Source organism: Balaenoptera acutorostrata, chromosome 11, assembly GCF_949987535.1.
Source record: "Balaenoptera acutorostrata chromosome 11, mBalAcu1.1, whole genome shotgun sequence".
In the NCBI taxonomy this organism is placed as follows: domain Eukaryota; kingdom Metazoa; phylum Chordata; class Mammalia; order Artiodactyla; family Balaenopteridae; genus Balaenoptera; species Balaenoptera acutorostrata.
The window spans coordinates 4,034,614-4,238,876 of NC_080074.1; the positions used below are offsets into that span (position 1 = coordinate 4,034,614).

The 204,263-nt window shown below is 45.7% G+C and overlaps 1 protein-coding gene and 1 long non-coding RNA gene across 2 annotated transcripts; both read right to left on the reverse strand.

Moving 5' to 3' along the window:
• Positions 1-45,918: 45,918 nt before the first annotated feature.
• On the reverse strand, positions 45,919-202,109 carry ATXN10 (ataxin 10). Its single transcript, XM_057556206.1, has 12 exons — positions 201,765-202,109; positions 179,849-180,040; positions 174,697-174,779; positions 163,792-163,888; positions 161,065-161,223; positions 154,084-154,164; positions 146,053-146,218; positions 139,542-139,650; positions 137,621-137,790; positions 77,726-77,789; positions 47,706-47,893; positions 45,919-47,228 (listed from the first exon to the last, which is right to left on the reverse strand). Exons 1-12 carry the CDS (start codon positions 201,878-201,880, stop codon positions 47,226-47,228), a joined length of 1,428 nt encoding a protein of 475 aa, XP_057412189.1. The 5' UTR covers positions 201,881-202,109; the 3' UTR covers positions 45,919-47,225.
• On the reverse strand, positions 48,911-68,158 carry LOC130709193 (uncharacterized). The gene is made up of 4 exons (XR_009009686.1): positions 63,615-68,158; positions 59,158-59,239; positions 54,145-54,193; positions 48,911-49,382 (listed from the first exon to the last, which is right to left on the reverse strand). It is a non-coding gene; the product is annotated as an uncharacterized LOC130709193 (long non-coding RNA).
• Positions 202,110-204,263: the final 2,154 nt, after the last annotated feature.

Genomic DNA, 204,263 nt, shown 5'->3' on the forward strand with positions numbered 1-204,263 from the left:
CCACCGAAGGCTTCGTTTAACAAAAGGTCTCTGCTACTAAAAATGTTTGACAACCACAAAGGAAGTCCAGCCCCGCAGTTTCACGGAAGGTGCGCAAGGCTTGGAGAGGCCCCGGGCCAGGGAGTCCGCGCTGGTCCCCAGGCCCCCGTCTGCCAACCCAGGGGCTCCCCCCCGACAAAGACTCCCTGAAACTGGGCTCTCAGCTTCTGCAAACTGGGGGTGCCCTGGGACAGAGCAGCCCAGCACCGGTCCCATCACCCCTGACTCAGCCGGGGACCCAGAGGCAAAGTCCCGGCAGAAAGCCAAAGTCGAGGTTCTGTGCTCGAATGTCCCTGAGTGAAACTGTCACATGAAAGACAAGTTCCAGAAATGCTTTGAGAGCTTTTAGGCATGTTAATTAGCCACGGAGGTCGTGGGTCAGAGCAGGCGGTACAAGGACGCCTTGTTACCGGGTGCGGGCTGGCTTACCTAGGGTTACGGTGGGAGACCCACCTGCCATTTCCCGGGAGGTCCGGCTGTTGCTGTCCACTGCTGGCTGTCGCCCCATGGAGAGAGGAGGTCCGGACAGAGCCGGGCCCCCTGTGCCCCATGGGCAGGCGGGGCCCTCAGTGCTGACTGATCTCGTGAGGCGACGGTGCACCCACCTGCCCATACCACCACGACCCTAGGCCTCCTGGTTGGAAGTGAGAAAGGCTTGGTCCTGCCGGATGCAGCTGCCCAGCAAAGAGACCAGACAAGGACCCAGGGCCCAGAGGGAAGCGCCTGGTGGGAAGCAGGGCTGTGGGACTCAGAGGACCACCCCCAGCTTCCTAAGGCCAAGTTCAACTTTCCAGATCTGGCTGGCGGAGATGGGGGAGGGACTTCCGGAGCCCAGGGCGAGGGCAGGAAAGCCCAGGTGGGCATGTTGGTGCCCACAGGGTGCAAGCAGAGCTCTGGGAGGCCAGCAAGGACTGGGTCCAGAGTGTGCAGGGCTTGAATGCCAAGCCTGGACCATAGACTCTGCTGCCACCCCAAAAGCACGGTCACCCCCTGGCATGGCCTGGTGACGCCTGGGGTCAGATCCGATGTATGCTCTTAGACCCCTGGCCTTGGGTTCTTGGTGCGTCTGCCATTACTTGTTGTCAGCTTTGTCAGGAAGGTCTCTCCTCCATGGGTGCATAGCCAGCACCTGCCCCAGACCTCCCAAAGGTAGCGAGTGGGAGAATGCACTATGGGATGGGTGAACAGAAGGACAAGTGAATGAATGAATGAAGGAGAACGTGAGGCATCAGTGGGGGAAGGAATGAATGAATGAACATGTGAACAGAAGCACTCCCCACAGAGCAGCCCCCCGAGCGGGGCAGAGGAGCCCCACGCCACGCCCAAGTAGTACCGCGCTGGGGGCCATAGAGGGGTTGGCCCGGGCCTCCGTCCTCAGCGCCTCGATGGCTGCTAGGTCTTTGAACGCCCCAGTGGTTCCCCGGGGTCCCACAGGACATGAACATGGCCGGAGTGGCCCGTTCTCAAACCCACAGTACCTCAGGCCCCCCCTTCCCCGGTGCCACTGCTCCCCCGGCCCCGCCGGCTTGCTTTTCCTTTCCCAAGGAGACCCTCCAATCCTCTCTGCTGGGTAAACTCCTGCGCATCCTTTAAGAGCGGTTCACAAGTCACCTCCTCCGGGAAGCCCCAGGTGCTACGCAGACAAGGGCAGGAGCAGGGACTCCAGGGGCCGAGCCACTGCCGACTCATCCCAGTGGCTGTGAGGGGCTATGCCGTCCTCCTGTCGGCACCCAAGGGCTCACGCCGCAGTGGGCCCAGAGCAGAGTCGAGGGGAGAGAGACTCCCGTACGCAGTGCTCCGTGGGGCAGGCAGGGTGAGGGGCCTGGCGGAGGGGGAGCGAGGCCTCCGACAGTGCCTGCTGGTGGCTGCGGTTGGGGTGGCATCAGCAGGACGGGAAGCGGTCTGGTCTCCGCGGCCTCGTGCTCTTTCCCCCAAGCCGTGAACATTCTCAGTAGGGCTGGGGAGGGGGTGTGGGGCGGCTCACGGGCTGGGCCCGACTCCTGCCCCACACCCGTCAGGGCTGGTGGAGCCCAGGAAGCGGCCCTGTTGTTCCGGGCTGGGGAACGTCCCTGGGTCCCCTCTGTGAGACAGTCACAGCCGCATCTCAGCCACGACCCCACTCCTGTGAGCTGCCGGGGCTCCCGCCTTCTACCGGGGATGCCTTGCAGCTTGGAGGGGCCCGAGAGCCAGCGCCGGTGGGCCTCAGCTTCCTCGCCTGTGATGATCCCACGCCCTGGGAAGACGCCCCGGAGCCTCTGCTTGGACCCAGGAGGGCCACCCCTGGGGCTTTCACCGGTTGCCCCACCCTTGGGGTAATTGAGAAAGCGGCTTCCTTTTAATTAAAGCTTTGGGAAGGGCCTGAGCTCCCCAGGAAAGGAAAAGTGGAGACGCGGAATAATTAGCCAGACAAAAGGCAAATCCTCTTAGCATCTCCCCGGGCGATCGCAGGTTAATTGGTCGATGCTCCTGCCGCCTGCCCTGGCCAGACACCCGGCTTTCCCCAGCCTCCCGCTGCTTGCTGACCCCGAGGCCACACCTGCCCCGCTGTCCAGCGTGGGAACCCAGCGGGGACTCCAGTTGCCCTCTGATCCTCCCTACCCCACCAGGCCCTCTGCTCAGCCTGCGGCCCCTCCCTCGTCACCCCCCAGAGCCTGCGTGAGCCTTCGGAGCAGCCCTGGCTGGTCTCCCTGGAGCTCCTGCCCCCTGGGCAAGCGTCCCCACACTGCCCCAATGGCACGCTTTCCTGCGGCCACGTTCCAGCTCTGAACCTTTGCCCAGGGCCCACCCCTCTGCCTGGGAAGCCTACACCGCCCCCCCCCCGCCCCCCGGACCCCCGACCCCGGGTTAGCTCCTCCTGCAGCGGCAGGGCTGGTCCAGCCTCTCCCGAGACCAGCCTCTCGGCCGGGAGCCACCGTGTGGCCCTCACGGCAGGTAGCCTCGCGGGCTCTAAAGCCCGCTCTCCACCCGGGCCCTGTCCTGATCTGTCCCCAGGCAGGGCTGGAGTTCTCCCCAAGGACTCAGGGCCAGCGCAGGCCCGGTACACAGTAGGCACTTAAGGATGGCCAGGTGCCTGGCAAAGGTTGATGCAGGCTGGAATAAGGAGGGAGCTGGCTTGGAGAAACTGGGAAGTTATCAGCGGATGAGAAGGAAGGAAGGAAGGGGAGAGGCTGGGAGGGAAAGAAGGAGGGAGGGAGGGAAATAGAGAGAAGAGGCGGGAGGGAGGGGGCGTCAGAGCCTGAGGACCTGACCGTGGCACCTTGAGGACTGGCCAGGGCCCACCGGGGGGCCCATTCCATTGCCACCTTCGTTACAAATCATCCTGAAATGACCATTTTCCTGTCCTGCTATGGCGAGGCCTTTCGCTGGCTGTGGCCTCTGGTTGGATCGCAGAGCCGCAGGCACAGTTGTCACCGTCCACAACCACGGACAGAGCCAAAGCGCCCGGGCCTGCCTCTGGTTCAGGCGGCGAGGCCACCGAGGTGGCGGGGGGCATGGGGGGGAAGCTGGGGCCGAGGGTCACGCACGAGCTGAGCCTTGAAAGAGCCGGGGCTGCAGCGGGGGGGGGGGGGGCATCCCCGTCCTCCTGGTTCGGGGGCGAGTGCGGGGTGCAGAGAGGGGCAGGCCTGGCCTGAGGTCACGGCAGGGCTCCTCGGGGCCGCCCCGGGGCCCCTGCCCGTTGCCCGCGCCCGGGATGGACGGTGACTCAGCCCCACAGCTCGGTCTGAGGCCGCGGGCCACGGCGGGGTTTCCAGTTGTGCAGAAAGGCAGACAGCTGTTTATTTTCCTTGCAGTGAAGGGGGGCGGCGGGGGCGGCGGGAGCTGGCCCTGCCTGTTCTCACACTGGCGCAGGCTCCCCAGGAGCCCCCGCGAGGAAGGGGGCCCCGGGGACAGGCCGCCTGGGGCTTGTGGGGCTGGGGCCTCCCCGCCGCACTGCCGGGGCGGCCGGCCAAAGCCAATTCCACAGGCCAGTTCCTGGAGAGGGATGCTGGGGTTTCCGAGGTCGGGAAGGAACTGGCAACACTCGATTCATGATGTCACCCGCCCAGCCCCAGCCCTGGCCCAGGCCCCGGCCCGGCCACCGCCTTTCGAGGACGAGGGGCACCCCGGGGTCTGCGCAGAGCCGCTGCGGTGGGGTGCCCGGGGAGGGCTCAGGTGCCTATCCCAGAGCGGCCCCGGCCCGCCCTGCCCCTCGACGCCCAGATGTTGACCGCTGGAGCCACCAAACTGGGGAGCCCCTGGGAGGTGGGGACCGAGTCCCCCGTCCCCGGGCCCAGCCTCAGTGGCATCGAGTGGGTGTTTCCCGAACAAAGAGAACATCCTTCCAAGAGGCAGTGATTCACCCATCCTGGGAGGTCCTCCCAAGGGCAGCTGACCCTCCTCCCGGCAGGCCCGGAGCTCGGGCCCCAGGGGACACAGGGGCCCCAGGGGGGACGTAGACCCCTGCCCGGCCCGGGGCCTGAGGTGCAGGGTTAGGGGGCCGTGCGGTCTGCGGCCTGGGTGCCCCCTGCCCGAGCCTCCCAAGTCGAGGACCCCTCCCGGTGGGCAGAGAATGGACAAGAGCGACCGGCTTCCTTCTGCTTTTCTGGGGTTTCCAGTTTTCTGCCGCAAACACTATTTTTTCTGGAACTTTTTAATGAAGTATAACCCACAGGAAAGTGGACACAGAAGTGTACAGCTCGACGAATTTTCACAAACCAAACCCTGCACGTAAGCGGCACCAGATCAGAAACAGAACGTGGCCAGTTCCCAGAGGCCCCGGAGCCCCTCCTGCCTGTGGTCCCACCCGGGCCGCCTTTTGCGCTTCCCTCCCGCTTTATCCCTCACAGGGATGGTCACACGGCCTGTCCCCTGGGCTGTCTGGATTCTGTGTTCGACTCTGTGTTTGCGAAGGAAAATGGCTATGGGAGGGGCGGGATTATGTGAGTTAGCTGGATCAGCGGAAACACAACACGAAGTGTACGTTATCAAAACTTCACACTGTGTATCTTAAATAGTACACTTTTTAGGGTAAGTGGCAACTCAGTGAAGCTGGAAACAAAAGGATGCATCAACAAACAAAAATGGTGTTTACGAGCTTCACCCACACTGTTGTGTGTGGTTGTAACTCATGTAATGCCCCCCCCACCTTTTTTAAAAAATAGACTTTTTTCTTAGAGCAGTTTTGGTTTACAAAAAAACTGAGGAAAAAGTACAGAGTTCCCATATACCCCACTCCCCACGCCCCCTACAGTTTCCCCTATCATTAACATCTCCCATGAGTGTGGTGCCTTTATTATCATTGATGAGCCAGTATTGATACATTATTATTCATAAAGTCCATAGTTTACTTTAGGTTTCACTCAGTGTTATACATTCTATAGGTTTTGACAAACATATACATGTTTGTCATGTATGTTTGACACATACATGTGTCCACCATTACAGTATCATACAGAGTGTTTTCACTGCCCTAAAAACCCTCTGTGCCCCACCTATTCATCTCTCCTCTCCCTGCCCCCAATCCTTGGCAACCACTGGTCTTCCTGTCTCCATAGTTTTGCCTCTTCCAGAATGTCATAGAGTTGGAATCGTACATTATGTAGCCTTTTCAGATTGGCTTCTTTAACGCCGTGACATGCATTTAAGGTTCTTGCGTATATTTTCATGGCTTGATAGCTCATTTCTTTTTAGCAACTGAATAATATTCCATTGTCTGGATGGACCACAGTTTGTTTATCCATTCACATGCTGAAGGACATCTTGGTTGCCTCCACGTTTGGGCAGTTATGAGTAAAGCTGCTGGAGACATCCAGGTGCAGGTTTTTATGTAGACACGTTTTCTACTTCTTTGGGTAAATACCAAGGAGAGTGGATGCTGGAACATATGGTAAAAGTATGTTTAGTTTTGTAAGAAACTGCCAAAGTGTCCTCCAAAGTGGCTGCACCATTCTGCATTCCCGCCTGCAGTAAACAAGAGTTCCGGTTGCTCCACATCCTCGTCAGCACTTGGTGTTGTCGGTCATCTGGATTTTGGCCCTTCTAATAGGTGTGTATTGGTATCTCACTGTTATTTTAATTTGCATTTCCCTGATTATATATGACGATGAGCATCTTTTCATATGCTTATTTATCATCTTTGCTGGGGGTATCTTTTCAGAAGTTTTGTGCATTTTTAAAATTGAGCTGTTTGCTTTCTTATCATTGAGTTTTAAGAGTTCTTTGTATATTTAGGAGACCAGTCCTTTATCAGATGTGTTTTGCAAATATTTTCTCCCAGGCTGTGGCTCGTCTTCTCCTTCTCTTGACATTGTTTCTCACAGAGCAGAAGTGTTTAGTTTTAATGAAGTCCGGCTAATGGATTATTTCCTTCCTGGATCACACCTTTGGTGCGATGTCTAAAATGTCATTGCCATTATCAAGATCATCTAGGTTTTCTCCTGTGTTATTTTCTAGGAGTCTTATAGTTTTACACTCTACATTGAGGCCTATGATTTTGAGTTGCTTTTTGTGAAGGATGTAAGGTCTGTGTCTAGATTCTCTTTTTGCATGTGGCTGTCCAGTTGTTCCAACACGATTTGTTGAAAAGACTTTTCTTTGTTCCATTGCGTTGCCTGTGCTCCTTTATCGAAGGTCAGCTGACTATATTTATGGGGGTCTATTTCTGGGCTCTCTGCTCTGTTCCACTGATCCATTTGTCTGTTCTTTCACTGATACCACGCTATCTTGATTATTGTAGCTTTTCAGCCTTGTGTACTGTGCATTACTGTAGCTTTCTGGTAAGTCTTGTGTAATACTCTTTTTAATTAAGGAAATCGGCCAATATTATTTTTAAGAGATGCCACGGTAGGAAGGGCTCTGCCTGCAGCTGGCCCGCTGTTTAGGGTGTCTGCTCTGCTCACCCCCTGGTCCCTGGCAGTGACTTCCAGGCCCCTGTGGGCCCCTGGGTGGCAGGTCAGGGGGGGAGGGGGACCCCCTCTTCATCTCCCCAATGTTGGTGAGTCTGGTTTTGTTTCTTAGGCTTGTGGTGAGTGTGTGTACATGGGGGGAGTGGGGAGGGGGGAATTCCTTGATGTGGTTTGAACATTAACCATTTTATCAGCCAGACCAGGCCTCGTGGCAGCTGAGGTGGACGTCTCCCACTGCTGGCTTCCTGTGGCCACTCTAGAGAGGAGTCCCCATCAGTGCTACTGCAGTCTCGGGGGGTGGGGTGAGGAGGGGAGCCGAGTCCCTGTGGGACCTTGGGCAAGTCACTCCTTCTCTGAGCCTCTGTTTCCTCACCTGCAAATTGGGCCCCAGCCCTGCCCAGAGAGGGAGTGAGGCCAGGTCAGTCAATGGGCAGAAAGCCCTTTGCAAACTGTAAAGCGCCAGGCAGACCTGTGAATGTTAAGGTCAGCTGGAGTGTGAGCATGGGCCAGGCAGCCCATTGAGGTGGTGGAGATGGGCCGGGAGGAGAGCTTTCCGGGCACCTCTGTCCTAATTCACAGGTGTCTCCCTGTCTCCTGAGCGACGAGGGATGTAACTTGCCTGGCCCACAGGGCACAGGAGGTAATGGGGGTCCCTGACCCGGTTCTTCCTGTCTCCTGGCCCCAGCTTTCTCCCAGGCTGGGCCGTCGACCTGATGAACGGCTGGTGTTGAGCACATTGAAACATCCAGAAAGCCTGGTGCTTTGTGAAAGAAATAAGATTGGAGAAGGAGGCAGGGGTGCATCCTGACACCCCTGGAACTCGAGGCCTGGGAGTTGAGACTCTGGTCAGCGGGGAGCCATGGAAGGTTCCTGGGCTTGGAGGGAATAGCGGTGGGAGGGAGATCACCCTGGTGGGCCCCTCTCGATCTCTGTAATGTACAAGCCCCTCTCAGGACACCCGTTCCCTTGACTAAGAGACAGCCCATCCGAGGCTGGAACGAGGCTTCACCAAGCCGAGGGCACGAGGCCCCTGCTGGGTGCCGGCTACGCGGTAGGTGGCTGCCTCCAGCACTGGACGTGCTCCTAGGTGGGGCCACCGGGCTCCCCGTGACTGTGGACAGCTCCTCATCTTACAGACCTGCAGGCGGAGCCCCGCCCCACTCAGGGCGGGACGGCGCGCAGCAGGCCTGGCAGAATCATTTGTTACGTCCAGTGAGTCCACCCAGGCTCCCCAGGAGGACATTAGAAACTGCCCAAACCAGTCACAGGTGTGGCTTTACCGACCAGCAGCCGTTCCTTCATTTTCTACCAGAAGCTCCACCTTCCATGCCTCTGAGGCCAGGCGGCCGGGCACAGCCCCTCGGTGGTCTGCTCAGACATGGGTCTCCCTCTGCCGGAGACCCGGCCTCACTTCCCGCCCTTCCTCCAGTCTCCCGACCTTGGCCCTCCCACCCCCAGCCTCTAGCAGCCCTCTCTGACCTCAGACTCCACCTGGGTCCTCGCCTCCCTTCTCTGCCAGGCTGACTCCCGCTCACCTTCTGAGACAAAGCGGCAGCTCCTCTCCTCCTCCAGGAAGCCCTCCCTGCTTCCCCTCTGGCAGGGCCCTTATGAGGGACACCCAGGGGCCCAGGGAGCCCTTCCTGAAGGTCAGGAGGGCTTCCTGGAGGAGGTGATAATGGAGCAGAGGTTTAAGTCAAGAGGAGACAAAAGGGAGCTACTGACGAAGGACGGTCAGGTGGGCCTAACACTGGCCACTCACATCTCTATGGAAACGGGCAGGGTAGTGTAGTGGTCAAGAAAGTGAGTTCTGGAGCCCCTGCTGTGACCGTGACCCCTCTGTGCTTTGCAAGAGGAGAGTAAGCCATGGCTGCGCTGGGCTGTGGGACTGAACAGTCCACACGTGGAAAGCAGCGGGATCAGGGCCGGCAGCAAACACTGGGAACATGGTGCCCAGCGGTCATCACGTCACAGGAGCTCCCGACGGGAGGTTATTGGGCTCCATGACCGGGGGCTTCGAGACCCCAGGTGCCTGTTCTGGGGAGACGCCAGGTGCAGACCCTGACAGTCCAGCCCTAGATGAAGCCTCCAAGCCCCTCAGGCCCGGGCACTACCCCAGGGGGTGGGACAGAGACCCCGGGGGAGGGATAGAGATCCCAGGGGAGGGACAGAGACAGAGACCCCAGGGAGGGAAAGAGAGCCCAGGGGTGGGACAGAGACCCCGGGGGAGGGACAGAGAGCCCAGGAGTGGGTCAGAGACCCTGGGGGAGGGACAGAGACCCCAGGAGTGGGACAGAGACCCCAGGGGAGAGACAGAGGTCACCAGCATCCCGTGGAGCGAGCAGGACGAGGGACTGTCCAGGCCCAGGGAGGGGCAGAGGGGCCAGCTAATGGCAGAGTGGGAAGTGGGGCTGGGCCCCTGGGCAGGCCAAAGTTGGGGAATAATTTTATCATCCAAACAAGGACACATTTTGAAAGGATGGGGGACACTAAAAATCATTTCAATTATCAGTTGTTTGAACCAACAAAATCGTTTTATGATAATGATGGTTCTATAAAACAGTTATATATTTATATATATATAAAAGTATAAAAAATTTTTTAAACAATTACTTCTGAAATAATTTAAATAAGTTGTATCAGTGCACATTAAGGCCCATTAAAAAAATAAGCCTCTCCCAAATATTATGAACATTAGAAAAATAACACATGTAGAATGTCGATTCTTGGTCACACTCACATCTTTGAGCCCCATCTATTTGTTCCTGGAATTTCTCTCCACAGTGCATTTTTAAAAATATGGTCTTATTATTTTTAAGGTTTATTTCCATCAATTTGCCAATAATCTTCTAAGCTGCTTATGATGTGAATGTATTGGTACCTTTGCTCAATGCTTCTCTGCAGGTCACAATGTTTTAGTTGAGAAGATTCTCTGTCTGCAGGTCTGGGGGACCTGGTAAGCTCAGAAAAAATTCTATAAACAAAGGAAGTTCTACATTCTAATATTTTGCGTTGAAATGTGTAAACATTTCGGCCCAAATGTTCTCACAGACACTGCCTTTTGGCTTCCATTCAGGGTGCAAATATCCAAGAGCTAAAGACAAACCGTAAGAGAAAAATCATGTCACATAAGTTGTCTACTACTTATGATTCATTCTTTTTAATGATTCTTCAAATTTAGATGCTGTAAAACTGTGGGCCAGCCCATTTCAATCCAGACTATAAATGTACCCAATTAGGGAGATTGGGATTGACACATATACACTAATATGTATAAAGTAGATAACCAATGAGAACCTGCCGTATAAAAAATAAATTAATTAAATTAAATTAAGAAAATGTACCCAATTAACAATAGGAACCCCATCCCCAGATGCTTCTCACGTGTCAAGCTGTGCCAACGGGCAACTGTACAATTACAGAATGAAGCCTCGTCACCTTTTGCTTTCTCAACGGCAAGTGGGATCGACTCCTCCCTTGGGGATGAATTTTAATGTCTGCTGTTTGCAAGCTGCATTTTGAATCTTTGCAATTCTGTAAAGGCTTTGAATGCTGAAGCTTTTGGTGCTCTATTTGTTGAAATACTTGACTGAGAATTTCTGGTGAATTGCAAGTGAAATTTAGAAAGCTCACTTCCCAAACATTTGTGAGCATCGTAGGTCTCTTGGGCTGATTCATGAAGCAAGGCTCCAGAGGCTCTGGGGCTGAAGGGCGAGAGGGGGCAGCGGGCGGCGTGTGCCCTGAGGGCTGGGGCACTTTCTATGCAATGCTGCTGTGTCCTCGAAGAACCTCGGCTGTTCAGCCCTGGCCGGGGCACATGTGAAAACACATATAAAGGCTGATCACCACAGCTCCTGATTTGCTGCTTGCAATTATGAATTCTGTGTGCATCACAGCCAAGCACATCTCGACCCCGTTGGTTTGTGAATGTGGTAGGAACATTGCTTATAGCACCAGAATCTGTATCGCTGAACAAATCGTTTTGCAAAACCAAATCATTTTGTCTTCACGCTGAACTTCTAGCTGAGTTTACAAGCAGGTTCACAATCATGTCACCCCAGTCACCTCGTCAGAACTGACCTCTGAAAGCTTTGCCTTGTTTGCATAAATGGGGTGGAAACGTCTGCCGTTGGACCGGGTGATCCGTGTGCCACGTCTGGTGAATGGGAGTGTCAGCCCCCCAGGCGTCCCGAGTCAGGGCGCTGCAGCCCCTGCCCCAGGATTCCCGCCAGCGACCCCTTCCCTGTCCTGGAAGCAAAAGCTGCTGCTGCCCAGGGGCCCGTGCCCTGCCCGGGCTGGTCAGCTCTGGGGCACCAGAGGCTGAGAGGTGGGCCTCATGAAGACCCCTGGGCTTCTTTGACTGACTCAGAGCCACCCCCAGTCCGGAGCACGGGGCTGGGGCTTAGAGAGCGCTGGGGAAACTGAGGTTCAGAGCCAGAGAGAGCCTGGGGTCTGGCCGCACCTGTCTCCTGGGGTGACGGCAAGGACACGGCCAGGATCGCTGCCCGTGAGGAAGGGGGCCAGCAGGGCTCTGCCAGGAAGCAGTGGCTCCCTGGGGATGTCCCACCTCCTAAGCCACTTCTCCCACAGCCTGGCCTGCCGCTGTCCTGGCTCCACACCCACGGCTCCGGGCTCTGGGCGGTGCTTCCTGCGCCTCCATGACCGCGGAGCCCGTTTGTGGTCCAGCTCTCATGCCCCTCGGGGTTCCACACACCACAGTTTGGGACTCACTGGGCAATACCCACGTTCATCACCGTTGCAGCGAGAGCACCTGGAAGAGCCGGAGGCCTGGCCCAGCAGAGAGAGCCGGGCCCACGGGGTAGCTTCTGGGCTTCTCACCCGTGGAGGGTCACTGCCTCCCTGTTGGGCCTCCAGCTGTTCCCTTCCCCCTGCCTCAGTTTCCCCACTTGTACAATGAGGCCACTGACCCTTCATGCTGTCGGGATCTGCTTCCCTGGGGCCTTGGAAGGGACAGGGTCCCGGAACGGTCTGCTGAGCCCGGGGGCTGCTCACACCACTTCAGACCCTGCAGATCCCCAGTCCTGTTCCCTGCAGCCCCCAAGTCGCAGCTGCCCAGGGCCAGGCCTGGACGGGGAGGCCCTGCAGGGGGTGGGAGAACCCGCCCCCACGTTGCTTAGAGAGGCTGCTCCCGGCACAGGCAGCTGTGCCAATAGGCAGAAGGCCCCCCAGAGGGTCACTGTGTGCAGAGGAACACCCAGAGGGCCAGCCGGGGCTCTCTCGGGAGGCTGCTTTGAGTGACTGAGGGTCACTGTGTCCAGGTCTTGGGGCCCTGGGTCAGCCCTTCCCTCCTCTGGGCCTCAGTCTCTCCATCCAGAAACATCGAGATGGCCACATGGGTATAGTAACAAGGCTCCCAGGTGCCCAGGGTCCAGGGTGTGGCTGAGGAGGTGGAGGGGTCTGTGCCCATTTCACAGATGGGGAAACTGTGATCAAGAGAGCAAGGGAGGGCCCTGGGGCCGGAGCAGGCCTGGAGGCCCTCGGGGGTCCCAAGCTCCCCCGCTGGAACAGGCACCCACTGCCCACACCCGTCAGCTACGTGGTGGGTGCCGGTCTGCTGGGGCTGGGGACACAGCCGTGAGCAAGGCAGACCACCGAGCAGGTGCCGCCTGGACCCACCACTCCATCGCAGCCACGGGAAGGAACCACGGAGGCAGGGACACTCTGAGGAGCTGTGCTCGGGGACCCACAGGTAGATGAGGCTGGAGGGACGGGTGGCCATTCTAGCGCAAGGGGACCGTGTGAAGGCTGTGACCATCGCCTGCTGGCAGAGGCTGGGGGCTGAGGGGCCTGAGAGGAAACCAGGGAGGAAGTGAGGAGCGGGGTCGGCTGCGGCCCCCGGGAGAGGGAGGGCAGTGGCTGGGACCAGCTGATGGGGTGTGAGGGTGAGAACGGTTGCTTCTGGATACCTCTGGAAGGTAGAGCCGATAGGATGTGCTGATGGATGGACTGCAGGGTGAGAGAAAGAGGTGGCAGGGAGGTCCGAGGTTTTGATCTGAGCCTTGGAAAGAAGGAGGGCTGGGCTCAGAGCAGGGGGTGGAGGAGTTCAGGGATGTCAGCCTCACTGGAGAAACAAACGAGGTCTTGGGCTGACGGGCGGACTTGGGTCTGATGGGACCGCGAGGGAGGCCGTGCAGGATGTAACCCTCGGGGGCTGGAGCCCTCTCCCGTTTCCTCTCTGGCAGCCTGACCACTGCACGGGTCCCGGCGCCTCTCCTCTGCTCCCGTGTGCCCATGCCCCGCACTCTCACACTGTCTGCTAGGCACAGAGAGCCCTAAGGGCCGGGGAGGCACGACTGGGCCCCCGAGACTCAGCCCTGATTTTTGCAGAGCTTAGGCCGAGCGAGCGGGAGGGCCGGCTGGCCCAGAGCCCCACCGCGGCCGCAGGGACAACACCCGCCACTGCCCTGCCGACCCCTGTCTGGGGTGGGAGGTCCTCACCCCGTTTTGCCAGGTGGGGAATCCGAGCTGGGAGCGGCGGTCACGCGCCCCAGGCCTCAGGGCCAGCGCTGGGATTTGGACGGGGGTGTCGGAGGCCAAAGCTGCTGTTTTTCCAGGGCTCGCGCCTGCCTCTGGGGCCTGTGGGAATTTTCTCTCCGGAGAGTCCTGAAAGGCCAGAGGGGACACGGTGCCGAGTCCAGCTGATGGAGGCGAAAGGGCCACATGCTTTTTGTGGTTGAATTATCCAAACACTGAATCCCTCTATCCGCCCGGGCGGCTGTGAACGGGCTGGCTTTGTCCAGCCTGAGGACAGCGGGGCGCGCGGGGCCAGACAAAGGCGGGCGCTGATGCGGCCTTTCCCATGGTCCGGCAGAGAAAGAAAGGCCTGGTGGACAAAGCCCCGATGGGGCGGGGGCGGGGGTCAGGCTTTAGTCACGGTGGGGCTGGCGGGAGGGGCGAGGGACGCCCGCCAGAGCTTCCCACCAGCGGGCCCCGCCGAGAGTGGTCAGGATGAGAAGATCACGGCAGGAGCCGACCTGCCAGCGGCCCTCTCCATCCCGGGGATGGGAGGCCCACCCCAGAGGAGGCCTGACAGGGACACCAGGAGACCCCCCGCCCCCCAGGTCACCACTGCCATCAGCGCCCACCCAGTCTGGGCCCAGGGCCTGGCCGTGCATCCTGGACAGACTAGGGCTGGTCTCACCACACCTGGCTGGGCAAGGCCCCCCCAGCTCCACAGCCAGCAGCCCCTCGGAGGAGCCCAGCCACCGACGGGCCCTAACTGACTTCTTAGAAAGAGCGTTCGGGCGGTGGGGCAGGGTGGGAGACAGTGGCAGTCTCCAGGGCTGCCGCCTTTCGGGGCCAGGCACACGGAGCTGGGCTGGGGTCCCCCTTGTCCTCACCATTCTGCTCTCTGGGACCCAGCTCTGCTCCAGGTACGGGTGGCCGAGGAGTGACCACAGGCTGAACGCCAGGCCTGCAGGGCTTAGAGGGAGGCCTGAGCCGCAGGGAAGGGCAGGGGAGACGGGGTGCCCCAAAGAAGAGGACACCCCAGCGGGAAGCACGGGCAGAGCCAGGCCCCGCTCGGGCCCCTCTGGGCTCGGCTCCCTGGGGTCTGTCTGAGGATCCAAGGCCGCGCCCTGGGCCCACAGCGAGCAGCCAGGCCCCGCGTCTGTGCCCAAGGCCCCGGAGGACGGCAGGACACAGCAGGGCAGGGACGGTGCTTCCCCCTCAGGCTGGGGAAGGACGAGCAACAGGGACAGAGGGAGGAGGGGGCTCTGGAAGGTGGGGTCGCGTGGGCCCCGGGCGGGGCGGGGGAGCCCCGAAGCACTGAGGTCGCAGCAAGGAGAGCATGGGTGACAGGCCCATCCTGCATTTGACAGCTCCCTCGAGGCTGCCTTGCGAGGGCGTGGGAGCAGGGAGGCCCAGCCCTAACCAGGCGGGCAGTGGGAGGCCTCTGCAGACCGTTCAGGACCGCATGGAGTCGAGGTGAGAGATGGCGGTGGTGGCGGGTAGCCAGGGTCCCCTGGGTGAGCAGGAGGGACAGTGGGGCCGGGGGCCAGCAGGGGGATGTCCTGCTCTAGGGGGCGTCCGGACGCCGGAAGAGCAAGCCCTGGAAACACGGGCCTGACCTGCCAGGCCTGGGACAGTGTCTCCACACACCACGGTTACATCGTTTAATCCTCAGGACGGCCCGGAGGGCGCTAGCTCGTTCACAGCCATGGAAACCGAGGCTTGGGCGGCCGCGAGCACCAGGGCCAGCCTGAGGACCTCCAGGGGCCTCTCCTCACCATGCCTGGCGGCTGCCTTGACTAATCCAACCCCCAGCTGGCCTCAAGACCCTCGTGCGCTCCCGCGGGAGTGCTTGCATGGTCCCCGCAGGTGAGTCCGGCTCACCCCAACACTGAGCCCACCTGGGGCCCTGGGGGCACCCTGGACACCAGCACGTGGCCCGCCGGGAAGACACGCGGGCCTGGCCAAGGTCGCCGTCACCCTCTCTCAGGCAGAGCAGGGCCCCTAAGCCAGGAGGTGGAGCCCCCAGCCTCACCCCGGCCCGCACTGCCCTCTGAGGCCCGTCCCAACTCCCATCTGGGTCCCATCAGCTCTGCCCTCGGCCAAGAGCGTGTGACGTCTGCAGCAGGAGGAAAAACAGCCGCAGGGGCCCGGCCTGCTGCCTACGGCCTGGCTTCCCCCCAGCTGGGAGGGCGCATTTCTGAGGAAGCAAGGCGGCTGATCCATCCCCCGTCAGGTGGTGCCCGGGGAGGCCGCCCCCCGGCCCTGGCCACCCGGCCCTGGCCACCAGGCTCCGGCCACGGTCTTCCGCCAGGATGTGACTAAAGGCCTGACCGAGGTCTGCGGGCCGCGGGGAGGGCAGCAGCAGAGCCCAGCAGGCACTCAGAGGGTCGGGAGTGGCTGTGTGTGTGTGTGTGCTTGCGTGCGTGGGTGCACGTGTGTGTGCGTGTGTGTGTGGCTCTGCCCGCAGGTCCTGGCACCAGGAGAAGGGGGCCCCACCGGGACCCTGGCAGCCCACATCAGACAGCCCGGGGTTCAGGTCTCTGCTTCTGCAGAGTTTCTGCCTCGTCCGGCAACTGAGCCTCCCGTCTGAGCCTCCACTTTCCCAGCTGGAACGTGACAGCGATGATTCTCACTCCACAGGCCTGTTGTGAACGGCAGGAAAATAGGTCATTTCTCCAAACCCCCTAGAGTAGCCCTCGGTCTGAAGCAGGTGCTCAGTAAGTGGTCACTTGCCCTCTGAACAGTCCAGGACCTTCAGGGACTTGGCCAAGGGTATCAGTGAGACCTTCTATGAGGAGGCAGGAGGAGACCTCGGCATGCATCATGGCCTCCTTACAGTCTCTGGATATCCCATCGGACTCAGCAGACCTTTCCCAAAGTCCTACAACAGACCGGGCTTTGGGTCCAGGGTCAAGGGCTAAGGATCCCAAGATGATTAGAACCTGGTGCTTGCTCTTGAAGTCTGACGGGGTGCCAGCACCTGCCTCACTGGACTGGGGTGCAGTCAAGGGGGGCTTCATGGAGGAGGGAGCATTTGAGCTAAATGTATAGAATGTGCACACACTGGCCGGTCTGATGAAGAGAGGGAGGAGCAAGCCCGGAGAGGGACCAGCACGGGCAAAGGCCTGGGAGACAGGCTGCACGTCGTGTCCACATGTGGGATTGAGTGACGTGTAGGGAGGAAGCAGGGAGGAGGGTGGAGGTGTGTCAGGCATAGCCAGGGGACGCACCTGAGCAGGGGCACAGATCACCTGAGGCCCACGTAGAAGGCGGGCTCGGTGCCCACTCCCTCCCTTCCAACCCTGGGCGCCCGACGTGAAGGGTTTGGTGGCACGCCCCCGACACGGCACAGGGTGTCCCGGGGCCGTCTCTGTGTGTGGCGTGGGCAGGTGTGTGGGTCCACACACGCTGGGGGCAGGAGGGCAGAGCCGCCCTGGACGAGGAGGTGGCTGGACCCGCTCCGGACTCTGTAGATGGCCGCGCGGGCTCCCAGGGGGCTGGGACCGCAGTGGGCACTCAGCTGATCCTGCCGGCCCAAAGCCGCCTGGGAATGGCATTTGCGTTGTGGATAATGAGGGCGGAGGGCGCGTAAATTCCAAAAAGCTAATGTGTTTGGAGAGAGCAAGTGAGCGGCCCGGAATGCTCGGTCACTGCTGGTCATCGCTGGGCCTGGCCTTTGTTCCCCGGCCTCTGGGAGCTGGAGTCCAGGGGTCAGGGGGCCTCATCACCGTCAGCAGAACTGGGCAGGTCCTGATCAGACTGGGGGTGGGGGTAACCCCCAGGCTCCCCTTCCCCACCCCCGGCCAGGCCTCCCTGCGCACGGGGAGGGCGCCCACACTTGCCCCCCAGGTTCACGTCAGGTGTGGGTAGGCAGGGAGACCTCGAGGCAGGTGGTGGTGGCAGCGGGGACAGTCGGGGACAGAGGGGACAGCCTGAAGGGTGAGCATGGGGACCAGGGGCAGCCAGGAGGCCGAGGGGCCTGGGGAGCAGGGCTGTGGACAGGCGTGCCCGTCCCTCTGCCTGGCGTTGCCCTCAGCTGTGTCCCAGGGCCCTGCTCAGCCTCCTCGCGGGAGGGGGCTCCACGGGGGGGTGTTGGGAGACGTGCACCCCAAGCTGACTTCCCGTGGCAGCGCTCAGACTGCAAGACCCGGCGGGGCCTGCTGCTGGCTTCCCTGGGGCTCCAGGACCCACCGAGCAGACGGGGCAGCGCAGGATCCTGGGGTGAAGAGGCTGCCCAACGGGTCCAGGAAGGTGGCAGAGGGGGAGGGTGCTTGGACCCAACCTTGAAGGAAGCCTGGGATTGCAGAGCCCAGGGAAACTGAGGCAGGGTGCTCCAGGGAGGGGGAAGTAGTGTTGGGAGGGGAGCTTCCATGACACCACAGCCGGAGCTGGGTCAGGACTGAGGACTGATTGGGTCCAGACTCCCAAGCAGGGCCTCCTGGCACTAAATCACTTTTCCAGAAATTGCTAAGCACCCACTGCCCTGCTTGTAGCCAGGCCATTCTCTCCAGGGTGTCAATGACAGGGGCAGTGACAGCCACGTGCTGGTGGCCTCTCGGGAGGGCCTATGCCGGGGACGTGGCCTGGGCCTCTGTCCTCCTGGCCCCGGGCGTCCATCCTCCCCCCATCAGGAGCATCTCACTGAGGTCACCCCATCGTACAGTGAACACGTGTGAGGCCGTCGTGGTCCCGTGGTTTCCCCGGGGTCTTCCGGGTGAGGGGCAGTCTGGCTCAGGAGCCGTGCCCTTGACCTCCACGCCATGAGATAAGGGTAGGAACGACCTTGTAACCTGCTAAGGTTTATGGGTTGTTTTCACTTTTCCTAAAACACGTTCTGCCCCCTCCAGCACCTCCCATGGCTCCCCATTGCCCACAGAACGCAGTGGACAGGAGCCCGGTGTCAGTCTCCTCACACCCTTCCTGAACGTGGCACAGCCACGCCTCTCCCTGCCGTTCCTGCTGCGAGGGCCTCGCACCGTGTCCCCCGTCAGGACCCTGCGCTCTCACTAGGGTTAGCCCGGGGCCAAGGCATCCACGCCCGCCACCCCACTCCCCAGCCCCTGGCTCCGAGGCGCACTCGTTTGAGCCTTTGATGGCAGAGGCCGCTGGGCATCACGCTTCTCCGGGCTCGTTGAGGATGCAGGCTGCCCTTCACTTGCGTCCAGCGTCTGGCCGCAGAGACCCAGTGACCAGGCACTGGTGTGGGAGCTGCGTCTTGGTAGTCCCGCTGGACCCTGCTGTAAAGTGCTGTGGGCCGGACCTCGGGCTGGGCAGGTACTGGTCTCAGGAGTTCCCTCCCGACGGACACAGATGTCGTCAAACCCGAGGACACTGAAGGACCCGGTTAGCGGTCATGACGCCACGCTCCCCGTCGGCCTCAAGCGACGCCTCCAAGCTTGGAATTATGGTTCCCAAGTATATACTTACTTGGGCTTGCTTTTGAAAAGGTTAGGATTTAAGTATCACCCGATAACACACACATGCCCAGCTACACCCGAAATTACAGGGCAGCTGGGCCCAGGGTCTGGCGGGTGCCCACGGCTTGGTGAGGAAGTGTCCCCGGGCTGCAGGCCACTCTGCCCAGGGAAGGGCCAGTCTGAGCAGTGCCACATACCTGGGCCGTCGCAGGGGGGCTCAGGGCGCTGCTCCCCAGGGGAAGGCGGGTTTTCAGGGCGCCCCGAGGACAGAGCGAGGCTCGGGCTGGCTGCAGGCACGCAGTACTCGGGCCGGTCCCTGGTAGCTGAGAAGAGACACCGGCTCGTCGCCCCATCCTGGCGCCTGGCACAGAGCGGCGGCTCCCGAGACCTGTTGGGAGTTTGGATCTCTGACACTTGCCAGCACTGGGGCCCTGGGCAAGTTTCTTACCCTCTCTGTGCCTCAGTTTATCATCTGCAAAATAGGGGCGAGGCTGCTGCAGGTAGAGAAAAGGTGTGCAAAGACCGACCCCGGGGCTCACTTGAGGCAACACCGGGAGATTTGGGGGCGTGGACGGCACGGAGCGGGCAGACGGCAGCGAGCCCGGGCGTGCACCTCCCTGCACAGGGCCTGGCGTGTCCCACGTGCCCAGTCACGGTGGTGCTGATGATTATTCTCAACAACATTATTGTTCTTGGCCACGTGAAGACCACCGGCAGGAGCGAGGGAGGCACGGCAGCGTGGCTGATGCCGGGGGCCTCCCTGCAGGTTGTAAAAGTCAAGCCTGCAGGAGGGAGGTGGAGGCTTTGGGGAGGAGCCCAGGGGGATGAGGCCCAGTGCCTGGGACCCGTGGAGGTGCCACCCCTTCCCTCCCCTCTGACTATAGAACGGGACCGACGTGCTGCAGCTGCAGAGCCAGGCTGCCCAGTCGAGGGCCGGGCCCCCGGCATGGGCACCCACACCCACACGAACCAGCCGCCTCCCGCCCAGCCTCCATTCCCGGGCCTCCCTCCCCGCCCTCGTGCCCTGGGAGTCCTTTCCCTCTCCATCCATCTTCTGCAGGGAGCCTGGCAGGTGTTGGGCAGAGCCTGCTGTTTCCCTCAGAGCTGTGGGACTTTGGGAAAGTTGGTTAACCTCTCTGTTCCCGGGTTCTTCTCTGTTAATAATGGTAGCGCTGTCTCCCCCAGGGTGGGGTGGATGGGGCTCAATGGACATCGCAGGTGCTCAGCCTAGCGCCAAAGAACACTAGCCGGGTTGGCACTGGGGATGGTGCCTGAACCCCCGGGCCAGAGCTGGGGCCCCTGACCCACCGTCCAGGCTCCCAGGGCCTCCCTGGCCACTTGGGCCAACTTGCTTAACACAGGGTACGTACTGGCCAGCCTGTCGGCCGCTGGGCTGCGAGCTGCCCCAGGGCAGGCGTGTGGACTAGGGGTCGCCGGGACTGGTGCGTGGGTGTCCCTCACCCATCCTCAGCAGCCAGAGCAGGGTGGCCCCTCCCGGGATCAGGAGGGTGGGCTGCGTCTGGAGGGGCGTCTGCCGGCTCCCACTGCGTGGCGTTGCCTCGTGTCAGTTCAGCCTGCGGGAGCAGCCTGCCCGGCGGGCGGTGAGACACGGGCACGGGGAGAAGTCGGAGGCCAGCGGCGCGGCGTTGGCAGACGTCTGACCCTGGGCTCGTCGTGGCAGTGAGTTGAGGTGGAGGTGACAGGTCACCTGCGTTCGTTTGCCCATCTCGAGCACTTCTGGACACGTCTGCCATGGACATATCCCCAGACGGTGTGACAGACCCCAGGGAGGTCTGGCCCGGAGGTGGGAGGTGTCCACGGCACAGGCCCTGGGAGGATGGGGCTCGCCTGAGCCGAGGCAGCTGGGCGGTCCAGGCCCCCCACCCCGAGGGACGTGCCAGCGTGAGGCTGGGCACAGGGACACGCAAGAGACAGGCACAAAGCCAGGGCAGCGGGGAGGCCTGGGTTCAAGTCCGGGCCCGGACTGCTCGGGGCCGTGTCAACCCGCAGGCCAGTGGCTCCGCCTCCCTGGGCCTCGGTCTCCTCGTCTCTACGGGAAGGGAGCAGAGGTGCCCCGGCAGAGCCGCTGGGAGGAGGAGGCCCGGTTACCATCACTGTTGTTCCCACTGTCGCCGTCGCCGGGTCCCCAGGGAGTGTGGCGCTGGGAACGCCAGCTGGGGACAGAGCAGCGTCTGGGAGCCGCCAGGCGGTCAAGTTTAAGCAGAGGCCGCCCTCGCTTCACTGGCTTCAGCACGAGAAACCCAAACCCAAACAAAACGCAGCACCAGCCCTCACCAGTGCCTTTGTGTCTGCGGAGGCTTCCACCCACTGGGACATACGTGGCTGCCACGCTCTGAATAGGGTCCCGGGCGTCCGTCTGCATTCAGTGGGGGTCCCCTGGGCCCGGGGCGGGGGGGGGGGGCGGGGAGCTTCCTCTGGGCCCCGCCCCCCAGGACCCTGGGCCACCTCCAGCGTTCTCTCCCTGGGGTGGTCCCCAGCACCACGCCCCCATCCTCAGCGCCTGCCATCACCCCTGAGGGATGCCCAGGGGCCTGTGGGTATTGTCCCCCCGGCCACCTGTCCTGTCCCGGGCGGGCACCGGGGTCACAACTGCTCTGGCTCATTCACACGGGCCTGAAAGGAGGCCCTTCCAGGCAATTGCCCTCCTCGGCTTCATCTGAACTGCGCAGGGGGAGGGGCGGGGCAGAGTCAAACAGTATTTTTTCTGTTCTCTCCTGCACAAATGGAATTCAATTAGGAAAGAAGAAACCCAAGTCCAGCCAAATAGTGCTTTAAAAAAACCCTGCAGGAGACAAACATCTTCCCAGATCCTCAGCAAATCAATGAGATCAATGGGTCCTGTGCATTTTCCTCCCCAAATGCATAGGGTGCAGCCAGAAAGTTCTCTCCCGCACCCAACGGAGGCCAGGCGGTAAGGGAATCTGACGAATACAGATGGAGCTCACTCCAGCCCCTGACCCTGTTCCTGCCCCACAAACCGTGGTGTGAAAGCAAGACCGCCCCCAAGAAGAGGGGTGGCCAGCAAACCAGGCTGACTCTGCCGCCTCCCTGTGCCAGACCCGGGCGGGTCACGGGTGTCGCCGGGCTCCGAGTGAAGAAAGCATCTCCCCGCTGCCCAGCTGTCTCCTCTGCTCTTCCTCTGGGGCTTGGCCACTGCCCAGAGCTGCCAAAAGCGGGCAGGGGTGGCCTGGGGCCTGGGCACAGGAAGTCACGGCAGGTGGCTGGACCCATGGGGCCTGCTTCCCGCAATGGCCTCTGTCACCAGGTCCCTTCCAGGCTGTTCCCAGGGCCTCAGGAAGTCATCGCTCCTAAACAGTTTCCGCAGAGTCGGGAGGTGGCTTCACCTGTCCCCCTGCGTCACGAGGAGCAGCCCCACCCCAAGGAGTCCAGCCCAGCCTTCCCAGAGCCGTCCTGACGGCCAAGCCCCGCTCCTGGCCTGCATGCGGCCTTCTTTGGAAGAGGATTGAGGGCTCGTCCAAGTGTCCTGTCTTATCTCTAGACGCCACATATCTCCGGAGACTCACTCTGCCTACGGGACCAACTGCTTTCAGAACATCAATGTGAAACCCAAGAGAAATCGATCAGGTTTTTTAGAAAAGAGCCCCCTGGGTGGAGGCCAAGTCCATCCGTGACCTCAAGTCGTGGGGAGACCACGGAGCCGAAGTCCTGGGGTCTGGGCTCTGGTCACGCCCCTCCCTGCCCGCTGCCCACCCCGCACTCCCCGCCAGGCTCAGTGCAGCTCGGCAGACGCTTGTTACCCCATCTGGGAAGTGGGCGGGCTGGGCCCAGGACCCAGAGCACTTGGGGAAGACAGGGGCGGGGCGGCGTCTCAGCACAGCCCCTCTCTGACCTGGAGGTCGGGTGGTGGTCTGCACGCTAGCTGTTCTGGGCCTCTGCTCGGCCTCCCTTCCCCTCCCCGTGGGGAGACACCTGCCCATCTCCCCAGCACCCCCACCCCAGCTCCCCTGCTGTCTCTTCTTCCAGAAGGGGTCCGTTTAGCCTCAAGACCCCGGGCATCCTGACCTCCCCCAGGCTGAGGGCTCCCCGAGGGGGGCAGTGCCTCTCTCGTACCACCGGTGGGCCCCCAGCCCCAGCACGGAACTGGCACACGGAAGGGACTCGGTGAACGGCCCTGACGGCAGCCGTGTCTTCTCAGCTGTGTGGCGAGCGTCCTCAGGAAGCCACCACTGGTCTGCCCTGCGTTTGCCTCTGCGTCCTGCCTGGTGGACACCCCTGCCTTGCACCCACAATGAGGTGGCGTCCCCTCGGGAAGAGCAGGGGGCCAGGACCCAGCCACCAAGAGACCCACCTCCCCCCATCCTCCCCACAGTCCGTTCTGCAGATGCCACCGGTCCAAGGTCGCCCAGCCAGAAGGGGCAGAAAACACCCGCGCATTTCAGCAGAGCATCGGGCTTATGTTCAATTCCCTTTGATGTTCTGAACCAGAGGGCGACTTGGCTACCGGTGACTTGTCTCCCAGATTGCCGCAGCACTAATTAGCGCTAATTAGAATCTGATCCTCTCGGCAAAGCAATCTGTCCTGCTGGGGCAGGCGGGATCCCAGAAGCACGTCTGATCTTGAAGGGAGTTTGGAGCCTTTTCTGCAAAAAGACCCTGTGGGTAGCTTTGGGCAGGGGGGCGGGCGGGGAGTCTTTGTGCATCAGTGCTGGCTTTGAGGACGTCACTGTTGGAAGCGATTCTGTTCAAACGGGTCCGACATATTCCAAGGGGAGGCAGGACCACTGCATGCCTTCGAGAGACGGGTGAGAGGAGGAGCAGCAAGGCTGGCCAAGTGTCATCTTCAGCGTTTCGTGCAGAAGCACCACCCATGGGGCTTCATGGGCCAGGGTTGCCATGGGAACAGTCTCTGAATGGAAGGAGAAGGTGGCATCCTGAATCTTCCCTCCCTCCCTCCCTCCCTCCCCCTGGGACCCCCTCCAGAGCAGGGGGCGCCACAGGCCCTTGCAAATCCTGGAGAGGGAAGTGGAGCTGGCAGAAAGAGGTCCCCTGAAGCCTGGTCCTGGCAGAGGGCAAACAGCCAGGTGTGGCTTAAAAGTCGTGCCAGCCACTGTGACGCGCGATTGACAGGCACGATCCCACCCTCCCTTCACAGTGGCTCCTGGAGGTCAGTGCTGTTGTTTGCATCTGACAGGTGGGCTAGGAAGAGGCAGGGCCAGTGACAAACCAGTGGCCAGAGCTGCATCCGATCACCATGGTGAGCGGCGGTGAACACCCAAGTCACGCTGTGAATCAGACAATAATGGCTACACTCGCGGCCTCCATCCCAGGGGCTGGACATCCTGGAGTCCAAAGCTCACCCCCATCTTATAGGTGGGGGACTGAGGGTCAGTAGGGGTGTAGGCTTGCCTGTGGTAAGATTGAGAAATGCGTTTCCCCCGTGCTACCTCTTCTGTGGTTGAGCCTGTGCATTTGCATGCTGATGCTTTGATAGAAAATACCCACCTGCACATACGTCCCATTTTTCTCCACCGGCAGGTGGGTGAGCGCCTTAGCCATGGACACACAGCCTCAGGATGGCCGGTCCAGTGTGGAGGGCAGAGCCTCAAGGGCCCCAGGGCACACGTGTGAAAGGGGTCCGCTGGCGCACAGATCGGCAGAAGCACAGCTCCCGAGCTGCTCCTTTGGGGACACTGTTTAGCTTCTCCCCCTGGGCCCAGGGGCTCCGTGTGTGCGCGTGGGGTGGGGATTGGGGTTCTGACTGGGCTGGCCTTGCCAGCCACAGGCAGACCCTCCTGGGGTCGGGGATTCCGCCTGAGAAATTCCTGACTGAAGCCAATTTGCAGAAGGGAAGGCGGCGAGTGAAAGTTCAGAACCTCTGTGTTTCTGATGAGCCCCAGGACGGTGATTCAGATTCTGGGTCAGCTCTCCATCATCAAGTACTTTCGAGTTGTGGCCACCGGGAGGAAGGGGCCTCACTTCTGGAACATTCCTCTTGCTCTTTTCTTAAAAGCAGCTTTACTGAGGTATAATTGTTGGACAATTAACTGCACATGTTTAAAGTGTGCAATTCGATAAGTCTGACACATGTGTGCATCCTTGAAACCACCATCACAAAATCAAGGTAATGAACAAATCCGTTATCCCCAAAAGTGTCTCTTTGTAATCAACCCTTCCCTCCTGCTCCTCTCACCCCCACCCTGTCCCCAGGCAACCACTGATCTGCTTTCTGCCACTATAAATTAGCTTGTATTTCCTGGGATTTTAGGTAAATAGAATTATACAGTATGTTCTCTTTTTGTTTGGGTTCGTACACTCCGTATAACGATTTTGAGATTCATCTATGTTGTATGGCAAGTTGATAGTGAGTTTCTTTTTATTGTTCAGTGTCTATACCATCATTTGTTTTCCCATTCACGGGCTGATAGACATTTAGGTTGGGTCCAGTTTGGGGTGACAAATAAAGCTGCTGTGAATATTCATATACAAGTCTCTGTATGGAGCTGTGTTTTCATTTCCCTTGGGTAAACACAAGAGTGGAATGACTGGATCCTAGGGTAGGTGTATGTTTAACTTTTTAAGAAATTGCCACACTGTTTCCCAAAGTGCTTGTACCGTTTTATATTCGTTGCTACCAGGAGTAGGTGAGAGTTCTAGTTTCTCCACATTCTCAACAACACTTGCTATTGTCAGTCTTCCTAATTTTAGCCATTCAAATAGATGTGTGGGGTACCTCATTGAGATTTTACTTTGCATTTCCCTAAAGAATAATAATATTGAGCATCTTTCCATGTGCTTATTTGCTCTTCATATATCTTCTTTGGAGAAATGTTGTTCAAATATTTTGTCCACTTAAAAAATGGGGTTGGGCTTCCCTGGTGGTGCAGTGGTTGAGAATCTGCCTGCCAATGCAGGGGACACGGGTTCGAGCCCTGGTCTGGGAAGATCCCACATGCCGGGGAGCAACTGGGCCCATGAGCCACAACTACTGAGCCTGTGCGTCTGGAGCCTGTGCTCCGCAACAAGAGAGGCCCGCACACCGTGATGAGGAGTGACCCCCGCTTGCCGCAACTAGAGAAAGCCCTCACACAGAAATGAAGACCCAAAACAGCTAAAATAAATAAATAAATAAATTTATAAAAAAAAAAATGGGGTTGTTTGTTTTCTTATTATGGGTTTTGAGAATTCTTTGTATATTCTGGATACAAGTCCTTCATCAGATATATGCTTTGAAATTATTTTCTCCCAGTTGCTGGCTTGTCTTTTTATTCTCATAACAATGTCTTTCAAAGATGAAAAAAGCTTAATTTTTATAAAGTCAAATTAATCAGTTTGTCTCAATGAATCACGCTTTTGGTGTCATATCTAAGAAATCTTTGTCTAACCCAAGATCACAAAGGTCTTCTTCTAAAGTTTTATAGTTTTAGGCTTTTCAATTATCTTCTAAAGACATTCAAAATTATAAAAAGTGTTACATACTTACCTATGTAGATACCATTTCCAGTGTTCTTAATTCCTTTGTTAGACCCATGTTTCCAGCTGGTATTATTTCTCCTCTGCCTGAAGGACGTTAGCATTTCTTGTGGGGCAAGTGTCCTGCTGATGAAGCTTTTCCTTCTTTTGTGTGTTTGATAGTGTCATTATTTCACTTTTGCTTTTGAAAGGTATTTTTGTTTTAGAGATAGGTATAGGTTGATAGTTTTCTTCTAGTAGTTTAAAGGTGTTGCTTCACTGTCTTCTCACTTGCATTGTTTCTGACAAGAAATCTGCTATCATTCTTATTTTCTTCCTCTCTGTGTAATATATTTCCCCCCCTCTGGCTGCTTTTAAGATTTTTATCCTTATCACTGTTTTTGAGCAATTTGGTTATGATGTGTCTTGTTTTTCTTCATGCTTATTGTGCTTGGAGTTTGTTGAGCTCTTGGATCTGTGGGTTTATAGCTTTCATCATTTTGGAAAATTTTTGGTCATTATTTATTCAAATATTTTTTCTGTTCCCTGCCTCCTCACCTTCAGGGACTCTAATTACTCATATATTAGGCTGCTTGAAGTTGACCCAAGCTCACTGATGCTCGTTTCATTGGGGGATGCTTTTTCCTCTGTGTGTTTCATTGTGGATAGTTTCTATTGCTATGTCTTCAAGTTAATTCATCTTTTCTGCGATATCTAATTTTCTGTTCATTCCATCCGCTGTATTTTTTATCTCATTCATTGTAGTTTTTGATGAAGTTTGATTTGGGTCTTTTTTTAATCCTCCATATCTCTACTCTATTATTTGAACTTGCAGAAGAATACAGTTAGGATGTCCTTCTCCGCTAATTCTAACACCTGTGTCTATTCTGGGTCAAGTTTGATCGATTAGTTATTTCCTCATTATGGATCATGCTGCCTGCTTCTTTGCATGCCTCATAATCTTTGGTTGAATGCTTGACATTTGTAAAAATTTACCTTTGGGGGCACTAGATAGTACTGTATCTCAGTAAACATTCTTGAACTGTGATCTGGGATGCAGCTAAGTTACTTGGACTCAGTTTGATCCTTTGGGTCTTGCTTTTCACCATATATTAGGTAAGTCTGGGTAAGGACTCAGTCTAGGGATAATTATTCTCCACTACCTTTCTGAGTCCTCTACCCTCTTCCCCCAAATGTCTCACTCACTAGGATTATGACTTTTCTTCCAGTCTAGCTGGTGGGAACAGGCATTGTTCCCAGCCCTAAGAGAGCACTGGGCACTGTTTCCTTTAATCCGTTAGGATAATTCCTCACACACATGCAGGGATCAGTCCTCTGGGGAATACTTGAGGGGGACCCTATGCACATCTCCAGGGCTGTCTCTCTGTGCAGCTCTCTCTTCTCTGATACTAAGCCCTGTCAACTCCAGCCACCTTGGTTCTCCTGGACTCTCAGCTCCATTTTTGGAACTCAGGCCGATTCCTGGTATCTGCCTGGGTTCCCCTTCCCTGTACTGTGGCCTGGGAACTCTCTCAAGGCAGAAAACTGGGCATATTGTAGAGCTCACCTTGTTTCCCGTCTCTCAGGGATCACTTCATTTCATTTCATTGCCTGATGTCCAGTGCCTTGAAAACTGCTATTTAATATTTTCTTTCTGGTTCTTTTGGTTGTTTCATGCGGTGGTAAAAATAGCCCATTACTTCATCTTGGCCAGAAGCAGAAGCACTCCTCCTTTTTAAACCAAGTATTGGCCGCCTCCTTCTTGCTGGGTGTGTGACCCCATGCAAAGCTGGACAAAACGCCAGCCCTCTCCTGACGACAAGTCCTCCCCACACCTCCCAAGGGATAACAACTTACAGACAGAGGTTTCAGCAGAAAGAGAGTGAAATGTGATTTGACACAGGTTGTTTCGCACCTGGGCTGGTCAGGGAAGGACACATTACCTGGACGGAGGCAAGCCAGCCAGAGACAGCTTCCTGGTAAGGATGACTGGGGGCTTCATCCACACAGACAGCAAAGGCCTGGTGTTCCCTGAGATAGCCGGGAACCCCAAGTTCTGGTTCTGGTTGGTGAGCAGAGAGCAGTTTTCTCCTAAGTTGGAGAAACAGACTGATGACCCAGCAAGAAAGGTCCGAGGTGCGACAGGCCAGGGAGAAGGGTGAAAACCAATCTACCCAGGTGAGGGCAAAATAAAATAACAGCCGGTTGAGGGGCTTAATGTAGTTCAAGGTGCATCAAGCTGAGCCTAGAATTATGGTAACAACAGCCACAGTCATCACCACTCCTGTTCTCGAGAAGCCACTGTGCTTCGGGCACTTCCCATTGGTCGTCTGGTTTGGTCCACACAGTAACCGGGGGGTCCCTTTTATCCATGCCCACTGTGGGCGGGTAGTTACTGAGGCTGCTGAGTGGCACTCTCCCTCACCACGTCTAAACGTGGCACGGTAGAGCAACACTGCCCTTGGAATCGGGGGTAAAAGGTGATGCAAGCCACATCCTCTCTCTGGGCAGGGTCCTTGCTTGTGATGTAAGATGCTAGGCAAGATTGTCTTGACAGGAAGGGCCGGCCAGCGCTGACTCTCTAGGCTCCAGTCTGATGCCAGGGCCACGAGGAGTTATTAGCAAAGCTGAGGACACCTGGCTCCCTAAACAGTGTGCATGTGTGTGTGTGCACGTGTGTGTGGTAGCGGGGACGCCCAGAGGTCCGAGTCCAGGTCTGAGACCGGGGCCGCAGAATCTCCCCGGCCTATAGCGGTCACGAGAATGTGGCAGCCGGGGTTGAGCTGCGAGCTAATCTGGCTGTGATGCTGACCACTGAGCATCCAGGGCACAGGGGTCAAGGCCACCTGCTCCGGCCCTGGATGGAACACCGAGCGGGACTCTAGCCCACCCAGCCTGACTTGAAGCCACTTGAAGGCTGAAGGGTTCAGGGGTGGGGCTGGGCTTCCCTGGGACTGGAGAGAACCGGCCCCTGGCACCTTCCTGTTGGGATGCCTGGTTCTGAGCAAGGGGCAAAGGGTCTTCCTTGTGCTATTCACTTGGTGGACATGTCATGGGCACCTGCCGTGTGCCAGTGCTGTTCTGGGCACGGGGTATGGAGCAGTGAGTAGAGAGGGAGAAATCCTTGCCCTCATGAATCCGAGAATCCACAGAACCAACACCGGGCCGGCTGGATGGCTGTAAGTGGAGACAAGCATAAAGCAGGGAAGGAGGGGGGTTACTGTGGAGAAGAGGCCGAGTTGCAGTGTCACCGAGAAGCTGACATTGTAGCAAAGACTAGGAGAAGGTGAGGCAGTGAGCTGGGCGGACAGCTGAGGGAGGAGTGTCTAGGCAAAGGGGATGTCAGGTGCAAAGGCCCTGAGGCAGGAGAGAGTGGGCTTGTGGAAGGAGCACCTGGGAGCCTGTGGGGCTGGAGGGGAGCTGGAGGAACGGAAGTCAGTGCAGCGCAGCCCTGTCGGCCCCGGTAACGCTCAGCTGTGCCCTGAGTGAGACAAGAGTGTTAGGGGACTGCCAGTGGAAGAATGACACGAGCGGGCAATCCCAACCAGCCCAAAGAACAACGGCGCTCTGTGGTGGCTTAGACTAGGAGGTGGTGAGAAGTGCGACACCAAGTAGGGATCTGGGTGCAGGGTCTGGAGCTCAGGGGGCGGCCTGGACTGGACATATTTGGAGGTTGTCAGAGCATAATTGGTATTTACAGCTTTGAAACTGGATAGATTTCCAAGGAGTGAGTAGATGCATAAGAGAGAAATGCCACCATCTATACCCTGGAGAGCTCCTGGCTTTATGGGCTGGGAGATGAGAACAAGCCAGCAAAGGAGGCGGCCAGAAGCAGTGATGAGGGAGGAGGAGAAAGGGCTGGGGAACCGGCCAGAGCCACGGGCGCATCCAAGGAGGTCTGAGCGCCCATCACCGTCTGAGGGGCGTGAAGGTTTTCAGTGGTCTTGACAGGTGCCTTCCGGTTGCTGCTGTTTCTGGAGCTGGGAAAGAAGACCCTGAGCTGAGCCCAGGGTGGCGCACGGGGGCAGAGTCTGGAACAAGGGGCGCAGGCGGCAGGGGTGTGGCCCGTGGCTAGAGACGCTAAGGCATCGGGGACAGGGTCATACCTGCGCTACTCGGCTGCAGGGCAAGTGCTTCCCCCAGGGAAGCTGTAGCCATGGAGCAGGAAGGAGGTCGGATTTAGCCAGGATTGGCATTATGCCAGAAAAGAATTCCCCGTGGGAGGGGGGCAGGGGTTGAGGGTGTGCGGGAGCGTGAAGAAAATGAGGAGCACAGACAAGCGTGTGGAAGTGAGGCCGCAGAGGGTTCTGGGTGAGCTGGAGGACTACGGGAGGCAGTGGGCTTTGGGGCACCTGGAACAGGATGCGCTTGCTGTCAGTGACAAGCTCCAGGCTGTGCCCGTGGGAGGGAAAGGCTGAGCGGGTCTCTGGAGTCGCTCTCTGAGCCTCAGTTTCCTCATCTGTAAAATGGGAATAATAAAGGCACCACCTGAGAGACTGCTGAGGGTTAAACGTGGTGTGTGATCACGTTCTCAGGATGATGCCTGGTGAACAAGAAGCACCGGATGAGCGCCAGCTCTTGTCCTCACCATCATCCCCGGACGAGGGGCGGTGGAGGCGGCGCCAGGGCTGCCAGGACCATCTCTTGGCGGGAAGGTGTCCAGGCACTACTGCGGAAGTAGCAGGAGCGTGTGGTGAGCCGGGAGTTGCGGGGAAGGAGGGAGGGGCAGCAGCAACCCCGTGGGGAGCGCCGGGGTGTGGGGGGGTCCGGGTGCCGGGCTCCTGTGGCCCAGTGGCCACGTCGGCCTCCCTCCTGCGGGGCCGACCCCCAGAGGGCAGTGCAGGATCACCTCTCGGCCATACTTGGTCTCCCCTGGCTGGGAAGCCAGCTCTTTCTGGAATCCCTCCACCTGCCTCGATTGGATTCTACTCTGAAAGCTCCTGTTTTTCTTCTTTCCTGGCCCGCAGCCCTGGATTGAAAGCATTACGGGCCCAGCGCTGCCCTGAGCTGCTGTGTGCGTGTCATCTCACTGAGCCTTCAGAGCAGCCCCAAGAAGTCGTTACTATGAGCAGCTCTGTTTTATAGGGAAGGAAACGGAAGCCCCGAGAGGTGGACCAATTTGCCCAAGGCCACACAGCTCGGAAGGAAGGGGCTGAGGTTCACAGCGGCGAGGATGTGGTGCCAGGGCCGGGGCTCCGGTCCCTCCACGGTACCGCAGGGGCGCGCACGCTCCCTGATGCTGCAAACAGGGTCCCAGTTCTCCCTTCTCGGCCCCGTCACCATCTGTCGTCTTGTAACTTATTGGTACCGGGCTCCGCCCCCCTGGACATCAGCTCCGGGAGGGCAGGGACCTGGTCGGTCTGCACAGGGCACTTGGTGACCACCGCTGAGTGGGGACCGGCTGACTGCACGTGGTCACGGGAGGCGAGAACCCCACTCTGGGCACCCGCAGGGCACTCTCGTCCTTGGATCTGCTCCTCCTGCCACAAGGCACCGGGGTAGGAGGCTGCAGGTGGGCGGACTCCACAGGAGAGTGCGGTTCGCACACCTTCTGGAGCCAAACCACGTGTTCCTTGGGCCTCAGCCCCTGGCGAGCGGTGACAGGGCCACGGGTGGCTTGGGATGCCTGTGGTGCCCAGTATCCCGCGCCATGTCTCCGTGCTCCCCCCAGGACCTGCCCCTCCTCTGGGTCGTGGCTCGTCCCCTCCACTGTCCTACACCAGTCGGGCCCTGCGCCCTGCGGGGGGGAGAGGGGGTGAGAAGTGAGTGCGTCCAGCACCGAGGCCCAGAGCTGGAGAAAGTGGGGCGGAAATGGGCAGGGACCCCAGAAAGAAGCAGAAGAAAACAGAGAGGAAGCGAGGGAAGGGGAGGAGCAGGGGGGAGGGGGCGCAGCTGGAAGGACCAAGAGCACAGGGAAGAGGAGAGGGGTGAGGAGGAGCTGGGGTCCTGAGCAGATTTATTATTTACAGGATATTAATTGCGGGGAAGAGATTGCAGCTGGAAACCCTCTAAGTGCCAGCTAAATGCCTCAGAGAAAACTCTATCTGTGTAGGACTCTGGGAACAAAGGCTCCACGTAAACATCTCCCGAGGTGTGGAATCTCTGGGTGACTCAAGGACCTCACGTTCAGACACTGAAGTTGTGAAACCTGAACCCCTGTGAGGCTGCTGAAGTGTCTCCTGGGTCTGATGACAGCGGAATGTTGACTTACCGAGCGTGAGTCGTCAGCAGTACCTAGGAAAAATACCCAAGTCACCCCAATTACAGCATTATCAATCGCGGCCATCGCTCTGTAACCCAACCCAATGAAACTGGAGAGGATGCCAGCTGGGCCTGGCAGGGAGGAAGCCAGCCCTTGGCGAAGGCTGCCTTCCTGGCAGCAGTCTCTGCGGTCACGCCAAGCCGCAAGCCCTGTGTGGTCGAAGTGTGCCGAGGTGTCGGCCCCATTTCATAGTCACGGAAACTGAGGCTGCCGGGACCAAGGCCTCTCCTGCAGCTCAAACCCACAGCAGAGAACCCTGGAAGAGAAAGGCTGCCTGGAGGAGGCAGTGGCCTCAGGTGGCTGAGGGTGGGAGGGGTGTCCCCCGTGCCACCACCTTGGCACTGGGATGGTGGCCGCTTGCGGGGCATCTGTTCTGTGTGGGCAGGTGCTGATGGCGGCCCTTGCGTTATCTCATCAACCTCAACAAAGCAGGTGCCACGATCTCCGTTTTACAGATGGTGAGACTAGGGCATAAGGAGTTTGTCGCTTGCCCAGGGTCACTCAGCTAATGAGCGGCAGCCCTGGGTTAGACCAGCCCTACGTGACTCCAAGTCCACGCTCCTTCCAGGGTGACCTGCTGCCTTTCCGTCCCCCTGGTGTAAAGCTAAACAAGCTGAGTGAAGGAACTTGCCTTGTCCTAGCGGGTCCGTTTTAACGCCCTGTGTGTGCCCGCGTGCATGCACGCACGGCCATCCCATCAGCAAAGATGTGCGCTGGGAGCGTCCGCGCCGCCTTCTGCCTCTGCTACGCTGCGGGTGGCAAGCCGGGCCTGGCCCTGGAGAGCGGGGAGGCCAACGACGGCTGGCCCACCCACGAGCCGGGAGCTCTGCATGCTCTTAATCAGTAAGATATGTTTCTGGAATAAAAACCACATCAGCATTTTTATTTTCAAGTTCAGACAAGGATTTTTTTTTTTTCCTTCCCAATTTTCCCTTCACATGGGTGAGGCTAATCCTCTTGCCTTGACTGACAGGTCTTTAGACTTCGCCATACACATAAAGAAGCGAAGAATCAATGAGAAGAGCACGGGGTGGGGGGACTTCTCTTCTTCCTTACTTTTTCAGGTTTGATTAAGACCACAACCTGTAATTACAACGCAAAATGTTTTAAAAAGTGATAGCAGACCTGCAGCGGGGCCAGCTCTGCCGTGCGTCCCTGCCAACACACAGGGAATGTGCTGAAGGTGGCTCTTGCCCTTCCCGTTTAACCTACAGATTGTCACCTGTCTTCCCGAGGATCTGCCCTGTGGGGTGGGGACAGGTGGTCCGCAGGTAGATGGGCCCCCCCCACTGGGAGCAGGGAGGGGGAAAGCTCGACAGACACTCGACCTTGGGAGAAAAATGAACTAGGATAATAAAAAGCAGAGATTAACGGGGACCAGGAAGGGGGAAGTGGGACGGAGAGGAGACTGGGGCACTCCGGGAGGGCCCAGGTGTGGGCCAGAGCTCCCAGAGAAACCACTCACAATCCAAGAAAAGGAAGATCTGGAAAAAGCCTCTCTTTCAAGAGTAGGGGAGCCTAACCGTGGTTACAGAGTAAATATTAGAGTTTCCTCGCCCCCCCCCCCCTTATGCTTTTAGTGCTTAGAGTATATCCAAACTAAAAGTCTTTGCTCCTGGACTTGAACCTGACTTATATTTAATTAAAAGGGGTGCAGGTGGAGGGAGGCAAATTCAACGCAGTAAATTTGTTGGGCATATATTTGGAAGCAGAGCCCCGAAGGCTGAGTCAGGATTAGACAGGTAAAGATGAGGTAAAGGGGCTGCAGGCAGAGCTAACGGCGTGTCTAATTCCCAGCAGTGAAGCCAAGAGAAAATTCAGTCCGGCAAGACTCAGTGGGGTTCTTGTGGCATTCTCAGCAGTGTGATTCTCACTGTGGGGTCTGTTCCAGGCATTGTTGGATGTCTGACACCCCTGCCCACTCAATGTCAAGTGACAGCCCTTAGTGGTTGTGACAACTCATGCTCCCACACATTCCCAGATGCCCCCTGGTGGGGGGGCCGGGTTCTGCCAGCAGAGAACTAGTGGGGTAGAAACCAGGCGCGGGCGCACTACAGTGTGTGTGCATGCGTGGGTGTATGCGTGCACAGAGGGGGGAAGGATGGCGGTCAGAGATGAGGGTGTGAAGAGGCCGGCAGCACCTGGATCAAATTGCCTCGAAAGTCATATTGCGGAGTAAGCCACACTTTGCAGTAGGGGAATGACAGGGCAGATTTGTGCTCTGGAAGGGTCACTCTAGCTGCCATGTGTGGCATGCTTTAGAGGCGTTAAGATCAAAGATAGAGGCTTGGGATTTTCTTTGTGGAAAGATCAATCGCAAATTCAGTTTCTTTAACAGACATAGGGCTATTTGGATTTTCTATTTCTTTTTGTGTCCATTTTAATACGTCATGTCTTTAACAGAAATACTTTAAGTGTTCAATTTTTTTTGGCATAAAGTTGTTCATGTTTCCCTCATATTCCCTCATTTTCCTTTTAATGTCTGTAGGATCTGTAGTGATGGCCCATCTTTCTTGCTGATCTTTGTGGGTGTTTTTTTCCTTGAGCATGCTCACTGGAGATTTGTCAACTTTATTAATCTTTTTAAAGAAACAGCTTTTGGTTTCACTGATTTTCTCTGTTTGCCCATTTCTTATTTTATTGATTTCTGCTTTTATCAGTATTGCTTCCTTCCTTCTACTTACTTTCTGTTTCATTAGCTCTTCTCTTTCTGGGTTTTTATAGTGAAAACTGAGATCATCAATTTTAAATCTCTCCTCTTTTCTAACAAAGCATTTTAAAGCTCCAAATTTCCCTTAAACACTGTTTTAGCTGCATTTCTAGAATTTTCACATACAGTTGACCCTTGAACAACACAGGTTTGAACTGTGCAGGTCCACTTATACTCGGATTTTTTTCCAATCCTACAGTACTACACGAACCTCGGATATGGAGGCTGACAGTAGGACTTGAGCATCCGTAGACTTTGATATCTGAGGTGGGTCCTGAAGCCAATCCCCCTCAGATACCAAGGAATGACTGTATTGTGTTTTCCTTATCATTTAAACGTTTTAAGTTTGTTTTATAATTTCTTCTTTCACCCACAGGTTATTTAGTGGTGTGCTTTTTAATTTCCAAATATTCAGATATTTTCCAGGTATCTTTTGGTCATGGATTTTAATTTAGTTCTGTGATGGCCAGAATTTAATTCTGTATGTGAAATCATACATATTTTGTATGATTTCAAGCATAAAAATACTACAATAGGATAAAATTCTGTGAGTATAATAAGATGGAAATGCAGACTCCAGAAGAAAAAGTAAAAATATTATTTCCAAACATTAAAAGAAAGCACATTCACTTTTAAGATGGATTATGTTGGGAACCACATTTTTCTATTTTTCAATTCTATTAAAATCATTTAAAGGGGTGATGTAATAGTTCTCTTTAAAGCATCTCTACTATTTGTTGCAAATTACATTTGTAACTATAAAGCCTTAAGATGAAAAAACGATATCAACTTGAAATGTTGGTGTAGATTTTTTCAAAGTTCTTTTAGTGAAATGTGAACAAAAAGTTTGAAGACAACTGAGCTAAATAATGAAAGGGTATCTGGAATTTTTTTTTTAAAGACAGTTGAAACTTGAGCCTGTTGGAAAGGAAGCAAGAAGGAGGGAGAGGCTGATGATACGAGAGATGCCGCCTGATGCCGAGATCCCTATGGGAATGGAACGGATGTCACCACTGCATGTGTGGAGGGACCTGCCTTGAAAGAAGGCGGGGCTCCTTCACGTGACAGGAGGGATGGAGGAACAGGTGGGTGCGGAGGAGGAAGGCTTGACGGTCTGGTGGTGAAAAATGTTGGGAGTTCCTGTTCAAGGGCCTCGGTGAAGTGGAAAGTGAGGGGAGAGAGTGGGGCCAGACGCTGGGCGAGAATGAAGGTTTTGCCAAGTGGCTGTGGAGTTCCAGGGGTGCCGATGGTGTGATGGGCACGGGTATGATGGGGCACCGCTGTGCACTCAACAGGCCCGTGTGTCCCTCTGGGCACTTACCACGGCCGTAACTGCACTTCTGTGATGATCTGATAGATGTCTGTCTCCCTCTGAGAATTGGCAGCGGCACGGAGACCACTGGCCACCCCGTCCCAGCACCCAGCACAGTACACGGCACTTGCTATTTGTTGAAGGGAGGGACAGCTGGCCAGGCGTCGGGGTCATCAGGGCAGAGCTCTGTGCAAGTCATTTCCGAGATTCCAGCGACCTGCTGTGTCAGGGAGGCAGCCTCGCCTCCCTCCTCCAGCGCCTCTCCTGAGTCAGTGGTCCTGATACAGGACACGAACTAGGCAGTGGCTGCAAAGCCCAGCGATTGGGGGAAGGTGCAGATTAAGGAGAACCTAAGTCTTTGGAAACCTCCTGGAGAAGGAGGGTGTTACGGTGGCTTGAAAAACTGAGCAGGACTTCGGAGCACAGCGGGAGGAAGGCCCAGCCCGGATCCAGGGGAAGAAGGCAGGGCGGCGCCGGAGCCAGCCCGAGCCCAGCCCTGCCCCTGCCCTCCGTGGGCGGGAGTAGGATTGCCTGCTCTGCTCCTGCCACCCGACCCTGCGGGAGCCCCAGGAGAAGAGCTGCCATTCGCTGAGGCTGAGCATCTTGCAAGGGCGAGGCCCCGTACACAAACCGTCAGATTAATCCTCACCTTGATTCTGGCTTGACGGCTAAGGGGGAGGCGCTGATGCTCGGAGATGCCGGGTAACTTGCCAAGCTCACACTCGGGAACGGGACCTCGGTTTGAGGCTTTCTGCTCCACCAGGCTGCCTCTCGCCTGGCCCGTGTGCCCACAGCTTTGCTTCATCCAACACATCTGCAGCTGCCAGAGTGAGAGTCTCCTGCTGGGGGCCGGAGGGCCCCACACCGTCTCAGGCCGCGGCCCCAACTCCTTAGGGAGGCTCGAGGTCTCCCCAGCAGGCAACCCTTCGGCGGCGGTGAGGATGTTCCCAGAGGCACTGTTCTTTCCTGGTTCCCTGCTCAGAGCGCCTTTCCAGCCCGCACCCACCGCCAGAAGCCTCCTCCGGGAAGCCTCTTCTGAACACCCTCTGTTCCTACGGTCGCCATGGGGCCGGCACTGTAGCTGCTTTGTCTACACGTCTGTCTCCCGACGTTGCAGAGGGGGCTCGTGGAGGACAAGGGTAAAAGCGTCTTATTGCTTCAACCTTCAGCAAATGCCGAGCCCTGTGCACTTGTGTTCATTTCCTAGGGCTGCCGCAACAAGGTGACAGACTGGTGACTTACACCGCAGAAACCCTTTCTCTCTGTCTGGAGGCCAGAGTCTGAAATCAAGGTGTCGGCAGGGTTGGCTCCCTTTGAGGCCTCTCTCCTGGGCTTGCAGACCCTGGGGTCCGTGTGTGCAAATTTCCTCTTCTTACATGGAGACACCAGTTGGACTGGACTAGGGTCCACCCTGACATTTTAATGAAATCACCTCTTTAAAGGCCTGTCTCCAAATACAGCCATATTCTGAGGTGCAGAGGTTAGGGTTTCAACACATGAATACGGGGGTGGTGGTGTGATTCAGCCCCTAACGGTGCTCAATACGCAAGGGACATCAGACACTGGCCCCGCTCTGACTGGCCTGCTAGCCCAGTGGGGATGCAGGCAGCCCGACAAGCGGTTAACGTGGGCCCAGGCGGGCAGCAGCGCCATCTAAGGGTCCCTTCCCCGGTGGCCACCGCGACAAGGCATGTGCACGTCCCCCACCTCATGAACCCTCACGGGACCCTTAGAGGCGTGATGGTCCGTTCTGGGTCAAGCTGACTGGGCCACGGCGTGTCCAGACAAGGGGTCAAACACGACTCTGGGCGTGTCTGGGAGGGTGGTCCACACCAGAATCTGAGTAGGTGGAGCTGACGGCCCTCCCCGGTGAGGCCTGAACAGAACAAAAAGGCTGACACTCCCCTGGGAAAGGGCTTCTCCTCCTGCCTGCCTGCCTCGAGCTGGGACACTGGCTTTTTTCCTGCCTTTGGACTTGAAGTGAAACTGGCTCTTTCTGGGGATGGAGCTTGCAGATCTTCGCACTGGAACTTACACCACTGGTTCTCCTGGACGTGCTAGCCACAGGCTGCAGCTCCTTCAACCAACCTCTTAGGATGTGTGTGGACATCCTGTAGGTTCCGCGTCCCTGAGAACCTAACAGAGGTGCTGCAGCAGTCTCGCCGTTTTTCCGACAAGGAAGCCAAGGCTCACAGGGACCTTTAGGCCTGCAGGCCTTCCTCCAGGGCGTGGGGGCTCCACCCCGCCTTTCCTGAGCCCCGGGGCCTGCACCTGCTGCTTCCTCCTGGCCCCCCAGACAGTGAGCCACTCACTGCATGAGTCAGTGCTCCAGGCCCTGACCTGGCCACGGCACCTGTGCATTTCAAGCAAGGACTCCCAAAGCTCCCTGCCGTGGGGCCTCCTACTGAAGGGAAGGCACCCTGGGCTTCACACCCCCTCGTCCCCATCGCCATCCCCGCTCTCTGCCTGTGCCCTGGCTTCTCTTTCTTTCTTGAATTGCCCTGGCTCCTGCCCGGCCTTCATGCTCAGCTCTGGGATCCGGAGATGGCTGGCTCCTAAGGCCTGACCCCTGACACTCCCTCCGGGCAGTGTGGAGTGTATCCTCAGGCTGCCTTATCCTTCAGGACATTCCAGCCAAATCCATCTGCCCAAACAGCCCTGGGCCGCACCAGAAGGGGGCTGGGGACACTAGAAAGAAGGGCCGGGAGATGAAACCCCTCCCATGCAGGGCTCGACATCACAGCTCTGGGTGTTGTGACAGACCCTGCCAACTGTCCCCCACCCACTCTGCCTCCTTCCTGTGGTCAGGGACCACCAGCGTCCTGAGGGGGGCACACGGCCACCCAACTGGACACAGCCCGGCCCAGCTCCACTCAGGACCAAGTGTGGCCATGGGGCTAAACTCGCACCAACAGGAGAGTGTAAGATGTGTGCTTGCCCTTCCCTCTCCTTCCTTCTTCCCAAAGGCAGGAAATAGGCACGTGGTGGTCACCCAACTTCAGCTGTGCAGAGGTGGCACCCTAGGAGACAGCAGAGCTGCCAGACACAGAGGAACTGGGCTCCTGCTGACCCCGAGGGCTCTCAGTCCCCAGCCCGCTTGCCCGTCTACCTCGAGTGACAGCCCAGAGGCCACTCATCACATGATGAGAAGGAAGCAGTAGGCTGGCGGGGCCACAGTATTTTGGGGTCTCTGTACAGCAGCTCAACTTGCACCCAGGGGAGCAGGGGAGCATTTTTGTTAGTGTGGAATATAGAACATGCAGAGAAGGACACAGAACCTAAGTGCACAGCTCAGTGAACCATCACAAAGTGACCACACCCACGCGACTGCTCTCCTTGCTTCTACGGTCCGATCTGTTGATGAACTTTAAAGAAACAGTCATACAGTAATCATGCGTGTGTGGCGTCTTTCACTCGACATTGGAACCCACCCTTGCTGAGTGTGGCTGTAGAGTCTCACACTCCATGAGTGTTGTCACTGCTGATGTCACCATGACACTGCTGAGGACACTTGGCTTGTTCCCACGTCCTGGCCGTCACAAATAACGAACATTTGCATCTCGTCCGTGCCTCTGGTTCACCGACGCACATATTTTTGTCAAGTATGATCCTTGCAGTGGAATCGCTGGTCACGCTCTACGCTTATCTTCAAATTTAGCAGATAGTGAATGCCAGATTGTTTCCCAAAGAGGTTGCAGGGTTGTGCCAGTTTACACTCCCCCAGCAGCGTTCGAAAGTCCCGTGTGCCCCACATCCTCACCAATACACGCATGGCATTGCTGGTCTTAGCTATTCTGGTGGGAAGCAGTGGTATTGCATTGTGGTTTTAATTATTTCCTTGATTACTAAGGAGGTTAGGTACCTTTTCGTGTGTCTGTTGGTGAAATGGGTATCTTCTGTGTCTAGTGCCTGTTCAGGTCTTGTCCCCATTTTTTTTCTAAGTTTTTAAGGGATACATATTCTTTCTTTACATATTTGGGATATGAACCCTTTGTCAATTATGTATGTGTCAAGTCACTCCTCCCACTGCCTTTTCAGTCTCTTAAAGGTGATTCTTCAGTTTTTAATAAAGCCCATTTTAATCGCTTTTGTAACATAGTTAAGAATTCTTACCCTAAGGTTGTGAGACTTACTTTCTAGAATTTCTAGCATTTTGCTTTTCCTATTCAGATTTGCAGTCCAACTAGGAACTGATATGTTCATATGGTACACGGTAGGTAGGGGTCAATTTCCTTTACCCTCTATAGATATTCAATGTTCTCAGCGGGATTTTTTGGAAAGATCACCCTTTCCCCATGCTCTGTAATGCCACTTTAAACATATACCCAGTCTCCATTTGTGAGGGTCTGTTTCTGGACTCTGCTCTGCTTCCTTGGTCCATTTACTTATCCTTGTGCCAATAAAATACTGTTCTAAGGAATCTCGCTTTGAATAGTTTCAGCCATCGCGTTCTTCTTTCAGAGTGTCTTGGCTATTCTTGGCTTTTTGCATTTCCTTCAGAATTTATTTAAAATTTTTACTTTCTAAATGTTTGTTGCTAGTCTGTAGAAATTCAATGCATCTTTGTATATTAACCTTGTATTCAGTAACCTGGCTATACTCATTGATTCATCCTAACATTTTATGCACAGACTTCTGCATTAGCTATATAAACAATCCTGAGTTCTTTCCCGACTACCCTTCCACCTCCTTTTTGGGATGTTTTTCATCGGCTATTTCACCTTTCCAACATAAGTGGTGAATTGTGACTAACCTTGCCTTATTAATGTCAAGAGGACAATTTTCAACATTTCTTCAAGTTCGGTATGTGCTGAGGGAGTTTTTGTAGATGACTCCTTATCAGAATAAGGAACTTCCCTCCTGTTCCTAATTTGTTAAGGTGTTTTAATAATACGTTGGATGTTGAATTTTGTGAACTTTTTTCTGCATGAATTATGATTTTGTCTTAATTTGTTAATGCAGTTTACTACTTTAAAAAGTCATCCCAATCTTGCATCTCTAAAATATTGTTTGTTAATAATGTGTTTAGGATCTTTGGATCTATGTTCACACATGAGATTGGCTGTTGCTTTTCTTCCAATAAACTTTTCAGATTTTGATATCAGGATCATGCTGGCCTTATAAAGAGTTCTGAAATGTTCTCTTTTTCTGGAAGAGTTTGTGTGTGGTTAGCAGTATTTCTAAAATTTGGTAGAATCTGTTGCTGAAGCTGAGCCTGGAGTTTTCTGTGGAATTTTTAAAGATTTGGTATTTTAGATATTATAAGATTTTATTTCATTTTATGTCTGTTTTTTGTTTTTTGTTTTTTAAGGAATTTGTCCATGTCACCTAAAAGTTCTAATTTACTAACATAAAATATTCACAATATTCTTTTATGGACTTTTAATGTCCACGAGATCTGTAGTGATAATGATTTTCTAGGTGCTCTTTTTTCTTTATTGGTCTTACCACAGTTTTCTCAATCTAACGTATTTTTTCAAAGAACCAATTTTTGGCTTTATCTTTTGTGTGTGTGTGTGTATGTGTTTTAAAAAATATTACTATTTTGGTTATTTCCTGTTTAATTATTTTCTGCTCTCATATTTATTCTTTTAACTGTGGTTTTAAGTTCTTTTTAAAAACCTTCAACTGTGGTTTTAAGTGCTTTTCATAACTATTTAAGATAATGCTTAGGCTACTGGTTTTCTGTCTTTTCTCACATATGCATTTAAGGTAATACATCTCCATCTAAGAAAAGCTTTAGCTGCAGCCCACAATCTTTGATATGTAGCATTTTCATTAACATCCAGTTAAAAATATTTCTTAATTTCCATTTATTCATCTGACCCTTAGGTATTTGAGAAATATGTGATTTAATCTCTAAAGCTGTGGGGATTTTCGAGTTAACCTTCCTGGTATTGGTATGTAGCTTAGGTGTACTGGGGTCAGAATATACTGTGTGTGATTTCAGTCCGAACTTTGTTGAGATCCGTCTTCTGGCGCAGCAAAAGGACCGATTCTGGTAAGTGGTTCCACGTATACTTTAAAAGAATGTGTATTCTGCAGCTGTTGGGTGTACTGCCCTACATGTCAAATAGGGGCAACCCTCCAACAGCACTGGTCAAGTGTTTACTATCCTTCCTGATTATTTTTGTCTGCTTATTTCACCACTCACTAAGAGGACGGACCACTGCATGCTGACCTTATGATGGCTCCAAACGCTGTGCAGATCAGGGCAGAACATCCACAAGTGGTCTCTAGATGGCTGGCTGGGAGCAAGGGACAGCAAGGCACAGAGAGGGAGGGAGGGAGGGAGGGAGGGATAGAAACTGACAGAACAGTCCCTGGAAACACAGCCCCTCCCCTCTGTTGCTCACAATTACTACTTAGCTTACTTAAAGGAAAGAAAAGAATCATCTGTCTAAGCTGAGTGAATTTTCTCTCGCTGTTGCCTTCTTGGTCACCTGAAAGTCAAAACTAAACCTATATCCTCACCTTATTTATTTTCTTTATGGTATTTACTACAATATGTGACACTCTTGTTTTCATCTGTTTGCTTGTTAACTTTGTCATTTTCATCAGAATGTAAGCTTCACAAGAGCACGGACTGTGTCTTGTTTACTGTTGTATCCCCAGGACCTGCCTGGTACACTGCTCAAGGAGGAAACTTAGGCTCAGAGTGGTTAAGCGACCTGCTCAAGGCCACACAGCTAGCAAGAAGTGGAGGTGAGATTTGAGCTTGGATTGTTCTAACTGCAAAGCCCGTGCTCTCCCCATGAAGCTCCCCTGGCCCTCCCCTGTCTACAGCCACAGTTTAGGCATTTCTGCTACATTTACTCTCTATGCTTCTGGGGAAAGAAGCCATATTTTTCCCCTCATTCATTCCCTTCTAATTAACCACAGCAATTAATCATTAAGCATTTACTGCTGTGTGACCCTGGGCATTAACCTCTGCAACTCAACTTCCTCATCCATATGATGGGATTAATACTGGAACAGACTGTATAATTACAATGGGGATTAAGTGATGAATATTTTTAAGGTGCTTAGAACGTTGTGTGGCACACAGAAAGCATCATACAGGTATCTGCTAAAGACACAAGACACACTTAGTGAGCACCTACTGTATGCCCAGCACTGTGGCGAGAGGGGGAGCAAGAGACCAGGCGCAGTTCCCACGCACGTCCGTCAGCTGGGCTCACGATGAAGGCGTCAGAGGCTTAGAAGTGCGTGCTGCTGCAGCAAGAACACAGCCAGCATCAGTGAGTGTTCGCCACGGGCCAGGCACCGTCCCGAGCACTCCGCGCTCGTTTATGTTCATCCTTCTACACACTCCTGGACGCTGCTGGTGTGACAAGCCCCACGTTAGTGATGACAGAATCTGCCCGCAGTTGCGCAGCTGCAGAAGGGGCCTGGGGCCCAGGCCCTCACTCAGTTTATGCTCTCAACCACCATGCTATACACAGCGGCGGTGAAAACTAGATCCAGGCTGTAAAACGTCACGCAAACTCTCGCCTAACTGAAGTAAAAGCAGCATAACACAATTTCATATATAGATGAAGAATGTACATTACGTTGTTTAAACAAAAAGAAACATTTAACTTAATGTTCCTAATTTAAGGCTTCAATTTAAGAATAAACAACTATCAAAACCTTCAGAAAGTCATTTCCATTGACATAATTGTCTTTGGTTGTGATGAGGAAAGTCTGACGGATGAGTTAATACTGTAACCACTACATTTACAGAAAAAGCTTTCCTTTAAAATTCATACATACTGTAGATGGTAAATCAAATTTATATTGTAAAATGCCATCTAGATAACATTTGACCTGAAAAATCCAAATAAATATATTAAAATGTGTAGGGAAGAAGAAAACAGATATCCTATCATACAAATACAAGGGAAAAAATCTGAACTTTTTTTAAAAAAGGTTTTTAATTGATTTTCCATATTCAGGCCACTGTAGCTGAAATGATCAGAACCTTGGACAGCACTGAGAGGGCTTTTTCCTCCAAAGGACTGGTTTTGTGGTAGACTTTAAATGTTAAGGTACTTCCTTCCCTTCTCTGCATTTAAAAATTCCGTCTTAATTTTACTGCCTCTCATACAAAAATTGATTCCTTTATGTGTAGAACTTACTGATGGCGAAATATATATATATTTACGTCTTCCTCTTGCAAACAAAGACTGGCATTTTTGTCCCAACACCTTTGTTTACTTATTCATATAATTAAAGGATAGTGAAAAATCACTTAAGTAACATTTAAATCCCAGGTGTTGCTGTACGAGCAGCAGATCAGTGCCTTCAGAAGTTAATGGACACAAGATACACATATGTAAAATCTAAATTTTCTGATTTAAGATTTACTAATTGGTAGCCCAAATGACCTCAATCATTCCTCTACCTCCTGTTTTGCAAAACGGACATCTTTCAGCAGTTTCCAAAGCGTGGTGGTTAGCTTCAGAAGTTACTGAACAAAAATGCATCTGGCATTAGCTTCCAAAAGAGCCAAACCCATGAGATGTATTCATATATGTGGACACGTGGACAAATTCTAATGGTTTACTACTAAAATTGTGAAAATAAATATTTTTGAAATATTAACACCCACTATTAAGGTATTAAAGAAATCATTCTGCAAATACTTGAACTCGATGTCAAGCAGAAAAGCCTTTCTCTGCTACCTTTTAGAATAAAGCAGGCTAAAAAATGGAACTGCTTTGTCAGTTTGCTCTTGAAAGCAATAATACCGCCACAAAACTTGCTGTGACCATTCTGTCTCTTTACAAATTTTGTAAGGCTGGCCTGCCTTTTTTTTTTCCCCTTCTAAATGACTGATTGAGGTGGTGCTTTAATCCTCTGTAGCATGTAAAACAAGGTTCTCAGAAGCTCTAAGTCCGCTGGCAGAGGACAGGGAAGCTGTTGTGCTCAGGAATTAATCTGTCCAAAGGCGTCAAAAGCGGCCACAATGCAGCCATCAGCATGTTTTCACTATGCAAGCCCTACATTTCCTATTTAGAAAACACATAACCATCACCCCATTCTGTATTCTCACAAGGCTCCCTTTTATTTATTTGTGTTTGTTATTATATGGCTTACACCGACATGTTTGTGTGATGCCACTGGTGTGCATACATCCATTGAGAGAGGAAAAAAAGAAGTGTCCATTGCAAACTTGTTAAAAGGAAAAAGGGACCCCCACTGCTTCTTCCCTTTGGCCAGACTTCTATTTAGAGAATAAGGTTTTAACTCTTTGTGTCCCAGAAGAGAATGACTTCTTCGTGCATTTTGAATTTTGCAAAGGATTCTTCACTGATGGAATGTCACAAATGAGAGAAAAAAAAATGTTATTCATAGATTATCACAGTCCTAGAAGCTGGTATTTCTTCAGTTATATAGAGGACATTAGATCGCACACGGGAAAACTTTTATTTTGTTCTTAACATGCTTAGAGCTGTTTTTTTACAAAGCAATTTAAGTATGGCTACAAAAACTTAGGAGCATTTTACTCTGGAACAGTCAGTATTTCTGTAAAACTTCTGGTTGGGTCTTTGTTGTTTTCATTTTGGAAGGTTCAACAGGAATTGTGCAAAAGCTCACTAGATATTTTAGTTTAGTAACATGGCTGCTCAAGAAGATAACATGTTTTAAGCGTCTGCAACACGACCTCCCACGAGAGTTTTTGTTGATTATATTAATGATCTGGGTGGTTACAAAGATTTTAGTGCTCACTTAATCCAGTTCTACCTCTGAGTGTGTGTATATACAGAGAGAGATACAGACAGACAGACAGACACAGGTCAATTAACCTCCCACCTCTTCAAAGCTACTTTTGCAATTCCAGTGAAGCCCTGGCCAAAACTGAGTGGTGTGCCTTTCTAAGACTGGTGCTTGTAAACTGAGGAAGACACGGATGAACGTTTGATACTGTGGCCCGGCACACAGAGACGACCATGAACTATTCCTTCCCACTTACAGCCGTAACAGTGGGTAAGATGCAGGCACTGGCTGGTAAACATCCTGGGTCTGGAGAAGCCCAAGCCTAGGGTGATCTGGAACGGGAAGAGTTAATGGCCCCCACAGTCCCTCACCCGCTCACTCCCGCCACATTCCAAAGGGACAGGGCTCAGTGACAACGCAGCCCAGGACCTAAAGTGAAGAGGGACAGCCCTCTATTCTTCAGCATCTCTCGAATTAATTAACTGGAAATGAGTCTTGTCAATGTTTTGGAAAGGCAGAAGGGGTGAAAAGAGATTGCTAGAATTAATCACAGTGAGAAACTACTTCAACTGCCTGCCAGAGCCCAGAAAACCCCACGAGAAGAGATAATGAAGGGAAGGAGGCCGACTTGCCGTCTCAAGGAGCAAGTGGACCCGAGCAAACTTCCAAGTCTTTGCCAAGGAAGGGACATGCGCTCAACAAGAGGAATTTATTATCTGCGGCCACAGTAAGTACAATATATCACTTAAACGCACACTGTATCCACGGGGACAAAAGCAAACCAGACAATTACGTTTTTAAAGCAAAGAAACCACAGAATACTCATGTACTTTCACTTTTAAGCTTATACGCATTTAACTCTATTGTCTAAAAGAGTCACGGGTTCTTGAATTTGTACTTAATAAATCTTCAAACACTCGCAATTTCACATACTGCGGAAGATGAAAAATCCATGAAACAGATTCCAAAAATTCAGAGTTTTGGATGGAGAGTTCATTCACTAAGAAGAAAAAAGAAACAAAACTGCAGATGTAACAGAGCTATTTACAAGAACAGTCAAATGAAAAAAAATACAGAGAATTTTGGTCAATGATAGAAGTAATAGAAAGAAACCTGAAACAACTCATTCAATATCATACAAGGAGTTTTCTGTTCTTTTCATTGCTCAACGTTAGCTATCTTTTAAAGAAAGTCTGATTACTGCCAAAAACTTTTAGACCACGGGACAATTTTGATACGATTTTCTATTTTTTCCCCTAGAACGAGTTTGAAATTTCAACTCTCTTAAGAAAATGGCAGCATAAAGCCTGAACGAAAAATTATTTGCAATTAAATTTAGGGCTTTGCCATCTTAGAAGGCAAAATTACTCCCATCCATGTTCTTAGGGAGGAACTGTGTCACGCCCAAGGTGATGGGGAAGCGGGGACCACTTTCTACAAACTGAAAGGGAATTACCACTCCTTCTGGCATACTTACCAGCTGAGGTGTGTCACTAGTAGACTTCAGAATCAGCTTGTCACCCCTCTTCTCAACTTCAAAACCCATTTTTTTAAGTAGGGATGCATCTGCCAGCCCCTGCTCCTCCATCTTTGCAATCAAATCTTGGTTTTGGCTATTGTCCTCCGTGAGGTTTCGGATGGCATACACCACCCACTGGGTTAGAACTGGAAGCACAGTGAAGGAATCTGCCAATGTACTTTCCTGTTTTAGAACTTCACACGAGCATTACTGGAAAAGGAGAGGAGCAAGCAACCCTGAAAACCCAGAATCAACACATTTTTCTTGAGGATGTGCTATGAATATGCATGCAAAGCGAGAAATAATTAAAAAGGTATAAGACACACATATACACATGTATGTCCAATGTGTGTGTTTGTTTGTGTGTGTGTGTGAGATGTCCAGCAACCGGCCCACAGAGATACTTAACTGAATGAACGAATGAGGAAGCAAAGGCTTAGGGCAGTCACATCTGAAGTATGTGAACACAAGCCTGTATGTAGGACTGCACATGCGTGCGCACACGTGCACACACACGTACGTTGGATAATTATGTTACTGAGTCACCAGGCAAGGAATAAGAGCATTACAGAATGAGTCATGAAGATGCCAGGCTAGAATCAGACAAGAAAATCATCTTGTTTAAAGTAAGCCCAGTTACAGATAAGAATTGCTTCCTGGGAGTCACCATGGAATTTCCCTCATTCCATATTTTAAAGATGAAGGAAGACTTTGAAGGATTTACTGTTCAGTCTGAATCCTTGTGCCCTTGAGAAAGCATCTCATCCTTGCATCTTACCGTGCCCTGGCCCTAATTTTAAATGTTGTGCGCAGTGTCTTTCACAGCAGACAGAAGACACCTTACGAAGAATATAGAATCACTGCATTGTTTTCGGAAGTCTTTGATTTAGTTACTAAGAGCTGCGTAAACCTCACAAAGGCATTAAGTTGCTGTTAGGTGTCCTTCTCTAAAGGCTGTATAAAAACTGCTGTGGTCTTGGATCCAGGGACCCAGAGAGATACCAAGAACAGTGGGCCTGGCACCCTCTGTTGGTTCAGAAGAAACAAAGTGCCAAGCGTGGAACAGACACTTTTTCCAATGAAAAGAGGCCCCCCTGCCCAAGATCAGATGGAAGGTAGCAGGAAAAAAAGCCCTTTTTCCTTATGACCAGACGTTTCCCATACAGGCATTTCTGACGCCAGAATTGGGGCCTCTGTGCCCCCAAAAGGTATCAGAGGCGGGTCCTTCAGCTGAAGAGTCAGCACTCCTGATCCCGTCCCGCATCCTAGCACAGCGGTGAGGCTGGGGCCGAGACACTTCTGGCTCCTCGTCTGGACACAGGAAGCCACAGAGAAAGGCCACCATATGCACAAAGAAAGTGAATCAAACTGTTTCCCTAGTGCAATAACCTCAAAGGAAACTAAAAAGTGAGCCTGAGACTAAAGTCAGGCAAATGAAACACAGGAAATGCACCAGTTTCATGTTCAGGAAGCATTTTGTGGTTGCTCCCTCTTAGTCCCTTCAACATGGCCCACACCGGCCCGCAGTCCTGGTCACACTCGGACCTCACACAGGAACCAGCTGCCGGACGGCCCGCCTCTCCAGCTCCTCCAGGACGGGCCACGGGGCTGCATGAGGAAGAGGACCAGCAAATGCTGTGGAGTAAATGACCCATTGGTCTTAAGAGGTTCATCATCAAAACCACTCGGGGGTATAAATGGCTAACCTGTTCCAAAGGGCAAAGAATGGGAATTGCCGGTGCCCAGCTGATGGGATTCTACAGTTAGCCGCCCCCTTTGGTGGGGAAAATGTTCTCATCTCGCCATTACCCGTCACCCTCTCATGATAGAGCCCAGGTCCCTTAGAAGAGTTGTACTCCTTTCCTGGAGATGAATCCACACAAACACTCAAACGCACAAAACCTAAATCTGCGTTTCTCCTTCTTTGCCACATCACCAAACCCCCACTTTGTGACAGGATAGAGAATAAAAATAATGATCCCGGGTGACAGAAACTTCCAACACGTCAGTAAATTTCTCAACAATGAATCATTCGCTACAATTGATTTCTCATGCGGGACGACATCATCATTACTCAAATCCATTTCCTCACTCGTTGTAGGAAAAGGGGGAGGCAGTGATCATGAGAACCGATTGGCGGAGCGAACATCTGAGGGTAAAGTTAGGCAAGAAAGCACGTAAGCCTAGAGAATTCTAGTTCATAGGTATAACTCTAACGCTAAATGACAGATGCAAAACGCTGCTTCCTGAAGCTTCCTGGTTATTCACTTAAATATAATTGAAAGAAAAGGGAAATTCCCAGAAATGCACCAAAAGCACCTCAAAATTGGAGGGTTGGTTGGCTCTGTAATTGAGGAATGTGATGCCAGCCTTGTCACTGCCAGCTGCCAATGCCGAGTGTCTCTGGGGGAAGGAACCACCATCCAGGGCTCGAACTGTCAAATGGTTTCAGTTACAGGGCAAATAAGACCCCTCCAGAGGGTCCCCGCATCCCTCTCTGCCAGGTGCCCTTCACACCCCAGGCTCTGTCAACATCACCTCGCCAGGCCCCACCTGTCTGTCCACACACGAGGCCCTGACCCAGGACACGCCTCCCCTCACCTGCCCCTTCCCCCCAAGGTGCACAGCCGAGCTCACGCTCCTGGAAGCCCACCCTCTGTCCCAGCCACCCCTCGTCACCAGCATAAGCTAGGCACGCCTGCTCTGTATTTCCAAAACACTCTCCGCCCACCCACCCCCCCCCCGCCCTTTTTTTTTAACTAGTTCTCATCACACTGCACTTACTTATCTGCTTAGGTGTCTATGAGCTCCTCAAGGCCAGGAGCCACACAGGATCCACCTCTAGATCCCCAGCACACAGCTAGGTGCCGACACAGAGTGGATTCTCAATGTGTTTGCTGACGTCATGGGAGCTATGATTATCTGTTTATCTCTCTGTCCGCCTGAACACCCTGTGAACTCCTCATAAGCAAGTCTGATGTCTTATTTACCCTTCTGTCCTCTGTTCCAAGCACGGTGCTGGGAAATGTTTGCTTGATGTCCAAGTGAGCAAACGCTATCTCCCACTCACCGTGTGTGTGTGTGTGTGTGTGTGTGTGTGCGCGCGCGCGTAGGAAGGCATCGTGGCAGTGTAGTGACCCACACAGGCTGTGCTTTTCCTTCTGCTGCAGTTCTTGGTGTGGTTTCCTGACTCAGGGCTTTGCAGGGTTGAGAGATTAGATGAAAGTAAACCAATATAAATGCAACTTGGGCAAGGAAACTGGACCACGTAAATAAAAGGTCCATGACAACAAAACACAGGAGAATTCGCATGTGGACAGATGCAAGGGTGGATTTCAATCACGTTCATCTGCGGAGGTAACTAGCACATTTTGTGGAAGTCCCGTAACGGTGTTCTAAGAAGTGTTTAGTATCTCATTTCTGTAGAAAAACTTACACGATCCCCATTTTATATGCAGGAAAAAAGGAGCACGGAAGAGGATGAGATTATGACGACTTTCCTGATGGACAGACCTGCTGGGCCGCACGGCTTCAGGAACGAACGTGCCCGTCACCAGTCTCACAAGGAGCAGGTTCCCGGTGCAGCCACCGTATCAACAACCTAGCGGAAGCAGCACTGGAGCCCAAGGCAGCAAAGGCAATTTAGTCTTCTTCCGAAACTGGTATTCAAAGGGCAAAACGACGTTAAGTGGAGGGCATGGGAGGGGTCGGGGGGAGGAAGGCCATACAGCCACGGTGGGGTCAATGCCCTTCCAGCACCTTGAATATCAGAGATAACACACAAACAACAGTGCAACCCCCAACACTGTCACTTAAATGTATAGTTCATATTCTTTGTAAGTGAAACTGATCTTATCTCCTCTTTAAGGAGGATTTCACGACGTGCTGCTTCACACTGTTCTTGGGCAGATACGAAAGGTGTGCGCTACATCTCTACCTTAAGCAAGCACGGCATCTTGGGGTTTGTACTGTCTGCCTATAAATTAAATACCACAGAAAGGTCCTCTAATTTGTCCCTATTTCCAGTGGGAACATTTTGGCACTACTGTCTAGGGTCTCCGACTTAATAATAATTACAAAACCAAATTTTAATAGTCGTTGCTTTCATAACGTTTGCGTTGAAAAGAGAAGCACGGAAAGCCGGTCCCCCGTGAGCTGTGTCTGATGCCCAAGCCCGGCTTATGAATATGCACGACTCCCCTCGTTAGCGCAGGAAAGACCGAGCCTCAAGGGTCACAGGGAGATGAAAGCATGCCCCGGTTAATATTCACATCGCCCTCTTGTTCCCCCTCTACAGAGACAGAAAGCAAGCAAGAGTGGGGGAGAAAATTAAACATCTTCTAGAGCCTCTAATCCTTAACACTCGAAGTGCTTTATTGTCTGCTTGGCTTTAGAAAGAGAGCTTCTAACGTTTCCATGGCGACTCCAAATAGAAGGCGTGAGCCTGTTTGTTACAAAACTGCCTTCAAAGAACCCTGCGATCAGCACTAGGGTGAGGACTCGACAGTCCAGCCGGCTCTTCATCAGAACACGTGGTGTCTTGAAGGAGCCACAGAGATGAGCGTGGGACTGAGCACCTGGAAACCACAGGGCCTGGTGAGTCCAAGCGAGAAGCAGTCCCTGGACCCCGAGCACTAGTGTGGCGGCAGCGGTGCATCGGGATTCGGGGGGACGCGGGCTCCACGCTGAGCCCTGCAGCCTTGCACCACGTAGGTGAGGAGACAGGGCAGGGCAGAAGGATGTAGGCTGGGGGACTAACCGAGACAGAAGAAGAGTCCACGACCAGCAGATTTATGTGCCACATTCACTTTTAAAGTCAAGTCAAGTCAGGTGAGTTAAAACATTAAACCTGAAACTGTCTGATGAGAAAGACGCCACCTAACTTTCAGTTACCGAAATCAGTGCTACTTAAAGTCCTGCAGGTGGCCGGGACGCAGGCCCCGCTCTAACAGGGACTCTGCTCTGGTCACTGCTGTGTCCAGAAGGCTGCTGAGAACAGGGGGTGGTAAATTATGGCCCGTGTTTTTGCATGGCTCCAAGTTAAAAGTAGTTTTCATATTTTTAAATGGTTGGGGAAAAAAATCAAAAGAAGAATACCAATTTGTGACACACGAGAATGATTTGCAGTTCAAACTTCAGTATCCATAATAAAGTTTTACTGGCACACAGCCATGCTCATTCATTTATGAATTGTTTACGGCTGTCTTCACGCTGCAACAGCTGAGCTGGCGAGTTGTGATGGAGATAGTATGGCTAGCAAAGCCGAAACTACTGACTAAATGTAGCCTTTTACAGAAAAGGTTTGCAAAACTCTGGCCTAGAACATGGAAGGAACCAATAAATATTTGTTGAATGAAAAAATAAGCTTTTAAAAGAACTGGCACTGAAAAACTTAAACTATTTAAATTAAAACAATTTAAATGATAAAAGATTTTACTGACTTTTCAGGATATGTATGTGTGTACAGACAAAACTATATGTGTTATATCTATAAATGGTGTTTTAGATATTAATATACCTGTAGATGTGTTATATATATCTATATTTAATATAAAATGTATAATATACATATAACAAATATGTCTACTATACATAATATCTACATTTAATTTTGCTTCCAGGATATTTTTAAAAATTATTTTTAGACAACAAACCCATTTATGGCAAGGAATTTATGTACTGGCAAACGTTCCAAAGCATACTACTTAGGAGGCCACAGAACATACAGCAGAAACCTTTGATGAAGTTGGCCTGAGAACAGGACGCCCCACCCGGGCAAGACTACGCCATGAGGCTTCCACAAAACCAGGTCCTCTTCTGCCACGTCCTGACAAGGTTTCCCTCAAGGTGAGGATGCCTAATAAACAGCTTCCACATCTAAACTTATCTCTTCTCAGACTACGGTAAAACTGCATAATTTTTCAGACTGCAAAGTAGTAATTCGGTTTTAAAATTGTTCTGAAAATGTTTTATGTTGCTGAAAACCAAACACTTCAAAATACGGCAATTTCCGTCAGCCGAAGGAAAAAAGGGCACGGAATGTGACAACGACAGGATGACTTGCCCTCCTGCCGAGACAACCAGTTCCGCTTCCCTCCCAGCCACGTGAGTCGGAGAGACTGTGCACCTCGGGGGCCGCGTTCCCGGTGGGCCCAGGTCTCCGACCCTGACCCCGTCTGCGGGAGTCCTGACCAACCTCTGCCCTGCTCTTCAAGTATTCACTTTCTGAGGAGAGAAGAAAAAAAAAAAAAAAAAGGCATTTCCCAAACGGTTGCCCAGGGAACCCCAGGCTCCAATGAGGCTCCGGCTGCTGCAGGAGGAACCTGTCCAAACACGCCACAGGGGGCGCCTGAGTGGGGCGGGGCGGGGCAGGGGCAGAGGAGGGAGGGCAACTTACCTATGACATGGGGCACAGACAAGAGAGGGTCCTCGCGGAGGAAGTAAACCTGAAAAACACCGTTAGCGTTCCTGTATGAAGTGCCACCCACTTCTGCAGAGGTGAACTCTACCTCCAAACGTTAAGAGAAACTTCACTGCGCAGTAAAGTGCATTCTAGCTCTGCCTTCATCTGCAACGATTCTCTCTCAACTTCCATGTAGGTCACTCAGTTAAACTATGCACTCTTCTCACTCAGAAAACTAAAGCGGAAGTCTTCATCGTGCAGACTGTGTACCCGGCCTCCCCTCACGGTGCTGGAAACCAGTGTGTGTTCAGTAACTACCACAAACCACCCTTTGGGCTCCCTCTTCCTTCTCCAAATTGTTGGTCTATCTGATGTCTAATTTCCCTCTGCATTTTTGCATTTTAATACGAGCGCACATCTGTGGTTCAAGCGTTTCAGTGCCGTGCCGATGCGGACTGTTCTAGGTTTTGTAGTGTATCCTAACAGCATTTATAGATCAATGTATGTACACTCTCTCATTTGCCAATTAACGGCTAATCGTTAATACTGAACACAGTAAAATAAACCCCAACTAACAGAAGAGGGTGGGGGAACAAATAATGCCAGATTTGTAAACTGTAGGTCACAGTCTGAAGAACATAAAATAATACTTGTGTTTAATATGTCCTACAAGAAGGAGGAGAGAGTTTCAGTCTTTACTGAGGGAAAAAATCATCTCAGAAACACCACTGCTTTGAAAGCTGAGGCTGCTTTTTGGTCTCTAAATCTCTAGGGAACTAGAACATCAAAGAAGTGGTACAAAGGCCCAATAAAACACTGCTGAATTTTGACAGAAATATCCTAACATACAAGGGTCAACCAGAGAAGTGTTGTCTCTGTGCACAAGCTGTTTCTTAGTGATTCTGAAACAAAGGCTACATTCACCGTCCTCAGTATGCACCACTTGCTTTCCACCAGCTGACCGCCTACAGGGAGAGATTAGCCGGTCCCAGCTTCAAGGCTCCTCTCGGAAGCCTGGGCCATCTTTCCATCTCACCAGGCTCCTCAGTGTCATCATGTGGGCCAAGAACCGCGGAGCCACGGCCCTCAGCCTGGCCCTGGCCGGGACGAGCCCTCCGTCCTTCACAAATCCCAGATGGCTGAAGCGCAGGCACCCAAGGTTGGCTGCTGTCACCCCGCCCAGCGAGCCTGTCAGTGTGGCGGTGAAGTAACGGGAAGATGATACCCGCTCGGGTCCGCAGTCACCACGCGCTCCCCACTCCAAAGTGCCTGTGGCCGAGCGAGGGCTGGGCTTGCAGGTACCTCACATCCACAGGGTTTTGTGGTAAAGGGTCCTACGGCACCAAAACTAATTGCGTCCATTACGCATTCTGGAGTCATCTTACTCACCACTTCAAAGGCCGGCGTGGCAAGAGGCAGTCGGTCTGGCGTCTGCCACACAACAGGTCTCAGATCAGAACCAACCAAGGCCACTTCTAACTTAAACCACAGGGCCTGGGGCCACCAAGCGGTTCCATGTGTATTTGGGGCAGGGCTCTAATGTCACTTCTGAGACTCTACAGGAGCCACTGCGTGTAACGTGTTCAGCAGAGCCTGGCACATGCCGGGCATGCAGCAGAGGCTCACGACACGGAGCAGGGCCTGTCACGTGGGGGGTCCCCCTCTCCCTCTCCTGGGCCCCCGCACACTATACTGCCACCGTGTCATCCTGAGCCCTTCTATGGACCGTGTGCTCACCTGTGTGCAGGGACTCCGGGCTGGGCCGCTGCAGCTCCTGGCACACACAGGAGGAGGGAAGATTTCAATACCTCTGGATGAATGCTCCCTGGTGCCTGGCCTCCGCCCTCTAACGAGGGCGGGCACCCCAGTTCTCGCGTCAGATCTGAGCTGTACGTGAGGCACCAATGACCACACGCACACAGACCCCCCCGCGCTACACAACCTCAGCCTTTGGGCTGCAGGGGAGACCTCCTCAGGGAGAGGCTTTCTGGACACAGTAAACGTCTCAAGAAAAGCTACTGCCCCAGAGTCTCAACTCACATCCAGGGGAACTGCCGGCCGTGAGCTTCACTTTGGAGATGGAACAGAAGGGTGTGATGTAACCTGAGATCACTGGGCTCTGACGACTGAGAAACTTATGAAGAGAAGCCAGTGAGAGCCCAGAAGAGACAGAGCCCACTCAAGGCCCCGGCAGCCAGGTAGGAGGGTGTTTCTATAGTGCTCTGTGCTCTTTAGAATAAAGGAATTGCTGGCTTGAATGAATTTCTACCTTCCATGTAAGCAAAGCTTTGCCAGAGGAATTAACTTAAGTGTCTCTCATATAAGCCAAGACTGCCAGTTTATCTGCATAAAATAGTAACAGTAATAATAATAAAAGGAATGGCAGCAGCGGGTGTTATCACCTGCAGAATGTACAACATGTGTCAGGGGCTGTTATAAGCACTCACAGAAAGTATTCAACCTGCACAAACACACCACCTGAGGGAGGTGTTATCAACCCATTCTACTGATGAGAAAGCTCAGACACAGGAGGCTGAGGTCCTGTCCGAGGTCACACACCTGAAGCGGGTGGGCCTGGCTTGGAGGCAGGCTCCAGCACCCACCCCACTGCTCCTAAGCCCTCCTCAGTGGCCACAGCCGATGGGAGGACACTTGGGGGAGGCCCAGTGCAGTCCCTCCTCCGGCCAGCCTGACCGCAAGTTCTGAGCTCTGCCTACACATCAGCGGAAGGGTTTATAACACTTGGAATAGAGTCCCTTTCTCTTCAAAGAAATCTCAAAAGCTAAGCTAAGCTCTCAGATACCAGTTAGAGTGACGCCTTTGGAAGTAACAGTAAACAGCTCAAAATGAAATTAAAATTTCGAGTAGAAAACATTAAGCAACCCCATCTAAATTATGGAAGATAATTGTTGGGAAGATAATTGTTGGGTATCATCTTCCCGTTACTTCAGGTACCAAAGCATCAGCACACTGCATGTGCCTAAGCATCTGTTATCACTGTCCTTGGTCCAGATGTCACTAGTCTCTGGGGATGATGAACTGTGGGTCACCCAGGCCATGCTGGTGGCCTCTCCACCCCTCCTCCCCTCCCAGCAGCTCCCAGAGAGTCCCCAGTCAAGAGTGGGTGGGCCCACAGGTTTGAGCAGGCACAGACCCGCGGATATTCCGTGCTGTCTGCTTCCATTTCTATTAGCAATAGGTGAGCTGAAAGTTGGGTGCACACCTATGGTTCCACTCACCCTCACTGAGGGAAGAGCGCTGCTGTGTCCATTTAAAAGTCAAGACAACTCTCAGCAGAAACTTATAATATGCAAATCACTCCAACACTAATTGTAAATAAATACCAGTAACACGTGAGACTATGTAAAAGCCAAATTGGTTGTTGTGATGACACTACGCTCTAAACTCTTCCTCGACACGCCTCTTTTAAAGCTTCTAAAGTACTGGATATCCCACTTTGGGGGGAAAGAAACCTCATTCAATTACAGAAATCTAACGCTTTCCGGTGTTTTTCCTCTCCTCTATAAAGAACACACTTCTTGACTCTTACACCGGAATTAGAGCAAGGGGTGCAGCTGTAAGTGCAGACTCTGTTAACCACACAGCCAGTCTCTCAGGGTCAGACCACGACCTGTGTGCTCATTTGACATTAATAAAGCAGAACGTGAAGGCCCTATGCTCGATGCTGGGAATACAGTGACTATCGGGACAGGTAGGTCCCCGCCCTTGGGGCGCTGACCTTCTGGGCAGGAGGCAGGCACCAGCCCCAGACAGACCTCTGGTAACGCGTGACTGCAGGACACAGGGCACTGGCCAGGGAGGGCAGAGACGGCTGCTCTGAGGAGGGGACTGAGCTGAGACCACAGATAAAAAGACGCCGGTCATCAGGGGAGCTGGGGGCGGGGTGGCGGAGATAGGAGCCACAAGCCGGGCAAGGCCGCCGCTGGAGGAGGGATGAGTGCGGGAGAGCGAGGCTGGAGCCCTGAGGGACTTCAGGCTGAAGGGAGGAGTCCGCATTTTATTCTAATATGATGAGAAGCCACTGGAAGGGCTGAAGTAGAAAACTCAAGCAGCCCCCTTTGGCAGCTGTGCGGAGGGTGGTCTGGAGGGAGGCCAGAGCGGGGACGGGGACCAGCCCGGTGTCCGTAACAGCAGGGCTAAGACAGCGGACTGGGACGCACTGGGCTGGAACCCCAACTCTGCCATTTACAAGCTCTATGACTTTGGGCGCTCAAGCTGGACAGGCGGTACGTGAGGGGACAGGAGGGGAACACCCGCCGGGCTGCGCCCAGCCCCGCGCACACACGCAGCCCACCTGTGGGCCAGAGGCACTTGACCCCCACTCCTGGCTCCCCTGCCAGGCGCGTGGCTTCACTTTCCTTTGCCTCAGTTTCAATGAGGGGAAGACAAAACAACTTCCCAATAGGGCAAATGAGTCACAAAGTCCAGGTTCAAATCGCCATTCCTGCTCCTCCCCAGCTCAGGGCCTTGGCTATGTACAAAACCTTTTTCCCTCAACTTCCTCTGCTATAAAATGGGGATAATCATAGTATCTGTCTCCTAGAGTGGTCATGAAGTCTTATTAATAAGAGCACAACGCCTGGCGTCAAAGAGGCGCTCAATAAACGTGAACACACAGATCTGTTATGACAGTTACCGTTATTGTTACAGGCATTTACCCTGAGATCAACAGAGCTGGGCCACAGATCATGGGTGTCATAGAAAAAGCTAGATCACTCATGTCGATGAACCCCTGTGTGTTCAGTTATCAACAGCAATTAGTTCTCCAGCTGTCACCACACCACCCAAGGATATGTCACCTGCTCAAAGGCATCTTACGAGCCACTGCTTCCCAACTAGCACCTGAAGATTTTGTTAAATATGACACCATTTCTCAGAGTTTCTTCACTCTCCTTCTGCCAATTTTCAGCTAAGGGATGGAAAGTAAAGGCAATCATCACCATGGAGGGAGGGAGGGGCAGAGATGGTGTGCACGTGTATATTCACCTGTTCACTCAGTATCAACCAAGTGCTGGTGAGATGAAGGCCTGACACCTCAGTTGTCCTGAACTTCAAGGTCCTGATCTTTCTGGAACGTCCAATGGAGAGAAATAAACACATTACTAACCAGTGTAACAGCTACAGTGTGAAATGACAGGATAAATGAAACAATAAAAGGGGGCCTTATTTGAACTGGGATACTGGAAGATTTCTCTCGAATAAATAACATTTAAATCTAACTGGAAGAATGAGCAGGGGGGACTTCCCTGGTGGCGCAGTGCTTAAGAATCCACCTGCTAATGCAGGGTACATGGGTTCGAGCCCTGGTCCAGGAAGATCCCACATGCCGCAGAGCAACTAAGCCCACGAGCCACAACTACTGAGCCCGTGTGTGCCAACTACCGAAGCCCGCGGGCCTAGAGCCCGTGCTCCACAACAAGAGAAGCCACCGCAATGAGAAGCCCGCGCACCGCAATGAAGAGTAGCCCCTGCTCGCTGCAACTAGAGAAAGCCCGCGTGCAGCAATGAAGACCCAACGCAGCCAAAAATAAATAAATTTTTAAAAAATCAATGTGCTCATTTCTAAGAGGGATATTCCCAAAAAATTAAAAAAAAAAAAAGGATGAGCAGGAGTTGGCCAGTGTAGACATGGGAGGAGACCCCAGGCAGAGGAACAGCTTGGGGGGCCAGGGGAAGAGGAGGGAGGCCAGGGCCCCAGAAGGAGAGTCAGGAAGGGCTGAGTGACACTGGGTGTGACAGTGGGGAAGGCCTAGGGAGATGCGCCCCCCTGAGCCAGCGGCGACCGAAAAAGAGGTCAATCCAACATGGTCTGCCCCAGGGGGCAGACCCAGCCAGGGCACGTTGCAAGCGGCTCGGGGCACAGAGGGGAGGCTTCCTGAGGGAGATGGCAGGGCTCCTGCCCCCAAGGACGCCGAGCGCCTGTCCTCAGGCCTGGTACACGCTACGCCCACCCCCACCAGACCATGGGCTCCACGAGAGCACAGACAGCGTCTCCTCCTTGGTCACCACTTTATCCCCAACAGCTGGACCACTGCCCAGAGCATAACACACCAGATACTCAAGAAACACCTGCGGAACGGACCAGCGACAGTAACAATAAAGATGCCAGAGAGCACTGGTTAACACCCGAAACGTCCTCTACCTGCTATCAAGATGATAACGTCATAGTAATTAAGACAGTACCATGCAGGGATAGAGAAAGAGATCAACATTCTGAACAGAGAAGAGAGAGCCAGAAATGGAATCACGCCCACAAGACAATGATTTATGACAAAGGTGGCCCTGCAGAGACATCGGTGAAAGGAATGTCTTTCCAATACTGAGACAACTGCATAACCAGAGTGGGAGTTTAAAAATCTGAGCCCCTACTGTACACCATAAATACAAATTAACTTCTGATAGATATAGATCTAAATGGGAAAGGCAAAACTATAAAGCTTTTAGATGAAAACACAGAAGAATAGTCTTATAACGTCAGGGTCTTCAAGAAGACACAAAACCCACTAACCATAGAGGGAAAACACCACAGAAGTCAGAACAGCTCTGGGGATTGGTACTGGGTGAGAAGGGGCACAAAGGAGCCTTCTAGGGGGATGAGAATTTCTGTGTCTTCATCTGGGTGATGGTTACATGGGTGCATACATACGCTGAGACATTCATTTGCAAGTTTCGCATTTTACTATATATAATTTACATCTCGTCAGTAAAAAGATATAAAGAAAGTAAAAAACAAAACAAAATAAAACGACACAGGATGGGAGAGACCACTACAATACTGATAAATGAACAAAAAATTTATATCCTGAATGTAGAAAAAATTCCGATGAATCCATTAATGAATCCATTAATGAATTCCATTAATGAATTCCATTATAGGAATAAAAAAAACCTGAACATCTTCATGACACAGGAAATCCAAATGGTCAATAAACCAAATGATCAACAAAAAAATCAAAATGTACTTATTACTAATTATTTAAAATAACATCACAAGGACATATTATACTCATCAGAATGGCAAAAATTTTTCAGTGACCGCATCCAGTGTTGATAAGAAGGTAAAGGAAAGGGAGCTCATATACTGCTGATGGGGGTATAAACTGGTACGATCAATTGCAAAAAGAGTCTGGCATCATCTAGAATACAGCTGAAGATACGCAAGACACAGAGATTCCATTCCTTAAAAAACCTCATGCTCACGTGCCAGGATACATACATGTACGGAAAAGTTCATAGCAGTATTAACTGTGATAGCCTCAAAGTGGAAATGAGCCACATGTCCGGCAACTGAATGAATGAATAAACGTTAAATCTTCTTGCAATGGAATACTATACGGTAAACTACATGCAACGGTTTGCATGAATCTCACAATCATGCTTTTGAGTGACAAATGACAAAACAATGCAAGCCATGATTCCATTTATATGAATTTCAAAGACGGCCAACCCAAAGCACACTGTGTAGGCCACATACACAGGAGCTAACCAGAGGAGGGCAGGGATGTCTGATAAGGAGCTCGGACGGGGAGGGGCTCAGCGAAGTCTGGCAGTGTTTTTCGCCTTGACCTGGGTGTTGGTTACACACGTCTGCTTTACAATTATTTGCAAACACCACACACAGACTCTTCCCACTTTTCGGTACGCACACTGTATTTCAAGATAAGTACAATTTTAAAAAATTAGGATGATGACTGAACTTGAAGTTTGGGTTGATTTGCCAAATGCAATTCACATGTTCCCTCAACTAGATCGCCCTAAGAAATACTGCCCTGTAACGCCCCAAAACTCCTCTGAGTTCTGTGGCTTCCACTGTCTCAGTGATTCACAAGCGTTGCGCAGGATATGCAGCCCATTCCCAGCCCAGGTATCTGACGGATTGTGCATCGGAAACTTTCATTGTCATTTTCTTCTTGAAAACCCATTAGGATTTCCTGGTGCTTCCTAATTACACCCAGAGGAAACATGTGAACAAGAGCTGTGCTAGTTTCTGAAGGTGCTTTAGGACAGAAAGACAGCAGAGTAGCTTTGATCCTGACATATTTTGGTTTCTCTCAAAAGCTGGGAAAATGTTTTGACTTTTTAGAGGTTTTTCCTATCCTTAACCAGAAAGTGCAGATCTCTCTCTGCATCTGACACTGTCTTCATTCTGTGAGCTTCTATGAGAATGTAAAATTAGGCCATTAACTAAAAATGAAGACAAGAATCTCTTGTAAAAGTTGGCTCATCACAGTCACATGAAAACTCTCAAGCACAGGGTTGGGTCTGTGTTGTAAACTGCAGTCCACCTCCTGGCTTTGCTCTTGCCTGGCTTCTGTCCAGCAGTGAGGCTTCTGCACAGCACGGGGCCTGTTTTCCGCTGCACTCAGTTAACCCTGAAGAAGAGGTCCGTCCATTGCCCACACGGCCTTTCCTGGCAGCTCAGAGGCCAGCTGCCGGCGTGGGGAGGGGGCCGGCCAGGGCTCACAGGCCACACGGCCATGCTCCACTCTGGCGGCCCCAGGGGCAAAGGCACCTCGTCTCTACCTCAGAGAAGACGTCCAGACCTGAGGACGGTAAGAATGGAAAAGGCGAGTATGTCTGAAAGTTAGCTTTATTTTTATATGTTCTGAGTTTGCGACCGTTACCCAAATGAAGGGGGGGTAAGTGGACCCACAGAACCGTGAGGACGAGAAAAGCCAGAGCACGCGGAGGCCTCCCTGTCCCTGTCACCCCCGTGAGGCCGTCAGCGCCCGGCAGAAAGCAGGCCCCCGGCTTCCCTTCGAGCTGCGCAGATCCACGAACAAACGTGGGACAGCTGCCACCCGGGTGAGCATTGGGACAGAGCCGGCCCGGTCACTCTGCCCCATCACAGCCCCCGAGCAGGGATGCCAGCCTCCTGCCCCGGCGGCTCCAGGGCCCGGCCCGCGGCCCCCTCGTCTGTATCCAATGAGGGCCAACCTCATCCCTTCACAGGCTCACTCGCCCAGTAAGGGCTTTTTTTAACATCTTCCGGTTCTAGACAAATAAGTGGTACAGAGAATCCAACACTTCCTGCTAAGAATGACGATCACAAAACAGACAGCCAGCCAGTTACTATTTAACGGTGCTTGAAATGGCTGTGGCACGCCGATGTTTTGACCAGGCCCTTCCCTGTCACTGCTAAATTTGACTAAGGTCATTTCAGGCAAAAATACTGACATTAGTCAGGGTACCTAGAGCATGTTTCTCTGCGCCAAACTTCAGCAACCCGACCTCTCAAGTGTCTTACAAAATACGGATTCTGGGTGGCAGTGTTATGTAAGTACAGAGATTTAAAAAAAATTATTACCATCCTAAACACATCCAAAGTCACTGCTCATTTTAATAAAGAAAGCAAATGTAAAAAGAAAAACTGGCAATTAATTAACTTTGTAAGAAAAGATATACATCTAAATAACAACGGCAACACTTTTAAAAGCACAAACCAGGTGCCGGGAACTGCTCTGGGCACTCTGTGTGCAGGCAGTCATCCTTCTGTTCTAAATTCAGCGACTCTTCTGGAGGTAGATCTTCACCCTCGGGGACCAACCTGAGTATGACAGCCAGAGGAGTCCACCTCAACGACGACAGGCCCGGTGAGACAGCTTGGTAATGCTATTTGGGGAAAGAGGTGAGGTATGATCACCAAGCACTGAAACTTCGGATGTCCTTGTGCTGGTAAACCGTGTGCTGAATGTACTTTCAAAAGGCGTCCGGCACATTCTGTGCAGACAGGTTCCCTGGACTCTTGAGTTCAGCCCCACGGGAGGCAGTGTCTGAAGGAAACTGTCATGCAGGTGAATTTTAGGGTGATATTTCAGACTTACTACTTTATGGTCTAATCTATACGTCAGATATACAACTTCTGAAATACAAAGTCAAGACGCATAAAAGTTCTTTTCAACTATACTTTATACTAGAGAGACTGGGGAGGTGTGCAGAAGGCCTATGATGCAAACATAGCGTTAGAGAAAAGAATTTTGAAAAACCAGTACTTGGTACACCCAGACAATGGAATATTCTTCAGCACTAAAGAAAGAAATGAGCTAGCAAGCCATGACAAGACATGGAGGAGGCTTACGTGCACTTTACCAAGTGAAAGAAGCCAATCTGAAGGCTACGTGCTGTATGATTCCAACTCTGTGACAGTCTGGAAAAGGCAGAATTATGGAGACAGGAAAAGATCAGTGGTTGCCGGGGTCAGGGGAGGGGCAATGCAGAGGTGGAGCACAGAGGAGTTTAAGGACAGTGAAAATACTCTGTGTGATACTACAATGATGGATACATGTCATTACGTATTTGTCCAAACCCACAGAAAGTACAACATCGAGAGTGGACCCTTAAACTACGGACTCTGGGTAATAATGATGTGTCAACATAGGTTCCACTTCTGTTAAAAAAACAAAAGTGCCCCTCTGGTGGGGGTTACTGATGAGGGAGGCTCTGCATGTGTGAGGGCTGTGGGAAAATGGGAAGTCCCCGTACTGTCCTCCCAACTTTGTTGTTAAGCCTAAAACTGCTCTTAAAAAATAAAGTCTTCAAAAAATTTTTAAAAGAAAACCAAAAGTAATACAACAATAAACAAATATTTCATACAGTTTCTTTTAGTTTCAAAATTCAAAATACTTAGGCTAGCAAACTCACAACTGCCACGGAAGACTATTAACGCGAAATCATTTAAGCGAGTTATTTCTAACGTGGTTTCCCAGCGACGTTCTTTCCCTAAAGTTACACTCATCAGACAGCATTTGTTAAATCAATCAGCCACAGGAGCGGATCCTTAAGAACAAAAATTAATGGCAACAAATGTTCGCAAAAGCTTTGTTTCTGGTTTGAAATTAATTTTATATGGCGGCACTTAAAACACTGATAGTAACGGCTGAGAAGTAAAATTAAGAAAACACGGTGTCACCTCAAAGCCAGCTGGCTAAAGTGGCAGCCAGGAAGGCGAAGGGAGCAGCTTCCAAGGGCCCTGTCTCACTACTTCTGGTGTGAGGGCACCTTGCCCCGTCCCCACACAGGCTGAGCGGGAGCAAGGGTGACGCGGTTCACGCCGGGCACCTCACCTGGAAAAGGACAGACTCCCATTTTCTACCTTACATGACAATAAACCTCAAGCAATTGTGCTTTTCGTGCAAGTAAACAAGATGGAGCAGGACCGGATGCGTTCTGACCTCCGAGAGGCAGGGGGCAGCTGAGCTAGGCAGGCTTGACAAGACCAACCCAGAGCCCAGGCGAGTGTGCAGGCCTGAGGTCAGTGGGCAGGTGCGCACACCACGCACTCTGGCCTCTCCGTGTGCGCAGGAGACACACGCAGCTCGGCAGCCTTCACATGCGAACATTTCAGTGTGCTGACCATAGTTTTCATTTCCAGCCGCTATGATCTTAGGGATGTAAGAAAACGAGAAGCACACAACTAAGAGCTAACTAGACACCATCTGAAGGACTACAACCTTAAGTATTTTAATCTCAATTTAAAATAGTTGGGACTATTTGCCAAACACCTGAACAAAGAAACAGAGTCCACTTTTGTGAGAGCCTCGTGCAAGATATGACATCCCACTCCTCCAACTTTCCGCTTCGAGCCCTGGGGAACCAGTTGCTAGGATACCGTAGAAGCTATGTAAAACAGGTCTTCTTCCCTCTTTCATTCTGAACAGGTTTATTTATTTATATAGTCAAATCCATCAGGTTTGTGCTCTTTTGAGTCTTTTTAAAAAAATTTTTGGCTGCGTTGGGTCTTCGTTGCTGTGCGCTGGCTTTCTCTAGTTGCGGCGAGCGGGGGCTACTCTTCGTTGTGGTGCGCGGGCTTCTCATTGCGGTGGCTTCTCTTGTTGCAGAGCACGGGCTCCAGGCACTCGGGTTGCAGTAGTTGTGGCACGCAGGCTCAGTAGTTGTGGCTCATGGGCTCTAGAGCGCAGGCTCGGTAGTTGTGGTGCACAGGCTTAGTTGCTCCATGGCATGTGGGATCTTCCTGGACCAGGGCTCGAACCCGTGTGCCCTGCATTGGCAGGTGGATTCTTAACCATTGCGCCACCCGGGAAGTCCCTGAACGGGTCTATTTAGATGACGCCTTGGCCTGCCTCTGTGTGAGCCTGTGTGGGGTGCAGGGTGGCAGCGTGTTACCCTCTCATCAGCCTGGGAGTGGGACCTGAGCATCGCCCACCCATAGCCCCTCACTGACTTGTTTCACACAGGGTCCCAGGGAGGCCCCCGCTAACCTGCGAAGTCGTGTGTGCACTTGTTTGCTTTGGATGGGGAGAAAGATTTGGTCTGCACATCTTCAGTCACACTAGGTGAGGGGTAAGAGAATCAATGAGAGGCTTTAAAAAACCAAATTAAATCACTGGGAAGCCAAACCCAAAGTTTACCTTTTGAAAGCCAAACAGCATTAAGAGGTTTTCTAGTTTTAATTAATGTCAGCTCAACAACTGAACAAATGATCACTGAAGGTTCACCAGCTGTTTAATGCTGGGGACACAGAAGTCAATAGAAGACAGTCCTTCCCCTCCGGAGGAGGAAAGACTGGTTTCAGCAGAAAGATTTCTGCTTTGAACATTAGGATGGGCAGAGTAAGATATTAAAAGCAGAAACATATCATTTTGTGCATACCGCATAAGTACTTCTCTGGTGTGGAAATTCACTGATGCCTTTTATAAACAACATCAAGTTCAGCCAGCTGTCCCATTCTGAAATGTTTAAGGCATTTCCCTGAACGCCTCCCTCTGGCGGCTGCTTGGCAGGCGCAGTCACAAGCTAGACTCCTCATGAAGAGAAAGTACAGAATGGAACGTGTCTCCATGTTTATACTAAAATTCCTGCATTCCCCAAGATGTGGCACTGTAGTCCCGAGTTTCCAAAATGCACATGAGAACAGTAAAGATTCCGTGGTGCCCTGCAAGAGAGACACCTGCTTAACACAGGTCCTACATATATATATTATTTAGAAGCCTTCCCTCATATAACAGCTATTTAAGATACTGCAGAAAAAAATATGCTTTGGAACACATTGTGGTAACACACAGGGTCCAATGTGGGGTGTGCAATATGACACAGATTCCGCCTAGGATAGACTTTTTTAGAGGGAAAGTTATGTATCCAGGTGTTTCCATGTGCTATGTTCAGAGTGGCACGGTAACACAACGGATCCGCAGACGACCAAGATGAGGGACTCAGGTTCAGTTAAGGGGGACTGTGGAAAAATTCCAGGAGGAAGACACACATGCTCAAGTCTTAGAAGAGGAAGGAGTTGGCCTTCCTCTTCAGGCAGAGGTACCTGTTTTCCAAGGTGGCTACCACCTCAGGACTTAGGTATCTACCTCGATTATTACCTGAGGCCAAAGCAGAGCAGTGAGTGGGTACCACGTGCTAGACGCAACAAGATTAATTAACTCAAGACTGCATCCAACGCATCTGAATGCCCACGTGTCCCCCAAGAAAGGGAGACTGGAAGAAACACTGCGAGGGAGTGAAGGAAGCACCCACAAGGAAGTCTAGACGCTTGAACTAGACAACCCTGGGCTCGCACCTTGGTCCTGCCACGCACGAGCTGGGAGAGCCCGGACCAGCTGCAGTCAGGGAACCAACTCTCTGAGCTTTACTTTTCTCATCTGTAAAATAATAGTTCCCAACAAAGAGGCTTGTTAAAAAAAAAAAAAAATTGTACAAGATAATGTATGTAAAGGGTATAGCATAGGGTTTGGCACCTAGAAATAACTCAATGATTTTTAAAATTTTAATGTGAGGAGCAACAGAACGCACACGTCCTAAGTGTACATCCTGATGGGTTTTCTCACACCTACACATTCCATAACCCCACCCAGATCAAGATGCAGAATGTGCCCAGCACCCTGGAAGGCCTCCAAGTACCCCTTCCCTATCAATAGCCGCCCTCCTACCCCTCAAGGTAACCACTATTCTGACTGCTATCATCACAGATTAATTCTGCCCATTCTTAAACTTCGTGTAAACGGAATCATCATACAGTGTATACTCTTTTGAATCTGGCTTCTTTAGCTGAAAACTATGTGAGTGAGATTCATCCATTTGTTACACAGAGCAGTTCATTCTTTACTGCTGTGTACTGTTCCATGGAACAAACATTCCACAACTTCTACTCTACTACTGGTGACTATTTGGGATGTTTCCACTTTGGGGCTAATGTGACTAAGAAGCCTCCTGCACACGTCTCCTGATAGATGTGTGTATGCATTTCTCCTGGAGGGACACCTAGGGGTGCAACCACTGGCTCGCAGGGCTGGTGGACGCCTAGTGCTAGCAGACACTGCCCAAGTTTTCCAAGGGGACTTTTCCAGTTGACGTCGCCACCACCAGTTTATTACAGTTCAGGCTGCTCCACATCCTTGCCGTCACTTGGTGCCGTCAGCCCTCTTATTAGCCATTCTGGTGGGCTCCTCATTGTGGGTTCAATTTGCCCTTCCCTGATGAGTGACGATGTTGAGCTCTTTTCATACCTTTACTGGCCATCTGGATTTCCTCTTTTGTGAAATGCCATGGGTCTTTTGTCCATTCTTAAAACCTGAGTTACCTTTTCTTTGCTGTTTTGCAGGAGTCCTTTATATATCATGGGTATGAGTCCTTTGTCAGATATATACAATGCGAAAACCTTTTCAAAGTCTTTCTCTTATAGTTAGCGCTTTTCGGTTATAATTTTGATGTCTTGTTTATGAAATCTTTGCCTCTTCTAAGACAATAACCATATTCTCTTATGATTCCTTCTAGAAGCTCTTGTGTTCTCCCTTTCACATTAAGGTCTATGATTCATCTTGCATTAATGTTCGTGAATGGGATGAGGCAGGGGCGGTAGGCTTTTTCCCCGACGGATATTAAATTGGTCTAGCACCATGTATGGAAAAAGACCATCCTTTTCTGCTCCGCTACAGGGGCGCCTTTGTTGTGCATGTGTCCATCTGTTTGAGGACTCTCTCTTCTGTCCTGTGATATTATTATCATTATTATTTCAGTTTTACCACTGACTCACAGTGCAATCACAGATGAAAATATACCTTTCTCCTAGGCATTAACAGCTATAATAGGATATTTGTACAAGAACATCTACTTGTTGAGAAACTATAGGCTGAGCACTTTGCAAACATGATGACATTTCACATTCACCATAACCCTGCGGGGATAGGTCCCATTTTAGACAAATAAGCTAAAACTCACAACAGAGGTTAAGTGAAGTGTTTAGAGGTTAAGAAGTGGCAGAATCTGCATCTGTCTAGCCCCAGAACTTATGGTCTTGCCACTATGCCATACTTCCGAACACGAGATTACTGGGGAAATGCTGTTTGGTTATTATTCCTATAAACAGTTACATTTCTGTACACAAGTAAAACCTACAAATGAGGCCTTTCGATAAAAAAAGAAAGAAAGAAGGAAAGAGAAAGGAAGGAAGAAAAAGAAAGAAAAGAATAGAAAAAAACCCCAACCCTGTTTAGACTCTCATCCTATCCCTGTCCCCTCCCCCTCCAATAAAAACAATATAAAAAAAAAACCACATCAAGGACAACTGATCAAAACATAGATCAAAAAAGAATCAAGGGAAAACATTTCAAATAAAGTTCAGCTGTTTCTATTTGGAAACAACAACAATAAAAAATCCCACTTGCCACAATAAATGACAAATAAGAAATGGACCCTGTGGTAGTGGAGCTGGAATTTTCCGATGGCATCTGCTACTGTGTCATTACTGCGGGTCTCCGCAAGGGAGCCGGCGAGTGAACAGCTGGTCTTGTGTCCCTGACGCAGCAGCCGTCGCGGAGCGCCGTCCTTTGGGGTTAAGCACCCCTCTGAGATGTTGTCTTTTCCCTGAAACTAGAAACCCCAGTCGGTCCCTAGAAGCCACCTCCAAGAAATGGGACAGTAAGCCTTCCAGCCCAGTTCTTAGCATGGGAGAGTTTGCAGCTTAGTTCGCCCTGATATGCCACCTTGAAATTCCTAATCCCCAAGTAAAGAGGAAGTCTTTCATAGGGTCCAAACCACCGATTTCCCATGGGGAACAAGGACTGCTGCCCTAAGGTAACACGAGCCCTCACGCCCACCCCACCCCCTGGAGGATGTGTGAGTACACGGACACAGCCAGTCAATCCAGGGTGATCAGAGAACGGAGGTATTTCTGTTAACTAACATTTACTATCTGCACTGATTCCTAGTCTAGGCATATCCAAAATATCTATTGCTTTTTAACACAAAATACTGAAATTAAAGTTCAGTGGAAGCTTGATTGGTGTGAGTTATTAGAAGAAGGGGTTAAACCAAACCAAGATGAAAGAGTATCACTGTCAAACCAAGCTTATTCAATTCACAAGAGAATCATCAAACCCGTGGGAGAAATTTCTCCTGTGCTTTGAACCACCCCTCACCCATCAAACACACACACACAAAACCTCCTCAAGCTGCTGTTTTTTCATTCATTTGTTCACTGTTTTACTCAGTCACCTACCCATCTAAGAAATATTTATTGGACATTTACTATGCACCTGACAGTGGCATATTATAATTAGGTGAAAAACAGAAAAAATGGTCCCTTGCCATTATGGGCCTTGGTCTAGAGGGTAATTAATACATAAATGCACAAACATTCATTCAATTACAGACCGTGATAAGCTGAAGGAACAGAGCAGGTTCTAGGAGGGGTCAACCGGCAAGGCTTCCCTGAGGAAGAGACGAGGAGGGTGGACATGGAGACGAGGAGGACTGAGCCAGGGGAGAGAGTCCAGGCTGAGAGACGAGCGTAATGACTGCCTTGAGGTGAGAAATTAGACAGATTTGAGACACAAAAAACGAAGAGTCTCTGGGGAATGCTAAAAAGGGAGACCGGGAGGAGCTTCAAGATGGCCAAAGAGTAAGATGTGGAGATCACCTTCCTCCCCACAAATACATCAGAAATACATCTACATGTGGAACAACTCCTACAGAACACCTACTGAGCGCTGGCAGAAGACCTCAGACCTCCCAAAAGGCAAGAAACTCCCCACGTACCTGGGTAGGGCAAAAGAAAAAATAAAAAAGGAAGACTGGTCTGGAGGTAAATGAAGAGGCAGGTGGGGCAAGACCACAAAGGACCTCTCAGGACGTGCTGCAGCCTGTGGATTTATTCTAAGGACAATGGACAGGCTTGGAGGTTTTGTAAATGGGCATGTCTATGAGGGATGGTGTGGGGCAGGGAGAGTCAAGAGGCAGAGAGGAATGACCCTATTTTAGTTTTAAAAGACTGCACTGAATGGATGGGGAATAAATATCACCGCAACACAACAAAACCAGAAGCTGAAAGATGAGTTAGGAAGCTACTGCTGACATCCAGGCCAGGGGTGAGGAGAGTATGGACTGGATGGTAGCAATGGAGATGAAGGGAAATGGGTGCATTGGGGATGTATTCTGGAGGGAGAATGAAGACTTGGTGACACTTTAGAGGCAGGAGAATAAAAAACAGCATCATGAGTGACTCCCAGGTTTCTGACCTGAGCAACTAGATGGATGGAGATATTCCCACATTTATTGAAAAAGACAGGGGAGAATTTTGCAGAGATATTAATAGCTTAACTTTGGACATCCTAGGTTTGGGATGTAAGATATGCAAGCAAAATGTTTAAGCAGGGTGTCAGAGACATATGCCTGAGACTCAGAAGAGAGGTCTGTCCAGAGGTTAAATCTGACAAAGGTGAACAGATGATGTTTAAAGCCTTAAGAATACCCAGAATACAACTTCATCTCCCATCTCCACGGCTACCAGCCTGGCCCAGGCTACTGTCATCTCCTGCCTGGATGATGCCAATAGCCTCCCTACAGGATTCCCTGTCATTCCACGAGCCCAGAATAGTGTCTGGGACATAAAAGGTGTTCAATAAACATTGAATGAATAAACAAATAAAGGAATAAATGGGTGAGATTCTTTAGGGAGAAAATGTAGAGTGAGAAGAGAGAGCCTGAGCCCTGGAATGTCCAGGAGATCTCCAACGTTTAAAAGTTGTGTAGAAGAGGGAGTAACAACAGAGAATAAGGAGGAGGAGCCAGGAAGACGTGGAAAAAAACCAAGAGGAGGCACTATCATGAAAGAAAAAAGTGTTACGTTAAGGAGGAAGTGATGAGATCTGTTGAGCTGAGTTGTAATATGACGAGAACTGCAAAGCATCCATTGACTCTGACAATTCAGAGGTGACTGGTGACAACAGGCAAATGATGAAGCTTATGAACACATTCATCTGTCTATATTCTCCTTTGAAATTATTCCCTTTCTCAACAAATGTGGGAATGTCTCCATCCATCTAGTTGCTCAGGTCAGAAACCTGGGAGTCACCTGTGATGCTGTTTCTTTTTTATTCTCCCGCCTCTGAAGTGTCACCAAGTCTTGTTGATTCTCCTTCCAGATTATGTCCCAAATCCATCCAACAAAAAGGGTAAAGTAGAGACACTCTGGCATGGAGGATACCAGATGCAGAGGGTGCAGATACCGTGCTGGAAATACTAGAATTAAGTCAAAGTATACATATTAAAACACTGAGATCCTGTAGCTATCACAACAAAATGCTGGAATCAGGCATACATTTTCAAACAAACTCAGATGGTTCCTCACCCATGAACCCACTTTAAAGGAAATTCTAAAAGAAGGACTTCAGTCCGAAGGAAAATGATCCCAGGTGGACAGACAAAGCTATAAGAAGGGGTGAAAGGCAGGAAAGTAGCAAGTATGTGGATAGATCTAAATGAACACTGACGTTATAGAACTACGATAATAACATCTTACAGAGTTGTAAAAATAGAATAAAAATATATAACAACAACAGCATATAAATTGGGGGGTGCTGAGTGGTCCTGTATTATCTGGGAAGGGGGTAAAGGTCTGAAAAACATTAGATTTCCCTCAGTCTAGGATGCATGTTGTAATTTCCCAGGGCACTATTAACAGAACAGAAAAAAAGAATTAAAAACTTTTAAACTAGAAAAAGATAAACATTGAATTATATAAAACAATCAATCCAAAAGAAAGAGAGAAAAATAAAATAAAATAGAAAGCAAACCAGAGTAGCTTAAATACAAACACATCAGTAATTACAGTAAATATAAATGGGCTAAATGCAATAGCTAAAAGGCAAAGAAACTAGATTAAGAAAAAATCAACTATGCTGTTTAAAACAAACACCTCTGATACAGAAAGACTGAAAATAAAAGGATTGTAAAGGTTATACCACGTAAATACCAACCAAAAGTGAGATAAAGTAGCTATATTAGTAACAGGCAAAAAACGTTTTTAGAGATATAGAGGGTCACTTTACAGTGATAACAGGGATATTTTTCAAGACCTATTATACCCCTTAATCTAATAATGTTGTCTCAAAATATATAAAGAAAAATTTTATATAACTAAAAGGAGAAATTTAGAGAAATCTATAATCATAGGCTGATATTTTAAAACATTTCTCTCCACACCGACAAACCAAAGTAGACAAAAATATCACTAAAAATGTAAAAATTTTACAAACTTGACCTAAAAATACTGTACTCCACTACTAGAGAATAGATGTGATTTTCAAGCACACACACAACAGTTGCAGAAACTGACCATACACTGGGTCATAAAGCAAGTCTTAATAAATTTCATAGGACAAAGAACATCAAGTATGTGCTCTTTGATCATAATGAATTTATGTTAGAAATCAATCTCCAAAAGATAAATCCACACAAAGAAGCTATAAAAATACACAGAGAGGAATAAAAGCTGAAAAGTAATAGTCCTAAATAAATGGACAGATATACCATGTTCATGGGTTAGAAGACTCAGATGTCAATTCTCATTACACTGATTTTAGCCAAAGCAATCTCAATGAGTAATTCAACATGTGGGGATTTTACATTGTTTTTGTTGGTGGTGATTTCATATGTGTGCATGTGTGTATGCACATGTGTGCACAAAAACACACAAGTGTGAATGTGTAGAATTTGACTAGCTGGTTTTAAAATTTTTATGGGCAAATACAAATGACCAAAAATAGCCATAATAGTCTTAAAAAAGAAGAAACGAGTTGGAAGGCCTCACTCGACTGATATCAAGATACTTTACAAAGTGACAGTACTTAACACCATAGCACTGGTAAAGGGATAGAACACAGAGATCAATGGAAAAGAAAAGAGAGTCCAGACCCACACGTATATGGACACTTGACTTACGATACAACTGGCACTACAGTAGACAATGTGTGTTCTTTTCAATAACTGGGCTGGGACAATTGCGTGTCCATATGGAAAAACACAGAAATAGACCCCTAACTCACACCATACATAAAAATCAACTCCAAGTGAATTATAGACCTAAATATAAAAGGTATCAATGCTCTGTGGTGACCTAAATGGGGAAGAAATCCAAAAAAGAGGGGATATATGTATACGTATGGCTCGCTCACTTTGCTGTACAGTAGAAACTAACACAACATTGTAAAGCAACTATACTCCAATAAAATTTTTTAAAATAAATAAATATAAAAGATAAAAATATGAAGTATTCAGAATATAGATTATCATCATGGCCTGAGGGTATGAAAATATTTCTTTAACAAGACACACACCTAAAAAACTAACCATAAAGAAAAAGTGATAAATTTGACTAAAAGTTAAGAACTTCTGTTAATTTAAAAAAAAAAAGCTATAAAGAGAATGACAAGATAAGTCATAGAACGAGGTAAAGGAAATATTAGCAACACATGTAGCTGACAAAGAACTTCTATCTGGAATATATAAAGATCTATTACAAACAAATTATAAAAAGATAACCCAATGAAAAAATGAGCAAAAGGTTTTGATCAAGCACATTTTACACACACACACACACACACACACGAAATCCAAATGGTAAATAAACATTTTAGAAGATGCTCAGCCTCACCAGTCATGCAGGCAACAGAGCAAATAGGATCTTAACTATAGCAGGAGCATGAGGGAGGGAGGAGAGGAGGTGGTATACAAGAGCTAAATCCTAGTGTCATAACAAAGTAAACAGGTCACATCAAGATGCGATATATCAAGAAACAGCAGCAAAGCATATTACTTAGTTACAGAAAAGCAACTACTAGAAGAAAGAGAGTGAATTGCGAAGTGTGGAGGGTGGAGCCAGAGAACTCACTCCCCCATTCTACACCTTTTGGCATTAAAAAAAAAACAAAAAACAGATTTATTATTTTGATGAATAAAAAATATAGGAAAGAAAATAAACATATGAATGGGGGTGGGGGAGTAAATGAGGGGTAAGGCGGCAAGGTCAGAGAAATTAAATAATTGTTGGGAAAACCTGCCCGAGAGGAGGCGCAGAGCAACAGTGTGGAGGAGGAGTATGGAGTGGGTTTATTCTGTGATCTGTGTTATGGTCCTATTTGCTCTGGCTACTAGGGAGGTCAGGTTTTAATTTATGGCTCACATCTAAAAATTGAATCCCTAGGCTATAATACTTCTTCATTTCTGACCATTCAACCATCATTCTCCCTTTGCTCTCATATTTTGGTATATATCTCATATCTTGTTAAGTGTATTTTGTATGTCTTGAAAATCTAGTAGGTGTTTATAAACAAAAGTCCAAGGAGTTACTAGATGTACATAACACGAAACATGTAACATTTTGCCTCTTCTTGACAATTTAAAGGAGATTCTGGAAGCTTGCAATGCTCCATTAATTATCATTTTAAAAACCATTTATCTATATAGATTGTCCATCTACATTTTTTCAATTTATAATTCTGAGTAATTTCTCCACTACGTGAATATGTTACTGTGCTTTCTCTGTACGTGTTCTGTTCCCTCCCAGTGACTTACAAGGAGGCAGTTTAGGAAAGCAGCTAAGAATCAGGTACACACCAAGTTTAAATTCTGGGTCTGACCTTCAGGACAAGTCACTAAGGCTCTCTCAGTTTATTTTCTCACCTACAAATAGGGCAGATAATGATAACAGTATCTGCTTCACAGTGTTGTCAGTAACTGCTTCACAGTGTTGTAATGTATGTAAATCCATAGTAAGGACTCAATAAATGTTGCCTGAAAGAAGTGAACGAACGAATGAATGAATGAATATCCGGCAAGGAGGATGCCAACATAAAAGACTCTGTAAGCATGAGCCACATGCAGCGTATCGGCAGAACTATGATGTGCTGTGTGCAACAGACTTTTAATTTTTTGGTCTTTGCTAAAGGCCAAAGATTAGCAATAAAAACCTTTTCTCACTAGAAGGTCAATTCAGGGAATATAAAAGCAAAACTGGGTGAATTTCTTTGTTTGCAATAAATCATCTTTTTCATCAGGAAATGCAACACCTGCAGTTACACCTGAATGTTCTTTTACTGCTTTCCTGTGACAGAAAGCTTTCTTCTTTTTCCTTTCCTTTCTTGGGGCTAAAATATTTCAAAACTCTCTAATGAGCACAGCCTGTGTGCCTGATCATAATGCAATGCAGTGAACCGACTCTGTTCTACCTTGAACAAAAGTCTTCTGAGGCTGTTTATTTGTCTTTCCCTGACTGAGCTTATAAGCTATCATGCTCTTTAAAACAGGAGATTTTCTTCTATTGCTAATCAGACAAATGACAGTATCTTTAGCACAAATAATAAGCATTTCTCAATCTACTTACTTTGAAACACATGATTTTCATCAGCTCCTTTTCTCTTCTTGACAGAAACCACAGTGAGCATTTTAAAAATAAAATTCCCCTCCTCCTCGGTCTCCCACAGGGTTACAATCTCAAAGTCCTTGCAATGGCCTTATTCACCCCTGCCCCCCACCTGCAAGAAGTACAAGGCCACACAACAGCCAGGGCAAGGGACTGGGCTGAGTTTGATTCTCACCAGGGAAGGTCTTGAAGTTTAACAGATTATCTCTCAAACTTAACAGGCTGTATCCAGTCCCTGGTTCCTCACCACTGTACTAGATCAGTTTCTGACAGGGCAAGACCTTGGTTGGTGGGGTGGGGGTGGGGGAAGACGCAAGTTCCCTGCAGAACACCCTCCAGAAGGGTGGCCAAACCAGGTAAGGGCAAGAGCCAGAGTCCCCAGCATCACTAACAGAGGGTCGCAAGACTGTACCCAACCAAAACCAGAATTCGGGGCCACTGAAATGTTTCTCCCCATTCCTGAGGTCTCAGAGGCCTCCAAACTAGTGTTAAAATGGTTCTTCCAGAGGACTGGATACCTCGAATCTCTATAGAAAAAAATGTAAGCTTCTTCACATTTACTTCAAGGGACACAGTGTTTGGAAAGGTGACATCAGTGACATGCAGCGAACACAGGGGCCATGGATGAGCTTTTGCCTCAGAGTCTTAAGGCACCCTGTAGCAGAAGGCTGGTTTAGAATGTCCTAGTCACCTCGAAAACTTGAGCTCACTACGCTGCACAGACCCCAGGAGTGACACTCCAGCCCCGAACCTTGAGAAAGTGGCTTAGTTCTTAGGAACGAGCCACCAAGAAAGCCAGCCAGCTGCCTCCTGAATGAATACCCGGCAAGGGCCTTGTTCCGCTAAGGCCCCCGAGGGTGAACTAACGCTCGTGAGTCACATCAAGGATACAGGGGTTGCTGTCATCGATGCTACAGCTGTCCAGGATCAGGGGAATGCCGTCCAGCTCGTTCACCTACGAAGAACAGAGAAGACAAATTGACACGCTGCAACAGCCTGGGAAGGGCTGGAGATCATAGGCGATCTGTTGCTCCTTTTTTATTTCCTTACTCCCTGCTATAATAATACTGTTTGTGCAATTACCTGAAACACCTATATCAATCCAGAAATATTTTAAAACAGATGTAAACAAAAAGTGATACTTTTTCTTTTCACCCTTCCTCAAACATGTTGGGCAACTGGACAGCCATATAAAAAAGTATAATTGGGATGAATTGGGAGATTAGCTTTGACATAAATACACTACCATGTGTAAAACAGATAGCTGGTGGGAACCTGCAGTACAGAACAGGGAGCTCAGCTCCGTGCTCTGTGACGACCTAGAGGGGTGGGATGGGGGTGGGGTGGGAGGGAGGTCCAAGAGGGAGGGGGTATGTGTATGCATATAGCTGAAAAAGTTAGATCAAAAATTAAGAAAAAAATAAAAAAGTATAATTAAACAACACTGCAAACCAACTATATTTCAATAAAATTTCTTTAAAACGTATAAAAGTGGATCTCTTCCTAATATTATTCACCAAGATAAACTACAAATGAATCTCAGTTTATTAGTAAGTGAATTCTTTTTTCTAAGCCAGAAACAGGGAAAACATTTCTAACTATGGCTCAAAATCCAGAAGCAATAGAGAAAGGTTTTAAAATTTGACTACATTTTTTAAAAAGGCAAATTGAAAGCTGTAAAAATTATTTGAAAGATATCACAGGCAAAGGGTTAATATTTTAATATATACAGAGCTTGTAGAAACTGAGAAAAGACCAACAATCCAACAGAAAAATGGATAAAATACATGAACATAAATGGCACAGAAAAAAAGAAATGCGGATGGACTGCAGAGATATCACAATCTGCTCAACTGTGCTCCTTATAAGATGCAGGCAAATTATGATACCGTTTCTCGGCTGCCAGAAGGGCAAATCATCACGTGTGACAACACATGCTGCTGGTAAGGTGACAGGAAACGGCACCCTCAGACACTGCTGGAGTGAATGCGAAGTGGCATGATCCCTATGGTAGGGAACTGGACAATACGTAGCAAAATCACATGTGTTATTTACTCTTTGACCCAGTAATCCCATTTCTAGGATCAAAAATACAGTGTCACATGGAATTATGTTTGTACAAGGTTAGTTACCTCAGCACAGCTTATATTTTTATAAGACTTTTATTGAGGTATAATTCACATACCATAAAATTCACCCATTTACAGTATACAATTCAGTGGATTTTAGCATATTCACAAAGCTGTCTCACTATCACCACTATCTTAGAACATTTTTTCATTACCCCCAAGAGAGTTTTTAAACTCCATTCCCATCAGCAGTCAGTCCTATTTCTTCCTCTCTCCAACCCTTAGCAACTACTAACCCACTTTCTGTATCTATGGGTTTGCCTATTCTGGGCGCTTCATACACACGGACTCATTCAGTATGTGACCGGCTTCTTTCACTTATCGTAATGCTTCCAAGGTTCATCTATGTTGAAGCATGTTATCAGCGTGCTCAATAATAATATTCTAATGTCTGCATATGTATTTTATTTTCCATTCATCCACTGACACACATTTGAATTGTTTCAAACTTTTGGCTATTATGATAATGCTGTTACAATCATTCATGTACCTATTTTTGAATGGATATATGTATTCAATTCTCTGGCTATATACCGAGGAGTGGAATTGTTTAGTCATACGGTAACTCTATATTTAACATTTTGAGGAACTGCTTGACTGTTTTTCAAAGTGGCTGTACCATCTTACATTCCACCAGCAATGTATGAGGGTTCCAATTTCTTTACATCCTTGATAACACTGTCTTTTATTTTAGCCACCCTAGTGGATGTGAAGTGGTACGTCATTGTGGTTTTGATCTGCATTGCTCTGATGAGTAATGATGTTGAATGTAGCACAATTTATAAGAAAAATCCTGTAAACAACTCAAGCATCCATCGATATAGGCTCGTTGAATAAACCATGATCACTAATGTACTGCTATGGAGAGATCAGGAAAGAATGGTAAGTGAAAAAAGCAGAGTGCAGAACAGGATTATATGTGAACCTTTTGTGTAATAAACGAGGAGAAACAGATGATTTTTTATATTAAAAAAACAATGAAGGGTTAAATAAAAAACTAATAATGGTTATTTACAGAGCAAAGCAGAGACTGAAGTGGACGAAACAGGAACAGAGGTGAGACCTCTGTGAATGTACCCAGTCGTACAATTCTGACTTTGGGATCCTGTATATGTTTCACGAAATTTTTGAAATTAAGTTTATAATACATGTTAACTAGACTTACTGTGGTGATTATTTCACCATATATACAAATACTGAATCATTATGTTGTACACCTGAAATTAACATACTGTTATATGTCGATTACAGCTCAATTTTGAAGAAATGAATTTATAAAGTTATAAAAACAGAAAATGGAAACAAATTAATCGGACATGTGAAACAAAGACAATTATTTCACAGAACTGAAACAGTATTCTGACGGGACGTCCCCAGGGAGCTGTGTCCTGAGCTCAGATGGAACTGCAGTCCCACAGCTGCATGAGGTCGTCTCAGCACCATTAACACTGGAATTGGCATTCTGAACCCTTATTCCTAGATCTAGTTTAAAGCAAATGGGTAATTTATGTCATTAGGAACCAAGATTTTTAGCATAAAAAAGAAGTATCAAAGTAGTTTACATTTAAATTAGAAATATTAGCACGAACTCATGATACATTTTTCTCTTTTCTTTCTAAAAAATGTTTACTTCCTAGCTGTTTACTGAAAAGGCACAGAAGCAAAGACAAGCCAGTAGCAATGAACATTCCCAGCATGGCTTAAGGATTCTCAACACCACGGTCCAAATGAAAGAAACCAGATCTCCAGTTGGCTGTGATACACAGACTTGCTGAAGGCAGGAAAGAAGAGAAGAAATCTAATTCCTATAAATTTACCGAGGCACTGGAAGGTGGTTAATGAGATGCTATTTAACAGACATCCAGCATCTACCAGGCAATGACAGACACTTAAATGATTTCACTTAATTCTGACAATGCCAGGGTAAGTATTACTGGTTCCATTTTACAGATAAAGAAACCGAGGCTCAAAAGTTAGGTACCCTCCCCATGGTCACTTAACTAATAAGTGCTTTTCAAAGTGAGGTCTGGAGAGCACTGTCAGTCTGCAAAACAGTGTGTGAAAGAGTGAGAAACTGTGCCAGCAACTTAACATACTTATGCTATGTTTGCTGAATCTTATAATAAAATTTGGGCTTGAATTTTCTATGTCTTAAAATTTTTTTTTGTTTTCTAGTAATTCATTTATATTATCTTTTATAAACATATTGGTCCAGGATGGTTTGGGGGAAAGATAGCTAGCTCTTCATCACAGATAGTCTGAGAAGCTTTGGCAAGGAGGGTTAGCCCACTACTGAGGGTTGGACCTCATGTTTTTGAGAGGCACAGAGGGAAATTTTATGGCCAAACTGGTAGCGGCCCCACCTGAGACTGTATCCAAAGTTTCTCCATGCAACCCTCACAGCCCCACTTGTCCAATAACCGGCCCTGCACCCACGCGCACGATGAGGGTGTAACAATGAAGCCTGCAAATGGGAGAGGAGGGCTCCTGCCACGTGCACTTGTCTCGGGGTGAAGCGGAGAGACCCAGGAGAGGAGCCACGCCTGCTGCCCGGCACAGAGAGCAGGGAACAGCCGCGGACTCTCACCAGCTCCTTGCGAACGTGTGATCTAGAGCCTTCTGGAACGTGGGTGCATCTCCACGCCAGAGGAGCTGGGTGTTTGATGTAGCCGGGGGACCACACAGCACAGGGCTCCCAGGGAAGGCCTCCCTGCAGAGGTGACCTTTAGCTCTCGGTGAGAAGAATGAACAGGAATTAAACACAGAAACAAAGGGGCTGTGGAGGGCGCTCTGAGCAGGGGAAGAGCACACGCGAGAGCTGGGGGATCGGAAGGAACGTGCGGTCTTCCAGGAACCGGGAGGCGGCGGCGCAGGGATGAAGAGCGAGGGCTGCATAGCCGGCGCTGGGGACAGAGTCGGGCCCTACAGCGCTTCTGAGCTGGTGGCTTTGGGCAAGTCATTTACCCTCTAAGACTTAGTTCTCTCCCCTGTCAAATGGGGATGACAGGACCTACTTCACAGGGTGGCTGTGAGAGTGGCATGGATTACTGTGCTGACTGGCCCTCAGTGAAGACTCAATACAGGGCCGCAGGGGTGACGGCGTAGTTGGCAATTTCGTGTTGTGAACCGGAAGAAGTTCAGTTGGCTGGGGCAAGGAGTTCAGGGCTGGCTCCCGAGAAAAGCACGAGGAAAACTGGAGGATAATTTCCACAGAGCCGAGTCACAATTCGACTGTGTATGAGGCAAAACTGTAAATTTATTTTCAAAAACCACTTCTTTTGGTAAGTGAGAAAGTATTAAGGATCTCTTATTCAGTGCAAGAAAAACACCTCGTTTTCGGTGTGGGGAGTAGACTTCTCAGATATGTTAAATGGGTAAGGAAATAAAATCACAGGCTAAAAACTGACATTTTAAAGCAGGCAATAAGGGTGAATTAAAGAGTTCTTGAAAATCATGGTTACACTAGAGCCATGCCTGAACTGAGGGTCTGCTTTCCTAGATAAATATTTCTCATTCACACCACTGCATTATGAAATGATACTGGATAATTTTTTATAGAAATTCATTAAATGTTGATAACGTAAGTGAACTATTCTAGACAAGGACAGCAGTGGCATCATGACAAACACAATATACGCTGAAGAGTGAACACAGGTTACGGTCACTGGGAAAAGAATCCCAGGACGCAACACCTCCAGGAGTAGTGACTGATGCTCTGTGTCATCACCAAGCTCAAGTTTTACAAGTTCCTGCTGCCGCTGAGCTGCAGCATGGAGCTCCTGTCAGGAGAGGGGGGGAAACAATTAGGAAATTAACAAGTTTTCTTCTGTTCGCACTTCATAAAACAAGGAAGTTGTTTGTTTACCTAACATGTTGGGAACTGATTCTAGACCCATAATAAATGAGTCACAAGTTGTAGTTCCTAACAAGGAGCCAAGCTCAGTCAATGCTTTCAGGATGTAATACATCTCAACAAGACAGTAAGTCTGGCTTAAACAAACTAACATTTAGCCTCTGGAAATAAGAGTTGTAAACAGCAGGACAACTCATTGATTTGCTAACTGTTCTCTCCCGCTGAAGCCAATACTAATCTCAGAGAATGCACCCTGCAAAGTATGTGGGTCCAACCTGAATTAATATCTAAGCTTCTTCAGGAAAATGTATTAGGTTGACCAAAAAGCAGAGCCTCAATTATTCTGTCTGCTCTCACACTGAACGCTAAATACAAAAATAAAAAAAACCTGAAGAAAGACAAGAGCACAGTACCAATGCAGGACTGAATCTCCTATTTAAATGCCCCATGAATCAACGTAACTAACATTTGGGGAAAATGTGTTCATACCATAGCGCCTCAAAACAGATGCACGCACACAAAGATCAGCAGAGCCCTGTGCTGAAGCGAGCACACGACCAACATGGGTGTGGCAAGGCTCGGACAAGGCTCTGATCTACAGAGGAAGCCATTCTCAGAGCTGTGAGAGTTGAGACAGTCAAGAAAAGCATAGTACTAACTTAGAGCAACCCATACCTACCAAATTTCCTATGATTGCAGTAATGTATGTTTATATATTCAAACTTTGCTGAACAACAGCTTGTGCTCTGTGAAGGATTACTATGTCCAGCCCTTTTCAAGTATGGTAAGGAATCCTACAGAACCTCAAAACCAAGTGAAAATAATATTGCAAACTGCTGCCATTTCCTGTGTCCTTACTGTGTGCTGGGTGCTGTGCTGAATGCTTTCTTGTGTAATCCTCACTTTAACCCTGTGAGGTGGGCACCACTCTCTTGTTACACATAAGAGAATCTAGGGGCTTCCCTGGTGGCGCAGTGGTTGGGAGTCTGCCTGCCAATGCAAGGGACACGGGTTTGAGCCCTGGTCTGGGAAGATCCCACATGCCGCGGAGCAACTAGGCCCGTGAGCCACAATTACTGAGACTGCGCGACTGGAGCCTGTGCTCCGCAACAAGAGAGGCCGCGATAGTGAGAGGCCCGCGCACCGCGATGAAGAGTGGCCCCCACTTTCCGCAATTAGAGAAAGCCCTCGTACAGAAACGAAGACCCAATGCAGCCATAAATAAATAAAAAAAAAAAAAAATTAAAAATTAAAAAAAAAAAAAAAAAGAGAATCTAGACTTCATGAAGCTCAGAACCCTCCACAGGTTACACAGCTAGAGGGCTGAGCTGGATTCTCTTGTAGGTTTGTCTGCCTCCAAAAGTATCCCTCTTTCCTCGGTGTGCTTGGGTGGTAATTGGTCTCACCCCGCGGGTGGGCACACTCACATCTCATACAAGATGGTGCATCTCATCCAGCATCCGCCTCCACCCCCTCGGGCTTCGAGCCTTCTGAGTTGCAGCTCACATTAAACTTTGTTTTTTCAAATTGCTTTGGCTATTGTATTAGTGTCCTAAGGCTGCTGTAACAAAGTACCAGAAACTGAGTGGCTTAAATAACAAAATTTATTCTCTCACAGTTCTGGAGGCTAGAAGTCTGAGATCAAGGTGTTGGCAGGATTGGTTCCTTCTAAGGGCTATGAAGGAGAATCTGTTCCATGCCTCTCTCTGAACGTCTGGTGGTTTGCTGACCACCTTTGATGTTCTTTGGCTAGTAGATCTCTGCCTTCATCTTCACATGGCTTCTTCCTCTTCTTCTTCTTTTCTTTATTGAACTACACCTGATTTACAATATTGTGTTAGTTTCAGATGTACAGAAAAGTGATTTGGTTCTCTATTTTTCAGATTCTTTTCCATTTAGGTTATTACAAAATATTGAATATACTTCCCTGTGCTATATAGTAAATCCTTGTTGTTTATCTATTTTATATATAGTACTTTGTACCTGCTAATCCCAAACTCCTAATTTATCGCCGCCTCCCCCCCCCCCACCACTTTCCCCTTTGGTAACCACAAGTTTTTTTTGTCTACGAGTCTGTTTCTATTCTGTAAATAAATTCATTTGTATTATTTTTTAGATTCCACATATACATGTTATCATATAATATTTGTCTTTCTCTGCCTGACTTACTTAGTATGATAATCCCTAGGTCCAGCCATGTTGCTTCAAATGGCAATATTTCATTCTTTTTTATGGCTGAGTAATATTCCATTGTATATATGTGCCACATCTTCTTATCCATTCATCTGTTAATGAACACTTAGGCTGCTTCCACATCTTAGCTATTGTGAATACTGCTGCTATGAACACTGGGGTGCATGTATCTTTTCAAATTAGAGTTTTCATCTTTTCTGGATATATGCCCAGGAGTGGGATTGCTGGATCATATGGTAATTCTCTTTTTAGTTTTTTAAGAAACCTCCATACTGGTTTCCACAGTGGCTGCACCAATTTACATTCCCACCAACAGTGGAGGAGGGTTCCCTTTTCTTGGGCACTTATTACTTGTAGACTTTGTGATGATAGACATTCTGACTGGTGTGAGGTGATTATCTCGTAGTTTTGATTTGCATTTCCCTAATAATTAGAGATGCGGAGCATCTTTTCATGTGCCTATTAATAACCATCTGTATGTCTTCTTTGGAGAAAAGTCTATTTAGGTCTTCTGCCTATCTTTTAATAGGGTTTTTTTTTGATATTGAGTTGTATGAGCTGTCTGTATATTTTGGAAATTAAGCCCTTGTCAGTCAAATCGTTTGCAAATGCTTTCTCCCAGTAGGGAGGTTGTCTTTTCTTTTTGTTTATGGTTTCCTTTGCTGTGCAAAAGGAAACGTTTATACATTTGATTATATGTTTATACGTTTGATTAGGTCTCACTTGTTTATTTTTGCTTTTATTTCTTTTGCCTTGGGAGACTGACCTAAGAAAACATTACCACGATTTTATTGAGATTTGTTTTATGGTCCAGTGTATGGTCTGCCTTGGTGAATGTTCCATGTGTATTGTAAAGAATATGTATTCAGCTGTTGGGTGCAGGGCTCTATAAACTTTAATTGGTCAAGTTCATTGATCAGGGTTCAAGTTTTCGTATTACTCTTGAGTTTCTTTCTCCTTGTTCTAGAATTTACTAAGACTGCTGAAATCTTCAATTATGATTATAGATCTACTTCTCCTTTCAGTTCTGTCAGTTTTTGCTTAATGTGCTTGAAGTTCTACTATTTGCAATATATGTTCACGTTTTTAAGTCTTCTTGATGAGCTGATCTTTCAATCATTATGAAATATCCCTCTGTATATCTCAAGTCTATTTTGTCTGACATTAATATAGCCACTCCACCTTTTTTATGTGTTTGCATGGTATATCATTTTCATTCTTTCATTTTTAACCTATATTCATCTTTATATTCAAAGCATATTTCTTGTAGTTATCATATAACTGAGTCTTGCTTTTTTAAAATCCAGTCTAACAGTCTCTGTCTTTTAATTGGAATATATAAGCCATTTAGTTGTAATGTACTTGTCAATATAGTTGTGTTTAAGTCTGACATTTGTTTTCTTTTTATCCTAAACATACTTTGTTCACTTTTTCCTCTTACCCTGACTTCCTTTAGGCTGAGTATTTTTAAATATTCCATCTTTTTCCCTCCACTATTGGCTGATTAACTAACTCTCTTTCCTTTTTCTTTTTAAAGTGGTTGTTCCAGGGTTTAGAATATGGATCTTTAGCTTTTATAGTCTATCTACAAATAATATTATACTATTTCACATAAATGTAAGAACCTTACAACTGTATACACCACTTGACATTTGGGTAACTGCTCTCACACGTTTTACTTCTATATACATTATAAACCCCCAAATACATTGCTATTACGATTGCTTCAAAGAGCTGATCATATTTTTTAAAAATTAAAAATTGAAGATAAAGGTATTTTATTCTTACTCACATATTTAGTTTTTCCAGTATTTTTGATTTCTTTGTATAGAATCAGGTTTCCAGCTGGTACCATTTTCCTTCACCTGGTACAACACCCCTCAACATTTCTTATAGCACAGTTCTGCTGACAACAAATTCTCTCAACTTTTGTTTGTCTGGAAATGTCTTTATTTTGCCCTCATTTTTGAAGGATATTTTGGCTGGATATATAATTCTAGTTTTCTTTTAGTATTTTAAAGATGTCATTCCTTTGATTCCTGTTTTGCATTATTTCTGGAGAGAAGCCTGCTATCACTCTTATCTTTGTTCCTCTTGATTGACAGGCAAAAGTCAGTGAATTAGAGAGGAAGAACACACAGAGAAGATGAACCAAAACCAAAACCTGGCTCACTGTAAACATTAATAGAATGGAAAAATCCCAGAAAGACTGAGGAAGGAAAAAAGAGAGATATCTATTTTAAAAGAATAGAATGAAAAGAGAGAAATAGATATAGAAAACAGATAAAATAATAAAATATTATGAATTTTATGGAAAAAAAAGAAAATCTAGATGAAATGGATATTTCTGAGAAAAACTGATACAATAAATAGAAAGCCTGAAAAGGTCAATACTTTAAATATTTAAATTTAAATAATTTAAAGATATGAAAATACCGAAGACTCACTGACAAAAATAGTCAAAGACCCAAACAGCTGTTCAAGTAAGTACCATCAAATTTTTAAGGAACAGGTAACATATTATGTATGTAAGTTATTCAAAAACAATTAAAAAAATGAGGGAAAGCTTCCCAGTTCATTTTATGAGGCTACTATGGCTTGATTCTAAAAGCAAGGTTAAGACAGACCAGTATAAGAAAAACAACAGGCCTATTTATGAACATATACCACTTCCCAAGACAACCCCATCCAAAATTCCTGGAAATAATATTAGATTAGGGCTTCCCTGGTGGCGCAGTGGTTGAGAATCTGCCTGCTAATGCAGGAGACACGGGTTCGAGCCCTGGTCTGGGAAGATCCCACATGCCACGGAGCAGCTGGGCCCGTGAGCCACAGCTGCTGAGCCTGCGCGTCTGGAGCCTGTGCCCCGCAACGGGAGGGGCCGCGATAGTGAAAGGCCCGCGCACCGCGATGAAGAGCGGTCCCCGCACCGCGATGAAGAGTGGCCCCCACTTGCCGCAACTAGAGAAAGCCCTCGCACGAACCGAAGACCCAGCACAGCCAAAAATAAATAAATAAATAAATAAATAAATAAAATTTAAAAAATAAATAAATAAATAAAAGGCTGCTAGTAAAAAAAAATTGTTAAAAAAAAATATTAGATTAATGTTTATATACCTTAAAAATTCATCATCATCTTAATGTTGATCAGAAAATCTACAAGGCAATTATCCTCATTAATGTACTAATAATTATCTCAATATCACAGAAAAAGCATCAGATAATGCTTAGCACCTATTATTTTTTTAATTCTCAGAAAACCAGAAAACTATTTTAACTTGAAAATGGCTTGTGTCAGAAACCTACAGCAAATATCATACCTAAGAGAAAATTTAGAGAGATTCCCAAGACCAGAAAAAACACAAGGATACTGTCTTCTCACTCTGATGCAGAAATATAAACTGAATGGCATACTGCAGTTGTGAAAGGTCTTTGGAGCACTCTGTCTCTAGCAAACAAAGAGGGGTTAGAGTGGTGTGAAAAGTGGTTCAGTCTCAGGACTGCCTGGTGGTGCAGTGGCTAAGGCTCCTCGTTCCCAATGCAGGGGCCTGGGCTCCACCCCTGCTCGGGGAACTAGATCCCACATGCATGCCGCAACTAAGGAGCCTGGAGCCGCAACTAAGGAGGCTGCGAGCCGCAACTAAGGAACCCGCCTGCTGCAACTAAGACCCCGTACAACCAGGGGGGAAAAAAAAAAAAAGTGGTTCAGTCTTTCTACCAGAACAGAAGCAGTGGATGAAGGGAAAACAAAAGAAAGCGAACAGCAGATTTAGATTAAGGAAAAGTAATTTGGGGGGGGGGGGTGTTGGGGAGAGCAACAGTTAAAATCATAAAGGACAGATTACCCAGATATAAAATGGGAAATAATCATCTAGACAGTCAGGATAAAAAGATCTAAAGGGAACTGAAAATGCACCTAGTCCTAACTGCTCCTAAGCTGACTTTTAGAAGAGGGATCGATATTTTAGTTGCTACTAGAACAGAAACTATGAATGGAGCCCTACAAAACCCAGGAGAGGGTGCTGGGAGAAGCATGCTTCTGGCTCCCTGGAATTACTCATGCGAAGGCGAGCAGGACCCAGGGAATCAGTGAGGAGACTGCTCCCAAATGTCATAGGCCACTAACTGTCACAGACTAACGGAAATGCTGGTGAACAGAAACTAAGATGTTCTACACCCACCGCTTTCCCTCAGCTATCCTAGACTTTCTGCTACTTGACAACAAACACTAAGTGCTGGTTTCTACGGACACACTTTTGCTCCGGGTAACGATCAGAAGACCGGGAATTGGCTTTTTTCCTGACTTTGGTGTGTGTGGGGAGCCAGTGCATGATAAGCCTGTACCCTGTTAACGTTTTTTAGAAGTGAGGCATATCAGAGATTTGGGGTTCATGAAACCCCAAGACACCAACCCAGGCTGCAGCTGTTAAAAGAATCCTGACCCCATGCAGGCGTTAAGAGCCCCTCCAGCTGGGATTAAGCAGAATAAGAAATTGGGAGGATACATTTTGAACTTTAATTTCTTTGAATTTTAACTCACATGGGCAGAGAATTTGACTTTAATGTCTTTGGACTTTAATTTAAAATGAAATGTAATCTTTGGATTTTAGTATCTCCCTGGGAATTTGATAATGAGATTGAATTAATATTCAAATATAGAGTATCTCCTGTGGGCATTTTATTATTACAGTGAATTTAGGCCTTTCACTGGAGTCCCTTAATATGGAATGAATTTTCTGCCTTGAGGTCAAAGTGATTTTGGAGTTAATTTGATTCATGTATTGGTCTGGCCCACTTAAGAGTCTTCTGGGGGCAAAATCTCTACTCCCTACCAGGAGTCCAGGAGAAAAAAAGGAGTATGGTTGGTATAGGCAAGAGTGGCCTTACAGAGGTGGGAAGGGTCCTGGCAAACTTAAGGTTCTCTCCAAAGAAAGGACACACCTCTGGCCCAATACATTAGCAGAACAACAACAAAAGCAAACAAGAATGCTGAGAGGTGCAGAAGATTCTTCTCTCTTTATGCTGTGGAGAGAGCTGAATTAACATAATATTCCTTGGCTTCTCGAGGCCCGTGACTGGCTCCTTCCCAGGGTAGTGACAGTCAGATTACTGAGTCTGGTTGTATTAAGTCCACAGTGTAGACAACAGCTACTTATTGATGGTCTGATTCTTTCATTAGACACTGGGGTTTTCAACTGCATGAAGCAGCTTTCATTCATTCTTGCATCCCTTGCCTTGTCCTTAGATGTCAATTTGCTGAAAAAAATACATGTGTGTGAAGGAGGCAAAACAGCTCTTTACGCCTGATCCCGTCCACACGCCCATTAGTATACAGGTAATCAGGGTCCCTGTGCTCATGAAGCTTAACAGACAGAGGCAGACAGATGGACAGCTGCATGAGAGGGAGAGAGTGCATGGGTAAGAAATAAGTAAACAAATTTAAAAATATCTTTACAGATTATGGTAATTCCTAATGATCAACTAGAGAGTGGCAGAGGGGGCAGCATTTCAGAGAGGGTGACTTTCCTACAAGACGGTGACATGCGAACTGAGACCTGTGCCATAAAAGCGGGGCAGATGCTCAGAGATTTCGAGGGAACCAGAAGTACGCCGACTCACGGGTGAGAGGAGCTGAGCATAACTGACTTATGGAAAGGAAGCCGGCAAGGCTGTGTGCAGGGAGATGGTAAAATGGCAGGAGATGAGGATGGAGAGGAAGGAGTAAGATCCTGTGGAGTGGCGGCTCCTCTGCAGTCCCTGGAGCAGTAGTGTAAGTGTCATTTGGGCCCTTGTTCTTTAGAAACGCAAATCATCGGGTCCCACCCCAGACCTACAGAATGGGAAACTCTGCGGTTAGGGCTCAGCAGACAGTGTTTTTGTTTGTTTTTGTTTTACAACTTAAGTATAATTGACCTACAATACTGTGATAGTTCTGGGTGCACAACACAGTGATTCGATATTTCTCTACATTATAAAATGATCACCATGGTAAGTCTAGTTACTATCTGCCACCATACAGAGTTATTATAATATTATTGACTGTATTCCCACGCTGTACATTTCATCCCCGTGCATCATTTATTTTGTAACTGGAAGTTCGTACCTCTTGGTCTCCCTCACCTACTTCACTCATTCTCCCACCTCCCTCCCCTCTGGCAACCACCTGTTTGTTCTCTGTATCTACGATTCAGTTTTTGTTTTATTATGTTTGTTCATTTGTTTTGTTTTTTAGATTCCACATCTAAGTGAAATCGTACAATATTTGTCTTTCTCGGACTTACTTCACTTAGTATACTACCCTCTAGGTCCATCCATCTCGTTGCAATGGCAAGATTTTATTCTTTTTTACGGCTGAGTAATATTTCTTTCTCTCTCTGTGTATGTGTGTGTGTGTGTGTGTGTGTGTGACACCCTCTTTACCCATTCATCTATCGACAGACACAGACTGCAGACAAGGTTGCAGACATTGTTTTAACCAGCCTTTCAGATGATATGATGCACACTAAACTTTAAGACAGAGCAGTGGTTCTCAATCCTTACTGTGGATCACTTGGGGAACTTTTACAACTAGCAATGCCTTGGTCCCTCCTCATGTCAACTTAGTCTGAATCTTGGGGGTGAAGGTCCAGGCATATATACATCTATGTATGTATGTACTTTATAAGTTCCCAAGGTGATTCAGCAGGGTAAAATACAGTCCTGAAGGTCAGGAAAATAATTTAATTTTTTTCTAAGTGTAAAATGAGCCACTGAAGATTTTATGCAGGTGAATGAAACAATCCAATTTGGATTTTAAAAAAGATGACCCCTGACTGCCATATAAAGAGCTGTGGGGAGAGGGAGATGCAAGAGGGAAGAGAAATGGGAACATATTGTATATGTATAACTGATTCACTTTGTTATAAAGCAGAAGCTAACACACTATTGTAAGGCAATTATACTTCAATAAAGATGTTTAAAAAAAAAAAAAAAAAAAAAAAAAAAGAGCTGTGGGGAAAGGAGCAAGAGTGGCACCAGGATGGCCCGTCAGGAAGTACTGTAGTAGACGAATCAAAAGGTGGTGCAGGCTAGGACTCCCGTGGGGGCAGCAGGGTCAGGAAGAATCAGGCTGATGCGAGATGTATCTTAAAGGTAAACCGGGGCTTCCCTGGTGGCACAGTGGTTAAGAATCCACCTGCCAATGCAGGGGACATGGGTTCGAGCCCTGGTCCGGGAAGATCCCACATGCCGTGGAGCAACTGAGTCCACGAACCACAACTACTGAAACCCATGCACCTAGAGCCGGTGCTCTGCAACAAAGAGAGGCTACCTCAGTGAGAAGCCCGTACACAGCAATGAAGACCCAATGCAGCCCAAAATAAATAAATAAAATAAATAAATTAAAAAAAAAAAAAAAGGTAAACCGGACAGAAATTGCTTTCTAGAATGGAGGTTGGTAAGAGAAAGATGACTCAAAGATCCTAAGTTTCTGGTGAGCTGGACGGGGGTGGTGTCATTTACTGAGACAGAGGAGAAAAGACGTGGGGAGGAGCTGGGGGAACTGGGAGCACAGTGTGGGACAGGTAGGGGTGAGGTGCTTGGAGCGTCCAAGTGAACATCAGCAGTTACACCTTCTACGTTTCATATACAGAGAATGTGAGCAGCTCTGTATCCTACTGTGGAGCCTAGGGGACGGGTCTGGGCTTGAGAGGTACTTTGGGGTCATCTGCACACAGATGGTCTTTGAGGCCTGGGAACTGGGTCTCCCAGGGGGGTGGGTGCAGACAGCTAAGGGCAAATGTAAGCACTCATTCCCAATGGATTAATTTGTAAGCAATATGAACTGTTTTTTTCCTGGAAGGAGATAACCAATAACTGAAAGTGCACAGTGGTAAGATTTCCTTTAAAAGTTAAAGTGATCATCAGATTATTTGCCCACTGATAATTTTTCAGGGTAACTTCTTTTAGAAGCTTATTTCCACGGTGGGTGGTGGTGGTGCGGGCAGTGGTGGGATGAACTGGGAGATTGGGATTGACATGTATGCACTAATATGCATAAAATAGGCAACTAATAAGAACCTGCTGTATACAAAAATTAAAAAAAGATTTCATTATATTGCTATAAACAAAAATATAATAAAACATGCTGCAATTATCTTAAAAAAAAAAAAAAAGAAGCTTACTTCCAAAACAAATTATACTGTTGACTGTGAAATATACAAATTTCTTATCTTGTTCTGTTAAAATTACATAGTATTCATAGATATACATACATATAAATATACATACACTAAAATATTTTAATCCCAACATACTCATTTTGTCCCAGTCTGAGCCACGAGAAGACCAAAGACGAATTTGATAAGAAGTTCAACTTCAAAAAGACAGATGGACAGCATTCCCATGAAGTGAGTCTATCAAGTGCTCAAGGTACGAAGCTGTCAGTCCTCGGAATGGAAGCTGGGAGGTGGGAGGGAAAGCACCAGTGCAGGGCTGAGAGGGCCACGGCAGGGAGGCAGCGAGGGCCGAGGTGCCCAGACTTGTTCAGAGACTGCAGCCCACAGCTAACCCTGCCCCCCACCCCATTCACTGCAAGGCGGAACACTCTAGAAAAGAAGAGCACATGAAAAAGAAAAGCATGTAACAGCTGTTACAGCAGGTATACTCAGAAAAGGGTTCAGAGAGAAGAGTGACACTGCAGTTCCACAGTGAAGCCCAATGGGGTACAGCAGCAGTGCTCTGAAAGCACTTATGGAAAAACAAAGAAGCTGTTCAAGAACAGTAATACTGAGACTCTTAAAATGTCCAGAAGTACAAAGAACAATGTGATTAATAAAAATATTTTTTAAGTTCAACCACCAAATTCCAGGAAGATTAACAACTCACTTTTCTTCGGCAAACATCTGCATCTGAATTCAGTGCAATTTTCTCATGAATTCTTCACCCAGCAGATAAAATCTTTGTTTAAATAATGAATGAAATTAACTGGTTTTAAAGAAGCTTACTGTATTCTGCTTACAAGACTGAAAGAAGAGTAATTGTTTTAAGTGAGAAGGAAGTGCCGCACACATGGTAGAAACTCAGTAACCGTCTAGTGAGTGAATGCTAAAGTACAAAAAGCATCTGCTTCCACACTGACCAGTTACGAAGCAACCAGAAAGCTGAGGGCTGGATGTCAGAAAGGTATTTTCAACTGATCTGGAACATAAGACATCTCCAAGTGTTTGGTCCAGGCGAATGAGGGTCAGAGGCTGACAAGCAGGCCCCTCCAGCAGGACGGCGCCCCTCCCTCGGCACAGCACTGCCCCGACTCCCAGCCCCTGTGACGTGACGGGGCGACGGCAGGAGAGCGGGAGCAGGACCCAAGCACTGCCACCCTCTCCGCTACGTGAACGTGGATGAGTCACCTTGGTCTCATGTGGAAAACAGGCAAAAAGCTCTCCTACCAAGTGTCATCAAGTAGGTGGTGAGAAAAGGGTGTCTTGCACAACACCTGGCTTCTAGGAAGTGTTCAAGAAAATGCTAGATATGAACATCACCTTCTTTATTTATCCTTCTACTTATGGCATTTTTGTTGCATTCTTTGTAAAGAACTTCAGACTAGCTGAAGAATGAGGAAAAAAAAGTATAAGCACAGTGTTATTTTTCCATTATTGGAGTTTAAGCAAAACGTCAAAAGCTGACCAGTGAAATATGTGAAGAGCTAGATGAAAGACCTCTGTTTTTAAGCAGAAGCAGGGCAAAATATGAATCAAGAAATGCATTTCTCTCTAATGTACTTGAGTGCACGTGACTTCAAGCTCCACTCCATTTAGCAGCCTCCTTTCAGTACACAAGACACGACTCGAGAAAGCAGTGACACTAGAAAGGGATCGGGAAACCGTGTCAGTGGCAGAGAAAACAAAGCAGCTCAGAAAAGTTGTTTTGGCACATGTGCGCTAACACGCACAGCTACGTTTGGAACAAAAATAACCCATAGAGCAAGTTTTTTAAAATATGCATTCCACCTCTGCTACTTGGGGTATAATTCCTACCCATAACGCATCATCTACCATGTCACACTTCAGTGCTTGAACAAACAGAATTCTGTCCTGAACACATTCAGTTTTTAATTTTTAACCCACAGACAGAATCTCAACTGCTCCTTGTGTATTAGGATGAGCTCCTTGCCACTAATAAATATAGCCTCGGAAACTGTTTATCAACTGGCCAATTGTGTTTAAAAAAAAAAAGACTTGCTGAGGGCCTGAGCCACCAGCCAGTGCTGGGAGTCTGGGAGTCACGGTACACATCGGCACACATCGATGTACACATCGGCACAGGTCCGCCCTTGGAAGCAGTATCGTGAATGAGTAAGAACAGCTCTGAGAACAGAGGGGGGGGCCCCTGCTCTGAGGTGTTCGGCCTCTGGGCACAGGCAGGAATGAAGCCCACAGGTGAACTGGCGGGCAAGGGGGGCGACCAACATCCTGCCCTTCTCTCCCCTGCCTGCCAACCATGAATCCTGACTGACTGGCTGACACCGTCACAGCCTCTGAAGGCGTCACGTGGAAGGCCCACTGTCACCTTTCAGAAGCAGACTACCAGGAGGGGATGTGTCTATGAATAAAGATGCCTCATTTCAGAAACACGCCTATCGTTAGAAACATTGTTCGCTCTGCTAGAGAACGGGAATGGAAAAGAGGAAGGAAACCTATACCAAATATCTCCTTACATGCCAACAAAAATGTGGTGCTCATAAGAGCTTTGCAAGGTAGGAATCAGACAGATAAGGAAAATGAGATTTGTAAGGGTTAATCAACTTGTTCACAGTCACAGAGTGAGTGGCAAAACCCAGGTTTGTTAAATTTTAAAATTCATGCTTTTTTCAATTGCACCCTACAAATTGCAGGAGGATATATATACTTCAGGTCTTCAGAAAAGAGACAATGACTGAAATAACATTAAATATGCTGGAAAAATCCCAAGAACACAGTTGAGAGCACTCCGGATCGAGAAAGGGGGAGGTAGGGGCCAATGAGGCGGGCTGGGACCGCTGGGGGCAGGCCCCTGCCCGGAAGCAGTCAGGAACAACGGGACCGGCACGCTGCCAGCCTCAGGAGCCCCAGGAAGAGGCCCCTCTGGTGCCGAACGTGAACGTCCCGAGCAGCAGGAAAGGACTCTGGCCATTCACTCCTCCAGTCCCCCAGGAATCTCACCGTTAGCCTGACAGGGAAGCCACACTTCATTTCCAGGTCCCTTCTCCACAACTGATTTCCCTGTTTGTTAATACGCGAGCACTTGAAAACCTTCTAATCTGCAACTACTTATTCATTTGACAAAAATTTAAAAGATAGCTACTTTCTGACAGATCCTGTGTTGGGAACTAAGGGGTGAATGAGACACATTTGCTGCCCTGACTAAATTCCGGGTGGGGGTGGGGAGAAGGGAGAGAGAAAAGGCCCCAGAGACAAGCAACCCCGCCATTAATATCCAGAGCTGGAGGAGACATGAAATGCCACGGGCATGCAGAAGAGGGGCACACCTAACCCTGCCAGGGCAGGCCCAGCACGGAAGGCCCTGAAGGCCAAGCTCATGAGCTTCCATTTCATCCTGAAGGCAATACCAAGATTTTACAGAGAGATCTGTGTTTCAGAACACATACACATTTTATTTTAAAATTTAACTTACTACAATGAAGTGCACAATTCCTAAGTGTGACGGCTTTTAGAAGCTCTACATATGTCTGCACATGTGCAACCACTACCCAGGTCAAGACAGAGAACGTCCCGGCACCCCACCAGTTGATAAGCCCTCACAGTAACTGGTACTCTAGTCTCTATCATCTTCGATGATTATTTCTGCCTCTTCTGGAATCTGCGGTAAATGGAGTCACACGGTACGCATTCTCCTGTGTCTGGTTTCCTTTACTAAACCTACCTCTGCACCTCACGGTGGCTTGCCATCTTCATTGTTGTGTACTATTCCACTGGATTAACATACCATGGTGTATTACCCATTCTGTTAGTGAGAGACACTTGGGCTCTCTCCAGTTTTTGGCTATTACGAATAAAGCTGCTAGGAACATTCATGTACATGACTTTTGGTAAACATAGCACTCATTTCTACTGGGCATATTACCCAGGTGATTGCTAGCTTAGGAAAACATAAGATATTTAGCAAAAAGACTATCTTGTTATGCTTCTATTGAAAATGTTGGTTGATGTAACCTGGACTAAGGTAAGGCAAGCGGAGTTCGGTCATTAAGAATAAAGACTGAAAACAAGACCCCTTCTTAAGAGGACAGATGGGCAACTGGGATCATAAACATTCCAGAGAGCTGGGACGGTCATTGTCTATAAGCTGGAAACATGACCCCAGTCTTGACTCTCCTGAATCTGTAGGTTTGGTTTGTCAAATTTGGGAAACTGTTTCTTTGAACACTTTTTCAGCCCTACCCTCCTTCTTCTCTCCTCCTGGGACTTTGATGACAGAATGTCAGACCGTTATTAGAGTCTTACATGTCCCTGACAATTTTCTTCCAGTCTATTTTCTTTCTGTTGTTCAGACTGGACACTTTATATTCTATCCTCAGGTTCACTGATTTTTTTTCCTCCCTCCTTTCCGTTGTGCTACCAAACCAGTCCAATGAGTTTTTTCACTTTATTTTGGGTTGTTATATTTTTCAGTCCTAAAATTTCCATTTGGATTTTCTCTGTATCTTCTCTTTCTCTGCTGAGATTTTCTATTTCTTCATTTGTGTCAATTGTTCGTTACTGCTCATTGAAGCACTTTCACGAATGCTGCTTGAAAACCCTCATTAGATAACTCTAACGTCTGGGTCATCGAGGTGCTGGCATCCGCTGGCTGCCTTTTCTCTTTCAAGTTGAGATTTTCCTGGTTCTTAGCATAATGCACGATTTTTAATTATACTCTAAACATTTGGGGTATACTGCTGAGACTGTGGGTCTTAAGTGAGTCTCCTGTTTTAGCTGCTCTCCTCTAACACCACGACACTGAGGGCTGTGGGGAGCGGCCTCCTGCTGCTGCCATGTGAGGGCGAAGGTCCAGGTCCCCCCTCAGCCTCCTTCCTGCTGGGCAGAAGGAAGCCATAGTTTTACACCTACCGCTGCCGAATAGGTGGGCGCTCCAGCGCCCCACGGGGCCTCCACTGACAGCACGGCCAGGCAGGCGAGGGAGGGTGACAGCACGGCCGGGCAGGCGAGGGAGGGTGACAGCACGGCTGGGCAGGCGAGGGAGGGCGCCTCGTTACATGGAGCAGGGATTGAAGTCCAGTCTTCTCTGACCCCAGCCAGCGGGGGGAGGGGGGAACCTCATTACATTTGGGTGAAGGTTTAAGTCCAGACTCCCCACTCGACCTTTTCCGATGGGGTGCGGGGGGGCTACTTTTTTTCCCGTGGTGCTTGTCTGAAGTAGGGCGGTTACCGTCTAAAAGTCTGTCTTGCTAAATTGCCCCTTTCTCGTCCTTTGGCTAGAAAGAGCACGCTTCTGGGGGCTTTTTTGGTCTGCACCCGTGTTTCTGGATCGATAGCTTCTCTCACATCCAGTCTGAGAAACATGGGGCAAAAGGAGAACCCAGAGAATGCACCATCGGACCGTCCCTGGAGTCCTGAGGTCCCTAGGCAGGCTGCCCTCTTCTCCACCTTCTGAGTCTCCCTATGCTTGTTTTACATATAATGCCCAGGGTTTCTAGCCCGACTTAGCAGAAGGAATACAGAGAAGTGCACCTACACCACCTTGATCCAGAACTGAAAGTCCAATTCCCAACACACTGCTCTTAAGGTGCCAAAGGACTTCCATTAGGAGATAAAGAAGGAAGTCACTGACCAAGGTTTAGATTTCAGAAGGAAGATCAGGATCACTCGTGCAAACAAAAAAAAAACTGCAGTTAATATCTACTAAGTGTCTGCCCAGCACTGCTCATGTTACATCAACTATCCGTCCTAATCCTCCCAAAAGCCTGAGGTAGGACTTCCTGCTGTCCCTTCTTTCTGAGAGGAACAGGCTCCTAGAGGGTCACTCCCCGGTCCACAGCATGGCCAGGTTTGGACCTGAATCCAGCTGACTCTAGAACCAGAGCTCCTAACCACCACACTACCTACCTGAACACCTTTCACCACGAGAAACCCTCTAAAATAGCCAGGAAGGAGGCCTTCACTCACACTCTGCTCTCTGCCTTCAAAACGTACGATGCAAAAACAGGCTAAAAATCAGCAGTTTAAAATTATACTGTCTGTCTTTTTACGTAGATAAGACTTCTTAGTTGGAATTTCATAAATCTGGAATACTGCAGATGTTATAAGTCACAGATACTATTAACCGGTGTGTGTGTATGTGTGTGTGTGCATAAATTTTTTTAAACCTTGTATTTTTAAGGGCAATGACTCCTGATTGGTAAAATCACTGGAGTATACTTTTCCATTTTACTTCAAGTGATTTTTCAAAAACATATTACTAATTACTCTAAAAAAGAAAGTTCCAGAGAAATGGCATGTTTTCAAATAAAGTACAGATGATTTTCTCTTTGTATTTTCAAAAAGTGTATATGAATTTTATTTGATCTCTGCCAAATCACACACCACAAACCACAGATTTCAAGTCTTAGTCTGTACAGCTGTAATTATACAAGGCAATCTTGAATTGGTCATCTCCCATCATATAGGCTTTTAGGTATGAACATTTCTTACAGAGTTCTTTGCAAAAGGAAGCACTTTATAGGAAAAAGGATCTGCATAAACATCACAGAAAAACAACAGAGCTGCCTACTGAGAACCTGCAGTCACTACCGGGGGGTCCCAGCCACCTCCCTATAGCACGTCTAGTTTGGGAAAGCTCGCAGCTGTGGAGGTTTCCTTCTTTTCCACCTTAAAAGAACAAAACCAAGTAACGCAGCCTTCTGCCTTCCGGTCCATCTCTAGTCTTCTGAATTTTCTCTGGAATCGTAAAACGTGGGAACTGGAAAGTGACTCAGGTAATTATGTGGCCCATCAAAATTACACCCCACCTACAGATGAGGATTATGAAAGGAAATCATCTTGATTAAGAAGATGAGGAAACTGGCAACTTCTCAAGAAGGGCAGGGCCCTGTTATTCCAATATTATGTGTTCTGTAAGTAGAACATGAAGAACCAAAGGTGTCACGTCATTACGTGAAGGAACAAACAGCAGTTTCTAGCAGGAGAGAAAAACAATACAAAGCTTTCTACTTTGGGAAATCGGTTAAAGAGAAAATTCACAAATCACATAATTAAAGCGGAAAAGGACCTGGAAAAATTTGGTCCAATCTTCTTACTTTACAAATGAGAAAATTAGCAAAATTATTTTCCCCAAGTCATACAATCAGGGGCTTCGAGGTCCTCTGCCACTATGTATTCATTCCACTCACCAATTATCTCTATCCCACCCCGCCCCCCATACATGCCTGAGTACTAAGATGTAAAACACTCAGGTCCAAGGACCTTGTGTGCAAACACCAATTTGATTAGATTACCAATATTTAAGTATATAAAGAAACCAGAATCGATTTCATATTTTTAAATATTAATCTTCAGTCTTAAAACATAATCACCACTTCAAAGAATATTAGCCTATGCTTATCCTTACATTCCCGAGTGCTTCTTCTCCCTACTCCTAGATTCAAAGAACTTTAGAAGTCCAAAGGATCTTATGTCTAATGAGAATTTAAAATATGGAATGAGCATAAAATTCCAGGAGTTAATTCCAAGTTCCATAAATAAATATTAAGAGACTGGAGGTATCAGATGTTTTGCTTTTCCTGCTCTCATCTTCTCCATCTGCACAGTCCTCTGTACCACGAACAACCTGGGAACTTCACATTGCTCTGAACTGGGACCTCAGTGACACTATTTTACTGACTTAGTGGAGATTACATATAGTTTCTTATGAGCTATGCTCTCTCTATATGGGGTAATGAATGGTATACTCCTATTTACTTTTACTTATTCACTCTTTCAATAAAAACATTAGGGACAGTAAACATGGAATTCCAAGGGTTCCAACCCTGAGCTGAGGTTCTACTTTGTTTTAACATTTACAACCCTACACTTAGCATAACAATAACAGCGAAACTGAGCACGTGCCAAGGAATGTTCTAAATGTGCTTTTACAAGGCTTAATTCATCTAATCCTCCCGGTGAGGTATTATTATCCTCACTGAGTAGGTGTCATTGGAAGGTAAGCTCCACGAGGGCAGGTATATGGGTCTATTGTGTTCACTGCTGCATTTCCTGAGCCTAGAACAATGCTTGACTCATAGCAAGCACATAATATTCACTGAATGGATGGATAAATAATATTTATAGAGCAAAACCAGAAGGTACGAAGAGGTTACAGAACATGATTATGGTCATGGGTACTGAGTAGCACGGCTGAGACTCAAACCATGATTTTTTGATTGCATTATATCAGGGGCAAGCAAACTTTTCCAGTAAACAGCCAGAAAATAAACAGTTTAGGCTTTGCAAGCCATACTGTGGTCTCTGTCACAACTACTCAACTGTGCTGGTGTAGCATGTGAGCAGCTAAGACAACACGAAAGGAAGGAACATGGCTGGTGTCTCGATAAAACTTTATTGACAAAAACAGACCCACAGGCTGTAGTTTGCCAGCCCCAGCGTTAAATCCTCACAATAATCAAGGTACATTAATCAGAACCAGAGACTCAGCTACTGAGGGCTTCGTCCAAGGTCACCAGTGGATCTGAAAGTTCATGCTCTTTCTATTAAGCCTCATGGTCTCCATGCAGATCTACCGTGTATTCAGAACTTGCTTCGGCCCTTTTATGCCATAAAGCAGAACATCCACTCTCTTTTGCATCTTGAAATTAGACCCATGACCGTAGCAGGTTGCTGGAGCTTAAGCGTACAGGCAGGCGTGGAGGGGTGTGTGCAAGTGCACACACACAGTTAATCCAAAATCTGTTTTCACAAGAAAATCTGACCTTACATTAAGTACCGTGATGTGGAAACAATGCAAAAACTCCATCTGGAAGACAGGCAGGGCACAGGATAGGCTATTTTTGTTCTCACAAGGAAAACAGCCTAACCAAAACTAAACACTAACCTGGTTACACGTGAGGCTGAACATAGCTGAATGCATTAATCATCAGACAGGATAATAAAGGGAAATATGCAAGCTCTCTCCCAACTGTTTACCACTTATATTTTTCTTGGAACAGAAATGCATTTTATATATTATATGAACCTGTAAAGAACGCATACCTGGTAAAATATTTAAACACATACTCTGTACGAAGAGTATTAAAACATGAAATGTTCCATCATCATAAAAGAATTTTGAGTTCACGAAGGTTTAAACACCCACCCAACTCCAGCTACAGTAACAAGTATGTAATAAAAACTAAACTGCACTTTATGCTAACTGGATAACCTTGATCATTATAGGCTACTCAGTATGTAGCAAAGTATGACAAACTCCTCCTTAAAGCTGGCTGATCTCAGTAAGTAAGGTACTACTTAGGAGCGACACAGTAAAATTTCAAGAGAAAAATCCAAATCAATTATTTTTCAAAATATAAAAGTAGCGTCTTGGTTTATTTAAGATTACTGCTCATATACATAAAATCATTCAAGTTCAACGTTGCCCACTATTCGACTGACATAAATACTACTTGGTTCAATAAGTTTAACTCGATACATTTACTAAGAAATTACGTGCAAAATGATATGTGAAAATAAAAAGCTGAGAAAAACACAGTCCCTCCCATCAATAAACCTTTAAAAAACTTACATCTGTCTCAGACTCTCTGGCACAAAAACTAATTTAATTGGACGATAAATGCTTAAAAACAGTAGCAGCAGTAGTTAGTATTTTTGGGTGACTGTCAAATACCAAGCACCACTTGATGTACTTTACATATATTATATTTAATGCTTATAGCAACCCTGGCAAGATATAATGCATGCATTATTTTTCTCCTTTTTCTCTACTGAGAAAACTGGGGCTCAATCATTCCTGCCCCAAATCACACAGCTACTAAGCATCTGAGCACCTATATGATTTAGAATCAGGCCTGCCTAGGCTTTAAGTCCAGATTTTTCTTCCAGATCACAGTTTAATTCCCTTAAAGCAGGGTTCTAACTTTCAGGTCCAAAAACAGGTCCCAGGGAGTTCATGGATCTCTGCAAATTGTATGAAAAACTGCATGGCTATGGTACGTGAACTTTCCTGAAATGAAAAGTTTTTAAAGGCGAAAAAAAAAGAAGGATGGTCAGATGAAATATACTTATCATGTATCATACCTGCCAAGTATAATCACTGTCCTGTAGAGCCCGTTCAAAAACCTACTGCTCCACCTATTTATGCAATCCTGAAAAGAGGAGTGACTTATCCTCTCTTCTTTGGCTGAAAGAACAGAAGGGCTATGATACAACCCAACCCTGGAGATGCTTCACCAGAATGGCAGGAACTGTCCACTCTCACTTTCACCTTGCAAAACGCACAGAACACAGGCACAAGCTCCAAGTCCCAAGACAAACATCACTGTAGAATGTTCAACTGACTGGAAGCCATTTTTGCTTCTCTTGAAACAGGAAGGTTTATTCTACAATTCTCTGTAGGAGTTTATCCGGAGGGGCTGTCATCAGCCACAGACTTCTTTCCACACACACCATGGCTCTCGAGAGAGTTCTAAGCAAAGCCGACTATTTTGCAAACCTCCTTCAATGATGTGCATATGAAAGTGCTTTGTAAAAAGTAAAGTGCTGCAAAAAGATTAGTTACTATTAACAAACAAATTTAAGATTCAGGTAAAATACGGTCCACATTTCTTAGGTTTCAGATGGAAAAAAATAGAAACATCACCTGCAGCCTTTACACAGTGCGTGTTTTTCATCTATGCAGAATATTCCCTCTGTTACAGAGACTATTACCATCTTGGCTTTAAGGACATGAAAACTAAAGTTCAGAAATATCACAAGACATGCTCAAGGGTGAGGATATGCAGCCCGGGGCTCTCTGATCAGGCCATCCTCTAGCAGACGGGTGATGTGTAGGCCGGGCAGGGAGCCAAAGGGCTGTGGGGTGGCCGGGTGTCGGTGCGGTGTCGGTGCCCATGGCAGCTCCATGGAATTTCCTAAGCTCCAGGTTTCCAACCAACAGCAAAGGGCTACTAATTCCACCTCACAGGCTTTGTTGTCAGGGGCTGAGTGATAGCCCCTAAGCATCTACTGTTGGTATTACTATGTTAACTCAGTTGGAGATCCATGCTCACCACAAAAGGCACTAAAGAGACAAAACCTTTAAGCATGAAAACTACTCAGATTCTGTGTTTCACGAAACTTCCATTAACAAAACTCCAAGTTGTATTTGTATTATAAACAGTCACACTAAGGAGAAAAGGTGTTATTACACAGACTAAAATTGCCCAAAGCCACCTTTGGCATTCACCTAATTCTAGCCACATTTTCCAGTGTTAACTATATTTTAATAAAATAGAAACACTATAGAATAATTATTTCTGAATGATTCAACAGGCAAATAAGTAAATGTTTGAACAGATTAAAAAGAGTTAAATGCGGGCTAAATATAAACTTTCAGCAAGGGCATGCCCCTTCTATAAACTCTCACGATGTTTTTATTTTCTAACTTCAGTCTTAATTTCTTATAAACTCTCAACTGAGCCACTTAGGGAGGGAGCGCACAGCCCTACGCTGCGGTCCAGAACGCGAGCCCAGGGACGTGGGCACGGAGCCCCATCTCAGAACCAGTGAGCTACGGGTTTCGCTGCCAGGTAGAAACGAAGAGTGACGCGTCGCAGACCCCAACACTCTTGCGTGGGCGCACGCCCACCTCTTCTCCCCTGCCTGCCCCACCCCTCCTTTTCTGAGGATGGTAGGGACGGAGGGGCAGTGTTTCCCAAAGGTGGCTCCAGGCTGCAATTAGAACCCCTGGAGATGGCGGGCTCTGAAGAGCTGCATGGTCGACAGTGCTGGTGACAGGTTACTAACGATCTGTAATGATCAAGAGTGGGCAGTAGAGAGGAAAAAAAGCAGGAAATACACTTTAGTGTAATGTTACCCACTCACCACCCCCATTTGGTAAAAACCATTTAAAATCTCCTTTTCCTTTCCAGGAATTTGACTTGGACGATCCCCTGGACCGGCTTCTCTGCTGTACCACTCCAGTCAGGACTAGGAGAGGCAGATACGGCAGGAGAACAGCTGGAGTCTGAGTGGACTGGCCTCCTTCAACAAAGCAGTTGCGTTTCTTTTCCTCCAAGGCAGCTTTGGTTTCCCCCAGGAAGGGCTGGGAGACCCCGAGAGTTCTCCCCCAAGCTGCCTGCTCTCCCTCACTGCCCCTCGACTGGCTCAACTCTAAGGCTGTGACACCCTGGAAGAGACGGCGCAGCATCTGCTCTCCCTCTCCACAAGACAAACGGCCACGAGAACCAGGAACAGAGTTATGGCGACAACCTGACAGATGTCAATAGGAGGTGGTGACTCGCCATGTTTCTAAGGCAATGCGTTGGGCAAGACCCACGCCCTATGTTAGAGGACTGTCACAGGGCTTCCCAGAGGGTCTGTGACACACACGTTCACTGGGATGGGGGCGGCTGGAACACATGGTATAGAATGGTCTTTTCTGTCCAAAAGGCCAGAAGATGCTCTGCAGGTACGGTTTTGCATTTCTTTACAACTCAGTTCTACTGGCTATTCTTTCTACCCAGAAAGGACTGGCATAAGAATGCTCCAAAGTTAATTCCAGAAGAGGATATGTTTACATACAAATATGCCTGAGTATAAACACAACTATTTTTCTCTTGTTCTTCCGATAGTTGGGTCATGTATTTTTTTTAAACATTAGGCCATTTTCTTACTTTTTCTTTTGGTTTTGCTTTTCTTGTAATTATTTTTTTCTCTTCAGTTTTAATAATTCTCCATTCAGTAAAAAGTGACTTCTGTTTCCATTCAGTACCCCCAGAGAAGAGGGAAGACAGACATCACAGCATAATCAGGAAAGGCTTAGCAGTGCAATAAGACAAGAAATGGCAATAAAAGCATAGATTGGAAAGGAAGAAACACAACTTCATCCTTATTCAAAGAGGATAGGCTTATCTATGTACAAAATCTCAGGAAATCTATTTTTAAAAACCCCTAGAATAAGTGAGTTTAGCAAGGCCACAGAAGACAAGGTCAGCATTCAAAACTCAATAGTATTTCCATTTACAAGCAATGAATAACTAGGAACTGAATCTTAAAAAAAAAAAACCATTTATAATAGCTCCCTTCAAAAAGTGAAATATTTAGATACAATTCTAACAAAGCATATACAGGATCTGTATGCTGAAAACTAGGAAACACTAATGAAAGAAATCAAAAGATATCTAAATAAGGAGAGAACATTTGTTGTTCATGGATTGCAAGACTCAATGTAGTAAAGATATCAATTCTCCTCCAAAATGAGATGCAGATTTAACGTAATTCCAATCACAATCACACCAGGGTTCTGTATAGTTATAGATAAGCTACTCCAAAATTTACATGGAAGGGCAAAGAAGGTAGAACTGTTTAGGCTAAAACAAAGTTGGAGGAATCACAATACCCAATTTTAAGACTTAATATAAATCTACAGTAATCAAGACAACGCGGTATTTGTAAAGAGTTAGACACAGAGATCAATGGAACAGAAGCAAATATCCAGTGACAGACCCATACGAATAGGGCCATGTGACTTTGGACAAAGGTACAAATGCAATTCAACAGACAAAGGATAAGGACTTCCCTGGTGGCGCAGTGGTTAAGAATCCTCCTGCCAATGCAGGGGACACGGGTTCGAGCCCTGGTCTGGGAAGATCCCACATGCCGCGGAGCAACTAAGCCTGTGCGCCACAACTACTGAGCCTGTGCTCTAGAGCCCACAAGCCACAATGGCTGAGGCCTGCACACCTAGAGCCCGTGCTCCGCGACAAGAGAAAGCCCACGGGCGCAGCAACAAAGACCCAATGCAGCCAAAAGTAAATAAATAAACTATAAATAAATTTTAAAAAAATAGAGGATAGTATTTTTTACAAATGGTGCTGGAATAACTGGTCATCCTTGTGCAAAGAAAAAAGAAATTTGACCTAAACTTCACATTTTACACAAGACTGACTCAAATGGAACATAGACCTAAATGTAAAACATAAACTATAAAACTTTTAGGAGAAAACATACGAGAAAATCTTTGTGATCTTGAATTAGGCACAGAGTTCTTAGAATGACCCTGAAGGCAAGATCTATAAAAGAAAAATCTGATAAACTGAACTTCATCAAAATTATAAAACTCTTGCTATGACAAAAACACTGCCAAGAAAATGAAAAAACAAACTACAGACTGAGGGGAAATATTGTGGATCACATATGCAACAAAGAAACTGAATCTAGAACACACAGAGAACTCTCAAAACTCAACAATAAAACAACTCAATTTAAAAATAGGCAAGGACTGCACAGACACCTGACCAGAGAAGATATAAGGATGACAAATTAAGCACATAAAAAAAACATTCAACATTATTAGCCACCAGGGAAATACAAACTAAAACAAAATGCAACACCACGACATGCCTATTAGAATGGCTAAAATAGAAAATACTGATAATACCAGGTGCAAGCGAGGATGTGGAGCAACTAGAATTCTAATTTATCGCTGGGAAATGTAAACTGGAACACCTACTCTGGAAAATGGTTTTGTATCTTCTTATAAAATTAAACATATACTATCATACAATCTAGCAGTCCCACTCCTGGGTACTGACCCTGGAGAAATGAAAACTTAACCCTGTATACAGATGTTCACAGCACCTGTATTTGTGATAGCCAAAAAGCTGGAAACAACAGAAACGTTCTTCAAAGGCTGAATGGATAAACAAACTGTGGTACACCCCTACCATGGAATACTACACAGCAGTGAAAAGGAATTCACTTTCGTTAACCTGGATGACTCTCAAAGACACTATGATGAGCGAGAGAAGTCAGCCCTAAAATGTTACATATTGCATGATTCCATTTATACGAAACCTTCAAAAGAGATAAAACTACCATGGTAGAAAAGAGATCACTGGTTGCCAGGGGTTATGGGTGGGGAAAGGGTATAACTATAGAGATGGAACGAGAGAGATTTCTGGGTCGATGCAACTGTTCTGTATCTTGACTGTGGTACCAGTGGTTACATGAATCTACACAGATATTTTAAAAATTCAAAGAACTGTATACTCTCCCCAAAAGTCAACTTTACTGTATGAGAATTAAAAAGAAAAAAAGAGGCCCAGAAGAAAGAAGCAGTGCTCCAGGGGAGATGGAGAAAGAAGGCTTCTCTGCCCTCCTTACTCTGTGAGCACAGTCAGAGGGAAGAGCCCACCTGCAGGAGCAAGTCAGCACCGGGTCTCCGGGAACGTTCCCGGGCTGGGTTCTCTGCCTGCAGCAGAGCCTCACCGCTGGGAGAAGACTCGTGTCACTCACACAGAGGACGCAGACCGCAGAGCACATGCGTGTGCTCCAGAACTTCTCTAACTCTGCTGTGAACAAAGAGAGGAAAAAAGAGAGCAGCCCTGGGAAGACTCTAGAGAAGATGGAACAGTCTGTGGTCCCCTGGGCTCTGACGCCCCTCCTGGGAGAGCTGCCAGCATGGCTGGAATGGCCCACGGGCCTTTCAGGGATCCGGTGTCCAAGCTGGAGCCCTGCTGGGGTGCTGCTACGACTGCCCTGAAGAGAGGGGGGCCTAAGAGACCGTGATCCCCTAAAGGTGGGCAAACTCTGCGCAATGCCAAACAGCTGACCTATCATTTTCCCAAGCGATGAAAGCTCTTCTGTATGGGAAGGTGGGCTCCTTTTTGCAAGTGAACAGTTTCTGAAATGCCATACCAGGAGCAGTGAGGGAAGCAGCGGGGCATTCCCGGGTCATGTGATCAAAGGAAACGCTGGCTTAACAGCAAGGCAAGGGAGAGTGTGAGGTTGCTGGGCCTGGCAGCAACAAGCTCTCAAGTTCACATACCTGCCATCCCCTGACAGGCCAATCTTCTTCGGGCGTGTCCCTCCCAGGCTGGCCACGTGCTCTGGGGAGACCCCTCATGTCGGGTCCATCCGAGGACACCTTAGAGCCCAGCCTGGCTACCCTCCAGCTCAGTCAGACAGCTCCCTGCAATGTTATGTAAATACTTCTGGACTTTAAGAAACAGTAAGAAATACATTTTATATGGAACCTAATATACATACACAAACTCATACAGAAACACACGTGTGTGGGTACGTCTGTCAACGCACGTATTCATCACATACCCTCCCCCCATCTTTCTCACATAATTTGTCCCAATTGGCCACAATATTAATTACAACATGTACAGTTCTTGCTAAATACTTAGGTGATACATGAAACATTTTCTATTCCATCTTATCCTGCTTCATTAAAAAAAAATTCTGGCTATGACCAATTAAACTGGTTTCATGTTCCATTAATGGGTTGCAATCTACATTTTTAAAAAGCTTTGCTTAGGATGGAATTCAAACAGATCTAGGTTCAAATCATACTTGCTACAACTGCTTTGGGTGAATTACTTTTATGACCTTGGTTCTTCATCTGTGAAACAGGGGTAATACCTCTCGTAGGTAAAAGACAAGCATAAAGCACAGACCTGACACACTGTAAGCTCTCAAGAAGTCATAGCATTATTAGTACAGAAACCCTAAAATCCACTTCACCGGCTGTTAGTCTTACCATCTGGGACACAGCCTGCTCTGAGAAACTGCATCTGGGCATCCTCATTTAGAAATGCATTTATAGAGTGGCAAAATACTTCTGGCAAAGTTTATTACTCTTTATTCAACCAACATATCTATACCTTGTGCTCCACTGAAAAAGTTTTTTTGTTTTTTAAACTTCTTGACGCTCTTACAGGTTTTTTATTCAGGTCAGTTTCCCTCACTGTATACAGAGTAAATTCATTCAACAAAAATTTTCTGAGTACCAAGCGGGCACTATACCAGGCTACCCAGGGAGACAAAATAAAAGAGGCATGGCTTCCGGCCAGGAGCTGCTCTAAGCCGGCTCCAAGGCCCTGTGGAGTCTGGCCCCATCCTCTTTTCTTGACCAAGTCTATTCAAGATTCAAGATTCTCGCCGGCTTCAGCCAAGCTGGTTACTCCGCTCACTCTTTGCTTTTCTTCCTCCCTACCTTTGCTGGTGTAATTCATCCCTTTTGAATATTCTCTTCATTGCCACGTAACTAAATTTTACCCACGCTTCCTCAAGGCCCAGTCCAAGTGCCTCCTTTCCCGGGCAATCTCCACTTCCCCTACACTGTGCTGGCGGTGGCCTTCCCTCCTTCTCACAGGCCAGGATTCTAACCATTTCCTCCTTTCTTCCCCTATCAACCTAGCACAGGGCGCTGCAACAACCAGATAACGTGGCAACTGCTGTCTATGAATACGACAAGTAAAACGTGTATATCTGTGTGTGGGGACCAGCACCACACGCGCTACAGATACCATTCTACCCATGAAGCTGTTGTTCAGATTCCACGGCGACTCCCCCCGCCCACTAAGGGTTTCAATCTAAGGTCAACAATAGGAATTAAAAGGGTTTTTTTAACCCTTTTTTGGTGGAACTTTCCTAACATACCACAAAGTAGAGAGACAGGTGTAATAAATACCACATACCCATTATCCAGCTTCAAGTTACCATGCTGTCAATCTTGTTTCTCTATCCTCTTTCCACACTTTCCACCCCTGGAGTATTTAAAATAAACCTCAGACATCACATCATTTCACTGGCTAATCCTTCAGTATTTCTAACAGATATCGCCTTGACAAAAATAACCAGCATGTCGCTATTTTGCTACAAAGCTTAACTGTAACTCCTTAATGACATCTAACAGCCAGTCCATGTTCAAATATCCATGAACATCTCAAACATGTCCTTTTACAACTGGTTTCTTGAAAGCAGCACTTAAAGTCTCCAGCCAATATGGGGATGACAGGCTTCCCGTGTCTTCTTAAGTCTGTAAGATACTCGCCCCTCCTCCTCCACATCATCCATCAGTGAAGGAGCTGGTTGTTTGTCTGGTACAAAGACTGGCTGACTCCGTACTGGACTCTGGACTGGCTGACTGTGTTTCAATGATGTCTGGATCACGCCCCTCTGTCCCTTATATTTTATCTAAACTAGTAGTTAGATCTACAGGTTTGATTTAATTCCGATTAATTCAGTTCAGCAAGAAAACTTCATAAGGGATGCTGCACTCCTTATGCATAACACCAAGAAGTACATAATGTCCGGTTTCTCATTTGAGTGACTCATCAGTGGGTTCCGGTGTTGGGGGCCAGATATACCCGTTACACAGCTCCGTATCAGCTTTTTACCCTAATGGGCTTTAGCAGTTATTGATGTTGGCTACCTAAATCCAATATTTCTTTAAGGGGTGCAAAAGTAAAACAGTGATTTTCTTATTATACTATTCCTTCTTCACTTATTAGTGGGAATCCTTCTATAAAGAAGCGTCTCTCATCAACTCTTTGATGGCCCTGACACAGAGCTCAAACTTGAAAGGCAGGGTAAACGCTGCATTCTTTCCCTTTATTTATCAATTTTCAGAAAAATGAATTAGTGCCTTAGTAATCTTCAAAAGAACTCTTAAATTTTTAGCATTACATCTTATATTGTGACGGATTTTTATGTATTCGATGTGTTTCAACCCATTGCAGTCGTTTTCCTTTTTCATCCTAAAACCATCCCACCTTCGGCCAGCGGTCAACCCTTCAAGTAGGCGCTTATGTCCTTGAGACACAGCTCCACATGGTCTCTGACAACTTTCTTGTAAATCTGTATGTCCAAGGTACATCTTCCCTATTTTCTGCTCCACCCAGAACCAGCCATTTCTCTAAGGAGCCCTGGTTCCTTTTTGGGAGAAATGGTATTAAGAAAACACAATTTGGATGCTACAGCGGCTCACTGTTTTTAGCCCTTTTCAGTGAACAAAGCTAGAAAATATGTACTTTCTAGAAGGAATAATTACCAATCATGAATTCATACAGTTATTTCCAACTCAAACTTTATACTAAGGGTTTTTAACTTCTTTGCTTTTATATTTGTGTCTCTTTTATGCTGAAAATCTTGCTTCCTAACCATATAAACACAATTGCTTATTCTCTTTACCCTAAATGTGAAGTAAGTGGTATGTACAAGGACATAAGTAAACATATACACGTGTAAATAAATATACAGAATAACAATACCCATATTACCCAGAATGCAGTTTATAATTTCTCTGTGTCTCCTTTGTTCCTAGGATACATCCCAGTAGAGCGACAAAGTCAAAATGTGATGTTTTAAAATCACTTCAAATAATTTTCTCTGTGTGATAGATTCCTTCCTCCCTCCCTCTTTTCTTTCCTTTATTTGAAGAACTGCATTTGTATTTTTTCTTTCTGATGTAACTTTTTAATTAAGTAAAACATACACATGATTTTGAAGTAAATACTATAAAACAGGTACCTCTAGAGAATTCTAATTTCCACCCCTGTCTATTCCACACTGTCCCTTTCTCTTAAAGTTACAAGTTTTTAAAGTTAGTTCATAGTTTATTCTTCCATGGTTTCTCTTTGAAAATATATGGAATTCATATTTCTCCCCTGTATAACACAAAAGACAGCATACGCTAAAAATCTTTTGTGGTTGCTGTTTTCACACTCTGCAGAATGTTCAGAATACATAGAAGACCACCTCACGTTATGTTTACAATGCATTATAGTTCACTGTATGGATAAACCGCAACTCTCTACTGAGGGACACAGGGTTGCTTCTAACATCTTAGAATTGTAAATAAAGCTGCAATTAACAGTCTTAAGCTAGTCTCTGGGAAAGTTTCCTAAAAGCAACACTGCTGAGTCCAAGGGTAAATATGTATTAATTTTGCTGGACACTGTTCCATTTTGCACTCCCACCATACGAGAATGTCTGCTGCCCCACAGTCTTGCCAATCATGTTTATTCTCAAATAGGTGAGAAATGGTATCTCAGTGTATGGGTTAGTGCGCATTTGTCTTTTTATGAGCAAGATTGAGCATTGTTTCATTAGTTTGATGGTTCCTTGCATTTATTTCTCTGTAAATTATTCATCTTTTATAAAGTTTTTTATAAAGGGCTATTCGTCTTTTTCTTAATTTTAGAAACTACGTATTATGGATATTAGCTTTCTGTTTGTGATTTAAGTTTTAAATATTTTCCTGCACTTTGTCATTTATCCTTTTACTTTGCTTATTTGTTCTGTGCTGTGCAAAGGCTTTTTTTAAAAGTATATTTAAATTTATCAAGCTTTTCTGTTATTGCTTTGAGAATGAGGTATATAGGAAGCTTTTCTCTACACTCAGTTTGTAACGTAAACAAACTCATTCATGTTTTCTCCTAATGCTCGTAGGTTTCAGGTGTTTTTATATCTATATATCTGGGCTATTACTGCTCATTTATCCATCTAAATAAACCTGATAATAAACTTATCTAGCTCCAGAAAAAGACCTGAGAATACTGTTGAGATCATATTAAATTGATAAATTAACATAAGGGGAAATGCCACCTGCACGTAACTGAGTCTTCCTGGCCAAGCACACCACTTTTATGTAGAATGCCTCCCTTTTAGTCGTGCCTTTGTGAGAACAACCAATATTTCTGAACAGCAAGATTTGCAATTTGCTAGGAAATAATTCATGTCTGAGGAGCGATTTGTAACATAAGGGGCTTCTGAAACATTTGCACGGAAGACTTAACTAACCAAGCAGGGAGAACTTGGGCAGTGCCAAGGTGCAAGTGGAAATGGGGGGCAAAGCAGGCAGCATTCAAACCACTCATCCCAGTGCGAGCCTCTAGACCAGCGGTCCCCAACCTTTTTGGTACCAGGGACCGGTTCTGTGGAACACAATTCTTCCACGCACCGGGGGGTGGGGTGGGGGGTTCAGGCGGTGATGGGGAGCGATGGGGAGCAGCAGATGAAGCTTCGCTGGCTTGCCCGCCGCTCACCTCCTGCTGTGCTGCCCGGTTCCTAACAGGCCTTGGACCAGTACCGGTCTGTGGACCGGGGGTTGGGGACCCCTGCTCTAGAGCAACTTCCTGTAATGAAACTGGGGTTACAGAGTTAAATGCTCCCCAAATCCTCCAAGACACACCCATGCACGGGTGAACGATCCTCCCTCCAGAACCGCTGATGAAGTCGGCTCTACTGAGAAGCCTGCCAGGCCCCCCGGCTCTCAGTCCCCTCCCGCTGGCTCCCAGACCCGCCTGACTCCTGTCCGCGTCTCCGTCTATTCCCTGAGCAACCTACTGCTTTTCATCATCTCTGCACTAAGTCCAGTATTTCCTTCGGCCACTGCTCTGGGGAGGGGTGGGCTCCAGGACCAACCCAACCTTCGGAGGCAATCTCCTCTGGTCCACTGGTGTCTCTACAGGCAGGCGTACTTGCCTTTACATTGCTTTCCTATCAGCATGGCTCTTGAAAATCCCTGAAAGGGAACTTTATCATTTACAAAATAGAAGAATTATCATAAGATCAGTTACATTGTAAAGGACAGGATTACTGGAAACAATGGTTGTTGAGAATTAACCGATTGATAAAGGAACAGCATATACTAAGGATGTGAGGCTGTTCGTAATCAAAATCCAATGAAGTTTAAAATGGACAAGAACTTCTATGGTCGCTAGTTCGCTAGCACACGGGGTTGATATTCTCGTCGTCTGACGCGGAGAACTCAACAGCATGTGTGAGGACCAGAAGTGTCTGTGAACTTCAAGTAAGTACACAGCTTACTAAATATATGTGTGGTTTTGGAATTGTGTTATTTGTTCCATCCAGAAAGTCTCATTTTAACACAGTTTTGAATAAATTCCTTGGTTGCTTAAAAGCTTGTTTGGTTCCTCTTCAGCAAAGCATGCAAGGGTTTGATACCAAAAAAAGAGAAAACCCTATCTTAACTTAAATCTGCCCACACAGGATGATGGGAGAGGGAAACGTCAACAGAGTACCACTGGCGAAAGACACAGGATAATAAACAGCAGGTCAGACTGTGAAGCCTGCAGACAAGGCCAAACAAACCTGGATGAGCCTGATGCAGAGGAGAGTCTTCTGAGCTCAGACTTAAAGTCTGAGAATACACGAGGCAGGAGAGTAGTTGCAAACATTTTGTATGAACAAGTCTTGCTGGCAGAAACCCTTCCACCGAATCCTAACCCGTGCCCTGCCCCTGCAAGGACGAGCTGCAGGGAGAGAACCCACATGAGAGGAGGTTGGGGGCAAGGGGATGGTGGTGGATCTGGGCCTGAAGAAAAGGAACTCCTCCTACTGCAGGGAAAGGGGAAGATGACTCGATGCAGAGAATTCAGACTTAGAAAACGAGCAGGCGTCTGAAGTTCAGTTCAGGGAGCTACAGTAGACAGTGGAAGTGGTCTGGACCCCTTGCGCAACTTGAGGGAAAGATTTCAAGTCAGCACTATGGGATTCATGATGAGTGGAAAGGCCCAGGGAAAACTGGCTGGCATAATTTTGGAATGGAGTTCATTAGTCAGGTACTGCAATTTTCTCCAAGAACGCTTAGCAGTCTGAGGAAAGAAACAAGGGGAGCCTAGAAGACACTGGGGTAGGAAAAGGTAGTAGAGGACCCAATGCAGCTGACACCACGTCTGCAATGAAAGCCTACTGTATGCCTGGTGCCAATCTAGACACTGGAACAGTGAAGGAGAGAAACATGGTCCTTGCCTACCCTCACTGTACTTACATTCCAGGAACATCAGCGTGGACGGGGAGCAGACAAAACCCAAAACATCACATAAACACATCGCACGACAGATGGCAGTGAGTGTGACAGAGAAGGGGAGAGAGTGCCACAGGAGTGGGAGAGCGACGGGGGTGGGGGAGGCGGACAACTTTAAAGGGAGGAGAGGCAGGAAAGGCCGCTGACAAGATGAGCAAAAACCTCACGGAAACGAGGCAGCCAGCCACGCAACTCCCTGGGAATCAGGCCGAGAGGAGAGTAAATGCAGAAGCCTAGAAGGTGAAGGGCAGCAGGACTGCCAGGTGTCAAGGCAAAGTGACAGAGGGATGAACTCCAAATTCCTCACTTGATATTCAAAGGCTTTCCATAACCCTGACCCAACCTTTATTCCAAACACAAAGTCTCCTTCTGCAGCCAGCTGCCCCCTGCTCTCCTCCAATCACAGCAGGCCCACCCTCCCCCTCACACCTCTGCACCGAGCTACAGGATACGCACCCCCCGCCATCTTCCGGCACCCCACCCCCGTGCCCCCGTGCCAGGGTGGGAGAGCAAGGTTGGGCTGGCCACAGGCCAGGTCATTTCCACGCTAAACGGCCGCGGTCACGACCTCCTCCTCCTCCAGGAAACAGTGTCACGCTGCTCTTCGTGCAGGAGTGGCCATGGCGACACATGTGCTTCTTAAACTCTGCTATATATTCAAACCACCTGGGCATCTTGCTAACATGCAGGTTCTGATTCAGCAGGTGTGAGGTGGAGCCTCAGATTCTGCATGTCAAAGCCCCGGGGGGCGCCTCTGTGCTTGGTCCAGGGTCCACACCGAGCAGAGCAGCGAGGGAGCTGCAACAAGGGTGGAAACTGACCCAAGAGAAGCCACACAGTTCTCAAGATGTGGAACCAAGACACAGGGGGGCGTGACCTGTCAGAGGCAGGCTCCAGAGCAGTGAGGTAAGGATGCACCAGGGGTCAGGCTGGTGGCCGCTCAGTGCCATAAGGAAAAAAGAAGGAAGTCTGAAGAGCCAGGACGCTGGGCTGGACGCGCGGGCAGAGGGCAGAGGGTGAGGCGGGGCGGCCTCTGAGCGACAGCAGGGGCGGCTCTGGCTCCTGACGGTCTCAGAGCCCCAGAGGCCCTGGAGGCCCTTCAGTTCCTGCTCTAGGAGGCCACGTACTCAGTGGATCCTTAAATACACACTCTGGCCCAGCTCTTCATGAGCCAGCTTGAGAGAAACTGGAAGGAAGAGCCCTGCCCAGACCGAGTCTAGGGGTTATCTAGGAGGGCCTAGCAAGTTCACCACCTCATTATGACTGAGCCAATCAGGCTGGGAATACTATTTTATTTAAAGAACAAGTTTAGTGCAGAGACACATTCAAAGATGTTACATTCAAAGTGTGTGTGTGTGTTGTGTGTGTGTGTGTGTAATTAGCAATATTAAGCAAAGAAAATACAACAGTCAAAAGGACTCTACTGCATTTACTTCTGACTGAAATAATCGATTTTACCTGTTATATCATTATTACAAAGATAAGTAAGAAACAGTCATCCATCCCTCCTGTCTAGAAAGGCAAAGTGTTCATGAATATCTGAGTACCTATGGGGGGTCAGGCCCTCGGTCAGGTAATGTACACACAGAGATTAGGAAGCTAAGGTACCTGGCCCTAAAGAAATACAGACCAGACAAGGGAGACACACAAGAAGAAAATAATTACAAAAACAGCTTCAGGAATGCCACGACAAAAGCTAGTATAGACAGAGAAAATTAATTTACTTTTTTACCTATAACTTCAAGCATTTCACTTTTTCTGTAATTGTTATGAGTATAACATTATCTTTTATGATTAATTTTTGTTGTTCAGCTCACTTAAACCATAAAGTGAAATGATAGGAAATTTTTTAAAAATCAGAAAAACCTGGGAGTCAGAAGACTCTTTTTTTTTTTTTTAAAATTATTTCCCTCTTTCCTTTTTTTTCTTTTTAATTTATTTTTTTATATTTATTTTTGGCTGTGTTGGGTGTTTGTTTGTTTCTGTGCGAGGGCTTTCTCTAGTTGTGGCAAGCGGGGGCCACTCTTCATCGCGGTGCGCAGGCCTCTCACTATCGCGGCCTCTCTTGTTGCAGAGCACAGGCTCCAGACGCGCAGGCTCAGTATTTGTGGCTCACGGGCCCAGTTGCTCCGTGGCATGTGGGATCTTCCCAGACCAGGGCTCGAACCTATGTCCCCTACATTAGCAGGCAGACTCTCAACCACTGCGCCACCAGGGAAGCCCCAGAAGACTCTTAAAGGCTTACGTGGTCCATTCACCTGCTTAAAATTAGGACCACACCTACCCACATCCCAGACAGATGTGGTTTTTTAAAAAGCCAGATTATACTTTAATCCATTTAAGTACAAACAGTTTACAGCTGATTGCACTTAAATCAGCCTCTTCTGTTTTAGGGAGCATTTTAAAAATATCTGCATCACAAGGGCCTAATTTTTTTCAACTTTAATTAAAGACCATGTAGACAAGCAGCCAGCTTTTGTTATTCCCTGGGGTGTAGCCTAAAACAGATTTTTACATAATTACTAATAATGCCTAGGCAAAAGCAGGGAAGAGGTGTATGATAAAAAAGCCCAAAGGATTGTGTGAAATCTAGCCACTGGATTCAGAAGTTTCAAAAACAGGAAAATAGATACTTTCCAGCACAAACTGTATTGTGATGTGACATTACGTTTCACTTTCACCTCTTTAAAAGAGTTTATGCCTGCTATGCTGTATTACAAATTTATCAATTACCATTTTCACACCTAATCTCCCTAGGAGGGTTAGAGGAAAAGGAAAAAGCAGCAAATGTAGCTTAAATAAGAGCTTAAAGAAGTTTAAACGTTAAAAAAAAAAAAAACTTAAGAATATTCATTTGTTCATCCCTAAAAATTTACAGAGCACATGCCCTGGGCAAGGTACGGTGCTAGGAGCTGAGGGAAACAGCACCGAGTTTACAGGCTCCTAGTATTTTAGATGGTATTTTAATCTCTGCTCAAAATCACCCACAGAAATACCAAAAATAGTCCTTGAACTGGTAGGGCAACAACGAACAGCTAACTTCTCTCCCAAAAGGACAGCAACAGTCAAGTACCATGGTCTCACCAAAGGAAAAAACATCCTCTTGCATTCCTATCTTTCTCAGATTCTTTCCTCTCCAATCTGTCCTCCTATTTCCACCTTATCATCACGCCCCTGATCAGGCCTCCCTGTCCTCCCACTCCAGACACCCGGAGCCGGCTTCTCAGTGGTTCCCCCCCCCCAGGAGTGGCTCTTGTCCAAGCCCTTCCAGGACGCTCTTATCAAGTTAGGATAGGCTAGTTTATGCTGCAGTAACAACCCGAAAAATCCAAGTGGTTAGAAATGACAAAGCTTATTTCTTGCTCGTGTCATTGAACAGCTGTGTGGTGGTGGGCACATTAGTTAACCTCTTTGGCCCTCAGTTTCCTCATCTGCAAAATGGGGAAAATAACATCAAGAGGGTTAAAGGAGTTAAGAGGTCAGCACTGAGAACCATGCCTAGTGCTGAGCAGGCACTCAGTAAGTGTAACTGTTATCGTCGCTGCCGCTGCCGCGGACACCCAAGCCTCGTGCTTTTACTCCCTCCCCGGCTCTGACCACACCGCGTCGTAGCTCTGCCTATCGTCTGTGGCGCACACTAGGTCAGAAGCCACCTGAGAAGAAGGACTGCATCTGACTCGGTTTGTGAAACTGAGAGCTTAACAGAGACTCCTGGCACATGGCAGGCCCTCAGTAAACGCTTGCTAATAAGCTAAAGGGAGCAACGTGGAGCAATTACCCTTGTGCGTGAATAACCCCCCACGGGCTGTGTACACACACAGAGCCATGGTAACGAAGGCACGCTCACAGAGGCACCCGGCCTGCAAGACACCTGACTAAAAGCACAGGAAGAGGATCAGAAACGTCATCCAAGGATGGAAAGACTGAGTGCCTTCAGGCCACGCATGAGCCAGGACCTCCAGGACACGGGCTGCTGCTCCCAGGAAGTTTAAGCCAAGGCACAGGTCCACCTCCACCACAGGAAACGAGCAATGCAGGATCCCGCCCTGGGCCCTGGTTCTTACTCAGGGCCGTGAGTCCTCTGCAGGAGGCTGTACCCCCAGCCCTTAAAAGCCAGCCCCCACACGGTGGAGTGCTCTGAGGTGATGCAAATGTCCTGTATATTCAGTTGGGGTGACAGTTACACAGATGTACAGATTTGCCCAAACTCACCAAACCGTTCATTTAAAATCTGCGCATTCTGTCTGTACGTAAATTGGGGGGGGGGGGCGGGGGGAGGCGCGGGCAGGCTCTGGACCCGACCCACTGGTGCTCTCCTCAGCTCCCGACTCCCTCCCAAACTAGAGCCTGAGGAGGGGAGGGAAGGAGAGAGGGAGGGGAATTCGCGAACACGTAGCTGAACGTGGCCTCTGCTGACGACACCGTTAAGAACTCCGCATCCCCCGTGCTCCTGCCCCAGAGCCCCGTGCAGAGTGGGGGGCGCTCTGCCCTGCCACCCATCCCGCCTTCTCTCCTCTACCGCGGAGTCGGACTGCCCAGCCGGCAACCATCGTCTTTCACCTCTTAGCACCTTCCTCTGGGCTCTGAGCTACTGACGGGCTGGGGCCGTTTCTTTCACTTGCTTCTCGGCTGCACTTGGCAGAGTGCTTGGCACACAGGGTGCTCTTAATAAATATTTGTTTCTCTGGCAATACGTTTTTAGAGTTACCTTCAAAGATATGAAATATACTGCCTTTAGATAAGAATGTTACTTCTAAGTAAGAATAATGGCTAAACTACATTAAATCTTGGTAACTTGGTAAAGATTTAAATCTCTTCTTTTTTTGGATATGTATGAATCCTACTGTCATGATTTATAAGTCCATAAAAGCCATATATTTACTGGGCAGAATAGACAGTAAGCCTGGAATGCCTAACAGCATGAGAATTCTTGCTATAAAGATTACTGATGCCTCAGGCTTTTAAAAAACGAGATGTCACACGAAGCTGTACATCAGGAGCTTGCCCTAAATATAAAACATTGCCTACTGCTCTATCAATTCCACTTTAAATCACAGCTCCCGGCACTGTGGTGGGAGTATGTAGGCATGCGTGCACGCGCAAGCACACAGGCTGGTTGTGTGTTTAAATAACACCTGGCAACCTAAAAACAACATCTTAAAGGTATTGTCAGAGCATGAAACACTGCACTAACCAAGAATGTCCAAGGCTGTGAACGGGCACAGTAACACATCCACAGCAACCTTGAAATTTGGTGTGATATTCTGTAAGAAACTTCAGTTTTTCAAGATCAATACTTTGAATCGAATGTTTTGAACCAGAAACCATGATTGTACAGCACTGGAGGGGGTATATCTCAAGCCATGAGTATGTAATTCCATAAAAGTAAAACTGGTTTTTCTGAGCTTGTACACAAATTTGAAATGGCTAGAAAGCCTGCAATACTACAAGTAGATACTGATGGCCCACGTATGCCCGTGCTCCACACACCGTGGTTCAGGTCAACTCGCCAACGACCCTACTAAGGAGACTGTAGACCTACTTTGCACGTGAGGGAGGGGAGCAGGGTGCACAACTCTGAGCCAAAGGTCAGGCAAGAGCACTGGAAGCTCAGGATGGTGGGGGCAGGGCAGGGGTGGAGGGCTGACTCTGGCTGGGGTCCCCTAACCCCTGCGTGGGGCCTTTCTGACGGCACTGCTCTGGTAACAAACAGCTAAGTCACTCTCTGCTGTACAAACTTTGAAGTATCAACTATAGGTCGAATTTTTTGCCTCTCATCACAAAGGTGGAACTTGTGTGTTCTTCCGTTTTTTACAAAGGTAAGTAAAACTAATACACAGTGTACACAGAAGTCTAATAAATGCCAATTTAATACATGTAGCCTAAATGAGTATGACCAATTGGAGAAAGTGTATCAGTGCTTCATTTTCTAATAAGGCCAAGCTGAACTGTTTATAAAAACTATAAGAGAATAACACTTTTACTTTGCATGCGAATTCTAGTCACAATCCTGACATTAACTAAAATTTCAAAACACTTTCACAAACAGTATGCTAAAAACTCCTTGAAAAAGGTTTTATCCTATCTGTATTTACTGGTGCTATAAGAATATCCTTCTTCTAAAACTGCTAGAAATGATTTTCCGAGATTAAAAACAAATCTATCTTAAAGATAATACAGAAAGGACTGATTGCTCTCTCTCTTCAAAATGCTCAATGAAACATCCCTCCCGCCCTTGGAACACATTCTCCAGGGGCCCTGGAGGGGAAACAGCAAAATTCTAAATCTGACTGAATCTCGCTCTGGCCAGGCTTCCCCACCCTGGGCCTCTACTAGCCTTTGCTGGGGGCGCGGCTGGAACAGGGCTCCTCAGCCCAGGGTGAGGGCACAGGGTGCCACTGCCCATCTGTGTTTTAAAAATGGAAGCTCTGAGATGAGATGAGAGAGAGAGAGAGAGAGAGAGAGAGAGAGAGAGAGAGAGAGGGAGGGAGGGAGGGAGGGAGAGAGAGAGAGAGAGAGAGAGAGAGAGAGAGAGAGAGAGAGAGATTTGCGTTGAGAGCTGCCAGGGTTGAAATTCCAGCAGGCGAGGGACACGCCTTCCCCCTCCCCACTCCCAGGGGCCTGCCAGTCGGATTTTTCTGTCAACGACCCCCCCCCTCCCCGCCCCTCCCAGCTCAGACTTCCCCTGCCGGCTGGCCTCCTCCACACCCCCAGGCTGTCCGTTCCAGGGCTGCAGGTGCGGACCAAAGTCACTCCTTGCCACCAAAAGGAGGAGGGTGTGATCTGTTTCAGAAAACATGTGAAAATGTATTTCTCATCTCATCTCATCTATGGTCCTCCAGTCTCCTCTTCCTCCCTCCTCCTGCACTGACTGTATGGGCCTCAAAAGATGAAAACTCCAACCCCGCTCCTGTCTGAACTCTACCATGGAAATGACTTATTTTTAAAGTTTCCTGTTGGAGTTTTCCAGTGCGTAAATTCAACACTGTCACTAAATCATACCAAGTAAACAGCGATGAGTCATTCTCAGAAATCAGTCTCACGTTAAACCAATTATTCAAATGTCTGAGAGTAACATGAGCTAAGTGCAGCTTGGGGAAGGGTTTGTAACATAAGATGTACAGTAATACAAACAGTCCACCCGGAAAACGACAATCACACCCCACCCACCCACCTAACAAGCAAACTTCTGATCAGCTGTCCCAGCTCACAAGAGGGAACAAGGTTTCCTGCAATTCTCAGCAGAGGGGGCTGAAAAGATACCTACGGGCCTTCTCAGAAAATTCTAGTCACACAAAAACTGGAAATATTCTTTAAGCTCATCATAGCTATTTAGCTATTTTCTTTTAAGGCCAATAGTTCACTGTCTCTAAATGATTAAAGAACATATAGTCTCTCTGCTTATGTATGTATGTGTGTCTGTATATATAATAGTATATATTAGTAGACAGAATTTCGTTTAATATAGCTATCTTTTTTGGAAATGTCAGTCTTTCAAGACTGGACTCAGAAAATTAATTACTTAAAAGTTGTCTGGCTAAGCAAAGAGAATCATTTTTACTCCTGCACCTGAAAGGCTGATATTGGATATTCTGCATGCATTTATTTACAAACAGAACTAGAATCTGTGACCACAAGGAGGAAACTGGAAGCACTGTGTCTTTGGCTAATGATGTCCTCAGCAGACAACCAGACAACACAGAGGTGTGGCCAACACGGAGTCTGCGCTGCACGCAGCAGGAGGAGCAGGCGGCTGGGGGACGCAGGGCCAGGCCGCCTGGGTTCTCATGTTCTCATGTGGCTCCACCACTGACTGGCAAGTATTTTAACCCTGACAGGCCTCAGTTTACAAATCTGTAAGATGGGAATAATAACATCACCTACTCTAGGAAATACCTGAGGATAAATGCACTGGCTTACGTAAAGGGCTTGGCAGGTGTCTGTCACAGTCAGCAGTATGCAATGCTTGCTTCTATTATTGTGACTGCTTTGTTACTATTCATTTTAGAAGCAATTTACTTTTCCATGGTCTTAAATAAGGTTTAAAATTTTATTTTTCCAATCTAAATAAGTGGCCAAGGTAACTAATGACTTTTCTCTCAAAGAAAATGTAGGTACTTCCAAATGTGGACAAGTTATTACCACTAGTAGCATAAAGACTATAAGCAAGGAAGTGACTACAGTGACTGACCACAGGCTTTAGGTTTGGTTAGGAGAGTCTTGGTCACTCCTAACCATATTATCGAGTTTGCTCTCAGGAAAGACAGAAATACATCACACAAATATGTGAAAGCCTGACGAGGGCTTAAACTGTTTCCTCTCCAAGGTGTATGTGCATTGTTAACAGAGGTCTGAACTGAAGGAACCACAAGGCTGATGATGGAATTGTCCGCGTGATGCTGATCACAGGGAAGATGGAGGGTCGCGGAGAGTCGGGCCTCCCCCGCCCACCTCAAGGGCAGCACCACACAGACGTCCTAAGCACTGCGCAGGCGTGCGCATCCCTGAGGCAGACTTGGGAGGCTATCTGCCACAAGGGCGAACGTGGCCAGCAAGGGACCACGTGTGGTGTTCCCGTCCAGGGCCCGGGCTCCAGGAAGCTGCCTGGCGAGGGAAGGCAAGCCCGTCCTTGTGCAGAGGGAGGGCAGCTCCCAGGCAGCCGAGGAACTGGCAGGGCCCCCAGCCTTCTCCCCGCCTTGGCTCCCGCTCATGGTGCTGCCCCTCAGGGGCCCAATGCACAGAGGCTGAGGCCCTGCTCCCGGAGGCGTCAGCAGAGGGGATGACGGCTGCTCTGCGAGCCGGGCCCCGAGCCAGGACCTTCCGACAGGCCACGCCCCGAGAGGCAGAGTGACCTGGTGGCACACGGGCTTTGGGACTGGATGGGATAAGCGAAACCCTCTACAGAACACCCCACTCGGGAACACCTAGGAGGCGCTCGTGAAGGGCAGTCACTCGCGTTATCACGAACAATAATTTCATCCTCAGAACAAATGCATGAGGCCAGTAAGGTTATCTCATTAGAGGTGAAGGAGCTGAGACTCTGAGAAGTAAAGTGTACCAAGACTGCCTTCTTAGCAAGTAAAAAAAATGGAATTTAAACTTTCTTTTTTCCCCAAATCAAAATTTCCCCATACACTGTGCTGAAGGTAAGAGTGTGAGAACGCCAGAAGCAGGGAGTCGGGGGGAAGCTCACGCAGTAAACACCCGCCTGGGCTACCTCCCAACTGCTCTGCTTGGCTGACAAGACTCACTTTTGTGACTAACTTCTGGAGGGCCCAGGGGACCTGGGTGACATCCTGCCACTGGGCAGCCTTTGTACCACCCGTGATGCCAAGAATGAAAAGCCAGAGCAGTAGACAAGAGTGGAGGGATCCGGGATCCGACCAGGACGAAGTCCCTGGAGGCTGGGGTACACAATGAGGGAATAAATGGATCTGAAACAGAATAGATCATTTTCAGAAACGGAAGATATTTTAATGAATCTACCAAGACTGAAACTGTCCTAAGACTCACAACTCCTCCCATGGAGTTCAGAGCCCGTCAGTATGGCAAACAAAGGCCCACACAGCCTAGCTGGCCAGCCCTCCACTCTGGCCCCATCCCAGGTCCCCCGCCACCCTGCCACCCCACCTCCCACTCCCTCGGTCCTGGTTAAGTCCAGCACACAGCACATGGTCCCACACACCTGCTCACAGGTGCTAATCTGCCTGCAAGGCCAACCCTCTTCTCTGCCTGCCTCTTTCTCAGTCACTCTTGAAGGCCTAGATCCCAGGGCTCTTCCTGAAGCTCAGAGGTGAGCCATTTACATCGACCATTTAGAATGTTTCTACTACTCATTCTGAATACTTTTCATACACCACTTATTCGACTCTATTTTCACACCTGTCTCCCCCTTTACAGTGTGAATTCCTTGAGAATAAGCACGAGGCCAAATCCATTTCTTCATTCCCAGCGCCTGGAGTACTGGCTGATACACAGCATACGGCAGATACAGATTTGCTGAACTGAACTAAAAGCCTACACCACGCCGCCAAATAGCACATTCGTTCATATTTGGAGTCAAAATTATTCCTGCTTTTACTCTTAACTGCAACACAGCAGTAGATTTGAATTAAAACTAAATTCCACAGCTTGAGACTAAGTATCACTCTTGGTCCATTAGAATGTGATGGGTCTGAAATTAAATTCTATCAGAATGAGATAAGCAATAGGCTTTTAAGGCGGGCGGGGGGAGCAACCTCATAGTGACTTCAAGTGTTGATGAAAAAAAGGCTTTTTATAGGAACGCGACTTTGATCCTCCAGGAAAAAAACCAAACAACAAAAAAACACGAAATATGCTAAAGATCAGAACTGTTTTCGATGCGTGACAGATAGTTCGATTATATTTTTTTAGAAAAGGAGAATACTCTCTAACATTTGAAATAAGAGCACTTTTCTCATTTAACCAGAGAAATGAAGCCTGGGGAGATATAAAGAAATTTCACAATGTCAAAAGCACTCAGATTTTATTAAGTTGAGATATGTAACAGAAATCTTGGGCACTCATGCACTCAGCAAAAGCTAATATACCCAAATCAGAACACCTGACAATAAAGGGTGAATCAGAATTCCTATTCCCCTCAATGTTCCACACATTGGAAAAATAACCTTTATTAGTTCTCCCCTCTCTCCCTGTCTCTTACACATACACACCACCTACCACCTCCATCCCAGATATTACTTGTTGGCAAAATCATCCAGATCCTATGCTCACGTTTTGCTTTTTCAAATCCTTCCACTACAAATATGATTGAAACTGTAATTGTTAAAGCCCCCAGACCTTGGCCGGGAAGGGTCAGGATGGTGTCCTACTCTGAAAGTAGAACAAGGAAAGAATTACCTTGGTCACTAATGAACTTGGCATACGCTCTTCTTATCACAGAGGAAAATCAGAATTCGGCATTCATGCCCCTTTCCTTTCTTAATAGTATTTTCTTATCATTAAAGTGATTCACATTCACTGTAAATACTACAAAAAAATATATGGGAAAAAGAAACCAATCCTTAATTTTACCAGCCAGAGATAACTGCTATTAATGTTGCAGTGTATTTCTTTGGGGTCATTTTGTCATGCACATCTGTATCTGTGTAAATATACATATAAGATAGATACAAAAATATAAAAGTAGGGGTTTACGAGATACAATGTTGTGTCCTGCTTCGAATTCCCACTGACCATAATGTCATGAGCACTGGGCCAATATGGTGTATGCTCTTTGAAAACATGGTTTTATTGGTTACATATCGTATCACCATAATTTATCGAAACATTCCCAACGGATGGAAAAGTAGATTGTTTCTAATATTATCAACAATGCTGACGTTGGCGTAAGTATGAATGCAGCTGACCGTGACGGAGTGCTTATCTGACATCATACATGGACGATCTAATCTACTCCTCACAGCTGCTCTTTGCCATAAGAGCTAATATGACCCCCTTTCTGGCTGAGTAAACTGAGTTGCAAAGAGGCTAAATACTTTGCTCAGGGTCACCCAACTATTATTTAGCAGAACCCCAGGTGTAAACCTATTTAGGGTGGTTTGAGCCTGAGTTTCTCATTTATTTATAGCTAAGTCTATGACAATCTTCACTATTTCTAATCCATAAAATATCCTTGGTTATTCTGAAAAATCAACTAAATACTATCTAGACTTCTATGGTTCCATCTTTAACCCTTTACTCCTCTTTTTCTTCTAATATTTCATTTATTTATTTATTTGGTTGGTTCATTGCACCAGGTCCTAAGTGCGGTAGGCTGGTGGGCTCCTCAGTGGCGGCACGCATGTGGCATCTAGTTCCCTGACCAGGGATCGAACCCGGGCCCCTGCATTGCGAGTGCAGAGTCTTAACCACTGTGCCAAGATTTATTGTGGTGTTCGTTACGGGTGAGGTTAGATTTTTTTCCAACTAGTTAACCAATTACCCCTGGTTCACTTTTATAACAAACCTTCCTTTTCTCTCTGGGTTTCTGGGCTTTCCTTCTCACATGTTAACTTTTTATAACTTCTCAGGTGTCTGCTTCTAAAGGATGCTCTCTTCCAACCTACGGATTTCTGTACATTGTTGATTATTTTAACTTCAGGGTATATTTTAATACTCTTGAGATAATTCCTCAGTTATTTTCATTTTTTGTCAAAATTCTGGGTTCCCCCCTCAGGGGACTGTAATTGACCTAGCAATTAACAATGAGTCTAAAACCAATGCGTATCTTTACAATATTCCATATTTCCATCCAGGAACAAGGTACATCTCTCAGTTTATGTGACTGGTTTTCCGCTCACCTAAGTCTCTCAGATACCTCTTGTTATGGATACTGCAAAATAATGGTTTTTACTATTAAACACAAATCCGTTTAAAACCCCTATAAGTCTAGAAACTGACCACGTGGCCTAGTAAAGGAAACCGGATTCCAGGCTTTTACAAACTGCTGAGTCACCCCGGGCAAATGACTTCCCCACTGTCTTCCTTTCGGTATCTAGGATATGTGTAAATGATGCTTCTGAGAAATATGCACGTCCCTGAAATGCAGTTTTCTACACTAATCTCCAGGAAGTCACCGACTACTGCAAACAGTGCAACAGGAACTAAGGAGTGCGATCACTGCCGAGAACAAAGTCAGTCCCACATGCGCTGTTTTACAAAAGGTGCCCCCTCGTAAGGACTCGCACACGTTGGTCCGAGAGTTCAAATGTCTCTGTCTCCAGCGAATGTGGATGCACTGGAGCACAGCAGAGAATCTGGGTCTGGAGGCAGACGTCAGCCTGCTACTGCTCCAAGCAGGTAACTCAGCTACCCAAGCGCTGGCTAACCAGTAAATCTGGACACTCATCCACTGCCCCTTAATTCCTCACACTGCGCATTAGGTACAGTGGCAGGTGTTAAACCAGACACGTGTGTCCCGCCGGCACGGAGCTTACAGCCTCCTGGGGAAGACAGCAGTGGGAACCACGGAAGAGCCTGGTTAGTAAGCAACAGTAACAGACCACAGTAAATTGTTGTATTTGATGTATATATTTAGCATGATTCTTCCTTTTAAACAACATGAAGGCTTTTCTGCGAAAGAACAAGCTGATCACTCTACAAGATACAGAAAAGGGCTTGTGGGTCTTTCAAAAGAAAAAATTTACAATACACTCAACCATGACATGTGTCCTCAAGATAGGAATTTTAATTTCATTTACTGTAACAGGAACTATAAGTTCAGGAAACTAATGGTGACGGTTTGATTTATGAATTTTGACATATTTCTTGAACTGGGATTACATTACAAAGAAGTGGAATTCTAAGCAAGCCAGCTCTTGCCTATACATTCAATCTTCGAATCAATAAACTGGGATTCTGTGCAACGTGCTTCTGACAGACGGAAAACACAGAGTCTAACTGAGATGGGCCATGCACCTGTAATTTAAAAGTTCCTTAACACACTCTGGGGATTGAGCTAGAACAGATTTTGGTATCCACACAGAAAACACTTCAGCTCTCTACTCAATAATAACGAAAGAGAAATTCAACTCAGAAAGCATTTGTGGTTAAACTGAAGAGAAAAAAAAAAATTCTCATCCTAAAGAAAGTTCTCATATTTGCTCCTCCCAAAAGTCCCATCTATTAGAAAAGTAATAAACAGAGAATACAGAATATGAGGGTTTCTGTAAACACCTGTGAAATGTGTACAAATTTCCATTTAAATACGTACAATGGGGAGACACTGAAATGAACTAGATCTGCTCATTTACAGTGAGGTTGGTGCGGGAGGGGAGAGCAGGAGGTGGTAAGCAACACCAGACACCAAGACACGTTATTAGATGCTTTATGTAAGTGATCACATTTAATCCTTCCAACCCAGTGAGGTAGGTGTAACAGTTTCCACTTTACACATGAAGAAGCTGAGATTCAGAGGTTAAGTCACATGTCCCAATTTATACTTTATACAGCTAAAAAGTGGTGAAATTAAGAGGCAAATGTGGGGCTTCCCTGGTGGCGCAGTGGTTGAGAATCTGCCTGCCAATGCAGGGGACACGGGTACGAGCCCTGGTCTGGGAAGATCCCACATGCCGCGGAGCAACTAGGCCCGTGAGCCACAATTACTAAGCCTGCGCGTCTGGAGCCTGTGCTCCGCAACGAGAGAGGCCCGCGATGGTGACAGGCCCGCGCACCACGATGAAGAATGGCCCCCGCTCGCCACAACTAGAGAAAGCCCTCGCACAGAAACGAAGACCCAATGCAGCCAAAAATAAATAAATAAATAAATATTTTTTTAAAAAAAAATGGGTAAAAAAAAAAAAGAGGCAAATGTGGGCTTCTCTAAGACTTGTCTGGATTCTCTGCGCTATCCCAAGCCTCCCGTCTGTTGTAAGGTTCCCCCATAAGCATCACTCATATTTATGGATCCAAATGTTACAAGCCGAGGGAAGACAGAGGAGCCAGTGCCAGGAGAGCCCAATGTCAGGACATTTTCAATAGCCTATCTGCAGTTCCCCAGATAGTCAGGCATAGAGTTATGGTATTGAAGCTTCCCGTAAAAATGGAAAAATACGTGTCTGGGAAAGAGGGCATTAGCCATTATCATCCACGGAGATCTAGGGAAAGGGGTTTCACAGGAGACTAATCCTCAAGGGAGAAGCAAGGAAAAGTGGTGGTGGTGGAGGATGATTAGGAAGGTACCACTTTTACTCACTAAAGTAAAACTGAGTGACACTAAAGTCAGATTTTGCGTATGTCATGGTTTTGCCAGGGGTCAGTTTATAGATGCGTATCACACTAAAGTCTTAAGTAAAAACAACAGCACACATATGCTGCAATATGCACCAGAATTAACAACTGATAATGTATTTACATACAGAAACTGAGGGTGGGGGGAGTATAAAGCAGGGGAGTAAGGAGTAGATTGACAGGGTACAGAGGGGAGCGGGGGCTAGAAAGCTTCCCTGTACTGACCTCAGAAGGTTTTGAGGAGGAGGCACCTCATGACCTTCAGTTCTAAAGGCCAAGTTAAGGCCCCCGGGGGAAAGAATGCAGGCTGGGAAGCCCACACAGGGCAGGCACAGGCCAAGAAGGCAGGTGCTGGGCTTGTGGGAGGACAGAGCACCAAGGGCCCTGCCACCTCAACCCACTCTAGAGCAGCACAAAGGAAACACCAGCACACACTTGTCAAGCGCTCATTTCTCTGCAGAACACTCACTCAGTCAATTCTCCGGGTAACTGTTAAGTCAGCCAGCACTGACGCAGAAGACAAAGACTGACCCCTGATAAGAGCAATAACCTTTCTTAGAAAATATTTAGGAAGTAAATATTAGGAATTATTACGAAAATAATTAGGAATTATTTTCTTAGAAAATAATTAGGAAGTAGCAAGAGATTTTTTTAAGTTTCATGATTTAATAGGTGAATATGCTGCTTAAGAACATTTCAGATAGAAAGAAATCATTTTTAAAAACGATTTAATAGTTTGCCTGCTCACGGCTTCTCCCATCTGGATGTGAAAGGTTACCCCTCCCCTCGAAAAAAATCGTGTTACGAATGCTTAACAATCATAAATTTAGTCTAAAACTTTAAGATTAATGAAAAAAGTGCAATCAGATCTACAAAGCCTAAACTTCAGATTAAAAATTTTTTTAATTATTTGCAAATATTATGCTATATAGATGTCCTAACAGTCTAAAATATAGATATGGATAAATCAAATAAAAATAAGGCAAATTACAATAAGTTAGAATATATTCAAATATATCCTAAACATAAAAGACTTTCAAAAATAATTACAGAACCCAGAATTTAGAAGAATATTAATTTTTGTTTAAAAAAGTTATTTTATTTTTACTACATGTCTTTGTTTGCAAATATAGTCAGGACATTTTATAGTTAAATTGAGACTCCTTGAAGAGGAGGCCTGTGTCTTATCTGCTTTATATTTTCAGCATCTAAAACTGTGCTCAGTATGTAGTGGACAGATGACAAATATTTTAAAATAAATTCTCATTCAAGAAAAATTTACTGAATGCTTACTATGTAGCAGGTACAGTTTAGATGTTGGGAATCACACAATGGGTAAAACATTTTAATGAAAAATGTAACACAAAGATTTCATATATATGTGTATATAAAAGTGAAACCTACATTCAAAATAGATTATTCCAAATTGGGGTGGTCAAACAGTTTATTGTCTTTACACTTTGAACTTTTCCATATAGGACAGGCTTATTTTTAAAATGAAGTTATGCCTTTAATGAAAGCTTTATGCGTGCATATGTTTGAACACATGGGATCAAACATGTGTGAATGCTAGCAATCTTTTCTATCAGGAGGAGGAGGAGGAAGAGAAGAAACTGAACAGCATTTCCACAAAACCTTTGGCAGAATGGATTCAGTAGCCAAAACAGTGGATGGCCCACCTTAGTCAATATGATTTCTTTGGGGGAAAAAGAAGGTAGAGAAACTAGATCACCTGCTCATCCATTTTTGATAATGCATTTAGCTTTATGGAAAAACAAAAACAAAAACCATGTTTGGTTTTTCTTCTAATAAAGCATTCAGTTAAAGAATTCATGACAATAGCAAAGAAAAGAAGAATGGGGAAGAAAAAAAGTAAACTATACACTCCTCATTCTAACAAAGAAGAAGCTGGAGAATGCTTTCTTCATATTTACAGCATTAATACCCATGTGCTTCTCACAATAGAAACCAAAATAAAATCTCCATTTCAGGTCCACAACGGTTTTAAAAGTAAGCTAACCACTACAGATGAAGCAAGAAAATACCACGTAAGTCGAGCACACAACACAAGGTAAGAAGTCGCTAAGTAGTTAAGCACATCTCCCTACCATGACTTGGTAAAGGGAAGTCTAGAAATTCCTTTACAATTCAGGAAATACTACAATCCATCATGTGTACAGACCTAAGAGTTCAAGATTCATGGAAGACTGGGTAAGACAAATTTCTGAGCAGATTTTCAATCTGAAACCAGGCAACTTGATCCTCTTAAACACTGCCCAAAGACACAAATGGAAAGGAAGATGATTGCCCTTCCTGCTACTGTGGTGCAGGCCAGCTCCCGTCCTGGCTGAGACAGGGCTACTCCAGGCACTGGCACAGCCAGACCGGAGGGCCACGTCACTCATCTGCTCCTCTCCGACAGCCCTCCCCACAGGGACTCCGGTTAGAGCTGCTAGTGCCCGTGCGGATCTCCCTACTGAGGTGAGTCTGTCTTCCCCAGAGCACGCGGCACATCGCAGTTTCCAGCCAATAAATGCTAGCTGAATTAAATCACACTTAGTCTCTCTGAGCCTTGGTTTCTTCATTTAGAAAATGATAATATCTTTTCAGCCTTTTCCACAGAGGTGTCAAAAGGCTCCAAAGAACTAATGCAGATGAAAAGAACTTTGTAACAGGGAAAGGGCCACATAACTAACTACAGGGGGAGCCATCCAGCAGGTGGGCACGCACTCAATGCAATGAACAAAGTTACACAGACAAGCACAGAGACCAGGCTGGGCTTAAATGGCTTCTGATCAAACCTCAGAGCAGTCAGGGAGTACACAAAGATTCCAGGAAGTGTGTGTCAGTGACTCTGGGATTCCAGTTCAATGAGGCAAGGATGGCCCCTCGGTGCTCCTAGAGGGGAAGATGCACAGGAGGACACACCTGTCTGTCTTATCCATCTCAGGGTCCAAGGCTGGGACCATCCACATTTGATGCATGGATGAATCAGAGACAGGGATGTGAGTAGCAAACGGGTGGCAGACTTGGACCAAGAGCAGGCCCAAGGCGGCTGGCTGGCCTGGGAGAGCAGGGTTCACCAGCCTCCAGCATCTTCGGTCTCAAGCCATTCAGGAAGTCTATTTTAAACCCCTTCTCCAAACCCTTGGAGAGCTCCCAAATGAGAAGCTCCATGGTACAGGGGAGAGAGCACAGGCCCAGGAGCTCACAGACAAATCTAAATTCTACTCTGGACTCTGCAAATCACTAACTGATGGCCTCTCCCTACAGAGTGGTCGGCAGAACCGGATTCGTAGGGCTGATGCAAAGATTAAAGTGGATAATACATGTAGTTCACTAAGCACAACACTGGACATAGTGGACACTAAACAAATCATGAGTCCCTTTTTCCCTCTGGGTGAGGGATGAACTAAATTAAGCTCAATGATACAAAATCCCCCTAACTCATACTTTTGAGTCTTAGAGTAGAGAAAGAGCCAAACATCCCTTTAGGCCCCAATTTGCAGAGAAGTGGGACAATCCATCCAGACAATACAATGAAAATTAATGGCATGGTGATAAAGACCTGCTACATAACCATCCATCTCTCCAAAATTATTACTAAAGTCGTCAAGTGCTAGTGAACTCCATCCTTTGAGGCATCAATGAGCAAGGCTAATGTCTCTAACACTCAGACGGAATCAGGATTTGGCTGCAAGACTGTTAGGCTGTGGTAGATTCTTTGGAAAGAGAAAAAAAAATCCCACAAGTAATGCTTTCAGGTTAAGCTTTTTGTTGGCATAGGTAAAAAAAGTAGGAGAAACAGAGGCATTCTTACACTCAAAGAATGAACTCCTTCATACCTTCAAGAGTGTTTGCTCAGAAGTCAGCAGTGCTATTAGCAACTGCACACGTGAAGGACACACTATAGACTTCCTGTGAGCCCCGCGACCTCTCCAGAGCAGCACTCGGGCACACTCCGTATTTACTTACGGCGCAATCTGATCCTGACTTCAGTGAGTTATTTCACAAGCCTTTTAAGGGTTACTACATTTTGTTCCTTTAAGAAGCCAATCCAAATTAGCAACAAAAGAATAGGTAAACACAAGAAAACCACCTCTTTTGTGCTCCTGAAGAAAGGCAGTCTTGGTCATTAAAAAAAGGTAAAGTGTTTTATCCTCTATCAACTTTCTCTTACAAAAATCAGTCCAGTAATTTTCCAAGGGTGGATCAGTAGTCCTCCACTCACACCTGCTTGAAGTTGAGGAGCCGTCAAAACGGTAAACACATGCAATAAACGAGCAAGTTATCCGGTGCTCCGTTCTGTGCCATGTCCTGTAGGAATCATTCCAGTTATCAAATGCTGCAAAACATACTCCCCCAAAACTTAGCATCTTAGGATGACCATTCCATTTTCAACCTTTTCTCTCCTCTGTTCTTTAGACTGGATGATTTCTTCTGTTCTTTAGACTGGATGGTTTCTATTGATCTATCTCCAAGAACACTTACTCTCTGTCATCTCAAGTTGTTAAGCTCATTCCGTAAAATTTTTATATTTTATTTGGATACTGCATTTTTCAGTTCTAGAACTTCCACTTGGTTCTTTTTTATAGTTTCCATTTCTCTGCTGAGATAAGCTATCTATTCATTCATTCAAAGCATATTTTTTTTTACATCCTTGAGCATAGTTACAACTGCTTTAAAATCCTTGTCTGATAAACCCAACATGTGTGTCACCACACAGTCTATCTCCGTTATCTTTTTTGTCTGGATAACGGGTCATATTTTTCTGTGTTTCAAGTAAGTTTGGATTGTAAGTTATCTTAGACATTGTGAATGCTATGCTGTGGAAAATTCTAGATTCTATTATATTCCTCTAAAGAATATTGATATTTTTGTTTTAGCAGGTAATTACCTTGGTTGGACTTAAACCGTAAACTCCAGGGTGGCAGCTCAAATCTCAGTATAATTATCTTACCCTTAGCTTAGCTGCTTGGAGCCTGCCCCATGCATCTCTGATTCAGGCATCAGCAGGGATTTAGGTGGCTGGTACACAGAATGTGGGGCTTAACGTCCTCCCTTCCGGGATTCCCCCTTTCACTTTCTAAAGGCTGTGCTTGCTCCAAACTGCCCTTTGGTTCTTTGAGCTACAAGTGCTGCAGACCTTCTATCGGAGTTCTAACTGCCTGCATGGCGCACGCTCTGCTATGCCACTCTCCCAACTGTCATTTCCGTTCCAAAATCTATCTGTCTGTGTCAAATTCGAGTGTCTTCATCACATAGCTGTCTTTTGTCCAGAGTTTATAATTACTATTTGCAAGAGGATCAGTCCAACGTTAGCTTACAGGGCCATTAACAGAAGCAGAACCTACAAAAATTTTTTCTTTCCCCAATTTTTTACTTTTTCTCACAGTGTTGTGGGTCATGAATTCAGAAAGGGCTTTGCCAGGCAGGCTGTCCCTGATTCGTGTGGCATCAGCTGGGCAACTGAGGAACTGAGCTTGGAACGAAGGAGCTGAGCAACTACCTAAACAGTTCCAAGATGGTTTCTCACTTACATGCCTGGTTCCTTGGTGTTCCTTGACTAGTCCCTTTCTCTCTCCTCACTGCATCTCATCCTCCAGGACTTCTCCATGTGGACTTGGTAATCTCAGGGGATCTGCACTTCTTACATGGTGACTGGCTTCTAAGAAGCCAGATACAGAATCTGCCAGACCAGTCAAGGGCTACACCAGAAGTGGTACAGGATCACTCCCACCATATTTTATTATTCAAAGCAGTCACAGGGTCTTAGTCATCTAGATTCAAGAGGATGGAGAAATAAATCTAATGCCTGATGGGGGAGTGGCAAAGTCACATTGCAGGAATACATGCAGAATGGTGAGGTACTTCTGCAGCCATCTTGGAAAAAATATAACCTGCCACACACATATTCAATATCTGATGAAGCAAAACAAATGCCACCCAAAGTAAAACTCTGGAAAAATACAGGCAGACTTGTTCAGTATGAAGCATATGGTCCAATTCTCCTGCCATCTCTTTTTAATCACCCTCTCACATTATCTATACAATTACCCCTAAGCTATTCAGCACAAAAGAGGTTTCTAATGGCAGTCTATTGAGTTTTCAGAGATTTAATACTTAAACATCATGTCCATTTCAAAATATCGGGAAGAAATGCTTATGATGCTATCATCCATAAATGTAGGGCACAGATGTTAAGGTTTGTTTTTTTGTTTGTTTTTCTATACATCTTTATTGGAGTATAATTGCTTTACAATGTTCTGTTAGTTTCTGCTGTACAACAAAGTGACTCAGCCCTATGTATACACATATCCCCATATCCTCTCCCTCTTGAGCCTCCCTCCCACCCTCCCTATCCCACCCCTCTAGGTGGTCACAAAGCACCGAGTTATGTCCCTGTGCAATGCAGCAGCTTCCCACTAGCTATCTATTTTACATTTGGTAGTGTATATATGTCAATGCTACTCTCACTACGTCCCAGCCTTCCCTTCCCCCCTCCATGTCCTCAAGTCCGTTCTCAACGTCTGCATCTTTATTCCTGCCCTACCACTAGGGTCATCAGTACCATTTTTCTAGATTCCATATATATGTGTTAGCATACGGTATTTGTTTTTCTCTTTCTGACTTACTTCACTCTGTATGACAGACTCTAGGTCCATTGGTTTGTTTGTTTTTTAAGATAACAGTCAATAAAAACTACTGTTTATTAAACGTCTACTATGTGTTTGAAAATTTCTAGGTTCTATTTTTCATTCACTGTTCTCTATATAAACAAACAGTGTGTTTAAATGCACAGACTTAGGACAGCATTGACTATTTAAAAGAAAGGAGACTGGCTCAAATACACTATGGACAAACACAACGCAGAATTACAAAAATACAAACCCTAATACAAACAAATATGACACATTATGTTTATCTGTGGTAATATATGCATATAGATATACCTCAAGCTACTTTCTAAGCACCTCAAGCTTCATTCCCCAAAAGTGAACAGATGCTGAATCCTAAATATTATATTCTAAATAAAGCCACATATGTATGAAACATGCTAAGAAAGAACCGTACCTTGTCTTGGTTATCTTTATTCTTGTAACACAGATTTCCAATCAGACGAATGAGATGAGACTTGAAGCCCTCAGCCATATTTGAGATGTCACCGTCTGCTTTTATGCAAGCACAGGTGCTGAAGATGTTTACGGTGTCACTGCCAGCTACATGAATCACTTGTAAAAGTTCTATGACAAAAACAATAAACTTCATTTTCCATAGAAAAATTTTTATTTTTACGTTTTGTACTAGATTCCCATACATAAATCTAATTTATTTTAATGGATTAAAATAAAATACAGGTAGAGTACCGAAAGCTTTCTTTAAAATAACAATTAGAAGGCTCTTCTGCTTTTGCTTTAGAATTTTTCATGGCTCTAGTTTTGCAGATAAGCCAAAATGATTACCCCCCACCTGGACTTTCTATTTATCCACAAAGAAAAGTTAGCTAAAAATTTTCTACCATCTTTCCTAGTAAAAGGTTTCCAATTCCAACTACTTTATGAAGGAACTCATGCGACAACTACAGTCAGCTAAGTCTAACCTGCAACACCTATCTGTAATGAGCCATATGACAAAAACCAAGAAGCATGTTGATTTTTTTTCTCATTGTCCAGATAATCAGAAGGCAGCATGTGTTCCCCATTAATCTATTTTGGCTACCCTCAGAAGAAATAACTTAACATTGTTATACTCTATGAAATGCTTGTAGGCAGCCTATGAAAGTAGACAATCTTTCAGAAGCTTTATTAAATGTTTTCACATTATCTCATTTAACACTCTCAATAAAGTTACTAAAGGCAGGTCACTTTCCCAATTTTATAATGAAGAAATCGGGCTCAGAGAAGTAATTGGGCAGAGTTGGGCTGACAACCCATGTTTGCCCTGGCTCCAAACACGTGCTTTTCCCACGATGATTCAGTTTCTCAGGTTTGTGATGCCTTATTTTAATTATCACTGGAAGCACCGCATTCAAAATAAAACACTGATATGCGATTCTAAATATCTCCTAAAGCTCACTGCTAACTCATCTACCCATCTAGACACCAATTCATCTTTCTTAGCATATGGGTCTCCAGAATAAGTATAATCTTTTTTTTAAAGAAAAAAATAGCAAACACTGAAGAGCAACCATAAGCATGGCTAAGCACAAGGAACAGGTTGTAGACGAATTATTTTGCAAACAGCTTTTTAGCAAAGATGGGAATATTTCAAGCAATGGCTTCTTGTTTAAAACAGTTTTCTCATAAGAACAGAATACATAATTATCAGTACTACGGGTAAAGCAATATTCTTCATGTTCCATAAGTGTAACTGGAAAAATTTACTAACAAATCTGGTAAAACTATAGGAGCATGAAAATCGCCAACATCGTCGAAACCCCATCACTGTCATAACTGCCCCCTCCATCATCACCATCACAACCACTACTGATGGAACACCCACTATGGGCACCCTGTGTAACAGGATTAATATCCTCATCAGCTGATTAGGCATCACAAAACAGCAGGTAAGTGGCAAAAGCCTGAGCTGTTACCAAAACACTGTGATTCGTTTCAAGAAAAAATATGCCAAAAAATCTCAAAAATATACTAATACTCTGAAAATTAAGGATCTGTGTTTGAACTTATACTACAGTATGACAAGTCAAAGATTTTTTAGTTAAAAATAACATGGGGACTTCCATGGTGGTCCAGCGGTTAAGACTCCACGCTCCCAATGCAGGGGGCCCAGGTTCAATCCCTGGTCAAGGAACTAGATCCCGCATGCATGCCACAATTAAAGATCCCTCATGCTGCAACCAAAGATCCCACACGCTGCAACCAAAGATCCCGCATGCTGCAGCTAAAGACCCAGCGCAGCCAAATAAATAAATAAATAAAACATATATAAATACATAAATAAATAAATAAAATAATATGTGCGCTATTTCACTCACCAATCACTCTTTCCAGCAAGCCAGGAAAAACCTGTAGATAGCCGAGCAAGTCAGTATTAGCAGTCATTTCACAAAGGACATCAAGAAGCCTAATTGTAGCCAGTGCCTCCTAAAAGGAAAAGAAAATATGACTTTTAAGGCAAGCTAAATGATTTGACTATTATTAAGTAACTGTAGGAGAATGAAATATTACAAAAAATATTCAAGAGACAGTGCTTGTAACATCTAAACAGAGAACCAGAACTATCAAGAACAAAACAGAAGTATTAAACATGTACAGGAATAATCATTTTCACCAACAGCAGACATCTGCTATCAAGAATGCAAGATTATGTGTCATTATGTGTCTTCTTGGAGCAAAGAGTCAGAAAAGTTCTTATTCAAGCAAAAATACCTTCCAACAGTGGAATAAATGTTCAAAATTACTAGCTATGTACATAACATTTATGCAAATACTTTCTTTTTAAAGCGTTCCCAGCAAGCAAGTTCTACTTTAAAGATACAAATATCCCATGAAATACATTAATTTCTTGTCCACAGGAATCCTGTAAAATGCTGTGGTTGAAAGAACTTCAGCTGCAATAACTTGGATTATTTCTGGGTGAATATAAACCTATATGCAATATCTTGGTAGCTTAGAAAAGATACTCGAAAATGTTAGTTCACATAACTACTAAGTAACTTATTATCAAATAGAGTACATGATCAAGAAACTACCAGCTACCAACTACATGGCATTAGGTAGTCTAAATATAATTTTAAAATGTAATTTTTGCACAGATTTTTTTACTTCATTTTTACAGTGCACATTATTTGACAAAATGTGGTAAATAACATAAATTTAACCGTTTATTATCTCACATAATGTTCTTCCAAAGAAAAACAAGTTATTTCCTTTTTAAAATTCTAAATGTTTATTTATTATTCTCCAATTAGGAGACAGTATTTTTTTTTTAAAGATTTCTTTGATGTGGACCACTTTTAAAGTCTTTATTGAATTTGTTACAACATGCTCTATGTTTTGGTTTTTTGGCCACGACGCATGTGGGATCTTAGCTCCCCGACCAGGGATCGAACCCACACCTCCTGCACTGGAACGCAAAGTCTTAACCACTGGACCGCCAGGTAAGTCCCCAGGAGATAATATTTTGATATAGTATTCTGAAATCTCAAATAGCAAGAAACATTTTTTTGTGTCTTTAATTTTGTTTAATAGCTTTCGCTTGCTAGTTTAAAAGTTAGGAGAAAATATCTAGATTAGAAGTCTGTTTAGAAGACTGGAGCAAATCCATTAACTTATTTAGCACAGCGTCTGCATCCTCTTTTATTAAATGAGTAGTTGCCCAGATGGTCATCTTCGGATACCACTTCTCCTTCAAGAAATGGCTGATTGGCTATAGGTCTGGGGCAGAGCACATACGAGATGACCCTGGACACCTTGTCATACCAGAGAGCAAGGCAGCTATCAGAGTCTCCTCGGATCATGTCAGAAGGAATCAGAAGCAACTTGAAGAGGCTCCCCCGGCCAGCAATGGCACGTGAAACCATTAGGAAGAATTACTGCTAAAATAGACTGAAAACAAATCCAGTGGTTTACAAGCCATGACTTCATAATAACGATTAAAGTAAAACTAAACAACTCACTCATCAACTTTGTATGATGCCATAAAACCAGCTCAATACTTTGAAGACTGGTAATCAAGGGGGGGGGGGGGAATCAACCATTTATTCTGTTTTTCTTAATCAAAATGAACCTTGCATAACCTAATAGTTTATTAGAAGTTTCTCTTTATAAAATATTCCAGCTAAAAAATAAAAAATGAATGATAGAGTCCAAATACCACCATTTCACAACCTGCAAAGAATTAATGGATCTAGGCAATAGTCATTAACAACTGCTAACATTACAAAGAGAGACAACCAGACATTATATGATTCTTGATGAAAGTACTTATCACCAACAATGAAATATACTAGAAAGAGAAAAAAAAAAAAAAAAAAAAAAGACCTAACCCAAATCTGAATAAGCCTCTGGAAGGAATTATCCTTCACAGGAAATGCAAGGAAAAGAGGGGGTATGTTAAACCCCACCATAGAGATATCCTCATCAAAAAGGAAACTGTAGGAAACCGTACAGGTGAAACAATCCAGTTCAACAGAAAATGAGCAAAGGTGGAAAAAAAAGAGAGGAGGAGGAAGAGGAAAGGGGAACCTAGTCAAAGGAGATTTAAGATACAGCAGCCAATTGCAATGTATGCCCTTATATCCTGATTCAAAGAAATAAACTTGAAAAAGAATATTAGACAATGGGGAACATTTGAATACTGTTCATTTGATATTAAAATTTTATTAAGTTTTCAGATGTGCTAACTGTATTTTACTTATGTATGAAGACTCCTTATCTTTTAGAGACACATGTAAACTATTTACTGATGAACTATGTGGGAGCCCTCTTTGAATCGGGGGCAACTGGCATAAGAATGGGTGGGATTGTTGATGAAACAAGAATGGGGATGAAAAGGAAGTTCCAGGATAGAATATATAGTATATTGTGTCTCAAAAAAGCAACAAAATGTATAGGTGTGTATATACAAAAAACTTTCGGAAGGAAAAAAGTATACGCTGATATATCTGTAGAAAATAGATGGGGGGGGATGGGTGAAAAAGAGGAGTTCTTAACCTTCTGTTTCACAGCATTTGGCTTGAATTATTTTTTCTGACAACAAAGAAAATATTTCATAAGAAAGGCAAGTTTCACTACAGCAAGTGACAAGACTGAGACTCAAGATAAAGCTAAACTGACTCTTCAATCTTAAAAAATAAGCATACTACAGCTGACAAAGACACACCAAAAACTGGAAACAAGTAGTATGCCAAAATTTACCAAAGGACAGAAACAGGTATGTTAATATGAGAACCTAAGACTATTTGTATAAAGGAACACACGAATAAAACCTCAGAATTTTAAAGCCAAACAAATAAATTTAAAAACTGATGCTATTAAAAACATCTATTTTCATTCTGATTTTTAGGTCATAGCATCATGAGAACTTTATTGGACGTCTTGTCCTAAAAATATCACAAATGGGTAAATGCAGTGGTTTGCTGGTAAACTGGCAGTGGATTCAGCAGTGAATGGTATAAACACTTCTACCGTGGCTGACTTCAAACTACCAAGCTCACAAATTTCTGCATATTAATTAATAACTGACTCTCAGAGGTTGGTAGAGGCCAGCTCCGATACACTACGAGGTTTATGGTACATTTAATATTGAGGTACAGGTCCTTCTTAAATACTACTATGGCTTTTTTCTAAACTTCAACCTTAAAGGATACCATACATACATTAACAAGTACAAGTCATGAGTATATAGATCAATGAATTTTCAAAAAGTGAACTATTTGGGCTTTTCAAAAAAAAAAAATCTATCTACAATTTTCTATCTGTTAATACATAATAATTCCTCCCACCTTTAAAGAAAAAAGTGTGAAAAATATAACTTTTCCTAAACATAAAAAGTTACATCAGGTAGGGGGCTTCCCTCGTGGCGCGGTGGTTGAGAACCTGCCTGCTAATGCAGGAGACGCAGGTTCGGGCCCTGGCCTGGGAAGATCCCACATGCCGCGGAGCGGCTGGGCCCGTGAGCCACAGTTGCTGAGCCTGCGCGTCTGGAGCCTGTGCTCCGCAGCGGGAGAGGCCACGATGGTGAGAGGCCTGCGCAGCGCGATGAAGAGTGACCCCTGCTTGCCGCAACTAGAGAAAGCCCTCACACAGAAACGAAGACCCAACACAGCCAAAAATAAATAAACTAATTAATTAAAAAAAAAAAAAAAAAAAAGTTACATCAGGTAACTTCTTAGTAAAATACTGAAATCATCTATACTTTGAATATAAGTGCCTTGAAAAAGTTCAAAGCTGTGATTTAACAAGTACTAAGTGTACTTCATTTTCTGTCTCCTGGAAAATTCCTTTTTGAAACTTCCTTGAAGCACAGCTCGCTGCTCCTCCTGCTGGAAACAGAGGCAACTCTATCTCCAGAAAGGGAAGCAGCCTACAAGTAAAGCTTTCTGCTACCACAGAAAGGAGAATTAAAATACTGACCTTACTGCGAGAACTGACATGGCCTCTCTGATCCAGCACAGAAAATCAACAGCAAAGCAACCCTGAAGAAAGTATTTTCACAAAGAAGGAAATACCCTTACATGGCAGAACAAGCATAATCACGGCCTACATTTACTGTGGGAGTTAACAGGTCCGCAGTGTCACACACAGCCCTCCAGGAAATGCTGTGGGTCAGGGTCCACCTTCCCTACCTTCCCATCTGGAGACAGCAAGTGGACGGGCCTGTCAAAGGGCAGCCTGCTCACCTATTCCCGCCTCTGTGCCCAAGTGATTACCTCTCTATTCACCATTCCTATCAGCACGGAAATAACCTCTGTGATGTTTTCGAACACGCTGAAATTGACACTTGAGGTATAATTCATATGCAATAAAACATGTCCATCTGAAGAGTAGGGTTGTGTCACTGTACACAGCTACGTATAACACTTCTATTACCCAAAACGTTCCTTCATGTCCCTCTACAATCAATTCCACCCCTCCACTTCCAGCCCGGGTGACAGCTGATCTGCTTTGTTACAACTGATAAGTTTTGCCCGCTGTAGAATTTCACAGAGATGGATGCATAAAGTGTATTCTCTAGTCTATTTCCACTCTATGTTTGAGATTCATCTCTGTTGTTATACCAGAAGTGCATTTCTTTTTACTGCTGAGTAGTATTCCAGAGAAAGAACAATGCTAACTTTAAGACAGAAGGGAAGGAAGGAGCAGACAAAAATAAAGAGAATTCTTGAAGTAAAGAGGAGGGAAACAGAATTACTGTAAGCTAGTGTCCATCTCCTTGGTAAAGAAAAGACCTAAATGATCTAGGGCAGGCTCGAGGAGAATTTTAAAATGTATGAAGACATAACTACAAAGACACAGACTACAGCACTAATTATAATAAACAGAAATAAGAACTCAAGTGTCCAATTACAGACAAATAATTATGGTAAATTCTTTACACAGAATGCTACACCGGCATTTTAAAAAGACATTCACTATGTATTGCTTGTTTGTGCACTCAGCAAATATCCACTGAAGTGCCTACTATGTACATAGTTCTATGAACATAACAGTCAAAACTTTTGCCCTCATGCAACTAACTTACATTCAGGAGAAGAAAAAACAGGAACTTACAAATAGGTGGTACAGAATGATTTCATTTTTAAATTTATTTTATTTATTTATTTTTGGCTGCAGTGGGTCTTTGCTGCTGCGCACGGGCTTTCTCTAGGTGTGGCAAGAGGGGGTTGCCCTTTGTTGTGGTGCGTGGGCTTCTCATTGTGGTGGCTTCTCTTGTTGAGGAGCACGGGCTCTAGGTGCATGGGCTTCAGTAGTTGTGTGGCACATGGGCTCAGTTGCTCCGCGGCATGTGGGATCTTCCTGGACCAGGGATTGAACCTGTGTCCCCTGCATTGGCAGGCGGATTCTTAACCACTGTGCCACCAGGGAAGCCCAGAATGACTTCATTTTTAATATATATATATATGTTTGTGTATGTGTGTATGTATGCATGCATGTATTTCATGTTATTTGCCTAGAAAAATATATTAACTATTATTTTGTTAAGTCATTAACTCTGGATGGTAAGAATAAGGGCACTGTTCTTCCTTTTCTGTATTTTCGTAACTGTTCTAAAATAAGGATACTGTCTTCGCTCAGGCTCCTATGACAAAATACAATAGACAGGGTGGCTTATAAACAACAAACATTTATTTCTCACAGTTCTGGAGACTGGAAGCCCAAGATCAGGGTGCCAGCGTGGCTGGGTTCTGGGGAGGGGCCTCTTCTAGGCTTCAGATGGCCAACTTCTTGCTGTGCCCTTACATGGTGGAAGGGGTAAGGAATCTTTCTGGGGTGTCTTTTATAAGAGCACTAATTACATTCATGAGGGCCCTCATGACCTAATCACATCCCAAAGGCCCCTACATATAGGAATTTTAGAGAGGGAGTGCACCCACCAACATTCAGCAGATACGTTACTTATATAATTGTATGTATGTACATATGTATTTATGGCTGCGTCGGGTCTTTGTTGCTGCGTGCGGGCTTTCTCTAATTGCGTTAAGCGGGGGCTACTCTTCGCTGCGGTGCACGGGCTTCTTATTGTGGTGGCTTCTCTTGTTGCGGAGCACGGGCTCTAGGCACGCGGGCTTCAGTAGTTGTGGCACGTGGGCTTCAGCAGTTGTGGCTCACGGGCTCTAGAGCGCAGGCTCAGCAGTTGTGGGGCACGGGTTTAGTTGCTCTGCGGCACGTGGGATCTTCCCGGACCAGGGCTTGAACCCGTGTCCCCTGCACTGGCAGGCGGATGCTTAACCACTGTGCCATCAGGAAAGTCCCTATAATAGTTTTTAAAGCTTTTGTCCTTAGAGGACCTGGCTGAGTTAGAAACTCTGTCTGTTCTCTTACCTCATCATCAGCATGCTGCTCAGAGGTCAGTTTCAGCACAGTCTTGCACTGATCCACAAAAGTGCTCGCAATCAACTCGGCATGGCTCAAAAACACGGGGATCTCATCCTTGCTCAGCGGCTCATCACCCATTATTTTGGCTATCATAAGGTCTAACAACGTAACCCTATAAAACATAAAAGATTTTTACATGAATATGTAATACTGAAATTGTATAATGCTAAAAACATTTATAGAGGCCATTTTAAGAGAATATTTTTATTTTTAAATTCCGTACTTGTTTATAATGTCTAGCTAGGGGAAACATATTTTTTGTGAATACAATTAATCTTCATCAACTGCCTGTTTTTTAAAATCTTGATTTCTTTGATGTGACTTGGTTACAGAAACAAGCACCTTTTTGTATCCATTACTTTCAGCACTGGAATAATTCCACATTTCAGAAATGTTGTCAAATTAAGTTTTATAGTATTTACATCTACTATAACAATAGCAAAGTTAAGTGGGCTAACATTTATTCACTATTTACTACAGAGCTAAACATTTTGCATACATTTCCTCATTCAATCTACACAAAACCTTCATGAGGCAGATACCGTCAACAGCCCCAAGAGCAAAGGGGAAATAAGGCCTAGTGAGGCTAATCAATTTACTTGCCAGTGTCACACATACTGAGCTGCCGTGGCAGGATTCAAACACAGGATTCAATCTCTGTCTCCTGGGCCAAATGCTTTACCCACTCATTCTACTTGTGAAGGTTGGGTTTTTTGTTTGTTTCATTATTTTACTTTACAAAAAACACAAATCTGAAGACCAAACCTAGGCCATTTTTACTTCAATATTTAAATTATCACTTAAATATTTCTATTCAACAATCTCTTTCCTTCTCCCAGGAAAAACAAATCATACACAGAACAATCTATCCAGCATAAATCAAGTAGGATGTTTCTCCAAATCACATTCTGATTGGGATTTTTTTCTGATATGCATAATTCTCATGTATTTCTATATCAGGAGTGATACAAATATCTAAAATGCTTAGCAAATGGGGGAAAATATACTTGCATTAGGCAGGGAGCATGTCTCACTAAGAGAAAAATAAGAGTTGGTTACTGCTTCAAGTAGAAAATAAAACGTGCTGAACTCTTCCTGTATTTTAGCCAAAGGCTGGCAAAGATCATCAGTCTGTTAATATCACCCACAGACCTTAGCGATTTTCAAAACTCCTAAAACTGCAGATTTCTTATAGAAATTATTAACCTAAAACAAAACAAACAAATAATCCCCGCGGCTGAGCACAGAAGAACAACAAGTAGTTCAGCATTGGGGTATGATTGTTTTCTCGAATTCACATACGATCTTTGAAGATGAACGGGGTGCTCTGGCCCACAGCCAGGCCTTCCACCTTCCCTGAGCAGGACGATCCTCCCGGAATGCTAAGGAAGAGGCCACCTAGCGCGTATGATTCAAGAGGAACCCAAATGTCTGTTCTAAAAATATTCCTTGTAATGTGGCAGTTATTTCGAGGTCTAAGAAGTCGTGATCCCTGGCTTTAGGGAGTTCAGCACCCAGTGGACTGCTTCCCAAACCAGGGCGAAGAGGAAGGAGGAACAAGACAGGTCGTAACTGGGGGAAAGGACCAAACACCAGGCAGAGCTGGAGCGAGGAAGGAGCAGATCCCGAAGGGGTCAGGAGGGCTCAGGACAAAAGGTGGGCCACGGGGGGGTGGCGACCCAGGCTGTCCAGCAGCCACAGGAAGGCCCTGGGGTCCAAGGAGACCAGCTGACAGGGGGAGACGTGGGAGGTGGCCCCAAGAGGTAAGGTAAACGCAGACTTCCTGCCTGCTTTACACAGTCACCCAGGGGCAGTGCTTCCCTCAGACTTCTCCCTGGCTCAGGAGATGCACCTCTACACTCTGTTAGGTGATTACAAGATGGGAGATCTAAGGAGATGGGGAATGAGTGATTTGGAAGGAAAAAAGGGGAGAAAAAAAATCAGAAATGAATCTTTAAAATATAAAAATACAAACCAAGCTTGAATATTACCTGAGAAAAAATTATACTTCATTAAATGATCGTACTTACATTAAGTCGTCTGCCAATAAAAACTTTTACAGGCTCCCACTGTTAAGGAGTGGGTCCAAAAACTTTAGTCTGATATATGGGGCTCTCCCACCCAGAATCCCCACCTAACTCTCCAACTCCCTCTACTTCTAGCCACCATCAAAAACTATCCTTCTCGGAATTCCCTGGCAGTCCAGTGGTTAGGACTCCACGCTTTCAAAGCCGAGGGCCCGGGTTCAACCCCTGGTTGGGTAACTAAGATCCCACAAGCCGCACAGCGCGGCCAAGAAAAAGAAAAACAAAAACCAAAACAAAACAAAAAATCCTTCTCATAAAATAAAGGGATCACCCACAGGACATATAATTCAAGTAGGAAATTTTCTTTCAGAAGCATTTATTTTGATCGTGCATTTCATTTGCCATCCCCACTTCTATGCCAGAAAACATATGTGTACTGAAAAGTACTGCAGTCAGGGAAAATGGGACATAATGTGGAATGTCTTACTTCTTCCAGTCTCGGGGGAACCATACTAAATACTTCCTTGAAAACACAACAGAACACAAGTGGTCTAACAAATCTATTCACTCAGGAGTGAAGGATGCAAAAGTAGAAAGACCCAGTCAGGGACTTCCCTGGTGGTCCAGTGGTAAAGAATCCACCTTCCAATGCAGGGGACGTGGGTTTGATCCCCGGTCAGGGAACTAAGATCCCACATGCTGTGGGGCATCTAAGCCCGCGCGCCACAACTACTGAGCCCAAGAGCCTCAACTAGAGAGCCCACGTGCTCTGAAGCCCACATGCCACAACAAAAGATCCCGTGCCGCAACTAAGACCTGACGCAGCCAAAACTAACTAACTAAATAAATAATTTAACCGGGGGTGGGGGTGGGGGTGGGGGTGGGGGTAGGGGTGGGGGAACCAAACCCAGTCAAAGAGGTCAGAGACTAGCTGTCTAAAATTATTACATCTCAGTCTCACTTCCTTTAAACCAGAAATCATCACTTGAGCTGCCTCAGGCTCACCAGACACACCACTCAATGCAGAGTCACTCTATAATTTTATCTCTCAATCACTGGCTGTCATTCTACTTCTAATTCACTTCTGATTGAACAGTTACATACCCTGTCCTCAAAATGATGATTCCTGTTTCATAAAAAAACTGACAGCAATGTACACGTGAAGGATTTTAGGAGAAAACTCTATAGCAAGATTCATATTTTAAAGTTATGCTTAAATTGATGCAGTCTACAATTTCAAAAGCCATGCTTGCACCATCTTGAAACAGGTAAGTTTTTTATGAGAGTGAAGGGCAAAGGCGGAGGGGGAAAGAGTGAGAGAGGGAGTTTCATGAGCGTTCTAGGGCAGGAAATAATATCCTCTAATTCTGGAAATAAAATATCTGTAATTCAAAGACTGACATCTCCAACAAATTCTGAATTTATATTTGAACTACTCCACCTGTATAATTTGTTGAATGGCATGCCACAAAGGCCAAAACTTTTATTAACCTGGAAAACAGGCTAACCAAGATACAGGCAGACAGCTGTTGCTGAATTAATCTCCTTAGTCCCTTCATAAATTACAGATATAAGAAGTTAGTGCGTTACAGGGAAAATGATCAGTGATTTGGCATCAGACAGAGTTCAAATACCACCTCTGCTACCTTTGTAACCCAGGGCAAATACCTAAATGGCAAGAATAACACCTATTTCACAAGGTCTTTTTGAGGATTAAATGACAATGGCTGTGTGTTGCCTTCATACATAACAGTGATGCTACCTGGAGGAAAAAGTCAAGATCATCAGAGGAGGAGTAGTAATAACAGCAGAAATATGGAAGCAGAAGTGGCCACTCACAGTTACTGAGTGATAATTACATGCCAGCACTCAGAGCTTTATATACATTTCAGTTAGTAACCACGACAGTTTCAGGGGGTGCCTACCATTATTATCCTCATTTTACAGATGAAACAGAGTTCCAAAAAGTAACTTACCCAAAGTAGTGAGTGGCACAACTAGCCTCTGCTCTTAAGTACTATGCTATACAAATTATAAACCTGAAAACTACAAAAGTTGGTTTCCAAGAGCAGCTAGTTTAATTCAATATTACTCCAATTCGCTGGGAAGGGGGACAAGAAAATTGTATAAACACAGGCTCTCATTTCTGCTGAATCATACCATGTGAATTGATTTTGACCCTGTATCCAAAATATCTTCACCAAGTAATCTGCCCAAATAAACTACCAGGGTGAAGGAGTCAACTGACTGTGACAACTACGAGAACCAGCACAAGAAAAGAGCTTCCGACTCACGTGGTGCTTCCCCTCCCACCACTAAGGGCGGGTGGGCACTGTGCACCCTGGGCCCCCAGGGACCGCCAGCAGGTGCTTAATGAACACAGTGCTTGTTTTGCTGACTGAGCCTCCAGCGTTTTAAATCTAACAGCCCCAACCCGACCGGATACTCTAATTCAGCAGGTTGGGGCCACAGCCTGGGCTTGCCTCAGGAGCCTCTGGTGTGTGTTCCCAGCTGAGACGCCACAAAGGCCCCCCAGAAATCTCCAGTGCAGTCCCTCATCTGAACCACAGAACACAGAAAATGCCCTGACTGTCTTCTCGGTACTCACAGGATGGTGTGTAGCACCATTCCAGGTGCAAGGGGAGAAGTTAATTCGTTATACATCCCTGTTGAGAAAAGCGTATCTTTTCAATCCTGTTATTCTGTCAACGTTCCACTCTGAACAAAGAATTATCTGTCACTGCCCCAAACGAGTCAACAGGGAACCCAGCAGCCTCGACTTTGCCGCAGACCTCTGAGTGCTCCTGCCAAGACCCCATCCCCTCCTCCTACCCGGGCAAAGACAAGGAAGCAGACTCAGCAGTTCCCACAGTGAGCTCCACCGGAACCGGCCAAGACCCACGAGGTCCATGGCAGCACACCACCTCCTCTTGGCTGACGGAGCCATCTGCTGTCTACAGTGTCAACAGAGACGGCAGCTTACGGACAGGCTTCAGTAAGTGTTTGATATTAGTAGAGTTTTCCATTCCAATACTGTTCCAGTACTGATTCTGGTGGGTGTTAAGAATAGAGAACTCACAAGATTCAGTTTCTGTCCTTGAAGAATACATATTCTAGCAGAAAAGCAAATCATCATGATAAACGTGCAGATGAGGATGCAAAGAACTTTGCCTGGGAAAGTCAGGAGAGCCAACAGAAAGCAGGCAGTATCTGAAAAGGGCCAAGAGAGCATGAGTGTGTATTCACCAGAAGGAGAGAGGGTAGTCAGGACATTTCGGGCAGAGAAAAGGACACACGCAAAAGCATGAAGCCAAACGGAAAGCCTGGAAAACTGAGAGGAGTTCTGTGTGGCTACAGTGTGGTGACTGGGGGAGAGAATGAGAAGGAGCTGGAAATGAAGCTACGTTTAAAAAGGGCCTTGAACGCCACACCATGGAATCTAACTGCATCCTGTAACAAGTTATATACGCCACTAAACGGCAGGGCAAGACCCACGCAGGCAGTTCAGTAGATGACAGAGGAGAAGAGAAAAACAAAAATTAGAACAATCAGTATTGTTCACAGCAGTATTATTCACAGTAGCTGAAAGGTGGAAGCAACCCAGTTGTCCATCGATGGACGACTAGATAAGCAAAATGTGACATATGTCACTACATACGGTGGAATATTATTCAGCCTTAGGAAGGAAGGAAATTCTGACACGTGCTATAACATGGACTAACCTTAAGGACACTGTGCTAAGTGAAATAAGCCAGTCATGAAAGGACAAGTACTGTGTGATTCCACTTATGTGAGGTACAGTTGACCCTTGAACAACATGGATTTGAACTGTGTGGGTCCATGTGTATGTAGAATTTTTTCAATAAACAGGCACTACAGTACTACACGATCTGCCGTTGGCTGAATCCGAGGGCACAGAGGACCCTCGGATGTGGAGGTCGACTGTAAGTTACATTTGGGTTTCTGACTGCGCCGGTGTTCGGTGCCTCTGAGCCCTGCATTGTTCAAGGATCAACTGTACTTAGGGGAGTCAAGTTCATAGAGACAGAAAGTAGAATGGTGGTTGCCAGGGGCTGGGGGAGGGGGAAATGCGGGTAGTTGTTTAATGGGTATAGTTTCAATTTTACAAGATGAAAAAGTTCTGGAGATTGGTTGCACAACAATGTGAATACACTTAAACTACTGAACTGTACGTTTTAAAAAGGTTATGACGGTAAATTCTATATTATGTGTATTTTATCACAGTTTTTAAACAGGCTGTAGCCAAAGTCCAGTCAAAAGTGACATGTAAACCAGAGCTGCGACAAGCGAGTGAATTCACAACATACTAAGGTGATATACTCGGTAAGGCTTACTGACCAGTGTAAAGCGGAAAGTGGAGGAGGAGGTGGGGATAACTCTGAGGTTTCCAATTCAGTAGGTGATGTTACACTAATGAATATACTAGATAAAATTTTTCATGAGTAAGAAAAATTCATTCGTCTACACAAGCTTTCATTCAAAAACTTTTTTTAGCGCTTGTTACGTGCCACGCACTGGCTAGGAAATGTAGACACCACAGAATAAAAAAGACCAAATCCTGGCCCTCACAGAGCTAACAATCTAACACTAGTGTCATACAATGGCAAGCAGGTGTGTGACGTGATACAATGTGTAACAGACGACGTGATGAAACAAAAGCACTTCTCCTTTGGAAGAAAAATAGAGGACGGGGAGGAGGTGGCAGGTGAGTAAGGAATTTGTATGAAGTAGGAAAGCCGTGGCTACAAGTTCTGTATAAATAAAAATGGACAATGTTTAGTCTGTCATCCTCATTTGGTTAGGAAATGGATCAGTTAACAATAGATCATCTGATAGGAATATGGAAAATATAAACTTGAATATTAAACTGTGTATTCTCCTTGCATTCGGACGTTCCTTACTGCAAAGCAATTTACTAATTTATAGCACTATTCTTCATATTACTTATTTTAATTCTTTTTCTGCAAGAGAAGTATGCATATGACAGTGGTGGCAGGGGGTACTGGATTTATAAATATGGCATTTAAACTGACTTTAAAAGCACAAACTTTTCCTTTTTGTTAAAGATATTAAAGAAGAAAAAAACACTACTTAACAAAACTACAAAGGAGTGCATAAAGATTAACTGTTGGAACCCAAATGTACAGAAAGAATTTCAAAACCACAGCAATTATCAAAATTGTGACTACAATCAAAAGATTAACATTTTTTACGGTTTTTGATCATTAGATCTGTGCCTTCTGGGTAAGTTTTATTTTCCTAAGGCAACATTTCCAATCAGGTTAGGAAAAACATACACTCTTGGAATGGACCGAGTACTAGGAATCATTTTATTCAATCCTCTAGTTTTACATGTCAAGAAACTGAATCCAAACAAGGTGAAAGACCTGGCTAAGGTCACATAAAGAGTTACCATGACAACAAAGCACAGAGCGAAGGTACTAAGGTCTCTGGGCTCAGAGGGCACTGCGCTTCCCCTGCACAGCCAGTGAAGGTCACAGAGGGGTACTGATTTTCTTTCAGTCTAAAATACCTACTGGAAAACTATAAACCTAGCAGAATGTATCCCAAATCATGACAGCAGGGATGTGAACAAATGAGCACATTTCACCTATACAGCTGTAATACACAGCTGCATGATTTACTTTTATAAAATCGAGGGACAAGCATAACATTTTGTTCTTAACATTTTTTAATATGGTTTTACTGAATAATGGCGCCAACCTGGATTCTGCAACCCTACGTAAATCACGGCCTATTGTGGCTGAGCTGTAATGTTAACCAACCAATTTAAAACCATTACTGACACAGAAACATGTATTTAGAGATTTTGTGCCAACTAAGAAACCACACAGTTTTTCAGTCATGTGTACAGAATACTCTATATGGAATGCTAAATACTCAAAACCACACTGGTTTTTGGGGTTACCTTTCTTGATTGCTCATTTTGGCATACATGACTTTAACCAATTCCGGGCTTTTCAGAAAATGGTCTGTAATAATCAAGAACCTAAGAAAAAAGGAGGGAAAGGTTTGGTTACTACAAACATAGTAAAATAGACATGACCTTATCTACTTTATAGGCATATCTTATACATAAAAGTACTCCTGTTTATTGAATTTTTGATTAGCTGTAATCTTCAAATGTTTTAGAGGTTCACATACTATTTTTCTATTAGCAGCTAAAAGAAAATGAAAACCCTCAAAATATTTTCCTCCGATTTTACTTCTGAAAAATGTATTGAAATGATTCAAATTTATTCAACTGGAGGAAAGGGCCTACTATAGTTTTTATCTAAGTTGAGAAAGGAAAATACTTCACTATAGTTTAAACAGTAATATGAAATTTAGCTACAAGTTCAGGTATAATAAAACATATTAAATTGTTTTAGTCAGAAACTTAGTGCTAAAATTAACCAGAGAAATAGACATGTCATACTTTTTATTTAAACATATGCCAACAACACAGTAATGAATACTGGCTTGATCATCTACTCCTTAGGAGCTCTCAGGTTACCAAGAAAACATCCTCACTGTCGAGCAATGCACTCATCAAAACTGAGAGATCAACTTGGGGAAACCCTTCAGGCAAAGATTACAAGCATATTTCTTCAAAGTACCACTGTGACACCTAAAAAGATTGAATAGTACTATTAATTAATTCTGAATCATATTTACCAGAGGGCATCTGAAGACTTAAGAACTAAAGAATATACTATTTATAACCAAGGTTATGAATAAGCATGACAGTAAAGCATTTATATTGACAAACATGGTTTATTTAATCACTTCTTAATAAATAACAGAATAAAAGTATGCCTTTTAAGTATGGTAGCCAAATGAAGCATATTAACTACCACGACACAGTGTCACTTCATATAAACACAAAACCTAAACACATATTCTGTTTCTTCCACAACCTTTCAAATAAGTGATCAACACTGATGTAAAATATTTCTAACAATAATGGGTAATATTCAAAATTCTCAATTTTCACGTCAATTTAGGTAGGTCATCAAACAGTGACAACAGAAATTCATGCATATCAAGCCAGGTATACAAAACTGTGATCCTAAAGCTCATCCATAACTCACCTATTTGGAGCTCAAAACATTTTCCCACAAGAACATTCATTCAAAAACACAACATTCCAAATACTGTGTGCGAGGGGCTAGGTCCCAAGCCATAATTCCAAACTCTAACGGTGGAGAAAGACACACGCATAGAGAGATAATTAGAGAAAAATGTCTTAGGTGCAGCACACAGGCACACATCATGGATTACAGAAACAACAAAGTTTATCTAACTAGAGGGCTGCAGGGAAGAGGGGCGATGGATGGGACAGCAGAATCAGGAGTTCGGTGAATCCCTAGTTGCAGAGGGAAGGGAGAGCATTTACATTAGAGGTGACACAAAAGGACTTGAAAAGACTGCTTGAAGGAAAGAAGAGCAGTGTACAAAGAGAATTATAAACAATAAAATACTACCAGGGTTTAAAGAGGGACTCAGGACCTAACACTTATGTCCTTGAATGTTACTGTAAACAGCCCTCAGCCTGCAGAACTGTCAGTTGAAGGGAGCTTCACCAAGCTTTGAGTTTATTAAGACTGAGGTGACAACACGCCTTCTTTCGTGATACTGGTCATTAGTGCTCTTTCTTTTTTCTTAATCAATTTTGTTGATCTTTTTAAAGAGTCAACTTTGCCTTTGTTAATCTTTTCTATTGTTTTTCTGTTTTCCATGTTATTGACTTGTGTCCTTTTATTTTCTTCTTTCTACTGAGGATTTACTTTACTCTTCTCTTTCTATCTTCATAAAGTAGAACCTTAAGTCACTGATTTCAGACCTACTTTTCTGACATAAACACTTAAAGCTATAAATTTCCCTCTCAACCCTGCTTCAGCTTTATCCCACAAATTTTATGCTTTCATTATCCTTCAGTTCAAAAGATTTTCTAATTTGCCTTGTGATTTCCTTTTTGACAAATCAATTATTTAGATGTGCTAATTTCCAAAACTTTAGAATTTTTCTACATCATCTTGCTATGGTTTTCTAGGCTAATTGTGGTCAGGGAACATATTCCGTATGTTTTCAATCCTTTTCATATATTCATTGAGACTTTTTATAGCCCAGACTATGGTCTATCTTAGTGAACATAATGCAGACAGTTGAAAAGAAAGTAAATTTTCCAAGTGTTGAGACAATGTTCTATAAACCAGACTCACGCGAAGGTGGCTACGTAGCTATCTCAGTACTACTGAGATCATCTACATCTATACTGATGCTTGTCTACTTCTATCAGTGGCTAAAAAGTGAGTGTTAAAATCTCCAACTATCACTTCCAATTCCAGGCATAACAGATGAACAATTGACCTCCTACCTTAAACAACTACAAAAGCAGACAAAATATATGAAACAGTTTTCAGACAAGAAACAACAAACCCAATTCAATCAGGTTGTGCAAATAAAAGGCACTTTGGAAAATTTCCTCCTAAACAAACAAATTACCCTAAAAAATGCATGCTAAGTGTATTCTGATCAATATTTTTATAAAATCCTTATGGCCTAATTAGCAGACTGAGACACACTCAGTGAAGGAAAGAGTTATTCTACATGCTGGAATGTGTGGTGAAGAAGTGGAACTTGAATTGAAAACGTTTTCCACACATAGGGGTGGTCAAGGGTGCAGGGAATGGGGCAAAGACAAAGGAAAGATGGGTCCACTATGGTGCTGTCGCTGTGACCACCAGCATTACCTGGAGCTAAAATGAAAGTAGGTCCATACTGGGACCTTTATACCAAGATAAATGCCAAGCAGATCAAACACTTAAACATCAAAACTGAAATGATACAATACTGGAAGAAAACCTAAGTAGAGAAAAGGCCTTTATAGCTATTACCAAAAATCTTAAGACATTAAAAAAGACCAGCAATTTCATCTACTAAAATATCAAAAAACTTTACATGAAGAAAAGTGCCACAAGCAAAGTCAAAAGGCAAAAAAGTGAGAAAAAAATTTGGATTTTATTTCATACAAAGGACTAATATCCCTAATTTAAAAAATATTCCTACATATACAGAAAAGACTGTCATCCTAATAGAAAAATGGGTGAAGAAAATGAGAATGTACATAAAGGAAAATTAGACTCTTCAATATATAAAAAGATGCTCAACCTCATAACAAGAAAAATACAAAATAAAACTATACAATGATACTATTCTAAACCTTGGCAGAACTGGCAATCCAAAACTTTGATAGCGCACTCTGTTAGCAATGATAAAGGAAACCCGGTACTACTCTCAAAATTTGCCAAGTAAGTGTATACTGGTATAACATCTATGAAGGACAACTTGGAAGTGTCTGTCAAAATTATAAAAGCACATTCTCTAGTAACTGCACTTGTGAATTTATCCTACAATCATACTTGCCCATATGCAGGATGACATATGTGTCAACAAGGCCACAGGACAGCTCCACTCAGATGCAGAGAAGGCACCTCAAACTTAACGCAGTCAAAACGAACTCCTGATGTCCCCTAGTCCCACCCCAAACTGTTCCACCCACCTCACTCACTCAAACAAGCCAAAAACCCAGCTCCCACCCTTGCCTTCCTCTCTCCCACCTCACCCCCAAAATCGAATCCATAATAAGCCTCATCAGCTCCGCCTGCAGAGCACACGCAATCTACTCATCTCTCTTCACCCCACTGCGACGACCCTCATCTAAGCCACTCTGGCCTCCTGACAACTACAACTGCCTCCTAACAGGCAGCCCAGCCTCCATTCCTCCCTCTCCCCTCCCCACAGCTCAACCTCAGTGCAGCAACCAGAGGGAGCCTTCGAAACACAGACCACGGACTTCCCTGGTGGCTCAGTGGTTAAGAATCTGCCTGCCAGCGCAGGGGACATGGGTTCGAGCCCTGGTCAGGGAAGATCCCACATACTGCAGAGCAACTAAGCCCGTGCGCCACAAATACCGAGCCTGCGCTCTAGAGCCCGCGAGCCACAATTACTGAGCCCACACGCCACAACTACTGAAGCCCACACGCCTACAGCCCGTGCTCCGTAGCAGGAGAAGCCACCGCAATGAGACACCTGCGCACCGCAACGAAGACCCAACGCAGCCAAAAATAAATAAGTATGTATAACTAACTAACTAACTAATACAGACCAGGTCGTTCCATACACTGCTTAAAACTCCCCAATCGCCTCTCATGGCAAAGAGTAAATCGATCGCCTTTTCCTGGTTCACAAAGCCCCACATCACTGGCCTCCAGGTACCCCTTTCACCCACTATGCTGTCCAAACCCTGGGCTCCCTAGTCCTGCGACAGAGGCCTCTGCTTTGGGGTCTTTGCACCCTGTGTATTCACTGCTGGGACTGTTCTTCCCAATCTGTCTCCACCTTTACCCGCAGATCTTCCAATGATTGGCTACCCAGTTCTCGGTTCAAATGTCACCAACTCGGGAAAGGTTTCCTTGACCTCCAAATCTTAAAGTAGCACAAAGTTACTCTGCGTCACATCACCTCACCAGAGTACTTAATCAAGATTCAACATGGGAATTCCCTGGCGGTCAAGTGGTTAGGACTCCACGTTTCCACTGCAGGGGTTCTGCATGCCATGGCCAAAAAAAAAAAAAAAAAAGATCCAACATTGATTCTTGTTTGTTCCACTGTCCGTCTTCTGTACCAATCATGTTTGTATTACTACTAATAAAATACTAGCTAATACTATACAGCGTTTACTATGAGTCAAGTACCATTCTAAGGGACAGCTTAGTACACATTCTGTGTATTTTTCTTCCAATTTATCTGACGTTTGTTATACATTTATTTGGGGTTTTAGGTTCATTATCTGTCTCTCTCGCTAAAACGTGACATCTTATTAATTTTGAATCTCCAGTGCCATGAACAGTACCTGGTACACTTCAAAAACTCCATCAATAATTACTGAATTAATTAATTAATGTTTGAAGCAAGCATCTGCATGTTTTCTGAATTTCCTAGAAGCCTGCACAAAGCAGGAATAGTTTCTAATCCACGGGTTTTCCAAGATAAAAGCAAATCAGATCCCTCATGAAAAGGGCAATTAGTCTTTGCAGAGAAACCAGAGCCCCTTCTCTTGTGACACTGCGGGCAGCGCTCTCAGCAATGTCCTCACGGTGGGCCCTCAATAAGATAGAGCAAAGCCACTTGGGCACTACTGCTCAGTGTAAGCCAGGCCCCAAACCAGGGAAGTACAGACAGGCAGCTCCCGGATGTGCAGGATCAACCCAGGAAAAACTCTTGAGTACCCACAGAGGTGCAGATGGACTATTCATTTTTCAGGTAAATCTCCTAAGCATTCCTTTGCACTTCTGAGTTATTCAGGTAAGTACTGAGTGGCAATGACGTCAAGCTTGTGCTCACCAGGTAACCAGTCAAATGCAAAACCAAATGCTTTAAAAGTCACCGGAACTGAATACTGGCTCGTTCGCTTTAACCAAATATAATTAAAAAGGTAAAGTCATCAGAGCAAAGGGCAAGAATGACATCTTAAGGTATTGCCATTCAAGCTCAGACAGGCAGACAGCAAGACAGGCAGTGTTGCTACCCAACAGTCCTTGTGCCAAACCAACCGTTCCAGTGAGTTTGTAACCATGTCCACATGCCTTCAAGACAACATATGGGACACGAAATTCAAAAGTCTGGAAACTTCTAACCTAAATCAATTCTCTCATTTTAGAAATAAGGAAGAAGAGGCCCACAGAAGTTCAGTGCCTTAGTTAAGGTTCCTCATTTACCTAAAAATCAAAACAAACGCTCAGTTTCCTGACTTCTGTGGTGCCTCCTGGGATGCTCCCCAGGTACTTCTGCTCCGGCAGCCTCTCTGGAAAGAAGTTCAGGTGAACTTAAACCCTGAGCTAGGGTCTGGTTCTTCTGCTGCTTTCAGGTCAAAACAATGAGGAGTAAAATCCATTTATTCTTTCTTTCATTCAACAAATAGTAAACATCTACTAGTGAGTAAAGATAGCAGCATTTTTACTTTGGCACTATTTAAAGGATAAGAACTGTCTCTCACAGTTTACAATACAGGCAGAAAAAAAGCGTTCTGTCTGGACATCCACACAGACAATTGGAATTCTTTGCTACACCACCTTCTGGCATAACATTGAGTGTATAATCCTGGCGGCAAATAATATTAGATACACAAAGCAATGATGATGGAATGCCAGTGACAGGTAGATTTTTTTCTTGCAACTCAAAAATGGTCATTTAAATGGCTGTCAATTATGCATGAGTTTTTATATGTTAGCTGCTGGGACTGTTTTTCTAAATATAATATACTTTCCATTCCAGGGGCTACACGAAGTTACAAGCAAATTCTCAACTTTCACTCAGAATTCATTGCGTTGACTTTCTTACCCTATACCTGCTCAAGAGAAGAACCAAAGATAAAGACCTTTATAACAAGAAGAGTCTCAATCACGTTTAATATTTTCTAAGCTATAAACTTTAAATTTGTAATTAAATTCTTTTGCAGAATTACTATTTCTGTAAATGCAGAAATTTTGTGGTAATATTTTATGAGGGAGGTGAGGTCCCACTAATCAGAAACATAAAATGCCACAAAGACATTTAGGGCCTGTAAGTAATACTCCAGCTTTATGGAAAATAGAACAAATTATCTTGGGAGAGGATCAAAAATATATTCCATCCAAAGCAGAAGTCAGAATAGAAAGGACATCAGAGAAACACATATTTATTTACAAACAAGAAAGGCTAGAAATGGGATCTTTTCCTAGTTTTTCAACATATGTAAAGCTTTAACTTATTGTTCAATTGTTATAATTCAAACTTTTACTTAAACCTCTACCAGGAAAGTGATGTCAGGATGTTTAAGCAGCCACATTTCTAACAAGATACTCACGGCCACTCCGATTCAGGCTGCTTCTGGTGAGCTTCTATGACATCAATCGCAATATTGAGGTTTTCTTCCAGCTCCTTCATTCTTTCAGAATTAAGGGATGTGAACAAAATCATTGATGAGTAGGCAACAATTTTTTTGTCTGGATGATTTAAGCAAGACCTTCCAAATAAAGAAATCAGGGTGTTAGCCCAACTTAGCAGCATGATAAAACATGATTATAACTCATAAATAATAATAATCTCATTAACAAGTTCAGTATATACTGATATTTTTAAGGATTTAATGAAGAATTACAACACTTTTAAACAAGTACATAATTTATGGCAAAAATAGCAAATTGAAAATTAGTCACGACACAGAGTACCCAATACAAAAGCTGCAGTTCACTTATGAGTCAGAGGCAAAAAGCAAATGACATCTGATTAAAGAAAAAGATAAAATGATTACATTTATAAAGCATTAAAATATTAAAATGTTCATTCTTGTTAGGAAAAACATCAAAAGGCAAAAAATGATACTTCAATGACTACAGACATTTCTTTAACAGTTTGAGGGACAGAATGTTTAAGGGAAAGATGATATATTGGCAAGAAATAAAATTTGGAGTCAAAAGCCTCCGTATAACTCCCGGTTCATCCACCTATCAGCTATGTGATCTTAGAAAGGTCACTAATTTATCAATTTTCAATTATATTATGGGTTATGCACTATGGCAGGATTTTTTTTTCTTTCATTTAAACTTCATAATACTCTTCTAGAGGAGGTATTATCCTTATATTATAGATGAAGAATGTGTTGACTTTACTTGCCCAAAGGCACAAAGCCAGTACCTGCCAAAGCTGAATTCAAATTTGGTTGTATCTGTCTCACAAACACATATAGAGTGAAGTCACATAACCTCTTTCAGTGTGTTTTCTGACATAAAAATGGAATATAATAACAAGACCTCCTTGGCCTGTCTCAGAGGGCTTCTGTGAGGACCAGATTTGATAACGAATGTAAAACCACCATGCAATTGCCAAGTAAACTCCTCCGACGGCCTTGTTCAGGGCCGGATTCACCTGTTATTAATGCATCGGTTCTTACACTACAACACGCTTACAGCACGGGCTGCGGGGGAGCGGTGAATATATCTAAGGCACCCTTACCCCACTCCTCCAGCTCAGAGCCTGGCAGAGAGGAGGTGTTCAAAGTGTTGGAAAGGAGTGAACTCTCAAAAATGGTAATTTTTATTTCTACAGCTTGAATTCCACAATTCTTTCCTTCCAACCTAAACTCAATTATTATTAACCATAAAGATTTTATGCCTTCAACTCTATTTACCTGCAGGAATTTGAGAACCGGTCACAGGCTCAGTGAGCTAGAGATAACATAAGCGTTTATCTGATCCTTACACCATACAGATGAGCCCAGAAAACCTATACAACCAGGGAAGGCAGCACAGAACTTAGGCAACTGGTATTTAAAGAGCGTAGGCTTTGGATCCAGAGGGCAGCATGGGGTTCCCGTTCCAGCTACGCCATTTACCAGTGATAAGTGTCAGTTCCCTCATTTGTCCAAACAGGGACAGTACCGCTTGCCCCACGGGGCAAAGGGTAAAGGACGGGAAATATACGGAAAAGACCCAGCTCTGGGCATTCAAACGATAGCTGCTCTGCTGCTTATATTGTTGCCACCACCAAAGATACCCCATTGGTTGGCAACAGAACCTGGATTAGAAGCCAGGCCTCCTGCCCCAGGATGGGGCCTTTCCTATTACCTATCCTTCCTCCATCACCTGCTCACCTTTCATCTCCATGCTCCACTTCTTATGAACACAGCTGGTCAAAACACAGTAGCAAATCACCAGGGAAAGTACACCATGAACCAATCTACATAAACAGATTGGTTATCCACATCTTATACTTCTCCATATCTACCAAAACATATAGCATTGTGCCAAGCATATAAGAAATGCTCAATTAATAAATACATGATTAATTCATTGCCCATACTTCAATATTTTATGGCTTTTTTCTTATAAAAAAAGTGTCCTTAACAGCATTCCTTACTTTAACCAAAACTTTTATTTACTTAAAGTAAAAACTGACATACAGGGCTTCCCTGGTGGCGCAGTGGTTGAGAATCTGCCTGCTAATGCAGGGGACACGGGTTCGAGCCCTGGTCTGGGAAGATCCCACATGCCACGGAGCAGCTGGGCCCGTGAGCCACAACTACTGAGCCTGCGCGTCTGGAGCCTGTGCCCCGCAACGGGAGGGGCCGCGATAGTGAAAGGCCCGCGCACCGCGATGAAGAGCGGTCCCCGCACCGCGATGAAGAGTGGCCCCCACTTGCCGCAACTAGAGAAAGCCCTCGCACGAACCGAAGACCCAACACAGCCAAAAAATAAAAAATAAATAAATAAATACAGTAGCTATAAAATTAATAAAAAAAAAAAAAAAAAAAACCTGACATACAATGACGAGCATAAACCTTACATGTACAGCCCAATAAATTATGAGATGTGTATATACCTATGTGACCACCACGCAGATTAAGATACAGAACATTCCCAGGAAACCACGAGTCTACCTTGTGCCCTCTCCCAGCCAGTACTAAACCCACCACCACCCACCAAGAGCAACTGCTGTCCTGAGTTCTGTTACCAAAGGTTAGTTTCCCCTGTTTTGGAACTGATATAACCACAATCTTTTCAAAAGTCAGAAAAATTCTTATCAATATACTCACAAAAAGAGTTCTGGGAAAGCATGCATCCAAACAATAGACTGGGAATCTTCATTCCGTGAGGCAATATTGCCTAAAAATTGCAGACCACAGCGAAAAGCTGAGGATTTATAAAGGCAAAAAAGATACATGATTAAAAGAATTTTTCAAAACACCAAATAAATACATCTTAGTTAGAAATACTCCACATGTTATTAAACAGAAAGTTTCTGTTTGCTTCTTTTAACTATAAAAGTCTCTCACCACAATGAAACTTTGGGCATGATGTTAATATTAAAATGCCTTACCAAAACAATGTACTCTATACAAAATTAATTAACTTCTTTAAAACACTGTAACTGTAGACACAAATATACCTGTAATCACATTAAATATCATTGGAATATGTGTTCCAATTGAAAGACAGTTACTCTTAGACTGGATCTTTTAAAATCTAACAATATACAATTTAAAACAAGACATGTAAAATATAAGGCTATCGAAGCATTGGAAGTTAAAGAATGGTGAAAAGATATACGAGGCAAATACCAGCCTACGAAGGTAGTCATACAACCACTTAAAATCAGACATAATAGGGCTTCCCTGGTGGTGCAGTGGTTGAGAATCTGCCTGCCAATGCAGGGGACACGGGTTCGAGCCCTGGTCTGGGAGGATCCCACATGCCGCGGAGCAACTGGGCCCGTGAGCCACAACTACTGAGCCTGCGCGTCTGGAGCCTGTGCCCCGCAACGGGAGGGGCCGCGATAGTGAAAGGCCCGCGCACCGCGATGAAGAGCGGCCCCGCACCGCGATGAAGAGTGGCCCCCACTTGCCGCAACTAGAGAAAGCCCTCACACGAAAGAAATTAAAAAAAAAAAAAAAAAAACAGACATAATAAACTTTAAGGCAAAAAGTATTATTGGAAATTTTTTTAAAAGTCATTTCAGAATTACTTAATTCACAGAAAGGTATAATTTTAAATTGGAATCACCTAATAACATGGTCTCAAATATATAGTAAAGAAAAACTGACAAAAGTATAGAGGAAAGAGAAAAACCCACAATTAAATTCGGCAATAATAATATACCTTTCCCAGTAAATTATAAAATAAGCAGACAAAACAATCACCATATTTAGAAGATTTAAATAAGATTTAATAACAACCTAGTTGACACATTTAGACTATTTCACCAAATAAAACTGCAGAATACTGGACAAAATGCAGAATGCTGACAACAAATACAGGCAAGGATGTAGAGCAACAGGAACTCTCATCCACTGCAGGTGGGAACGCAGAATGCTGCAGCCACTTTGGGAGACTGTTTGGTGGTTTCTTACAAAACTAAACATATTCTTAGCATACAATCCAACAATCACACTCCTTGGTATTTACCCAAAGTAATTGAAAACTTATGTCCACACAAAACCCTGCACGTGAATGTTTATAGCAGCTTTATTCATAACTGCCAAAACTTGGAAGCAACCAAGATGTCCTTCAGTAGGTGAATAGATAAACTGTGGTCCATCCAGACAGTGGAATATTACTCAGCACTAAAAAGAAATGAGTTATCAAGCCATGAAAAGGAACATTAAATGCATATTACCAAATGAAAAGCCAATCTGAAAAGGCTACAAACTGTATGATTCCAACTCTATGACATTCTGGAAAAGGCAAAACTATGGAGGCAGTAAAAAGATTGGTGGTTGCCAGGGGTTAGGGCACAGGAGGGGGTGTGAACAGGTAGAGCACAGAGGATTTTTAGGGCAGTGAAACTTCTCTGTATGATATTACAATGATGGATACATGTCCTTGTACATTTGTCCAAATCTCCACAGAATATATATATATGTATGTATACGTGTGTGTATATATGTATACGTGTGTGTGTGTGTGTGTATATATATATATATATATATATATATATATATGTATGTATTGGGTTGGCCAAAAAGTGCCTTCGGTTTTTAAGTAAAAATAAAAGACACATTTTTCATTTTCACCAAGAATTTTATTGAACAACATATTCACCCTTTTGTTCCACTACCTTCTGCCATTTTTCAGGCAACTTCATAATTCCATCTTCCCAAAACTTTAGCTTTTTGAGCAAAGAACTGTTCCAGGTGCCTTTTACAGTCTTCCAGGGAATTGAAATTTTTTCCATTAAGAGAAGTTTGTAAAGACCTAAATAAGTGGAAATCTGAAGGTGCAATGTCTGGTGAATATGGCAGATGAATCAGAACTTCCCAGCCAAGCTGTAACAGTTTTTCCTGGTCATCAAAGAAACATGCGGTCTTGCATTATCCTGATGGAAGATTATGCATTTTCTGTTGACTAATTCCAGATACTTTTTGTTGAGTGCTGCTTTCAGTTGGCCTAATTGGGAGCAGTACTTGTTGGAATTAATCATTTGGTTTTCCAGAAGGAGCTTATAATAGAGGACTCCCTTCCAATGCCACCATATACACATCACCTTCTTTGGATGAAGAGCAGCCTTTGGTGTGGTTGGCGGTGGTTCATTTCGCTTGCCCCACGATCTCTTCCGCTCCACGTTATTGTACAGTATCCACTTTTCATCGGCCGTCACAATTTGTTTTAAAAATGGAACGTTTGAACATCCCTGGTGGTCCAGTGGTTAAGACTCCACGCTTCCAATGCAGAGGGCACAGGTTCGATCTCTGGTTGGGAAAGTTCCGCATCACAATGTGGCAAAAAAACCCTGAAACGTTTTCATTACGTTTTCGTAGAGAATCGCGTGAGGAAATACGGTCAAGAAGGTTTTTTTCCGCTTAAACTTATGTGGAACCCAAACATCAAAGCAATTAACATAACCAAGCTGGTGCAAGTGATTTTCAATGCTTGATTTGGATATTCTGAGTATGTCGGCTATCTCCCGCATGGTAAAACCTTCACTGCTCTCGATTAATGTCTCGATTTGATCGCTATCAACTTCAACTGGTTTACCCAACTGTGGAGCATTGTTCAGCGAGAAATCTCCAGCATGAAACTTCGCAAACCACTTTTGGCACATTCGATCAGTCACAGCACCTTCTCTATACACTGCACAAAATCTTTTTTTTGCGTTTCGGTTGCGTTTTTACCTTTCTTGAAATAATAAATCATAATATGCCAAAAATGTTGCTTTTTTTTTTCTTCCATCTTCGATATTAAAATGGCTACACAAAAATTCACCAATTTTGATAAGTCTTTTTTTAAATGCACGCTGATATGACAGCTGTCACCTACAATTTAACAAAATTGTTTTGAATGAAGTTAAGGACAACTGAGTGCCACTACCGCCACTGTACGGAAAAAACTGAACGAACCTTTTGGCCCACCCAATATATACATATTTATATATATATATACATACACAAAAGAAAAAGCACTCAAACCCACGGGAAAACCACAAGATTGTACTACACACCCACCACACTGGCAAAAATTAGAAAATATCAAAGTGTGTGTGAGAATGTAATGCATTAGGAACTAAAGGTTCTCTAAAGTTCTTTGCCATCTGTGAACAGACCGCATTTAAATTATCTTTGAGCACCAGTTATCAATCACTGCCTCTTAGCTTCGCTGCCTGCTCTGCAAACATAAAGGCGGGCCCTTTGAAGGTCTCCTTTGTCAGCTGGCACATACGGCCTCGTGGGCAGAGGCGCTGGAGGGGCACTGGAGGGCTGGAGGGAGCCGAGTTTCTCTCTTCCTGGTTCTGGGTAGTCCTCTGGCCATGCTTCTCCTGTTTCTCTGGCGTTCATCTCCTGCAGCTTCTCCAGTGAGGAGCTCTCGCACAGCAGGACCAACCAGCAGTGTCCAGGAGCCAGGAACTTCCTCAGGATGCTTCGAAGCCAGTTTCAAGTCATGGAAGCTCTCTGTGGACGACTCCCCCCTGCACCCCAGAGGGTGGATTTCCAGCAAGTTCCACCAACACCACCCCTCGGCAGCTTCACCACCACCCCGTGAGCCACAGCCGTGCCCTCTCCAAGCAGGCCTGGATCTCAGGCCTAGGGGGAGGGCAGCCTCTTCCCTGGACACTCATCTCAGCTCTGGGGGCACTGGCTGCTCCTTGTATCTGCAATCCCTGTGTTCTCTGGCATTCTCTTTACTTCTTAGTAGTCAATCCCCTGTTATTTCAAGCCTTTGTTATAGTTAGTAATTCTTTATTTTAAATCTTCCCTATTCAAATTGCAGTGCGGTTTGTCTCTCCTGGTTGTACCCGAGCTGGCAGAGCAGATGGAGAGAAGGGAGGGAGGGAAGTTGTGACGAAGGGAAAGAGGGCCCCAGGGGAAGCAAGAGAAGATGGCATCAAGCACAACCTTAGAAAATAAGAATAGTTCAATCAGTCGGGACCAAGTCAGACAGGCAGAAACCAAACTATTTTTTAACAAAGAAAATTTAATATATGGAATTAGTTCAACTAAAAAGGCAACACTGAGGTAACACAGAGATTAAGGCTACAGGAAACCACCACCTACCACCCTTCAAACTGGAGGCACAAAGGGAAGAGGGTAAGGTTGTGAGAACCCAGAAGCCTGGAGGGGCTCTGCAGAGCCGGAACCCGGGCCTCTGTGGAAGGGGCTGCCCAGGCTACCGCTGGTACCTCTGGCGCGTGGAAGAAGGGCCCGGGCCAGCTAACAGTGGTGTCTCTAGGAAATACTAGGAGGCTTTCCGAGTGGGAAGGAAGCTGGAAAGGGAACCCTCCAGGGGAGACCCGAGTAGGGGGCGAGTCACCCTTTCCCCTCCTGCCTTCTGGTCCCCACTAGATCCTTCATTGGCTGAACCTCACTGAAAGCGGAGGAGAAATGTGTTTCGGGACTCCCAGCCCCTGCACCACGAAACAGAGCACAGAGGGCTAAGCTCAAAGCCGAGTAACAACAGCCCCGTAACCAGAACGACACCCAACATTAGACAATCACTAACGCGACACGTACCGTTCCAAGTGCTTTATTTTATACAAGTTCTTATTTAATTGTCACAGTAAGGCAGATATCTTTATCACGTCACCCAAGTCAGCAGCAGGTGAGGGCCCCAGACCCCGCACACCAAGAGAAGAGCGTGAACAGTCGGCCAGTTCTCACGGGTATGCGATGCTGGTAAGTAAATACTTAAAATACTCATGCGCTGTGCGGTGAACAGACAGTACCGTGAATCCCTGCACGCCCACCCCTGCCCCAGCCCCCTCCTCAGGTCACACAACTAAAAGCCAGTGCCTGACTAGCCTCAGCCTCAGCCCTCCGTGCCAGGCCCCAGCTACCCCTGCCTGGCACCCATGCTGCGGGATCAGCGCCTGCACCCGACTGTTTGCTGTTTTCCAAGTGGTTCCTTCGGGGCCAGGACAGTCCACACAGAGAGAGTGGCCTGTGATGAGACCCTGAGTGGAGAGAGAGCGAGACACTTCTGAGGAACTGAAGACCAGCATGAATAAAGCATCGAGAACCAAGGAATGAGGTAACAGTAGCAGGGATAACTAGCATGTGTTGAGTGTTTACTAGGTGCCAGACACCGCGTTCTAACTGTAAGATGTCATCTAACCCCCGCGACAACCGTACGGGGTCGGGGTTAATATTATCCCCCTCTTGCAAAGAGTAACCGAAGTTCAGAAGGTCAGGTAACTGGCCTGGGGCATGAAGCCTGCAAGTGGCAGAAGCAAGGCCGGCAAACACAAGCGGGGACTCTTCCTCAGCAGCAGGAATCAGCTCATCAAGGAAGGAGCCACAGGAGAGCCTGAGGTGACATGAAAGATCCTGCTCTAGTAACGGAAATCCCAGCCAGGCAGCAACCAGGAGATGTTTCTAAGGGCAAGAGGACTTCCAAAGACCTTCAACCTCCTAGATCCCTGCTTTGCTAGGAGGGAGGGATGGGCCTACTGACCCAGGCCCGGAGCCCAGGTCCTCTGTCCTCAGACTTTTCCGGAACCCAGGCCTTCCCTTCAAAGCCTGTCGCTGCTGCTCCAATAGCTCAAAGGCAGAGCAGCTGTAAAGATGAAAAAGGTTGAGGCGTGTAATGTGCCTGTGCTATTCACTTATTCATAGTAACTCGACAACTGGCTGCTCAAAGAAGAGTTGCGAAATTGTGGCCAAAAAGCAAAACACTGAGATAAAAAACTATGAAGACAAAATGCTGAACCAAGAACCTCAAAACTGAATTAACATTATAATCTAAAATAAAGCAGGATACAAAACTGCAAGTACACATTCATACCCATACATATAAATACTGAAGAATGACTAAAAAAAAGTCAAGTGTTTGTCTAATGTAGCTGGCATATACAATGATTATTTTTCTTTTCACTTTTAAAAATTACTCTATAATGAAATTATATAAAATGTTCATAATAAAAAATAATACCTTCATTTTCATCTTAAAGTCGTAGTGTAAAATGACATTTCTATTTCTGCTGAATATTTTAGAGTATTAACACTGAAATCCTTGTAAGATTTAATTTAACACACAAAAAAAGCCAACAATATAAGTCAGTCTGAGAGCCAAACAACCCAACAATTCATCAGGCAACTAAAAATTAGCACTCTGAATCAGAACATAATTCTGGGAAGGAAAAGGTTTAAAGATGTCCTAGAAACAAGAAAATAAAACTCCAGACAAGTACAAGTGACAGTTTACTTTTACCAAACAGCTTATCAAGTGATCTTTATCTAAATATTGCAAATGTTACAAAGCCCCTCAAAAAGCCCAACATTATTTTTACAGATTAGAAAAGAACAAAGGCCAAAAACAACACCAATAACTCAATTAAAATAACTCATGCTTATGTTTACATATAATTGGATGAGCATAATATATTCGTCACACCACTGCAATTATTCTCTGAAAATAATACTCTAAATATTATTTTGACAACGTAATTATAGTTCTTACCTCAAGAGCGGTAACAGAAAACTGGCACAGATACCCTGCTAAAAATCTACAAAGAGTAAGGTTCTCACAGAGAAACAGTCAAAAGATAGTACAGGCACTGTATCAGGGAACAAGAACACTTTTGAAAAGATTTGCATTAGGCTTGAACTAACATACTATAAAATTTGTTTAAGTTTCATTGTTGAAACAAAGTTGCATTCTTGAATTCCAAGTAAAATTCAGTAATATCACTGGCTGCCTTTTTCAAGAAGGTAGTGAGAAGTATCACTTCCACTTTCCTTCTTGCCTCAGTAATGTCCTTCCAACTCTGTCAACAGATGCAAGCCATCTACTTGAAACTGATACAATTGAAAAATTAAAGAAGACCTAGATAAATGGAGAGATGTTCCCTATTCATGGACCGGAAGACTCAATATCATTAAGATGGCAATTCCCCCCAAGTGGATCTGCAGATTCAACATAATTCCTAGTATCCACAATACATAAATAACTCTCACAACTTGACAATGAAATTTAAAAGCCCAATTAAAAACTGGGCAAAGGGGACTCCCCTGGCGGTCCAGTGGTTAAGACTCCACACTTCCAATGCAGGGGGTGCGGGTTCGATCCCTGGTCAGGGAGCTAAGATCCCACATGCCTCACGGCCAAAAAACCAAAACATAAAACAGAAGCAATATTGTAACAAATTCAATAAAGACTTTAAAAATGGTCCACATCAAAAGAATCTTAAAAAAAAAAAAAAACTGGGCAAAGGACTTGAATAGACATTCCCCCAAAGAAGATTTACAAATAACCAAAAGGCACATGAGAAGATGTTCAACATCATTCGTCATTAGGGAAATGCAAATCAAAACCACAATGAGATACCACTTCACACCCACCAGGATAACTATACTCCAAAAAAAGGAAAACAAATGTCAGCAAGGATGTGGAGAAACTGGAACCTTGTACACTGTTGGTAAAAATATAAAATAGTCAGCTGCTATGGAAAAGTTTGGCAGTTTCTTAAAAATTTAAATATAAAATTGACGCAGCAATTCCACTCCTAGGTATATACCCAAAAGAACTGAAAACAGGTACTCAAATAAATATATGTACACACATGTTCAGAGCAGCACTATTCTAAACAGCCAAATAGTGACACAAGAGCCAAATGGTGGAAACAACCCAAATGCCCATCAATAAATGAATGGATAAACAAAAAATGTATTCTATGCATACAATGGAATATTATTCAGTCATACAAAGAAATGAAGCACTGATACATGTACAATGTGGATGAACCTCGAAAAACATTATGCTAACTGAAAGAAGCCAGACAAAAAAGGTCACAAAATTCTAGGATTCCATGTATACGAAAAATCCAGAACAGGCAAATCCACAGAGACAGAATGCAGAATGGTGGTTGCCAGGGGCTCAGGGAACTGGGAAATGGAAAGCAACTGCTCCATGGGTACAGGGTTTCCTTTTGGGGTGATGAGAATGCTTCCAGTTAGACAGAGGTGGTGACTGTACAATACTGTGAATGCACTAAATGCTACTCGATTGTTCACTTTAAAGTGCTTAACTTTATGTGACGTGAATCTCGTAACAATAAAAAATGTATTAACTGATATAATGGCAACTACATAAATTGTGAACAACTCGTAATATACCTAACATAAAATAGGTCTATGAAGATCTACGCTCTCTGACTGGTGGGTATCAATGAACAGCCAAGCCACCAAACAAACAACTGATTTATTCATCAATGACAAACCAGTTCATAAAAAGTTTCAGAAATGTGCTCCTTTGGTTTTTTTGTTAGATCATCTATTCCCTTCAGTGAAGAGAAAATTAATCCTGAGAAGAAAGGATGAAATAATCTTTCATCGCATATTGTAAACACCAAGTGACCTATCTTCTGTAGCAGTCGCGGGATAGAGACAAGGGATAATGGACTGAGGGGGACACAGAGTCAAGGGAAGACACTTTTAAGATGGAAAACAGGAGAGCACATTATACGCTGGTGAAATGACGGGAGTAAAGAGGGGAAAGGGATGATGCCGGAGAGAAAGGGGACACTTTCAGGGGAAGAGTTTCTGAGTGGGCGAGTGGGGATGGGATTCTATGCACAAGTGGAGGAGGGCTGGCTCCGCTCTGACAGTTATTTAATCACAGCGTTTGTGCAGTGCTTCCTCTGGTGTCTTATTTAGGAATCCATCATCACCAGAGAAACCTACTCCTGCCCACCCTCGTTCCTCAGCTCTGTCAGTGACACTACCCACCACATCGGTGTTTTTTTCAGCAATTACAAAGCGTAGTACATTCTGAACTCTCTTTCTGAATTATCATACCACAGTCAGACTTCAAAAATAACTGCCTTTCCATACAAGAGAGTGAAATCTGTATTTTATTGCTGATTTTTAATCCCCAATTTGAGCACTGAGGCTTCTGTTTTATCACAAAATGGAGCTACAAGAATACTTTTAAATATACAACATTTTAAAACACTTTACAACCTAATGCTACACCCTACCAAATTGAGAATACTCAAGAAATTACTGCTGTTCCAAAAAACTTAGAGCCAACACTTTGTGTGCCAATTCTTAGAATTTAATTAGTTCAAAAAATAATTACAATGTCCCAGAGGAAGAATCCTAAATCAAATAGAAAGACGCAGGAATTTTAACAAATGAGTTTTAAATGAAAACACTAAGAAATCACAGAGTAGAATGAGAACTAAACCAAGCCGGGTGGTACCTCTGACAGTTCAGTTAGCCTGTTTCACTGTGGGCCTCGGTCTCTATGCCTGTGAAGAAAGACGAGCTCAAATTCTCTCTCTATCTTCTCACAGCAGCCTCCCCACTAACATTCAGATAAGCATGCTTCACTTTATATAGTAAGTATAGGCATTAAAAATTGTATCTAAATCAACATATTTTAAATACAGCTGGAGAGCTCTCAATTGAAGTAACTATTCATTGAACTAGCACTAAAAAAAATTTTTTTTAACCTCCAATCTAGTACATTTTATAAGCTGGATATTTACTTTGAGATGTTCTATTAAATGACTTAGGTTTACCCACAAGTATTTCAATTCCTTGGATAAAGAGATCATCTGTTAAAATTCTATGCTTTTATTTTTAAATATAATGGTATGATAATAACCCCTGTCCAAAGGAGAAGTGTTGATGCAAGTAGTTCAAGAACCAAAAACATTCCAAAAAGTCTGGAAAAGCTTCCTGGTCTTCAAATTAAGGAGCTTGGTTTTTCTCTTAATCCCCTATCAACAGCTATTAACAATCAGAGCTAACTTCCCTCTCTGTCATGCTGTATATTTGCCTTATTTAATATATTTAATACAAGGCTCCCCTCACTGCAACGTACACACCTGAGGACAGAGATTTCTGACTGCTCTGGTCCCTGTTCAGATCACATCCAACACCTAGAATAGGGCCTGCCACATCGACACATATTAAAAGACATTGTATCACTTTGCTAGGGCTGCCATAACAAAGTACCACAGACTGGGTGCCTTAAACAAGAAAAATTTGTTTTCTGTTTTGTTGCTAGAAGTCTGAGGTCAAGGTGTCGGCAGGACTGGTTTCTTCTGAGGCCTCTCTCATTGGTTTGCAGGTGGTCATCTTTTCCCTGTGTCTTCACATGGTCGTCCCTCTGCACCTGTGTCCTTATCTCTCCTTCTTATAAGGACACCAGTGACACTTGATTAGGGTCTACCCATATGACCTCATTTTACCTTAATTATCTCTTTAAAGGCCCTGTCTCCAAATATAATCACATTCTGAAGTACACTAGGGGTTAGGACTTCAACATATGAATTGGGGAAGGCGGGGTGGGTGGAAAACACACAATTTAGCCCACAACAGAGGGAGAAAATTGGAAGTCACTACAACTTTCTTCTATGATAATTCTTTAATATCACTAATGAAGTTTCTCTGTATCATGAAATACAGAACCATCTGCTTTAATGAATGTTGTAATACTCAGAGTACTGGTATTTAAATCCTTTTCAAAGATATAAGTAATCCATGAATCATACTGCAAATTACCTGTCAACAGGGATTCCTGTTCCACTCGAAGTTCACGAAAAAGAAGAATCAAATCAACAGCAACACCAATTGTATCCAAGTTCCTGTATAAGGTTTTTAAAAAGGACAAAGTTAGACACATTCTTTTTCTTAAACCTGCACTTCAAATTATGATCCACAATGAATGCAGAGACTACCGGTTAACAGTTCCTGTAGTGGGCAGAATAATGGCCCTCCAAGGCATCCACATCTTAATACCCAAAACCTGTGAATATGTTACCTTACATGGCAAAGGGGACTTTTACAGTCGTGAATAAATTAAGGACCTTGAGATGAAAGGACTAGCCTGGATTATTAACCAGGTGGGCCCAATGTATCACACGGGTCCTTATAAGAGGAATACTAGAGGGTCAGGGAGGGCGGCCATGAGCCAAGGAATGCAGGCAGCCTCTACAAGCTGGAAAAGGCAAGGAAAATGATTCTCCCCTAGAGCCTCCAAAAGGGGTTCAGCCATGTTGGCCCACTGTGGACTTCTGAATTTCAGAACTGTAAGATAATAAATATGTTATTTTAAGCCACTAAGTTTTTAGTAATTTGTCAAGTAGCAACAGGAAGCTAATGTGGGTAGCAGAAATGGGGTGCTGCTGTAACAAACAGATACGTGGAAGTGGCTTTGGGATCTGGCAATGGGCAGAGGCTGGAAGAATTTTGAGAAGCAGGACAGAAAAGGCCTAGATGCCTTGAATAGCAATGTGGACACTGAAGGCACTGCTGGTGAGATATCATAAGAAAATGAGGAACTCGTTACTGGAAACTGGACGGAACGATCCTTTTTCTACAGTGGCAGAAGCTTAGCAAAACGATGAATTTGGATATTTAGCTGAGCAGATTTCCAAGCAACACGTTGAAGGTGTGGCCTGATTTCCTCTTGGTGCGTATGGTAAAATGCGAGAGGGGAGAGACAGAGGAGACTAAAAGGGAACCAGGTATGATTTGGGAAATTCTCAGTCTATCTGGATCGCAAAAGACACTAAAACTAGACTATTCACTGTGAGGAAACTGTGCTCTGGAGAGAAAGCCAAGGATGTGGCTGGACGACCTTTTGCTAATGCCTTGGAAGAACCAGAAGGTCGGTGTTCAGTTACACAGAGGGCTCTCTAAAGAGACTAGGAGTGTTACTCATTCCCCTCAGTCATCTCAGCAGAAATCAGGAATAGAGATGGGGTTATCTAAGAAAGCTCTATGGCAGACCCTAGATTGCCTAATGGTATATAACTCCCCATGACATACATGTGAGACCCACAAGGTTTTTGAGAATGTCATACCAGTAGAAACTCTGCCAACCTGGATGAAATGCACAGAGAAAGGATGAAATGAAAGAAGGCTGTTAAACTCCCAAAATCCTACAGGCAGGAAAGAGGCTGATAAAGTTACTCAGCTGAAAACATGTATTACCCTTACCCTTCGAGAAAAAGGAAGGATGACTCTGAGGGTAGGACCAAGGGCAGAGCCTCAAGCCACAGAGATCATTCCCAGGCCTCAAAACCTGAGTTTGCCCAACTGGATTTTGAAATTGCTTGGGACCAGTGACTCCTCTTTTCCCTCAATTTTCTCCGCTTTTAGAGGGTAATGTCTAAAACTGTTATCCTAGGCCTGTCCAACCATTGTATTTTGGGAGCAGACAACTTCGTGTCTAGTTTCACATGTCCAAAGATAAAAAGGAATTTTGCTTCAGGATGAATCATACCCAGAGTCTCACCCAAATGTAATTCAGATGGTAAGATTTGGGACTTTTTAGCTAATGAGACTTAGATGAGATTTTGGGCTAGAGTTGATGCTGAATGGGTCGAGAATGTGGGGGACCTTGAGACAAGATGAATGTATTTTGCACATAGGACAGACGTGAATCTTTAGGGGCCGAAGGGTAGACTGTGCTAGGCAAAATAACGGCCCCCTAAAGATGTCCACATACTAAACTCTGGAAACTGACTATATTACCTTACATGGCAAAGAGATGTGATATAATCAATTTATATTTGATCTTTGTCCCCAGTTCCTGGCACAGAGCTCCTAAAACCCTTGGAAGTTCCTGTGTGAGAGGAAGGCCTTTTGTTATTCGTAACAAGCCCCTTTCAACCATACCTGAGCTTATGCTAAATAGGGGACTCTTCCTGAGCCTGCAGGATGGGAGCCGGCTGCCAGAAGGACCAGCCCTAAAATCAGACAGCTGGAACCTTCAACCCCAACCTCCTACCTCTGAGGAAGGGAAGGCAGTTCAATCACCATGGCCGATGATTTAATCAATCACACCTATGTGATGGAACTTCCACAAAAAGTCCAAAACAATGAGTTTGGAAAGCTTCTGAATGGGCTGATGAGCACATCAAAGTGCTCAGAAGATGGCATGCCTGGAGAGGGCACAGATGTTCTGTGCCCCGCCCCATCCTATGTATCTCTTCCAGGTGGCTGTCCCTTTATAGTAAACTAGTAACAGAATGTAAAGTGCTACCCTGAGTTCTGTGAGTCGTTCTACTGAATTATCAAACCTGAGGGGTGTCCTGGGAATCCCTGAATTTGTAGTCAGCTGGGCAGAAATGTAGCCTGGGTACCCCATTTGCAGCTGGCATCCAAGGTGGGGCAGTCTTGTGGGACTGAGTCATGAAGTTATGGGATCTGAAGCCACTAACTTGAGGTAGTTAGTGTCAGAATGGAACTGAATTGTTGGACTGCTAGCTGTTTTTGGAGAATAAGAACTGGTCAGAAAATACCACAAGAGACTTTCTAGGAGTGATTAAATTAATGGTTTGAAGATGGGAAGATTATCCTGAATCACCTGGGTGGGCCTCATGTAACCATAATGGTCCTTATCAGAGGGATGCCATACGGTCAGAGTCGGAAAGAGACTGGCAGAGGTTACGGTGTTGCTCTGAAGTAAAGGAATGCAGGCAGCCTCCGGAAGCCAGAAAAGCCAAGGGAATCAATTCTCTACTAGAGACTCCAGAAGGAACCAGCCCTGCTGCTGACACTAACTTTAGGTCAGGAAAACTGATTTTGGACTTCTGACCTCCAGAACTGTCAGATAATAAATTTCTGTTATTTTAAGCTACTGAATTTGCAGTACTTTGTTACAGCAGCAAAGGAAACTCATACAGCTCCCTACCTTCTTCACTTCTTCTCAACATAAATCAGAATTAAGCCAAGACATTCACTGCTAAAGAAGAGGGTCAGGGTCGGTGTGCACAAGGCTAGAATCCTCTCTCCCCTCCCCAAGGCCAGGTGGGCAGACAGCCATTGCTCCTTTCCTCTTTATCCGAACACAAGACTGGTGGGAAAAGGGGCTCAGCACCTGCCTCTGAAAAGAAGATGCCATTCCACCTCTGTTTCTCCTCTTGCCTCTACACATACAAATGGCTGCCAGGCACCTAGGCCCACTGCCTGCTTCTGTATGGCCAGATTTGGTGGGGGGAGAAAAATGTAACTTCATAACATGAAAATTCTATGAAATTCAATTTCAATGTTCACAAATGAGGTTTTACTGGAACACAGCATGTGCATTTGTTCACGTACTACATATGGCTCCCTTGTACTACAATGGGAGAAGTGAGCCCCTCTGACAGAGATCACAAAGCCTGAACTATTTATCTGGCTCTCTGCAGTAAAAGTATAGCGACCCCAGCAATAGGGATTATGTTTACATGCAGAGCTAACTGCTTTCAACAGTTTTCTTTGAGTACTTCCTGAAATTTCATATGACTCAGATTGTTTGCTTTGCTGTATTATACCCCATGTTCCATACATCCTTGGCAAAAAATAATTCCAGTCCATACAAAGTGCAATGTTCAGACAAAAGATGTAAAAAGGTCTAGGCCTTAATAGCATCCTACTTTTTAATTAACTCTTTAATAACTGAAAACATCAGAAAAATACATATTGGTTGAGATCTGAATCTTGACAGGCTCGGGAATATCAGCTTTAGTTAAGGTTGACCTCAAAGCCCCTACCAGAATCTTTGTTGTCTTTCTGACTACAAAAATGTTTTTCCCAGGAGCTGATGCCCTGAATGGTAAGAATTTCCATTCTAGGTCTCTCCTTTCCCTCTCCCGTCACACTAGAGGGCCTCTCTGCCTGGAAAGGGACAAAATAATCTAGCCTCTGGCCTGCTGCTTCTAGCATATAACTAGTTATACTTCTTCAATGTTAACTATTACTACCAAGATCATTACTGTTTCTATCCATTTATCTGTATATGGACGCCATGTTCAATTCTGTGCTGAAGTTAAACAACTCTCTCTTTTGGTTCCCTCTCCTTTGATCTAAAAAAACCTCATTAATCATATCAAAGCCTCAGGTACAAGACCGTCTAGGCAGCACAGGGAGTCCCTCCATCGGCTTCTGGACCAGCCCGACTTCACTCACCATGGCAGTAACAGGGAGCCCCAGGGCTCTGTCTACATTCAAGTCCAGGAAATTAAAGTGAGCATGCTTTGTGGCTTCTGACTTCATCTCAAGTAAAAATTGTTAATAAAAAGTAGATTCCATAAAATCAAAGAGGAAGGGTGCTCCGTTCTGGGAGGAGAGTGTAACATGTAAAAGAACAAGAGCAGGACGGGGCAATTCTCTTGCTCATCCTTGTAACTCCATTTTAGTTGTACATTATAAATTACGTGGCAGTAGCTGGCAACTTTACACAATCTTAAGGAACGCTTAAGATAAACCGTCTTAGAAATTCACATCGTGCTCCCTGTTCGAAGTAAACACAAGGGCAACTAATTAAAACACGAAAACTAATTACAACACCTACAACTAAGAAAAGTGAAGTCCAGAACTGTAAATGCATTTAGGCAGGCAGAATCTAGAATCAAAGGATCAAAATTAAGTTCAAATCACTGTGTTATGTAAAAAACCAAATCCCTCAAAACATTATAAATACAAGTGAGAAACCTAAATAACCCCTAATGTTAAACATGCTGTCCCATTACGCACTCATCCAGGAGTCTCCCACAACAAGTCCTGCAGAGCACTTGTCCCCGGAGACGTAGAGAGTCTCCTAATAAACACGGGTGACTGTGACGCCAAAACCATCTCTAACAAATAGGCCAACATGACAGAACCAGCATGCACGTACACAAAGAGATATTATCAAAGGCCTATATGTAACTACAAAGAATAGTACCTGATTGAATTTTGGTTCACAGAACACTCAATACAAGCATTCCGGAGACACCGGAAGCACTCCGTTATTAACTGCAGACTGGAAGCCAGATGTTCCACTTGGGATGGGTCTCTGCAGGCCAGCTCAACAGCATGAGAAGATTTCTTTAAGATATCCAGGACTCTTTGGAAGATAGTCCTGGGTGCTGTTTCTCTGAAAAAGGATAAAATTGTTACAAACCAGAAAAAAAAGAAAAAGACATTTCCAAATGTCCTTTTCAGAACACTGCTGGTGCTTAATTTTGTGGGGAGGCAAGCTAGGCCTATCTGTTCCAGCTCCTTAGTTTACGACACAAAAGAGCTACGTACACTGAGCACTTCGCCAAGGCACTGCTCTTATCAACCTGTCCCTGTATTATCTCATTTAATCTTTGCATTAACCTTATGAAGCCAGTACCGTCCTCTCCATTTTAAGGGCGAGACACCCGAGACGGAGAAGAGTCTCTGTAACGTGCCCGCATCCCTCAGCTACTAACTTGTGGAGCCACAAGTCCAACTGAAACAGTCGGATCTCCACTCCCACGACAACCCGAACCCCCGTTTAAGGTGACTGTTTATGGTTATGGGTCTGCCCTTAGTCAAACCAGAATATCTGCATCTCACGTTCTAGACAGAGAATATAACCATGTCCTCTGTCACCCAGTGTGTACCTGAAGTAACGTTAAGAGAAAGGATCCTCATGAAGGACTGCCTGGGGGGCAGAGACACTACCCATTCTTAGATAGAAGAGCCAGAAGCAGTGCTCTGAGCTTACACACGTTCAACCACAAAGATGGGGAGCCGGGGGAGCGGGAAGGAGGGAAGGAGACAGACAGAAGCAGAGGGAGACGGACAGAGAGACAGAGCGAGCTCGCTTCCGGGGAGAGTGTGTGCCCGGGGCGGGCGATGAACCTGGGGCTGTTCACCCCGCCCCCCAACCGGGCCCCGCAGTTCCCACGGCCTCTCACGCCAGGCCCACTGCCCGCACCGGCTCTCACTCCACAGCTATGAAGAGAAGGATTTCTGTCTGCAGCACGGCACCTAAATGCAAGCCCATTTCCTCATTCCATGAATCCCCTGAAGAAACAAGAATCCGCTTTAATGTCAGAAGAAAAATTGCTGTTAGACAACTGAAGAGACTCTTACAGATTAGTCCTGACCATAGGAATTTTCTCCCTGTGGTCGCACTGTGGAATCCCAGCACCCTACATTTCACCCCCGGATGAAATGAAGCCAGACCACCGGGGAGCTGCGCATTTCTCCAGAAGCACGGCCACTGAAGCGCCCCAAGCGGCTGTGCTTGCTGGGGGGGGGGGGGCCTGGGAGACACTCCCTCCGCGAGCTTCAGGACCATAAATACTTGTACTCCAAGTGTCGCCTTTTTATCTTAAGGATGGATGATATAAATCACTTGATTTATCACGTTCTCCTCTGTCTTTGCCTGTAAGAAGCCTGGAGTCAAACCCACGACCATCTTTAACACTATGAATCCCTCAGCATGACTTCTGAGTACTAACCTTATTTCTGGCTTTTCCCTCCCCTCCAACTCCCTCCCTTACCTTCATTTTATCTAACTGTATTTATTTTTTAAGGCACGTCAGATTTGTTTTTGGAAAGAGGCAGAATATAAATTAATCAATTAAAAATTGGGAAATCGTGCATAAAATAACCTGCCCCACCTCCCCCCGTCGGCCCGCTCTAAATGGTGATCACAGCTTTGACTCAGGGTCGCAGCAATTAAGCGACCAAATAAAAAAGTGAAAGTTCAAAGGTGCAGCATTAGCCCCGCCTCAGAAACTGTATGAAACAATGCAGTGTGTAAGCCACTTTCAGTGACAACATGACAAAAAGAAGATTCACTAGCACTCTCACGACAGCTTTAAGGAGAAGTGGGTGCTGCTGGGGAGAAGGCAATTCCCACTCTACCCCCAGAGCTCTTGCCACGGGACTAATAATAAAATTGACAGACACGCAGGAGAAAAAGAAATTTTAATTCGTGTGCATGGAGGTCTCACAGAAATGGGACCTAAAAAGTGGGCCATAGCAGGCGGCTTTTATACTTTTTAGACAAAGAAACACTAAATTTCTGAGGAATTGACAGAACAAAGAAACTTAGGCTTTGGGTGCTTAGTTAGTGAAGAATCTAAGGAGAGTCTGGACTTGGGGTAGTACGTTAAAGAGGAAACAAGGTTTGTTTATATAGGCTTCTTGGCCCCAAATTCACCTCTGGGGATAAGGGTGTCCTTCTGACTCCAGATGCAGGGAGGGTACCTCTCACACGGAGATTTACTGCCTGCTTTCAACAGAGAGCAGGGTCAGAGCGTCCCTCTTGCACTGGCTCTTTCTTAAGTAACTTTAATTCAAAAAAAATCAATATGCCACTGAGGCTTATTTGGGGGAGGCGTGCTCTGGGCTCGAACGATACTAAATATAGTGCAGGCACTATTAACACGCTAAGAAAGTACCCACGGGTTTAAAACATTCTGAAGAATGCCAAGAGTGATCATGATTTCTACAACAAAGAATAAACCTAATTACTTCTATCTGCCCCACCTGCATAAAGTTTTGATGACATTTATTACTTAATCTTATAGTCAAATAAAAGTAGAGCTCTAGAACTCGAATAATCTACAATAAAGCCTCTTTTTTTTTTTCTCCTACGATGACTAAGAAATGTGTGTTTATACCTGGGGTAAAGAAGCCAGTATGATTTCTTTCAGCGGGTCCTTCACAAGCTCCCTCTCTCATGGGCACCACCTTCCTACTGTGAATGGTCTTCTCTGATGTCACTCTTTGAAATCTTAACCTCTGCTTCACTCAAAACTGGTATCTAGCACAGCAAAAGCTTTGAAATCAAACTATAATAGACAACACAAAATAACAGCACTGTTCTTAGGAAAACGGGGTAACTGATATTCCAACCACAGAACAATTAGTAAGTTCATGAACCACCCTAAATAATTTCCAATGTTACATGTTAATTTGTCACATATACACCATGCCTTTCTCCTTCATTACACTTTTAACCAAAAGAAAAATGTTTACCTGAACTACGGCCAAGCAAAAGATTCCTGAAACACAAATAACTTTTTTTTTTTTTTAATATTTATTTATTTAGGCTGTGCCAGGTCTTAGTTGCAGCACGCGGAATCTTCACTGCAGCATGCAGGATCTTTAATTGTGGCATGTGGGCTCTTAGTTGCAGCATGCATGTGGGATCTAGTTCCCCAACCAGGGATTGAACCCAGGCCCCCTGCATTGGGAGCGAGGAGTCTTACCCCCTGGACCACCAGGGAAGTCCCACAAGTAACTATTAACAGCTACTAAAGAGTAATCACAGCAGCATCTACCCAGCATACAACAGTTCACGTACGCGGTATAAGGAGAAAATGTACTGGGATTGTGATCACTGTCATTTGTCCTCCCCATGGATTCCTGAAACCAGCAAGCACTGGCAATCCTCTGGGTCTGTTCACATGTATGCGCTCCCCCAGAATCCCTCTCACACCACCCCCACCCAAGCCTCTGCCTGGAAGAACCTGGGGGCTCCTCTCAGGCCTCTGAAAACTCACAGCCCTGGTGGGACTCCGCTGCTACTCAGAGTACTCAGGAGAGCCGCAGCCCAGCTCTACGCGGCCCTGGAGCTCGGTCCACAGAACGGAATAGCACTCACCCACTCAGATTACATTCACCGACGCGGTCTATCACCCCAGCTAGACTATGAATCCCAGAAAAATAGAGACTACCTTATTTTTTTCTGTATCTCTAGGGCCCAGACCTGCATTCACTAATTGCATTTGTTCAATTCAAGTTTAAAACGGTGATGAGACTGTTCACATATTCAGAGCGGGATCTAACTGCTTCACAGACTTGTCATGTAACCCACTTACTGAGCATGTGCCCTGAGCCAGGCGCCAGGCCTGATGGGAGCAGTGAAATCAGTGTACTTTGCAGCAGCAACTGGAGAAAGGGAAACACTGAGGAACTAGCTCAACTCGTCCATTCCCATTAAGAAATTCACACATCCTGGACCCAAAAATTTGAAAAAAAATGGTCATATCTTAAGATGTTGATATCTTATAATTGGTATTTAAGAAACATCTAATTTCTCCTTCCCCACTGAATGATAAGCTTACCCACTGAATGGGTAAGCTTAAAGGGGGAGGGAGAGGTGAGGGGTTGTAACTCAATTAACTACATTTTAAATTTCTTGAAAGCAGAGACTATTTCTTAGATATATTGTATACCCCTCTATAAAGGGTGAAAGGAAAAAAAAACTTTTCCTCTAGAGCCATATAATATCTACAGATTTTATTCACCATATTTTAATACAATATAATAAATTAACAACTTTCATGAGATGAGGACAAAAAAAGCTTTTCATTAACAGTAACTACTATGAAAACATTTAACTCTCTTCTGTACCTCTTTACCTTCTCCACAGTCTTGAAAGAAAGCTATTTGGCATTACAGATCCAAAGGAGTCCTAATGTACTCTGTCTGCAAATTCCATGTTCACTGTCAAGACAGCACAGCTAAGTATGTGTAATGATTAACGACAGTGAAATAACCAGTAAAGATCAGTCAATCGCTTGTATATTACAAATGTTATTAATAATAAAAATCGCTGTCATTTCTGCTTTAACCAAACTAACACAAAATATTCACAATGACTTTAAGAAGCTTAGCTACTTCATTCACAGAAGGCCGAAAGTACTTAGAAGGACAATTAAAATTCAACCATTAGACATTCCTTTTACATAGGAATGAATGTATACCCTGAAGACAACTTATAAATGAAATGTTACATTACAGAACAAAAACAGCCTTTGAATTATACAAAAGGTAGAATTTCACTTCCTTCAAGTTTGAACAGGTTTAATCTTGACAAGTCCTGTTTGAATAAAATTAAAGAAAACTACCGGTGATTACAGCACAGGTTAGATAGGCCTAACATACCATCCGTACTCACATCTTACAGTCAATTCATCAGGCTGGACCTCCTTCTGAAAAGGAGACTAACTGTTCGTCATTTAACACTATGACTAAGACTTACATCCTGGTTAAAAGATTCATTCAAATACCCGACATTTAATTAAAAATTGACACACGTGGTTTAGAGTCGTTTAACCACTGTCACTGAGAAAAACTATTAGAATACACACAAGTTCAGAGATTAAAATAACAATCATTGGTTGTTATTTAAAACCATAAACCCCTTACTGACTTGACTGCGTTAGGTGAACAAAAACAGAAAATAAAAACATTTCTATCTCCTATCAGAAAGAGCCTGGGCAAAAGTTTGAAATTCATCTCTGCAGACCTCAAAACTCTCCTTTATATACTCTCTTCCCCTCTTCTGTCACATCCAGGATACTCAAGCGGAGACAACTCCCTGAGACAGGGTTGCAGGGTTGGCAAACTTCTTCTGTAAAGAGCCAGAGAGTAAATATTTTAGGCTTTGAGGACCTGACAACCTCTGTCACAACTTCTCTGCTGCTGCAGGGCAAAAGCAGCCATAGACAACATCCAAACGAACGAACACAGCTGTGTTCTAGTAAACTCTTTTTATGGACACTGAAATTTAAAGTTCATATAATTTTCATGCGTCATGAAATTTTGTTCATTTGTTTTCCCCTACCATTTAAAATATAAAAATAATTCTTAACTCAAAGGCCATTTTAAAAAAAAAACAAAAAAACAAACAAAAAAACAGGTGGGGCTTCCCTGGTGGCGCAGTGGTTGAGAATCTGCCTGCCAGTGCAGGGGACACGGGTTCGAGCCCTGGTCTGGGAAGATCCCACATGCCGCGGAGCAACTAGGCCTGTGAGCCACAACTACTGAGCCTGTGCGTCTGGAGCCTGTGCTCCGCAACAAGAGAGGCCGCGATAGTGACAGGCCCGCGCACCGCGATGAAGAGTGGTCCCCACTTGCCACAACTAGAGAAAGCGCTCGCACAGAAACGAAGACCCAACACAGCCATAAAGAAATTAATTAATTAAAAACCAAAAACCAAAAAACAGGTGGTAGGTCAGATTTGGCCCACAGATCATTGTTTGGCGATACCAGCTTTAAAGGGTTCCAAATATATCAGCCCTCTCCCCCCACCCCGAAAAGTCACATGCTTCCCTCTTCCCCAATGTCCTCACCACAGTCAAAATTCGTCTCTCATCAGAACGAAGAGAATCTCAAATGCATTATACCAAGCAAAGGAAGCGAAGCGAAGTGAAATGCGCAGAAGTGGACAGTGTCCAGAAGAGAACCGTGCACACAGAGAAAGCTGGCAAATGACAGCGCTGGCACTAAAGGTCCCAGGTGAAGGCCGGCCGTTCCAGAAGAGGTGCTGGGACAACTATCAATCCGATGAGAAAAAAACAAATTGGAGCCTTATGTAGAATCCTACTAAAAGTAACTCCACATGGATTTAGGAATACATGTTAGGCAAAACTATGAAACTCTGGAAGAAAATATATGGAGAATGTCTTTATAGTCTTAGGTAGAGAAAGATTTTTGTATGTAAGACCTTATTTAAAAAGTGGTATTTGAGCAAAGAACTGAAGAAGGTGAGGAAGCAAACTATGCCCCTTCCTGTGAGAAGAGCTTGGATGGCAGGCAAAGGCATCACAGGAACGGCAGGGGGCTTGGTGGAAGCATCCAGTGACTCAGGGCCAAGACACAGGCTCTGTACGCCACTGAAAGAACCTCCGCTCCTGATGTGAACCCAGGGAGGGTTCTGAGCAGAGGAGTGACATCACCTGACTTTCACTTTGAAAGGATCCCTCTGGCTATTCTGTAAAGAACTGATCATAGCAGAAGAAAGAAAAGACAACAGGAGATCAGTCAGGACACTGTTCTTGGAAAAGAGTGGCAGAGGCAGACATAATAAGCACGGACCAGATTCTGAATATATTCTTAAGATGGAGCCAGTAAGACTTGATGATAAATTATTATGAGGGTTATCTGAGAAGGGGGAGCCAAGGATGGCTCCAAACTTTGGCCTGAGCAATAAATGGACAGATGTATCTGCTGTTTACTGAGTTGGAGGAGACTGTTGTAAAGATATATGGAGATGGGGGGAATCCGGAGTTCAGATGGAGATTTGTTACATTTGAGGTACTTACTAGAAATACAAGTGGAAATGTGGAGTAGGCAGATGAACATACAAGTTTGGAGATCAGGAGAAAAGTCCAGCTAAAGAAAACTGCTAGAGTTACCATCAAATGTAAAGTAGTAAAACCCCAAGGCTGAATGCAATTGCCAGCAGAGTACAGGTAGGTGGGGAGGAGAGGCCTGAGGACTGAGCTCTGGACCTCAGAGAGAAAAGCCAACAAGAGAGGAGAATCCGAAGGGGTTGTTGTTCTAGAAGCCAAATGAAGAAGGTGTCTCAAGGAGAAAGAAGTGATGAACTACATCAACTGCAGCTGATAAGGATTTATCCAGTAAGATTTAAGATTTTAAGATTTATCTTAAATCCAGTAAGATAAGGATTTAAGATGAAGACCAATGGACTTGGCAATGTGGAATGGGTTCAAGAGAAAAGAGAAATTGTAGTAGGTGAATATAAAAAACTCTTTAGAGAAGCTTTATTATAAATGGGAGCAGAGAAAAATCAGGGAAATGGGGGAGAGATTTTTCTTAGGATGGGAAAAATTACAGCAGATCTATAAACTGATGAGAACAATCTAACAGAAAAGGTAAAACTGATGATTTAAGAAAGAGGGGGGGGGGAAGAGAATTGTTGGAGCAACGTATGCAAAAGGGAGCGGAATTTAGTGGAGACCTGAGGGGGGCCGGCATCTGAAGCAAGGCAGTTCACCAACAGTTAACAGAGGGAAGGCAAATTATGGGGACAGATACAAGTAGGGGGTAGAGAGGGTAGTGGGAGTTCCTGGAAATTATCTTCTGGTCGCCCCTATTTTTTCAGAAAAATAGGAAACTGAGAATGAGGATGAGGGAGAGGCAACGGAGACTTAGGGAGAGCAAAAGGCATAAAGCAGTTAACTAGGAAAGCAGGAGAATTAAATGGACTAGGGAAATAGAAGGACTGCCGGGCAGAACTAAATGCCTACCCAAGGTCAGTGATCATCCACTTACAGAAAGACCAATCAGTATGGCTGTAAGTTTTTCTCCATCCTCATTCAGTTATTTGGGTGCAGACACAAAGGAAACAGCAAGCTGGATTTAACTAGAGCTGAAGTTTTACCAGGAAAGTATGACAAAGTTAGGAGAAGAGGCAAGGGAAATGAGAAAGTATACAAGGAAATGCTTTATTACTGATCCTTAGATCTAAACTGGATTTAAGAAGGGAAATGTGAACATAAGGAACCAAAGGCACACTGAATAGGAAGGAGTAGGACCAACAGACTGTGGGTCCTGGTGGGGTTGAAGACTCGTTGGAACAGGGGACCCGGAGAGACAGGATCCAACAGGCAGCCAGAGTGGGACTCTTGGAATTAAGATTGTGGAGGGAATGCAGCCATGGTTAATCATAAGGCCTGGGTAGCACGTGGCAATGTGTGGTGAGATGGGAGGAAGGGGGTGTCCAAGTTCACTGAAGGAGAGAAAGTCAAGAAATAAAAGGCCAGGGTAATGAAAGGATAATCTATGTAAAAACTAAACTAACCAAGATTTAAGACAGCAGAAGTAATGCAGAGTTAACAGTGAACTAGAGCTAAATTCTTTAAGGAACGACATAGAGGGACCAACAGATCTTTTAATAGCAGAAGAGATTATCCATGAGGTATACTCTGATGGCATGAGATGAAAAGTTGGAGGGGTTTTGGAGGAAAAAGTTCTGAAAGCAGCAATGACAATCACCTTCACACCGACACACCTTCAAGCCAAGCAGTACACTGGATATAGGAGAAAACAGCCCACTTTGAGGACCTTCTGGGAAAGGTTTGTCCTTAGAAGTGAGCCGTATTTCACCTAGATCAAGAAGATGAAAGGAATATTCAGAGAGGTTGAGGACATAGGGAATTTTGCACACGGGAAGGGTTTTAAAAGCTGAGGAGTCAGAAAAGGATCCATACAAAGCCTTAAGGGAGTCAGAGAGTAACAGAAAACCTAGGAGTTTCCCATTTTAATTAGAAAATCAGCTTGTGAATGTCTAGCAAAAACCCCGTTGAGATTTTATTTTGAATGGCATTGAAACCACAGGTCAACTTGGGGAGAACTGATGTCTCTACGTTATTGCAGTTTCCTATCATGTAATGGTATAACCATTTATGTTTTCTTTAGTGTCTTTTGATCGAGTTTTGTAATATTCTCAATGAGGAAGATAGCTACTAACACTTAAACTGTGCTTATTCCGTGCCTGGCACTTAACTAAGCACTATATATAAAATCTCCACGGCTACCGTGAGCATATCCCTAGCTTACAAATCGTTCTCTTACCTCTAATGTGACTTCTCTGGGCTTGTGGCCGTCAGAGAGGTTGACTCAGCCTGGAGTGAGCCCCAGGGTTCCTTGGTCTTTGAATGAGTGTCCTTGCCCACGGTCCAGTGACCACACCCTCGGGTCCAGGGACCACTACAAAAGACTGGAAGAACGAAAGAGCTGAGAAACTCTCCTCTGGGGGCATGGTTGGTCACAATTCTAACCTTATTTATTTTGATTTGCTGGCTCAAACTTCTTCCTGTCTACTTTGTCCATTTAAGATAATTGGATGTGCAGGGTGGTTCATGCTGACCACATTGGTATTTTGAAGCTGAGTCAGAACACCTTACCAAGTAGTTCTGTGCGGTATTCCAGCTCATGGCACAGGTAAAAATAAAGGAAACTGTCACCACACTCTACGAAGTTCTTTTTATAGTGTAGCGTAATTGAGGTTCTCTCTCAACACAGCTGATCTGAATCATGGTTGAGTCAAGACAGCATATGGCGTCCTTTGCTAAGCTGACAAGTGGTGTGGGTTACTTTTGGGGGGGGGTTGTTTCGTTTCTTTTTTTTTTTAAATAATGACCTTCCTCTCCAACTCTTTTTATTTATTTTTTTATTTATTTATTTTTGGCTGCGTTGGGTCTTCGTTGCTGCGCACGGGCTTCTCATTGCGGTGGCTTCTCTTGTTGGGAGCACGGGCTCTAGGCGCGCGGGCTTCAGTCGTTGCGGCACACAGGCTCAGTAGTTGTGGCTCGCGGGCTCTAGAGCACAGGCTCAGTAGTTGTGGCGCATGGGCTTAGTTGCTCCGCGGCATGTGGGATCTTCCCGGACCAGGGCTCGAACCCGTGTCCCCTGCATTGGCAGGCGGATTCTTAACCGCTGCACCACCAGGGAAGCCCGTTTTGTTTTTGTTTTCGGTGCAGCCAAAGACTCTTGTTGGTCAGAGGCTCAGCAATGTTTGGGGAAAAGCTATGTGAATGTGTGTACATGCAGATGATAGGTTAATTTTGAGTTCTGCACTATGCTGACCTCTGAAGTGCTCAATATTCCCTTTCCTTATGAAAGTTAGTCAACATACTGATGCGAGCAATGAGGAACACCAAAACATTTTCTACCTCTTGAAATCATCATCATCTGTCATTATTTGATAATTTTTTATACCTCTTACTAGAGTCTTTCCTCTGTGCTCTCACTTTATATCTAATGACCCCAGAAAATTAAATAATCTAAGGAAATAATAAAAATACAACCAAGTGCTCATGATGTGCTAGCAGGTACTGAAAATACAGAGGTAAGTAAGAAGAATCCTGCCCTCAGATTGTTCTCATTCTAGTGGGACTGGGAGGTGACCAAGTGATCACAATACTCTAGTGAAGTTCCTTGAAGGAGGAAAGGGGAACATAGGACAGAAGCACATAGGTCAAAAAGGCTTTCAGTAGGGGTTGAAATGGTCATTAAAACCTGAGGGAAAATTAGGAGTGTGTGTAGGAGGAAAGGAATGAAGTTACAAGTTTAACATTACAGCATTTGAGCTATTCCCCCTTTAGTGGTTTGAAGTGAGCTAGAAATAGTTACTTACACTGTACCAACTAGAGTTGCATCACTAAACACAGAGCATGGTACACAGCATATGTGAGGTAATTAAACAAGCAAATAACTAACACGGTAAATCGAATTAATAGCTTTCGAGCAATCAGAGCAGTCATTACTGACTGGCTGTCAGTGCTAAGTGACTTTCTTTATTCCAGCCATTGGCTCTTCACTGTTTATTCAGTTCAACATATATTAAGCACTCACAGTGGACCGGGCACTATGCTAGAAGATACCATAAAGAAGACAGACCCTGCCCACAGCAAAGTCACAACCAAGTCAGGGGAAACACATATAAAAGTCTATTGCATTATGAAATGAAAGTGCAGTGAGAAAGGAGTTCACACTTTAAACATCTCCCCTCCATTCCAGACACGGTAATCATATGTTTATTTCTAAAAATTATAAATATAGAGCCCAACTTTAAAACAAGGTGAATATCTCCACACACCAGAAACTGACGGGAAACACTTGGCTATAATCAGGTCTAAAACCAGAGTGGAACATTTCAGAATGGCCTAAGGTCATCTGCAATTCAACTCTGGCAGGATGACGAGAACCAAAAGCCGCCTACACATTGTGGCGATCAGAGTCACTACGTAAAAGTCAGTGTTAGGACAGGACTCCCCTGCATCTGCAGAGAGAGAAAAAGCTGGACTCAGTGCAGCCCTATGTATGGGTTACCTGCCAAGCTGTGCGCCTCCAACGTCAGGACAAAGCCAAGAGAGCTTCAGAGGTGGAACCCGGTCCAAGATGCTGGCTAGCTTAGTGACCAGACACACAATATCCCAATATCACTACGACACAAATCACCAATAGCAGTAAAACCTGATCTTAGGCTGGGGTCATTGGGGAAATAGGTGGAAGAAAACGCAACATCATTATACAAGGAGGAGTGAGCCCAGAAAGGGAGAAAATGTAACAAATTTCTCAAAGTGAGCCAGCAAACTAGAAGTTCAAAGAGAAAATCTAACCCTAAGAAAAACTGGTCCCTTTCCTCACCACTCCCAATGACATACCTGCAGAATTTGTGCTTCCCAACCCTGCAACTCTATCGACTGTGCTGGACTAAGCCCTAGGGCCAAGACAAAGAACGTCTCCATCAGGGAGCACAGAAAAGGATCTAGTGTATCTTAAACTAGATTCACAGAATGATCACTTTGAGATTCTCAAGCCGGTGAACCAGCAGGCAAAGAAGAGTGACTACACTGGCAGGAGAGACCCACCCTGATTATCAGGAAGAGTTGCTACTACAAGTTGGGCACCGGGAGAAGTAATCTGGGACTCAGGGGTTCAATGCGCTGTCTCTTGGTACTTCCATGTCTAGGGATAGCCACAAACAGGCAGCTGCAGCAACCACAGACTGACAGGAGAGAGGCAACCAAGGGCTCAGCCCCCTCGGCATGACAGCCCAGCTACAGTGCTGGGGGAAAGTCAGGGAAGTCTAGACTGGAAGCTGGAGCAGGGAGATGATTATCCAATTACGGCCTCAGGACAGTCTTCAGCAGTGGGGACTGAACTTACTGCACTAACACTCCTGTCCAGGTCTTTCCTTTTAGATTCCAAACAGCTATAGCCTCCAAGAGCCCATGACTGAGTGAACAGTATCAGGCAAGAGGAGGTCTCAGAAGAAGAGCACGCCGTAAAAAATGTTCACGGTGTCCCTCACCGCACAGCCTTGGTCCATCTAGATAACAACCCCAGGGGCAATTCTCAACCAGTGGGCAACAGGTTAATAGATAAATCACCCAGCCCTGTGCACAGATTATTTGGAGGTGCAGCCCCCTCAGGGACACCCAGTGGGGTTGAGCTCCAGCTGCCTACAACAGTCACCACTCAATACAGCATCCCTACATTGGCTGTTCCCCCTTCCACACCTAGCTTCCCCCCGTCCCACACTCCTGACTGCTGGGTGCTTCACCCAAGTCCCTATCTCAAATTCTGCTTTGGGGAAAAAAAAAATCCAAAGGCTCAGGTATACAAGGAGACATGTGTAAAGATGGTCTCTGCAGTACTGTTTGAATTACCAAAACTTCAGGACAAATCCAATACCCATCAGTAAGAAAAAAGGTAGGTAAATTATGATGTAAGCTTATGAAGGGACACTCTACAGCAGTTGAAGTTAATGATCTAGCTCTCTATGTATAAAAACTGATAACACTCGAAAACAGAGCAAAAATTAAAGATGCAAACTGCAGAGTGTACAGCATAAAACATACAGTATAACACGTACAAGGGAGAGAGGAATGAGACTGGAAAGTGAAACAAAGAGCCCTACCCACTACTCTCACCTCCGGGCATTCACGCCCTTCTGTGTGACCCTTAGAACACGCAGTAGTAAGGTATGTCCTTTCCAAGATGATAAAGGCACCCCAGCTCCCATCTTGAGCGGGCTCTCTTGGATCACTCGCTTTCGAACAAGCCGGCTGCCGAGGCACGAGCAGCCCTAGGGAGGGGTCCACGTGGTGAGGAACTGGAGCTTTCTGCCCAGAGCCACTCGTGTGAGCGTGAAACCCCGACCTCCCACCCCAGTGAGGCCTTCGGGAGACCACAGACCTGGTCCACGGCTTGACTGCAGCCTCGCGCAAGACCCCAAGCCACATCCACCCAGCTAAGCAGCTCCCAGATTCCGGACCCTAATAAACTGTGTGAAACAATAAATGCCTGTGGCTTCAAGCTGCTAACTTGTGGGGTTATTTGTTCTAATACCGAGGACATTAACAATATCAGTAATGTTTTGGATTTTGAGAGAACAAGACAAAATTGTAACATTTGCTGATTTTTCAAGTGAAATACATGGGTACTTGTTAGATTATCTGTTATATCGTCCTCCATAAAGGCATTAACATTATTATATATTTGTCGGTTTTGACTTGACAAGAGTTTAAAAATAAGCAAACAAACCAACAAAAACACTAGAGTGAAAGCTAACGGAAAGCTTCAATTTCCTTTTTCCTTAGAGTACACAAGTATGGTTTTCTAAAATGTCAGCTCCTAAAGAAAGCACAGTCACTCCACGCAAAATCATCTAAATTCCTCTGCTCATGTCATAATGTAAGTTACTGTCAAGTACTCACTTTTTTATTGGAAATTCTATAACTTTTTAAAATTATCTAATATCGCTAAAATACCTTTCTACCAAGGAATTAAGATTTTGTAAGAAGTTACTGCCTACATCTTTTGGATCTGAAAAACCAATCTTCTTCCACTGACTTGAGTTATTAAATCTATTCCTTATTCTGAAGTTCCAGAGGCAGTTCCAAAGCCTATTAAAACAAGAACTTGATCATGGAATTGAGATGAAATTAAAAATTTTACAAGCACTATTTTAAAATATGAAAAAAATTCAAGAATTACCACACTTTTCACTTCTTTTCACTCCTGATTCTGACTAGAGCCGGCAATAATAATAGTGGTGTTTGCTGGCATCAACTACGTGCCAGGCACCATTCCAGACTCGACATCCAGCACCCCCTAATACCCACATCAACCCTACAAGGTAGGCATTACTATAATACCCGTCCTACCAGGGTAGAACTGAGGCTCAGAGAAGTTAGAAATATTTGCAGTTCATGCAGCTAGTATGTTGCGGTACTTAGATTTGAAACTAGACCTATGCCTTACAAAAGTCTTTTTCCCCTGAAACCCACTGAGTCCAAAAAGATATCAATATTTCATACTGACACATTTCAATGGGGGAGAGGAAGAAGCTCCCCGAACTCAAATTGTTTAGAAAACAAAACAATTTCAGTCACTCTGCAAAACAGCCCCTGCATTATTCACAGGTCACAAAAAGCCGAGGCAAATCCCACTCCTACCCGGGAGGAAGGAGATCTCAGGTTCCACAGCAGTAGGATGATATCACACTACGGCTATCCCTGCAATGCAAGATTCCAAAAGCACCCTCACACTGCAATTTTCAGTGGACAATGAGGTGAAATTTCCAGCGGCACATTACTTCCCTTTTCCTTCCAGGATGACTTCCATTTCTTTCTACATTTGGTTTCAAGCATTTCATGCACTCACACATCAGTCACTTCAGCTCATCTCAGGCTCTGGAAACAGAGAGCACTGTCCAGCATAGATGAAAATGTAGAACAAAGCCCGACTCACTCTAACTGTATGAAGAACATTAGATAAACCTTTCTTTTCTTAGAGCAAATTTTACAATTCACAAATATTGTTTTACCACAGAGTCTGAGATTTAGCTCAAGTAAGTTCTTCTGGGGGTGGCAAGGAGAAGAACAATAATTTTACACACAGAAAACAAATACAACTTACAGTGAATTACACAGATCATTAGTGTTTAACGAGTTGTGTCAAATCCAGGCAACCAATACCCATCTAGATAGAGCACATTTCCTTTACTCCAGAAAATTCCCTCATGCTCCCTCCCAGTCAACCCCCAACCTCCTTTGACAACCATTGTTCATGTCTGTATTGCCAATTCGAGATACAGACAAGATTAGCTTTGCCAATTGTAGAACTTCATAGAATCATACAGTATGTACTCTTTGTCTAGCTTCTTGCATTCAGTACGTTTTGAGATTCGTCCATGTTGTTGTGTATACTGGTGGTTCATTCATTTCAATTACCGGGCAGTTTTAGCCATTCTCCCATTGACAGACATTCGAGTTGGTTCCAGTATTTGGCTATTACCAATAGAGCTGCTATAAACATTCTTTTACAAGCCTTTTGTGAACATATGTTCTAGGGTAAATACCTAGGGTCATAGGCAAGGGTACATTTAACTTTATAAAAAACTGCCAAAATGTTTCCCAGAGCAGTTGCACCATTTACACTCCCACCAGCAATGTACGAGAGTTCCAGCTGCTCCACATCCTTGCCAAAATTTGGTACTGTCAGTCATTCTAATCCTAGCAATTCTAATGAGTACGCAGAGGTATCTCATTATGGTTTTACTTGTTTATAACAGCTTTATTGAGATATAATTAACAAAGCATACAATTCACTCATTTAAACTACATAATTTGATGGATTTTGGTATATTACATTATTAACTTTTTTAATTGTGGTAAAACAAATATGTAACATAAAATTTGCCATTCTGACCATTTTTAAGTGTAGAATTCAGCGGCTTTAATTATATTCATAATGTTGTACAACCATCACCACTAATTCCAAAACTTTTCTAAGACCCCAAACAAACTCTGTAACCATTAAACAATAACTCCCCCCACCAACCCCTGGTAATCTCTCATCTCCTTTCTGTCTCTGTGAATTTGCCAATTCTAAGTACTTCATAGAGGTGGAATCTTACAATATTTGTCCTTTTATGCCTGGCTTCTTTCACTTAGCATGTGTTCAAGGTTCACCCCCATTATAGCATGCATCGGTACTTTATTCCTTTTTATGGCTAAATAATATTCCACTGTAGGTACATACCACATTTTGTTTATCCATTCATCTGCTGATGGACACTTAGGTTGTTTCCATCTCTTGACTATTGTGAATAATACCTCAATGAACACTGGCATAAAAGTATCTGTTTGAGTCCCTGATTTCAACTCTCTTGGGTACGTACACACCTAAGAGTGGAACTGCTGGGTCATATTCTGTGTTTAGCTTTTTGAGGTGCCACCAAACTGTTTTCCATCGTGGCTGAACCATTTCACATTCCCACCAGCAATGTACAAGGGTTCCAAATTCTCCACATCCTCACCAACACTTATTTTCCATTTTTTGGTAACAGCCACCCTAACGAGCGTAGAGTGGTGTCTCATTGTTTTAATATGCATTTTCTTGATGATTAATGATGTTGAGTACTTTATCATGTGTTTGCTGGCCATTTATATAATCTTCCTTTGTAAAAGCACAGATTTTTATGACCAATTTTTTAATTGGATTGTCTTTTTATTATTGAGTTGCAGGAGCACTTTTATATATTCCAAAGCAAGTTCTTTGTCAGATATATGTATTGCAAATATTTTCAGTCTATGGCTTGCCTTTTTCATTTTCTTAATGGTGTCTTTTGATGAGCAGAAGTTTTTAAAATTTTGATAAAGTCTAGCTTGATAATCAATTTTTTCTTGCAAGGTTAATGTTATCTGTGTCCTGGATAAGAAATGTCTGCCTACACACAAGATCACAAAGATATTCTCCCATCTTCTAAACATTTTATAGTTTTAGCTTTTATGTTTAGGTCTACAATCCATGTTGAAATATTTTTTGTGAATGGTCCAAGGAATGGGTCAAAGTTCATTTTATTCCCATTAGATTATCAAGTTGTTCTACCACCACCATTTGTTGAAATAAATAATTTTTAGATTGACTTTGGTTGAGAGTTTGCAAATATTTTGGAAATGGGCTTAACACTCCTTACACAACATTCAGCACTCAATAAAAGATAGGACCAAATGACTAAACACAAGAAGACAGAAAATGACAATAGACAGTTATCAGGCACATTCTCTAAAACAAAAACTATAATTAATATGCTTAAGAAGGTAAATGACAAAATGAATTTCAACAGAGTAATCCATTTAAAAAAATCAAACAGAAATTCTGCAATACAATAACTCAAAAATACAATACCTGAAACACAATAGATGATAGCAGATTAGACATAGCAGAAAAAAGGAATAGAGAACTAGAAGGCAGATTAGCAGAAAAATTTCAAACCAAAGCTCAGAGAGAATGCGAAATACAGAAAGGAGGCTTTGAGACATATAAAATACAGTGAAAGGTTTAACATATGTGTAATTACAGTCCTTGAAGGAAAGGAAAGAACAGGAGAGAAGCAGTATTTGACGAAACACTGGCTGACAATTTCCTAAACTGTTCAAAGACACCCAATTCAAGAAGCATTATCCAAACAGGATAATTACAAAAAAGCCAACCATCTCTGTCCTCATAGGCCTTCATTCTGGAAGGAGACAGAGAACAAATAAGAAACCACTATTAATAATTACATAGTAAATATGTTAGAATCTAATATGTTCTTTCTTTAAAAAAGGGAAAATACTTTATAAGGTAAAGGGGTCCCAAAGTATGGAGGGAAGTATCTGCACTATTATATAGGCTATACAAGGCCGTGAAGGAAGTAATCAGAAAAATAATTTTGACTAAACATAGGTTAACAAGAAAAAAGTAGCCACACTGAGAAAAGCTTAAAAAAATTATTATCTACATGAACATGGAAGAAAAAAGACTACGCACGCACCATGAGTAATCACTTATACAAACAGCAGCAATTTGTTAAGCACCTGCAATTATCAGACTGTATGCTAGATGCTAGGGATACAGGGAATGTGATACATTCACTTTATTCAAGAAGCTTATCAGATGGAAGAGCAATGAGGTATCAGTTTCAGCATGAGAAGAATTTACAGAAAGCAGTATCCAAATGTTACACTGTTTCATGAATACTCAAGAACCAGAACATAATCTTCCCTACAGAAAAAAACAGAGAGTAGCATTACTCAACAGAACTTACTGTGGTGATGGAAAAATTCTGTATCTGCACGGTCCAATAAGGTAACCACCAGCCACACGTGACTGCCTACCGAGTACTTCAAATGTGGCTGGTACAAGGAATGGAATTATTAATTTTACTTATTGCTAATTAATTTAAATAGCCACATGTCACGAGTGGCTGCACGGACAGTGGAGGTATAGAGTACGACAACCAATCTCACCTGGCTCTACACTTTAATAGAGGGGTCTGCATACATCATAAAGACAAATGATGAAGAAATACATCATAAGGGTAACTAAAGGGTTGGAAAATAAAACCTCCAGGAAAAGGCTGACAACAGAATTCTTAATGTATTTACATCTTACTCTGTCCCAGAAAGAACCTAGCATGACTTGTAAAGACTCGGAGCACAGCAAGAAAAACCACTTGTTAAATGTTAAAAATGCAGATACGTACATTAGAAAGGTGTAAAACAAATTTAAAACAATTAATAAAAAGAACTACCTTCCACAAAGGAGAAATAACTGAATAGCCTCTTAGTACTGATATTTTATGACCATGAGCAATTTTTTTTTTACAGATTTTAGTGGTTAAGACACTATTCAAGGAGTGGGCTTTAGAATATGGGTTTAATCCAGAGGACGAAAATTTTAGATTGGTATATTCATGATCTATATACCAATATATATAACAAATTACCCCGAAACTGAGCAGTTTAAAACAATCACATTTATGGTCTCACACGGGTCAGAGTCTCTCAAGAGCCTGCACACATGGCTGTGGGCTTGACTGGGACTGACAGGATCCACTTCCCGGATGGTCATCACATGGCTGCTGGCAGAAGGCCTCAGTTCCTCACCACACAGATCTCTCTACATGGACGCTTGAGTGTCCTCACAACATGGCAGCTGGCTTTGTCAGAGTGAGTGATCCAAGAGAGAAAGCAAAGGGGAAGCTGCACGGCCTTCTGTGTCTCAAAAGTCACACACTGTCATTTCCCCCATGTCTATTATTTACAAATAAGTCACTAAGCTCAGCCCACACTCAAGGGGAGAGGAATTCTTTTGTTCCATCAATTACTTTCTTACTTTCCTCAGTATGTTTTTGCTTTGTCCGGTGTTTTTCTATTTGCGACTCTGAGGCCTCATTTTGCTTCACTTTACATCCCATCCAACCCCTAACACCTCGGTCCATCCTCCTTCTGGGTCCATCGACATTGGATGGATCCTCTCAGAGCAGCTGGACTCTGGACACCCCATGAGTTTCTGTGAGGGGCAACTAGTGATTTGCCCAAAGACACACAAAGAAGTAGTGGCAGAATCAGGACCAGAAGCCGGATCTCACAAACTCGCATCAAGGGCTCTCTGCCCCACCACACAACTATATGCCTCCCTATCCCAAGACCTGCACATCAGTTCACCTTTCCTAGTCTTCAAACTCTGCCTGGAATTAGGACAAACTTCCTGCCAGCCCCAGGAAAAACTCAAATCAAATATGGGACGCATCTTCACTTCCTCATTCTTCCCCAACAATCCAATTGGTCCCTGAGTCTTGTCTATTCAATCTTATAAATATTTTTCAATATTTACCCTACCCACCCCCATAGACAATACCCTAAATTCAGGCACTTTTCTCTTTCACTTGGGCTTCTGCATCAACTTCTTAAAAGTCCCCTACCTCTACCCTCACCCTAATGTATCCCCAACAATGGCAGTCAGAGATCTTTCTAATATACAGATCTTGCCATGCCATGCCCTTGAAAGAACCTTCAATGGTTCCCCTCACAAGGGACAGAGTCAAGAAAGGTCTTGTAAACTGGCTCGGGGTCTTGGATTTTATCCTCCAGGTTATAAAGAGAGACCTGATGTTTGACCATCTCCTCTGTACCATACACCTTACCTATGTTATCTCATTTAAACCACTCAGAAACTGTGCAAAATCAGCACACAGTCCCTTTGCACATACTGTTCTTGCTAATTAGCCCTCTCATCTGTAAGCCATGAAGCCAAAGTAATCGAAAACCTTTCCTGGCCCACCAATCTATCCATGAGGTCCGCAGATCCCCCCGTGCCACTACCTCTTCTTGTCTAGACCCCCCATCACAATTTGTTTACACAGCAATTACTCCAACATTCTTGAAAAAAGGGGGGTATCACATTCATCTCTGGTCCTTCAGCCTCTAGAAAAGAACCTGTTTCAGAGTAGGTGCTTAATAAAGGTTGATGACTGATTACTGACTAAAAGGACGGTCCGTCATGGTATAGATATGCCCAAGCAGTAACTCATTCAACACATCTTCCAGACTGTCATATCAATGAACATATCTCCCAAAAATCCCAAGGAGCAGTGCCCTGGGCTCTTAGCACTCTTTCAATTGCTCAACACTTCTTATTGTGATTTAAGGCAGCAGAAGTGCTCAGATCAAAGGGACCTCTAGGACTTCTACACTCCCTCTACTCTTTACTATCTGCTGGTTCCCCAGAACAGGACTTTCCAGGAGAAGACATTTTATTTTTCAACTTCATCACCTAGCACAAAACCTGGCACATGGGGGACCACCCATAAATGTGTTAAAGGATAGTATCAGCTAGCATTTACTTAGTACTATGTGTCAGGTATGTGCTAAGGATTTAATATGCATTATCTCATTTAATCCTGACAAACAATGTCCCCAGAAAGGTACTGTCCAACATTATTCCTATTAAACAGACGTGGAAACTGAGGCCCAGAGAAGACTAGAACAAAATCAAACAGGCACTGACTGAGGGCATCACATACTTTATATTTTCACATGCTTTATTTCATTTACTCCTCTGTACAATTCAAAAATGAAGTCATGTATTATATTCCCATTTTTAGGCAAGAAATCTTAAGGCTTGGAAAAACTGCACAATAACGCACGCACAGCTTGTAGGGCCAGGAACCAAATCCAGGTCTGTCAGACTCCTGGGCACCTTTGACAATGGCCATCTGGCCCTTCAATGGCAGAGGGAGGATTGAAGTGGCCTCTCCACAAAGCGCGGCCACCACTGGGGATGCAAAGCCTGAGCTGACAGGCCGAATGGAGTGACGCCACCTCCCACCTTGCACATCTGTAACGTGTCTCTCCCCCACCAGCACGTATGCTGACTCCGGCGGCCTGTAGGTCTGTCCCCGTTACAGGGGCGCCATCAATGCGACTCAACTAACCAAACAGGCAGCAGACGGCCAAGGGCTCACTTGCCTCGGTCCCCCTTCCTGCACCCGGCTTCACACCTGTACTGACGGGCAGGGAACAGGTGTCAGCCCCCCGGGGCACCTCGGGGACCGGGCGGGGGAGGACGCGGGCCTGGCATCGGCGGCCCAGGGCCCCTCGGGCGCATCGCCGAGGCCGCCACCCCGCGGCCGTCCCGGGAGGAGGGGGCGGCCCGCTCCCCAGCTGCCGCGCCCCCGCCCCGCTCCCGCAGCCCCACCGGGCCGCCCCCGACGCTCGCGCCGCCCGGGCCGTTACCGATTCCGCTGCTCTTTGAAGAGCGCCGTCAGCGCGCGGAGAGCCTCCAGGTCCTGGATGGGCGCGGGCACCATGACGCCGGACAGCCTGCCGGGCGGCGGCCTGGGCGCCGCCATCTTGCCGCTCGCAGCTCGGGCCGAGCGGGCGACGACGAGGAGCAGCAGGAGGAGGAGCAGGAGGGAAGGCAGAAGGGGGAGGAGCGCGCCCGCAGCCTCCGGACGCCGCCGCCGCCGCCGCCTCTGCGCCGCTGCAGCCCGTGGCCGGGGAGGGAGAGCGCGAGAGCACGCGCCCCGGCTCGCCTCGGGCTGGAGGACGCGACGGCTCGGCGAGGGGAGGGGGTGCGGACGGAAGTCCCGCCTGTAGGGAGGGGGCGCCGGCCGGAAGTTCGGCCTGTGGGGAAGGGGCGCGGGCGGAAGTTGTGTTTGAGGGGGCGGGGAAGTCAGGAGGGTGGAGGATCCCAGAGGAGAAGTCCGGAGGGGGCACCGGGACGGGGGCGCCCTGAGGGGGGAGGTGCGGGCAGAGGGGGTCTCCACGGGAGGGGTATGAGGAAGGGTGGGGAGTCCTGCAGAGGCTCCCTCGGCGGAAAAGGCTGAAGACCTGGATCCTGCGGTTGGGTGGGTTGATCAGTGCCCACACAGACCCACTCGGAACCGGAGCAGTCTGTCTCCAGCTTGCAAGTCTCAGACCCTGGAAGCTCACTTCCCAATTCGTATTGATCATTTACTGACGATAACAGTTCATTTACCAGGCCTGCTTGGGGTGAGAATACGTTGTTCCAGCTCATCGAGGGCTTTATATACAATTAGATGTCAAGGAGCTAAATTCTACATAGGTAGGGTAAGAATTGTGTTTTTCTAAGGGAAATGAGTATATTTTATAGGAATCAGACAAGGCTTATCTGGGGTGTTGGTAACTCACATGTTTCCTTTCCACCACGCTTTATCATATCATGTATATGTCCTTTCAACAGGCATTGTTGCCAAGCCCCATGCTAGGTGCTGGGCAAACGGTGGTCCCTCGGTATCTGTGTGGGATTGGTCCAGGATCTCCCATGGACACCAAAATCCGTGGATGCTCAAGTCCCATAGTTGGCTCTCTGTATCCACGGATGTGGAACTCATGGATACAGAGGGACGCCTGTGTAAATATCAATATGAGAGGATCCCAACCCTGAAGAAACTCAAAGACTATTGAGAGAGAGACAGGCAAACATAATTGAATACAGTTGACTACTGCTATGATAGAGGACTACACAAATTGCTATGGGACCACTTAAAATATGTAAATAGTACCCTCTACATTTTTATTTGAAGAGTAGGTGTGTGTTTATAACGTAGCGCTTTTGATGTTCTTGCTAAATAAAATTTAAAGACCCAGTAAACACCACTAGAGTATGCAGGAGAGCTGAAACATGAACAAGCAAGTCACCTGATATTGTAATTCAGCCTTACCCATTTAACTGACTACATATTCATTCATTCCACAAGTATTTCTATGTACCTACTATGTGCCAGGCATTAGATCGCCTAGCAGTGCTCAAGACCATTCAAAATGTTTAACAATCCTTAAACTAGCAGGGCAAAATCTCCCAATTTTTCCCTGAAGAACAGGGGATAGTAAAACGTACTGTCACCAATCAAGACCTTACCCCTTGGGCTTCCCTGGTGGCGCCGTGGTTAAGAATCCGCCTGCCAATTCAAGGGACAAGGGTTTGAGCCCTGGCCCAGGAAGATGCCACATGCTGCGGAGCAACTAAGCCCGTGCGCCACAACTACTGAGCCCACGTGCCACAACTACTGAAGTCTGCACACCTAGAGCCCGTGCTCCGCAACAAGAGAAGCCACGACAATGAGAAGCCCGCGCACTGCAATGAAGAGTAGCCCCTGCTCACCGCAACTAGAGAAAGCCCGCGCACAGCAACGAAGACCCAACACAGCCAAAAATAATTAATTAATTAACTAATTAAGAAAAAAAATCTTACCCCTCAGTTTTCTACCCTTAATTGTAAAACAAAAGTAACTACTCTGATTCTTCCAGAAAACATGTCCCATAATATTCAAATTCATTACCTGGAATATTGGAGTATGAACCTGACTGCTCTCTTTGCTTCTTCTCTTGCCTCCCTACATTCTAGATCCTTTAAAAATACTATAAGTAGGGCTTCCCTGGTGGCGCAGTGGTTGAGAATCTGCCTGCCAATGCAGGGGACACGGGTTCGAGCCCTGGTCTGGGAAGATCCCACATGCCGCGGAGCAACTGGGCCCGTGAGCCACAATTACTGAGCCTGCGCGCCTGGAGCCTGTGCTCCGCAACAAGAGAGGCCGCGGTAGTGAGAGGCCCGCGCACCGCGATGAAGAGTGGCCCCCGCTTGCCACAACTAGGGAAAGCCCTCGCACAGAAACGAAGACCCAACACAGCCATAAATAAAATAAATAAATTTTGAAAAAATAAAAATAAAAAAATAAAAATAAAAATAAAAATACTATAAGTCAACATTTC

What these genes read in the sequence shown, in the direction of transcription:
- ATXN10 (XM_057556206.1), bottom strand. Translation starts at nt 201,880, where the DNA reads ATGGCGGCGCCCAGGCCGCCGCCCGGCAGGCTGTCCGGCGTCATGGTG. An exon ending in AAAATGAGCAATCAAGAAAG is followed by an intron (nt 146,219 to 154,083) that starts GTAACCCCAAAA and finishes TATGTTTTATAG; the next exon opens with GGTTACGTTGTTAGACCTTA. An exon ending in CTTGCTGGAAAGAGTGATTG is followed by an intron (nt 137,791 to 139,541) that starts GTGAGTGAAATA and finishes TTTTTGTCATAG; the next exon opens with AACTTTTACAAGTGATTCAT.